The sequence below is a fragment of the Leuciscus leuciscus genome (assembly GCF_965113295.1).
Source record: "Leuciscus leuciscus genome assembly, chromosome: 14".
In the NCBI taxonomy this organism is placed as follows: domain Eukaryota; kingdom Metazoa; phylum Chordata; class Actinopteri; order Cypriniformes; family Leuciscidae; genus Leuciscus; species Leuciscus leuciscus.
This window is the reverse complement of record NC_138738.1, coordinates 6,121,562-6,370,278: the sequence shown is the minus strand read 5'-3', so window position 1 is coordinate 6,370,278 and position 248,717 is coordinate 6,121,562. Positions and strand designations below refer to the sequence as shown.

The 248,717-nt window shown below is 37.2% G+C and overlaps 13 protein-coding genes and 4 long non-coding RNA genes across 24 annotated transcripts; 8 read left to right on the top strand and 9 right to left on the bottom strand.

The window, feature by feature from the left end:
- Positions 1-16,619: 16,619 nt before the first annotated feature.
- On the top strand, positions 16,620-26,021 carry stx16 (syntaxin 16). Of its 3 annotated transcripts, none has more exons than XM_082190055.1 (8): positions 16,620-17,016; positions 20,677-20,784; positions 21,635-21,775; positions 21,932-22,094; positions 22,834-22,922; positions 23,314-23,457; positions 23,609-23,689; positions 23,866-26,021. In XM_082190055.1, exons 1-8 carry the CDS (start codon positions 16,936-16,938, stop codon positions 23,968-23,970), a joined length of 912 nt encoding a protein of 303 aa, XP_082046181.1. In that variant the 5' UTR covers positions 16,620-16,935; the 3' UTR covers positions 23,971-26,021. The 3 variants fall into 3 exon arrangements, with proteins under 3 accessions (XP_082046181.1, XP_082046180.1, XP_082046182.1); XM_082190054.1 differs by having other exon boundaries at positions 16,620-17,067; XM_082190056.1 differs by lacking the exon at positions 16,620-17,016 and adding an exon at positions 17,106-19,222.
- Positions 26,022-29,057: 3,036 nt separating this feature from the next.
- Positions 29,058-37,664, top strand: npepl1 (aminopeptidase like 1). Of its 2 annotated transcripts, XM_082136400.1 has the most exons (13): positions 29,058-29,329; positions 29,541-29,713; positions 31,091-31,276; positions 31,729-31,899; positions 32,040-32,129; positions 34,082-34,163; positions 34,406-34,548; positions 34,847-34,924; positions 35,160-35,260; positions 35,350-35,473; positions 36,482-36,658; positions 36,987-37,097; positions 37,182-37,664. In XM_082136400.1, exons 1-13 carry the CDS (start codon positions 29,206-29,208, stop codon positions 37,344-37,346), a joined length of 1,725 nt encoding a protein of 574 aa, XP_081992526.1. In that variant the 5' UTR covers positions 29,058-29,205; the 3' UTR covers positions 37,347-37,664. The 2 variants fall into 2 exon arrangements, with proteins under 2 accessions (XP_081992526.1, XP_081992527.1); XM_082136401.1 differs by lacking the exon at positions 29,058-29,329 and having other exon boundaries at positions 29,534-29,713.
- LOC309474225 lies at positions 32,450-34,075 on the bottom strand. Its single transcript, XR_014197260.1, has 2 exons — positions 33,308-34,075; positions 32,450-32,629 (listed from the first exon to the last, which is right to left on the bottom strand). It is a non-coding gene; the product is annotated as an uncharacterized lncRNA (long non-coding RNA).
- Positions 37,665-37,750: 86 nt separating the features above from the next.
- LOC309474126 (uncharacterized protein) lies at positions 37,751-42,709 on the bottom strand. Of its 2 annotated transcripts, none has more exons than XM_082136492.1 (4): positions 42,316-42,709; positions 40,017-40,209; positions 39,687-39,879; positions 37,751-39,242 (listed from the first exon to the last, which is right to left on the bottom strand). In XM_082136492.1, the coding sequence occupies exons 2-4, from the start codon at positions 40,205-40,207 to the stop codon at positions 38,475-38,477; spliced, it is 1,152 nt and encodes a 383-aa protein (XP_081992618.1). In that variant the 5' UTR covers positions 40,208-40,209; positions 42,316-42,709; the 3' UTR covers positions 37,751-38,474. The 2 variants fall into 2 exon arrangements, with proteins under 2 accessions (XP_081992618.1, XP_081992617.1); XM_082136491.1 differs by having other exon boundaries at positions 40,017-40,384; positions 42,316-42,707.
- A 195-nt stretch (positions 42,710-42,904) lies between these two features.
- Positions 42,905-47,995, top strand: ctsz (cathepsin Z). The gene is made up of 6 exons (XM_082136538.1): positions 42,905-43,061; positions 44,017-44,180; positions 46,628-46,807; positions 46,899-47,049; positions 47,139-47,304; positions 47,390-47,995. The coding sequence occupies exons 1-6, from the start codon at positions 42,943-42,945 to the stop codon at positions 47,513-47,515; spliced, it is 906 nt and encodes a 301-aa protein (XP_081992664.1). The 5' UTR covers positions 42,905-42,942; the 3' UTR covers positions 47,516-47,995.
- Positions 47,996-48,855: 860 nt separating this feature from the next.
- Positions 48,856-55,665, bottom strand: nelfcd (negative elongation factor complex member C/D). The gene is made up of 15 exons (XM_082136412.1): positions 55,507-55,665; positions 54,912-55,024; positions 54,711-54,820; positions 54,331-54,440; positions 53,912-54,019; positions 53,659-53,811; positions 53,426-53,556; positions 53,171-53,336; positions 52,037-52,171; positions 51,792-51,931; positions 50,893-51,007; positions 50,657-50,752; positions 50,416-50,556; positions 50,184-50,313; positions 48,856-49,169 (listed from the first exon to the last, which is right to left on the bottom strand). Exons 1-15 carry the CDS (start codon positions 55,561-55,563, stop codon positions 49,135-49,137), a joined length of 1,740 nt encoding a protein of 579 aa, XP_081992538.1. The 5' UTR covers positions 55,564-55,665; the 3' UTR covers positions 48,856-49,134.
- Positions 55,666-57,664: 1,999 nt separating this feature from the next.
- Positions 57,665-96,571, bottom strand: gnas (GNAS complex locus). Of its 2 annotated transcripts, none has more exons than XM_082136481.1 (12): positions 95,953-96,571; positions 83,625-83,697; positions 82,017-82,071; positions 81,803-81,922; positions 77,279-77,376; positions 64,019-64,073; positions 63,738-63,811; positions 63,440-63,498; positions 62,356-62,476; positions 62,064-62,194; positions 61,850-61,917; positions 57,665-60,978 (listed from the first exon to the last, which is right to left on the bottom strand). In XM_082136481.1, the coding sequence occupies exons 1-12, from the start codon at positions 96,206-96,208 to the stop codon at positions 60,832-60,834; spliced, it is 1,257 nt and encodes a 418-aa protein (XP_081992607.1). In that variant the 5' UTR covers positions 96,209-96,571; the 3' UTR covers positions 57,665-60,831. The 2 variants fall into 2 exon arrangements, with proteins under 2 accessions (XP_081992607.1, XP_081992608.1); XM_082136482.1 differs by lacking the exon at positions 95,953-96,571 and adding an exon at positions 85,794-87,087.
- On the bottom strand, positions 68,796-70,225 carry LOC309474204. Its single transcript, XR_014197240.1, has 2 exons — positions 69,622-70,225; positions 68,796-69,563 (listed from the first exon to the last, which is right to left on the bottom strand). It is a non-coding gene; the product is annotated as an uncharacterized lncRNA (long non-coding RNA).
- On the top strand, positions 87,242-93,463 carry LOC309474219. The gene is made up of 2 exons (XR_014197255.1): positions 87,242-88,717; positions 88,761-93,463. It is a non-coding gene; the product is annotated as an uncharacterized lncRNA (long non-coding RNA).
- A 2,053-nt stretch (positions 96,572-98,624) lies between the features above and the next one.
- Positions 98,625-102,426, top strand: tubb1 (tubulin, beta 1 class VI). The gene is made up of 4 exons (XM_082189718.1): positions 98,625-98,782; positions 99,449-99,557; positions 100,010-100,120; positions 100,277-102,426. Exons 1-4 carry the CDS (start codon positions 98,726-98,728, stop codon positions 101,407-101,409), a joined length of 1,410 nt encoding a protein of 469 aa, XP_082045844.1. The 5' UTR covers positions 98,625-98,725; the 3' UTR covers positions 101,410-102,426.
- Positions 102,427-102,937: 511 nt separating this feature from the next.
- Positions 102,938-103,757, bottom strand: atp5f1e (ATP synthase F1 subunit epsilon). Its single transcript, XM_082189719.1, has 3 exons — positions 103,595-103,757; positions 103,233-103,357; positions 102,938-103,074 (listed from the first exon to the last, which is right to left on the bottom strand). The coding sequence occupies exons 1-2, from the start codon at positions 103,624-103,626 to the stop codon at positions 103,234-103,236; spliced, it is 156 nt and encodes a 51-aa protein (XP_082045845.1). The 5' UTR covers positions 103,627-103,757; the 3' UTR covers positions 102,938-103,074; position 103,233.
- Positions 103,758-105,044: 1,287 nt separating this feature from the next.
- chmp4ba (charged multivesicular body protein 4Ba) lies at positions 105,045-113,521 on the top strand. Its single transcript, XM_082136562.1, has 5 exons — positions 105,045-105,387; positions 108,455-108,632; positions 110,833-110,944; positions 111,155-111,275; positions 112,199-113,521. The coding sequence occupies exons 1-5, from the start codon at positions 105,204-105,206 to the stop codon at positions 112,261-112,263; spliced, it is 660 nt and encodes a 219-aa protein (XP_081992688.1). The 5' UTR covers positions 105,045-105,203; the 3' UTR covers positions 112,264-113,521.
- A 1,700-nt stretch (positions 113,522-115,221) lies between these two features.
- Positions 115,222-130,017, top strand: ahcy (adenosylhomocysteinase). Its single transcript, XM_082136469.1, has 10 exons — positions 115,222-115,379; positions 117,345-117,535; positions 118,242-118,317; positions 120,394-120,546; positions 122,461-122,573; positions 122,732-122,939; positions 123,966-124,053; positions 126,028-126,145; positions 128,078-128,272; positions 129,455-130,017. The coding sequence occupies exons 1-10, from the start codon at positions 115,352-115,354 to the stop codon at positions 129,584-129,586; spliced, it is 1,302 nt and encodes a 433-aa protein (XP_081992595.1). The 5' UTR covers positions 115,222-115,351; the 3' UTR covers positions 129,587-130,017.
- A 640-nt stretch (positions 130,018-130,657) lies between these two features.
- Positions 130,658-135,890, bottom strand: asip1 (agouti signaling protein 1). The gene is made up of 4 exons (XM_082136591.1): positions 135,784-135,890; positions 134,848-135,021; positions 134,554-134,606; positions 130,658-133,818 (listed from the first exon to the last, which is right to left on the bottom strand). Exons 2-4 carry the CDS (start codon positions 135,005-135,007, stop codon positions 133,654-133,656), a joined length of 378 nt encoding a protein of 125 aa, XP_081992717.1. The 5' UTR covers positions 135,008-135,021; positions 135,784-135,890; the 3' UTR covers positions 130,658-133,653.
- Positions 135,891-143,199: 7,309 nt separating this feature from the next.
- Positions 143,200-154,156, top strand: eif2s2 (eukaryotic translation initiation factor 2, subunit 2 beta). Its single transcript, XM_082136523.1, has 9 exons — positions 143,200-143,344; positions 146,514-146,691; positions 148,235-148,341; positions 148,595-148,721; positions 148,858-148,958; positions 149,511-149,659; positions 149,893-149,949; positions 152,379-152,464; positions 153,404-154,156. The coding sequence occupies exons 1-9, from the start codon at positions 143,330-143,332 to the stop codon at positions 153,577-153,579; spliced, it is 996 nt and encodes a 331-aa protein (XP_081992649.1). The 5' UTR covers positions 143,200-143,329; the 3' UTR covers positions 153,580-154,156.
- A 3,306-nt stretch (positions 154,157-157,462) lies between these two features.
- Positions 157,463-246,385, bottom strand: raly (RALY heterogeneous nuclear ribonucleoprotein). 3 transcript variants are annotated; one of them, XM_082136497.1, is made up of 11 exons: positions 246,250-246,308; positions 241,212-241,291; positions 216,649-216,680; positions 176,180-176,459; positions 172,525-172,597; positions 170,761-170,808; positions 168,512-168,669; positions 168,049-168,162; positions 161,091-161,221; positions 160,837-160,881; positions 157,463-157,987 (listed from the first exon to the last, which is right to left on the bottom strand). In XM_082136497.1, exons 3-10 carry the CDS (start codon positions 216,661-216,663, stop codon positions 160,840-160,842), a joined length of 861 nt encoding a protein of 286 aa, XP_081992623.1. In that variant the 5' UTR covers positions 216,664-216,680; positions 241,212-241,291; positions 246,250-246,308; the 3' UTR covers positions 157,463-157,987; positions 160,837-160,839. The 3 variants fall into 3 exon arrangements, with proteins under 3 accessions (XP_081992623.1, XP_081992621.1, XP_081992622.1); XM_082136495.1 differs by lacking the exon at positions 216,649-216,680 and having other exon boundaries at positions 246,250-246,385; XM_082136496.1 differs by lacking the exon at positions 216,649-216,680 and having other exon boundaries at positions 170,761-170,778; positions 246,250-246,385.
- On the bottom strand, positions 191,523-205,348 carry LOC309514107. The gene is made up of 2 exons (XR_014211607.1): positions 197,927-205,348; positions 191,523-196,439 (listed from the first exon to the last, which is right to left on the bottom strand). It is a non-coding gene; the product is annotated as an uncharacterized lncRNA (long non-coding RNA).
- Positions 246,386-248,717: the final 2,332 nt, after the last annotated feature.

The following is a 248,717-nucleotide window of genomic DNA, read 5'->3' as shown; positions in this document are numbered from 1 at the left end:
GGCAAATTACAAAGAAAATATTTGCTTGATGCTGCATCCACAATGCAAAGTATTCAGCACTACATAAACAAACAAATATATATATATATATTGAGTACGGGAAAGGAAATTTGTTCCGTATTAAATCAGAAGTGTATTGTATTTTAGCATCTTGCACCTAAACAGCTGAGAATGCATCTGCATGTAGAATCTGTTTTGTCTGTTAGAGTTTAAATGTTAAAAATGACAGATTAGAGTGGAAAACAAGGCATGATAGACATGTTTCACCTTTGTTTGAGGGCACTAATATTAACCAATTAAAATGTCTAAAATAATAAGCACTTAAAATATGAACTTTAACTCTGTTCCAGTGGTATTTTGTTATAATTGAAATACTATTATAGTATTTATTAATATTTTGGATTAGCTTTAATTGTTATATTTTCATATATATTTGCATTTGTATTAGTTTTATATATATATATATATCATTTTTTATTTCGGTTACAGTTTTAGTAATTTTTATATTTCAGCATTTTTCACATTTTTATTTATATATATATATTTAACAATTTTACTAGTTTTAGTTAACAATATTAAGACTGCTTTGTTCATCTTGAACTATTTATAGACATTAATTTACAATTCTCTAGTGTAGAGAGGTAGAAGCAAAATTAACACTTCAGTATGACAAAAAAAAAAAAAAAAAATTAAACAAATGCAATGTAATTGAGCCAAAAAGTGATTGGTGATTGCATCTGAAAAGCATTTCAGCACTTAATTCAGTCAGGCAGTTTGTATAGCTGCAGGCATCAATCTCAAATGTATATGTCCCTTATTTTCCTAAAAAAGAAACTGAAGTTGCCAACTCTACACAAGAACTCACACTAAAACACGTACAGGACATTTAGACTATATATAGTCTGGCTAATGACTCGTAAATATCCTTGCATTACACCCGTGGTTGATATGTTCAAACAAGCTGTGACTGTGGTTGAAACGTTTAGCTTTAGCATGTTTGCTCTTTGGTTGTTAATTGAAATACTTGCGTCAGCAGTTGGCTGCTCTGTCTATTTACATTTAATAGTGTCTATTTCTACACAGAAAAGTTGCTCTGTGGGTGTATGTGGACCTCCTGCTATGTGTTCCCTCAGTGGTGGTCTAAGACAGAGGAGATTTTGCCTTTGCTCGTCTGATACGCCACTTTTAGTCTTTCTCTATCTGCACTGATGTTTATCTGCATGTCTTTTTTCCCATAATCTGAGCACAACAGATGCCCAAACAAGTCAGAGCAGAGCAACATGGGAAGCATCCCGGCAATGTTGCCCCTCTTTCATCCAGAATTCCACACAGACATAGCCTGGAATATTTCAATTCCCGTTCTGATGCCACATGGAAGATACATTAGGCATCTGACCTCTGACCCCTTGTGTGTTTCTTTGACTCTGTGTGTGTGTGTGAGGCACAAAAATAAACATTTGTATGCACAAACATGCGGAGCAACAGGCATTTAGACACGCACACAGTGGGTCATTAGTGCAGTGCTGCCAGCAGGGCTCCGGTTATTCTTCCAGAGGTTAGTCTGACAACAGCTGCAGCTTTCAAAGGAGCCAGAAACTGAAATAAATAACAAATAACGAAGCTGAGAGATTTCACAAATTCCCCACTTTACTTTTGGCCTCTAACTCTGACCCAGATTAATCCACATCCAACCCAAAAAAACAAGTAATGACTGAGTAGTGCTTGTATTGCTGCAGAGAGTTTTTGCCAGGTTAAGTTACTGTAAGTTAAGTTAAGTTAAGTTAAGTTAAATTAGTTAAGTGTTTGCTAAGTAGTTTCTTTGCTTAAATGTAGTTGTGTAGTCCTTAACATGTAAACATGTACAATTTATTAAATTAAGGATGCACAATATATCAGTATATCAGTTATTGCCTGATATATTCCATTTTTTATAATTCTATAGCACTGTTAAATGTAATTTTAGCAAATGCATATCTTAGATTCATTATATATGTATGCAATATATATATATCTATATATATATATATATATGTGTGTGTGTGTATATATATATATATATATATATATATGTGTGTGTGTATATATATATATGTGTGTATATATGTATTTGATAGATTTTTAATACTGGACATTAAAATATTGTAATGCCTAAATTTGCTTTTCATTTAAAACAATGGATTTTACTTTGTAGTGTTTATTTTGTATTTGATAAATATTCATTTTATTTTATATTTTAACAAAATAGTATGGAATTTACTACCAATAATTTTTAATATTGGCTTTTTAATCAGTCAATGTCCATAACATGAAAATAATTATTGTCGTATTGGTGTCAGACAGAACTTCAGTATTGTTGCATAATTGCAATGAATTCATTGACAGCTACAAGCACACAAAAAAGCCTAAAGATTTTCATAACTTATGTTTTCACTATTGTTATAAGTTATCATAGCAAGTTACCATTAAGGAGATTATTTAGAAGCATTAGAGGTGATGGACATGATTTCTGTAAGAACAAAGGATTTCTGTAATAACATGGGATTAGCAGAATGGAAAAATGAAAATGTTTTTGAAAGGTCTACTCACAACACATTTCTTGTTGGAGTTTCCTCAATTTGGCTCAAAAGACATATTCCCCAAGTGAGAACACACGAAAAGTAAAACCCAAGATCCTTGACTTTATCATTAATCTCTGTAGATCTTGTGAGCAAATGCCTGGAAAATACAACCCCCTGTGGCATGTTTGCTAGCTCTGAGTCTTCTTTGTTTCTTTCATTCTTTCACTCTCTCCATCTACCATTTGCTGTCTAGTGTTAGTGATAAGACTTGTTGGATGAGAAGATTAGCCTGGTCTGAAGTCAGCAACTCTCTCGTCTGCTAACGCTTCGTGACATGAGTGTGGCTTGATATGCTAAGCATCTCACTCTCAACACTTCATCGTGCACTGATCTGAGACCAGCTACCCCAACCAAACCTTGATTGTTGTGTTAAAGAAACCTCAAAACACGTCTCATATCAGCAGAGGAATGTATCTCCAGCATATCACCTCTCGCTGAGATATCAACTTGCTTTCTGCAGAGAGAAAGATTAACATACCACTGGCTGACTAATTAACTGCCTCCAGTTAAGACATCATTATCTGAACACGTTCCAACAGGGCCTAAAATTAACACTCCCCAAACTGCAAAAGCGAGTAAGAATCGGAGTTGGCGAGTATATGAAATGGTGTTTGGCCACGACGCTTGGTACAGTTAACGTCTCAGATAGTGAGCAAATACTCAGTTGAGCTCTTTTTCACGTCTACTTTTGCTTTAATGGACAAATTCACATTAAATTATGTTTAAAAAAATGCCCATCTCGGCGAATATCCTAGTAAACAGTTGTTTATGGCTTAAAGGGTTAGTTCACCCACAAATGAAAATTCTGTCAGTAATTACTCACCCTCATGTTGTTCCAACCCCGTAAGACCTTCGTTCATCTTTGGAACACAAATTAAGATATTTTTGATGAAATCTGAGAGCTGGATCACTCCTCCACAGGCTTATGGACACTATAACTTGCTGGCCCAGAAAATGTATTGGTGCGAGTCTTTTCACGTAGTGTAATAGCGTAGCGCGTCTGTGTTGCACGTCACCATGTATCACACACATGACCAGCATCGCCCAATAGTGAGCCTACATGGTGACGTGCAACACAGACGCGCAGTTACACTACGTGAAAAAACTCGAGGGCCAGAGAGAAGGAAATGAAAAGTGGAATAAAGTCGTTATTTTTGTTTGTTTTTGCGCACAAAAAGTATTCTCGTCGCTTTATAAACTTAAGATTGAGCCTCTGGAGTCACTTGGACTATATTAACGATGTCTTTAATACATTTTCTGGGCCAGCAAGTTATAGTGTCCATAAGCCTATGGAGGAGTGAGACAGCTCTCAGATTTCATCAAAAATATCTTAATTTGTGTTCCGAAGATGAACGAAGGTCTTACGGGGTTGGAACAACATGAGGGTGAGGAATTACTGACAGAATTTTCATTTTTGGGTGAACTAACCCTTTAAGTTAATGCAAACAGTAAGAAAGACAACATGTGTTTAGATCCGTGCATTAGGTCTTAAAGTGGCAGTAGCCAAATATTTCTGCTGTCAAAGCATTTGTTTCAAAGCATTTGTTCTTAATTAGTGTTAGCCATGGACATAAGAACTACCACTTAGAGAACTCAGAGAATCCTATAAAAATATCACCGTTTCCACAAAGATATTAAGCTGTACAACTGTTTTCAAGCATTGATAATAATAATAAATGTTTCTTGAGCAGCAAATCAGAATATTAGAATGATTTCTGAAGGATCATGTGACACTGAAGACTGGAGTAATGATGCTGAAAATTCAGCTTTGACATCTCAGGAGTAAATTACATTTTAAAATTCAAATAGAAAACGTTTAAAAGTCATTTTAAATTCTTCTTTTTCACAATATAACTGTTTTAATGTTTTTGATCAAATAAATACAGCTTGGTGAGCATAAGAGACTTTTCAAAAACATAAAAAATGTAATATAAATAAAAGATTCCAAACTTTTGAATGGTAGTGTACTTCATTGCCTTCGAGAAGAATGAGAATCCTGCTAACAGAAAGCTTTTTCCAGGTGTTATAGACCTCCTTGATTTTAGCAAGTTGTTTCCTTATCCGGTATTCCCAAAAGACATTCCCATGTGTTGTCAGATGTCAGTTAAAGACAAAGTCTCTTGACTGAACTAAATTCCCACTTGTCCTAAGAGCCAGAATGAAGCAGGAATTCTATGGCCTGTAACATGAGCCCTACAGATTCTGACACTGTAGATATTACTGTACATGTGTGTGGTGGTGGATACGAAAAGATTTACAGGACCAAAAAAAAAAAAATGTGTGTGTGTGTGTGTGTGTGTGTGTGTACAGTATACACAGTAAATAAGTAAGAAATAGAATTTTATATGTCTGAATCTCCTTCTAAAGCACACGTCCAGAGAGTGTGTATTATAAGTGGATCATTTGTTTACCCTCCCATGGTAAACTAACTGGGTACATGGGGTATTTACATGGGTAAGTGGTGTTGGTGATTGTGATCAAGCTGCTTATGTTGAGAATGTTTGGTTTTTTTGATTACTCACAGAAATGTCCCATGACTGTGGTATTCCTCTTGAAGTCTGTTAGCTGGAAGGTGGAAGAGGTCACCGAGAGGACCATAATTAGCTGTGGCTAATTGCTGTGTGGCTTCCAGGGGGTGGTTAGCTTCAGCAGCACTAGATATTTCTCCATTGACAACCATTCAAAAGTAGCTGTGTATTCTGATCATTTATTTATTATAATTATAATATAATTATGTGTTGCTTATATAATTATAAGCAACATATCATTTTTAATGCATGCTTGAGAGGAAGAGCACAGGATGAGGGTGGTCACGGGGAGTTTGGGAGTCTTGCACAATGTTGGGGAAAGTTATTTTGAAAAGTAATGCATTACAATATTGCATTACTCCCCTAAAAAGTAACTAATTGCATTACTTAGTTACTATTTTAAAATATTAATACGTTACATTTGCTACTTTTGCATTTCTTTTTTTCTCCTGGGCTGGGCTTGTTTTTTTTTTATAACAAAAAAGTTATATTTTTGGGCAAATGTAAAGACCCTTTCACACCAAAAGTGAAATAATAAGCCTCAGGCTGAAGGAAATGCAAATTCAGAGATTAAATGCATAAAAAATTTGGTTTTATTTAACATATTTAGTTATTGGAGGTTTGCATAGTATTCTGATTTTGCATTTCACTGATTTTATTAATTTTGAGGAATATTGAATCTTTTTGTTGTGCAAGTGAGATGAGTAAATGCACGCTCACATTTAGTCTAGAACTACAATAACCATCATGTTTACACACAACATCTCTGCACTTCCATTTGTCTCAACATGGGGACAAGAGAACTGTCAGTCAATAAATGGAAAAACAAAGTAACTTGTGTTACTAACTCTAGCATAAAAGTAATGCTTTACTTTAGTTACTTGAAAAAGTAATCTGATTACATAACTCAAGTTACTTGTAATGAGTTACCCCCAACACTGGTCTTGCAGCAACAGGTAAAACGCCTCTCTCGTTCATACCTGCCGACAGGTGCTTGGCAAAGCATGAAAATGGAGGGTTACTCAGAGAGAGGATCAAGGACAGCGATTGCCAAACGCTTCCGCCCTCATGCTACAAACATCCTCTCTTCGAGGAAGGATGTTATCATGCACCAACAATGAGTCTGTATATCAAAAGACATTTTGATGTATGCACATTTTTTCTTTTATGTGATGAAATCTCCAAATACAAACTCTAAAGCCACTGAATTCTTTGTTGGCTTATTATGAGCTTTACATTTACTTCATCGGTCATTGCCATGAAAATGTCACAATCCAACCCCAGTTCATTTATCTTTGATTTTTCTTTTGATTTTGGGATGAAATATGACCCAGATATGTTCTTGACAGGTTTACGGAGAGTCACCCATATAGACTGACCATTGATCTTTATGTTGCCTATACCTTGGCCTGATTTAATGATGCTGACAAACAGAGGCATCTACTGCATGTTGGTTATGGTGTCATTCTATCTCCATAGTAATCGATCCAACATGATCTCACCAGTGCAAGCTATCATCTCCATCCCTTCCTCTTTAAAGAGTCTCTCTGCTACCATTTACAACAATACACATTCTATTTCAATCACTTTGTGATGTTTGATTTATAGAGCAACCCCCCTTCGAGATCATGAAGTTCCATCTGTAACTTTTTATCTCGCTTCTTAGTGAATTTACGACAAACAGCCGGTTTACAATTCTCTGTGCTGTATATGAAATAACAACCGAGTGTAACGGGATGTAATGCACATAATTATTTACAATCATGTCCTTACCGCAGAGACGCCCGGCAATGATACGGGACAGAGAGTTTGTGGGAATAGAATTACGTTCAAGATTTAGGGATCCTTTAAAAGAAAGGCTTCCCTTGTTGGATTGGTTTACCTCTCCTATGTGGAGTTCCCCTTCTGGAAATGGTTGGAGGAATAATCATAAAAACAGCATTGCAAAAACAAGTCAAATGAGAGTTGCTAATGTCAGGTCATGCATGTAGCCACAAAAATACTTGAAGATGGAAAGGAGGAGGTATATACTAAACTATCTAGTGTATGATGAACCTGTTGGACCTGAGTGTGAATGGCACACTTTAAAACATTTTTTATATTAATACAGAATATATGTAGATTACTGGTCAAAAGTTTGGGGTCCGTACTCTTTTTTTTCTTTTTTTTTTAAAGAAGAATATTTTTATTCAGCAAGGATGCATTAAATTGTACAAAAGTGACAGCAAAGACCTTTATGACGCGACTAAAGATTTCTATACAAGTAAATGCTGTTCTTTTGAACTAAGAATCCTGAAAAAACTGTTTTCACAACTGTTTTCAACATTGATAACAATAAGTTTCTTCCAAATCAGCATATTAGAATGATTTCTGAAGGATCCTGTGTGACAGAAGACAAAATTCAGCTTTGCATCACTGGAATAAATGATATTTAAAAAATATATTTCACTATATTACTGCTTTTACTGTTATTTTGAACACACTGTTCATCATTGTTAATAATCTTTTGTATAGAAGCAGAGCTCATCTGTTGACTGTGAGAACTGGAGACGGATCAAACGGGCCGTGTCCAGGTCAGACGTGGGGGGAGGCACTGGTATGAAGCGTCTCCCGTGGACAACCCACAGGTGCCTGATCCGCCAGCTTAAGATCCTCTAGATCCCAGGATTCTCTAATGTTTGTCCACATACTGTACTATGTTTAAAGAGCGGCCTTGAGCCTGTGATTAAAAGAAAACTCCAGAAAACCGTAACCCTGAAGCCAAGTTCAGTTCCAGAATGGAGAATTCTCTGGTTGATATGAACTCAAGAGCAATAGAATTCCCAAGATTCCAGACTCAGTGTAGCAGAGAACAGCTAATGGTCTGTTCCTCCGCACGACCTCTCGGGTAATCCTTGTAGAATCCAATAGAAGAGATATGGAGGACCTCTATAGTGATGGCTGCCACAGAATGAAGAATTTATTTTTTAAAGGCTTGTTTATTATTATAAAGCAATTGTAAATAAAAATTAGTCAGGCAAAATGGTTTAGGATGGATGATTATGATTTACTAGATTTATATCTATAAATAAGTGCACATGTGTCTGGCATTTTCTCCTTCACAAAACACCCAGAAATCGGTTTTAATTACCGAGACAAAAAAAGTGCAGCTCTTCAGCAGATGTTTGCACTCACTTTCCTTCAGAGACCCTTTAATAATAATAGAGAAGTGCTAGTGATGAAAAACATCAAACAATTCAATCAAAGTGACATAAAAAATAACGGGCGAAGAAAAAATTGCGGTTTCTCTTGTAATTCATTTATTTATATTTAAATGCACGTGAAAACACCACATTTTTTAACATCTTGTTCTGTTTCTGTGTACAAACGTTTATAAGCAGCATTTCATCCGAGTTCTTTCCGCGCCAATACAAGTATCATGCCAGAACAATGGCAATAAATAAATTACTTACATGCATTAATATTTTGTCTTCTGATTTGACTTACAAAAAGTATTATTTGGCACATGAATAATAATTGTCTTTGAGCATTACCATGGTGTTCTCTAAGTACCTTTGATGGGATTATCCTATCATACAATACCATACCATACCATACCATACCATACCATACCATACCATACGTGAAATAGTATTGCAAATCATTTTAAAATATATTTTGAAACTTTACTCCATTACTCCAGTCTTCAGTGTCACATGATCCTTCAGAAATCATTATAATATGCAGATTTTCTGCTTAATAAACATTTCTTAATATTATCGATGTTGAAAACAGTTGTGCTGCTTAATATTTTCATGGAAACTGTGATACTTTTTCAGCATTCTTTGATGAATAGAAAGCTCAAAAGAACAGCATTTATTTGAAATAACAAAAATACATATACAAAATATATTGGGGTAATATATTTATATATTTATCTTTCTTACCCCAAACATTTGAATGGTATAGTGTATTAAAAGCAGCAAACACTTCTTGATCTTGATACCTTTGTGTCTCTTGCTGCTTCAAAACAAATGTAGCATTGAGTTTGAATAAAGTCTATTTGTACAGGTTTACATTCGTGCTAATTCATGCTACGTTACACTGAAGTTTGATGAGTATATTAATCTAGTGATGAGAGACGTAGGAAAAACAAGCAGCACTGTAAATTATGGTAATCCCAGATGTTTCACACATACCAAGCAAAACATCTGTTGTGTTTGGCAAGAGAACTGAATATCTTATTCTGAGACTCCTCTTCTTGCAGTGGAATTCAAACGTGTGTGTGTGTGTGTGTGTGTGTGTGTGTGTGTGTGTGTGTGTGTGTGTGTGTGTGTGTGTGTGTGTGTGTGTGTGAGAGAGAGCAGTGAGCACACATGTCACTGTATAGAGTGCATATGTACCATATACAGTAAGAAGAGAGGAAGTTTTATCTAGATGATCACACTGTTTCAGTTGCAGATTGACTTGCCTGTGATAAGAGTGGTATGTCTGTGGTTAATGACGTGTGCTTGCGTGTGTGTTCATATGCAGCTTTCGTTCCTTTGATCTTCAGTGTTGATGGATGATGATAAAATAGAAGCAAAGTTGAATGTACTTTTCCTTACCATGGGAAATACCTTGCATATCATCCATAGAATTCCATATAATTTTCTATTCAGTTTGAATGATTCTGTAAATTGTTTAGCCTATAGTTCATGGCATCACTGTCAGAAAAAAAAAAGGGCAAACGTTTTACTTTTAGGGGTACAACAGCTTGTCACCGGGGCACTACTCTTAAAGGGACAACTGTACCTTATACCTGTATTTTATCCCTAAAATGTGCATTTTATACCTTAGATTAGAAATACCCTTAAGGTACTACTATGTACTTTTAGAGGTAAATAAGGTACAAAGTTATCCCTTTAAGTTACCCCTTGTTATACCTGTAAAAGTATAAGCTTTGCATGTTTTTTTTCTTCTGAGAATGAATATTAATAAATTTCAGTGTTTTAATTTAAGGTAGTTTTTGTTAACTTATGCAATAAGCAATTTTGGTTTGGTCGCCACTTTCAGTCCAGTTTCTGTCCAACTATTTCTCATGTTCTTCCTGTCTCTCTCTCTCTCTCTCTCTCTCTCTCTCTCTCTCTCTCTCTCTCTCTCTCTCTCTCTCTCTCTCTCACACACACACACACACACACACACAAAACCTCACATTCTTTCTAGTCTGAACCTTTGCCCTTCAGATTCTATCCAGTCTGTAACACCTATATAATCATGCCACCATTGCGCCCCCTCTGTTGCATGTGGGCCAATAATAGACAGGCCAGGTAGCTCAGCGATGAGGAATTTCACATTGATATTTGATCCCACCGGCCCGTGTGTGGTGAGAGCTTATGGGACACAGTGCATGTCAGAGTTTGAGGTTTCCTCAGCTCCTTCTGAAGCATCTAGAGTAGCTCATAAAAGAGTAATGGATGTTTTATCAAAGCTAATAGCCTATGACAAGCAAAGAAAACAACAGACACTGAGAATGTTATTGCTGAGGTGTTTGAAGAATTGAGGGCGCAGAGCTGGAAAAATAGGAGACCCCCAAAAATTGGTGGACTGGTGTTTAACGTCGTGATTAAGGCCATTGAAATAAACTAAATATTATGGAAAAGGTGTCGTTGCGTCAGACATTCATTTATTTGTTATAAAGTTACTCAAATGAACTTCAAATAAGCTCATAGATAGACAGACAGACAGACAGATAGATAGATAGATAGATAGATAGATAGATAGATAGATAGATAGATAGATAGATAGATAGATAGATAGATAGATAGTCTCATTTTTGAATTGTAGTGTGTATTTATTAGGCTATTATACTGTATATTCTGTAATATTATAATATTATCATTACACAGTGACTGAGGAAAAAATAAGCCTACCCAACGATGAGGACCGTTTAAAGGTGATTCATGGATTGTGGCAGGTGTGTTCAGTTTCGGCTGGCTATGGAAACGTGATTCGTTTCGGTCCTCATATCATCAATCACCTTTAACCCTTCTCATGTCAAAGTGTCTAAATAGCCAGCGTCTGAAAGTTTACAAAACAAATACATGCGTTCATTGTAAGAAAGAAACATTTCTCAAATGCACTAAAGATAACACAAACAGCCATCAAAAATAACTTTTGTATAAAGTTTCTCCTGTAAAAATGCAGTTAAAAAGCATTGCCCACCCTGTGTGGAGATCCAGCTGGCGGAGCTGAGTGGCCGGGTAATGGTGATTTATGAGAGATGTGGAAGGAATGTTTGAGGAGCACATGTGTCTACGGCCGCTGTGTGACAGGTGCTGCGAGAGGCCTCGGCGGGTGGCGCAATCAAGCCTATACCGCTAGCAGTTCTATTAGCCATTGTAGGCTATATCTGTGTAAACTACATTTGCATGTCACATGTATGTTACTGTTACGTGTAACAATATTTATGTGCATATTTTGAAAATTGAATTAAAAATGATAAGGTTCTATACATTCAAATTAATAATTAAAATGACATGAAATAACAATGAATAATACTTTTATAGCATTTACAAATCTTGGCTATATATAGCCTAATGTTATGTAGCCTACTAATTCATTTTTAACATTTAAAGCTGTATAAATTAACATTATGAACAGACAATTTGAGGGAGCCTATGAATTAATATTGCATATTTACAGTAGGCTATATTTTAAAATGAATGTTAAAAGTGCAGTGTGTGATTTTTTGGGCGTAACGTGAAATAAACCAATCAGAGCGACATCTCACATTCCCTTTAAGAGCAGGCGCGCTTGTTCTTAAGGGGATTCCTATTATAACGGCGGATTTGCCAGACGCGCGCCAGGAGCGGTTCACAGCCGAGGAGACCGACGTTCTCGTCAGGGACATTGGGGATGGAGAAACCCACCCAAATTAACTTCGGTTAAACAGGCGTATGATAATTTGGGTAAATGTGTAAGCTAGATGTATGCTTTTATAATAAATTGTCTGGCTATCTATCTATCTATCTATCTATCTATCTATCTATCTATCTATCTATCGTAATAATGTATGATTTGCAAAAATGAAAACTGCTGCTTCTGTGTAGATGAGAGAATCAAAGTGCGCGTTGTGCACACGCTAGATTGATTATGGCCAAGCATGCGCCCTTAAAATAGCATATGAATAACATGCGCAACGCGCCACTGACTTTAAACTATTTTTTCCTGGTTAGTGGCGCAATTGTTTTCTAAACCTGCAAAATAGCAAGAAGGAACGTTTGCGCCGGAACACGCCTCCTCTTTGCGCTGAACCGCCCCCGGGAGCGCAAGTGTATTTCCTAACTTACCAACGTCCGCTTTGCGCGGGTGCAAAATAGGAATGATATATGCGTCAGTGTACAAAGTCAATTGCGCTGGGTGCAAGATAGGGCCCCATGTCTCTTTATCATGGCAGAAGCGGAGAAGGTGGATTCAACTCTCAGGTGAATCTCAGCTTTCACTGATGAGAAGGGGTGTGTGAAGCATTAGTTGCAACCAATGTTCAGTTCCAATATATCCTGCAATATTGTTTCCAGTTGTGCACAGCTCTACCCAAAGGGAGTTTATGTTTGTTGTAAATAAGGGTGTATTTTTCTTTTGCACAATGCTGTTAACAAATTAGAATTGCAAAGAGCATATGCAGTAAAAATATATAGTGCTGTCTTGAGCATTTTCAGGTAGTGTCACCAAGATCTGACTTTTTTGCATTGGAAAACATTTACAGAGTAAACTGTCATAATGAAAACATGACAAAGCCTGACTATCTTGTTCATAAACAATGGTGTCAGGACTTTTCATCTTGATGACACTGACACTTTCATTGATATGAATACTTGCTTTTGAGGAATGAGCTATCCATTTTGAGCAAGTGACACGCTTTTGGCGGTTATCAACAAGGTTTTGCAGTTTGTACTAATTGTTTTGAGAACTGCATTAACTGTTGTGCAAATGTAAATAGTGATGTGAGAAATGCACCAAAGCGACTGAGAAAAACTGTAATGCTCTTGCCTGATCATAACCTTCTTTTTCCAGTGATATTCCTCAGAGCTTTTCTCTTTTGTAATGTCTCTCAGCCATCTCTCTTTCTACAGTCGTTCTTCAAATCTTCCTCTTGCTCACTCTCTCTCCTCCCTCTTCATGAGTGACACGCCCCCTACAGCCGATTGGCTACAAGTGTGTTGTGCTGCTCGGTCTGATCAACTTTCAACAGCGTTTTTCTCAAATCATTTACTGCACCTTTAACAAAAAGAAAGTTGTTACTATTTTTTCATTTGGTAGGTTGAATGTCACAATGAGCAGTTTTTTAATGACATGCAAAAGATGAGACGCAAGACCCCTGTGTTATTTATTTCGTACACACTATATGGATTGTATCCCTTCTGGCTTCCTTTAAAGTGTGATGTCAACAAGATTTAGCTAATAGCCCTGTTATCTTTTCAGTGACAGGGCAAATAGAGCACAACACTAGGCTGCTGTCACTCATATCCGCTCGCAGGTCGAACAAAATCAAAGAGATTCCTCTTCCGTCAAGGGCAAATAAATGTCATCACTCAGGGCCACAAAGTATGAAAGCACTGTAAACAGTCTGCATTTGCACTTGAGCACACACCATTCATATTACGTACACATGCGTTCTCCTTCCATTCCCCGTGAGTTCCTCCGCGCTGTGGGGAATTGTGAACTGTGAGAGGCTCGCTGTAAAACATTAAAAACCCAACCACAGCCCTAAATTCCATGAGATGTTTGCTAACCCCATGCCTGTGTCTGAGAGAACTGTGGGGGCTCAGGGGGGATGTGATGAATGGGCCGAAGGAGCATGATGAATGTGGCTGTCGGGGTCAGTGTAAAAGTGTGTGTGAGGACGGCCATCGGGTTTGTGTACGCATGGAGGGTTAAGATAAAGCAAAGAGGAGAATCTCACACTGAACTGTGAGGGAGAAAAGAGAGGAGAGACAAGTGTGTGAGAAGACAAAAAAAGGACAAAGAAGTGGGGAGATGGGAAAAAGCTTGTAATTTATCATTTAAAGTTATATAATATATAACTTTATACAGTTTATAATGATTTATTCAATAATCATAAACGAGATGAGTAAATATTTGAATAAACAAAAAGTCAAAATAGATGAAGATTACGGGTGTAAACACTAAAATGACTCCATTAAGTCGGTCTGTTCTGCTATTGGACATCCATTTTTCACAAAACAATCAATTTCTGATGGATATGAATTCAAGTGCCGTCCTACCTTTTTTCTCATCTTTTTTTACTTTGAAATTTGTTGTATTATGAAAGTAAAATGAATTGCAAATTTCATGTAAAAATTCAACATCAAATTGGCCAAATCTTATTTTCTTAAAAAAAATAATAAGGTGTATATTAATGTGTGATTATATTTATATTATAGAGAGAGATTTTGCTGTGTGTATACATGCCCCCCCCCCCCCCCCCATCACGATTAAAATATGAATGTTTTCAACATTTATAATAATAAAAAAAGTTTATTAAGCACCAAATCTTCAAAGCTTTGCCATTACAGGAATAAATTATATTTTAAAATATTAAAATAGAAAACAGTTATTTTAAATTGTAACCAAATCTCACATCATTACTGTTTCTATTTTATTTTTGATTAAATAAATGCAGCCTTGGTGATTATAAGAGACACCTTTCAAAAACATTAATAAATATACAGACCCCAAACTTTTGATCTGTAATGTATAGTACGTGGCGTGTAATATGGTAAAAATCCAGATTGAGTGTATTTGAACAGTTAAGCAAATGGATTTGGGTTACAAAGCAGTTCTTTTTTGTGAAATCCTTGGTCACAGCTTCTCTTTTCTGTTACTGTCCAGATGAGGTAAAAAGGCTGCTGGGTTTTGTCTGCTTCATGGCCCCAGTTAACCTCCCCAACATACTACGCTCTCTCTTTATGAACTTTTATATGCAATATACATTCTGTAGTCGTCTGTTCACATTCTTGTTATATAAACCCTCCAGTTACATCTGTCTTTTCTCATTGTGCAACCTCAACTTTGTTTTATTAGGCCGTTATAGTTTATTTAATATTTTATTATGTATACTCTATTCCAGAATATTCTGTAATCTTGGATCTATTATTGTAGTTTAACGTCCAACCGTTCACTCACACATATCTTTAAATGATGTTCCTGTGGGGTTGGCTGCTGGTCTTTGGCAGTAAGTCACAGTTCTTTATGTAGCATGGCAGGAGGGCCCTTTTTAAGGTTGTTATAAATTGGCAGTATGCAATATTAATTTCAGCAGTCCTGCAGAACATCTTTGAAGGGTCGCTCTAAGGCGCACAATCCTAAGTTATATAGACAACAGGTCAACAGGGGTGGGCTCTTACGTAACCCCAGATTTGGCATGTCACACTGGTTAGCACATGGAAAATAAAGCAAACTCTCTTTCTTTTCTTCTTCTTCTTATTTAAAAAAAAAAAAAAAAAAAAAGTAAATACCAGTCAAACCTTTGGACACACCTATGCGTTCTTTACTACTATTTTCCACACTGTAGAATTATAGTTATGTCATCAAAACTATGAAATAACAAATAATAGATAGATAGAATAACATCTCGACATGTTTACCGTTTTCACAGATGGAGTTTAGACACTGTCTGGTTAAGTGAGATAAATGACTAGTTCCTCTGTTCTGCACATGGGAAAAGCAACAGCAGTGCAGATCCTCGAAGTCTACTTCCCAGCAGACACCGGAGAAAGGTATTTTATCATAGTAATCCCTTTAATAGATCCCCAGCGAATAGACATCCATACGTTTTCAACATTTGGAGTAAAACGTTTTCTAAAAGTGTTCACACAGAGGTTTCGTTTCCCCTATCATCTTCAACACTGATTTAAGATTGTGCGTATGATTTTTCAGGTAGGAAACACTGCCGCCGTGTGGTGAAACCGTTTCGCAAGTGCTGATTGTGGAAATGCCAAATGGCGCTTCTGAGTCGCCGTATTATTTTCAAGTCAGGACGTTATATCATTGCTTTTAAACAAAATTGTTTTTATGCTCATATTTGAAAAACAAACTAAATTAACGAATATACATTTATTTATATGGCTTGCAACTAATAAATGTATGCGTTTTATATTTGCAAAACTACCATATTCTTTTTCCATATTTAAAAAAAATACAAACCATAACCATCAACAGTAGCCTAGATAAAAATAAAAATAAATTTAATTCAAGAAAAAAACATTAACTGGAATAAAAGAGAAAAAAGTAAATAAATGACATCACTTACTCGTCGATAAATAAAGCAAAATCAGATGTACTTGTAAATACTGAAATATTGCAATACTGCTTTTATAATGTGACATTTACTTAACATTTAACTAAAAATATAAGGTTAAAAAAAAGTCAGACATTATAAATAAATAAAAACGTCTCTGATTTTTGCATATTCATTGCCCAAAGCGGAAGTTTCATTGTGATGTCACGTGTACGTATTCCACGTCACGGAAGTCACAGACATGATCCGTTTGCAACCCAAACCAAGCGGATAACTTGGGTTGTCGGTCTTGTAATGTTGTAGTACTTTACAGGATATAGACTCAGGACTGCATTGGTCTAAAAGAGAGCCGAAAACTCTCGAAATCGGAGGCGCTGAGTTGCTGGGCGAGCCCGCCTGCCGTTTTGCAGGCTAGCTCGCTAGTTAAGTAGCCAGCAGCCTTGACGACGAGCTGAGTAACTAATCTCAAGACAGCCATCGAGGCAGCCTGTAGTTATTTCATTTTACCGTCCTCTTGTATTGCGTAGCCATGGCAACTCGGCGACTAACCGATGCCTTCTTATTAATGCGGAACAATGCAATCCAAAACCGGCAGATTTTGGCTGAGCAAGTGAGTACATACGACCCCCGTCGTACTCTGAATACACGTAGCAATGCTGCGGTGAGTCTAACGTTCATTGTCTGAATTGAATGTTTTCGCGTGTGTGTGTGTGTTGGATTCTCAGCTAGCTAGACAACATCCCTAGCTAGTGATGTTTGTTGATGTCAGTTGTCCAACAAACCTCCACTGTTTTGTTTGCTGTGTGCGGAGCTGGCAGGTCTGTGCTAAACAGCTAGCTGATCATGAAACACTTTTCATACAGTCGCATTTTCAGTTAACTCACACGGGAATGGCAATGAAATTACTAAAAAGGTGATGGTCGTGCTAGTTTGCGGACGTTTAGATCATCAGTGTATCTGCAGGGAACATCGTGATGTCAGTGACCCCACAATATATAACGTTAACTTAAACCACCCCCTTAAATATAAAGCAGATGTATATTTTCCGATCCATTTATATTGTATATGGAACAATATTAAGCATTAAGGAGAAGTTCATTGGCTTTTATATGGTCAATGTAGCAAAAATAAGTGATGAAAATATTAGCTGCGTAATATTTATTCTAGTGTGTCACTTGAAATTATGACATTGTAATGTCAAATTCAGTATACTACCGTTCAAAAGTTTGATTTGTTTTTAAATGTTTTTGAAAGAAGTCTCTTCTGCTCACCAATGTTGCATTTATTTGATTTAAAAAAAAAAATGCAGTAATTTTATAACAATGTAAAATAACCTTTTTCTGTGTCATATGATTTATATTTAAATGTATTCCTTTTGATCAATTGAATGCAGCCTTGCTGAATAAAAGTATTAATTTCTTTTACAAAAGTCATACTGACTCCAAACATTTGAATGGTAGTTTTTCCTGAAATTTGTAATGATGATATAACATAATTTCTATTAAACGTATAGAAATTCTGGTTATCTGGGAGTTTATATAATACAAAGTTAAAAGATTTTTTTATAAAATCATAATTTATGCCTCTTTATATCACCTCCCCTTAAATGACTCGAAGCTGTTATAATACACCGCTGTTTATGCATTTAAATAATTAATAACTGTAATGGTGAGCTTTATTGCTACGTTTATAAAAGGTTTTTGTGAGACTACTTTGATGCACTACAGGATATACTTTGGTCTAGTTATGTTTTTACCGTTCTAAAAATGAGACTCCAGACAGAGGAAGGCAGTATGTTTTGTCTTCCAGTCTTCTATAGATATTTCCTACAGATAGCTATGCATCACATTTTTCCTTCTCTTTGATGCTGGTGGGCGGACTGGTATCCAGCATGATTTTAGATAGTCCTGTATCTTTATAGGGTTCTTCAAATCTTGCCCTGGAGTGAGTTTAGCTCCAACCCTGATCAAACACACCCGAGCAAGCTAATCCAGGTCTTCAGGATCGCTAGAAAATCACAGGTAGGGGAGTTTGATCAGGATTTAAGCAGTGGCCCTCCAGGACCGGATTTGACAAACCCTGTTATAGGGTATTGATTGGGTCTTGACAGACAGATCTGGCAGTGCGATATTTGTACCTGTGAAGAGTGATAAAGTTACTAGCACGGACGTCATTCCAATCATATAGCATGCCTGCTTGTGTTTTGTCTGGTGTAGTGGCTCCATTCCTTACCATCTGCTTGCATGTGGATTTTTCCCTGTTTGCTCTTCTTGTGATCTAACTGAGCACTTCTTGCACTGTCTTGCAAAAATCCTTTCTGAATCTTCTGCCGTGCATTCATTGTTCAGATCTACAGTAATCGTGTCACTTTGTTGTTTTGGGTTAAACATAGGATTTATCTTCCAGCTTAATCATTTTACAATTTCAGTAACATCAGAAAATGGGTTGATTTTTCCAAACCTAATATCTAATCAAGTGTGTTTAGGATTGAGATGTTGAAGTTATTGGGCTGGAATGGACAAATCTTTCATGCCTTGAACTTTATAGCAATGTTATGCATTTGATATACATAATCATGATATTTTCATCTTCTACATTAACATATAAGTAACAATTTGCATTTACTGTTTTTTTTTTGTTCTTGATTTGTCCAGTTCTGTCCAAGTCCTGCTGTCAGTCATTTTTATGCTGATCACTGCTTTTTGTCTTGGGCTCCTCTGCTCTCACTCCTCTTGTCCCTCCCCTTCTCTTCTATCTCTCCTCTTATTGGATGGGACTTCGCCGGGCTCTTCCAATCACATTAGGAGTTTGATGAGGTAACCTTGATGTTTTAACCTAAGGTTATGGGTAGATCTGAATTGACGTCCCATTGCTAATCTCCGCCCCCCCTTGGTTACGGTTGCCAGTTTAGACTAGCTTTACAGAACTTCCTGTTGGAAAGAATTAATTCATGTTAATTTATCACGATAAAAATGTCGATTTAAATGCTCATTTAGGAATGAGAGAATGCATTCAAAACTATCCGAACACACACAACTTACATAGACTTGCATTGAAAAAGAGCAAGAGCTTGTCTGATAATAATGGAACAATAGTAAGATAAAGCAGAATTGTCCAGTTCCATTTTTAAAGGCGGGGCTTAGTAAAGGGTCAGTTTTTGTGCAGAAATTGAACAGAATTTTTTTGTTTATTAAATATTTTGCCTAATTTGATGCTTTCAGCTACCACTAATAATACTAGGGCTGGGTAGCGATACAGATGTCCCGATTCGATTCCGATTCTCAATTCAAATCTAACATCTAATATTAATTTCAAATATTACTAAAGACAAGTAAACAGTCATTAATAATAATAAAAAAGAACAAATAATCAAACTAGCACAAATAAATAAATACAGTAGAACAAAGATATGAATGAAATAAGCAGTGCTTTTCAGGTTTTTCAGGTAGCTCAAACAGTAGTTTTCAGGTACACAGATTGAATAAAGTAATCAAATGTAAAACAACACTGCATGTAATCATTGTACAAATTAAATAAAGGTTACAAAAAAAGTTATTCAGAGAAGAGCAGTGAGTGATTTCTTTGTCTTTTGTAGTTTGATTAACATTTAATACACAGTCAGCAGCAGGAACATTAGGCTGCTGTCACTTTAAGACAAATGTACGGATCCAATCTAATGATACACGTGTTGTCTTTCTCTACGGTGTACGTTCACTTAAGCCATAACTGTTTACTAGGATACTCGCCAAGGCAGGCATTTAAAATAAATCTGAGTGAATTTGTCCAGTCAAGCGCAAGGAGACGTGAAAGAGAATTAATTTAATTGTTTCCACACTGTCTGAGACATGCAGCTTTCTGTGTGCACTTCGGATGTGTGCGAACACAAAACTTCTCACAGATAGTTCTCTTTCGGGTCTTCTTACGCTTAAAGGTGGACATGAATCCGCCATGTTAGGCACCGAATGAATGACAGGGTCCCCACTGTCACACAAGGTAAATCTAGCGGAGAAGACTAGTGATAAGACTAACATCAATCAGATATTATGTTCAAAGTTTTGCGAAAAATAAAGATGGAAAAAAGATTGCTTTGTGGCTTTTTTGAAAATCGACATCGATTTGACCATTTAAAAAAACTATTAATCGAACAAAATATTTATAATAGTAAGTAATAAATAATGCAGCTACATTTTACAGGTTTACCGTATTTAAATATATTGCACAGATATTCTCAACAAAGAAATGTAATGTTTGCTGTCTCTCTGTCTGTTAGTTGGCTGATGATCGTATGGCCCTGGTGTCAGGCATCAGTTTGGATCCAGAGGCTGCTATCGGTGTCACGAAGAGACTCCCGCCTAAATGGGTGGAGGGGGTGGATGAGGTAATCAGATGATTGTTTTAAGCGTTCTTAAAAAGAAAGAATGGAATGCACTGTTGATCATTGACATTAAAGGAATGTTCCAGGTTCAAAACAAGTTAAGCTGTACCGACAGCATCTGTGGAATGCTATACATTACTAGAAGAAATCATTTAGACTCATCCCTTTGTTTGTACAAACAAAAACATGTGAACAGTAGGTTATAGCAGAAACATGCTGCTTGTATTATGATTAAACTGCCATTACAAAGTTTGGGTTCATTAGGATCAAAAATATCTTAAGATTCAAAAATATGAAGCAGCACAACTGGTTTAAACATTGATAATATCTTGAGCAGCAAATCATATTAGAATGATTTCTGAAGGATCATGTGACATTTTAAATATATCTTTTAAATAGATGTTATTTTTAGTAGTAATAATATTTCACAATATTACTGTTTTTACTGTAGTTTTGATCCTGTCAATGTGAGCCTTGATGAGCATTAGAGATTTCTTTTTAAAACATAAAAAAAATCTCACTGACCCCCAAACGGAATTTTTAATTTATATATAAATAAATAATTAACTAATTTACTGGTAGGTCTACTGTTCTAGGTGGATGATGCATTGTATATATTACTGTAAACACAGTTTTTGTTTGTATTTACAAATGGAGGTATCAGTTTTAAATAATTTCTGTATTTATCTTGAACCTACAGTATGGATATTTGACTTTCACATACATAGTCTTCCATCCATAGTCAACAAAGTATGACATTTAGAAGTAACATTAAGATGTTAGTTCAGCTGTAATGTTGATGTCCTCTCTGTTTAGATACAGACAGTGAACAGTGAATTCCTTGTTCCCACAGATTCAGTATGAAATCACACGTATTCGTCAGAAGATGAAGGAACTGGCTAGTCTGCACGACAAACACATGAACCGTCCCACGCTGGATGACAGCAGTGAGGAGGAGCATGCCATCGAGATCACTACACAAGAAGTTACACAGGTATAATAACACACACACACAAATCATGTTTTATTGTTACTGTGACATCTGTTAATAACTAAAGAGGTTAAAGTGGACACAGGAAAACTACAGCAATTGATCACTGCACACGTCATAAAACGAAACAATTTTCAGCATCTGCATATGTGTGTGTAGATGTTTCACAGGTGCCAGCGGGCCGTGACGGGGCTGCAGACTCAGAGTCATCACTGTACAGAGCAAGAAAACAGGCTGTTGACCAATGTGGTGTCTTCATTGGCCCAGAGCCTTCAAGAACTGTCAATCAACTTCAGACACACTCAGTCAAGCTACCTAAAACGTAGGTGTATGCACGCAGAAACACGAAATATATGTTGACAGGGCTGTACAGTGCGACATACATGTGCGACAAGAAGCACACATGCGATACAGTTTTGCATGTTTGTGAGACGGAGCAGCTTTTTTGTGTGAATTGAGAGTTTGTTGTGTGCTTGTTTGTGCGTAAGGTTGATCTAGGGCTGCACAATTAACTGAAATGAAACGATTTGGCTTAGTGCGATTATGAAATTGCAAAGTTTTAATTAAATAAAGGGCCACTACATCATTTTCACCTAAAAATGGAACACTTTTTATGCGTTTTGGCCGGTCATTTACCCGACAACGCCGTTTTGGGAGCCTGAAAAGGCAAAGTTTGAAAACAGGATTAAAATTGCACGTTTTTGAAAGCGATATTGTTATCGTCTCTATGTAAACTACAAAATGCGAATTTGTGAAAATAGTGACATCATATGCATGCATATTACATGTTCAGTCTATAGGCGCGTAGTGTTTCTTTACAAATTGACATTGCCAACTACTGGCCTGGCTGCATAATACAATGTTCTTAGTCATTTTCATGGATCCGTGTGAACGGGGATTGTCATCTGTACGCGAAAAAAAAGCAAATGATAATCTTTGTTGTGTACCCTTACCCTTGTGTTCCTTAGCTTCCATTCATCCTTCAATTGAGGCTCTTTGAAATACAAAATGCTGTCATTTTTCACTGTATGCTCAGTTCTTTGATTTGCTTTAATTTTCAGGCATGAAAAACCGTGAAGAAAGATCCAAGCACTTTTTTGACTCTGGTCCTCTTGTGGATGAAGATGAAGATATTGCGTTATATGACAGAGTGAGAATGTTGTACTAATACTCTACATATTAATTCTTTCATCTCTAATTCCAATTTTTTAAGGATTTATACTACATGCATGTTTACTTATTGGGGACCATATTGATAATAAGCCTATTAGTATTTTTATTTTTTTGCACTATTGTTGGAAGCAGATAATATCCATTTTAAACATCATTCTTTATGCCAAAACTATTAAACACTTATATTATAAAGTTTTGATGCCTAATGTCCTTAGCTTGTAAATTCTATATTCCAGACTATTTGAGTAAATGCTGTATAGACTTATATTTGATATTGTCCATAATATATAAAATTATATATATCATTATTGTCAGTACACTGTTGACATCTGTCTGTGTGTGACTAAGTGTCTTTCTCACTCTCTTAGGGATTTACAGATGACCAGCTAGTTCTGGTTCAGCAGAACACAGTGATAGTAGAAGAGCGGGAGAGAGAGATTCGACAGATCGTTCAATCCATCTCTGACCTTAATGAGATATTTAGAGATCTTGCTGGAATGGTTGTTGAACAGGTCAGTGCTCTTCTTGATGGAATAAAATATTAAATAGAGCAGGTTCCATCCTTAACTTGTGCAATTTTAGATGATTGAGACGCACCCTGGGTCCCCAGGAGAGCAGGGTTGAAGACCTGTGCATTAATGTCAATGTATATATTCAATTCAGGGCACAGTCCTCGACAGAATCGACTTCAATGTCGAGCAAGCTTGTGTCAAAACAGACGAGGGGTTGCAGCAATTGCAAAAGGTGAGGCCCTTATCAAGCTTGATGGTGTGTAATGGGTTAATTGCTTACATTTACTTTTTCAGTGACTTGTTGTTGAGTAATATTAATGGACTTTGCGATATCGACTTGACAGTTTAAAAGTAATATCGCATAGTAGAGATAAAAAGCACACTAAATGTTTCTCTTTTCTTTGTTAGGCTGAACAGTACCAGAAGAAAAACCGCAAGATGTTGGTCATTTTAATTCTCTTTGTCATAATTGTTATTCTAATACTTGTTCTGTTCGGGACAAAGTTTAGTTGAATCATTCCATGGCCTCTAGGAGGGATCTACCTGTATGTATGAGAAAAAAACACGTATTTCTGTGTGTGTGTGTGTGAGTGCGAATGAGAAGGTATGCATGCTGACTTTCAAGACCATTGTTTGAGGGTGGATTAATTGTTGAACGGATGGAGCTTAAGTTTTAAAGTACTACACAACTAAATGAAGCAGATAAGGACGCCCACTGCTGGCCACCGAGTGCAGTGTCTGGAGACAGCTCATGGGTTTAATTCTCCAGTGAAGAGGCAGTGTTAGTACCCAGGTTCCTTTCAGTTGGATCCATCAGAGGGACTCTTTTCTTCATTTGTCTCGCAAAAGCACAGCACTTATGAGCATGGATGCTAGATGGCAGCATGTTCGTCTCAACCGCCCTTGTCATCTAGTTTTGAAGAGTAAACAGGAAGACGATGGGAAAAGATAAGGTATCCTCAGAGGTCTGTTGCTCTCCTTGAACATGATCATATGTGCTTGGGTGAATCTCTTCAAAAGAATGTCCAGGTCATATTTTACCACAATAGAAAGAAATATGAAATCATATACAGCATTTCCTAAAATTTGTGTTAATTCTTCATATTTTCCCTTTTTTTTTTTTTCATTGTGAATCACATTTCCCTTCTCAGTTATCATTACTGTAATGCATAATTTAATTTTAAGGCAAAAATTAAAAAGTAAAGTTGCAGTATTACAGTATTTTTTTACTGTATAACAATTATACAAAATTTATCGGAATCACCATTAACAATAATGTAAAGGAAAGTGGAATAAGCCGGAATGGACATCAAAATAAATTCTCAATGCAAACTCATAATGTATATATTTTTTTTTTAGGGGGTTAAATTTCACCTGAGTGACACTTTCTTGGTTTCGGTAGTGAGCATCTACAGTGAAACCTCAGAAACCATCTTACAGTGAAAGCTGCCTTTGAATCAGATCTGGCTTGTAGGTTAAGCATGTGTGTGTTTAATGTGACGCCACAAAGTCTGTGTTTCTCCGTAACTCAATCTTTTGGAATGTCTACTTTTTGTGTATGTTTGTGCGTGTGTGTGTGAGAGGAGATGCACTGACACTCAATCAGCCATGGAGGAAGTTGAAGAAACACATAGTCGAAGCATGTTCTTTCTACAAAACTTTTAATTATGCTTTTTTTTATTTCTATTTGGTAAAATGCATTGGGATTATGACCGGTAATGAATGAACTGAATGTTACATTGTCCTTTGTGAGCTTTATAACAAAGCGTTATTTTCTCTGCTAATGTTGGCGGAGGTGTATAATGTACCATCATGTGTTTGTCTGTTTTAATGGCAGTGTTGTTGTCATGATATCAGTATCATTTCAGTGATTTATTAAGTGAAAGCGGGAGTGATTCATCAAGATTTTTTGCTTCACTCTCTGTTCCTTGCCTTAAAGTGTGGACATCTGTGTGTGTGTGCGCGCTACACTTGGATGTTTTTTAAAAGCTTTGCTTGTCCACGTTTCATTGGTGTTGTTGTCACAACCGTATCTTTCAGTCTGACCTGTGAACTGAACTTTGTCCTTCAGTCCCAGACTGAAGCTCGGTCAGGTCTGCTGACTGACTACAACTACTGTCCCCTGTACAAGATGAAATTATTTATTTTAGATGCAAATACGTGTACAGAGTTTATGGAGGTCTATTGTTGTCTGTTGGTAGCGATGTCTGGAACCTGGGCTGTTTTTGTTATATTGTAATGATGATTTACTTTATTTCTGTCCTTTCAAAAATCAATTCTTGTTGGCTTTTGTAAAGGGTAGTTGCACCACTACTGTATGATGGGGTGAAAGGATTACGTTGACCAAGATCCAGAGACAGGTTATTCTTATGTTATTTTAGAAGGTAAAGAGAAAATATAACTGCACATTCAAGGCTTAAATCCATTTCATGTGGTTTTGGTGTGAAACCCAGTGTGAATATTATAATATTTTTCTGCCATTACGGTACTACTGTATGCTATTTGAACCTTATGTAAACATGTTTTCAATGAAATTAAAACAAATATATATATAAAAAGACAAATGTTGTCTGTTATTTTATAAATGCACTTAATACGTTTTTTTTTTTTTTTTTTTTAGCACCTCACAAAGATATTGTATTGATTATCAGTTGTCACTCTACATCTCCCAGTAATGGCTTATTGGGAGATGTAGAGTGACAACTGATATCTTTATCAGTTTATATGCAGTTTCTGTAAGAAGTTGCTGTTCTGTTATAAATATCTCATTGTTTTACATGCTGAACTTCATCTTACGCGTTAGCCGTAAATATCAGCAACTGCACCAAATTTCTTTTTTCTTTTTTTTTGCCTTAGTTGGTCGTAGTTTAAAATGTTTAAGCCTCTTGCTTTGTCTTTAAATTATAAGTAACACTTTAAAATAAGGTTTCATTGTTGCACATTAGTTATAGTTAGCCTAACTAGTTAACATGAACTAACAATGAACTGTAGGCCTACTTGCATTTACTAATCTTATTTGATGTTTATTTCAACATTTATTAATACATTTTTAAAATCAGAAGTTGTATGTTACCATTAGGCATTAATGCATTGTGAATAACAACTGTTTTTATTAACTAACTAACTCTAACAAAGATTAATGAATGTTGTAAGGAATAAGCCTAACGTTTCATTGCACACAGTTAGTTCATTTTAGCCAATACATTATTAATGTTAACAAGGGTTATTGTGTTACCAAATGATAAAACATGATGTGGTTCTTTGATACAGGTATTGAATTGAATGATTAACATATTTGTACACCATGAGATACTGTCCCCAACTGGGGTCATCCCTATGTTCCCACATTTCTAAGAATTTTTTTTTTTACGGAAAATTTTGAAAATGTAGTCCCTATGTTCCCACAGCCCTATGTTTCCACAACCATATGTTCCCACAGTCCTATGTTCTCTCAAGATTTTTCTAATTTCAAAGATTTTTCTCAAAATGAAACTAAGTCAAGTCATTTTTATACCGCATTTAACTCCGCATTTTTTAAAGTATTTTTTAAGTATTACCGCATTTAATACTTAAATTGAGTTTTGTGTTCATACATTTCCCTATAATTTCAGCAGCTAGTCTACACTACTACAGCTAGTCTTATATATATATATATATATATATATATATATATATATATATATATATATATATATATATATTGTATACAAAAATGTATATCGCCATCAAGGCCGCATTAATGCACGGGCTTACCTGGGCTGAAGCCCAGGGGCCTCCCAAGTTCAGGGGCCTCCCATGTTCAGGTTCATGATGAGCTGAAAAGGTCGTATTTTTTTTTTTAACTTGTCAGATTTTGTCGCTGTATGTCGCTAGTCGCTTGTGGGCGTTGGTAGTGCTGTCGCTCTAATGTTATTGTTATGGTGCGTTGCGTTCACACCAAACGCGAATAGAGCGTCTGGCGCGAGTGATTTCATGTCAATGCAAACACGCGTTTACGCGCGTCTAGAGGTCCCGCGGTGCGAATGAGGCGGCCACATCTATACAAAACACCATCACAAGTGATATTATACAAATATATAATTTTAATTTGACTAGGAATTAGGCTCAAAAGAAACAGTATGCTGTTGGGAGAGTGTTTTTATATTACCACACAGCAGTGTTCAGGGATTAAATCATTTACTAGATTAACGATCGATCAATCTACAAATTAAACTCACTCATACTGTCATAAATTACTAAAACGTCATCCGAATTTGACAAATAATAAATTGTCTTGTCCCTAATAGTCAACATAATGCAGGGGAAACTGTAAAATGAACTGCAGCAGTGCTAAACTTGCATCATAAAACTACAACACTCGAACTATAAATGTATGAATTAAACTCACTGAGACTGTCGACAGTTTCTTTTCCATGCATTATTTTATTATATCCATGTTTGTGGTTAGTTACAGTCAAATCATATAAAACAGTGAAATCGCCCTTGAACTCTTCTGTCTTGCCTGCACTGCACTCCAGACGGTGACGGGAGCTGAGCTCCACTGAAAGGCTTCTTTCCTATTGGTTGTCACTCGCGAAAATCGCTTCTCATTTGCATAAAGTTGAAATTTAGTTGCTGTGTGTGGTTGTTAAATAAAGTGTCTTGTGTTTATGTGCTCAGTGATATGTTAATAACAATATTAAAATTAAAAACAATATTAAAAAACTCACTGTTGTAGGTCTCGAAAGAAACTAATGCATTTTGTGATGTAGATTACCTAGATAGGCTTTTACACTTTTTTTAAATGAGACTCTATAAATCGAGGGGATGGGGGGCCTACAAAACCTCTCAGCCCCGGGGCCTAACATTAGGTTAAGGCGGCTCTGATCGCCATGTAACAAATAAAATGTATTATTTTCTCCTTTCGTTTCTTACTGTGGCGCAGTTGGGGAGTTGTACAGACTTGCATTTCACTGCGGATAGCACATTGTGCTCATCTTGTATGTGACAAACCCATCTTGTGTATCTTGTATCTCTTGGAAGCACTTTATAGTGTATGAGTAATTTTTCCCCACAATATTTGGTGAAGGGCGTGCCTATGTTCCCACAGCCCTATGTTCCCACAGCTCCATCATTTCCAAGGTTTTTTTTTCTTTCCAAAATTAGGCCCTGTGTTCCCACATTTCCTTTATCATCAATTTGGTAGTCACTTACACTAACCCTAACCCTAACCTTTTGGTGACTTGGCGCTTCCTGCTTAACTAAGTTTGGGGGACGGGGGTTAAATGAGAGAACATAGGGTTGTGGGAACATAGGCTTGTGGGAACATATGGTTGTGGGAACATAGGGCCTAATTTTCAAAATTTGCAGTAAAAAAAAATTTCTTAGAAATGTGGGAACATAGGACCGTGGGAACAGGGCTGTGGGAACATAGGGCTGACCCCTGGACCAGGGGGTCGGTCCTGTCTGCTATAGCTCCCCCCAGAGCTATAGCAGACAGGACCGACCCTCTGGTCCACGGTATTTGCTCAAATGGCTGATTGTATTGGAAGCTTGATCCCTGGAAACCGTGGAGGAAAGGTGTTAGTTGTGCAGAACTTCCGTTACCACCGACATGAAAGAAGAGGTGAAAAGATTCATTGGCGTTGCTGGCGCCAGAACTGCAGAGCAAAAGTGTACACAAACCTACTGAATGAAGAGGATGACGATCAAGGTATCAGAGTTATTGGGTTCCATGAGGAGGACCATACCCACCCCCAGGATGAAACCATGGTCAGCAGAGCTCAGTTCCGACAACGTGTTGAGGTTCAAGTGAGGCAGGATCCGACGGTGCCAGTGAGACGAGTTAACAACGCAGAATTTGTGCGACATCGTCGGACAGTCCAAGGTGGAGGTGATAGACCAGCAATACTAAGCAAAACTAATGTTACTACAGTATTACGTTTTGCATTTTATTAGCACTTTTTTAATTATTCGAAAACCACTGAAAAAATATGTTGATTTAAATAAATAAATAAATAGATAACGTTAGATAGATAGATAGCGCTCTTAGCACAAGGGCTCGCGAGACGAGCGAGAGGTTAAAGTGCATCTTCCTTCTGAAGAGAGACTGTCATTCGGCTGGAAGATGGCGAACGTTCTGCTCGAGTTCAAGGCTTCTGCCGGGGACTCAGAGCCGCAGAACCGCCCGGTCCTCATCGTCGGCCAGCTCGCCAATCTGCAACAGATTAACTGGACCCAGGTGAAAGGGAAACTGCAGCCAGTGGTCACAAAGGAGGTACGTAATGTTTAATAAAAAGTAACTCCGCTTGTAAACACAGAATGTCGTTAGCTAACAGGCTAAAGTTCTGCCTGGACTGACTAGTGTTGTACGTAACACACCGCTAATCTGCATTTACTAATGAAAACATGGGTTATAGATAATAAATATAAAAAAAAGATTATGCAGATAATTTTAACTAATTAAATTACTATTCTTGACTGGCTCTTAATTTAATGAAATAATGACTCTTATTTTACAGTTCTGATTTCTTTCCACTAACAAAAGGTACCATGATGTTGGACATGACAAGACATGGTTTTCTGGAGATAGACAATAGTAATGACATGGTAGTCTTTAAAATATAAAGACCACTGCAATATCATGGTATTTTGGGCGTACTATGGTATTCAGGTACTTCCGGTACTATTTAATACCACTCACACCATGGTAATAGTAATACTGTGGTATTTTTGACATGGTAGCATGGCAATATCTTTTTACTTTACTGGGTGTGTCCAGCTGTGATAATCATTAACATATTTTGGAACACATGTAAATACCAGAAAATGATAATTAAGAAAAATGATAGGAGAAAATGATAATTAAGATAATTAAGAAAATGATAATCATAAGGATGCACTGATACGAACATTTTGGCTTATACCAATAACCGATAGTTCTTTATGTTTGAAAGCCGATAACCGATATATTGGCCAGTAAATGAAAATACAAATTTTTATTTAGTGATTGAGGGCATGATTACAAAACCAAAAGTCTCACCATAAAAAGCCATGTCCGAAGCGCACAGTAATAATGTTCTCATTTTAATTATTTGTAGCCTACATCACAGACGTCCACTGCACATGTTGCTCTTAACTGTATTTTCCTTTTTTGAAGTGATTCCAATCATATTTCAAGCAATTCAAAACCATCATGGCGAACAGTGCGCATCTGAAGTGTCTCAGCTGAAGGAAATATTCCATTAATTATCGGCTTTAATATATTGGGCTGATAATGATAACATAAAAATGAACATAAAATGGCCGTTATATCATGCATCACTAGATAATCCTCACAAGAATCAGCACATCTGATATTATTATTATTGTCATACAGCCAGTACTTTCTTACATTTTCAAGCACATCATGTTGTTTTGTAATGTTTGGTCAAATCTGTAAAGTGAACATTTATCATCTTTAAGATTTCCTGATAGATCTGACACTCTGGATTGTTTCGTTTTGCTGCCTGTGCATGTGATCTATATTATAATGTTATTTTTCTTCACACTGTAGATTAGGTTTTAGGTTCACAAGCAAATAATATTGCATTGTACTACCATTTTGTCGCCACACATTTTTGCTTATGTGTGCTTTATCTGTATTTTCATTCAGATATGGCAGGCAGCTTTGTCTTCTCTGAACCCCAACCCTACGGATAGTTGCCCGCTGTATTTGAGTCACGCAGCTGTGGCAGCCCTTCCTTCACGGGTCAGCCGTCACAACAGCCCATCATCTGCCCACTTCCTCACCCGTCTGGTCCGAACCTGTCTGCCTGCTGGCAACAACCGCTGCATTGTGGTCAGTCTCATGTCACAACATTATTCATATGCTTAGAACTCTTATTGTTCAAAAAAAGTAGGGAAATTATGCTTAACTCTTTTTGTTCACTAGGGAAATATTTCAACTGTTTCAGACTGCATTGGTTTTAATAGCTTGTTGCATAATGCTTAGTCTTCATTTCCCTTTTCTTTTGCTCATGATTTCCATGTGATGTGAACAATCTCTGTGTAGACAGATCTGTAACAGTAATTCATATGAAATTACATTTTAAAAAGTAAAAAAATTATAAATGGTAAATCATAGCGTTTCAAAAGTATAGTCACAGCACGTTAAATGTTAGAGTCAAGATGCAATTTGTTGTTACTTTCTTTTGCCATCAGTATTATGCCACAAATGCTGTTGATGCGGTTTGAAACATTTCTTCAAATTTCACGTTAGTTAAAATGGTACGTTTATTATTGGCTTCTCAGATGGTGTGCGAGCGTTCTGAAGTGTTCGCATCAGCGTGTGCCATTTCCCGAGCTTTCCCGCTGTTCACCCGCCGCTCAGCATCCTCTCGCAGGACAGAGAAGAAGCACGTCGCTGTGGAGTTCGTGTCTGTGGGTCAGGACAACGGCCCCCTGGAGGTCTCCACACTGGAGGTGAAGTGTTCAGATCTACTTCCTTCCACAGATCATCAAGTTGGCTACCTTACAATCAGCTCAAGCCACTGTTACTAGTTCATCTATGTTTATGCATCAGTCTATTACATCTGTATGAATGTGCAAGTGTTTGTTTCCAGTGCCTTGCCAATGCAGCGGATGGAGTTCGCCTGGCTGCTCGGATCGTGGACACTCCGTGCAGCGAGATGAATACTGATGACTTCCTGGAGGCAAGCGTTTCTCCTCGATGTCTGGATATCTCTGTGAAACACTGCTTTTAGTATCATTTAAATACTGTTAGGGATTTTATTAATATTTTGAATTGGTGTTTATTTTTATATTTTCAGATTTCATTTTTTTTTTGGTAACGCTTTACAATAAGCTTCCATTAGTTAATGCATTAACTAACATTAAAGTCCCCATGAACCGGAAGTTGCAAACAACTTTTCTTCAGTGTTGTGACCACTGATCTATATAGAATGACACTTCCGGTGGCTTCACTGCCTACTGGCAGTTTAGAACGTCATGAGCTATCCAGTCATTATATAGATCAGTGGTTGTGACGTATTTCCAAGTGAAACGGAATATTGAACGGAGGGCAGGGTTTTACTTTAGTGCTCATCCTCTCCATCTCTGTTCATAGCAAACTAACGGTTTGAGGGGAGTGGTTAAGCGTTTTCAACCCAAGCTGTCAAACTGACGTCATCAAAAAAGGAACGCCATAGAGAGCCTAAGTCCCTCCCCTCTGCTTCCGGCTCATGGGACCTTATGTCGGAAAAAATATGTATGGTAGTCAATGGCGAGAGACAACTTATCTTTTTATTGCGTCTGAACTGTGCCCTGAATTACACATATGATGTTTGTCAATTTAAAAGATAATTATAAAAGTCAAGAAAGTCGCAGTTTGTCATAAAACAGAAGAGTAACATTTAGTTTTATGTGAAAATCGCTCAATGAACTACATCTCTCGTCTCGCACTATCATACGTCACCATCCGTTGCTCGTATGTGTGCAGTCTGGTACAACACACTCAGGCATGATGGCGTAACGTTACGATTATAACCTAAGACTATAGAAAAAATGACAGACGTTAGCTTCAGTAAAGTTAGCTTCATTCATTGAGAGAAAAGGTATGACGTCACATGTGCGCCTTTTGGGTTTGTAGTCTTTGTAATTACGTATTTTCACAGTCTTATACCTCAACAGTTTTACACCAAACTGCGACTTTCTTGACTTTAAAATGTATCTTTTAAATTGACAAACATCATATGTGTAATTCAGGGCACAATTCAAACGAGATAAAAATATTTGTTGTCTCTCGCCATTGACTTCCATACAATATTTTTCCGAGTTAAGGTCCCATGGTGTTCCACCGGAAGGGGAGGGACTTAGGCTCTCTATTCCAGACTGGAAGTAACTTTTCAGATTTTGATTAAAGATTTCCACGGCAAACAATTTTTTTCTGTGTATTAACTTATTAATTGTTCAGCACAAGATCAGAAACATGCGCTAACAAAGTAAATAGGGTCAATTTTGATTTCATGTCGACTTTAACAATACATTTGTTACAATATTTATTAATCTTTTTAATGTTAGTTGATAAAAAATACAACTGTTCATTGTTCATGTTAGATCAGTCCATTAAATAATATGAACAGATACAGCTTTTGATCTTATTAATGTATTAGTAAATGCTGAAATTAACTAAGATTTAATAAATGGTTTGGAAATATATTTTCATTGATAGTTCATGTTTACTAATGTCATGAAGAATAGTTAGGAACTCACCGCGCCTTAAAATGAGTTCACTTCAAGAGAGTCCGCACACTCCACCAAAGAAAAAGTCATCAGAGAAGCGAGATAAAATCAATGTTTCAGTCACATGTGACCTTAATCAATGCCAAGCTTACAATCTTGCTTGGCATTGATAAAGGTCACATGTGACTGAGACGTTTGCCTTTTCTATAGTAAAGCATTGATTTTTATCTCGCTTCTTTGATGACTTTTTCTTTGGTGGAGTGAACTAATGTCGGTTATTGTAAAGCGTTACGGTTTTTATTTTTAGTTAGTTGTGGTTTTAGTTTATTTTTATTTCATTTTCTCATTTTTAGTTAACAGTAACAACACTGAAATTGTTGAAATGGACTTTTCCACTCATGATATTTTATGCAATCTTCTGCAGGAAATCAAGGCAGTGGGGAAAGGCTTAGGCATCACTCCAACTATAATTAGAGGAGAAGAACTGAAACAAAAGGGCTTTGGAGGTAATCATGAGTTTGTTCTTTAAAAAGTCAGCTGATTTTCGGACCTATGATGAAAAAGATGAGCTTGCACAAGATGAGTCAAAGGATATGTTACTTTACAACTGCTGACTTCGGGCTTATTCCTCCAGATGAGGTTTTTCTGGCACTTAAAGGAAAATTGTGCATGTCATTTTAAGCTTGAAAATGCAAGCGAGCATTACGCTGTGCATGTGTTCATGTGTGCAAAATCCCTTTTTCTTTAGGCATCTATGGAGTTGGTAAAGCTGCCCAGCATCCTCCTGCATTGGCTGTTCTCAGCCACACCCCCTCAGGTGCCACACAGACCATTGCCTGGGTGGGCAAGGGCATTGTCTACGACACCGGGGGTCTCAGCATCAAGGGCAAAGTAAATACCACACCTCACCGTCAGCCTAGTAAAGGTGACGTAGTGTGACATTTTTTGGGGAGGTATTCATATTAAACCCATTCCAGTCACCCAGTGTAATGTGCAGCGTATACTAGAAGTAACAAATTTCACACAAAAATGGCATCAAAGTGTGAGTACGTCAGACCAAAGACGACAGAAATTTTGCAATGCTGTTTGGTGTCGCTAGAGGCACAGAAATGACACTTCACCTTTAAACACCACGCTATATCTGCAATTACACTATTTAAGTTTTTTTTTTGTATTCTTTTTTCCCTAGACCACAATGCCAGGAATGAAGAGAGACTGTGGAGGAGCCGCGGCCATTTTAGGAGCTTTTAAAGCCACTGTTAAACAGGTACTGCAAAAAGATTTTGTTGATTTGGCAAAGTGAATACTAGTAGTTTCATTAGTGTTTACATTACAAATGCACCATATTCGTCCCTGACCACATCTGAATGTGGTTCGATTGAGCACAAAACATTTTGTAACCCGTTTACATCATTGAAATCGCATCACACAAAGCGGATGTTAATACCAGGTGTAACCTTAGCCCAGGTTTTAAACTGATGTTGACTTCTGTTTTGTCTCAGGGTTTTAAGGACAACCTTCATGCGGTCTTCTGCCTGGCTGAGAACTCAGTGGGACCTACAGCCACTCGACCAGATGATATACACACTCTGTACTCTGGAAAGTATGTGTTGGCATGTCAACTACTGATGTATAACTGGTTGTGTCCTATCCCTTTGACTAAAACTAATGTGTGTTTCCATTGCTTCTCAGGACAGTGGAGATAAACAACACCGATGCTGAAGGGAGGCTGGTGCTCTCAGATGGTGTTGTATATGCAAGCAAAGATCTCTCTGCCGACATCATACTGGACATGGCAACGCTGACCGGCGCTCAGGTGTGTTCGTGCTGACATATTAGTCTGTGGAGATCTTCTTTCTTAAGCCTGAAAAGATATTAACTCCATATTAAATTTCAACGAGATGTGTGAGTACAGGTTTTGACTAAGAACAAGATCTTGTATATTGATATAAAGTGTTTGAGACAAGATTATCAAATAACACATTGCTGTTTTAAACTGCTTTATGGCGGTTGCACTTTGGATCTCAGCAGAAACTGGTTATATCTTAACTTAGTCTTGTGTGTTCATAATCATGTGATGGAACCTTTTTGTCTTCTGTTTTTTTTAAGTGTTCTCTCTGAATCACTTCTTTGTCATGCGGTTTAGTCACGGAGATCCTCACTGGTGCTGACTGAAATCCCTTTGAATATTATCATGATCAGTGTTGCTGATGTACTTCTATTCAGAAATGATTCATTAAATTGATCAAAAGGGACAGTAAAGGCATGTATAATGTTAGAAAATATTTATATTTGAAACATGCTATTCTTTAGAACTTTCTATTCATCAAAGAATCCTGAAAAAAAAAATTGTATTGCAGTTTCCACCAAAATATGATGCAGCACAACTCTTTTCAACACTGACAATATTAGGAAATGTTTTTTGAGCAGCTAATCAGCATATTAGAATGATTTCTGAAGGATCATGTGACACTGTAGACTGGTATAATGATGCTGAAAATTTAGCTTTGCATCAAATAAATAAATAACATTTTAAAACATTATATGAAAATTGAAAATATTTTAAATTGTAATAATATTTTACATTTATCTCTACTATGTTTGAACAATTAAATGCAGCCTTGGTGAGCTTAAGAGATTCTTTAAAAAAAAAACTAATCTTGCAGACCAAAAGCTTTGCGTATATTGCATTTTATATCAACATGCAATTTCATTCTTATATGGAATTGCCACTTTTCTTTATCCGTTTAATTCCCAGTCAAAAAAAAAGCACTCAAACATCCTGTTTTACGTTGCCTTTATTGTTTGCGGTTTCTTCCTGTAGGGAATCTCCACAGGGAAGTATCACGCTGCTGTGATGACCAACAGTGAGCAGTGGGAGGCGGCTTGTGTGAGAGCGGGCCGCAGCAGCGGAGACCTGGCGCATCCTCTGGTCTACTGTCCCGAGCTTCACTTCAGTGAATTCACCTCAGCTGTGGCCGACATGAAGAACTCTGTGGCGGTGAGGAAAAAAGGATGAGATGGGTGTGGAGTGAAAAAGGGATTGTTTTGTTTTATTTTGTGTGCTTTTCTTTCTTTCTTTCTTTATATTTATATTATTGTATTGCTGTCTGAACTATTAATTGTCAGTTCTCCACAACCTAGGCAAAAATTAAATTTAAATATTTTATTTTTAAGTAATTACTTGTTATTTTAGTTTTATTTTGTATTTTTTATTTTTTTTATTTTATGTTTGTATCTTATTGCTGTCTGAACTGTAATAGTCAGTTTTCCACAACCTTGGACAAAATAAAATTTTAAGTAGTAATTTAAGTGTTCTGTGTCCACAGGACCGTGAGAATGCGCAGAGCTCCTGTGCTGGCCTCTTCATTGGCTCTCATCTGGGTTTTGATTGGCCAGGCATTTGGGTACATGTGGACATCGCTTCACCTGTTCATGCTGTGAGTATATTCTGAGCATAATTCGAAATTAAGCAAATTTCTTCAAGAATTATTAATAAAGTCATCAATGTGGATTGTCAACAGGGGGAGAGAGCCACTGGTTTCGGTGTGGCCATGCTCTTGTCTCTGTTCGGCCAGGCGTCTGAGGACCCCTTGCTCAACTCTGTGTCCCCGTTGGGGGCCGGCACAGTCAAACCTGCCTCCGAAGACCAGATGGGGAGGGATTGCAAGAGGAGGAGACTCGTCTAAGATGAATTCAACGGTTCTTAATCTTCAAAACAAAACATCAGTTACGCCTTGTACATGTTATTTCACAAATGTTACATCTATTAGACACACACACACACACACACACACACACACACACACACACACACACACACACACACACACACACACACACACACACACACACACACACACACACACACACACACACACACACACACACACACACACACACTTCTTGCCCTATACCATCCTGTACTGACCACCACAGATAACCTCCCTTAGTAAAGTTGACAGTACATAGTTATGAATTTAAATAAAAGTGCAACGTTGTCTCAATGTTTCGTAATGTAGTACATGTGAATCTCTTTAGTTGCCATATTAGGGAATGTTGCAAGGAGCAACTGATACTGCAAATACTGTACCAAGGTCTTCAATGTCTTCTTTTTAATCAGAAACCATTTAAAATGCACTAATTCAATTTTCATTTTAAACATAAATGATGATACAATCACAATGTCAGTGTAAGTGATGCTTTTGTTTTACACTTAATGTGTGCTGACGGCCATATACACTTTTGATGACAATCTTGTAAGTGTGGCAAATGAAGAATATGGAATATGAATGATTAAAATCTTTTTACAGTAAATGGTTAAAAAAAAAAATTTGTTCATGTTTGTTAATGCAATTATTCAAAGGTAAAATTAGATCTACAGGTTGTGCAAAGGGGAATAACATCACAATCAATTTATAACCACCAATTAAATTCTATTTACACACTAAAACATTGATTTATAATCATTAATTAGAAATGTGTTACTAATGTATTTGATGTATTTTTTTTCTGATAAATAAGGTTTAATCTCTTCAAAACAAACTAAATGTAAAGTTACTTAAGCTTTTATATTTATGATATGTAGAAAGATTTATTTGTGTACATGTTTGTGATTAGTATGTGATATGATTTTTATATTGACATTTTAAAGAATGTTTTGAAAAAAATAGTGATATTTAAATGTTAAATAATTTACACTTTAAACTACACAGGACCACTCCTGGTAGTCATTATCAGACTGTCTTTATGCTGATTGTATAGAACAGTAATGAGAATAATCAACAATTTTACGTTTCTTCTGTGATCAGGCTCAGTCAGTAGATTTTCTTTTTTCTGCCTTGTGAACTGAACAGAATGCCATGGTCTGGGGGAGAATAAAAGTCAACAGATTCTTCCACAGGTTCCACTTTAACAGGCAGCTCTGCTTCAGATTTGATTTCAGCCTTCTGAGGAACATCTTCCATCTTTACAACGATGTTCTCGCGAATTGTGATCTGCATGGGTGGCAGAGCAATGAAGCTCTGAATGATGTCTTCTCGTGATGCGCCGGGCTTCACTGTGAGCACTGATCTGATGACCTCGTCTTCAACGCTTGCCTCCACAACATTTCCCGTTTCTGGTTTAAGAACCATGTGACCGCTGATCCTCATTATGATGGCAGGGGGGTTATAATGCGTATTGCATGAGAAACAATATACAGTGGCGCTTGACGATGTCACGTCCTTGAGTGTATGTAAACGAGGACAAATTAAGATATTCTTAATGTTTACACCAATGATGTCACATTTAATAGTTTCTGTTGGCACAATTTGAACAGCAACTGCTGTACCTTGAGATGGGATGTTGACAATCTGTGTTTTTTTGGTAGTTGAAAGGGATGTTTTGCCCATGAACTTTCTCACAGAGACGTTTGTGATGTTGTACCATTCTCCAACAGTAATGTTGTGCTCACACCAGACCGTTAGACTAATGTAGCCTGTGGTATCTGCTACTGTATACTCAGTTCTTGGAAGATTCCGTCCATCCCATACAACACTGTTTCCCTTGCGCACCTCCTGGATAATCTTTGCATTGATGTTGACCTGTGCAATATGCAGAAAACAAGCAGATGCATATGGGACAGTCACATGACACTTTTTTTCATGGTCTGGAGTTATTAAAAAAATACAATAAAATTTCCATTTATAACAAAAATACTTAAACACACCTCTTCAGTTTTTTTTTTTTACATTTCTGAATTAAATTGTATTTGTTTGTTTTTTTCATGGGTGATCTAGGTATGACAATGTAAATCTAGTAGGTGCATGGATTAATAGTCGTAAGAGACAATGAAAAATACAGGAAAAAATCCTTAACATAATCTTTTATACTTGTTTTTTAAAATAATCTTAACAGACTTGCATGAAGCTATTTTGTTGTGATAAAACAAGAAATTATGACAAGAGAGAGGAGCCCTGTGAATGGATATAATACATATCCAAGAATATGTTTAAATTGTACGATATTAATAATCATAAACTACCTACCTTCTTTAATTTTGTATCCAGGTTTAGGAGTTCAGACGGTTGTACACATTGTGGTCTAGCAGACAAGCTGTTAGATGTTCCCCCTCGTTCCCGAACGCAGGACATTTTGGAGCTGTGTGTGTAAAACACGCTCGTTTTTCTGCTGGACTCCACAGATGGCTGCACTACGACATCATCTAGAGTAACGAGACTCCTGTACAAAGGTTTTGATGTTTTAGACAGACATTTACAATAAATCTGACTACAGAGGTTAATGGGGAGTTGATTTCTTGGCATTTTAGAAACTTTAGAAAATATAGAATGCCTTTATTTTTGAGAGCGAAGACTTACCGGGTGGTTTCAGCATTGTGGAAGTGGATGTGATCTTCTGGTCTGAAGGCCAAAACTTTGCTATATTCATCACCTTCATGTTGAAGAATTGCATCAAAATATGGCTTCTTGCTGTCTTTTATTGGGCTCACGTCACAAAGGAAACCCTTGACCTGATTCCTTAATTTTTTGGATGGGCTTTGCTCTGCCATGTCTGATCGCATGGATAACAGCTGTTACTGTAGTCACTTTTCAAAGTTAAATCGAACTGTTGACATAACAAACAGCATTAAGGACCGTCGGTAGTGGGATGAATGGTGGGGACAATTATAGGGGCCCCCGCTGCCCAGTGGGCCCCACAAAATCCAGCAGTTATACTATATAGGCCCCTGTTGTATGAATAATTCTAATATTTATATTAGTTGTATGCCTGAGATTTAAATGAAAACCACAAAAACATGCAATTTGGTTAAATATTTTCCAAATATCTGCTTCTTACCTCCCTAAAAATGGTTTAGTCCGATCTAAAGTATGTATTAATTATTCAGTCAGTGACAAACATCACATGGACCCAATAAAATTGTAAGTCCCACCCCAGCTCGTGAACAGAACAAATCAGAGTTGAAGCAGCAGTGCCTGAAGTGGAAGTTGGTGGAAGAGTTGGAGAGTGACTGACTGACAAAATGTCGGGGAAAAACAAACATAAATCAGGGTACCAGAAATGGCATGAAAAGAAGGAGAGGGAGGCCAGGAGAGTTGTTGTATCCCAGTCGATCAAGGCCTTCTTAAAGACAGGTTGCATTGTTATTTCGCTGGGAATAAGAAAACCTATAGCGATACAAGCCTGCTGGGTAGGCCTACAGCTGTCACTCTTCATTATCGGTGCGCACCACAATCGACCGAGTGATTACGTGCAAGTCAAAATTCCTGTCTTTTTACACTATTGTAAATAGAGTTAAAAAATCGACACGAGTCACGACGCATTGCATTATGCACCTTCGTGTTTTCTTGATGTAATAAATACATCATCAGCCGGCAGGTCAGCCAGGTCACCTGACCTGCCGGCTGAGGATGTATTTATTACATCAAGAAAACACGAATAGCCTACAACACACTGCACTTGGATGAATACATTTATTAGATTTATTTAATAATATTACCAGTTCCATATTATCTTTATTAAAAAATAAGACAATAAATGATTTTATTTTTTTAAATTCGACTGCATTCTTGTCAATTTCTAAATGTTTACTTTTTAATTTATGAATTATAACAGACTGATGGGAAAAAAAAAACATTATTTTGCTGTTACTTTTTAAAAAATTGGTTTTATTATTATTGAACAATTTCTTGCTTTTTGTTAGTTTTTATTAGTTGTATTTTTTATATAAACATTTAACTTTTAATATAAAGGTTTTACAAGAACATCACCATCTTCTGTTATGTGGGCCTCCATGCTCATCTATTTACAGTATATGATATTGGTGGAGGGTGGTGGGGGCCCACATTAATATTTTTTCAGGGGGCCCTGAATCCCCTAGCTATGGCCCTGCAAACAGCAAACACTTAATATATCTAAGCTGACCAGACATGTTTATATAATGTTTAATTTATGATATATAAATTAAAATATGCTATATAGCCTATCTACACACACACACTTAAAAATAAATGTTCCAAAATAGGGTTTTCACAGCAATGCCACAGTGAACACTTTTTAAAAGAACCATATTTTCTTTGTTTGAAGAGTCTACCTTTTCCTCTATAAAGAAGCTTTTGTGGAATGGAAAGGTTACATGGATGTCAAAGATTCTTTATGGAACCATTGATGCCAATAAAGAACCTTTGTTTTTAAGAGTTTGTATATATATATATAACTACTGGAAACTACCTTTTTTTTTAAATTATTATTTTTCTTTCCAAGTTTCTAGTCCTTACCAACGATTATGAATTGTTCCCTTTAAATGGTGTTTACTTCAGACTCATTATCACTGTCACCGGAACCACACACGCATGCAAACACACTGATAACAACTGACTCAAAAACACCTCTTCTTTAGAAGGATAGAAAAATCTATAATAAAAAAAACCATACTGATAATTACCATATTCATATATAATATGTTATATCTTTTGTTTGTGTTGTGCTGCATGCAGCCCATGATCATTCAGATCACAGCAAACATACTCGGACGGTAAACCACTTCTCAGGTCAATGCATTTGTTTAACTGAAAACAACTGGTGAAAGAGATCTTAATACACTATAGGCTACTACTGACTAAGATATTTATGTAAAAGAATAGCGGATAATATGCTTACCTGTTCTCACTTTCTCAATTACGTTGTAAAAATGAAGTTTGGACTTTGCTCATCTGATGAAATGCAAACATGCTTTATATAATGTTATGATCTTTAAATAGACTATTAGAAGTAGAAGTACACCGCCCAAATAATGATATTGTATTTTTGTATTTCAATATTTTTGGACGATTGTTGTTATTGTTAACTAAAACTGTTAGAAAATGGTTTTCATTCATTGAAATAAAGCTAAAATAAAATTAAAATTACTCAAACTAAAACTGAAATAAAAAATAAATTGAATCTAAATAGATAAATCGAAAAATAACTGTTAAAACAAAATATTAATAAATAATATAATAGTAAATTAATAATACTAACACCGTTTACACAATACATTAAAAAAAAATCATGTTGTTTGCCTCATTATCCAAGTTTGTTTGACAAAAATGTATTGATACTATAGAATGTACTGAGAGAGAGAGAGAGAATATGGTATATAGAAGCAAGAAAGCGTCTATTTTTTCGTTAGGAGATGCCCAATAAGAGAGCTAGTTTCGATACTTTCTCCACGCCTCCTGGCAGACACGAAGAATAAAACCGCAGTGCAGACTCATGTGAAGATCATATGACCGCCTGAGATCCAACATGGCTCGCGTGCTGCTCTTTTATCTGGTTACCCTGTCGGGTGTTTTCGCCGGACGGTATTTTAATGAGAACGAGCCCTGCTACAGACCCCAGCCGAGGAGAAACCTACAAGGAGTGAAGTATGACAGACCGGCATTTTTCTAAACTTTATCAAACTTACGTTGGATGTGATTTATATGTGATTTACGAAATCCGACACTTAGGGCTGTGTCTCAAAATCTAGTGAGCTGCCTTGTTCAGTCAGGCTACTTTCGAGTAACGTAATCCACACTGTAGTGTAGCCTATGCTAAATATACTTTGAACAAACCACACGTGTAGGTTTTAATAGGTTAAGTTACTTCTTTTAAAACCTGTTATAAAAGGTAAAATAAATGGTAATAAATGTTCTAGGTAATCTCATGTTGATAAATATGCTAAATAATTGAAGTTATTTCCTGTAACTGTCTTTATGCTAATGTATTTCCTGTTGTGCTTGACTTACAGTTGATGTTATATATATTTTGGTCCTGGCTCATATGGGTTATGTTCGGAATAACTGCAACTTTGACTATTTTTGTCAAATATAAAATGTGAATTTTCTGCTTTGAACTGATTTGTTAAACTGTTCAGTATTGACAACAGCATACTGTATCCCACAATGCAATGCACTCAAATTGACTTTCGATTTCCAGCGTAATGCTGCATGAATCAGTTTTTTCCATTGTTTGGTCATCTCATTTTAATTTTTTGGCTCAATTTTCGCCCAGTGTACTACAGGCGGCTCACGTCATGGCAATTCGGCACATGAAATTATTAAGAGAAAAACACAGCAGAGTGGTGAAAAGGTAGCCATCATGAGACCGTTTGACACCTGTTTCTATTATAATTATAGATGTCATGACCTCAAGGTTCATTTCCCATTTTTGGTTGTTAACTGAAGAACAGATGGCCTGTTGCATGAGGGTTTTTTTGCTGGATTTTCCTACATGGCCCGTTGCTGCTTGCTGTGAATGCCCTTTCAGTGTTTTTGTGGTCAGTGAAGAATACACAGTATACGTAGATGGTTGAACACTGGTTTTTCTTGTGTTCTCCAGGACTGGACCACGCCCTTATGAATATATGAATTTAAAAGCCATCCCCAAAGTATGGGACTGGAGAAACATAGACGGAGTCAACTTCGTCAGCACCACACGCAACCAACACATACCCCAGTACTGCGGCTCATGCTGGGCACACGGAAGTACTAGTGCGTTTGCAGGTGAGGGAAAATGTTGTTAAAAATGTTAAGAGGCAGTTCGACCAGGTTTGTGTGTGTGTGTATCAAAAGAGGTTCAAGAAGGGGTGCTCAACCACCTAAAAAGGAGGTAAAACTAAAAATTGGTTGGAGAAAAGGTGCAGCACTCACTAGAGGAATAAACTAGAACTTTTAGAAACATTTTTTGTTTTTCTGGTTGAAAGTCTCGTCAATCCTGATTGCTATCACTAAGATAAGTGGTCTTAATGTATTTATATGCATATATATCGTCTGTGGAAGGTGTAGGACCATAAAATGTTCGTCCAATCATTGCATTCGGTCCTACCTGCCTGTTAACGTATGTATTTCCATACCTCTGCACACCTGCTCGCGCAGACATCACGAGTCATCAGCGCGTTTCATGCTATGCAGAGTTAGACAGACGTCAGTCACTGAGCACCGCAACCGAAACAGCCGCCATAGTTCCTCCTGAACCAAAACGATTAGCTTATGCTGCGTTCACGCCATAATTTGGAAGAGATGGAAACACGTGACGTTATACTCGGAGCAGTTCGTGACTCAAATTTATCTTTCAATGGCAACACTATCAACGGCGAAATGAACCTGCAGCAGTCAGGTGGTACAGGTCAGAGCTCTTTAAGTTATGTTCATTATTATTGTAATGTTATGTGCTTTGAGACATGAGGTAGTTTAACACCGTCTCTCGTGGCGCTTTTGTTTGCTCCCTGTTGTACGCGTTCATGTGTTCCGTCAGGACCACTATCGCTAAATACGATTGACAATTAGCATATAGTTTGGGTTGGGCGGTATGGTTCTGTTCTGGGCAAGAACTCCCTGCGCATCTATCCAGCCTAGCATGGATAACAGCCGGGAGAGCAGCGATAACCCCCCTTAGGGTAAACAGAACAGAATCAACATGAATGTATTGCAGATATTGATTGATTAATTTCGAGAATTTAGTCAGATTCAGAGGGGAATCAGAATGCCAAATCCTGACTGGACGAGAGAAGGAGCTGGGGAGGGAGGAGAGTAAATAGCTCCTGAGAAACGCGATAGCTGCTGATAATACTGAAGGAGCTTATATATGAATACAGTGATAGGCATCATATTCCTATAAGTAGATGTGGATCAGCTGAGTGTCAGCTGATGTGAGCTTGACTAACGTGACCTGCCAGAACTGACGCTACGCTTGATTTTTGAAGGAGGTGTGGCTTTGGAGACCCTCTGATAGAAGGGTGGGATCTTATGTTTTCAAAGCTAGTTCGCTATTGCTAGCTTCTCCGAAAATTGCCTACCCTACCCCTTTAAAAAAAGGTTATGGAACCATTAACCGACGACATTCAGACCTTGGGAATGGCCGTTACCTGTCTTTAACCGGTTTTACTGGTTTTTAACAAAAAAAGTTCCTGTGAATCACAAATGGAAATATTTAGTAATATGTCTTGGATGTTTTTCCCCCACGAAAAACCACAGAACATCACCAGCCCTATTATAGCCTCATAATTCAAACAACCCTATTTTAGCCACATTCAGGAAAAGCACAGAATGACATGGGGTGATAGTGAAGAAAATCATAAGGTTGTCTAATCATTAAAAGTGCAATGGCCTGGATATGTCATGTGCAGTTATGGCATTTGTTCTGTCTACCACCTGACTCTCATGTGATCTGCAGTTATGACCTAAAGGTGTTTTCCTGATCTACAAGTTTCTGCATGTTTGAGATGAACCAATTCAGCATATTTGTGAACATGATACTTCCTCTTAATCATTACTTTAAAGCTTTACTGACACTTTCCACAAATACTATGAAGTACATGTTTGATGAACTATTACATATTAACCAACCATCAATATTAGGTAGGATGACATCATCTATTTTGTACGGAGCTCTGCACGTCAAGCTGGGAAAAAATATATCGAATTAAGAATTCATTCCCTTGTTTTATTAATTCGATCCCTCGTTTTATTAAACTGTGGCCACAAATGAACAATTTGTTTCCTCGTTTTGCTAAATCCTGGCCATGTTGTAATAATTTGATACCTTGTTTTACTTAAATCAAAATAAGAGAACGAATTAGAACAACGTGGCCATGATTTACTAAAATGAGGGAACTAATCAATAAGTTGTGGGAATTAATTTTTAATATCTGGCTACGATTTAACTAAATTGAGGGAACAAATTAGTAAATCATGGCCATGAAATACTAAAACAAGGGAATGATTTCTTAATCCGTGGCAACAATATTTAGATATATTTTTGTCCATGTCATGTGCGGGGCTCCATAATTTTGGTAACAGCCTTGGGGGGAAAAATGCAATAAATAAAATAGTCATATATTTAAAAACATGTATAAATATTTTGTAAAGGTGAAGCACCTCTTTTTCTTTTTTTTTACTGTTTTCTTTTTACTGTTTTTTTGTCAGCTTATGTGACTCTTTATTTTTTTTAGATCGTATCAACATCAAGCGGAAAGCGGCATGGCCGTCTGCCTATCTCTCTGTCCAGAACGTGATTGACTGTGGCGACGCGGGCTCCTGCCATGGTGGAGATCATTCTGGCGTGTGGGAATATGCAAACACTAAAGGCATTCCTGATGAAACCTGCAACAACTACCAGGCCAAGGATCAGGGTAAAAAAGTTGTCTGGTTGAGCATCTTGCTAAATTGGATATGCAGTCAGTGCTTGCAGTTATAATCTAATGTGCATTTCTGTTTTTTCAGATTGTAACGTCTTTAATCAGTGTGGAACCTGCACAACCTTTGGCGTGTGCAATGTTGTAAAGAACTTCACTCTCTGGAAAGTTGGAGACTATGGCTCAGTCAGTGGGCTGGACAAGATGAAAGCTGAGATCTATTCTGGAGGACCTATCAGGTATACAGACTGGATTTGTACGATTAGGTTTTATATTTGAACCAACATTAGGAGATTTTTTTACACGTTGACACTTTTTGCCTTTGTAGTTGTGGGATCATGGCAACAGAAAAGCTTGATGCGTACACTGGCGGCTTGTATTCTGAGTACGTACAGGATCCCGGTATAAACCACATCGTATCTGTTGCTGGTTGGGGCGTTGATGAGAGTGGAGTGGAGTACTGGGTCGTCCGTAATTCTTGGGGAGAGCCATGGGTAAGCAAAACCTGAGAAGTTATGCTGGTGAATCCCTCACACAAGTTTAGATGTTGAATGTATGTCCTGCTCTTTTGTTATTTAGGGAGAGAAAGGCTGGCTCAGAATTGTCACCAGTGCATACAAGGGCGGCAGTGGGAGCCAGTACAATCTCGCCATCGAAGAGGACTGCATGTACGGAGACCCCATCCTACCCAAGAACTACCTGTAGATGCCCGTGACGTGTTTTTCATCGAGACAGTGCGGTCTTCAATCAGTCCAAACTTGCCATATTTTAAAGGGCATTTGTATCCAGGGCAAGAATGATCTTCTGATGCTGCCCAAGATCAGTTGCAGAGGTTTTAATAGTTTTTAGTGAAGATCTCAGGAATGATTTATCAGAAATTGTACAGATTTGTTCTTGTAATTCTGCATTTGTTGGCCTCCTTTTTTTTTAAATGGTTTTCTACACCACTTAATGAACACAAAGGGAAAAGAAATCCATTGTTGTTTTTTTTATACTAGGAATTTTCGCATTTTAGGATGTTTTTAATGGCCAAATGATCATCTAATGACTTGTGTGCCGATACGTGCCTAAGTTTTGGGGTTTGCAATGATGTTTTAAAAGCGAAAGTACAGTTTGCTTCTTTTTTTGATGAGAATTTTGCTTTCAATCACACTCAATAAAAGTCTTATCAGGTTTTACTCCAAATGTGTACATTTGCTCTTTATTTCATGTTATCCTTTCCATAGTGTACTTTAGAAACTAAATCTAACCAATCATTTAAAACGGGGGATTCTTGCAAACACATTTAAACAGCAGATAAACCTGGATCAAATTAAGTGCGCTTGCGTGAACTTCAATGACCTTTTATGAAACCGCTTTAGCCCCGCCTTATTTGTTGGGTTCATTCAAGTCAGATGTTGGAGATTAATCCCTGCTTTTCTTAGTGTCTTTTATGAAACAGGCCTCAGGTCAACTCACCAACATCTGTCTGTTTTCATAGCCAGTTAGTACACCAGCATAACTCATCAGTTAGTACAGCAGCCAAGGGCCACACCTTTAGTTTTAACAAATGCTTTGGACCTTTGATTCAAGATTAGAATCTGAATCTGATGAGAACTTTAAATTGCAAAAGCCCTTTATTCTGTTAAAACGAGTTAGTTTGGGAATGTTTCGAAGAAACACAACAGTAAAGCTGCCCAACAAAGTAAGTCATTTACATCAAATAAATATGGTATCTACCTTTACTATAGGAATATGTGAACTGTATATACAAGCCACTGTACATAGTGAAGTAAAGTGCAAGAGAAGCTTGAGGAGCTGTTTGCACTTGAAATGATGACTTGTAGACTTTAAACATGATTGTATTAAGGTGGTATGAAACATAAGTTACATAGTCTTATATGTTGTGACATATCCGAAAAAATTTAGGACGGGACTTGATTTTGTCCATGGAAAACTTATTTTGCTAAAAGATTATGAAGGCACATGAATTAAAAAAATAATAATTATGTGCACAGATAAATAATTTATAATAAATACTAGAATGTTCCAAAAAAATTTGCCAATTTTGATTTCATGGTGACTTTAATAAAAATAAACAAATTCAATATACAAAAAGGAAAACCAACATCACAACTTGTTTAAAAGCAAAATAGAGGCTCTAAGAGTTATGACCTCAATACACGCATTCAAAGTTCAGCATTCATGTCAATATTTTGAGAACAAAATATTTTGGTCAAGACAAAAGTTATGTACACTGAAATGGGCTGTCCGTCCATGAAGAGTGCTCCGGTCTGAGTGGATCCTTTCCTTTTTCAAACGTCCCACCAATTTCTAATGTGGTTTTAGTTCATCATGATAAAGTTGGATTTGCAGTGAGCTACAACACAAAATTATAGATTAATAAGAAAGTACTGTATGTGTAAATCTGCATAATTGTGAATTGCATGCAAGTCATGGTTCTTCTCGATCAGTTCCTGGAGGGCCACTGTCCAGCAGAGTTGAGCTCCAACCCTAGTTAAACACACCTGAACCAGCTAATCAAGGTCTTCAGGGTTACTAGAAACTCCAGTTTGGGATCTGGTTGGAGCTACACTCTGCAGGACAGGAGCAGAGTTTGACATGTGCTCTTTATGAATTTATGCCCCCTTAAAGGTATAGCGGAGGATGTTTTACTTCCTGGTGGGTAGTCTAAACTATTGGTCCTCCTAATTGTCAATCATTCTGGTGAATCAATCAAACTTTTCAAAAAGTGGAGAGGGCGGGTCTTATCTAAAATTTGGAAAGATCCTCCGCTATACCTTTAAGCCTGCCATTGACGGAATTTTCCATCATTTATTACACAACCGGCAATCCATGTTTTCCATATTCATATGGTAGGGGTCGCTATTAATCTCCGGATCAAAACACAGACAGAGAAACAGAAAAAAGCGATAGACTTATGCACAAGTAAACTAACGTGATCATCAAACATTCACCAGCATATAAATCAATAATGTTACTGAATCCACAAAGAGATACAGGACTGAAGCTTTGGAGGTGTTGATGGAAGCGATTTACTCCATACTCCATCCACCAATCTAAATCTAATCCAGACAAAGTCTTTGACAAAAACGTGATTTTCTCTTTTTGTTCAAAATGTTGCTTTTTTTTAATTGAAACTTACTCACATTCAAGTGTTGATAAAAAAAGAATGCATGAAGATAGTTTAAATGTTTAAAAGCAGCGGCTCTGTTCTTTCTTCTGATATATTGCATGTTCAGATATTTATTAAAAAAAAATTCTGGGGCCTGGAGGCCATGACATTTTTGTGAAAACGATCAAAAACACTGGCGCTGGCTAGCAACTTTTTTAAAAGGTACTTCCTCAAAAAAAACACCTGTGGTCAACTCACCAATGAACTCAGCTACAGGGTCATGTTCTCCCTCCGTGCGGATTGTTCCCGCTATGCTGTCGTTTTCTAGGATGGGCAAAAACAACTGGACAAAGTCTGAGGTGTATGGAGGCGTTATCACATCTAGAACCTGTCCAAATTGAAAGCGGGACAGGAAGACTTTAGAGAACCAAGCTCAGACGTGAATAAAGCACACAATATGCATTCTATTAAGAAATGACCTGAGCTTCACCTCTGTAACAAAGTATCTAATGAGTGAAATATCTGTGTTGAGCTTCTCCAGACATTTGCGGATGTAGCTGACCACTGGAAGAACATAACCTCGACTCAATAGGTGAACCATACGGTCCAGTAAGGTCTTCTTGAGCTCCATCTGAAATAACAGTCAGAATTTAGCTATGAAATTAAGCACTGGAGGTGGAAATAAAAAATGCTTTTGATTTTGTAGTTTTTGCAGCCTGTCTCTTACAAACCTGCTCCATGACATCAAGCTGCGAGTGCTCTGTCTCAAACAGTTTGATGAGCAACTGCAACACCTGAGGATGGAGGAGCGGATGGCATGTGCTGATCTGAGAAATAAAGACAAATTTATTCTTAAAATATGGCGAATCAGTATCTTCATAATAATGGTTTGGGTAGTGACCAGTTGGTATCTTATTGGTATGTTTGGACCCCAAATATAATAGTTTGACATTGAGGTTAGGGTTACCTCATCCAGCAGTGCTAGATGGACAGGAGTGTGGTCTGTCTGTAACTGAAAGTAACGAGGCTCAGACACCGTCCAGTCGACCCACTTCAGCACTCCCATAGCTACCACTGAAAACCTGCACACAAATACAGAAATATCCACTGTTTAGGCCTGGTTTCACAGACAGGGCTTAGATTAAGTCAGGATAAAGCCCTTAGTTCAATTAGGACATTTAAGTTACTTTCAGTAAAGACCGCTCAAACATGCATTTTAGTCTGGGACTAGGCATAAGCCTTGTCTGTGAAACTGGAGGCATAAGTACACTACCATTCAAAAGTTTGGGATCAGTAAGATTTTTTTAAGCAAAGACAGTAAAGTCAAAAGTGACAGTAAAGACACATATATTGTTACAATATAAAGAGACTTTCAAAAAACATTTAAACGGTAATGTATATCACACCATAGAGCATGTACACTTCCCATATGCAGACGATATCAAGTGCACTCACAATTAACAGCACTGAAGGTCATAGGTGCAATTACACTGTGCAAAAATTCTGCATCTGAGGAGATTATACAGCTTGCTTTGGGTTTCACGTGCACAAGCATTAAAGGGATAGTTCTCCCAAAAATGAAAATTCTGTCATCATTTACTCACCCTCACATTCTTTCTTCTGCTGAACACAGAAGAAGATATTTTGAAGAATGTTGGAAACCAAACAGTTGATGGACCTCAATTACTTCCATAGCATTTTATTAATTTTTTTTTTATCAACTGTGGGTCTTCAAAATATCTTCTTTTGTGTTCAGTAGAAGAAAGAAACTCATACAGGTTTGGAACAACGCGAGGGTGAGTAAGTGATGACAGAATTTTCCTTTTTGGGTGAACCATCCCTTTAAAGATAAATGTGTGTACATACCTTATGCACTGGTATAATGTGCTGAGTTCTGCTACTAGCTCAGTAGCTCCCTTGTTTTCATTGCAGCAAAGATTATGAACCGTCTCAATGGCCTTTGAGGTGGACTTCAACTCATCCTTATTTATATTCACACGCTTGTTCTAAAATAAGAGTCATTTTATGTAATTAACCACAACATTTCTGGAAAACAAAAGGACTGACAATTAAGTTTTTAAATATATGTGAAAAGTGTATTTATTACACACCTTTTTCCATGTTTCCACAACACTAGCGGCGTATGCTAAGATGTGGATGTATTTGTGCTTGTGGTCTTGGTTGATTTTAGCTCCGGGTTTAAATAACGATAGCATGAACAGATCCAAGAAGGCAGGAACTCTGATCTACATGTTGAGAAGAGCAGTTTAGTTAACATTGATTTAGTCAATACACTTTTCTGTAGGTTTTTGTTAAGCTAGGGGAACAAAGTGTTAGAAATATAGCAGATTTGTGTGCATTTTAAAACTTCAAGGGTTAGATCACCCAACATTTTTTATTCTGTCATCATTTGCTCACCCTCATGTCACTCCAAATCAATAAGACTTACATTCATCTTTGGAAGACAAATGAAGATGTTTTCAATGGAATATTTCTGTCCCTCCATTGAAAGTAAGTGGTTAAATCCAAGTCTTCTGAAGAGACACAATTGCTTTATATGATAAACAGATTTAATTTAGGCTTTTATTCACATATAAACACATTTGGTAAATGAAAGCTCAAGCATGCTTGCATGACAAGCAAGTACGGTTGAGCTTCAGTTTACCGTATTTGAGCCGTATTTGATCAATGTTTATATGTGAATATAAGACTAAATTAAATCTGTTCATCATGTAAAGTGATCATGTCTCTTCAGAAGACTTTGACTAAACTGCTTTTACGATCTCTTTATGAACACTTTGAACCGTCAGAGGTTTGGGTTCATTTAAATAGACTTTAAATGGAGGAACAGAAATCATCAAAAAGATCTTCATTTGTATTTCAAAGAAAAACAAGTCTTATGGGTTTGGAACGACATGAGGGTGAGTAATTAATGACAGAGTTTTCATTTTTGGGTGAACTATCCTTTTAAACATGAAAATACAATGGGTTAGAACAAGAAGTATTAAGGATTAAGGCCACGTTCACACCAAGAACGATAAGAACGCCGATATAGTTCTCGTTTTTTGTGTGAACGGGCTTTTATTCTTCTCTGCATTTCTCCTTTGCTCTTGCTTGTTTCCTAATCTAGCTTTCTGATAAACCTGGCATTGTATACTATAAATATTGTTGGCTTATGTTCCTCTATAGTAAGTCACTTTGGATAAAAGCATCTTCTAAATGCATAAATGTAAACAGATTCTGACCAGCTCTACAGGAGGTGGATCCATGCTACTGAACATCTTGAATAGGACCGTGATGTCGGCTGGGTTCAGAGCCCCTTTGGACAGCATGGCACCAAGAGCCTGGCATGCACGAGGGTATGCAGCAGCTGTGCCCAGCGCTAATGTGATCTGACTGGCATCATGCCCCCTAGACATAATAATAACAATGTTATTGATTTGTTTGCTAACTAGAAGATCAATAAGGCAGATCAAACAACTTTTTCTACACAAATGCACCTCTCATGGGCAAATTTCTGTACTTCCTGTCCAATTCGCCGCATTGCAGAGCCGCCCTGCTCCTCCTGAGCGAGGATGGACATCATAGCCTGAGCAAACAAGTATGTGTGCTCACCGTGACACACCATCTTCTGCTCAAAACACACACAAAAATTAGATCTGATTATAAAAATGCAATCATAAACATATACAGTGGCCTTACAAATAAAATAAAAAGAGTTTGCAATACGCACAGCGAATTCAGGCAGATTTTTCTCCAGGTTCTGTTCTCCTCCATCCAGTAGTGTGGCGAGAGAAGTTCGTAGGACTCTGGAGAAAACCTCCAACTGTTGGCAGGCTGTGGACACGCTTGTGATCTCTCCTTGGTATCCTGCATCTGAAATCAACTGCGCACAACATACACAAACAAGAAACGTATTACCACTACATAAACTGATTCCAGCAATCTGAACATCTTTGACTCAGTTCAGCTCATTTCTCTTTTACCTTGACAGTAAAGTTGAGCATCAGACAGTCTGGATGAGCCTCAGCCAGTTTGTAGAATAGATCTCTCCATGTTGTGTGTGCTATCATCTGCTCCAGCCATGCTGGTGTCTTAACAGAGACGAACACTGCATTCATTAACCTGAACAACTCAATTAAACGTTACGATGAAACGGAAACAGCCACAAATCTTTTCTTCAGTGCGTGTAATAATGGATAATAAAAAAAGTAGGGCTCAGGCATTGGTCGTTGATTGGATTTTGAGATGTGGCCGTTACTGAATCACTCACAATAAGATCTATAACATGCATTTACAAATTAGATATGGTGAATTTTTATTTCCTGTCATCTTTAATGTGAACACAAATCATGTCTGGCTAGTGTTTTTGGAAATACAGTAACTAATATTAAAAAACGCTCACCTCTCCCTCAACAGTGAAGATAGAATCAGCTTTCTGAGGGTCAAAGTGTTTGATTAAAAGACTCTTTAAATGATTCTCTACACGCTCCTGCACCTGCGCGGGCTCCACACCTGCAAAGGGGAGACACACAGCTTTTTTTATAATAGGTGAGAGTGTGACTCAATTCTCAAGCTGTCTTGTTCACACTGTTTCAATTTAATCAGCTACTTTTCTTTTCCCGCCTTAGCGTTGAACATCACCTGTAACCATGGTGACAGTGTCACGCGTCCAATCAAAGCGCGAGTCCATCCGTTAATTTACCGAACGACAACGACAGAGGTGTGGAGAAATGGAAGTATAAACGCATTTATATTGAATAATTGGGCAACATATTGACTGACCCATCTGGATGAGCCACTCCGCCAGTAGATTGACCGTCTGTGCAACAGCAGAGTAGTTCTCTGAGAGCAGCTGGATCACATGCTCAGGTGAACCTCCTGCCTGGAAATACCTGCGCAGACAGGGACACAAACACAGCTGCACTCACCGACGACAAAGCTTTATCCATGGAAATCACCCCTTTCTTCATTTGGTTGACTTACGTTTTCAGGGTGTTAAACACGGTGGGCTCCATTATGTAATCTCTGCTGGAGAATTTTTGCAGACACTCCTCCTGAACTTTTCCATCAGTCTCAGCATCCGCGTATCCATCCTCCTGGAGCGATAGAGAACTGTTAAGCAGATTTTAGTGGCTAAAAACTAATTTAAGCTATTTAACGAGATTTTAATGGTTCAAATTATCATAGATCACATGTGCATATTACAATCCAACATATTAACTATTGTTACTGAAATCTTAGGCTACATTTAAGTTAATCATCTGGATTACTATTGTGTTCACGGACATCTACGACAGCTCTAGCAATTTTTGTTGTTGTCGGGCGGTACCATAGTAATATTTTGTCCATGTAACGTTACTTTGTTTTATTTGGCATCACGGTAGAATCGTGGATTTTTAACGTACCACGTTATTTGAACTACACTAGAGTTCGATATAAATAATGATATAAGAAAATGGTAAACATGGTACAACCACAGTATTTAGTAAGCGTATGAAAAGCAAGTCTTGATTTTATAAGTAAATTAGTAGTTAGGATATCAGATTATAATTCTAATATCTTGGTGTGGCTAAACTACCATGTTGCCGTCGTGACCCTCCCATTCTCCAACATTGCCGTAGTATTCTTCGTCCATGAAGAGAAATAAATGGAATTATTTTAAACAGAAAAGCGACTGTTTACAAAATACGTACGAGAACACCGACCGGCGCGTGTATAATACGTAATTTGATAAGGGAGTAGAGCGCCGCCTGCCGGGCTGGCGGAGACTTCAAACAGCGATAAGGACAGTTCATAGAAGCCATTAACAATCTAAAATGGGAGGTACTAAATATTTATAAACAATATTATTTTATTCCTAAATATGTTTTTTGAAATACAATAACAGTCAATGTCATTATTAAGGTGTAATTATTGCCAGATCCGCTGTTGAAGGGGCACTAGACCGGCCTTGTCACGTGGTATGTGTTACTTTTTGCTTTTTTCAGCGCTGTTTCGACGTCGCCATTTATTACAGGTTAATGACTTTTTTTTTTTTTTGAGTTTTCTGAGGCAGAGTTAGGGTGATTAGACTTTATGTAAGTGATAGATTTAAACTTTTATTTCTAAGAATACTTATCCATGGTTAAATGTCACCTTAGGATTTGAATGCGACAAAAGTTATTTTCTTGTAACGTGTGTCGCCCAGTGGGGGTGTTGTGGTTGTAAACTCCTAAACTGTCAGAAGAGCCATTTTGACTCCGCTGGTTGAAAACATTCTGCTCACACAAACCAATGGAAACTTTAGTCAAAAGTCAAGTTTAGAGCCAAATGTTATACACACTCTGTGTTTATGGTATAGAGAAACTTGCGGCGGGATTACTTCGGATAAACTGTATTCTAAATAACAATTATTAAAAACACTCACAATAATAAACTACTTTTAAGCCAGTTTAATGTAATTTAAGTTGAAACGACTTAAACATCCAAGTTTTACAGTGTGGTCTGCTCAACCAAAAATATTAAATGGGATTTTTATGGGTTTATATAATAATTTCGACCAATTGTTTTGACTTTTTTGAAGAAGAAAAAAAGAGGCTAAGTTGAACAACTTGAAGGATGCTCTACAACTGCGTTATATTATATTACTCATATATATGTACTGTTCTTCAGTCATATCAGATGTAGTCGGTATCTCTCCGGCAGATGGCTCCGAATGAATCTGAGTGTCGAGAAACACATTCAGTCCAGCAGGTGTCCATGCAGTCCATGTCGAGTTGAGAGTGGCAAAGGCTGAATAAAAGCTTCCCAGTCCCTTCAAAAAAGGCATGGGCTCTAAATAACTGTAGTAATCAAACTTCAATAAAAATTAAAGGTCAGATTTTGATCTAAAATAACCAGCATTGACATGTCTAGTGTCATGAACTCAAGATATGTATTAGGCCCTTATTACTCTAAATTATAAACCTAATATTATTATTTTAAAACAATAATAATAATAATTGACAATGGCTAAGACTTGTAGAACCCCAGATCTTCTGTCAAGAATAATTGTTCAGATTCATTTTGTTTTAATAATGTTTGTAAAATGATCAGTTAAATAATCTAATTCTGCATGGATTTTAATGAGATGAGCTGAACATCTAAATAACATTCATGAGTTGCATATGCCTATTGTGTGGTGTGTAACACTTCTCTGATGTCTGTGGCTTGTCGCTGACATCAGTTGATACATTAAAAATAGCTTCTGTTGCTCTGCTTTAAAGATCTAATAACATATATAATACATAAAGAGTCTAATAACATATAAACTAAGCAGAATCTGGGAACCCAGTGGTTGATGATGCATTACTACAAACCATCTGCAAGATGAGAACTTTAAAACAACTTATTTTGTCCATTTTAAACAATCAAATTAATGTTCTTCCAGTCGACTAATGTTTTTCGAAGTGAACCACTTTTATAGACTATGGGAACAGAAAATAACATAGGCTTCTTAATTTCCACTAAATGTGATGGAAAAAATTTGCTTGGTGAATGTATTAAAAAAAAAAATGTAGAAGTTTCTGTCATGATTAACCATGTGACTGCCTGCGAGACATATGGTGAGTGCAGTTTAAGAACTAGATGATTTCCAAAATCATAAACGCAATGCATAGTGCCACTGAAACCATCAGTTTGCAAATGATAAGTTCATTTTGCCTCTTTAGAAACATGTAGCAAATGGTATATTAGACCTTTAAGAACCACCATCACTGTAAGAGCAACTACATTATCCTTTATAGTTTGATTTGGGCCAAAAAACAGAGTTAGCCTTGTGAAAAGAGTGTGTGCATGTGTGTGTCACTCAGACAGTGTTACACTCTTCTTTTACTGCTGTAATTTGAATCTTTGTACAAAATGTACAGTAAGTGTGAGACATGGAAAAAAGCAACATATACACTGAAAACACTTGTTATAGAGTCAGGCAAGGGGGCGTTTGGTACTCAAATCTCACTCACTTATTGCTGCAGCGAGTCTGAATTAGAAAATAAAATACAAAAACAAAAAAAGTAAACATACTAAAATGTCATAGCTTAATATCTCCCCCCCACCCCATCCCATCCCATCCCATCCCATCCCACGTCCGTAACATTATATGAGATAGATAACACCTGTACCACATTTTGCAGAAAAAACAACCGGATCAGACCGGTTCGACATTAGAGTTTTTGATTCAAATTATGGCGTTTTGGGAAAAAGTATAAAATGACAAATAAATAAAACAAAAATAAATACTTTGTGTAACAAAGTGGACCATTAGAGCACCAAAAAGGTGGCCCCTGCTTTCATGTGATTGGATAGCAGGACAGGAAGTGTGGTACAGAGAGGGTTACGATTGGTCATTGATGGGCGGCCTCTTTTTTTTGTTTTGTTAGTATGTCAGTTTGTAGAGCAGCTTTTTTTCTTTTCTTTTTTTTTTTTATAAAGAAATAAACATGAATACCATGGGAGGGGGATATGAACCCAATATCTGACTGTGCAGCTATCAAAACAATTTGTACACTTAATACATTGACAGATTTGCTGTCTTTTTCACTCTTTTTAGCAAAGGAATTTGGTTTTTGACGAAGAGACAAGCAATGTTTTTGCATTTGGATTATTTTCTCCTTCAGAGTTAAAGCTAAAAAAAAAAAAAAAAAAAAAGAAGAAGAAAAAAGCCCCACACCCTGCCTCTAAAATGTTGACTATTGTGGTCGCCCAAAGAAAAGGCAAAGAAAACCTGTAAAAAGCAAACAAATATATATAAATAATATATTTACACATAAATATATATATTTATATATACTGTATATAATGTTTCTTGCTTTATACTACACAGCATCAGGCATTTCGTCTTGATTCCTAAAATATAAACCAGAGGCAGGTTAAACGAATGAATATAAAAAAACAGAGGGGGAAGGGGGACGTGACAGACAGCAGCTCGCCCCAAACTCCACTGATAAGCAGTGCTAGTAAAAGTTGCGCTCGGTCGTCGATCTGACACCGGCGTTGCATTTTTTTTTTTTCGTTCTAGAGTTGTACGGAGAGGCCGGTTCTAGATCGGCACAAGGAGGGGCGGGGAGGCAACATCCACCCAGAGTCTGATGAGCAAACAGGCAATCGGGGAGGGGGGGTTGGGGGGGGGGGCAGAGTTGAAGGGAATCGACAGAGGCAGGGCAGAGCCAAACAGCGCAATGAAACATATCTTACTTACATCTTAGCTCATTTTACACGTACAGTCGTGATCAAGGCACAGGGAGCTTCTACAAGTTACTTTTTTTCTTCAATAAAGTTGTACAAAATAATACATTTTACAGTCTGTACAAGAATAATGATCCAGCAGAGAAATCAAAAGACAGACCAAAAGCCAGGCTAAAGGGGAGGAGAGGAAGTTGGAGGGGAGGAAGGGGAAAGAGAGAGAGAAGAGAGAGAGAGAGAGAGAGAGAGAAAGAGAGAGAGAGAGAGACTAGTCCATCCGTTAGACATCCTTCTTGAGCCTCGCGTCATAACTCTGTCTTACCCTCGGTCTGATGAAGTCCCCACGTGTCAGTGTACAAGATTTTTTGCAGCAGGGAGGAGACAGACAGAGAGAAAGATAAGGGGAGGAGGGAAAAGAGAGAGGGAAAAGAGAGAGAGAGAGAGAGAAAGAGAGAGAGGAATGATACTCTGAAAACAGGAGAGAGCAACCGAGAAAACTGGAGGTTTAAAATGGTGCATATTAGCACACACAAACTGGGTAAACTAACAAACAGAAAAAGGTTGTATTATTACATACATATAAATTATATATATATATATATATATATATATATATATATATATATATATATGAGTTTGGATTTTTTTGCACTGCGTTTAGTTCACTGTTCTGCATGAATCTGGCATTGCATGCGCTCGCCTCTCCTGCGATGTATCTAGAGAAGCAAGCCATGTGATGGGTCTTGTGTTCAAGTCATTCTCCGCTCCACACGCAAAGCAACCTGGGGCAGTAAATGCTCCAAACCCTCCATTTTTGTTGGAGAAAAAAAGACGACGACATTTTGCTCTACATTCTGTTTTTTGTTTGTTTGTTTTTTTTAAACGTACGGTCCGTCGTTTTGCTCTCAACCAAGGGGGATCTGTCCACCTTTGGGGTGGGATGGGGTGTTGGGAAAGGGAAAATGGGGAAAAGTTGAGAGGGACACGCCAGGCTTGCACAGGCACTAAACGTTCAACAGGACCAAAACGGTGGAGGATAAGAATAGCGTGTGTATGTCTTGTGCGTGTGCATCAATATACGTAACGTGTGTTTAGGCATATGATCGGAAAAAAGACAAGTTTGACGTGTAACATACATAGGACTGCGGGTCAGGAGTTTAGCTGGACGCATGTCTGTATGTGTACGAAATGGCTTCCTTGTCCTGAGCAGTCCTGGACAGTTTTTTTTCTTCCCTCTTTTCTCCCCCCCTCCCTCTCCCTCTCACATGTTTTGTTTTCCTCTCTCTCTTTTATTAACATTGGTAGTCCTTGGCTGTGTTAACAAGTCTTTTTGCCAAATATCACAGCCACGCTTTCATCAGTAACACAGTGCATCCCCTTGCCCCAGCCCCTAGTCACTCAGGATGGAGAAAGGCCATGTGTGTGTGTTTGTATGTATACATATATGAATATATATACATACACAGATGTGTGTGTGTGTGTGTGTATATATGTATGTATATATATGTATATACATATATATATTATATATATACGTGTATATATATATATATATATATATAAAATATATAATATGCATGTGTGTGTAAGTGGTGGGGACTCATCAGTTTGAAGGTTTGTGGTTTGATATTGGGGCGTGATGTAGGGCAGGGGGGCCTAAAGAAAGTTCAGGTGGTGAGTTTGCGTCCCGTCATTCCTGCTGCGATCACAAGAGTTCGTACTGTCGTAGGTGCATGCGCTGGATGATGTCTCTGCAGTCGTTGAACACTCGGCGGATGTTTTCCGTGTCCACGGCGCAGGTGAAGTGGGGATAGCAGTAGTGCCGGCCGTCTCCACTCGCTGTACTGATCCTCTAAATAGACAAAACAAGAAAAACGGTAGTAATTTTATTAGGACCAGCCACATGACAGGGTTTAAATCGCAATGCAAGGAAGTCCGACCCTTGCAATTCACTGAAGTAAACATCCTATATGAGTTTATATAAGTATAAACTAACATTTAGGGTCGTAAGATTTTTGAAAAGTCTCTTATGCTCATCAAGGCTGCATTTTTTTTTGATAAAAACAAATACAGTAAAAACAATAATATTGTGAAATTTCAATACATTTTAAAATTAAATATATTCCTGTGATGGCAAAGCTGGATTTTCAGCAGATGTTAATGCTACGATAAAAATGGTTGTAAAAATCTTTCTAAAATGTAAAAGAATAGCAAAGTCCACACTACAACTATAAAGATAACTATTGCAAAAAAAAACAATATTCCAGCCAATGAATGATGAAAACATTGACAGCCAATCAGGATCCATCCTGCTTTAAATATCTTGAGCGGTTAAAATGCAGTGCGTGCTTAGAATAAACAACGTTAACAGGCCTATACTCGTCTTCAGTGTCACATGATTCTTCAGAAATCATTCTAATATCCTAATTTTCAATGTTGAAAACAGTTGTGCTGCTTAATATTTTTGTGGAAACCATGATTAATTTTTTTTCAGAATTCTTTGATGAGTAGAATTTTTTTTTAATGGGTATTTTTTGTAACATTAGAAATGTCTTTACTGTCACTTTTGGTCAAATTAACGCATCCTTGCTGAATAAGTTTCGATTTCTTAAATTAAAAATAAATAAAAATAAGACTAAATAAACTTAGTAAAACTTAAACTTCAGGACACAGGGCGATGTGTTGCCATGATGATTTTGGCCCCATACAAGAATCAGACTCACCAAGAACTCGTCTCGGATGAAATATTTTGCTCTCGTAACTCGTGGATCTTCCCCTTGCTCTGGTGTTGCTGTTAGATAGAAAGCAGATAGGTCTAATTAATAACACCGATGCCGTGATATCCAAAGTTACCACTGTGTGGTTCAATTTTGGGTTGATACAAGAATTTGTATTCAATTCAACTATATGGATGAAAAACTATTCGACTTTACTAACCATCATCTGGTGTAGTGTAGCGTGCAAACTCTGGGAAATAATCCTCGATTTTTGATTTTCCCGCCAAAACCTTCTCAGCCAGCAAGTCCTGCTTGTTTAGGAACAGAATGACAGAAATAGTTCGAAGCCACCTAAGAAAAGGCAAGAGAGAAAACAATGAAGAGATTTGGGAAAAAAAGGTAATCATACAGCTACACTTTTATGTATTTTTTAATGAAAATGAAGAAGTACACTCAATTAAGCCCTCTTCTTCTCTACATGTGCAAGCATGTTGTAGGCATCCAAAAGGTACCTGTTATTCCAGATGTTCTTGAACAGGTTAAGTGCCTCCTGGAGTCTGTTGGTCTGATTGTCCTCTCTGAGCACCATGTTATAACTGCTGCTGGCTACCACGAAAATGATGGCTGTCACGTCTGTAACAGGAAAGAAAAGGATTTTAGCCTACACTTTGAACCAGCAATGCAAACAATCCATCATAAACTTGCCTTAATTACAACCAGGGCCTGAAATTTAAACTCGCCAAGCAGCAAATGAGAGCAAAAATTGGCGTTGGTGAGTATATGAAAGGGGGTTAATCACCAGTTGGCCAGTAATATTTTAATGAATTCTAACAATGCAATGTTATGAGAACAAACAAATGTGAATGACGTTCGCAAGTTGGGAAGTTTTCTGTGTGCAAACATCCAAAGCAAATTCATATAAAATGATGTCAACCCGTCTCTGGTAAGCATAGTCGGTTATGTCTTAAGGGAAAGAAACCAGTAAACGTGTATCATCACATTAGATCTGTGCATTAGCTCTTAAAGCGTCAGCATCCTAATAGTCCGGCTGCCGTCTGTTTTAATGTTAATCAAGAAACAAAGGACAAAGAGAAAATCACTCACTGCTCTTGACAGAAGAACTTTCGTAACTTTAATAAGAATTAATCTCGGTTTAATTGATACACTGAAGAATATTCGGTTATTTTACATTTGATTTCTTTATTACATTTCTGTGTCTGAAAAGTGAATTTTAACCAGTATCTAAAATTTTGGTGTCATAACTGTGTTTTCACAAAAATAGCTTAATGGCAAGTAAGAAATATTTATAGCTGGTAAATATTCTTAAGTCACCGGCCACCATTGATAGGTGTGGCAAAAAGTTTGTTTTAGGCCCTGATTACAACAAATTAATACTAATGAATAAACCAATATATTGGCCAGGCTAATAAGCTTTATGTCAGCTCTGTGAATAGATAATTGTTTTGTGTGAATTTTGAATAAATATGATCATTAATTTACATTTTACACTGTAATAAAAGTACATCTTCCCTTTAATATCAGCATTGGCCATTCAAAAACCCTTCTCAATTATAAAGCAATAAAAGCACAAGTTACCATTAAAACACTGGATCCATTTCCTGCGTTCGTCTCTCTGTCCTCCAACATCAAACATACTGCAGAAAAAGAGAAAACACATCAGTCCGAAGCCCACAGACATGATGGCATGGACCCGTTTACAACAAGCACTTATTTATGTAGTGTAACGGTGTCCCCTTTTCCCACCAAAAAAAAACACGATTATGATGTTGACTGTGTTTATGTTTGCATGTATTTTTGTCTAAATATATAGTATATAAAAAATACAAAATACATTTATTATATGCATGTATGAAGGGCTCCTGGTCAAACTTACTGAAAATTAACTTTGTCCACTTGAAATCTTGTCTCAAAAATCCCGGAAGTCAGAACTCTGCATCGGAGCAAGTCCTGAAAGAGGGAGGCAACAAAGAGTTGAAAACAAAAAGTACATTTACAACAAAAAACATCTTAAAAATCATACGCAATAAAAGAACAATGCCTTTTAAGATGAGAACAAGAAAGGCCAATGATAATATAATATAATATATAATATAATAATGATATAAGCTTCAATATCAAGCATGTTTGAATCCCGACATGTGGATCTTTACGCACCTGATCAGTGGGAGTATAGTCGCTCTGTTTCACAGTGTCAATCCTGTCCAGGAAACTAAAAAGACAAAAGATATAACATTAACAACTGTCTAATATTTCTTCAACACTTCCTCATAATCAATAGGATAAGACTGATATGTTATTTGGAATTAAGAGTAACGAGTAAACAGAGAGCTGGATTTATTCCAAACAAGTCAAGACAAGGAAGAAGTGTTATGCAAAACCCAGAGTTTATTGATTGCCGAACAAGCACCTTGCATTATTACCACATGACTATATTTATTTGTCATACCATCCATCCCTAATAATCATTTTAAAAACTGTGATTAAACCCAAGATATTTTATTGCAATATTGAACCAAAAGTTAATTTGCAATCAAACACAATATTCCTGCATCTGTATTTGCAAAACTTCACACACACATTTTCAGATCACCACACGACACAAGTCAACCATGGAGGGGGGGAAAAAATGGCAGCTGGCAGAATGTGCAGCTGTGGAATGAGCCAGCAGGTGGCGCATGTTTGTGCTGGAGATCAAAGCAGGCAGGGTTCTGAGTCATAGTGATCAGAGAGCGCTCAGTCAGACACTGCTCTAGTCAATGGATCGGCTCTAGTGGGAGGAAACGGAGAGGGGAAGAGAGGGCAAAACAGAAGGAGGGAGGGGGATCAAGAAACGCTGTCTTAGTCGAGCTGCTATCCGGTGAAACGGCTGCAAGATGGTGGGGCGGCTCGAACTCGCCTCCTGGTTCTTTGTGCACGCAGCCGAGATCTTAGACACTCGTCAAAAATAAACATATGCAGAAAGCGATAATCGATGTCCCCAATGAAACGCTTCTCGTTCAGAACTAGCTCCATTTTTTTACAGAATATCAATCATATTTATAATGATGCTGACAAAAGACCATATAATAAAATGTTCTTTCTATAATACAATATTCTCACCTAGCTGACCCTCAACCTTTTTTTTACAGTTTTAGTTCCAACAAACTGCTAACATATGTTTATTAGGGATGTGCGACACTATTCGATTAAAGATACTGCTGCTGCTAGTCAACTTTGAAATATAAAGCATAACATTAAATGTGCAAAAAAAACAAAACAAAATGTAAACAACTAGTATTTCCATTTAAATGACCGTCATGTTGTTACATCTTGAAATTAATATATTATTATTATTATTATGGGTGTAACGATACCCTGTCGTCACGATTTGATACATATCACGATACGATATTATTGCGATACTCCAAGACATATGATTAAAGGTTAACAAAAAATGTACTGTTTATTAAAATCCTTAATTTGATATTACATTGTGGGTGTAAATGAATAGGCTTGGACTTGGTGCTGAAACCCAATGCACAGGACAATAGTGAGACCAGAATAAAAATATTGATGATTCTGAAGCTGAAAATACAGAATTATTTTAGATGAATATGCTTGCACTCTTTCACAGACTAGAAATATTAAAAATAATGTAGTGTTTACTGGTAACATAAGACATTTGGCATTACCAGGACCCACAAATATTCCCCCATTGCATTATTATACATTATATTTAGTAGTTTAATGTAGTACTGAGACTAAAACTCGAAACTTGACATTTTTATTTTGGGTGAAATATACACAATACATGTTGTTGCATTTTTGTATTGCGATATATTGTGACACGATATATTGTTACACCCCTAAATATTTAAAAAAAAAGAGTATATCTGAGTGAAAAGATCGTGACGTAACTCCTCATTCTCTATACTACAGGTTATGAGGGACAATATAGTATAACATTTTTTATTAGATTAAAGGCCCCCTGAAATAAAAATTTACGTTTTTAGCTTTTAGTATGAATATGTTAGCCCTAAGATTATGAATAAGCTGGTGTGCTCCAAAACAGTGACAAAATTCGCATTTAAAGCATTCAAAACTTACAGTCCCTCACTTCCGCTAAAATGGATCACGGATATTTATGACATCACCGCGGACTTCAGCTTCTCGTCACATCTTCTGTCCAATCAAATGCTCTCTAGAATGTAAAGCATCCCGCCCCCTATTCTTCAAATACCACCTGGCCAAAGCGACCGTTGACACGTCACAGAGCATTATGGGTTGGAGATGTGCGTCCGGTTGCTCAAACGCTCAAGTTTTATTCCATTTTTCAACTCTACGTTGGTTAAGAATGACATAGCTAGAATTTATTCACATCTCTACTATTGAATCCAACGTATTATTAGTGCTCGGATTCGCTTCCATGGTGCTGTCAAGTATGAATTTCAGTCTGTGAGGTAAACGCTATTGGCTATTTGAAAAGGGGGAGGGGCCATTCAATGTGTCCCACCTTAGCTTCCTGTTTCAGTGGAAATTAGTGTTGTCAAAAATATCGATATTTCGATAAATAATAAATAAAAAATAAATAATAAATAAAAAATATCTGAACGATACCAATACTAATTTCCCGTAGTATCGATACTAGCCGAGCTGTCACTTTCACTTCTCTCCAAAGGCGCGTTGACAAACACCACACACGCACTCGTCTCATTCGCTCTGATTAAATAGCAAAAGTGAAGTAAATGGGGTCGATCACACCTGACGCGTTTTTTTGCAGTGAGAGGCGCCTGGTTACAATTGGTTTCCAGCGAGCGATCTACGCGCTGTTTATGCACTGCTGCGCCTCACGGGCCTTCCATTTTAGTGCTGAAAGCTAGTTGCTTGAACGCCCGGAGAGTGCGATGATGGAGGATAAACTTGTGGTGCTCTCGCGGGTTACCAGGAGCTTAACGACTTCACGAACCGTAACTACCACAATGTTAACAGAAAGTAAATAAAGTTAATAAAAGGCTGATTTGACGTTTACTTGACTGACAGGACAGCTGTTTCAGTGGTTGCCTAGCAACATAACAAACGCAGCGCACTGCTCGTTCTGTGTGATGAGTGCGTGTTCGAACCTGAAAAAACGCGTTAGGTGTGATCGGGGCCTAATACAGCAAAGCACCTGAAAGACCGACACCCGGATCTATATAAATAATTTCGAGAGGTTGGTAACTCTTCTCATTTTAACATTTCTGAAACATTAACCAAAATGGCCTTTGTTGTTATGAGTGTGTGTCGTCTCGTTTTTTCACCGTAATTCTTAAATTTAATATAATCTGACTGAGGAATCTTAGACAAGTAAATATTTTAACTGTGGTCAAATGTAAATTAACTTGTGCTTATTTAACTTTATTAAAAAAATTATTATTTAATTCTGCAATTTGCCTTCATTAGCGATTATCATCAATTTGATTACACAGATACTAATTAAACTAAACTGAGCTAGACAATGACATCTCTGAATTCAATAATGAAATGCCTTTAACTGAAAATTGAATGTTTAATCTTATTATTATGCATTACTGACACTCTATCCTCCAATTTGATACTGTTAAGTGCTTTGACACAATCTGTATTGTTAAAAGCACTATATAAATAAAGGTGACTTGACTTCATGTCGATCCAGTGAGCACTGTTTTCGTGTGTGATGCACGTTTGCGTTTAAATCTGTTCATCAAATAACGTTAATGTATTAACCAGCATTTATGCTTTTGAACCAGTGCACTACCTCAGGACATTTTTGTTCATGTAAAATATCCCTCATTGTCATGTTCTAGACTTGTTATATTTAGCTTTAAATAAATAAAAAATACCCCTTAATATTATGGCAGTTTTTTTCTCCGTGGTATCGAAAATGGTATCGAATATCGATATTTTTCAAGGTATCGTATCGAAGTTAGAAATTCTAGTATCGTGACAACACTAGTGGAAATTACGTCAACCCATCATACAAGGCTGCACGTTCCAAGGTCAACTAGTCGGTCCGCTTAAACAGTATTGAAATTAGCCGTTGTGCACATCCCTAATATTCATGAAAATTAGGGCTGCACGATATTGAAGAAAAATGCGATATGCGATAACTCATTAAATAATGCAATATTCGATACGATAATGCATAAAGTGTGTAAAATAAACTCAAATTATCTTTAAAGTATAATTAAAATTAAAATTATATAACCAACATTACCTGTTCACATTCTTTTTGTGACAAGAAAACATCCCTACAACTTCTGAAAGTGAACAGCAGTGTTTTTACAGCACAAGAAGTGTTATTAACATCAGTGGGGTTTAGGGTTTCAGGAAGGCCTACATTACATTTATTGAACAACCGAAACTGAATAATCAAATGTAAAAATAAAACACTGCTTAGTTTTCACTGTATTAATTAAACATATACTGATTGTTATTAAAGCTACAAAAGTTATTCAGCCAAGAGCAGCGAGTGATTTTGTCTTTGTCTTTTGTTCATGACCCCAGTTATTGCAAGCCGTTGCGATATACATATCGCAATATTTCGATATATTGTGCAGCCCTAATGAAAATGAAATAGTTAAAATATTTTTCATAGCAAATGACTCATGAACTAGTTCCTTATAATAAATCATTAAAAAAGACTCTTGAGTCACAAATCTGCATCTTAAAAAGTACCAAAAAAAATTATAATTATATTTAGAATCATTAAAATTTCTCACAAATCTCCCAGCAAAAGTGTAACGCCTAAATCAAAGCATGAGGGAATCAGAGACAGTGAGAGAAATCCACGCATGTGCACCCCCCCCACCCCCGTCCAAGTCCAACAGGAATGTAACATACAGGGTTGAAATGTGACAGCAAAGCTGTAGGTCCCACACACAGCAGAATGGACTGCACTAGTGTGTGTGTGTGTGTGTGTGTGTGTGTGTGTGTGTGTGTGTGTGTGTGTGTGTGTGTGTGTGTGTGTGTGTGTGTGTGTGTGTGTGTGTGTGTGTGTGTGTGTGTGTGAGAGAGAGAGAGAGAGAGAGAGAGAGAGAGAGAGAGAGAGAGAGAGAGAGAATGCATGCAACACGCACAGTAGGCCGTACAAATGAAAGTGTGGCACGTCACATGGAAGAGGGGGCATAAACAGAAATAAAAAGAAGCAAACGATGAAAGACAGACAGGATAAAATGCAGACAGACAGATGGCTGAGGCTTGCACAGACAGTTGTATTGTGACCGCAGCCGTTGTCTAACACCATATCTCAATTATTGCCTTTCTTCCTATTAATAGAATGATTCCAACAATAGCCCAGCCAGCTAGTCAGACAGAATACAACTCATGCCCCTCTGGGTACAATAGTTGAGAACTGTCGCAATGCCAAGCAGAAGAGACCACTATAGTTGCGACAGAGTATATATAGCCCTGCTTTCCAAATCCAGCCTCAACTCAAGTGGAATTGGAGAATTCAATTGGCCGCACGGCAGGAAGTTTGTGAAATTGTTGCGCGTCGATGTCTGCCAACAGTTGCAGAGATTCTGGTTTGGAGCAGTGTATAGCACACACACTTGAAAGCATGTGATAGATGTTAAAAGTCTTAACACACAAGATGGATATTAGCACATATTGAGTTGTTCTTATAGCATGCAGTGTAGATGATTAGGCAGCAACTTCAATTAAAATGAAATTGTAAAAACACTTCAAGCAGTAAATGGTTGGTCTGGCCAAACACACACACACACACACACACACACACACACACACACACACACACACACACACACACACACACACACACACACACACACACACACACACACACAAATGAATCACATGAGTCATATGACTTGGCCTACACAGAATTTCTGTTCAGCTCCCTTTATTTATTATATAAAAAGTATGCAGCTCACTCATGCTTTAAGCAATTCACTGCAGTAACAATGCAATAAAGCAAGTAAAAGTGTAGCAACATTACAAAAAAAAAAAAAGTGTATAATATATATATTTATACATCCCATATTTTTGTCCCATCAACTTGACCCTCAAAACATAGCGTAAATGCTGCCTGTTAAGACTTTTGGCTGGATCTAATTGTTTTATTAAACTGTATCTTACTAAAAAAATACAGCCTTAAAATGTGAAGTCAATTAAAAATTGTTAATCAATTGATTATTACTTAGATTTATCTTAATCTACAGATCTTTAACACAGATTGCAGAAAAGCGTATGGAATAATGTAACTGTTTAGTTACATTTACTACATACATTAATGCTTCTTACTTCATTGCTCTAATCACTAAAATATTTATACTTTCTCTATGAAAAGCAAGAGTTCACTGAAAATACAGTTTTTGAATGGTATCCTATCCACTCATATATTAGTTGTTTGTAAAGATGTAAAAGATGGCAAACGGTATCCCAAACAAACAAAAGCTTCACTGATGATTAGAAACTATCACAGCATGTCTACACCAGACACGAGTGTGCGACGTACAAAGAGTACGTGATATACAAAAACTGCCTGGTAAAAAGTAAAGTGCACGGGTAATACCACAAACATGCATTGCAAAAAGTCACTTGATCTAATTGAAAATGTTTAATTTACTTAAAATGTTCAATTTAATTTACAGACTGAACGACTTTTTGCAATGTTTTCAACCGTTTAGACTTGAATAAAGAGAGAAGACCTGCACTTTTTATCGCATATACGCGATAGTCACATCGCAGGACGTGCGATGTCAAGTATAGGGATCGTAGTTGATCGGTTCCGGTTCTGAACGCATGTGATTGGTGGATTAATTGCAAAGTTTAACCATCATAGAGTGACATTTTTTAAGTCCTGTCAGTTTAAACAAGCACAAGAAGACTGGAACCCGTGTGTTTTCTGAGCCGCACACACAGACAGAATGTGAACACCGCATTCTGGCCTCTTTCTCTTCTTTTGAGCTTAAACAGACACGTGCACGCAAAATTAAGTCAAAATCCCTGTCTCAGCGAGTATCCCCGTAAACACAGTCAGTTATGTGTTATAAACAATTGAGAAAGAAAACGAATGCATGTTATTTTGGACGCGTGCATTCGTCTTACAGTGAACGCTGCCTCATATACTCACAGCTTTTTGTGTCACCAATGTTAATCAAACAACAAAAGAGAAAGAGAAAATCACTTTTGTAGCTTTAACACAGATAAATTGTATTAATTCTATTTAATTTATACAGTGAAGACTACGCAGTGTTATTTTACATTCAATGTCTGTACCTGAATACAGTTAGATTTACCTGAAAAACAATGCACTGCTTTATTTCATTTGTGTATTAGTTATATTGTATTTATCTATGCTTGTAATTTGTTTATTATTTTCTATATAATCTCAGAAAAAAAAAAAGAAAAAAAAAGAAAAATCACCCCAATCATTCTAGAATGATTAATTCTTTACAAATAGAGCCATTCAAATCATCTGGTGAAATTGTTTTCATATTGCGATATATAAATCGCAGAAAAACAAAATATTAAAATGTCAGTTTTTTCCAATATCGTGCAGCCCTAATTTGCAGTCACCAAAAGCAGCTTAAATAAAAGTGTATTATTTATAGTATGTTTTATATAAAAAGCAAATAAATTATAAATGCATATAAAAAAATAATATGAAATCATTCAATAATAATTTCTGGAACTGAACAACTGAGTACTATTATTAATACTTCAAAACAAAAAATATTTACATTTACAATGGACCACAGTGGCATGGGGCATTTAAAAAATTTAAAATATTTAAAATATGAATTAAAAAAAAAAAATAATGCAAGTCTCCTGATGACTAAAAAGTAAAGCCAAGAAAGAAAGAAAAAACACATGCAAAGAGAAAAATCTATTCACAGAGAGTGCCGACGGTGTATTAACATGGAAAAGCTGATAATATCCTCATCGCTTACTAATCTGGTTAATGTTACAGCTCATCTAGTTAACAGTGGAGTATTAAGAGTGTGGATTAGGCAGCTTCCGGGGCCAATACAGCAAACACTCTTTAGGCTCAGTGTGGGCCGCGTATGTGTGCGTGGCACGATACGGTACAGAGGATATCTAGCCTTTCAGAAACAACAGTGGCATTCAACAACAAACTTTTATTGTTTAAAAAAAAAAAAAAAAAAAAAAGTACTTGCATTTTATTTTATCTGTTAAATTTTTTTTATAATAATAAAAAGGAAAAAGGAAATACAAATAATAAAAAAATAAAAAAAAGTTCAGCATTTCAAATTCAACTTACAAAAAGCTACCAATATTTATCTCAGCAAATGTTAATTCAGCGACAACTTGGAATTAATCGATAGCCTCCACCGCATTTTCTCTCTCTTACACACACACACACACACACACACTTCTGTAAGTTTGCAACGCCAGAGTAAAGGAGCAGCAGAAACCGGGAGAGAGGGAGCGGTGGAAGAGAAAGAAAAGAGAGAAGGCTGTGTCTGACATTACAGCGGCGCTCCAAAAATAGCTCCCTGGCGCCCTGGCCTCCAGCTCGGTTGTCATAGCGACAGAACCACAGGCGCTATAAATAGACTATCAGCTCCAAATCTTGTGTGACTGGAGAGAGGCCAGAGAGAGGGAGAGACAGACAGAAAGAGAAAGAGTGAAGAGAAAAAGAAAGACAGAGGGAGGGAGTGGAGTGCGAGAGAGAGAGAGAGAGAGTGCGAGAGAGAGAGAGAGAGAGAGAGAGAGAGAGAGAGAGAGAGAGAGAGAGAAGGGCCAGTCAAAAAGAGGGGAAAGCAAAAAGAGAACGAGAGAAAAAACAGGTCTGGTTTCGCAAAAGAGGGATAGGGGAAGAAAAGGGAGAGAAAGAGAGACGCTCGAAGAGACAGAAAGAAACATGGCGGATGGTCCAGGAATTTTTTTCTCTCCATGCACTGGGCTTGTGTTTAGGAATTACGGACAAGCAAGAATGCAATGTTTATCTGGTTTACAAAAAGCTGGTGGAATATATATTTTTGTAAATATGAGTATATATATCTTTTTGGTTTCTTTGAAAATAGACAACCTTAATGAAACGTGTTTTCCTCTCTGAAACACATGCAAGCAAGAATGCAACATTTCTTTGGTTTCTGAAAAAATAGAAACCTTTTTATTTTAGAAACTTTTAGCTTTCTCTGAAAACAGGCAGCCATCAAACTTTTCATTATGTTTACAAAATGCACAACAAGAATTCAACATATCACTGGATTACAAAAAAAAAGTAGTAATAAAATTTCAGCTGTAGCTGAAAAAAATAAAGCACTGTTTATTTAACTTGTATATTATGTTGTGTATATGTGATGTGATTCTTTGTTCTAATTTTTTAATAACAAAAAAAATAAAATAACAACAACAAAGATTTTTTTATCTTCGCCACTTTGGCCAAAATGTCTACCATTCTTTTTTCATTTTATATTTTGTGCCCTTGTAAGGCTTTGTTTGCAAAATAAGGACATTAGTTTGGCTGTAATGCTCAGTCACTTGCAAAATAGAGAAAAACCAACATGCAAAAAAGAATCATGATAAAATCGTGACTTATTTTCGCCATAGACGCACACCGGTTACATAACTTGCCCATCACGGCATCGTACAGTTGTAGTACTGCATTGTCATTGCACTGTCTTGTTGTGTTTATCACTAAGATAATAATGAACCCACCATTCAAGCAATTCCTGCTAATTTGAAAGCAAAAGTAAAATGCGCACGGTCATATGTTTTAGTTACCTCATCTGTTGATGACATGATGCCGGTGAATCGCAGAGCTGGTACAAACATATCCTCATCGCTACGATCAGATGCTTTCTTAGCCTCTGTTTTCTCACCACTGTCAATGACTACGTTTACATGCAGCCAATATCCGGGTTATGGTCGGGTTAGGGTCACTATTTGGGTTTCTGAAACATTCGGAATAACGCGTTTACATGCGTGAGCAGAGAGAGTTACTCCTGTATACATGGAATTTACAATATCCCGATGTAAACGGCGACGCACGGTTAGCGTCTGGACGTACGGACTTCCTTAAGACGCAATATGCGTCATTTCCGATTCTTTTTCCTGTATCCAAAGGCAACAACAACAGCAGCAGCATGCGGATAATGAATAGTTCGGGGCAGATAGCGATCGCCTTTGTTTGCGCTTTCCTCCTCGCTCCAAAAGTGTGGTGCTGTGCTGCGTCTCGCCATGTTTACCTCTACTTCTTGTTTACTTCCGGTATACTGCACGCGGGTTTCTGTATGCGCCGTCTCTACTCAAAAGACCAAGATTCCTTGCGAATAGAACATGCGCAGAACACAAATCAATGTCCCTTTTGATGGGGATATGCCGATACGCGTTTACATGACCAAATATTCGGGTTAGAAAGGGGGTACCCCAGGTATAATATCCGGGTTTTTAAAAACCGGGATATGAGCATATCCGGGTTTTTGCCGGTGTTTACATGGCCGTGCGCGACCGGGTTATTGCTAATATCCCGGTTTTGAACGGGTTATTGGCTGCATGTAAACGTAGTCATTGTTGCGTTTATTTTGGCGAAAGCATGCAGCACATATTTACATGTTCATCTAAACGTCGCTCTCAGCGGTGTAGACGGCATCTGGATGTTCAATGTAAATGTATTTCCAACTTTTTACTTCCAAGTGAAGAACTAAAAGAAATTCGCCTTGAGTATATTGGGGCCTTTAATCACATTCAGTCTCTTGTACGCTTCATGCGAGCACAAGCAATAAGTCACTGTCCGCAGTTCACTTAAAGGACAAGTTCGGTATTTTACACTTAAAGCCCTGTTTACAGATCGTATCTGATGAAATAGAACGGTTAAGATTAAAATTTGGACACATGCTCCTGTCCCGAGAATTTTAGGTTTATTTCGCTTCCCCCCCCCCCCCCCCCCACCCCCACCCCCACAATGGTTGTCTATATGCACTGGAAGATTCCGTCCTAAAAACACATTAAACTTTCGTTTACAAAGACGTGAAACTCACCGAGTGGTCAGGGGGTGTTCACTGATATGTTCCCTCAAAAATCGCAGCAAAAGATGCATTCCAACAGGTTTTATCGTAGTTTTTGTCCAACTCCATTGACTTGTATAGGACGCGCTGTGAGACCGCAGCACCTTTACGGCATTACTCCGCCGCTTCTTCTTCTGCTTCTTCTGTGTATTCAATGAAATGCCCGTGGTTTGCTTGCAATTGGCAAAGGTGCATTATCGCCACCAACTGGGCTGGAGTGTCTATTATTCAAGCTCTCAACGGAAGAATCACGGGTGTGACGCGTTTGGCAAAATAGGTCCACAAAAGCGAAATAAACCTAAAATTCTCGGGACAGGAGCATGTGTCCAAATTTTAATCTTAACCGTTCTATTTCATCAGATACGATCTGTAAACAGGGCTTTAAGTGTAAAATACCGAACTTGTCCTTTAAGGGCCACGGTGTCGCTAATAACAAGAGTTTCTGAATTCAACACACAGAACCTTTAACTGAAAAAATCAGAAACCCTAATAAAAATAAACATCCATGTACTGGATTGACACTTTAGAAACGCAACAAAAAATGGAATTTAACGTTTCTGCAATGCAATTTCTTTTCTTTTTTTCACCTTTCAGATTATTCTTTTTTTTTTATATAGTAAGCTCTGTTTTGTTTTTTAAACCCTTCTTTCATTATGCAAGCAAAATGCGAACTAGCAAGAACATTTCTCTGGTTAACGAAAATATAGAAAGCTCCATGAAAATTATGTCCACATGCTTTCTGTAATAATAGATGTGCAATAATAAAAATGTCTTTTGTTTTCTCTATTTGAACACCTCTTGCACACCTGAATAGTTGCAGGCAGGTGCGTTGGATACAGAATATAAAACAAAAGAAAAAAATCCTGCATACTGCTGTTGCCTGCAAGAAATCCAATTTTTACTGAGATAGCAACATTTCAGTCAAAAGACCTTTGTCAGGAATTAAAAAAAAATCCATGCACTTGATGCACCATTTCTCTGTTTTATGGAAATGTAGAAAGCTTGTAGATTACATCAAAGGAAAAAAAAATATATAATTCTCCATACACTATTTACGCAAACGAAATGCAAAAAAGGAGGAATACAAAGTTTCTTTGGTTTATGAGAACAGAAAGCCTTGTGTAAAGAAGATATTGCTTTACACTCAATTATTACACGCTCGCCCTGAATACACTAGAACACATTTCTTCTCTGGTTTACAAAAATACAGAAAGCTTGTAGAAACAGTCATATTTCTTTGATAATATAACACAACATAATATATAGCATAACACTAATGAAACTATTCTCATTGGGTTTTTTCCTATCTCAGCCATTTTCTGTGACTGCAGTGACGCTACTAGCAGATGCAGGAAGAACTAGTAAGGAGAGGGGAAAAAAAAATGTTGCGGGATGAACAAAATCTGTGAGAAGTCTGTATTCTTCCCTTGCTTTTTGTAGCGATTTTTTTTATTTGTCTCCGCATCAATGATAACATTATTGAGCCCACAATACCGCTGCAGCTTGAACGTACAAAGAAACAGAGATGAATGAAAACTCTAACGCATACACACACACGCACACGTTCAATATGGACACATGGCCATGTGACAGGAAGAGCCTTGAAAACGCTCAGACAGAAAAATGAGCTCATAACAGGACGAGCAGTTGACGACGCTAGTTTTCTTGCTGAACGCGAGTACGTGCTTGTGTGCGCTTGAAACAGCACCGTCATTCTCCTCCGTCCCTCTTTGCAGTCTGGGAGATGGGAGTTGCCCTCCAAACCCCTCGCAAGAAGCCACCATTATCACTTCAAGCTCATTTTTTCTCCTTCAAAAGGAGAGATGCATTATTTGCAATACTTGCGGATCTTCTCTGTCTCTCAAAGCGTCTCCTTCTGCTGCGAGTGAGTGAACCAGAGAGTTAAAAATAGCTCTCTCTCTCTGTGCTACGTTTACATAAGCGTGGGGGGGGGGCACTTCCGGTCTAAACGGCTCAGGACAGTGTCTGATCCACAACAACCACCAGTGGATGTGGGAGAAGACAGGACACACGCACGCACACATATGCGCCACAACGCAGGAAACCTTTCAATGTATACCCAACCATGTTCAACATTCATTCCCCCGGTCTATCTGTCTAGCACTCATCAGTCTCTCTTTTTCACGTTCTGTCACTTCTGCCCAAGTCACATTTCTATTTCCCTCCCTCTTGAGTGCATAAATCAGTCCGATACATGCAACGTGCTAAGAAAGTCACACAAACAATTTCACATCAAGTCAAGAGAGTCGAGTGCAACCAATCTGACCAACTATTACATGTATATTCCAATGCGAATCAGCTTGGTTAAAATTGCTCTCATTTAGCTTTCAAATACCAATAATTCTGCACAATTAAAAGGCAATTCAAACCCAGCATTCAAAAGAGTCAGAATACTCACTACTGTGCGCAGTCGATCAGTTGATATTCGTTGGATCTTTCGAAGCAAGCTCTCACCCCTTCATCCTGCCACAGGGTCTTTGTGTGTTCATAAAATTCCTGTTGGGAAGACAAGTGGAAGAGAGGAAAACCCATAAACCAGCTGTCGGAATCCAGGCAAATCCTTTACACCTCTGTAGTTTGGCCACATAATTTTTTATTTTAAAAAAAAGTCAAATTGTATTTTTTGTTTATAAAAAATTTCAGATTTTAACAGGATAACAAATAAAAAAAGAAATTCCAGGGGACAAAAATAACAAAATTTCTAATGAGGAATGTCATGTCTGTGAATACATCACGAATACATGAGTTTACGGGGGAACTTGATTCCCAACCCGATTTAAATGTAAACCAAAGGAAAAATCCTGTTTCTGATTTAGGATTTCATCACCTTGTAATGAACACTGAAGGCCACAAGGAAACAAACGAGATCTTAAAAGATGAAGAAGTGTGCTTTAAAGCAGGGGTTCCTAAACTTTTTGGGGCCAGGGATCCCTTACAGGGGGGGGAAATAGGACTAACTTAAACTCAGGGGTAGTTCATCCAAAAATAAAAATTCTGTCATTACTTACTCACCTTCATGCCTTTTAAAACCCGTAATACTTTTGTTCATTTTCAGAACACAAATGAAGATATTTTTTATGAAATTTGAGAGCTTTCGTTGACAGAAATTCCAGACATTTTGGACTAAACCGCTCAATTCATATGGATTAGTTTTACGATCTCTTTACGAAATTTTTGAAGCATCAAAGTGTCAGTTGCGTATCTGTCAATGGAGGAACAGAGAGCTCTCAGATTTCATCAAAAATATCTTCATTTGTGTTCCGAAGATGAACAAAAGTATTACGGGTTTTAAAAGGCATGAAGGTGAGTAAGTAATGACAGAATTTTTATTTTTGGGTGAACTATCCATTTAAGTTAATGTGGGTGGGAATAATTAACACAACATGCTTTTTCTTTTTCTATTATTTGTGCAAATGGTCTCCATCCTATGCACTTTTTAATACAGCGGAATTTTATAATTTACCGTATATATATTTATCGCAACCGAGTATCATTCGCACCAGGTCAAACTTGCATTGTTGAGAGAAAAACACATACACAAGTCGCATCAGTGTAAAAATCCCTTTTTATTATTAGCCTACATTAGGAAATCTTGTAAAATACCGATAGATAAAATGAAACCTTAAACAATTTAAACACTATTAACATGTAGGCCTTTTTTACTTCCCCTAACTCCACAAACTATCCTTTAAATTAATGGTGATCAGAACAAAACAAGAATTAAAAATATAAGTATAAAGTAAAAAATTAATTATAGTGACATTCATCAAATGAATTTGATTTTAAATTTGAGGCGCAACTGGCGTTGGGCTTGCGCACCTCTCATTCGGTCCAAATGTTTCCATATTTGCGATGTAACACCTGGATGCTAAATTATTATTTACGTAAAGGCGGCTTTGTACTTCAGACAAGAAATAAGCGGAGAAATAAGTTTTGAATAACAGCAAGTCGACAGTAGGGGGATGACTGACCGGCACAGCCTTCATATTGTACAACATTATCGACAAATTAAATTAAGCAGAATAACTTATTGTGTTTAATTTACTGGATTTTATTTTGATAATGAACAGGCTGCATGATGTGTGTGTGCGTGGGGCATCGACACGATCACTTTCCTCAGCAGAAACGACTTAATACTCTGTCATTTATGATCATACAGATAAGAGCAAGACATCATTTAAGTGTATTTTTATTTGTGTATATTCAATATAACTACAAAATGTCATGCTATTGTAAAATAAAGAAAACAAACAGGATGCGCTTTCAGCCGTCTCAGTTTAAACATCTTTCTGGAGCACGTCACAAAAATTAACCAAAACAATGCGATTACTTGACGAACACAGACATGAGAAATATATCTAGAAACCTTTAAGTGCCTAATTATTAGAAGTCTATGTTTTGGTCGGCGCCGATAGCCTCGTGGGCAAGTGCACCGACATGTAGCGTCGTTGTGCTTCGGGCAACCCGAGTTCGAGTCCTGGCTCGTGGACCTTTCCCGATCACGTCCCCCCTCTCTCACCTCACTTCCTGTCTAGCTACTGTCCTATCCTAATAAAAGGCAAAAACGCCAAAAATAAATCTTTATTTTTTTTATTTGATGTTAAATGCATTATATAAGTCACTTTGGAATATAAATTGCAGCACGTTTCAGATGATAAAAATGTGACGTAGGCCAGAAAATATGGTATAGCAAATTATTTTGCTGACCCTCTGGCTATGGGTCACGGTCCCCACTTTGAGAACCTCTGCTTTAAAGACAAAAAATAAAGCCAAATTAAATTACTTAATTTTTCAAGCTGTAGAGGACAATAGTGGAGGTAGATGTTAACATTATACGCATCAGTTAAGCTCTTCTGCTTTCTTCTTTCGGCTAACATGCATAAAAATCACCAAACAACATACGCACCTCGTGTATAACAAAAGCCACATTTACAGAAGAGTTCAAGACAGAACTAAACGGTTCTGACCACCCACTGCGATTCAGATGTGGTGGTGAAATATGAATGAGCATTTGAAATGAAAGAACTTCCAATAAAAGCAGGACACAGACAGCTTTTCCACCTTTTAAAGCTGTTTATATGTAGCGCCCATAATGGCACGAACCTGAACAGTAAACGAGCAGGGACAAAGGGAACAGGGAACAGGACTTTGTCTCGCTTGATCTTTGTTTGTGTGTTTGGAAATGGCAGCATTCACTTTGGCACAACTCCTTTAACATAAAGTAGTGCCACTACACTGTTAAACATGTAGGACCAGAGCCACACACTTGAGAATCACGCCACCCACCAACTCTCACTGCTCTTACCATAAACATTTATTTTGTGGGTATCTGAATTTTTGTATCATGCTATTTATGACTAAACTTTTTGTTTCCATCATTCAAAAATGTTAATGGGAATCTACATGTGGCATTAAATATAACAGCAAAATATATATGTAGGCTAAAACTGTTCTGTATTATTATATAAATGAAAATGGATAAGTACTAGCCTATACTTTTGAGTATTTCAACCGTTTTTACTGGTGTTTCTAACATTAAACTTTTTGAATGCACTTAGCAACAGTGGTTGTTTGGAAAAATGACAGATCCTCTTACTAAAAAAAAACATTATTGAGATTTACAATGAAATAGCAAAACAGAAAAACACATTATAGCTATTTTGCCCAGCCCTAGCGTGAGTAACGCTAAAGCATTTTGTGTGCGTTATTTTTCTTCATCTCATCTACATCTGTTTTTCTCTCTGTCCTTATGCTAATACTCTTCACCAGTTTCCTCCTAGCTCGATAGCTTCGCAGCAAGTTTAGTTTTTAATGGAAATATTACAACTCAGCCATGCAACAGTGTTAAAATAGCAGTCATTTACAAACTTCAATGGGACTTTATATCCTAAAATGACATGACTGAGTTATAAATGTCAATAATTGCTTTACTTTTTATTTTTGTCTCTTGCTTGCAACACAATCAACCAGTCAGACTGGTTCCCAGCGGGCCCTGGGGCCACCGAGGGAGAGAGAGAGAGAGAGAGAGAGAGAGAGAGGGTGGGGCACTATCTTCTTTGTAGTAACGCTAAAACTCCAGCCACTTCCTGCATTCAATTCTGAAGTTTAACAGTTAACAATCAACTCAGAATCACGCAGTTATCCAGACGATCCGGTGACATATCCAGTTTTTAGGTGTCAAAAATTCCAATTCATTGTATTCATAAGCTAATAATTAAAGTAATGTTCATGTAATGATGTAGCTAACTATTTAAAACCTTGTCTAAACCAGCAGGTGAGCTGTTTGTGTTCTCTATTTTTAAGTCCATAGGGCCACCAAGTTTGAGTCACCCGTAATTAAATCTTGAGCAGGCCCATTGGCGCAGGTCAGGGCGGCTCTCCACTGCCCTTTCGACACAGAGCACCTGTCGAGGTGATGAGGGAGCAGGGAGGTCCTGGGTGACAAGGTGTGTGTCTCAGGTGAGGCCCTCTTAAGGGAGAGTTTAGAGGTTATTACAAGTAATCAGTCGTAATGAACGCCACGCCATTATACCCGAGAGTCACACGTACACACACCCACATGTCCCTCGGGTGGGGTGCTTTTTCAATTCACCAATGTGTTGTCCCCAAGCAAAGAATCGCAACTAATTATAATTTCACAAATCACACAAGGCAATACGACCGAGGAGAACAGTCAAAACAAACTTGTGCGGTCTGACAAGATCCACGACAATTAGCCAGAAACTAGATGCATTTGTAGATGTACATACAGTGCTCACACACTTCTTTGCCTTTTCTACATTTAAACTTAACATGTCTTTAATTTTTTTTAAAGTCATGTTTTTTATAACTAATACGTCTGTTCAGCTGAAAAAGGAGGAACGTAACCCTGAGACGGTGCAAAGACTCTGGGGTGATGGGGTGACAATACCTTTCTACTCACCGTTGTAAACTCAAAGTCCTTCTGATTGGCTAAGTTGAGGATGTAATCAATTCGAAACTTATTTGCTTGACAGGCTAACTGGACTGGAGGTACCAACATGGACATTGCCGTCACAATAGTCTGTAAAGGAACAAAGACAAGTCAGAGTTTCAGTTGACTTCACATTTGTACATGTTGAGATTACGAGTTAAACTCAAGAACCTTCCACACTTACCTCTATAGCTTCTTTTATATTATTCTTGATGTCTTGAATTTTCTGTTTTTTCTCTCTGTAAAAACAATAACGCTTGGTTACTTCAGATCAATTCATTTTTGGAAACGTAATAAAATAGCTTTACCCCCGGTTTCACAGACAAGGCTTTAGCTGACTAAAATGCATGTTTAAACTGAAAGCAACTTGCACTGGCGTATCTTAAAATATGTCAGTGCCACTGTTTTGTCTCAAGATGCACATCAGTAATGCTTTTTTCTAAGGCATGTTTATAAAAGCTACTCAAATGTCCTAATTAAACTAAAGCCTAATCCTGGCTTAATCTAAGCCCTGTCTGTGAAACCAGGCCTAATGTCATAAATAGTATGAATTAAATAACTTAATACTACCTAGGGTTGGACGTTACAACAACTATTTTTTTCTATCACAGTATGAATCATTTCATATCATTGTAATACATCACAACAAATTTATTTTTGCTGGTTCAACAAAAATGGTTTTATATTTATATTATGAGTTGAAGTCTATGTTTGGATAATCCATTGAATTATATGGCCTACTTTACAAATTAAGGTGCTTTATTGCTATTAATTACTTTCTCTTTCTACTTTCTTCGTTATAATGGATGCAAAAGGAATAAGTCTCATATTATAGAACACTGGAAATAAAAACTAAAGACTTGTAACTAATATTATAAAACTGACGGTTCAGACTCTGCAATGGCAGCAAGTTGTTATAAATGAGCAAAAATACAAACACGTGACCATACATAAACTGAATACCATATTAAATGCATGTCAATTATGTATTAGTAAATGATTTATATATCATGCACAAATATATCTAGCACAGCATACATGGTATAACAAAATATCTAACTTTACACAGCATATACCACCAAGCCCTAGCATTAATAATTCAGTTTTCCTGACTTTTCCCTGATTTTTAGTCAGAAAACTTTTACTATCGACTAATTCATGCAACTATTATTTATTTTGTCTTAAATTAGCATTCAAATTTTTACCCATGTCGAAATCCTGATCCATATTTCTGTAACCTCTGTAGTATTTTAGCACACCTCTACTACACTGATCGAGGAGTAGATTAGTGTACTAGTGGATTATAGCAACTTTACAAAAGGTAATATCAAAACTGGTTTTAGACCATCCAAGCATTTCTAGATAGTAAACTACTTATTGAAATAAAGTCAGCATTTAATTATAATGGGATTTTCAGTGAGCAATATCCATAGTACATTAATAAGAAGTCCTATCATGAAACAAAAAGCACTGCATTTCACAATAAATAGATATACATATCTCATTCTGAAATACATCAAGAGGACAACACAATAACATAAGGCACACCTTTACCACAATGATTTGAATTTCAACATCCTCCCAAATCTTCAAAAGGAGGGAGACCATCACCGAAATACATTACACCAAGACGACGTAGCCAACAAAATGGCATGATGAATGAAACAGGGTTTGTTTATGCTCTATTTCATACTTGACTGTGTGCTATGGTTATGGACGCAATAAAAAACTAGTCTTGAGTTTAACTTAAGCGGAATCAAAAAAAGTACATAGATGTGAAAGCCATACTTACTCAGCATTGAAGCCATTGACATGTAAAATGCGCATCTGTTTGACTATGGTGCTTTTCCCTGATTCTCCAGCCCCTGAGAGATGAGCAAAAGAAAGATATAAATCACAAAGGATGTGGGAAGAGGGGGAGTCAGATATCACCTGATTCAACAGGAATAATTCGTTCAATTTCACAGTAGCATTTCTTTTATAAGACAAACTAAACAGACAATTTCTACTAAAATCCAAAGCACAAACTGTTTAATAATTATATCATTAATAATGGCATCATAACAATCATATTAATAAACCCCTTTTATATGGAATATCATAACTTCGTCCATTACTATGCAAATAAAATGCATAGTTTAAGGTTTTTAATTAACCACATGCTTTATGAAATACTGCTTCCATGTTTCATATCACACAAGATTTCAAAAAGAGGCTTCACTCATTGATTGATATTTCCTTAAATTGTGATTACTCCAATAATCACCAATCAATGCAAGTAAACCTAAACTAAAAAGTAACTGGTAGCTATCCATCAAATCAAATAATGTTAAAGAACTGTCTAGAAACACCACCTATTTTATCTTAGAGCCACAGTTGTCAAACACTGACAAAGCTGATTGATTCTACAATTTATGGTCAATAGCGCACAGTTGCCTGAGTTTCCAAGTGCTAAATATGAAAAGAGAGTTAGCTTCACCCCTGTGGATGTGAAGCACAAGCTACAGAAGCACCAAAACACCTCAGATTTTAGGCTTTCAGTTCAGATGCATGACGAGAACCTCTTTATCACAACACATATTCTGTTACCAGGCTCCAGTTGTGTCAAATAGGCCTGTTTGCATACAGGAATTGCACTTCTGTGCTCCAATTACACCGGTACACATCCCTAAATCATATATCATTACGACACACTTCAATCATGGGTATCTAGCTATATACCAGTTTCCTCACTTAAATACCAGACATTATGATTTAGAGAGCTTCGCTATGTTGAATACATGGGATTTTGATTTAGAACAGGGTAGCCATGTGTATAGCTCAAGCATGCTAAACAAATAGGTTGTTGGAGAACTGAGTTTTATCAAAGTAAGACCAGACCTGTCACTTAAACAGAGACTAAATCAAATCAAACCAATGTTAAAACATTTTCATGCCTGGCTACGAAAAGTCTATGAAATTGAAATGCTTGCTGATGATATCAGATTCAAGGTAGCAAGGCAAGTAGTGTCAGACCAACATGGTTTTTCAATGGGCCAATATCTCTAGAGGAACAGGGTGGTCGAAATAATGCTGATATAAACACACTACAGATTAATGAAAGCTAATAAGACAAAAAAAACAACAAAAAAAAAATCAGTATTTACTCAATTCACACAAAAAAAGTAAAAAACAAAACAAAATGTGTCTCATCTATCAGTAGATTTTGGAAATGACAATAAGCGAAACTACCATTTCTATTAATTGTCTGGTTAATACAACTAGCCTAACTAATCTAAGATATGAATGTTCAAAGCATATGAGAGAAATTATTAACTGATCTAATCAGTTTCTATTTCAAATTAAAAGTGTAAAATTATAAGGGGGAAAAATCATTATCATTTTGGGGATGCCCAGAATGTTAAAACATAAAATAGAAGAACTATGCAAACAACCCTCCCATATAAAATGTCATAATGATTCCAAATGTCTTGAGATATACAGCATGTCAAAAAGTGATGCACTAATCTCCCAAACAACTTAATTCAGAAATGTTTACATAAAGTTATTTTATTTCTATCTCAGGCACAGTTGTTACTTTAGTCGAAACGATCCTAAACTCGTGAACACAGGGCCAATGTGTTTTGCATACATCTCTATGAGATAGTTGTGAGTGAATTATAAAATCATGCGAGACCAAACATTTCCATAATGCAAACCGTATTGAACACAAATCAGATGGGAATGAATGGAGAGATTGAGTGGTGTTAGATGAAGCACCACAGGCCTCCAAGCCCTAAGCCCTGAGGTGTCCACTACTACGGCGCAGGAATCCCAATCGAAGCGCGTGCACCTACATCACTTACTCGAACAAATGAATCAAATTCACACAAAACGCTACGTGTGACAGACCCCGGTGACGTCACACGCCTCAAGTCCAGCAGTGACAGAAGAACCACCTCAGCTTTTCAGACCAACCTACCTAACAGTAGTAGTCGATGAGTTGCTCTGTAGATCTGTTTGTCTTTCTGGAGCTGTTTCTCTATCTTTTTGTTAGCTTCTCTCTGGGCCTTCTCCTCATTTCGCTGGTCCTCAGTTTTACTGTTGCCCAAACAACCCATTTTCCCGAAAACCCAAGAAAAGTTTTGGGGTGGGGTGGTGGTGAATCTACCGTATGAATAAATGATCCAAATTCCTTGATTGGCCTCCGATCAGAACACTTTGATGGAAAACCGGGACATTTATACTTGTATGCACATGACTCCCCCTGGATTTAGCTGATACGGGCAGGGGAGCACGGGGAAATATGAAAGCTATGGGTGACTAGTATTGGCGAGAATAGGTGCTGGTGAAAACACACTAGGCCAGCCTACAAGACGGCCGAGTCCTGTCGAGCGCTTGCTGCTATAAAATATGAGATTTGTGTATGGATGTGCATCCAGCGAAGCCTTCGACGTTACATGAAGGATTTCGGCTTTCCCACGACGGCGATTTAGCAAATTTCCCGTGGCGAATCCATGGTCGGTGTCCCGATATAACGACCGACTCCTATTAAAATCATGAATAGCTCCACAAAACGCGATTCTTTTCGGTATCTTGCTGTCGAATCCGTTCGCCGATGCAACGACACGGGCAGAACGAGATAGAAAGGGTGGCTACAAATTAAAAAAATAAATATTTCCACCAAAATGACGGCATGTGGATCATTCCGCCCAGCGCCGTGGCCGACATGAACCTTTTAACTCCGTTACGAAACGACGTTTGTCTGCGAGGAAAAATACGGTGGTGCTGCTGAAAATTTCCCCTCAGATTGACGCTATTTTCCCTCCTGTTCTGCTTATGGTGACTGATCGCTTTTTTTCGGCTTGTCCAAATCAAACGAGGCCCTTCGCCGTCTTCTCCGTTACTGTAATTTGAATTTCTGCTCACATCCGTAGGCTTTGCTTTGACGCGAGCGAGCGGCGATCCTTAACGGTTCTTACAACCGCAGATGCAAATGTGACCGATTCCGTCGATATTTCACCGGTTATCGCAGTCCGAGTCCGCTGTCAGGCTACGCTTTGTATCCCTCTTGAATTCGGGTGGTAGATCATGTGCATTTGGATACGTGAAGATAAATCCGATACCACAACGACACCGATGGATCCCCTACGGACGGAGCGCGTTGAATCCCCAATTGTGGCGAATGAATCCTTTTCGAGGGTGTATTTTTAGCGATTATTTCCTTTTCTCAGTGAATTGTACATTGAGATAGAGAGAGCGTTGAAGAGATGGGTGGGGCAAACAGCTCTCATTGAACCCTGAGTACGGGCTAATCACATGACAGCCAGAAAACGTCAGCAAGCGGCGATTCTGCGGAGAAAAGGCGCCCTCTTTGAAGACATGAATCATACGTGATAAAGTTCGCGATTCACCCGAAACATCTTTGACTACTATTTACAGTTATCGCTGGTTATATGTAGGCAGTGCGATATACTCTTATGTTTAATGGATACGTTTCTGAACCACAGCTTCACCTTTAAATTATGTAAATATGCGCATCTTGCATAGGATTGGGAACCGAGAACTGTTTCCGTTAAAAAAAAATGCCGGTGACGAATAATAATTGTTAATGAATAATGGTTCTTGAACGTGCATTGTACATCCGAGGCGGATGAAACAGTATTTAAATACTCTGTCCAGTGTAGTTCGGTTCCCGAAAGAATGACTCTTATGAGTCGGTTCTTTGTATTGAATCACTAACATACAGCGCGACTAGTGCGTTATGATTCCCAAACGAATGACTCGGTTCTTCTTAGTGAATCAAACAATAATAAAATCGCACGCAGCACTTACTGAACGTGTCCTAAAACGTAAACATAATATTTGCTGTAATTGGCAGTGGCATTTTATAAATAAATAACATATTTTCAAAATTAGTTTAATTTTTGGGCGGTCTGAATTTTTTTAATTCTGAAATTCTCATAATTTGGCACTGCGATTCTTTCAACGTAAAAAAAAGGAAAAAGATTAATATTTAATTAGTCAGCGTTTAGAAATTACAAAAAGAATGTTTGAATTGAAGTGTTAGTCGATTGTTAAAATGTGTCCATACATAAAACTGAGGACTTCCTATTTCAGTGAATGTTAATTAAAACTCCCCCTTATCAACTTCAAGAATTAACTGATGCATTTGTGTGAGAAGGCACTTAATTATTAATCACTGCAGTGTAAATTAATGTAATCGCTTATAGGAGCATAAAAGAGAGAATACGTTAGGCTAATTTTCTTAATATTGTGCAAACAATTGGAAGGTGTATTTTACAGCCACTGATTTAAGCATGATTGCAACAATATGCAACCAGAAGTAAAACCTGTTGCAAAGCCTTGTCACAACCAAAGGTGTCCAAACTCATGTTCATTTACATGGATTAACGTGCTTTTATTATAATTAAAAGCTTCATACATCAGTATTTAGATTTTCCATTTCTACCCTTTGTGAAGATTTACTTGTGCAATATATGAAATTCTGAATCAACAAACCAACAAAAGAAATACTAAAAGAATCTATGACACCACCATATATCTTCTATTCTGACAATTAATGACAACATTCATTAGACTAAACAGGATAGCAAGGACTTCTTCGGGGTTTAAAACATTGGCTACAATCTAAATTAAAACTCGATAAAATAGTCTAATTCAGGTTTTTCTCCAAAATGATTTTAAGAAAAATTTGTCTGAGCATTACTTTTTCTGTGTAAATATTACACATTACATGCATCAGACATGCTAGAAAGAAAATATATGCTTGCATATATCTGGCAATAAACCTTATTTATACTTTATAAATTGTTTTGTGTATACAGCCCATGCATTAGGTGTAAATAGTCTACACTAGAGATACAGAGCTGTTTTTATATTATTGTAAGTTATATTATATCAATATTATATTTTTTATTATATCAAGTTTTTCCTTCAGCTAATAAAAGAAAAGACAAGGCACTGACATTTCATTCAAGCTATAGTAACAGCCTAAAGCCAAACATGTATCTGGTGCCTTAAGTCATACTTCAACTTAAGTCATAGATTTTTCAAATATATTTATATTGTTCAAAACAAAGGCTTTAAATAGTGACATGATAACCAGAGAGTAAACCAAAGAAGCATTGTGATGTCAACACATGAGATAAACTACTTTATGGCAGTGACCGAATTGGAAAATGACGTTTCATTGAGCTATTTTTCGACACACTGTGGTCTATTTTTGATCCCTTAATCTTTGTGTGGTGTTCGGGAGCAGAGACTAAACAGACTCATTATGGAAACAAAGTCTGGTTTTACAGTGAGGTTGTGTTAAAAGTTAAAAATCAACACACGCCACCATCTTCAGTTTAAGTTCTTCAGTGGACACCCAATTAAAATCCATTCTGAGACTAAACCGAAGTTATCACCTTTAAATAAGGATGCATGATAAACTGATTAACTGGTTTGGGTGATCTATCACCAGAAGGTGGCAGCATTTCTCTAATATCTGATCTCTAGCAGACTTGTTTTTTTGTGGAACACTAACACTGTAAAAAATGAGCATAATTTTAATGGTAAAAGACTGTACAAATGTAAAAACCTGTTAATAGGTTAACAGTAAGTTTCCTTACTATATACAGTGGAAAAACTGTAATAGATCAAACCTTACATTTGATGTAATTTTACAGTAAAATACTTTTTGAAAGTGTATAATTTACAGTGAAAACCCGTAAATTGACATTCCCATAATTCCCTGCGTGATACTTCACATTTGGTGTATTTTAGTTGAAATAACTGTTTCTTAGTTTTTTCTAATCAGTTATGTACATTAGGGTTTTATGGTACATCTAATGTTGTTAAATTAAATGTTTATTGCATTTTTTATGTCATGTCTGTTAGCATGATGGTGTTTAGTATTGGTGTGAATTACACTGTGTATTTACTACCTTGTGGAAAAGCTGCTTGTGATGATCTTTGATTCATCATGTGACTTTCTCATCACCATCTGTTTATGGTTGTTGTGTCAGTGTGTTATACAGGTACAAAACAGATATTACGATAGGTTGGTATATTAACATTATATCAGTTAATGAAATAAATGTTTTACTGTAAATTTAAGTGAAATCTGTAAAACAAAATTTTTTATTATCGTATTTTTTATGGTAAATTTCTGGCAACATGCAGCTGCCAGTTTTTTTTACCATAAATATCATGGATTTTTTTTTTTTTTTTTTTTTTTTTTACAGTTGACATTCCCAAATTTAAGCTTTTATTCACATATAAGCATTCATGCTGTGGTAAACCGAAGCTCAACCAATGAGGTTCATTCTTGTTCATTCTCATATTATTGCTTTATATGTGAACAAAGGCTTAAATTAAAATCCATTTCCAGTAAGGATAGGCCAACATAGAGTGGTGCAGGTATGACATCACTTTGTAGGCCAAAACGCGGAAGTTAGCATTTTAGCACTTCCGGTTCCATCGTCCTGAAGTCAGTGTGTGTTTTTAATGGCTGAAATAAGGCTCAACAAGCTCAAGACACTTTCACGTTTTATTCTATGACATAAAACACATCAGTGTTACCCCACTCATGATTTTTTAAAGCTGTTACGTGTCTTGAATAAGGTGCTTGCTAACAAGTAGCTAAATGGTACTACAGAGGCGGTCGGGGAGATTAAACATCATCATGCTGAAAAGGAAAGCTCAGTCCGCTTTTACAGGCTCATTATGCTTATAATTGAGCTCTTATAAACTAGTCTAACTCAAAATTTCTGGGAAAATGTTTTCGAAAGCTAGTGATGGTGATGTTAAAGTCAAGCGACCGTGGTGTAGTTTGTTTACAGCCAACCTTTAGCTTTTTACTTCTGGCGACTGCATTTTAGACTTTAAAATTCATAAAAGTTGTGTTCATCTGTGAAAGTGATCTTGATGGACAAAACATGTAACTGTCATAAACTTTTGTTGATCACAGAGCTTGTTTTTTTTTTTGCGATAATCCAAAAGCCTGTGGAAAAATCCTATTGGGTTTTTGTTGAGGGAACCAGTGTGATGCTAACCGCCGATTGGCCTACAAAGTGATGTCATTCCTGCACCACTATATCAGATAATATTTCTGTGGCCACATTTGCTCTGACATACTTTTCACTATCTACTTTCAAACTGAGGTTAAAATCACATCTGTTAAACGCTGTGGGTGATCTTCCTTGAAGGCGGTTCGATTGCAATTGTGTCTGTTTTATGTCTTGTTTTCTATTTATTATATTTTTTTCTTTTCCTCTTCTTTATGTATTGATTTCGTTTGTGATTGTAATGCACTTTGGGCAACCTGTGTTGTATTAAACTGTGCTATACAAGAATAAGAAAGAAAGAAAGAAAGAAAGAAAGAAAGAAAGAAAGAAAGAAAGAAAGAAAGAAAGAAAGAAAGAAAGAAAGAAAGAAAGAAAGAAAGAAAGAAAGAAAGAAAGAAAGAAAGATACTGAGCTGTGGTGCAACAACAACAACTTTAATTCTGGCTCCAACAGCTCTCTCAATGGAAGGGATGCACCGATATGAAAATTTTGGCCGATACCGATGACCGATAGTTCTTTATATTTGAAAGCCGATAACCGATATATCGGCCGATAAATCTAAATCCAAAGTTTTATATAATTTTGAGAGCCTGATTACAAAAACAAAAGTCTCACCATGTCCCAAACACAATTATAATGTTCTCATCTCATGATAATTCTGGGTAGCCGATATTACAGACTTGCTCTGTTGCTCTGAACTGTATTTTCCTGCTTTGAAGTGATTTCAATCATATTTCAAGCAATTCAAAGCCATCATGGTGAACAGTGCGCATCTGAAGCGTCTCAGCTGAAGATAATAATCCATTATTTATCGGCTTTAATATATCGGGCAAATTTTCTTACCAGGCCGATAACGATAACATTAAAAATGATGAACATATCAGCCGATACCGATCTGGTGGCCGATACATCGTGCATCCCTATATTCTGATTTCATTTCAGAGAATTTTATTGTGTAAAATAAATGTTTTTCTTTGTCTCATTTGCCAAAATTACTTATTCATTATTAATCAATTAATTGTATTATTTATTATTCTTGTTTTATTTGCCATAATTAACTTGTATAATGCATTATTTTGCATTATTCAATATATATATATATATATATATGAAGAGTTCAGATGCAAAAGCCTCTAAGTGCCATCTGAAATTTTCTTCTAGAATGATCATTTTTATCAAGCTTGTATATTTAAGTTCAGTAATTTCCCTTAAATGACAATTAATAGGTAATTTTCAATGTCATTTAAGTGAAATTACTGAACTTAAATATACAAGCTTGATAAAAATGATCATTCTAGAAGAAAATTTCACATGGCACTTAGAGGCTTTTGCATCTGAACTCTTCATATATATACTATATTGTGTAATATTTTGTTCACAAAATGAAATGAACACAACGTGTGCTTGAGATGTGTATACAAAGACATGAGTTTTGTAGCTCGCTGAAAAAGTAGAACGAAAAATGTTTTGCTAACTCAATATTTAACTAAATTCTTACTCTTTTTGAAGAAAATATTTGTAGTATTTGGGTCGCCCAGAAGTCTCTGTGATGTTTTTGTCCCTCCTTTAATGTTCTATGGGTTTTTTAGCCCGTTTTTTCATTGGACAGTAAGCGGTATAGCACTGTTACACAATGAGGTTTTAATACAGTCAAACCTTTAACTCAGGACCCATTTGTGTTATGTCACATTACATAAGACAGTCCCTTTCAAAGAAAGCGGTAATTCTTGGAATTAGTCGCCTTCTCCTTGTCTATTGTTATATTAAGAACTGCATGCCTTCCTCAAGATGTTAAGATCCACTGAGACCGGAGCAAAACCTAGCAGTGATAAAGTTTGGGGCATGCATTACGGACGATTTGGCTTAATTTAGTTGTTTGTAGCCAGAGGTTAACAGCCACAGACTCTATTAAAAACTGGATGTGGTATGTGTTGAAAGTTTTTTCTATTTCATCCTTCATGAGAGGATGTGATTCTGTTAAAGTGAGCAATAACACCATGCAATCACTTAAACTAAGATATTACTCTTGTGGGCTTGCAGCTGCGAGCAGTGAGTTCCAGCTTCAACAAAAGTGGCCACATCAGAAGACTTAAGCTACAAAAAATTTAATTGAGGTTGATTCTGCATTAAAACGACAAATTATTATTAAAGCCCAAAGGCAGAAAGAAGGCATTCTATTGACACACTTCATAACCACACTTCCTTTTTAGACGAGCACACATATCACACAAACACTACCAGCCAAGCCCAATAAAACACAAACACACTGATCGTTTTCCAACATTCTAAGGTTGCAACAATCAGCTTTGTATGTGTGTGTCATCTGTTTTTGAACCGAGGGCCCGCATGACTAGAGTATTTTGGTCACAGTGCTTAACAGTTTCTTCGTTTGTGTCGTCGGGCTGCCCTCCTTTTCTTGTGTAACTTGTTAATAAAAAGAAGAACAGCTCTCATAAAGGTAGCGGCATATGAGGCCTTGTGTAATACTACTTTTATCATACCATGCATGGCTGCTCTAATGCTGTTTACACCTCCAGTAAGTAAAGCCAAGGGGGGAAATCCAAGAATTCAACGAGTTTTAGAAGGAAAAAAATAATTAGGCATTGATGCTAGGAATTTCTTGGGATTCATAACACACCTTTAAATATAGAATCAAGATGAATTCCAGTCGCATGGGCATAAATACATCGCATCTTTTGGTTTACAGAAGATATTCGGTGGAACTTGGTTTTCATCCAAAGAGGAAGTTAAGCCACGCGACTACTGCAGAAGTAGGCGGAAGGGGAAAAAATAAAGAAAATGTATATGTCACAAGAATAGCACTGCAGTTTCAGAAAATAAAATGGTCTACAGAAAACATTTTCACTTCACCTTTGTATAATTTTAGACTAGAATCAGCAGAATGTGTAGATCTGCAAAAAGATTATTGAGTATTTTAGTCATACTCTAATTGACTCTAATTATTTTACTCTTTGCACACACACACACACACACACACAACAAGTAGGGCCAGTTTAGCTGCCACAGATTAGATCTTGACCAGATGTCTTCACTGTTATGACAGTTCATGACAATCACAGAACCAGGTTTAATCCGAGTTAAAGTGCTCAGTCCGTATGAAACTCAAAATTACTTTAAATGCTCTTTTTGCACTATATAGATTTTAGAGAACATATTCAGAATTGTAGTCAATTAATATGCATTATTCAGTGAAAATCCAAAAACCAGGATGACTATTTCCACCAGAATACCAGACACACTCCATGGACAGAGAAACAAAAAGGACCTGGAACTTTAAAAACAAGTAGTCAAGAGGGCAACACAAATTTTCACATGGTTTGACGCTATTTTTGAACAAACTCCTCTAATGCATAAAAGGTTATGGGCAACATTTACTGAGAAGGAATGCATTGATGCAACTTGTGAATTCCACTAAAATAGTATATTATCTGGATCCCTTTAGCATGATTTCGCACTCGATGACTGTGACAAACTAATTCTAACATCATTCTAATATTGTACTAATTAGGATGGATAGTATGAAAATTAGGATGCGTCTATGTGGAATTTTAAACGTACAAGTATTTTATGAAAGTGACCATTATAATGGGGTAATCAAATGCAGGCTAATATGATTAGTTTGTGCTTTTGTTTTTATTTTAATTTTTAGTTTAGCCTTTAGTCAATTTAAAAACAAAAGCATTATTTTTGTTTTTAGATTTTAATGTTACAATGTTAGAATGAAATGTGATTTTAACCACCTTTTTGCACATAATATATTGCATAGCCTACATTACATTCACTATATTTGTTTCCATATCCTTCAATATCAACATTGTTTGTAGGATATCATTCGGCAGGATGTGATTTTTTTTGGTGAATAAATACAGATTTTCTTTATCCAAATAGAAAAACGTAGAAAGTACTGAGATATACATCGTGTATCGCCATTTAACCAAAAAATACTGAGATATGATTTTTTTTTGTGGCTATATCGCCCAGCCCTAGTCCAATATTTTAATTTTGCTTAAAAAAAAATGTCTGCTTATTTGCTTATGTCTCCATAAAACAGGAGACAGAAGGAGCGGGACAAGGAGTAACTTCATAAAACACTTGACTTGGAATAAACTCCACCCACAAGAATTACAGAACTAATTCCTCCACCTATCAAAATCAAAACTACGTCTATGATTTACACAACATTACAAACTGAAGAATCAATGTAAGTGATGGAATAAAAATAAAAGCTTCACGTTTCTGCGTTTAAACCCTCCGCCTTGCCTAGCTTGCCTCTGCATATCCATAAGCGTATTACTGTAAATGCATTTTCTGTTTGTTTTTTTAATTCTCTGGTAATCAACAGCAGGCCACAGATGCTCTCCATAGATGCTTGTATTTAACTCTTTTTAGTCACGATGCCCTGCAAAAATATGTACTTTGTATTGGGTCTAAATGATGAAGAGAGTAAAAAGAGAGTAAAGTAAATTTAATATATAATTTTTTTTATAATTTTAAAATGTATGCAATACATATCAATCAACAGATTAAAAAACTGTAAAAAAAAAAAAAAGTTGTTGCCTTAAATTTTTTAAGTACAATCAACTTGGAAAGTTATTTCAACTTAAATTACATTACACTGTTGAATCTAGTAAAAAGCTGAAAATTGCTACACTTATTTTGATGAGTTAAATCATAACTTATTGATCATATAATTTTTCATTGTAGGTCTATGTCAAAATGATCGAATGGTTTAGGCTGTTTGTTACATGCAGTGGAGAAGGTCAACTCCCTAAAGTGATACAGGCCAAAATCCCAACTTTGATGCATTTCAAACTAGTTTTAATCTTGTGCTAATTTAGTTTTAGACACACAAAAATCACGCCCCTAATATCGCCAATGCTTCTAAAACTACTACAGTATTAAGGTTGAAATGATGGTTACCACGGTAACGTGTTTTAAGGGGCCAGCCACAAACTTTGCGTTAGCTGCATCATCATCATCAGCTCTTATTTACCTCGACTGCCAGCAGATAAAGTAGTCGCACCATCCCAGAAACTCGTCTCTTACCTAATAACAGCAGCCTGTGCGTTTGCTTGTACTCTCTCTTCTCAGCTTTCAGGCTCTTGTCAATGTTTCGACTCCGTTTATTCTCCGCTTTGACCCGCGCCCTCTCCTCCTCTCGCCGCCGTTCCCGGAGCTGCGGGTCACAACTGTCCGAATGGCCGGACTCGGCATCTATCCCGGGGTTCGCACCGGTCCGTCCGCCGGTGTATGTGATGGTCGAATGTGATAACCTAGATCTGAAGCTGTGACACATCCCCATGGCCAATGCTGGGATCGAACCGGGAGGTGATTAACATCCGAAAGGAATAGTCTTGTAGGATAAGAACACCATGATGATGATGATGATGATGATGATGGATATCCAGGTCAGGTGGAGAGAAGGCTCGCTATTCCCTTACAGCCTTATCGCTCAGGCTTTCCAAAGGTGTCAGTTAGCCTCATCGGATTTTCCCTCAGGTTCTGATATTTACGAGTGGACAGGAGTGAACTTTGACCTGACACGCATAGCGTACTTTTCACTGTTTGTTATTCTTGCTCTACTGTTTCTGGACCCCGCTCCAAGTCCCTCCTTGTCCGCCGGAGCTCTCGCGTGCTGATCTGAGATCAGTTCTCTCTGCCGTAACTTTTGCACAGCGTTAAATTTTCACGAGCAGCAGGGGGAGTCACTCACTCCGTGACGTTGTTTAAATATGTGTGGCTTCACAGATTATTTTAAGGGAGATGGAAAAACTTTTTCTTAATTAATTACATTATATTATAATTTTGATTAAATTACGTAAACATAGAAATAAATATTTATATAAATTCCTTATAGAACTTACAGTTATTGAGTGAAACGTAGAGTTTATTTCAATTATTCCCCCCTGGCGGTAATATTATCTTGGTTGTTATTCTTGTTGTATAATGTTGTTGTTCATTGTCAATAAAAAAAGGTCAATCAGTGACGTAACGTGGAAAAATGCAATCAGAATTTTACAGTTTTGTAAACGATTTATTCCCTTTATCTATTTATAATTTTATAACGATTTATTCCCTTTATCTATTTATAATTTTATTATATAGTTGTTATTATTATTATTATTATTATATATTTTTGATGTTCTATTTTGTTGTATTCTATTTTATATTGTAGGCTAATGTAAATTGTTATTACGAACGATAGATAGATAGATAGATAGATAGATAGATAGATAGATAGATAGATAGATAGATAGATAGATAGATAGATAGATAGATACCAAAAAAATCTATAACATGACTCAGTAAACATCCTGTATGTAGAGGGTGCAAAAAAATGTAAGTTGTAATAATAATATCCTGTAGGTGGCGCTATTGTACTCCATCATGCAAGTTCATGACAAACTTGACAGAAAGCATCATAAATAGAAGCATACTCGTTCAGACTGTGTGTGTGTGTGTGTGTGTGTGTGTGTGTGTGTGTGTGTGTGTGTGTGTGTGTGTGTGTGTGTGTGTGTGTGTGTGTGTGTGTGTGTGTGTGTGTGTGAGAGAGAGAGAGAGAGAGAGAGAGAGAGAGAGAGAGAGAAATAGAGAGAGAGAGAGAGAGAGAGAGAGTACAGAGCATAATGTTTTATTTTCTATATGTTGTGTCATGTTATGAATCCAAAAGTTTGGACAGATGTCACATGTGGAATGAAATAGTCTGAATAAAATACTGAATATATAAAAGTGAAGCTGACTCTCTTGCCCCTTATCGTTTGCTTTCTCTCATTCCCCCTCTTGTTGCTCTTTCTGTTTGATTTCCCTTACTAATAAAATGACTTGAAATTATGAAAGACCTCATTGTAACTACAGATCAGACACAGTTTGTACAAACACCACATGCAGCACTTTGCTTAATAAATGACCGCTCTTCTGTTTCTTGGAAGGTTGAATAACTCGCACAATAGCTTGCCTTCTGTTCTTAATCTGTTCTGCAACATGCCTCATGAACTGACATTATCTAATACAACAGTGCCTTCGCTTCACACTTTCCTTTGACTTAGAGTCTTTTGAACAACTAAATACTTGTGGTTTATCTTTACTTATATTATTTATGGTTGTTTGGATCTTGACAGTCAAGAATCTTCTTAATGAATGATTGAAAGATGAATTACTGAGTTCATGTTTAAATGTAGGGGTAAAAATAAAATAAAAAGTTCTTGTGAAAACGACTTTGTGCACAACAGTGGCATCTGTTGGTAAAATATAAATCTGCATGTATGCTGGCCTCCAAATTACAATTCCAGACCAATAAGATGTAAAAATTGTTTAATATATATAGATAAATATACTGTACAGAAATGCCAACTTCTACACATATAAACTGTAACTCTTGTGACAGGAAACACCGAGACAATGAGCATGTGGTCTGTCTCTCTGACGGTCTGTCACTGCATTGCGACTGATAGGGCCTGCAAGAGTCTTATCATGAAAGCCAGAGACAGTGACTGGTCGAAGCTCATGATGATAGGACTTTGCATCCTGCATTTTACATATTCAAATCTTTAAACTATCTTTAAAAACTTAATAAATACATAAGTATTTGGTCATTCATAGGGTGTTAAACTTTGACCCTACAACACAGTGGTTATTCACTGAAAACCAACAGTCTCTTCTGCTGGTTTGCTAATTCAGTGTCACAATGACTAGTACGTTATGTGGCATATGGGTGACTCCCTCTTAATGATGTCATCACTGGTATTACACACACACAGTGGGCACCTCAGACTCACGGTCAAGGCTATTCCTGCTCTTTCAGCTTGCCTTATTCATCATTATGCGTGAGATTGTTCATCTACAGATCGGACAGTGTGGGAATCAGATCGGCTCTAAGGTGCGATGCCTCAAAATATGTATTTTTGTGTATACTTTTATGATTAGTAGCTGCTTTACCAACTTCAGACTAACTTGATTCAAGCAAGATAATCTGATACATGCTTAACAGACAATTGAGCATGCATTTCTTTATTATGAGTATTTCTTTGTAGTTTATTTATTAGTTTGTTTTTCTCATACGATTCTTTTATTATTGTTGTACTTTTTTTTGTGTGGAGTTTACTGCCATTTTGAAAGTATTCTGCTAATGGCTAAATATTGCAGCAAATGGCTCCAGTTATAAGCTATAGCAAAAACTTTTTTGTACTACTTAAAATGTATTTTTAAACTGAATAAATATTTGAAGTTATGATACGTGCGGTCATAGGGTGTTCACCCTAATGTGGTCTACTGTAGTAAGATAAGAGACAGAGCCTCCTCTGACGGGCTAGGCCTTCTTTATCATAGAAATGGCCTGTGAATTTCAGAGTGATAGATGCAGTAGAATTGTAGTTTAAACTCAACACATAAGTCAGTTGTTGAATGTCTTGACTGTTTTTGTCATTTGCAACCTAAGGTTTCCTTCAGTACTGAAGATATCAGTTTGATCAGGTCAAAATGTAATAAATGGGAGAAAATATGATGACTAAGTTTCAAGCTAAAAAATGGTTCAATGTGTTCGCAGTTCTGGGAGGTGATCAGTGAAGAACATGGTATTAACAGAGCAGGAACATATGAGGGCGACATGGACCTTCAGCTGCAGAGGATCAATGTGTACTTCAGTGAAGCACATGGTATGCAGACCTACACATTGCCATATTATCTTAAAATATGTCTGTGCCATTGTTTTGTCTGAAGATGCATACCAGTAATGTTTTTTCCCCATAAGGCACATTTCTCTCTAAACCCTCTCTGTGAAACCAGGCCTATTTAGTGCATAAATAAATGTCTGTATTATATAACATATTATATGTGTGTAGCATTAAGACTAGTATTGGGTTGTATTTTCGGATTTTATTTTATTTTGTATTGCATTGTTTTTTTGTTTGTTTTTTGCAATCAGAGGCAATGCATCTCGTGTTCATTTAAATGCATTTTTGTTGTTACTGTAAATGGTGTGTTTTATATTGTAAGAACCATTCTTCAGCTGTCTTTATCTGGTAAGTGGGGCAGTCTTGCAGTCGAGGTACACAGTAACTTCCTATAACAAAATTCTCAGTGACTGAGATGTTTCATTGCCTGTCAGGTGGCAAATATGTTCCAAGAGCATTGTTAGTGGACCTGGAGCCAGGCACTATGGACAGCGTGAGGAGCAGCCTCATAGGACAGCTCTTCAGACCGGATAATTTTATACACGGTGAGTCAATAATCATCTACAATATGACCACGATTTAAGTAACCACCACTTAACTCAAACTCTAAAATCGATTGACAGAAGAGTTGATTCAAGAACATTTTTAACCTGGCACCATAACGTCATTCCTGATGCTGTTTTCTCCCTGTAAATATAAAGGCAATTCTGGAGCTGGCAATAACTGGGCCAAAGGTCACTATACTGAGGGCGCAGAACTTGTGGAGCAGGTTGTGGATCGTGTCCGTAATGAAGCGGAGAGCTGCGACTGCTTGCAGGGGTTCCAGTTCGTCCACTCTCTAGGTGGTGGCACTGGTTCGGGAATGGGTACCTTGATTATCAATAAGATCCGAGAGGAGTACCCTGACCGGATCATGAATAGTTTCAGCATAATGCCCTCGCCGAAGGTGTCCGATACTGTAGTGGAGCCGTATAACGCGACCCTATCAGTTCACCAGCTGATTGAGAATACAGATGAGACGTTTTGTATTGATAACGAAGCGCTGTATGATATCTGCTTCCGCACTCTCAAGCTCACCACGCCAACTTATGGAGATCTCAACCACCTCGTATCCCTCACCATGAGCGGGGTCACAACCTCCCTCCGCTTCCCAGGTCAACTGAACGCTGACCTTCGGAAGTTGGCCGTCAATATGGTGCCCTTCCCGCGTCTCCATTTCTTCATGCCTGGTTTCGCTCCTCTCACAGCACGTGGTAGCCAACAATACAGTGCCCTGACGGTGCCCGAGCTCACCCAGCAGATGTTCGACGCCCGTAACATGATGACCGCGTGCGACCCGCGTCGAGGACGCTATCTGACAGTGGCGGGCATTTTCCGTGGTCGCATGTCCACTAAGGAGGTTGATGAGCAGATGCTCGCCATTCAACAGAAGAACAGCAATTACTTCGTGGATTGGATCCCTCACAACGTCAAAGTCGTTGTTTGTGATATCCCGCCACGAGGCCTCAAAATGGCCTCCACATTCATCGGAAACAACACCGCCATCCAGGAGATATTCAAGCGCATAGGGGAGCAGTTTTCGGTCATGTTCCGACGCAAGGCCTTCCTGCATTGGTACACGGGGGAGGGCATGGATGAGCTGGAGTTCACGGAGGCGGAGAGCAACATGAATGATCTGGTTTCAGAATACCAGCAATATCAGGATGCCACAGCCGATTTGGATTACGACGCAGAAGATGAAGTGACAGAAGAGGAGGGTCTGCCATCAATAGGACACAGCACTCGAGTAGAGATTAAGACTGAGGCGGTCGCTGAAACTTCTGACAGCGAATGACGCGAGGGCTTTAGTGAATATGGCACGAGTGGATGTGATTGTGTCAAGAGTGAGATCATTCAGTGGCCACAAAAAGTATTTAGACACTTAAGATACCCTTAAAATTGATGTTATGAATTACATTGCATTAGATATAGGGGCATCTGAACTTCAAATATGATAATCACAGTGTTATTTTGAACATCTCTTCAACATTTACAACCTGTTGAAAAATTTATTTTTGTTTTTATATTTTATGTAATTCAATGACACTGTTTCTTAAGTGTTCTAATACTATTTGGAGCCACTGTACATAGCAAACTGTGAAATATTTCTGATCTCCAGGAGAAAATTATGAACTACACATAAGACATAGAATAGATTTAAAATTCAAAAATAATTTTCTAATCTTTTCAATATTTTTTCAAGCAGATGTATACTACTGTCCAAAGGTTTGGGGTCGGACAGATTTTTGTAATTTGTTATAAGTCTCTTATGCTCTCCCAAGGCCTCCTTTATTTGATCAAAAATACAGTAAAGAGTAATAATGTGAATTTATTATAAATGTTGAAGAGTTGTACTGCTTAATATTTTTGTGGAAACCTTGATACTTTCAAAAGAACAGCATATCTTTTAAATACAAATCTTTTGTAACATTATAAATGTAAACATTATAATTATAAACCTTTGATTAATTCAATGCATCCTTATTGAAAAATGTATTAATTAACTGAACCCAAACTAACAGTAGTGTATATTGTAGAGCTATATATATATATATATACACACACAAAAAAAATTTTGATTGTATTGTGACTGGAGAACACAATACTATTTCTGTAAGTTCTGTAATGATGAAAATCTAGACATTTAAGAGAAAGAAACTTAAAGTCAAAACTGATTTTCATTTGTGTGGTGTAATACTATATAGAGGCTTAAATTCTTCTGTAATTTTTTTTAATATTCAACAGGCTACATTTCTGTTTTTGTTACTTTTGCTCATCCTTTAATAAAATCATGTTATTAATATAAAACAAACTTTTTTTTAAAATGTTTATTGCTAAGAACTTTTATTTTCCTTTTCATTGTCAATTATGTCTTTCACACATCAGTTTTCATTTATGAAAAAAAAAAAAAAAAAATTTTGAACACCAGTAAGCAACAAACTATTCAATTTAAGAGGTTTTACATAATGCAAACCCTGTCATATTTTAATAAAATACTAAATACAATAATATCTGGAAATCCTGCTGCTTTTTTTTTTATCACATTTCTAGTTAAACCTGATGTATACTGTAATACCCTCCTTGTATAGCCTGTGAAATATTAATTATATACAAAGAGCATTGATAAGCCACATCTGTCCACATCTTATGCCGAGAACATTTTACTAAAGCTTTAAATAACTAGCACACAGCCAAGTGTGTGGACATTGTCAGTACTACTTACTTATAACAAACAAAACTGACATGATAAATTAAAAGTAATGCACACATTTTGCCCAATGCACGCTTGCTCTTTAGACCAAGAACACACAGAGTGAAGACTGTTTTAGTTTGAGACTCATAATTTATTATCAAAATAATACAACTATTTTCAATCAATCAACATAACTGCGGGTCTTGTTGTAAATCCGACAGAGAATGTATATGGAGAAGTAGGGATTGCAGGGTGCAATTGCAGCTCCTATAAAAAAGCAGAAAAGAACATCAATCATAACATAATCTTAGATAAAACATGGGACTAAAAAAAAATGTCTAAATGGTCAGTTAATGCATCACTTTCTACAACAGCAGAACAGTTCAGATAAACACTTGAATTGTTTAAAGGCATAAGGGACTCACATTATGCAGTCTTGATTTTAGTGACCTTCACATTGGTTTCTGCGTGTTTAAGCGCCTCAACTCTGATCTGTGGCTTCAGTGCTGCCCGCAGGACCCTGGCGCAGATAGCCGAGTACCTGATGTAACTGAAATGACAAAAACAAATATTAGGTTACAGAATAACTCAAAAATATATATATATGTGAATTGTATATGTGAATTTTGATTCAAATATAAAATGACACTACTACTACAGTAAACTGCATAGCTGTATAGCGCAAGGCCAAACCAAATTAAGCTTTATAACTTCACGGACCACAGAGCGTACAGCAATTATAAAATAGAAATTACACAGCTTTTACGTAATTTAATGTTAATGGTACCTCAGCCCTGCTTGTCTCCAGTAAGCGACCATTTTTCCGTGCAAATGTGTGTCTTTCGTCCGTCAACTAAGCGCTGCTGTGCGATTTGATCAAGGACGAGGACAAGGCCTGCGCGTACACCGGAACTCACGTCATATGCCAGCGTACAGTCGCATTGGCTGGCAAACCTGCCAATCATTTACTCTGACCACGGAGTAGAGTACATTTTCAAAGCGAAAGGGTTGAATTTTTGTGTAATAATATTTTAATTATAGTAAATAAAAACGGTAGATTTAAAATAAATAAATAAATTTGTTCCAGGTTTTGTGGCATTTAAAAATGATTTTAAAAAAACTATTAGCGTGAAAAAAAAGTCCCTTTAAAATCTCACTCTCTTTCTCTCGTTATATATAACATTTAAAATAAAATTCAAACGTATTTTGAGTATACATATAATATTTAAACAATCGTATTTATTGTCCGATAATTCTACATAAATGAATCATTACTAGATATTTAATATGACATAAGAATTTATTTAAATCAGGTTATTTTATTTAGTAGAAACGACCCGATTTGACGGATGGTTTTGTTGCAATTTGTTTGCGTAAGATTTCATAAAACCTGATTGTTCATACACTTATGACCTATCAATATTCTATTTAATAATAATAATAATAATAATAATACATGCTTTAAATAAAAAAATAAAAATAATTTGCATTAATCAAACCCTACATTGTTGTTTAAAATCATATATAAAATGTAGTAAATTTAGTTAAAAACATTTGATGTATATGGAACCTCCCAAATATTATAAGCGTATAATATGATTAAAACATGCCACCCCCCATTTTGTCAAAAACGTGACATTTTTTATTATTAGTGCCATAAACCATAACAATACAAGGAGACATATTCATTCAAAGTAAAAATATAAAAATAACTAAAGTAAAATATAATATAATAAAATAAAACTGTGCAAGAGGACAAGGACAAAATTATAATAGACAAAAAGAAAAGGGTGCCACTTTATACAACAACATACCTGCTTAAAATGTTATAAGCTCTAATTGCCTTTTTACTTGTGCAATTACACGAAAAATAACAATAAAGCTCATTGAAGTCATTTTTAAAGTAAGAAAAATTTGGTTTGGAATCAGACCATTTCATTTAATGAATGTGAAACTTTCCCATTAATATTAACAATTGTATGAAGTGTGCCTTATCTTTCTCAATTCCATGATCATTGTAATTCAATGTCATATTAGCCTATGTAAAATCCACCCAGCTGCAAAACAATGTTCAATTTAGTCAAATGCTCCACATCAATCCAAAACATGAAGTATATTTTCTAATGTAGTTTTTTGAGACTCTTATTTTGTAAAATAGTTAAGAACGTGACAGAACCATGGGCAGCCGCAGAGCGCAGAACGGAAGACTCACGATACGCCATGACGTGAGTCATGTTCTTGTGACGTGATGATGTCATGCGGCCTGGGTTAGAGAAGAGGAAGCTGAAAAAACAACAACAAGCCTGTTGAGTCAGTGACAGATAGAAGACACTCTGAGGTGACCAGTCAAGACTAGTAGTCACAAAATCAATCCTTGCTGTCGTTCCGAGGGCAAAATGTCTTTGTTTGGGAAGTTATTTGGTAGCAGTGGAAAAGGGGGTAAATCTGCAAGCCCTCAAGAGGCTATCCAGCGACTGCGAGAAACTGAAGAAATGTTGACCAAGAAACAGGAATTCTTGGAGAAAAAGATCGAACAGGAGCTTGTTACGGCCAAGAGGAACGGAACGAAGAACAAAAGAGGTGAGAGATGAACTCGCTCACCTGGCATAGATTAGCTGGTTAAATCAGGTTAGGTTTGGCAGTGTGAGATGAGCTGTGTAGTGTGTGTGTGTGTGTGTGTGTGTGTGTGTGTGTGTGTGTGGTTGTCACAGCTTCGCGTGCTTGTAGTTCATCCAAAATCCATAAAGCTTGTAGTTTAGCTTTATGGATTTTGTATGCTGTGTATTAGACAATTGAATTAGCTAAAGAATGTATATTGTAAACGAAATAATATAATTAACGGACTAATGAACAGAACTAGTCATTCAGAGCTGTCATAGATAACTCTGGGGTATATGTGAAATGTTTTATTTAGGACGATACTTTTCCTTTAATTTGATAAATTCTCTCCATCAGTTCACCTTTGACCTGCCCTGGTATCCATGGTCATGATAGTTGACTCAGGGACTTTCCTCCAGAAGAGCTTCAAACAAAAATAAAGGCAATAACATACAAATTTATTCATCAATGTTATCCTGTAAATGCAGCCGTTAGTAGATAATATGCATATCCGTATGTGACAAATGTACTTTCTGCAATACATCAGATATTGATTCGCTCTCTCATTTTTGGATTGACTTTAAAATGGACATGACAGACATTTTTTAAAAACCTTACTTTACTTTTTTTTACAAAACCCAAACTTTTCTGAAAAACAAAATTACATAATTAATCTTTTAATTATTTTACATTCACAAGTCAAGAATAGCTCAACACCCCCTCATACATTACCTTCTGTGACATGAGAGCACAAAATAAGAAACCCATACATATTCGAAAGATTTCCAAATGGCCCACGTTAACTTGCTTGATTTGATGTGTTTATTCTGTATTATAAGTGTTTTATTGTTCTTTCTCACATTCTCTGAACGGTTAAATATGCTCTGTCCTTTCTGATTTGACTGTTACTAGTACTTAACTAAATATACATTTTTAAAAAGTGCTAGAAACTGACCGTCTGCTCAACATAAAATCAAAATATTGTGATAGATCAATATTGCCTTTGCCCTGGTTTCCATTAGTGTCCCTTTCAGACTGTGCAAATGATGTAAACACAATTACAAGAAGCAAATTTATAAGGCTGTTTTTTCTTTTTCCTTTTTCTGTCCCATCGATACTACTAGAGAACTCCAGAGATAGCTTCATAAATGATTTCAGTGCAATGTCAGGGCCACATTACAGAGCCATCTCTGTTGTGAGGTCCTGTAACTCAACTCCACATTTAAAGTCCCCAGAACAGAGGTAATCAATAATTGATCTGATTATCCTACGAGGGCTTCTGGGACACGACAGGTGACGAAGCTGAAGGTTTATGACTGCTAGGGGTGTGGGACTGATGTGTGGTCATAGTTCACAGCTCCAATGCCTTCATGGAAAAAGTGTTTGTGTCATAACCTTTACGTCGGGTCACAGGTGACGTCTTTGGAATGGCCTTTTTGAACGTGCTCGTGATTCAGGTCACATTCCATACATTGCACAAAAACAGCTGCTGTTTTCTCTTCTACGTGTGAATTGACAACTCAAATCACTGTTTTGTCAAGGTTTAGAATTCAAATCTGTTGAAAGTAAAACCGTAACATGTTTGTGAATTGACTTTTTATGTGCGATTCTCACAAAGAACATGGTCTGAAAAATACCTTTTTTTAGGAGCATTGTGTTTTGTGTGTGTGTTTGACGTTACATTAAAATCGATTATCCTAATTTCACCCTGATTTAACTAAATAAATATAGATAAATAAGAGGCAGCTACTACCACGACTTATAAACAGTGTTATTTTAGTGTCATTGATATACTATTATAGTTTTTGTTAATATTTAGATTTTTCTGTTTTCATTTAAAGGTATAGCGGAGGATCTTTCCAAATTTTAGATAAGACCCGCCCTCTCCACTTTTTGAAAAGTTTGATTGATTCACCAGAATGATTGACAATTAGGAGGACCAATAGTATTGGTTACCCACCAGGAAGTAAAACATCCTCCGCTATACCTTTAAGTTTTAGTAAAAAAAAAAAAAGTTGTCATTTTAATGTTTTTAAAAAATATGTCTATAGTTTTTTTTATTAATTATTGGTATTAATTTAGTTTAATTGTAGTTTTATTTATTTTAGTACTTAAGCTAAACGAAATGGTGCATTGGCAACTAGTTTTTTTTATACATATTTTATTTCAGTTAATGTTTATTTGGTTTCAAATTACGCACGTTTTTATGGTTTTATTTTTAGTTTAGTTAACGATAATAACCCTACTTATAAACTATTTAAAACTAAAACAATACATTTCAATTTATGGTAATGAGAATGGGTAGTTTTTGCATAATAATTTTAAAAAGAATGTCACAATACAATAAAAAATAAAATAAAAAAAATCATAATTGGTCCTAAAATAGGCTTTATGCAAAATATAATTTCTTTATATAATGTCTTTCTTGTCTTCTTTTTTTCTTTCTTGTCCTGGTTATGTTCTTAACAGGCTTTGCAGGTTTCACCTTTACAAGAAAAGCATATCTGTACTTGTCATTAATGCATAATTAGGCTGCCAACCACATTCTCGCTAGAAAGCAACAGGCCCTTTTCCTCTTTTTTTTGCAGCTCACTTGCCTGATTAAGTTTGGTGAGTGCGCCTCATTTAACCGCACCTGTACTGAGTCCCTAACTCTGCACCACTGCTTCCCTGACAAATCATAAAACCTCTGCTCATAATTTTGATTTAGTACTGGGAATCATACACAGTGGACTTTCCATTTTACCTTTTGCTGTAGATTTATTTTTCTGTGCAAGCAATTTCTTACTAAAGCATCTTGACAAATATTGTGCCCAAATCCCTGGGTTCTGGGTAATCGCAGGACTGGCCGCCGATAATGCATGATGCTAAATAGTAATTGAAATAAAGGAGTTTCAAATAAAATCAATAGACCTGTAATTACATACAGTAGTACTCTTTTAGATAAACCCCAGATTTAATGTTATGCAATAATATTCCATGGGGTTCCCAAATTCTCTGTATTTTGTGCTTTAATCGTAACATTTACCTTTCTTCCTTTTTGAAACAGCTGCATTACAGGCACTGAAGCGTAAGAAGCGCTACGAGAAGCAGTTAGCCCAGATTGATGGCACCCTTTCTACCATTGAGTTCCAGCGGGAGGCGCTAGAGAACGCCCACACCAACACTGAGGTCATCAAGAATATGGGCTTTGCTGCCAAGGCCATGAAGGCTGCCCATGACAACATGTGAGGAGTTTCTTTTTCTTTTCTTTTTATCTGCACTTCCCTTTCCTTTCCAGAGGCCTCTCTATTAGCCTCGCTGTGGCAAGGTTTTGGGTTTATTATAAACAAGTTAAATTTACCAATGGGATTGGCTATTGGGATTATGGTACTTTGAAATGGGATATTGCTAAATTAAATGTTAAAGGGATAGTTCACCCAAAAATGAAAATTCTGTCATTGATTACTCACCCTCATGTTGTTCCAAACCTGTAAGACTTTTGTTCATCAAATCTTTTTGATGAAATCTGAGAGCTTTCTGTCCCTCAACTGACAGCAACGCAACTGACACTTTGACGCTTCATAAAGTTCATAAAGCGATCGTAAAACTAATCCATATAAATTGAGTGGTTTAGTCCACATTTTCTGAAGAGACTTGATCGCTTTATATGATGAACAGATTTAATTTAGGCTTTTATTCACATATAAACATTCATCAACTCACACATCAGTTGTGGTAAACGGAAACTCAAGCATGTTCACTTGACGTGCGAGAACCAATGAGGTTCATTCTCGTGTTACGCAGCACGTTTGAGCTTCAGCGAGAACCAATGAGGTTCATTCTCGTGTTTCGCAGCACGTTTGAGCTTCAGCAAGAACCAATGAGGTTCATTCTCGTGTTACACAGCACGTTTGAGCTTCAGCAAGAACCAATGAGGTTCATTCTCGTGTTACACAGCACATTTGAGCCTCAGCAAGAACCAATGAGGTTCATTCTCGTGTTACACAGCACATTTGAGCTTCAGCAAGAACCAATGAGGTTCATTCTCGTGTTACGCAGCACGTTTGAGCTTCAGCGAGAACCAATGAGGTTCATTCTCGTGTTACACAGCACATTTGAGCCTCAGCAAGAACCAATGAGGTTCATTCTCGTGTTACACAGCACATTTGAGCTTCAGCAAGAACCAATGAGGTTCATTCTCGTGTTACGCAGCACGTTTGAGCTTCAGCGAGAACCAATGAGGTTCATTCTCGTGTTACGCAGCACGTTTGAGCCTCAGCAAGAACCAATGAGGTTCATTCTCGTGTTACACAGCACATTTGAGCTTCAGCAAGAACCAATGAGGTTCATTCTCGTGTTACGCAGCACGTTTGAGCTTCAGCGAGAACCAATGAGGTTCATTCTCGTGTTACACAGCACATTTGAGCTTCAGCAAGAACCAATGAGGTTCATTCTCGTGTTACACAGCACATTTGAGCCTCAGCAAGAACCAATGAGGTTCATTCTCGTGTTACACAGCACGTTTGAGCTTCAGCAAGAACCAATGAGGTTCATTCTCGTGTTACACAGCACATTTGAGCCTCAGCAAGAACCAATGAGGTTCATTCTCGTGTTACACAGCACATTTGAGCTTCAGCAAGAACCAATGAGGTTCATTCTCGTGTTACGCAGCACGTTTGAGCTTCAGCGAGAACCAATGAGGTTCATTCTCGTGTTACACAGCACATTTGAGCCTCAGCAAGAACCAATGAGGTTCATTCTCGTGTTACACAGCACATTTGAGCTTCAGCAAGAACCAATGAGGTTCATTCTCGTGTTACGCAGCACGTTTGAGCTTCAGCGAGAACCAATGAGGTTCATTCTCGTGTTACGCAGCACGTTTGAGCCTCAGCAAGAACCAATGAGGTTCATTCTCGTGTTACACAGCACATTTGAGCTTCAGCAAGAACCAATGAGGTTCATTCTCGTGTTACGCAGCACGTTTGAGCTTCAGCGAGAACCAATGAGGTTCATTCTCGTGTTACGCAGCACGTTTGAGCTTCAGCAAGAACCAATGAGGTTCATTCTCGTGTTACACAGCACATTTGAGCCTCAGCAAGAACCAATGAGGTTCATTCTCGTGTTACACAGCACATTTGAGCTTCAGCAAGAACCAATGAGGTTCATTCTCGTGTTACGCAGCACGTTTGAGCTTCAGCAAGAACCAATGAGGTTCATTCTCGTGTTGGCGGGACAGAATGGAGGGACCGAAAGCTCTCAGATTTCATAAAAAAGATTTTCATTTGTGTTCTGTAGATGAACGAAAGTCTAAGTGGTTTGGAATGACATGAGGGTGAGTAAATGAGGACAGAATTTTCATTTTTGGGTGAACTATCCCTTTAAATATATTGGCAGGAGATCATAAAGTTGAGTTTATAATTCAGTCTGTTGTCTGTGTACCTTCAGGGACATCGACAAAGTGGATGAACTTATGCAGGACATCACAGAACAGCAGGAGCTGGCACAAGAAATTTCAGACGCAATCTCAAAGCCTGTTGGATTTGAGGACTTTGATGAAGTAAGATTAAAACAAGCACACTTCTCAATTTTCGGGAGGCAACGTTTACACCTGATATGATAACATTGATAAAAAAAAAAAAAAAAGTACTCTCCCCAAACTTTTGATGTGTAGTGTATTTAGTGATGTACATCCGCTTAAATCCAATCACAAGTGGTCACATTTGAGAGGCATGTAGTACTAGGTATAAACAGATGTGTGTTGTTTCAGGATGAGCTGTTAGCTGAACTGGAAGAGCTGGAGCAGGAAGAGTTGGATAAGAACCTTCTGGAGATCGGAGACAATGTACCACTGCCAAACGTGCCCTCTACATCCTTACCTTCCAGACCAGGTACACTCACACACACACACACGTACGTTTGTTTAACTATATTAGTGAGGACATTGCATAGACTTCCAGTGATTTTCTATCAGATTAATGATATTTTCTATGGCCTAACCCAACCCCTACCCTTAAAGGCAGGCATACACTGTGTGAGTTCAGACACTCGGGAGGTAATTTGCACACGTTGCGATTCAGTTAACCTGATAATTTTAAGCAAAGCAGCTGGTACACATCAATCACATGAGCTTTCTTGCTAAACACAGAGACTGGAGCTTTCAATGTTACTGATATAGCTTTAGGTAGAAACAAGAAAGAAAATAAAAAGACGAGTGTGCAAATGATTTGGTAGATTGCAGAGAACAACACAGCCATTCCCTTCAACAAAAATAACTAGAGAGTGTATTTGTGTGTGTGTCAGTGTATATGCGCACGCTGTAGGGTTGCAGCCACTGGGCTATAATAATATTCATAGATCTAGCCTATGTAACGTGGTTGTGTATGATTTGGCAATAGGGGACAGCATATATACACTGGTCAAAACTTTACACTGGCTCGTAATTCCTCTCACACAATGCGAGCCACGACCGTAAGAGCATCAATGATTTCCACACGTGTTCTCCCGAGAGAAAAAAATCTCCTGCGCGCTCAGACATCAGCAAAAATCTCACAATCTCATGCTGCGTATGAGACTGTTAAAGAGAGATTTTTAATTGTAATTGATCATAAATTAATAAATAGTCACTTATTTGAAAAAAGTAACTGGTATTATGTTTTTTAATTTTTTTACTTCACTTGTTACTAATTTTTCTATCACTCAAATCGTGTCAAATAATTTCTGGCACTGCAAATCATTCCTTTAGACTCCTGCAAATGTATTTACAATGGGCCTGTATTAAACGCAGTTTTTGAATGTCTTTTTGCGCTTGCAGCAAAGAAGAAAGAAGAAGAGGATGAGGATGACATGAAAGACCTGGAGGCATGGGCTGCCAATTAATGCTTGTTCTGCTCCGCCGAAACCCATACACACTATACAAGGCATAAACCTCACTCCGATACCAGTTACTAAAGGACCTGGAAGGACTCTTCAGTATGTTACAGTATGTTGTCTTTGTGTCTAAAATAGGTTAATATATAAACACACACGAGAGGAAAACAAAAACATTAATGCAAATGCTCAAAAAAAAGAACAGATCTCCACCAGGCTTACAGTCGACACACTCATCTAAGCAAGTCTGAGATTTCTCCCGGTTTCTCCTCACCTCTGGACTGTTCCGACATGAAAAAGGCTTGTTGTAGATCAGTGTTTGTGTCCGTTACCTGTACTCATATATTTTCAGACTTCCATCTCAAGGAATCCTCCGCTTGCTCCAAGAAACCAATACACACGGAAACCCTTTGCACGCAGGGGACGGTGTCTGTAACGTTTTACGTCATGTTTTTTGGAGAGAACATGTGGTATATTACGAGTTTATATCGCTAAAAACTCATTGTTCACATGCACGCATTCAAGTTCTGTTAAAAGCACTGTAAGCCCTTTTTGATTCTGTGCATCGAGCATTTCAGATATTGATACAAGTGTAGGTGCTTCCCACGTACAAGAACCGTACTGCCCACGGGACGTCCTATATCAGCACTTAGGCTTTATGACTACAAGACCTGGTCTCCATTTTGGGGCTGAGGTGGGCATGAAGTTGTCGCGATCCTCCTCTTGAACATGCATCAAGTTTGAGTGGTGAGAGGCTTCTACTGTACATAGCATCTCTCTTTAATGGCATGATGGTTTACGGTCTCCTGACAGCATGGGATTCCTATATTGAATAGGTGTCTTCACTCAAGAATCTTGTACTGTATTTGAGATAGTTCAGAAATACTGGCGACTCCAAGATATCTATACACTAGAAGTGGTATATTGAAATGTGTGTTGTATTAGGGGGGAAAACGACTTGGCTTGTTGTAGTTTTCAGATGTTTGTCTTATTTTTGAGGTGTGAATGCGTTCAAACGAATTTCTACCAGGACAGACAGCACAGAATAATGTAATATCATGCTATATTTTACAAGTTCACTATTATGATGTTCTGGTACAGTGTTTTTTTGTTGTTTTTTTCCCCTGAGAATCTATAAAAACATTTATTTATCAGACTCTGAAGGTTTCATTGACATTGTTTATTGTTTGTTTGTCTCTTTGACACTCGTTTATTGTCCTTCTCTGCCTTTCAACCTTACACCTACATTAAAGTTTTGCCAAATTAACACTTCTCTGGATTTTTATTTGCCCACTAGATGTTCGTTGTCATTATTTTCGTGCATTTCAAAGCATCACTGTTCAGCTTGAAAACATGTTTTTGACTATTGGATATTGAAAATGTATTTGTAGAAATAGTATCACCAGACAAGAGGCCTGAGAGTAAATCTTTTTTTATTTTAAAATACCCACTGTTCTGTTACATGCATACAGTCAGAAATCTTTTAGAGACAATAATGGAATATAATATATTATGGAACTTTTCTGTTTGTTTCTTGCAGTGGAAAGTAAAATGAAGATTTTGAAGCAACATGCTTTCTGTAGTAATGGAAACTGATTTGCACAGGATGTGAAAGACAAGCTTTTAATACATTTGTATGTTTTCATTATATTGTAGGTGCTGGATTTGTCATTGTTATATCACTATCATTATAATCTCATTTATTGTTATTAAAATATTTTTACTGAGTTTCCTAGTCCTGGTACGTGACTTCAGCACAGTAAGAACACATACCGGTATATGAAAAAGTTCATCCATATGCAATATGGATTAAAATGTTGGGTCTGTAAGATTTTTAAAAAGAAATTAATACTTTTATTCAGCAAGGACACATTAAATTGATAAAAAGTGACAGTAAAGACATTTATAATGTTGCATGGATTTCTATTCATCAAAGAGTCCTATGACGAAAGCAATCTGACGGCTCACACAAAAATATTAAGCAGCACAACTGTTTTTTAACATTGATAATGAGCAGCAAATCAGCATATAAGAATGATTTCTGATGGATCATGTGACACTGAAGATTAAGAAAATTCATTCAGCTTTGCCATCACAGGAGTAAATTAAATATTAATATAAATGAATATAAAAATAAATGTTATATCAATTAAAAATGTATTGCAAGGGAAAACAGTTCTTTTAGATTTAAATAATAGTTTCTTGTTACTTTTACAGTATTTTGATCAAGTAAATGCAGCCTCAAAAGCATAAAAAAAAAAATCTTACCAATCCCAGACTTTTCAAACAGTAGTAATAATCTACCTCAACATTTAAATTCAGATCAGTCAGTTGCATTTAATAATGTTATGATTGACAGGGTGTTCTGTAAATCAGTCAGTGATATGTAAATCTTTAGTCTTTCATGCTTAATTTCTTCACACAGAACCACAATGTTCAGATATGGGGATAAACATGGGGCATATTTTCAGGGTTCACTGAATGGACTTTATACAGGAGGAGGCCCCAGTGTCATCCAAAAGTTCAACTCTGTTCAGCTGAAAATGTTCATAATGTCTCTAGTTTACCGGGATTATACTGGGGAGAAAATCACTCATTCATTTGCTCATTCCATAAAGATTTGTAGAGAATGTAAAGCAACTCCAACTGATTTTGTCAACAGATTTCTGCCTTTAAAACATTTTAAACTGTTACATTTATGAAAAGCCCAATACGCTTTCTTCCTCAAGCTCAGATCCGCTGTTAAATATTAGTAAAAACACCCAAAGCCAGTTGAAACTTGTTGTACTTGTATATTATTCAAGACCTCTCCACATTCCAAATGATATTACATAGCCTAAACCACCGTGGATTCTTATAGGCTACCGTAGGGCCAGATAAACACGCCCACCATCGTTTATTTAGAACGACAAGGCGTGGCATTTTTCAGCCAATGAGAAACGACATGCAGCCTGATCTCATGAATATTACTACAACCGGTTTTGTACACGCTTATAATCAAGTTCACACAACAGCTACCTCCTTCTGCACTTACTCAGGTCCACAGCCGGGCTCTTAACCAACTCATATCAGGCTTACCAAACGACAGTACATCAAAATGTCAGAGAAGCTTCCATTCAAAGTTGGTTAGTATAAGTTTATTTGATTTTTGACTTTACATCCGGTGTAATGCTGTTCTGCACAAATGCGCGCAGTTATGTATTTAAGTTACCGCCAATGCTAATTAGCTGACTCCATGCTGGTGATTTCTACTAAGCTCTCTAATAGCCTCTCGATAAAGCATACGAATCTTTGCAAAAGGGTATTGGGTTGTATTTTTGACCGAGCATGAATTGTTGCAAATCTTCAGTTGCTAGTTCTTATACAATATAACACATGGTAGTGGACGCGTCACTCTCAGCGCTTCCTTGCACAAGACGCTCTATTGCAAACCCGCCCCCTTAAAATCACTGTTCGTGCACTAAATAGGTCTAGTTTATTACCATAGCCATTTATGGTTACTCGCAAAGTATTATATACGATTTTATATCTAACACCTGTCAAACAAGCTAGCGTGGTTCCATTCGGAAGACGTGAAGAAGAAAGTTTGGAAGTTGTAGTTTTTTTTGTACACTGGAGAAGCTCCTCTGTACGAGAACTGCTGCTTTTCCGAACTACATTGCCCACAATGCAGTGGTCATACGCGCCGCCACTTTTCATTGAACGTACTCATTCATTTTCACGAATCGGTTCTATTGAACAGTTCGTTTCGTAGAATCGGTTCATAAAACAGTTTGGCTGCTCTTGCGTCATCATTTGGACACTGACACTCCGTTATTGCCCAAAACTTTTGAAATATAGTAAAATATTGCTTTTTATTACGGGTTTTCGTTTTAGTTGTTTTATTAACAGGTAATAATAATTGTTTTTCTCCCAGTTCTGTTTGTTGTAGACCATCGAACATAGTCATTTAGAGCCTAAAATGATTTGTATGTACATTAAACAATATTACATTTAAATTACAAGTTGATTAATTAATCAACTGGCTAAAAAGTGTTTGCCCTATTTCATAAAATTGTGTTTATTAAACCATCTATTTGTTTTCATGTGAATATAAAACAATCGATTAATTGAGAAGGTCCAGCTCAAAAGAATGATTCGTCTACGAATCGGTCATTGATGGCGATTCAGAGTTAACCGGTTCGTGATTAACCATAAATGAATGGTAAGCGCTAAAACGGTGTACTTCAATTTAGGGCTAATTAAACACATATTCATGTCTTAACAGTTGTTTCTGCGTCTCGTTTAAGTTACACACACGTCAGCATAGTCAGAGTGACCGGACTTGGCACCTGTCTGTCCCTCAGGCATTTGCAGCGTCTGTTGTTGTGTTTTTCAGCAAACCTCTCTGATGTTCTCACTGCAGATAAGGCAAAAGTAATTCAATAGTAAATCCAGTCGGACTTTGCTCCATAGTCTTGAACGTTCAGAGTTCAGTTTTTCAAAATGAGTGAATGAAATGTAAAAGTTTGACTTTTACTGCCAGCACCAGTACTGCAAACTTGCCTTATTTATTAATAGCCCATTCTGAAGTTGTTTTACAGGGTTCCAATGGTCAATGGAAAATGGTAACGGGTATAGGAAAATGTCGGGAATTAATAGTTTTAAGTCATGGAAATTCCCATTCCTAATATTCTGTATTTCAAATACTCTGAATTGTTATATCTTGTTATATCCAATAATCTTGTTATAGGTTTCCGGTTGCAGTTAAAAATGTCTTTTCTGATCAAATGCCATTTTCTTTTGAAAATTAAACATTTGTTCGACCACTGAATATTAAGGCAGGCGTGTTTTCTTCCATTATCTGCTGTGGTAGGAACACTGGGAGTAAAATTAAAGTCAGAATCTCTTTTTGGGTAACCTTATGGTTAAGTGTGCACATGAAACCAAGCACCATCTTCTCCTTAACCAGTCCAAGACACGTTAGGCATGCGGTTTTGGGTGTCATCTGTTGAATTCCTCTTCTAGATGTCCAAGTATGAGACTGACATTTCAAAGGCCTCTTTAACTTGCGTGTTATAATGGACATAAATGTCATTTTCTGTGTGCAGCTGATATCAGCCTGGCCGAGTGGGGACGTAAAGCCATAGACATTGCTGAGAATGAGATGCCAGGTCTGATGAAGATGAGGGAGCTCTACGGCCAGACCAAACCCCTGAAAGGCGCTCGCATCGCAGGCTGTCTGCACATGACTCTGCAGACCGCGGTGCTCATCGAAACCCTGACCGCCCTGGGAGCCGAGGTGAGGGGGAAGCGAATGCAAAAACATTAAAGAAATAGTTAATACCCAGAAATGAAAAATCTGACACTCATTCCTAACTCACTATATTTGCGTTAAAAAGTGTCTTTGTATCGGAAATTACTATACTAACATTCTTAACTTTCATTAAATGATCAATCGCTGACAGAATCTGTATTTATTTATTCAAAAGAAATGAATACTTTTATTCAGCAAGAACACACAAAATTTTACATTTTACATTTGTACTGTTTCAAAATATTTCTACTTATATTTGAACTTTCTATTCATCAAATAATCCTGTTAAATATGCAAAAAGTTATTTTAAATTGTAATAATATTTCTCAATATTACTATTTTACTGTATTTTTGAATAAAAAGATGCAGCCTTGCTAAGCATAAGAACATGCTATTCTTTGAAATGTAAATTCCATGATATATAAATAAGTTGTTTCATATTATTTCTATATGATTCAATCACATTGCCATAGTACTTTGTTTTGGAAAGGGACAGTACAGTTTCTTCACCCATTTTTCCTACTCATAGATGCAGTCTGACTGAAATGAATCCCTCTTCTTATCCCTTATTTCCTTCGCCAAGCTGGAATTTCCGAGCCCAAGGCCATACTTTATCCAAAAAAACGTAAAGTTTTTAGTCTATATAAGTCTCATGATCTCATTCCTTCTCCTTGATGTCTGTCTGCTGCAGGTCCAGTGGTCCAGCTGTAACATCTTCTCGACCCAGGATCACGCAGCGTCAGCCATTGCCAAAACTGGCGTTCCAGGTAACAGGTGTTGATGTGCTGCACTGTCGGGTCTGTTCCATAAACACGGCTCTGGCGTAATCCTGCAGACTGTTTGCTCTAAAGCTGCGCAATCAAATGTAGATAAGAGGAACGCAGGGTTTAGAGACACATCCGGCTTAAAGCATGTGCTCTATAGCAGAGTAAAACCTAGAATCAGCACAAATAAGTTTAATCATTAGATTTCACGCAACAATTTTGAAGGACTAACATGCAAGAGTGGGCAGGCAAAGACAGCGTTATCTACTTCATCATTACAACTTTCAGTCCACAAAAGATTTTTCCCAAGCAGTTTTAAGCTCTGAAACCTTCAAATGGATTCAAAATGAATGATTTTTAGGGTAAAAGATGATTCTAACAACATCAAACGGATTTTATCCCATGCTTTTCCAGTTTCCAGCTCTTAAGTCTTTTTCTTAGGCAGCAGCTTCAATACTCCAATTAGCATAAAAATGCACATGCATTATATTATAATAAAAACACATGCATATTGGGTGAAATAGTCTTTGCACTACTTTTCAGTATAGAATGAATTCTAAATATCTATCAACATTTCTCCCTCTTTGTCTGCTATCTTGGATGGAGTTTTTTCATTGATCACAGTGCATTACGAGATTGCATTCTCCACAAAGGATAAGCCTAAATGCAGGCCTTAAGAAGGTATTTTAGTAGGCAGCATAATTACGCTGACAGCCTTTTGCAACTGCTCTTGTGTCAGGAGCTTGACCTGATGCATTAAAATGCTGCTGACTAGCCCACTAGTTGTGGAACATAGCCGATTAATACTTGTTAAGACCTTTGAGCAACAATTGCGTGCCTTTTTGTCTTGTTAAAACTAAATTGCAGTTCACAGATTCATTTAGAGGAATATCTTAAACTGTGAGAACTGAGGTGGCATGTCAGAATTAGTGTTGATGCAGAGTTCATTTGATTGACAAAAAACATTCAAATATCTTGATATAACCAAAACAGCACAGTACTATCTGATATTTGAGTGACAGTAGGGGTGAACTACTGGTTAAAAATATGGGGTTAGAAATGTGGTGGTGTTTTATTTTTAAATTTTTTTAAAGAAGTCTCTTCTGCTCACCAAGGCTGCATTTATTTGATCAAAAATTCAGTCATATTGTGAAATATTATTACAATTTAAAATAAATGTTTTCTATTTGAATATATTTTCAAATGTAATTTATTCCTGTGACGCAGAGCTGAATTTTCAGCATCATTACTCCAGTCTTTGTCACATGATCATTCAGAAATTATTCTAATATGCTGATTTAGAGCTAATTTCTGATTATTATCTGTTCAATTCAGTTGTGCTGTTATTTTTGTGCAAACCATAATGTTTTTTTCAGGATACTTTGAATTGAGCGTTCAAAGGAACAGCATTTATTTGAAATAGAAATGTCATTATAAATGTCTTTTGTGTCAATTTTCATCAATTTAATGCACACTTGCTTAATATAACTATAACATTCTTTAAAAAAAAAAAATAATTACCCCAAACTTTTGAGTGATATGTAAGAGAATCATGATGCAACTTTTTTGATTGGGTGACTTACTGACTTTGCACGCATCTTTTGCATTTTAAACCATTTGAAAATTGATGGTTTAGCATTTCGTGTGAACAGTCTCGTTCACAGTGATGACAGTAGGTGCATCCTTTGCTTATTTAGCTGCATTCTCAACTAATTGTTATACCAGATTGAAAATAATGCCACATATTTAGAGCTTGTTGTGCTTCTGAAATGAGCAGATGTACAGCTACTAACAGCATTCTCTCCACTTTGCACCTTATACTGGCAAAGAACCACTTGGACAGTAAAGCACCTCTGTTTGACATGTATTACATTTGTTCCAATAAAATGGCAAATCATTTATTTGTGACATCAAGTGGCAGGAAAACTTAAAATTGGATGCAACTTTGAGAATAAGATTGAATATGCAGGTGCACTCGAGCACAAACCCAGTGACTATAACCCAGTGAGCAGTCAAGGACACAATTCTGATGCGTATCTTGTCATCTAATGTGTGTGTGTTGTTTGTGCTTTGCTGTAGTGTATGCCTGGAAGGGAGAGACTGATGAAGAGTATGTTTGGTGCATAGAGCAGACGATCTACTTCAAGGACGGTCAGCCTCTTAACATGATCCTGGATGACGGTGGAGACTTAACCAACATGGTGCACCAGAAATACCCCAAACTGCTTGCAGGTATATATAATATTGTCTGCTTTCTGTTCTGTCATCATCTACTCATCTGTACTCATCACGTGCGTCTACTCATCTTGAACAGGCAAGAAAGAGTCATTTAGACTACTCGTATGGAGTAATGAAGTACTATTGTCTGGATTTCCATTGCTACAGTACTTCTGGGCTACTGATGCTCATCATACAGTTGCACTGTACTGCTGTTTTATGGCCACTAGATGGCAGGCTAATCCACGATCAAGCCGTTCCTTTCTTTTTTCTTTTTTCTTTGAGCTTTTGACATTGACAGGGTTTAGACATAGTTGGCGCATCTGAGCTAATACAAAATGCCCAGGTGGCTATTCATTTGAATTCTCTACAAAATGCACATTAAAGTACATTATCAAGAAAAATTTAATTGCCACCCAAAAGGGGGAGAGGGAGAAGAGGAGAAAAAAAAGATAAAAAGAAAGAAACAGAGTAAAATAAGCATACCAATAATTTACATCACCATTGGGTAGTTATCTTGACCCAGCAAAGAAAGAAACCTTCAATGGGAGCAGTCACAAATATAAACTGAAAAGCATTACGATACTTGGGAAAGGGGAAGTTCCCAACAGAATCGTGTTTCATTGATAGAGTGTGGAGGTGATGTGGTTAGTTTTACTCTATAAATGTCAAATTTATGAGGCTACGCTATTTGACCTCTACCCTTTAGTAGGGTTAAGCATCTGGGCTGGTAACACAAAGGTCAGCTCTCTGATTCTAGGTAGAGGCCAGTAAACTTAATCTAATTCTTTTAAACTTTTATCTTTATTTTTTTATAAAGTAGGTCACTCTTTGATTCCCCCAGTTAGTGAACTGTGAATAATAGCACTGGATATAAAACTCATGCCAAATGTTGCATACCTCTATCAAACAAGGGTCTGTTTAAAAATATATTTTATAAGGTTGCTGTTTATTAATTTTTCTATTCATCAAAGAATCTTGTAAAAAAAAAAAAAAAAGTATTGCGATTTCCACAAAAATATTAAGCAGCACAACTGTTTTCAACATTGATAATAGTAATAAATGTTAAGCTGGATGTCAACCGCCGTAAAATCGCAAGAAGTAGTTGTGATAAATGTTTCTTAAGCTGCAAATCAGCATATTAGAATGATTTCTGAATGATCATGTGACAAAGACTGGAGTAATGATGCTGAAAATTCAGCTTTGTATCACAGGAATAAATGGCATTTTAAAATATATTCAAATAGAAAAGTTATTTTAAATTGTAATGATATTTCACAATATTACTGTATTTTTGGTCAAATAAATGTAGCCTTTGTGAAAAAAAGGTATATTAGTAATCTAAGTCTAATTTTAGCATGTCTGGAATTCTGTATTGACCAATCAGAATTCAGAATGATCTGTTTTATAGTTAACAATAACATAACGTTAACTATAACAGTACGTTAATTCGTGATGATGTTGTCCATTGCATATGTACAGGAAACAGCATTGTGTCTCTCTCTCAGCATCAAACATACTTGAATAATAGCCAGTCTCTCTGTGATACGGCACAAAATAAAAGTAAGACCTGCGGTGATTTTGCTCCTCGTATATTTTCGTCTCGGGTGGCTTCGTGCCCGAAATGCTTCATCATAGAGTTATTATAAAACTTTTGGCTGCTGAGCTGTAGTACATTTTCCACTAAGGCTATAAAGTTGTCAGAAGGGTTTGTGACAGTCACTTATCTCTCCTTAAGTAGATGGCTGAAAAGTCTTTGATTTGATTTGGCCTCATCAGTTACACCAGCGAAGGTCAAGCTAACCTACACAAAAATAAAATTCATCGGCCAACCAGTTATTCCAGCATTCCTTCCAAACAGATGCACTTAGTTTGATATTCTGGGTCTTTAACTTTTTACGAAATAATTCTTCCTGGTTAATCCCTCAGGAATCAAGGGCATCTCTGAGGAGACCACGACAGGAGTTCATAACCTCTACAAGATGTTGAAGAAAGGAGAACTTAAAGTTCCTGCCATCAATGTCAATGACTCTGTGACTAAGGTAATAACCTAGATATAATAACAGTGCATGGTTTTATCCTGTTGTTCCCCGTGGTCGTTTGATGTTTTGTTTGTTCACACAAACGTGAGCACTGTGCATGGTTATAATAAGATTATGACAGTTATTTGGGAATGACTTATTTCCTCCCCTCCCTTTAGAGTAAGTTTGACAACCTGTACGGCTGCCGTGAGTCTTTGATTGACGGCATCAAGCGGGCCACAGATGTGATGATTGCCGGTAAGGTGGCAGTGGTGGCCGGGTACGGTGACGTGGGTAAGGGCTGCGTTCAGGCCCTACGAGGGTTCGGTGCCAGAGTCATTGTCACAGAAATCGACCCCATCAACGCTCTGCAGGCAGCTATGGAGGGTATGGATTATTTTTGTTTTTTGTGTCTGTCTGTGTTCCTTTCCTTCCTATTTAAACACCTCTTTTTGAGTGATAAGAATCATTTTTATCTGTGTTTTAGTCTTTTTTTCTTTTCTTTTTTTCTTTGGTATGTAGTGAAAGGTGAACAACTTTGCAAAATCTATCAAATGTAGCTTTTTTTTTTTTTTGCGATCCTCATAAATAAGCAAAATAATATAATTTTTTTAAAGATCTCACAAAAAATGTATTATTATTACCTAGTTGAATTATGCCTAATTTAATTAAGTTGCAATGCATTATTTTCAGGAGGATACAGATGCCAGTGTGTGGTCTGTGTGAAACACAGCAAAAGTGAACCTTTCTAACCTGCCGTCCAACACGAAGCGATTAAGAAACATAGATGAATGACAAAAATAAAACGTACTATTAAAAAAAAGATATTAAAAGCACAGTATACCACGAAACGAGTCAATCCGATACTGACTGATGTCAGACTGGCTGCGGATTTCTGTGCGTGCGGCTGCCGTCTGTCAACGCGCCAATACTTTCTTTCTTTGTTCTCATTTTATTACTGACTATTTACTTGATTACTTACTTTAGAACATTTGTTTTTGCTGTGGTTTGCCTATAATATTTTGGTTCTATTGCCCACCCTGTGTGATCATGTTATCAAAGCTAGATAGTAAATCTGTAGACTAGCCTCTAGCCTAGCAAGCAATCTAATAGCCTAACAATAAAATAAAAAACTTTATTATTATTATTATTATTAATATTGCAGATTTGTGAAGACACTCAATAGTGCACTCAATATCCCTCAAAGTCTTGTTTGTTGTTTTAAAAGTTAAAAAATATTTTAATTTGGTAAGAGACCCAAAGAGCCCATATTTTTAAACCATGTATGTATTAAAACGGCATTTTGAAGGTTGCTGTAACCGCATGCCAGGCTAGTTTAAGAATATTTGACTACTTTTGTTTTAATATATTTTTATTGGCTACCTTGTGGTTCATTCGGCTCTCGTTACGCAGGCTATGAGGTGACCACCATGGATGAGGCCTGCAAAGAAGGAAACATCTTTGTGACCACCACTGGCTGTGAGGACATCCTCCTTGGCAGGTTTGTACAACATTAATCAAACGTACACCAACTAAACAGATGTTCAGCTATTTCTGTATTATGCGTGTCCCCTCGAGAACTGAGACATTTCTGTTTCTGATTCCAATTCCAGTTTCGTAATGACACTGTCATTTTAAGATGGATCAACTGGAAAATGTTTAAAGAACACTTCTTGTAATTTCAGCAGCCTTTTGCCATATGATGAGATCATTTTAGATTTTTTTTTTTTAACAATAATAAATCAAAAATAATTTATTATACAACAGGTTATTACCATAGACTGTAAAACATGGTTATTACCCAATCAAATTTATTGCACCTGGCAACATCCATGTCCAACATACTGTGGACTGTCTCAGTATTGCAAAAATGGTGGTTCAATGTGGACAAATCATCTGCGTATGTTATTTCAAAGGAAACATTGTCTTTGTAATTACCCTGAAACAACTTCCTTTTTCTTCTGATATCACTTAGGCACCCTGGCTGTTGGATGTTAGCTAATAGCCAATTAGCTGTTTATGTGAACACTCATTTATTGTCGGTCTGGCTCCATTCTGGTATGAAATGCCTGCTTTTCATAATCCAATCAATTCTAGATGGACTGGTTGATGGTTGGTTTTTCCCCCTTATTGACCCTCCTACAAATATTTACACAACCGTTCAAAAGTTTGTAGTCGGTATGATTTTTAAGTCTCATGTTCAACAAGTCTGCAATTTTTTTTATCAAAAATAGTATAAACGGTAATTTACGATTTAAAATAAGTTTTCTATTTGAATATATTTTAAAATGTAAATTATTCCTGTGATCAAAGCTACATTTTCAGCATCATTACTCCAGTCTTCAGTGTCACATGATCCTTCAGAAATCATTCTAATGTGCTGATTTGCTGCTCAAGAAACATTTCTTATTATCATTATATTGTTTTTGCTGTCACTTTTGATCGGTTAATGCATCCTTGCTGAATTAAAGTTTTAATTTCTTTCAAAAAAGTCCCAAACTTTTGAATGGTAGTGTATTTATTTACATTGCACTCTCATGGCAAAAACATTCAGCTTCACACACATCTTACTCTGCAGAGAAGTCTTGCATTTCCAGCACAAAACACAGCCTGATATGTTGGACACCTTGCTAAATTCTCACTGCAAAAGGATGTCATCCAGACCGGCACAGTGTGAAAGTTAGTCAACGATGAATCCTTTAAACCTGGTGAAATGGGCTTCTGTGTGTAACAGGCAGGGAGATTCATGTGCAGTGAAAGGACTCCCGGGTCTGCAATCAAACACGCACAGCGTGAGATCTGGCTACACTTTGCACTGCGTGCTTGAGATTCATGTGCTGTATTATTCATTGCTTATCTGATGTTTAAATGTGGAGGTGAACTGGTTGGTTCTGATAGGGTGTGGGCCTCTGTGATGAATGGCAGGGATGAGTCTGCGCAGGGGCCAGTAAAGCACCGCTGCTGTTTGGTATTATCAACAGATGTGAGAACTGTGTCTTAGATTCTCTAGAAGTTTTTGGAGCCGATGGGACATGTTTAAAGGCTTGCAATCTGCAAATGTCTGTCTGGCACCAGTTAAGCAAATGCAATCCAGGTGATTGGATTATGAAAGTAAAATGCAATTGAGGTGAAATATTTTGAACCTACATTCTTACGTCGGTCTTATTCCCTAGAAACGCAATCGCCCACCTCTCCTCAAAAAGGCGTATGATTTGAGGCATCATTCATGGATGTAGAATAAATGGTGCTGGACAATTTACTTGTCAAGTTTAATATTATGTTCAGTGGTTTGTTCAAAATGCCAAAGCAAACATTGCTAATTTATTTAATGTTCCATTGTTCTAGAGTATTGTTTTGATGATATTGATATTGTTGTCAAGGTGTTTGAAATGGTGCCTTGACTAAATGTTTATCTTTGTGATTCACTCAGTCAGGTAGTGTAAACGTGTTCGTGTGTGTATTTTTTTTTCCCCAGACACTTTGAGCACATGAAGGATGACGCCATCGTCTGCAACATAGGCCACTTTGACTGTGAGATCGACATGAAGTGGCTCAATGAACATGCGGCGGAGAAAATCAACATCAAACCTCAGGTACAGGATTAATATTTGGTGGCTGCCACTCAAGACTTCACTAGGGGAACAGTATTTTTTTTATCACATACAGCAAACATCTCCTCACCATCCGCTAGCTGCCTGTCCTCTGAACACACTGTAAAAAAACACGGTCTCTGCAGACACCCCAGGCTCTACAAACAGCAAGAAAAACAAACTGGGCTAACCCGCACCATGACACACAACAAACTGTTTCAGCCAATAACCGACAAGAAAGATTTGGGAGTGGGGTTTGGGGGGTTTGAGGGTCGACCTATCCTCCGTTTTGTTTGACAATACGTCAAACGTCAACAAGAAGTGACGTCACCCAACATCTATTAGAGCACCTTTAATATTAAATAAGTGTTATTTATTGCGCTTTAAATCAAATTTTTTTTTTTTTACAGTTTATGCCCCTGGTTTCAGAGACGAGTCTTAATTAAGGCTAGTCTCAGATGCATGTTTGAGCTGTTTTAACTGAAAGCAACTTGCACTGACAAATCTTAAAATATGTCAGTGCCATTGTTTTGTCTTAAGATGCACAGCAGTAATGTGCATTTTGACTTTTTTTTTTTTTTTTTCCTAAGGCACATTTATAAAAGCCACTTAAATGCCCTAATTAAACTAAGGCCTAATCCTGGCTTAATCTAAGCCCTGTCTCCAGAGGCCTGTTCCATAAAACAAGAAACACAAACAGATATTACTCATCTTTATTAAGGGTCCTATGCCCAAAACTATATTTTGTATCTTTATTATATTTGGTCTCTTAAAAATTCTTCCCTGAATTAGGCTACTTCTGTTAAATTTTCTTTAATTATTATTTTACAAAGTAAAAATGGAATGAGCTATAAGTTTACCGCAACTTATCCGACATCCTAAAGATCAATTATTATAGTTAGAAGATATTTCTGGTGTTAAAAATATCGCATATAAATTTTTCAAGCAAAATGTATATTTTAGTCAGAATAATTGCGCTCCTATTTGGCGAAGAAAAGCGTGCACGCGCAATTATCCAGACTAGATAAACCTGGATCAAATTAGTGGGATTGCGTAGACTTCAATTACCTTTTTATGAAACCGCTTTAGCCCCAATTTAGTTGTTGGGTTCATTCAAGTCAGATGTTGGAGATTAATCCCCGCTTTTCTTAGCGTCTTTTATGAAACAGGCCTCAGGTCTTTCTGTTCCATCATGAACCCTTGCTTAAAACCCAGCTTAAAATATGTTTGGTTGTTGTTGTTTTTCTTTAACCAGGAATTTGACCACATTTTTCTTTACTTTTCAACAATTTTCTTTATTGAATTATTGAATTATTCATATTAAATAATAAAAGTAAACAGGGTTTTCCCTGGGTTAAAAATGGTCTTCGGTGGTGGCTGACAAACATTGCCATCCACATACAGTACAAAGTACGCAACCCATGTGAACTGTGAGCCCAGTACTGGCAATAAATCCTAAATAAATGCAAAGAAACAGTTTGTTATATTAACTTATGCTATTTATTCATGAAATAAAAAGGAATCCCCGTCAGAACGGATCATAAAACAAAGTGCTTAGAACCATTTTATATTTAAAAATATGAGTCACTGAATAACTGTTGCTCATTTTATTACCGGTACTAACTTTTCAATTCAAAGTAACGCATTCCATAGAAAAAGAGGCAGGTCTATTATTTTGCATTTACACTCCAAGAATGAATGCACGGATTGATCTATCCAATGCCGGATACGTCTCGATTCATGAAACCCTGTTTAAAACGATGCTTTGCTCAAATAGAAAAGATTTTAAATATTCAAAAAACATGAATTTAAAACCCAATTTCCTTTCTAAATGCACATTATTGGCCTTGTTTCCTGCAGACATCACCAAACGCCCAAATCCTGCTTTTGAATGTCCTGATCGGACTTTGACTGATTCTCCCCTCTTTTATACAGGTTGACCGTTACCGCATGAAAAGTGGCCGTCACATCATTGTTTTGGCTGAGGGGCGTCTGGTGAACCTGGGCTGTGCAATGGGTCATCCAAGCTTTGTGATGAGCAACTCGTTCACCAACCAGGTTCTTGCCCAGATTGAGCTGTGGACTAACACCAGCAAATACCCATTGGGTGTATACTTCCTGCCAAAGAAGGTACAGTATCTTCACGTAGACTCTACAAATACAGATATTGTCTGTAAAGCCAGGGACACACCAAGCCGGTGGTTGGGCATCGTCGGGCCGTTTTTGAGCATGGGCCGACTTAGTTTTTTCGGTGTGTACCGCACCGTTGTCTCTAGTCGGATGCTATTGTTTATTTTTTTGGCAGATTCAACATTTTAGAATTGGCGTCGGGCCATCGGTGAGAGAGAAGTGAACAAAAGTGATGAAAGCAAGCAAAGTAGTCAAGACGTCACAGACAGAAGGCCGTTAAAGATGAATTTGACGTCATCTTACCTGAGCATTCCACTGCGCAAATATTTTCAGAATAACACGAGTGGAATAAAGAACGTGATCAGCATGATTGATGTTCAAAACGTTAAGCGCGCGCTGATTTATGTTTTGTATACCTGCAGTCTTAGCTTCGCTTTCCCTTTTTGAATGACGACTATAGACGAATATATCTGCTTAAATTGGCAGTTATCTCCTTTACATGCAGACGTCGACGCGCGTGCTAGTTGAGTCGCCTGTAGTCCTTTCAGTGTGTTCAAGCACAGTTTTTTATTTTATTTTCTCTGACGCGAGGCGACAACACGGTTGGCTTTCATCAGCGCTACTTCTTTGACATCGCTTTGGTGTCCCTACCTTTTGATATGCACATTATCCATGAATATCCAGATTTTAAGGGTGCTTTCACACTGGGTATTTTTGCTGCGGTCCGAGTGCAATTGTTCCCAGTGCCTCCCGGTTGGTCTCAATTGATTTTTATCGAACCCTGGTGCACTTACGTCATCAATAATATGCACGCCGCAAAATAGAAAACAGAATGCGATCAATATATTGTGTTTTTTATTAAGTTGATGCCATCATGCACAGCAGAGTAAACGACACAAGGGTTTACTGTATGTGCGTTAGTGGTCAACTAAACTCAGACCACCTCCTTCAGGTACTCTCGGGTTCGGTACCCGGGTCCGCATGACAGCTTTCACATTAGTTCAAAATGTGGCACGGTACACATGAATAATTACTAAACTACCAGTGTGAAAGCACCCTAAGAGTGTTACAAAGCTTGCTTAAAAAACAAGCTGAGAAGCTTATCAGATGAAATTTTGTATCTGCTATACATGAATATATGAAATGTATGTATTCCTCACTATGTCCTTTGTGTATGTGTAGCTGGATGAGGAGGTGGCTGCCGCACACTTGGACAAGCTTGGCGTCAAACTGACCAAACTGACAGAGAAGCAAGCCAAATATTTGGGTCTGCCCTGTGGCGGTCCCTTCAAACCAGACCACTACCGCTACTAAGTAGCTTTGACCAATCACAGCTTCAGCTGTGGATGGGGACGGACTACACAATCAATGGCGGTTGTGCCACTTACCTTTGCGGCTATAATAGTGCTTAATCGTGCGTCTCTCACTCTCATCGCGAGTGCCTGTGGGTTCTCACCAACTCTTTGCATTGATATTAAGTGCAACGCTAACTTGTGAACACATTGTCACTTGTCTTATTTGCATTCCTTGTTTTATGATACGGTTATATTAAAAACAAAACACAAAATTCTTCCAGTAGGTCAGTTATTTGATGCCCCTCAGTAAAATAATGAAAATGATGGGGGAAAAAATGAATCATTTTTCTGTTAGCAAGCTGTGAGTTTGAGTGGGTCTGGGTAGCTCGTCCTGTTTCATTACATCCACTCATGAAGACCTGATGAAATAAATGTGGTATTTGACTGTAACATGCCTTGTTTACTTGTTAATCATTTATTTTAGCACAGCGTTAAGAGACTCTGGTTCTCAACTGGTAAAATGCATAAAAATGGGTAATTAATCAATATTGCTATTGCTCATACATGTGCTTAGGGAACGCCAGAGCCCACGTATTAAACTTAACCGTGTAAATTGTTTTGTTACATACATGAATGATTCCTCAAAGGAATATGATAAAATGAAAAAAAAAAAATTTATATTAGAAAGTGTCCTTGGCAATTATCTGAAATAAAATGTTAAGTTGAAGTACTGAAATGACTAAAACTAATAATAGATTAAAGCAAAAAAATAAATAAAAATAACAAAAGCACATAAAATTACACTGTAAAAAGTGTTCAGTTCACTTAATAATTTTAAGGCAACATGTTTACTACATTTAAGTAAACTTCATGTTTAATCAAATATAATGTGGAAATGTCAAGTTAATTTTTTCAATTAAGCATTACATTTATTTACTAGGTTTACAAAAAAATTGTGAACTCAATCCTTTTTTTATAGTTAAAGGGATAGTTCTCCCAAAAATGAAAATTCTGTCATAATTTACTCACACTGCATTTGTTCCAAACCTCTAGGATTTTTTTCCTTTTTTTTTTTTTTTCTGCTGATAACCAAACAGGCCCAGGGCCCCACTGACTTCCATAGAATGGAAAGATATAGCCTCAGATATGGAAGTCAATGGGGTCCATAAAATGTTTGGTTTCCGACCTTCTTTAAAATGTCATCTTTTGTGTTCAGCAGAGGAAAGAAACTCATACAGGTATGAAACAACTTGAGGGTGAGTAAATGATGATAGAATTTTCATTTTTGTGTGAACTATCTCTTTAAAACAGAATACTGAAAAATATGAAAATAAAAGCTGATTCAAAATAAAAATAAATACTATAATATATTAAATAATACTAAAATGACACATTAAAGAAAACTTTAGCAACAGCCTGGCATTGAGGCCGTGGGTTTTTGCACTGCTCTCATTTAGTTCAGAATTCACTTTAAACAGTTGAAAAGAAGTAGACAACATAATTCCTAAAGTTGATCATTTATAAGAAATTATGGTTTGGGTTGAATATAAACTTTTCCCTTCTAATTTTTTTCTTTCATGACTGATGTGTATTTATGTGGTTTGTAGAAATGTTATTTCAGATCTTCTCGGCCTAAAGTCATCCTTGAGGCTGTTTAACAAAAATACTGCGTGAATGTTAACTTTAAAGGGATAGTGAATTTAGTCAATTATGCACCCACACGTCATTCCAGACCAGCATGCTTCCTTCTCTGAACACAAAAAGAAGATATTTTGAATTGTCAATGATTTTTATTTATTTTATTTTTTTCGCACAATGAAAGTCAATGGGGTCCAATGTTATTTGTACCCACTGACATTCAAATATCTGCGTTTCACAGAAGAAGGGAAGTCCTACAGATTTTTTTTGTTTTTCCTTTTTATTTTGGGGTGAACTGTCGTCGATCCATCTCACATTGGAAATGCTTATTGCAGTAGGATTTTGGATTACATTTCTTTGTCATGATTCTTCCAGTGTTGTGTAATGTGGAGTATCTGATGTTAAACATTTATAATGTGAAGCGATTTCAAGAATCATTTGACATTTCCCATAAATAATCTTAATTTCTGAAGCCAAAACACATAAAATTCTACTTGTGTCCAGTAACGATTCCTTGATTATAGGCATTCACTGACCGACATGTGACAATGACAACTCCCAGAAGAGAAAAGAGGCCGCAATATGCAGTCGGGAACACAAATTGGAGCCTTGAAAAATAGCAGAACCGCTGTCAGTACCGGGCCTAATGAGCCCAAACCGGTTTATTCTGTAGATAGGCAATGCCTTAACTCAGTCTGCCATACTAGACACATGGTTTCAATCTAATTTGGCCCTTATTAGTTGGAAACTGTAAAATAGTGTAATTAGTGCTTTTGGGGTAAAAGAGTAGTCTGTAGGCCATTAGATGTACCGGACCCCTAAAATACCCAGAAAGTGTCCCCTGAGAGACATAACAAAGGCCTATCTCTTTGAGTTTTTCTTTTTCCTCTCCTCTCTTGGCCATTGCTTACTTTCAATGTGAACCAGCTGTGACCTCTGGAACCTTTAGTGTCACCCTGTGTGTGTGTGTGTGTGTGTGTGTGTGTGTGTTTGTATTTTTGAATGTGTGTTTTATTACTTGTTGGACTGATAATTATTTAAGGTGTTTGGAACTGGTGTCCTTCCACTTTGATCTTGCTTTGCTTAATCAGTTGTCTTTAAAGCAAGACCTTGTAAGTACCTAGTTGCGTTATATTTAAATTTTATACTAGGTACAGTATATCCAGTGGTGTGCCGTGCTATACGTCATTTAAAACTATTTAAACAGCAATTTGATAGTTCTGTTTATGCATGCAGCTTATTAAATAAGAGACTACATCGAATATAGCCAACATTGTTATTTTAAACGACTATTTAAAAAATATTTCAATTCTAACAGGCACAAATCACAAATAAGTGAACGAAGTAGTGAAAAAAAAAAAAAATGGTACTCACCTAAATCTTTATATAAAATAAATAATGCGTAAACTTCCTCAAGTCATATCTGTAAATGTATGATTAAGTTAGAGGGTTGTTTTGTTTTTTTTAAATCTTAAAGTCACGGGGGTCTTACTGGGGCAAGTTGTCACATAATTTGCAAAGCGTGCAAAGGCAATTTCATGAATTAAATTTAATAGACAAAATTCAAATCGTTTTATTTTACTATTTTAATCTATAATGTCATTTATGATTTTAAACAATTAAAAAGCGCGATATTCTGCTACGTCCAAACATTAATAACTGGGTAAATTGGATATTGACCCTGATTATTTCATTGTTTGAATCAAGATAATGAAATAGACATTGCATCCACAATTTACACGAATATACAGAAATGTGCCATGTTTAAAATCGACCCAATAACTTCTATCCTAATCTAGTTCGCCTTTCAACAAACATATTCCACATTAGCCGTAAAAAAAAATTAGCGTTAGCCTACAACCTATTATACACAGACAGCTCGCTATTATTGCTATCTGTTTTTGCTTTCTGTACAAAAATATGGGATCTTATTTTAAGCTCTCTGAATCTTTCGTCTAATTTATTTTTATTGTCTTTTATTATTTAATGAGAGTGGTGGCGGTTGAAGTAAACGCGACAAAACTATTTTGGCGGCAGTTGTGGTGATTTTTGTTGTTGTTGTTGTTGTTTTAGTGCACGTATAGCAGCTCAAACAGGTTACGGGTGCTTTAACGGTTTTTTTTCCATAAAGTGCTTACAACACAAAGTGTTCATACAAACATTAATAATAGTTTTCATTAACGTGAACCTTTTAAAATACGTTTATAAGTAATTAAAAGTTCACTTTGGTAATCACCCAGGTGGCTCTGCTTTACTCCCAGGCGCTTCTGACGAGCTGTCGGTTTATCAGGCCTCGAAATCTCCGAGAATTCGGATCGCGTTCACGATTAGGCTATATGATGGATGGATAATCGGATGTCATAATCCCACAGGGTTTTATAAACAAGCCTTTGAGATAGGGACAGTCACATGATCATCCGGATCATGATGGCTCCTGTCAGAGAGTGTTCAGCATTTCGGGTATCCCATGCGGCAGTAGCAGACGGTCTTGAAGAGGCGGCAGTGGCAGAAGGCGCACTGATCGCAACACACCGAGCTCGGCGTCTTACAGCTGCTCCACAGCGGCACACAGTTCGGCGGCGGAGGAGGTCTCTTTATTCGGTTGCTTAATTTCTGAAAAGTATACAATTAAAACATGCATTTAAATGTGCTGCTTCAGCTTCGGACAAATTATGTTCCAGGGTTATTTAAAGTAACATAAAAAATAAGGAGGAACCCATTCAATAGCCTATTTATAATGAAAATAATTTGCATTAAAAAGTAACAAATTACGACCCCTGGTATGGCGTCTATTAGCTAGGCTACTCCATGACCAACGAAACGAATGCGCCTCTAAATAAACTTTGTTAGGAGACTGGAGTGTCAGAGAAGAGCTTGACGTGTGATGTGTGAAGAAACCCCCCCAAAAATAAATTCAGGTAAATATCAAGCTGTCATTTTGACATTTTATGAAAATAGTATGTAATCGTGTAAATTTCCAGCTATGAAATTAGCCTCAGCAAAACAAAGGAGTCGACCATATTGTAAATGTAGACAAATTTTCACCACAGAATGTCAATAAACAATAGGCCTATATTCGAAATATATTTAAAATATTTTAATAAACATAGATAGACAGATAGATAGACTGTATAATGAATAAAAGGTGAACAGTTTATATAGACTAAATTTGTTTTCATCACAAATATTTAATTAGATGTTTTTATTATCAGCATATTATCAACTTTAGTTTAAACATTTTAAATCTCTCTGAACTGAATTAAACATCCTTATGTATTATTATATGGGTCAATGTATTAAAGCTGCTTATATATCAGTTAATTGAATATATAACAATTTATTACAAACCTTTTTTGGTTTCTTTTCCAGTTTCTTGTTCTTCTTAGGTGTTTTTGAAAGCCCTTCGATAATGGAGAATACAAATAAATTTGAAAGTTGAAGTTTTAAGTTTCCAAATAAGTAACAAAGAAGCGTTAAACAAAGAATGATTTATTTTCCGATGTGAATTTAAAATAAAATAGCACTTGGCTAGAAGTTTGGGTTGACCATTTGTAGCAATTTATTTACTACCTGATTAATAATGGTGATCATTTGTTTTGTATATTATTTTCACAGCTTGTGTGTTTGAGAAAGAAGCCTTACCGACTATGAGCACAGGAGGTGCATCTGTTCGGTTATTGACTTGTAAGCTGATGGTTGTTTGGTTGGAGCTGTATTGTTCCTCCATAAGCATGTGTGTGTGTACCGTGACACAGCAGGCTAAACAGAGCAGCAAACAGCACAGCAACAATGACGGACTCATATTAGGACTTCACCCTGCACAAAACAATAGTTTAAAAACAGAATCATAAACAAAAAAGTGCTGATTCAGTGATGAACACACACACACACACACACACACACACACACACACACACACACACACACACACACACACACACACACACACACACACACACACACACACACACATAAACAGAATTAGATCAGGATGTTTAAACTTTTTGTGAAAATGTAAAGTCTTTAAATTCTTGCCTAGCAATTTTAAAGCCCAAAACAAATCATAAAAGTAAACACGAGAGAGAACTAGCCCGTATGACTCAAATGTATCCAAGCTGAAGCTCAAATGCTTGAGTATGCACAGATGTTAGACATACAGCAAACATATTCATTTGTCATCATGCACAACATCAAAACATTTACACACTATAAGAAGCAGTTTAATGCTATAGTTAAAATTATAACTTCTAGATTTTGCACAAAACCACAGCAGAGTCATTTTTATATAGGCCAAATAGCAAGTAAAACTAGGACTGTTACTGTATATTCCTGTGTTAGTTCAATATTAGTTCCTACAACCGAGAACAGTTTTCACAAAAATCACACACTCAATTCGAATATAAAATCTGCTTACATACAGTTCCAGTGTACAGTATTTCTAATGGCATTTGATCACAATTTATCATTTCTCACCATGTTTAACCTCCTTTTTCTGACTTTTTTTTAATATCCTCTTTCACAGTGCATTCAAAACTGATACCCAAGGTAATCCTCAGGAGTCGGTGTTTACAAACTGACCTGTCCCGGTGAGTAATGGGGCACCCTGTTTTCCCTTTTTGTGGCTGGCTTGAGATATTCCCCGCTCCCCTGCTGAAACTGAGAGAGAAATGTCAGACAGACTTTTTAGTCAGGAAATTCAGAAAGGGGCGAAATGATAAAATTCAGCAGGGGCGGATCCTACGTCCAGATAGAGCAGAGGGAGAGAGAGAGAGAGAGAGAGAGAGAGAGAGAGGGTGAGGGCTAAGTGTATGTGTATATAGTGGGCTGAAGAAGTATTTGCACTGTAAAAAAAAGTTGCTTATAAATGTGTGAATGTCATAAACACTTTTGTCTGAATGAAAATGAGTAAACTGTGGATATACAGTTCAAATTAAAGCATTTGTCAGACTTTATTGGAACATGTTCATATTTAATGTGATGAAACACCAATGAAAATGTAGTCACCATGTAATCAAAATGTACAAATCTTATTTTTTATGAAATATTGCAGTATAAATTATTTATCCATGCTCATCATTATTACATTTTTTTTTTATTCAGTGCCTTATCTTTAACCCTCTGGGCTTCTTTGGTCAGAGTTGACCAAAAAAATTTACGTTTTGAATATTTTTTTTCTTCACCAGAATGGGATGACACTTGGTGACTTTTGTCGCATTAGCTATGTGCACTCACAAAATAATCATGGACATGATTCAGATATGTTAAAGGGTCGAAAAATAAAAAGTAAAACTTGGTACCTTGCAGTCAAAATTACCCGACAAAGGAAATGAATATGAAAAATAAAAAAATACGAATACGAATCTTTTGGTGGTACAAACTATGATAAAAAAAAATAAAAAAAACCTCCAACAAAACATTTTGAGTGCAAAATAGACACATACATTTGAACTAAATGTAAAAGAGCAAGACCTTGCAAATGTGTGAAATAAAATCAACAATTCAACCCTAATGCAGAATGCACAGACAAAAATTACATTAATTACAAAATGTTTGTATGAAGTGTTTAGAATTATCGCTATCCATTCCTTATTTTGTTAGGTTTTTTAATTATCAATCAAATATTGAGTAACAAAAATGCTTTTCATGTGTTCCCCTTCTAACTAAATTTTAATGTTTGATTGCAACCATAATGCAAAACCTGATGCATATCTAACAAAAAATATCCTAACCTTGACAAAAAGTAGTCTTTTAGAATGTCTAAATATACAGTATATCTAAATGCAAAAAAAGAAATTATGTCTAAAAAACAACTCTTTAGGGAGCTTTATAGGTGGTTACACCATGACATTACACAAGTTTTAATTGTTTTAAAGCCTCCAGATGCCACTACTCTCACTTAAAAAAAAATTGATTTTAAAGGCCTTTGCTCTATTTTAATCTGAAATATTGCATCTATTGAATTATTGAATTAATTAATCAAAATAACTTCCTCTCCTCTGGCAGCAACATCTCTTCTCTGATGACGTGTGTAACTGGCGTGAGAGCGGGGCATCCTTACTCACATGAGATCCACCAATCGAAAACCACAACCATCAATAATTACACACAGAAAACCACAAGCTGAGGTAATGTACTGTTTTTCCTCTTAGGGGAGGTATGATTGCTGCAAGATCATCTGAGCAAATTATCAAAAGAACATGCATTTGAATGTCTAGTTTTCAACACAATGGCACTATTCAGGCGTTTCACAACACTTTCAACAACAGTTTCTGCCCAGTATCTTAAGTTTTAGTAACATTAAATAAGTGCCTTCTGACCTTGGAAGCAAATGTTCATTACAAAATCACGTATTTGTAAACCTTGTTCTCCAAAGATTCTTCCAAAGAGAATGCCCAGATGTTACAAATAGATTCAATGTGAACTGTTTTATGTTTACTTTAAATGATAAAATCGGATGTATAAAAGGAATCAATCACTCATCAATCCATCTATCACATTTATTTCTATGGAACAATTGAAAACAACACATGCTGGCCAAAGTGCTTTACAAACCAGGACCTAATATATTCATACAACCCGCATGAGACCAAGTCCAAAACAAATACAAAAATGACTGTAAATGAAATACAGTTGAGTGCAAGTGTGAGCAAGTAGTCATTAAGTGAGATTTAAAAACACCAAGAGAGGAATGGGATCTAATCATGTCAGTCTTGTTTTTGTATTGTTTTTTTGGCTGGTTCAATGGTGGTGACATTACACTCACATATTTAATGCCAAAGTATGCAATTCATTAGGAATAAGTCTATCATTTGCTCATCTGGACATTGTCAGAGGCTTGGAAACTTTTGTAAAATCAAAGCCATGAAACTGCAAATGGGGAAAGTCAACCAAGTGAGTGCCGAACATTGCTCTCAGGGGATTTGGGAAACCTTTGAATTGTCCGGAATGAAGAGATGCCGTAAATGTGAGTTTGACAGGGTCTGGACAAGCTAAGAAAGCATGTGTTTCTCAGCCACTTATTTTCTGTCATTAACACCAGTTTTCTGGGGTGCTTTAGCTCTAATGCTCCTCCAGCTTTCATCAGAACTTGTACGAGACTGAAAATTGTGCCAGCTGGGTGCAAAAGCACACGATCCAAACCAAAACATAACCGTCAAGGCCTGTGATTCCAACAAAAAGTAGTACGTTTTCACCATCTATTCTATAGAATATATTCTCTTAGTATCCTATCCTATTATCCTAATATTTATTCATGCGTTCATTGCTTTGAGTCTTGATTAATGCAACTCACTTTATTATGGAGTTAACCATTCATCCATTGAGCGTCTACAAATGGTTCAGGATCCAAACCAAAACATAACCGTCAAGGCCTGTGATTCTAATAACAAAAAAGTAGTACGTTCTCACCATCTATTCTATAGATATTCTCTGAAAACAAATCTTAGTATCCTATCCTATTTTTGTAACATTATTTAATTATGAAAATGTTATTTTCCATAAAACAAAAATGCACAGTGATCACTGGGGTATCAAGGTGGTAGTGATTTTGCCTTTTTTTTTTTATTACATGTTTTTTTTAAAGAGATCAAGTTTTAAACCGTGTTTCCTTTGCACGCTAGCTAAACATTAACATGTCTCACATCTATCTCGATGTGATTCACGAATGGCTCATGTTTTATAAGCTTGGTGATAAACTGGTTGTAGTCAGTTTGATTTAGTTGTTAAAGAAAGTTATATAATAAAGGACATTATAAAACTATCATTCTCTTGACATGAGGTGATTTAATATGAACAGATTTTCAGATCTTGCCTATTTAAAATTATTTGCAGAATTTGTGATCTTTTCTTAATGCTTTGTTCTCTGTAACACTTAAAATAATTAATTCTTGTTCCTTATTTAAGGTGATTTTAACTGCATATTTAATAGATGCAACTTTTATTTTATTCATGCAGATTAATTTAGTATATTTTTAATATGTCTATATTCAAAAAATGTGCTGTGCGCATGTATGATTTTTGAAAAACGCAAAAATAGTTAAATATGCATTTAAGTTTTATAGCACAGTGAAATCAGGGGCCAAGAGAATAAAAAAAAACTAAGTGTTTTGTTTGATTCAGGACTTTGGTTTGATAAATAAATAAATTCTGTTGTTAAATCATGTTTCTTCCATTTATGACACCTTAGAAAAAGTTAAATCTTTTCTCTCTTTGAAGAACTTTGAAATATGTATTCATGCGTTCATTGCTTTGCGTCTTGATTATTGCAATTGACTTTACTAACCATTCATCCATTGAGCGTCTACAAACGGTTCAGAATGCTGTGGCTCGGCTGTTGACCTAATATTTATTATCCTAATATTTATTATCCTAATATTAGTCGAATATTTGATCACATTACTCCTATTTTAATTTCTTTGCACTGGCTACCGGTTAAATTGAGAATAGAGTGTAAAATTGTAGTTTTCCTTTTTAAATTGAAGGGGGTGGATTGGAATCCACTGCTGCTTCAATGTATATGTAATGAGTGATTATAATCAAGGTATTAGTCAATCTTTTCCCTTCTAAATATCAAATGAATTGAATGACTTCTCTGGAGATTTTACTTTGTTATAGAAGTTACCAGTGTTATTACTGAAATGTTCTTTTCATGTATTCTTTAATGTCAGTATTTGATATCTGAATGTAGCTTGCTTATTTAGCCCGGCTTCCAGAAATGAAATAGGGACATGTTTTGTGTTTGAGAAAGGTCTTCAACGTGTTAAAACATAAAGGGGTCATTGTTATCTTGATGTTTTGAGACGAGACTCCTGTTTATAGTTAGAGCCTGGCCAAATCCAACCTTGGAAAAGCTGTGTGTCGGTGTGTGTGTTAGTCTTCTTGCTTACAGGTTAAGGAACCACTGGCATTGTTGGAGATTGACTGAGTTGTTGTTCGAGACATGATGGCACCCAGCAACCCAAATCTGCGACCTGGAAGGTCACGACGTGCCTGACTTCAGGGTCTGAGTGTCAGCTGCATAATCTATGGAGATATGCTTCAGTCTATCTGTATATGTGTGGAAAATTACTATGTTTATCTATTTCTTAGCCAATGAGAATTATTCAACCTGTAAGCAATGACGTAGCTTAGACCTTGGAAATGGTATAACTGCTGTGATCTTTGTAACTGTAAGCGGGGCGGCCTATGAACTCCTGTGTGAGTCTTGAAGCTGAACTTCTGATGAAACTGCAAACTATTTTCAGTAAAACTTTTCTTCTATTTTTTAATAATTCTGACTCCGGGTCTTCTTTCAAACATCTGGTCCATGGGTCCTAAACTGTTAACCCCTAACAAAATCAATAAAAGGCCAAGCACCAGGTGATCTTTCTGACATGCTCTCACAGCCCATCTAGGTCACTTCGGTCCGGGGATCTCGGATTGCTCTCTGTCCGCAGGTCTATAGGCTAAAACATATGGGACCGAGCTTTTGCGATAGCAGGCTCTAAACTTTGGAATAGCTTTTATGGATCCGAACTGTGTCATCTCTCTCTATTTTCAAATCACAGCTTAAAACTCACTTATTTACTGTGGCTCTTACTATTTGATGAATTATTTAGTTTTGTGTACTTAATTCTGTCTGCTCTTATTGATTATAAAGCTCTGCACAGCACTTTGGTCAACCTTGTTTTTTTTTGTTGGTTTGTTTAAAAAAAAAAAAGTGCTTTATAAAAAAACAATGAATGAAAAAAAAAAAAATCACAAACTCACAAACATTTTAATGAATAAGAATTTGTTTGTTATAATAAATGAAATAAGCAATAATAATAAAAAAGCATTTTAATTTGGCCAATGTGATTTTATTTTTGTAAGTCACACATTTTCACTGAAATACGAGATTTTGTAAATGGACGTATTTTTTTTATAGTTTTCCTTTACCGTTTATAAGATAAAAGAATAAACTAAAACAGTATTAAATTCTAAGTATGAAGTGACATGAAACAGAAATGCCCACATAACGGAAAAGACATGGGATATTTCAGTAAGAACTGACACCAAATATACTGTGATGCGTGACTCGACATGTGTTTCCATTTGTTGAAGCTATTATGTAGTTTGGTAGTACCATGGGTAGAGAAACCTTTGATTTCAACATATACATCTAGTTTCAAAGCCATATTCCTATCCAGTTTCCGAAATCACAGAATCTCTGAGATCAGTGAAAAACTGCATCATGCATTTAAGTGCCCACAGATTCTAAATAGTTCGCTATCTGTCAACCTAATTTAAGGTTTTCTCGCTATTCTCCGATGCCTGTGACACGTGTATATTTTCAGTTTCAGTGCTAATGCTATACATATAAACTTGAAATGGGCCTATAATGAAAATAAGACGTCTCGGCATAGCTTCGGTGTTTTGATTAGTAATGTGTATAGTCTAAAAACAAGGCTGAACCTCTACGAGAAGTAAAGTAACAGAGATTTATTACATTAAAAATTACAGTTATACATTACCTAGTATAATACATAGTAATACATAAAAGTCCGGTTTTGTGAACATATAGCCTAGACTTTTTTCTGGCTGATAAAAAGCCCCAAAAGGGAACCTCATGTAACCTTCATGATAAAGGCAACACAAATGAAGACAGGGAGAGACACAAAAGAGAGAGAAAGAGTCAGAGGGAAGGAATAAGACACATTTTACCTTCTGCATATATTGGATTTTCTTGTCTGGATTTCTGTCTTCCCTCCCATGCTCAAAAAGCATAAACTACTTATTTCCTATAAGCAGATTTACACATGAATACATTTTCTTTCACTTCAAAGCTTGCGGTAAGAGTGCAACAGCTCTTTTACCGGGAAAATCGAGCTGCTCAGAGCAAATGTAGTATGGAGAATGCATACATTAGCAGTGATTCATCCACCCCATCCACCCTGAAAAATACTGCTGATCCACTGCTGACCTCTTTAGCATCTATACTGTCATGATATATTACATTTAGGGGTTCAAGCTGTGACTCTTACTCTTGAGACACACTTTAAAGCCTTAAGCTGCACAACAGAAACCAAACATTAAACAACAAATGATTAGACTTTCAGCTATCTTAATTTTAGAGAGTTTTGAACTATAGGTCTAGGTGTTTTTAACCCTTTTAAAACCCTTTATACCGTTAAACAATAGATAGAAAATAATCTCATATATAATAATTATATATTTTTATACAACATCATATATAAAAATAAATATAAGGAAATGTTGCAATTCATAACAGGTGTTTAGGAAAGTAATGTTACTGTTGCCAGTAGGCCTAATAAATCGAACAGACCTTTATACCTCAGGGGCTGTATTTGATCTAAAAAAAAAAGTGAAAAGTTCACATTTATATGCTCTATGATTGCATGTAACATTGTAACATGACATTGTTATTAAGAATCAGACAGGAAAGGATGAAGCAAGGGTTTAGCTCTCTGGGAGCCAGGAATCCCACCGCAATTTTAAACAGATTAGAGGAATAAAATGGTTTGCAAGCCAGTATGAACATAAAGAACAAAAGTACCCAGGTTCAACTCTGGAGCAGGGGTCTGAAGATATTGTAGTGTAGATTCATAGAATGTGAAACCCCAGATACCTCCTCAAGCGAGTCAAGCCATGCAGTTAGAAACCAATGTGAGCATTATTTCCCAAGATTTACTTAACTCTTAAGAGTCTTTCTTCCAGCTCACTCATTTGTTCATGTAAACACTCTCAAGCTTGTGTCAGCATGAAGGGTTTTGGTTCATGAGCTCCAAATAATCTGCCCAAACAAGACATGGAGGGACTGGGGAGTTCTGTAATCCCTAACTGTCGAAGTCACATTTCTGTGTGAAAACATCTCTGTGCCACAATTGTTTTAGTTAAATATAGTAATGTTAAAGTTTAAGTAACAAACGTTGAGAAAAATGGGCTATGGTCTCCCCTACGGAGATTTGCAGGCCAAAACTACAACTTCCATCATGCAATGCGCCTAGGCCAATCTAACGCGCATGCGTACGGATCTCCGCCCGGACTGTCGCGAGCCACTCGCATTTCGAGGAAAGGTGTACCGTGAAGAATAGTCTATTATAACGCTTATTTTCTTCTTCTTGGGTTTTCACAACAACCCGTAAACATGTCAGGAGACGAGGTTAGTAAACAATCGTTATTATCTGTTAATTTATGTTTAATTAATTAGACATTAAAAGGAGAAGGACAATTGGGCCTACTAGTAAAGGCTGCGAGGAAGCATGTGCACAGCTCGTCTTTTCTAGATCTTTTTGTCATTTGTCAGCTAGTTAGATATACATATCTTACGCTTCTTTAACAGTCTTGCCATTTTATTGACAAAAGGTAATATTGTACCACCATGGAAAATTAGAGATGATTGTTTTTGTTTTGTTTTACATTTAACTTACCGTAGTAATACAGGCTAGCGTTAGTTGGACAGGTATTGGGGTATTACCGTGGTTGTTTGGACGAGTTAATAACATGTTATTTTGGACGAGTACTGTGTTTTATTAGTCCTCATAATACAACCATGTTTTTTAGATATTTACTGTGGCTCTATCATGTATTGTAGACGTTTCTCGGTAATTCTTGTTTTGTGGTACCATGGTTTCTACAACGTTACTGTGTTTTCAGACACATATCATGGTATTCTTGAATGATCATACAAATATCATGCTATATAAATATGGTAATTATTCAATAAACAGCGTTCCATACAAACAAGTACCCTAAAGTAGTAAAGAATAAAGTAGCATCATTTCCACCGGAAGAACGTTCCCTCAGGAACTAGAGACTGGGGTGGTACCGTTACTCAGTGTGTTTCGACCGCAGGGATCTGGGAAGTTCTGGGTAAAAATGTTCCCCTCAGATAGTTCTAGTGTTGCCAACTCTCGCAAGACAAATAAGCAACCGCAGCTTCAAAAACAAGCCCAATATTATTTAATATCATCAATATTATTTATCAATATTATTATTTTTATTGATAAATGAGCCTGCAACATATTAAAATGAAACCACTCTTGAGTTTGAAAAGCAAAATTTTACAAAAAATCATTAAATTGCAACAAAGCAGGAAGGCATGCATATCCTCCGACCACATGTGAGCAGAATAGGTTTGGAGATGGAAAAGGAGAAAAAGTGACAAACCGATCCAAGTTAGTACACACACACATTAGGAGTAGTGAACACACATACACACGCATCGTGTTAAAGGCAAGAGCAATAAGGGAGAGCTGCAATATAGGCACATACTATAATACAAATAAATTCAAACCATAGGCCTACCTACTGATAGCATTTGTGTACTTGTTTTTTTATTTTTATTATAGCCTGTAATGATAAATACATTGAAAAATTTTTTTTTTAAATGACGTGCCTCTCCTCCTTGCACCATCCATCAGCTCGCATGTTTCCTCTCCAGCTCTGTACATTTCTGTTGGTGGCATTTTGTTAAAGGGTTAGTTCACCCCAAAATGAAAATTCAGTCATTAATTACTCACCCTCATGTCGTTCCAAACCCGTAAGACTTTCGTTCATCTTTGGAACACAAATTAAGATATTTTTGATGAAATTCGAGAGCTTTCTGTCCCTCCATTGACTGCAACTTATTACCAATTTCAGCGCAAAAAGTATTATTGTCGCTTCATAACATTAAGGTTGAATCACTGTAGCTCCCTTCAGACTATTTTAACAACCTTTCTGGGCCTTGAAAATGGTAATAACTTTGCATTCTATGGGGGTAATTAATGTTCTGAAGATGAACAAAGGTCTTACGAGTTTGAACTAACCTTTTAAAATGTATGTTTACTACCAACTATCAATTCTTGGATTTACAACGTTAGATGCCTGCTGCACGTTGAACATGATTTTTCTCCAGTGATGTTGAAGAGGGTCTACAGAACTTGTATAATGGCATTGATTGGCTATTAGCAGTGTCAATGGATTGGAGAAAACAGTGACCATAAATGTAAAGAAAAAAGTTGCTTGTCAGACTTTCCTAACAAGCAACCACATTTTTTTAAATAAGCCCCCCCCCAAAAAATGATCCGTGATTATTATTTATTTTTTATGCGACTTGCCAAAAAAATGATTATTATTAGAGTGGATTATTGACGGACTTGACAACTATGGAAAGTCCCTGCTCGCGAGGTAGTGCTTTTTCAATGTTCAGGAACTTTCGGGATTGGGACTTGGGAACTGAACATGATGATTGGTTGACTCCACGCAGCATTTTATTTCAACCACCAATTAAAAAAATCTGTTGCGGTGCATGTATTGTGAGTTGTTTGCTATTCGACTCAGCAACAGGTCATGGGGAAAATAAGTTCCTGGGACAAATTGTTCCAGGTAATTTCGGTGGAAACGTGGCTTTTGAGGACTATGTGACTACATTTCTGCATATTTATGCGGGGGCCGCATTTTTTCAAATAAGCCGCACTTTCGCCGCATAAATTGCCGATTTCCGTGCGCAAAATATGCGGGGCTTGCATGATTTCATAATCCACGCATTTTCGTTGCAAAAAAGTCACATATATCACACAAATGTTGCGTTTACTTCACACAAGAGCAGCCATTTCCCCCTGTTGCCATGGGAACGTTATGAAGTGACGTTATTACAGTTGTAAGTATATTAGTAGTATGTACATTTACGTTACAGTAAGAGATTGCACTTTGTGCATTTTTTTATAATATTTTATTTATTCATTTTTACAGAAGTTGTAGCATAATCCTTTTGTAAAGCTACAGAACTTGTTTGACTCATCAATGTTTTGTAAGTTTGAGCCATGTGTTTATAATGTTTCATGTCTGAAATAAAACAAGATGAGACAATATTCCCTGCACTTTCTGTGATGTATATGCTTGCTTATCATAGGAAGTTATAAGAAATGACTCTTTACATTAAGGTAGTAGTAGCCTAGTGTGAACAGGGTGTTGGGGGAATCACTTTTTTTTCTTCTCTTTTTCATCAAGTTCCCACAATATTTGTAAGTTCCCGCAATTTCATCGCATAAATATCCCGCATATTCCATCGCATTTTTTAAGAAAACGTGCCGCATAATCAAGGATTTTTGCCCGCAACAATCACAAAAAAACTCCACATTTTTCTGGAAGGATAATTGATCTGTTCTTTTTGTGCAAGACCAAAAGCTGAGATTATCTTAGAGAGCTTTAGTATGATTAGTAGGATTTGTTCTGATTAGTTCTCATTAGGTGATTTATTGCTTGCTTTATTTTGCCCTTTTTGATGTCTTTTGACAGCCTTTGTTCAATGTTGTGTCATTATTAAACTCCTATTATCATCCTTCCAGATGATATTTGATCCCACTATGACCAAGAAGAAGAAGAAAAAGAAGAAGCCTTTCATGCTGGAGGAAGATGGTGGTGAGGGAGAAGAAGGCCAACAATTGGAAACAAAAGAGACTGAGGCTGACGGGGGCGAGGAGAAAGAGTTCGATCTTGATGATGATGATGGGGGGAGGAAGAGAGGTGAAACACATGCCATTCTGTTGTGCATTAGTGCTGTTGCTTTTTTCACTGCCTACTTAACCATAGTAGAAAGAGGGGTATACAGGATAGAAGCTTGTTTGTGGGATAAAATCTTGCAATTCTGACTTTTTTCTCAATTGCAAGTTATAAAGGTAGTGAAATATATTATCTTGCAATTGCGAAAGAAAAATTAAGAATTGTGAAATAGTCACAACCTGTTTAAATGTTTTGTTTCGTGGTGGAAACAAGCTTCCATAATATAGAGTAGTGAACACAAATCAGTATTATTATGGGCTTTTCACACCTGCCATTATTTATGGCTAATGAATGCCTAATTTTCCCTAGCATTTCCTACAAGCCATTTAGATTTTTACAATCCAAATCCAATAAAAACAAAACACTGTATATATAAACTTGAACAATCTCTCCTTGGCAGTTTTAAGAGGCCAAAAAAGATCAGCTCTCTTTGCATTTACAACAACAACAAGTAACAAATTACAAATAACCCAAAAAGTTAATATTTTTTATCAATAATCAAGGTATGTTTTCCAAGCTGTTTTACAGCTTTTGACTCACATTACTCACATTTACAACATAAAACGAAGGATATTTAAATATTTTTTTTGCATCAATTTAACAATGAATTGTAATAAACAGCAGTATTTGATTCTCGATTTTAAATTAAATTTCGATTGGATGTATGAAAAGATTTGATTCTAGTTTACTGTTTTGTTACTTTTCCTATTTGACTGCAGTAGACAGTTTAATAGATCTTGAAGAAAACATCTCACTGAATTAAATGTAAACCTTGAAATGTATTGTTTATTCTAGCCCATTTTAGGCAACCCAATATTATAGAACAAATGCTGTTTAAGCTGCTAGCAATCATTACACTTGACTTGCGGTCTTCTTTAATAAAACAAGGCAGCCCTGAGACAAAAAGAAAAACTACTTAGTACATAAATACAATGTGCATTTTTACATAATTGTGTGTGTATTTCACCATTCAAGCACAATAAGCTGTGAACGAACCTTAAATTCGGGATTACATGCATCTGAGAGACAGTATCTGTGCCACATTGAGTCTTTTTACGCAGCTTATTGTGATTTAATAACAATCTGTCTCAATAACTTTTAGTACTGCAAAGTTAAAGACGTAACACTTTATATTTGAAATTTGTGATTCGTTACAAATCGACGGAACATATAATTCATATGTGAATTGCCCCCCCACCCCTAGCATTTGCCTGTTACATGACACACTTTTGTGTTTTCAATGAAATTAGCTAAAAAAAAAAAAAATCCTGTGTAAAATGGGCTAAAGAAATGTAATAGCCACATAAAAAGCACATTTAAAACAGTCATGTTCAATTCTAACATTGACAACACAATAATATGCAATATTGTTATTAAATATTTATTGCAAAAATCCAATATATTCCTAATCGTTGCTTTGCACACTGAATGTTGATTGCTTCTAAGTGAAATCTTGTGTAATCCAAAAGGTGTGGCTTGTTAATTTTTTCTTTTGGTGTTGATCCAGAAACATCAGATGACCTTGATGACTTAAACTTCTTCAACCAGAAGAAAAAGAAAAAGAAGCCCAAAAAAGAGAAGATTTTTGATGCCGAGCTTGAGGAAGGAATGAAGGTCAGTTGATTGTTTGCATATGTGTAGTTGTTAAACTGTTGATTGTTTTCATTGCCGTAATTGCTTGTCAGTGAAAGATGTTTTGATCATGAAAGTGCTATCTTTCTTGTAGACTTGGTTTCCTTTAAAATATAAATTGATAACTGAGCAATCACATCAGAGTCTTTGCATTTGGAGTTTTTTTCTGTTCGTGCCCACCGACAGCTGTTGTCATGCATCGTCGTGAACTAACTAAATTGCAAATTTCCAAAAGGAGCTGAAGATCGAAACAGAGCCATCAGAAACACAAGAGGATGACGACTTAATGCTGCCTAAGAAGAAGAAACATAGAAGAGTCCGAGATTTTCAAGAGGACACAGACAGTCAAAGCAAAGATGATAGTGAGTACATGCTTTTTGTAAATGACTGTAATGTCATGTTTGCAATCTAATCCCTGTAAAGCTGCAATACGAAACAAACTGTTGTATAAAGTGCTATACAAATAAAGGTGACTTAACTTGAATGTTTGTGTGAAAGGTGTCGAAGATGAAGACAGTAAAACCATCGATGATATCACGTTCAGCTCACAGACAGGCCCTGCCTGGGCAGGATCGGAGAGAGACTACACATACGATGAGGTGAATGGCAGCTTTTATTTCCAAGCTTGCGGAACATGTGTGCACGTTTTAGGTGATAACTTGATGAAGGGCCTGAGACTGCTGCCATCTGGTGCTTTTCTTGGCAGAATAGCTTTTCTCTGCTAACTTCTCTTTTATGCGACATGTTTGGAATTACTACAGCTGGTGTCAAGATGAGTTTTAGTGGATGTATGAAGTTGGTTCTCATCAAGTTCACACAGGTGTAGATCATCACGTTAACTCAAACGTTTGACAACCAGAACCTGTCACAATACTTTTACACAATGTCTTTGTTTTAAACAATGGCATATATACACACACACACACACACACATTTGTTGCTATTTTGTTAACCCATGCAAAGACAGCCATATATTAAGGAAAGCATAATTGTCCAAGTACTTTTTGGGACTGCTCTACATGTAATAAAATTCTGTAAAAAGAACTTACTATTAAGCATATGCGCTTTTGTTTTTTAACTATATAATCATTGTCATAGAGTTTGTGCACTATGTTTTGTAGAAAATGACTGAAAATATCACATTATTTTAGCTTTTGAATAGAGTCTTTAACATCATGCGGGAAAAAAATCCAGACATGGTGGCAGGAGAAAAGAGAAAGTTTGTGATGAAGCCTCCTCAGGTTGTCAGGGTCGGCACAAAGAAGACCTCCTTCGTAAACTTCACAGACATCTGCAAACTGTAAGTCAAAACTCAAAATTGTCATGCTGTTTTATAGAGTTATAATGAAACTTTTCATTATGATATTGAGTTAAATTTTTCTCTGAACAACTGGAAAGTGAGCCATTATTTTTGCCTTTCTGTTGGGCATTTCAATATCTGCTATTCAAAAATATTCATATCACATTATTTGCAAATGCAATCTTTATTTTGTATGGTTCCTAACACTACTTTTTTTTTTTTTTTTTTGTCAGGTTGCATCGACAGCCAAAACATCTTTTGGCGTTTTTGCTAGCTGAGTTAGGTACAAGGTGAGTTTATTTTATATTGTTATTGGCTCTTCCCGTGAAAGGCTACACTTGGTGTCCTGAGCACAAATCCCATGTTTTCATTTCCACATGAACTATTAGATATGTTTGGTAAAATATTATCTAGCATAACATTAACATGGCATGACAAGTAGCTAGTTTTCAACACCTGAAATGGCTGTTTCCTGCACCTTAAAATGTTGTTGTTTTTTTGTTTTGTTTTTTGGGGGGGGGGGCAACCATAAAAACATCACAACTGTATAAATGTTTTGACATTCTGTTAAACTGATTTTTAACTATTATTAAATTATTACAAAACATGTTTAGCTGTCACAACTGAAGTCATGAAATCAAAATGGAAAATTCTAGAATATTGCAGTATTTATTATAAATTATTTATCTGTGTACTTCCAAATGTGAGTCGACTAGAAGAGGCTTGGTCGTAGGGCTGGATATCGTAAATTTTTTCGATACCGATAGCTTCACTTCGATGCCGGTTCCTGAATGATACTTTTTCGATACCAATTTTATGGAATCAGTTTTAACCAGATTAAATAACAGATTGCCTAAAAACACCTTTGATTTATTATTTTCAGTTTGGTGCATTTATTTATTTATTTTTTACATGCTCAAAGACTCATAAATGCCTCGCGCTCAAGCTTGCCGCAAAGCACTGGCAAAAGTAGCCTAATGATTATGAATGTGTCGGAAAAAAATAGCAAGGAGACATTTTAATTGTTTATGTCAGTGTTGGCCTCAAAGATGAAGGTGACATTCAGTGACTCGTCAACTCTGTAGTTAAATATGTCACGATACCAAAATTCCAGTATTCGGTACTCTGTACCAATACCATTAAAATGTTATGGTTCTCGGTACCAATTTCGGTACCACAGCAAAATCTGGTGGAACTATTTTCCTATTTTATTGAACTATATTAATTTACATTTTTTAAATTAAATTCAATGAGTTTATTATTTATGATGGTAATCATAAGTAAATAATACATATAAACATTGAAGGCTACATGCTGTTTCAAAGTAAACATTGTTTATAAAAAGATTAAATAAGTTCAGCAGAATAAATGTTTAAATGATCTTTTTGTGGTTTAATATTCACGGACACTAGTTTATATCGGCTACAGTGCTCCTAGTAAAAAAAGCTATTCTGGAGCCCTGCGCTTAGATAAACATGGAAACGACTGAAAGCAACTGCCTGTTAGTGGGGACCGAATATACCTGGTACTCTACTACCGGTACTACAGAAATGGTATAGTCACATTTTCAAAATTTCAGCACAGAGTTGGTACCGAAGTACCGTAACTTTTGACAACCCTATTCGCAGTATAGTGAACGTGCGCGCCTATAGAGACAAATGCTACTTTCTTTTGGATTACATAATCAGAGACTATTTGTGGGGCTGGACGATTAATTGAAAAGTAATCGAACCCTAAATTCAGAACCTCAAAGGCGTAATTAAAAAAAAATCATTAATTAATTGTTAGCCCTAGATTTCGATTTGAATTGGTTAGTTTAATAGTAGACATTTCAAGCTTTGTATAGATATATTTCTCATGTGTGTGAGGAAAGTAGCCTATTCTCTGAGTTTCGGTTAATTTATGTGACTCGCTCTAGTTCTTCTTGCAGTCCAAGACGGAGCAACTTTCTGCTGTTAAGTTTAAGTCACGTGCTTCATTAGATTTGTCGTGTTGCTGGTCTTGTCGCAAATATTGCATCGTGCGCTGTTGGCAAAGTGGTTCCTCTCACTAACTATTTGCTGCAGAAGAGTTTCTGGCACCGTTTTGTTCCGTTCATGGAAAGAGTCTATTGTGATGTTCTGTCCTAATGCAGTCTGAAAGTGAATTATTATTCTGTTTTATGGAGAGCACCATTAAACCAATGTTTTTTATTTGTCGATGATCATTAACTTTGCAAAATATATCGTACTGGTGTCTGGCAAGCTCTCGGTTTATTTTTCCAGTGTCTCTGTGCGACTGAAACCCTCCATCAGAACACTTCATTTTCACTTTTTGCTGGAGGCGTTTCACATAATGTCAGAGAAACCTGAATCAGTTGAGAAAGGCATTGCTGCTCTAAAGGGAGCGACTGACCCTGTGAACGTTTCAAAAGGCATTATTAAAAGATTTCCAGGCTGATTTCAGTACTCAACGCTCATTTCAGCACCTCGTTGTGTCCACTGACGTGCATCTCACAAGACACATGAAACGAAATCCATCGATTTTGCCTCCTGGATATTTACAGATGATTGTAGTTTTGAAAGAGATCAGTCTAACTTGTGTAGAATTCTTCTTTCTGTTGCTGGAAACTGGAAGTTTGCGATTTGGAAAGAATATTGAAAATAATCCGTTGTGTTTTTAACCTAAAAGAAGCCTATTTTATTTTAGAAATGCACTAACCACTGTGTTCACTTTTCAGCGGGTCCATAGATGGAAACAATCAGCTCGTCATCAAAGGCAGATTCCAGCAGAAACAGATAGAGAATGTCTTAAGAAGATATATAAGTGAGTTTTATTTGACTGTTCTTAAACATACAGTAGTTGTGACTCGTAACAAGCCCATAATATTTTTCATGCTTAGTATATTATAATCAATGTTTATAGAAATATTTTATTATCTTAAGTGTGTGTGTCTATAATATAGACTTTGGAAACATTACATGTTTTTAATGTTTTTTAAAGAAGTCTCTTCTGCTTACCAAGGCTGCATTTATTTCATTTTAAAAAATACAGTAAAAATTAATATTGCAAAAAAATTCTTACAAATAAAAAGACTGTTTTCTATTTGAATATACTTTAAAATGTAATTTATTCCTGTGACACAAAGCTACATTTTCAGCATCGTTGCTGATTTGCTGCTCAACAAAAATGTATTATTATTAATAATTATTATTATTATTATTGTCAATATTGAAGAGTTTTTGCTGCTTAACATTTTTGTTGAAACTGGGATACCATTCAAACATTTGTGGGAAGATTATTCATCAAGGATGCGTTAAACTGATAAAAAGTGACAGTAAAGACATTTATAATGTTACAAGAGATTTCTGTTTAATAAATGCTTTAATAAATAAACTTAATAAATGCTGTTCATTGAACTTTCTATTCATCAAAAAATCCTGATGAAACGTATCACCATTTCCACAAAAATATGCAGAAAAACTATTTTCAACATTGATGATGATTATAATAAATGTTTCTTGAGCAACAAATCAGAATGTCAGAATGATTTCTGAAGGATCATGTGACTGATGCGAAGCTGAATTTTCAGCATCATTACTCCAGTCTTCAAAGGAAAAACTTACATTTGAAAAATATATTCAAATAGAAAAGTTTCTTTTAATTTGTAATAATATTTAGCAATTTTGATCAAATAAATGCTGCCTTTATGAGCATGAGAGGCATTACATGAGGAAATTTATCCGAACTGATTTTGTTTTGCAGAGGAGTATGTGACATGCCACACGTGTCGGTCTCCTGACACAATCTTGCAGAAGGACACACGTCTTTATTTCCTGCAGTGCGAGACGTGTCACTCCCGCTGTTCCGTTGCCAGCATCAAGACGGGATTCCAGGCGGTGACGGGCAAGAGAGCGCAGATGCGTGCCAAAGCCAACTAACGCCTGTCCCTCGACCATCACACACTTTATACGGCCCATCTGAACACCTGCACTCCACGGCCAAACTCAACACATCCACTCACACCCAGGTTCCTACGGAGTCTCTGCGCTGTTCAGGAAGTCTGAAATTTCTAACCGAGATCTCGGCCATCTCAAGTACAACACTTAATTTCCTTACGCTCCTTGGAGCTTTGAAATTGCCTATGCACACGGAGAGAGGTTTGATTTGTTGGGTCTGGCTGTGGAGCAGTGCTGTGAGATGTGAACAGAGAACACGGAGCCTGGAGGATTTTATGAATGAACTGTTGGTGAAATTTGTTGTTGCTGTATTACCTGCAGAGAAACGATTGAAATAAAATGCATACCAGCTGGGCAAACATGTGCAGTCTATGTTTCTGTGAAGAAGTACGTCTTGTCTAGAGAGACTGGATGTGATCAAGAAAGGAGCGTTTATTTGCTTGAAATGTACTGTATCTTTTATTATGATTCTGTAAACACACACTTCTATTCAACCTCCTAGGTTTTTCTGTACTTTAAAGGGATGAATATTATGTTGATTAAACATCTCTTAAAAGAACTGGAATAACACTTTTTTTTAAAATGAATATGAAAAATACGAGTTAGCCTGGCTCATTCTCTATATGCAATGTTTTTTCATAGAATAGTCAAATATTACAATAATGTTAATAAAGGGTATTGTGGGTGTTTTATACTTCAAATGAAATTGCCCAGAACTGATAGTTACTCTGAAAAATATGATGTAAATTTGGGTCTTTTTAAGGAAGTTGTGGCCGTAGCCTTTACATTTCTCCTGTCCAAATGAATCCACCAGGCCTGTTTAAGCTCCAAAGAGCCTCAAAATCCCACTGACATAAATCAAGGAAAGTTATTTCGACACCCAGCATTCCAGTGTATTCCTAAACATGTGATACTTTTACACAAATACCCTCAGTGCAGTGGGCCTCTTTGTGAACCAACACAATTGTTTATGTGACTGCTCAAAGTACGACAGCTGAGTAAGTGTTTGATATGTCAGTCAGTCATCCTGGAGCAAAACGCATAGGGGGGAAAAAATAAATATGAAACACGACCCTCAGTGTGCACAATCTGGACAGATAAAAACATTTGCACCACATTAGATTTGTTGAAGAATGCAGTGCGAATTACTTTTTCTTATGTTAGGCCTACTTCTTTTACAAAAGGCTCATGGCACAGACTGTATTGGCACTGAAAATGAAGCGGAAGGAGAAATCACTAGCATTGGTAAAATTGCTTCCTAATGCAAGATCATTATTAATTGGCACATGTTTTAGACCTGGCTATTTTCAATTTTTTGTTTTGCGTGTTAAAGTAGTTCCATTCATGCAGCATATAGGCTACGTGTGCTTAGACCTTGATTAAAGTCATTACCAGCTCCAGGGACTAGACTGGTTAACATCCTCGATCACTCACAACACAAGGTTACAGGGATGAATAATGAGCATGGTTTTGACTGGCCCGGACATGGCTGTCTCTGCTGCGTGGGAGGAAACGTGTTGGAGTGCAATAAAAGTCAGTCCGTCTGGCCGCTATGCTTTGAGTGTTGTGCACCTAAAACTGAACTTATCTCGATAGCGGATGCCAGAGCGTTTAAGTTTATCTATTGCCATATGTTTCAGTTTGACATGCTTAATGCCTTAAACTGATTGCTAAATTTCTTTGCATCATGTCATTATCTTTAATTATGGGGTCCTTATGTCTCACAGCTTGGACGTCAGATACTGTAAATCACATGCAAAACTTACCTGGATGGTCCTGAATCCTAACCTCTTCTACTCGCATATATCCTTATATAACTCATTATATCTCTCAATTTCCCCCCTCTAAATTCAAAAGCCAGTTGCATGAACAGCCGTTATAGCAATACTGTTAAAATGTTAAGAACAACTAGCAGTAACCAAAGTGATCAGTCTAATTTTTAGTTCTCAAACCAAACCTTAATTTTTATGGAACTGGACTTATGGCCAGCCTTTAAATTATTTTATTTCTTGTCCTTGGCTGTTTGTTAGATTCTTGCTGATCTTTATAAAAAGTTAAAAAAAATAATAATGATCATAATAATAATAATAATAATAATAATAATAAATGTCTAACAGGACAATCTGAGGTCTGTGTTACTTCTACTGTATTTAGCTACATTAGCTACATTATCCAAAATAATTAGAAGACTAATTATTCTAATTATTTATGGATAATGTAGGTAAATACAGTAGAAGTAACACATACCTCAGATTGTCCTGTTAGACTTTTTTTATTTTTTTATTATGATCATTATTATTTTTAAAAACATTTTATAAAGATCCTCAAGAATCTAACAAACAGCCAAGGGCAAGCTCTTCAGGATTTTTTTTTTAAATAATTTAAAGGCTGGCCATAAGTCAGTAAATGTTAAAACTATTTTAGCGCATTGTTAGCGTGAATTACCATGCTGCTAGCATGTTTTCGCACATTGCTAACATGAATTAGCATGTTGCTATATTTTTTTAACAAGTTGCATGCTGGTTGCATGTTTCAGCATGTTGTTAACATGATTTAGCACCTTGCTAGCATGTTGTAACACGTTGCTGCTAACATGTTTTAGCATATTGCTAGCATGACTTACCACATTGTCCTAGAATAGTCAGTATGCTTTGTTGGTGATAGACAGCTTCAATACACTATAATTCGTATTGTACAAAAGTTTTAACTACCTCAATGAAATCAGATTTTTTGTAGATTTACGAAAACCTCAAGTCTGATTCAGATAGAAAATATATAGCATACAAAGTCAGAACGGTCGGAAGGCCTGACTCGAGTTTGGTGGTTGGAGCTTGAAAACTCTTGGAGATACTGTTTAAAATGTAGTCTTAGAAGAAGCAGCTTAAATAGTAGATCAGTATGCTGGCATTGTCAAGCCAACATAATAATATAACAACAAATACCAGTTTTGAGCTAGAGATGGTGTGGAGGTGCACTAAAATCAAGCCCCGCGCCCTTTTCAATATTCTGTTTCAGTCTGAAACACGATGCGCTTTCCAGGTCACGGACTTAAAAACAAGGTACGGGATGGTATGTGATTCCCATTCACCCCAGTAGCAGTTTCCTGGCTGTACATTCTAGCCTGCACAGTCCAGTTGAGCTGTTACCTGCGATAGCTGGAACTCCAGAAAGTCCTCCAACTGAGAATAAAATCGTGATGAAATAGATAGCGACAGATCTTATCTTCAGCATTGCGACGTGCATCAAGAGTGTAATGGATTATCGAAAAAGAAAATATAAAGGGTTGGGACTTGGTTCTATTAACCGATTTTGAAATGTGCACTCAAATAGCGGAGGCAGATGAACACAAGCTTACAGGGGCGGGGTTTAACTGGACAGTGATTGGAGGAGTCCTGCATACATCATCATAGAGAAGTCTGTCGTTTTCAATGCATAGTTAAGACATTTTGAGTAAACATTAAAAGGTCATTGTTTTTAAATGAAACATGCATGGATGAATTATTATAATATACTATCTCTATAATATGCCTTTAGATGTTATAGCCTGAAGGAAGTATAACTTCAAAAAATCATATTGACAGCGTCCACTGGATCAAATCTTTTAAATAAGGCAATTGTGTTTTTTCTCGAAACTTTTTGGACCTCAGTGATTTCTGCTTGTGGAGGAGTTGCGATATAGTGCGCTTCCCTGTACAGAGGAATTTCATTTACTGAAAGTTCTCTCCCATCCAGACCTCACAGGTTTCAGAAAGTAGAGACTTCTTTAATCCTCGTACTGGCATATCTAATAGAGTGAGAATACATCTCTTGTCTTAAAGGTAAAGATTAGACGAGGTGCTGAGGATTACTTGCATTCAAACAGGTGTTTCACAAGTCATCATAGTTTATTTACATCTGTAAATATCTCTTGCAGTCTCGAAAGTGCAAGCAGAAGAAATATGCACATGTAATTAAAAATAGCCAACCTTTCTGATTCCGACTGGCATATAAATAAAACGAAAAACATTTCTGGAAAAGCACAAACAGACAGGAAAGAAGGGAGGACAGAAACAGAATGAGGGTATTTACATATGAGGCGCCCAGATGTATAGAAAAAAAAATGCATGTTAATAGTGTTTTCTGGGGAGCATGAATGCAGAATGTCTGTGAAATTGATCCTCTTTTGATGTCGCGTGTGTGTGATGTTGTTGCTCTCAGGAACTGTGGCCTGTTTGTGATGGATTCCTCGGGGACGTCATCCCCGTCTCCCTCCTACCAAACAGCTAGTTTAGCTGTCCGTCTCATTGACAGCTGATGCTGGAGTTTGACGGCGCCTGTTGGTTTCAGTGTCTTCCCGCTGAGTCTGTGGTATTAAAAAAGTTTCCAGTCGACAGTGTTTTCCAACTCCCTGCTGTAATAAATACAAGAAAAGGAAGACAAGCATTAAGATGTGCTAGTGAAGAAAAACAGATACAAGAGCCTTGTACAAAGCAGGGGAGATGAAATGAAGAGCTTGCTGGATCTCAGTCAATTCGCTCATGTGGTTTTATTCTTCCTTAATTCCCTTTAAAGCTAAAGAAAAAAACATTTATAAAAGTATTTTCTGCTGAATTTTAAGGACAACTAAAGCAGCAAACATAAAAAACACACACTCAGAAATCAATATATCAGGTTAAATGTACAGAGCTACAACCTAAATGCTCTTTTGAAAGTCTTTCACTGTTTGTTGTACCAATTGCCATTCAGAGAGTGTGAAATGGATTGAGATTAACCTGAAGTTCTCTATGGTCCAGGACTGGTGTTATCTGACTTTCAAGATGTATTAGTTTACTTGTGCACTCAGAACCTCAAAGCCGTGTGGATAAATCTCACAAAATCGGTCAAGAACATGCTTGGGTCATACATTTTTTATTATTATTATTTGTGTAATAAAAATGATACAAAATACTTTGTAAATATCCATAAAGAAAGATTTTTTTTGACAATTAAGCACATTCCCCCTCACAATTCTATATATTTATATTTATTAAATATTTTTTTCTTATATATTGAATACCTGACTCCTGTGCTGAGGTTTTTTACGGTTTAACTAAGATTACCCAATGAATTCAAATACACACACACACACACACACACACACACACACACACACACACACACACACACACACACACACACACACACACGTTGTGTTTTCATGTTTTATGGGGACTTTCCATAGCCATAGACATGATTTTTATACTGTACAAACTGTATATTATATCCCATTACACTAACCCTACCCCAAAACGGACCCATCACAGAAAACCTTCTGCATTTTTACATTTTCAAAAAACATCACGTTTCCTCATGGAGTCTGTGTGCATTCAGGTTGAAGTCCCCACTGGGATAGAAAAACAAGCGCGCGCACACACACACATACACACACATACAAATGTGTTTTACAGATACAAAAATAAAAATATTTTTAACTTAATACAGTTCATTATTACACAGTGCGGGCAGAAAAATGCTGATGGTCATAAAAGTAATGTAATAAAAAATGAAATAATAAAAAAAATTATGCTTTATTTTCTAAATGCAAAATATAATTTATTACTGGGGTAAAATATGACCTGGGAGTTTTTTTTTGTGTGTGTGAGATTCAACCACAGCTAACATAAACTTCCTCTGAAAGGCTCCTAATGCCGATCATTTCATCGAGGGAAGCGTGACCAATTGCTAATTTGTGGCCAATATGATGGTAACTTTGATTTGACCTTTCAGGGCAACTGCAGTGGTTAGAATAAGAGGAGGCGGAAGCCGTGTTACTGGTGCAATAAGATTGTGGTCACGCACATTAGTCAGACAAACAGAGCGCTGATCCACAAACAACACACAGAAGGATCAGGTGGAAGCCACCATCAGATTCCACACTGTCCCGGGCGTTTGTGTAGCCAAACATATGGCAAAGTTTAGAGCGAAACAGAAGTTGAGCCGCTACACCTTGAAAACAGATTAGTAAGAATAACCACAGCTATTTCCCTTCATTTTGATAAACTTTATGCTCATAGGTCACAGACGCTGTATCCAAGCAAGTATGCGAAGCTCGCTCAGACCACCGAAGACGGACCTGATAGAGCAACGATAACCAAATGACTCCAATCAGAATGAAACCCTTATGACATTTACTTGGCAAACACCAAGCAGCATTTTCTGTCTGCCTAAAAACAAAAGAGATATTTGACCTCTGGAGATTGTACAAAAATGTATTTTGGGATGTAGAACTCATCTTTTGGATGAAAATGATTTTCTTAAGCTGTCTGGAGTTCTTTTGCCAGTGAATTTAGAAATACATTCATAAGCCAACACTGTAAATCTGACTCGACTTTTAACAGTTTAACATTATCCAGTGAATAAAAGTCCTAAATTAATGAATTACAATTTAATTATTTTGAATAAAAATAAAAGTGGATCATAAATATATTTGTTAAAAGATAAATTTTTTTTTTTTAGAATTTAAACAGTGCACAATATAGTTCAAAAGTTTGGGATCAATAAGATTTTTTGTTTAAAAGAAGTTACTTTTTATTCAACATGGAAAAATTAAATTGAGCAAGACATTCATAATGTTACAAAGGATTATTTAACTATTTGAACTCTCTATTTATCAAAGAATCCTGAAATAAAAACAGGTATTATGGTTTCCACAAAAGTAGTCCACAAAATCATCTAAAGCATCAAATCAGCATATTAGAATGATTTCTGAAGGATCATGTGACACTGAAGACTGGAGGAATGATGCAGAAAATTCAGCTTTGACATCACAGAAATAAATTACATTTTAAAATATATTAGAAAACAGTTATTTTAAATTGTAATAATATTTCACAATATTATGGTTTTTACTGTATTTGGTGAGCAGAAGACTTTCAAAAACATTAAAAAAAATCTTACAGACCCCAAAATGTAAACATATAAAATATATCTCTTTGTGAGATGTTTAGCTTGAAAAGTTCGCTTTTTGTCAGAAAAAAACCCCTAATAATTTCCTGCTGTCATGCTTAATGAATCTTTAGTGACTCCAATTTGAGCTCAAATTACTCCATGAAAGCAGATTTAGTGGTTTGTACTCACTAACTTCAATTTTACAATCTGTTTTCTGCATGAAGAGCAATCTTGGTTAGATCTTGAAAGTCAAGCCTGGAAACTTGTAAAACATCTCATGGTTTGAATTATCACTGATCCAAGAATCCACTGTCCCAGCATTGAGTTTCTTGCCTTTTATTGAAGAATGGAATCCATTTCAGATATGTGATTGTTTTCCTGAAGAGAGGAGAGATGATAAATCATATTTAGGAGACTGTTAACTTTAATGTGTGAGTGCTTGATGATTTATAAACTGATACATCTTTATTTTTTGCCCTGTTTTTTAAGCACACCCTCCTCTTCTTATAGTCTATTGTCTCCAGAACAATATCATTTCCATTCCCCATATACATGTCTTCCTCCCTCTATCCATACATGTATCTCACCATGTCCTCGTCGCACTCCTCGTGTGTGTGGTCCTCGCTCTCCTCCACATCACTGTTCTGCAGGTCCTCTGACTCGGAGCCTGACTCGTCCTGGGACAGTTCGCTCTTCACCTCATCTGCCTTCTGCAACTCTGCACACAGAGGAACGTTTAAAAACAAACATCACATCTTTCGAAATGGAACCTTTACACAAAATCAGAAAAAAACTTTGAATACATATTGTTGAGTATTATATTTGATACATCAGGCTTTTATGGCTCATTTTGCATGATTTTGTGAGAATATGGAGCTCATGTTGAGGAGGAAAGAAATATGTAATTTGGTGCAGTTGCTGATATTTATATGGCCAAAAGGTAAGATGAAATTCTGATAGCTTGTGATGTAACTACTTGCATTAAAATGTATATAAATGTCAATTGTCACACTATATCTTTCAATAACATGTTTTAGTCAAATTAGAGAGACATCAAATCAAAAAATTATTTATTGCTATTTCCTCATCTTATTAGGACACAAATAATACAATTTCATGTTTTTTTTTTTAAACATGACTTATTTTTTATTTTAATATTTGTATCCTAGGATACGTCGCCCCTTTGGGGGTATGAATTCATTAAAAAAATAATGCTTGTTTGGCAATGCGTATAACAACATTTTAGCACAAAAAAAAAAAGTATTCTCTTATAACTTAAACTAAACATTATTTGTAAAATACTGTTGAACAATAAATATATTGCCTATTTATGAATATATTACCCTACTGTACCACATTTAATATGCACATTTCTAGGGCCTATAAATTATCAATATGACCAAACCTGTTGTACACAATCTACTTTATGCCTTCTGATTGATAGTTCATACTTTTTTTTCATACTTTTTTTTGTGTGTGTTGCTCTAAAATGTTTAATGGTTTTTATAAAGTAAAATGTTAGATAAACAAGTTACTGGACTGAAGCAACTTGGGTCTACTTGATTATTTTTATACACAATTTTTTCTTTTTACATTTAAAATTCTTTTTACATTTTATCATGTTAATATCAAATATGACATTTTAAATTGACATTTATTTGTCCATCTCTCTCTTTGCAATTGATTGCATATATAAGTCATAAAAGCCTGATGTATGAAATATGATACTCAAAAAAAAAAAACACATGCAAATCTCTGTGTGTATATATACACACACAGGTTTACATGTGTTTTTTTGTTGAGTATCATATTTCACACAAACACACACATATATATAAATATATGTATGTATGTGTGTGTGTGTGTGTGTGAAATACGATACTAAAACAAACCCGCATGCAAACCTGTGTGTGTGTATGTGTGTGTGAGAATTCATCATCATATATATATATTTTTAAGTTGGAGGGCCTGAAGCTTCATTGGAGTGCGGCCCAAAGGATTGAACTGATTTTATAAAACAGGCCTCAAAAAAATTATGAAGTCTATAGACCATAGAGTCTACTTCAAACCCCTAAAAGGGCGACGTGTCCCCTGAGATACAAACATTTACAGACAGATTATGACATTTTTGAACATAAATGTAATAAGCTAACGCTTACCAACAACTTTTTAAACATGTAAGTCCCCTGCAAATAGTTTTTACATATGTGAAATATATCAGCTTTTATGAAGGCGAGTAGATTTCCCACTACAGGTGGTCATGTTGTTTTTAAATTCCGCCCGTGAGCTAAATAAAGAATGTATAAACCAGTCCCCAGATCTAAATATTCACAACAAACACTCTTTCAACATGAAACCAAGAAATGAGACCTACACTTTTACCACCTCTCCCCACAGCCTCTCAAATGTTTGTATCCCCCAGGACACAATAAACTTTTTAGGGTTAATGAAGTGTCTTTGCAATGTTTAAACGCAGCGTCTGTGTCAGAATGCATTGGGGATTATCTGTTCTCTTCGTCATGAAGAATCACCATCCAAATTCTCATCCAATAAACAACAAAGACATCTCTGTACAGACACAATTCAAGAGCAGTCATGTAAAAAAAGTTTTACTATTGCCAAAGTGAAGGAAAAACTTGGAGCTTGCTTTAATTTACAAATCATCCCAGTTGAAAAGTTCTGAGAATCCCAGAGTAAGCGCTAGTCGTCATTCCTCCCTCACGGGGGCTTTTAAACCGTCTCGTCCTCAACAGTCACAATGAGCTTGGCTGTGCACAGAGTGACATCATCATTGATTAGACTCGAGCCATTAGCCACATCACATCAACTCGTACACATACGACGCAGGAGAACGAAGCTGGTGTCCGTGTGTAAATAAACACGAGAGGCACGGTGCGTTCTGTCGAAATGCTTGTCAAATGCTGATGTGAAACAGAGGGACAAATCTGCGAAGTTTGATTGGAGCCACTGAGCCGTGAAAGTGTTGAACCTGGTGTGACCCTGCAGTGCCGCGCTGAATCAGCGCTTTACACTCGCTCACTGCTGAGTGTGTTTGTGCGGACACTAAAATGCTTGCTGGGGTTTCCATGTGATAAAAAAAAAGCCCTTTGAAAGCTTTTCTCAAAAAATAATTACCGAGAGAAAGGTATAACTGGCAGAAAGAGGCACATTTTGATGAAATCGTTTCTAATAGAATACAATCTTGATTTATCACCAAACAACCACACTAGTATTGAACCATAGACTGTAAAAAAAGATGGACGACGCCCCTTCGCTCTCTTCCATTGATGAAAACTGAAGCCGCCAGTGTCCCAGGATTCATAAATTTTGGGGCATCTCGCCCGGGGGGCGGGGTTACGTCCTGCGTCACATCTCTCATGCGGGTTCTCGTCGACCAGGGTCAGCGCGCACCAGCGGGGACCCGTCAAAGATTCTATAGTTTTTCCAACCGTCTCTGGACTCGTCTGTTGAGTGGGAAGTTAACGTTACCCTGTGTACATCTTTTTGCACGATGGAGGGTAAGTTTTTAATCATGTTAAATTGTTTTCCTGTTTAGTTAAGATTTCGACTGTTAGATAGAGTTAGATAGATTAGCTAGATAGAGTACCGTATTTTCCGCACTATAAGGCGCACTTAAAAGCCTTTAATTTTTTCAAAAAACGACAGTGCGCCTTATAATCCGGAGCGCCTTATATATGGATCTGGCGCCTTATATTAATGTCTGTAAAACAACCGCTGACTTAAACCTTTTGTTTACTTTCGCCTGGCACCGGAGCGCGAGCCTCCGCTGACTGCGCGCGCACCTCCCCAAACAGACGAGGCATTTATACTTGACGCAACTGTTTTGTTTTAGACTGAACACCAGACCATACAACTGATTTAGACGCGCAAACTGGGTGCCGGTGTGATGAGATGTACTAATATCCGTCTGCTCGGGCAGATTCGGCTAAAAGTCGTGCATCTTCGGATGCGGAGGCGCGCGCGCTGTCACAATGATGTCATTTTGCCGCGCGCGCGTCTCCGCATCCGAAGATGCACGACTTTGAGCCGAATCTGCCCGAGCAGACGGATATTAGTTTTTTATTACCTTCGCGCTCATGCGGACGCGTCGAGTATAAATAAGGTTTTACAGCTCAGCCACTTGTTTGTTCATATTTTTTTGCAAGTGGTAGATCTTGGTTTACATTTGGACTTTGGATGTGATCTTAGGCTTGAAAAGGTTGGTGACCACTGCATAACGCAAACCCAGTCAAACGTTTGACTGCAGTATCTTCTATTCTATGCGCCTTATAATCCGGTGCGCCCTATATATGAAAACAGTTCTAAAATAGGCCATTCATTGAAGGTGCGCTTTATAATCCGGTGCGCCTTATAGTGCGGAAAATACGGTAATCTTAACCAACTTCAAATTATGTGGTGCAAACCTGTCCTCTTTTGGTGAAAATAGTTATTGTAAGACTTTTCTAAACGTAATTATTACAGTATAATTTACTGCTAGCTAACTTGGTTTAAAATGCTAACGTTAGGTAATCTTGGCGAAGATTCTATTTATTCTTCTATTTATTGTGTATTGACATGATTAAAATCTTGCATTAAGGCCTGTTTCTATTTCATAATTCCACCTGTAATAGCAGTATTGAGTCTAATTAGTCGTTACTGCTTGAATCACCTAAAGAAGAAACATATGAACTGGTTAACTGGAGTTTACTGGAAGTTTACTTTTCTTTTCTGCAATACAATAAGTAGGCCTAACTTTATCGAGGTAAAAGTTTCCCCGCTGTCACCAGACGTAGGTCTAGGAGTGGAGAGAAGAGTGACAAAATCACGGTAGGACTGTGCAAACAAAGTAACGTTAGGCTATCTGTCTAGCATTGCCATGTCAGTGTATTGATTCATTGTCCCTTCATAGTTTGTAAGAGACATTTCAGGTTGGATGTATTTAATAAACTGAGCGAAGCCTATTCATCTGTTAATATGAAACGCGACTTGGCCATTGTAATTAAGGCTACAGCACATCTTGTACAACTTAAACCCTTGGTAGCTAGGTAACGATAAACAAACTGAAAGACCGCAATTCCTGATTTCGCTTTCGTTCACTAAACAAAGACTATGGAAATTAAACATCACTTTTCCATCAAAAAACGTGTTGTAAAAAACATAACTTATTAGATTTAAGACCTAGGTTCGCTAGCTAGTTCTGTGCCTGCCTGTGTGCGCTATGGTGCGCGCTGACCCTGGCAGAGTCCTGCACGGGTCCATTTTTGGAGACCCGCCCCCGCCCGTACCCGCAAAGTCCAGCACCAGATCCGACCCGTCACCCGTGATAATATCAAAATTAAATCCGCACCCGCCCAGACCCGTTAATATTTGGCCCGTTACCCGACCCGTGCCCGCGATAAACCACACAGGTGACGCGTTCATGTAACATAAGGGTGCGCTGCCAATAACGCACCTAAAAGCTGTCACAAAGAACTGGGTAAAGTAATGATTATTAATAGGCCTGTCAAATATATCAATGAGACATTTCAATTGTTTATTAATAAGCAAGTGTTTTCTGTGTCAAAGATGATGATGCTGACTCACGATCTTCACAGTAGTGAAAGCGCCAGAAAGAAATGCACATTTCATACGGATTATAAGCAGAGAACAGTCTGTTTTCATTCGTTTTGAATTGTTTTGTTTAAAAGTACACATTTCATGCTTTCTATTTCTCAGGTCTGTGAGGCAAGTAGCTTATACGATGAGTTTCGGTTAATTTAAGAGACGATCAGTTCACGCGCGGGCGCCTCCGGCCGTGTCCTGATTATATTGCCTGCCTGCTATATTTACTTATTTATTAAATCCATGAATTTGGTAGATGAAACATTGATTAAAATGAAGATACAATTAATACAAAACGAAATTCACTTTAAAGAAAGGCTTAACAAACTTAATGAAGTCTGCCCACTCCATTTGTCTCACGATATTCGGGATCATCTTATCTTATTCATGCTTTTCACTTTTCATATAATCAACATGAAATTTAAAAAAAAAGTATATTATTTTATTTAAACATGAATATGAAACTAAATCGTTTTTTAATGACTGGGCTACAACACATAGGCCTATTTGCCTACAGTACAGAGAAATTTAATGTCGCAACTTGGTCGGACTAAAAGGGGAGAAAAAAATTAAATTGGGTCGGTCCTAAACTGACAGGGTCGGTCGGGTTACGGCAAACAAGAATATTTTTAAGGATGGCCTGACTAAAACACATATTTGCGTAAGTGTAATGCTGGTAATTTAGACATACAAAATATTGCAAATTTTTTCATCCGCTACCCGTCACAATCCACCCGTCACAATCTGTCACAATTTGTCACAATCCACCCGTTTTAGCCACTTTTATGCGGCCCTGGTCGACGAGAACCCGCATGAGAGATGTGACGCAGGACGTAACCCCGCCCCCCGGGCGAGATGCCCCAAAATGTATGAGTCCCATTGGAACTTGAGTCTGCGCAGTAGCGATTTCGGTACCAGACCTGCGCAGAAGTGAGCAGGAAGTAAAGCCGCGAAATCAACGCTCCGCCCTCACTCTTGCAGAATGCACTCAGGGAGAACGTATTCTGCACACTTTTAAAAAAAAATGTATTGCAGTACGACAAGAGGCTTGTTAAAATAAAGTAAATACAATCTCCTCAGTCCTCCGAAGATCCCGAAAAAATGTCCGTTGGTGCTTCATTGACTACTTCGCTCAGAGAACCTGTCAATCACAGCTGTCAATCATGACGTTACACCACCACATCACGTAACTAACTAAAAACCAACTTATTTTTTAAACAGACACTTGAACTTACATCAGCGTGATAAAAACGACAGCAAATGAAAGAAACCCGGTTTGGAAAAAATATATTTGAAGTGTATTTAATTGTTTAGTTGGTCTCACATCCCGTTGAATAACACGGGGAGGCGGGACTTATGACCTATACTAGGACCAGTCACCGGGGGGCGATCGAGACGTTTTGGCTTCACTTTTCAGGGCTTGTGCGGCACGGTTGTATTGAACAGACTCTGTCCTACAGAATAATACAGTATTGTGTGCGTACAGTATAAATGCACATTTCTGTTCAAGTTTGGGGTCACTTTATTCAGCAAGCATGCCTTAAAGTGATCACAAGTGACAGTAAAGACTTTTACATTACTAAAAAAGAAATGTGCATAATATAAGAAACATAATAAGAAATGTGCCTCGTCAAACTTTTTGTTCAAAAGAAAGTAAAAAAAAAACCTGTGGTCAGTTTCCACAAAAATATGAAGCAGCACAACGGTTTTAAATATTGTCAATATTTTTGACAAATCGAAAGTTCAAAAGGATAGCATTTATTTGAAATAGAATTTTATTGTAACAATGTACAAGGTTTGCTGTAACTTTTGATCAATTTAATGCATCCTTGTGGAATAAAAGTATCAATTTCTTTTTAATAAAAATCGTACTGACCCCAAACCTTTGAACGGTATTGTTTGCGTGTGTGTGTGTGTGTGTATAGGAGATATATGACATGGCACCTGCGGCACAGCATTTGTCCTCTGTGATCTGGTCAAGACGTCCCAGCAGCGCGTCGATGTTGGACTTGATCTGCGTCAGTTCTGATTTGATAGCTTGCAGCTCTGTAGATTTCACTGCTCACACGTACACACAAGATTAACAAGAGAACACAATGTTTTAGTTTAAATCAGGTTTATATATTGTCCCAAAACCAAAATAAAAGCAGAGCACTGGTATTCTGACTCACAAGACAAATGTTTTTTCTGCTGCTATATTGAAACATCCTAAATCCTAAACCTGACATGTTAATCGGTCAAATGGCTCAAAGGCCGGTTCAAGAGTTTATCCAGTCCATAAGGCACATAAGTCATAAGAGAGTGCCCTGGCTCTGAAGAAGAAGATCTTGAGATGTCACGCAATAGAATCAAGATACAATTCTGGAATCCTGACCATGAACTCACTTAAAATACCAGTTGAACTCACACTTGTGTTTGACAGAGCTGTTGGGAAGGAGAGTGGATCTGGACAGGAGCTTGACAGGTAATGACTTCACCCTGCGGACAACCGGCACTGCCACACGGGGGCGCTTTACTGGAACTGCTCTGGGCACTGGTGATACTCTGCCTCGGTACTCAAACAGTCTGGAGACAGAAAGACAGATATGAAGAAACTAACTGCTTCATGCAAATACATTACTACTATCTATGAGCATATCTGGATCATGTTGTATTTGTGAAGTTTTTTTTTTTTTAAACCAATTAATTAAAAAAGGTTTACTGTGTTCAAGATATCGTATTTTCCCATATAATATATATATATATATATATATATATATATATATATATATATATATATACACACATACAAATATTTACATATACATATATATGTGTGAGTGTGTTTACACTTGAATATCATAATAATTCATTATAATTGCATATATCAAAGTACTATGATATTAAATAGTGTTGTTATTAAACTAAAGCTAAAATAAAGAACATTTTTTGGGTAATTGAAATAAAGCTGAACTAAAACAAAATATAAATATTTGATGGAAAACTTAAACTTAAACAAATTAGAAATGTTGGCTTTTCAACTTACTGAAATAATTAAGTACAAAAATTACAAAAACAGAAATAGACATAAAACTAAATAAAAACTAAGAAAAAGGACATAACACAATTACTAAAACTTGAAGATATTAAAATAAAAAGCTAAATCAAAATATGAATGAATACTATAATAATATATAAATAATACTAAAGTAACACTGGCATAGTCATAATTTTTTGGGGGGTAAATTCATGTTGTCAAAATATGCGTATAGATAGGATTTTATCCTTAAATTATTTTGGGGAAAGTAAAAGCAAAGTGTGATCTTTGAGCAGAGCGTGTTTGAAGTTCTTCCGATCAGAGAATATCTGCTTTCATCCACCATACATCGACTCTTCATGAACACAACGAGAGATGTTTCTGACTCATATACTGACAGTGTTCGTCTCTGCATTGTGGCATGCAAGCCGAAATTTGGCCCAAAGTGAATCCAATCACTATCAAACATGAAGGAGGTGATGTGGCAAGAATAAAGTGGGAGAAGATACTTTTGCCTTCAAAGAGAAGAACGTCTGCTGCCCAGACAGGAACCTAAAAGCAACCAGCTGGCCTCCCACATGCAATCTATGCAGCTTTATTGACTGATCCGCAATCCAAGAGATTAAATTATTGGATGCGTTTGCTGAAATATATCGACTGCAGTCAGTGTCGCCCTAAGACAGCTGTAAGTCAGGGAGCAGAGATCACAAGAGAGATATCAATAAACATGTCAGCTCATCATATGGACGCAATATCCCTTACATCTGCAAACAAGTACATCCAGCTGAGTCTCTCAGCAGGGTTTCCATAGCTACCGAAAAGGGACGCCGGCCAACCGTGCGCTCGCCAAGCCAAAGTTTGCTTAACGGGTCGTGGAGGGAGTTCTTGTGAAATGCATATTTTTTCTCTGTCTGTCTTTCTTTCTGCAGCTTACAGCTGTGTGTGAGTGTTTTTACGAGTTCCTTTAGATTCAGCCAAGTTGACATGAGAAAATGTATTATGACAGGAAGAGCCGTGCTAGGGAGAGAACTCTGTGCTTGACTTCATTATAAGTCACTGGGTCACTGCACTAAAAATGGCTCCACATAAAGCCTGGGTGCCGAGTTAAGAGTTCAGGGCAGCCTATGCTAAAGCGTGAGCAAAAAGTGCTTTTTGCACTCAATCAATCAATCAAGCATTGGTTAAGTATCTTGGTTACGCCCACTGAGTGGGAGAATGCTTTCAGCGTAAAGGCAGTAAAATACACATAAAGCATCTAAAATGGGAAAGAGCTTTGAGATTGACTCTACAAATAGATTCTAAGAAATCTGAGGAATAATTCATAGACAGAAAAGAGAAGCAATCGCTGCAGTTCACGGAAACAAAAAACTGGACTCCAGCGAAACGTGGATTTGCAGTTATCATTTTGTGTCAATATGTTGAATTTTGGGGTAAAATCATACCCTATATACTGTATTGTTATATATTGTTTCTATTGACAACTCTATTTACCATCTTACTGTATATTCTGCATAATATTGGATGTTTTTAAACACTGACAAAAAACGTTTAAGGGCTGGACGATATATAACATTAATAAGTCGTTGTAGATTACCTAGATTTCAACAAAAGCATAATTTTGTGCAAAATCATGGACTCACCTGTCATAGAAGTCATCTCTGTAGTAATCATAGTCAAAATCATAACCACTGCAGGGATTAAAGACACAAAAGGGATCATTTTGAATATAAGTGATAAGGAAATACATTTTCAACATAAAAGGGAGACTGAAGTTGTAACTGTAATTAGTCATTTTCAACTTAGATACTATGAAGTCTTCACTTGATGTAAAGCTATTAAATATTTTCAGCATTATTGAAACTGAAAAAGATACATATTATGTGTCACACTATATGGGGCAAGTTGTCACAATGCTAACACACGTTCGAACGATTTACCGTATTTTCCGCACTATAAGGCGCACTTAAAAGCCTTTAATTTTTTCAAAAAACGACAGTGCACCTTATAATCCGGAGCGCCTTATATATGGATCTGGCGCCTTATATTAATGTCTGTAAAACAACCGCTGACTTAAACCTTGTTTATACTTTCGCCTGGCACCGGAGCGCGAGCCTCCGCTGACTGCGCGCGCACCTCCCCAAACAGACGAGGCATTTATACTTGACGCAACTGTTTTGTTTTAGACTGAACACCAGACCATACAACTGATTTAGACGCGCAAACTGGGTGCCGGTGTGATGAGATGTACTAATATCCGTCTGCTCGGGCAGATTCGGCTCAAAGTCGTGCATCTTCGGATGCGGAGGCGCGCGCGCTGTCACAATGATGTCATTTTGCCGCGCGCGCGTCTCTGCATCCGAAGATGCACGACTTTGAGCCAAATCTGCCCGAGCAGACGGATATTAGTTTTTTATTACCTTCGCGCTCATGCGGACGCGTCGAGTATAAATAAGGTTTTACAGCTCAGCCACTTGTTTGTTCATATTTTTTTGCAAGTGGTAGATCTTGGTTTACATTTGGACTTTGGATGTGATCTTAGGCTTGAAAAGGTTGGTGACCACTGCATAACACAAACCCAGTCAAACGTTTGACTGCAGTATCTTCTATTCTATGCGCCTTATAATCCGGTGCGCCCTATATATGAAAACAGTTCTAAAATAGGCCATTCATTGAAGGTGCGCCTTATAATCCGGTGCGCCTTATAGTGCGGAAAATACGGTATATACTTTTATTTGAAATGCTAAAATCTAAAATAAAAAGCAGTAAAACGTAGTACTGTTCAACTTGTCTTCAGTGTCACATGATCCTTCAGAAATCATTCTTATATGCTGATTTGCTGCTCAAGAAACATTATTTATAATCAATGTTAAAAACAGTTGCTTTATATTTTTGTGAAGAACGTGATTTTTTGTGATTTTTTTCAGGATTCTTCGATGAAAATAAAATTAAAAAGAACAGTATTTATTTGAAATGGAAATTTTGTGTAATATTATAATTGTCTTTACTGTCACTTTTGATCAATATAATGTGTCCTTACAGAGTAAAAGTAAATCTCTCTCTCTCTCAAAAAAATAAAACAAACAAAAAACGTCCTGACCCCAAATTTTGAACGGTAGTGTATGTATATTTAAAAAGTAGACAATTCAAAAAACAAATATTTAAGCAATGAAACATTTATTAAACATAAATCATGAAAACTTGAAAAAAGTAATCATTCTTTTGACCAACAAACTGTGATTAATGAAATGTGTAAAATTACAATTTATACAACACAAATGACAAATTGCCCCAGTCTCTCCTATACAGTCTATCTAAATGTGTTTATGTGTGGTTTGTTGCTAAATATATTGTTGAGTTGGTTAATAATACACACTGTAATATTATACTAAATGTTCTGCAATCACCTGTATAATGTTGCTGCGGTCCTCTTTAGTCCTTTAGGCCTGTTGGGTTTGGGTTCACCTGCCATGTTAATATCTGTGAATATAAGCGGAAAACACACTTTCAGTCTAAAGTATCTATAATCGTCGCAAGAAATGCAGATTTTAAAAACTAATTATATAAAAATGATCACTGAGCAGACATACATAATCAAACAATGACAGATGGCAGAAGCCTTTCAAAATGACATCTGCAGCTATTTGATAATTGCAAGTTACCGGGGCACTTGGGGCTGTTATCTAATGACTCTGTAATTATCACGGTGCACCGACATCACGGACACTTGTCATTAAGTGGGAGTGCTCTGATTTGCATAACCACATGCTCGTTGTGTCCACCAGAGGGCACTCCACACCCACTCAACTAGCCTGGAATGATCCCACATCTCCGGCCACACTTCAGCCTCCTTGGCTTCCACTTTATAACAGCAATGACAGGATGAGAAGCAGAAAGAGAATAATGGATAGCTGCCTCTGAAGCAATGGAAGACATAGCTCTGTCACCCGATTTCATATTTGGAGCACTCGAGTGAATAGAGAAGTGAGGTCTGAGACAGCGAGAGGTGCTTGTGTTTGAGGGAGAGCTGTCAGCTGCAGCTCCGGGACTGATTGGCCAGTGGAGAACGAGTGGGGCCGTGTGAGTGACAGGTCACCGGGGCTGTCAAGCGGAAGCCAAAGGCTCCGTGGAGCGAGAAACAGCAGCTAATCTGACCGCCCAAAAATACATGTATGTCATCAAGCAGCTGCGGAGGGCTGGAGGGCAAAAGAGAGACAGAGAAACAAAGATTGGAACAGAAGGAGACAAGAGATCGAACTAAACAGACGGGATTGAGCAGGGACAAGAGAGAGATAGAGACGTGGAAGAAGGAAGCGGGCAAATGAACAACTGTCTGATGTCCTCAGCGTGACACGAACACCTGCCGCTGACACACCTGTCCTGTTCCTCATTTATCTGAGGGGGGCGGGGTCGGTCCATCGGTTGCCTGGATACCAGCACAGCTGAGAAACCAATCAGTGTCTAGAGGTCAGCTCGTAGAGGACACGCCATTACCGGCTGGCATGATGAGGCTTAAAACTACTTGATAACTGAAATAGCACTGTGATAAATAATATGACCCCCCCCCCCCCCCCCCCGAAATTGACTGTGCGTAATTCATTTGAAGGGTGGCACACGCTAAAGACACAGATATAGATTTCCCAGAATCTAGTAGGGTAAGTATGTACTGTATTGTAGGAATTGTTTATTATCTGTAATGAGTTGCTCCGAACACTGAGGCTATGTTTAAAACATACTGTAATACGACTCTTACCATTTCCAGTTGTATAATAGCGTATAATGTTTTTCTGTATGGAAAAATGTCAAGTATAGCCTACAGCAGAGCATACTGTACAGAATACTTTATCCCACAATGCAATGCGCACTCAACTTTCCATTCCCAGAGTGATGATTGAACTATAATATCAGTTGATTATTAACATCTCCTTCTGGACTTGCTATTTGATCAGACTGCTGTTTAATAAATATTTCTGACTAAATATTGTTTTAAATAAATAAATAAATACAATTATTATTTTATTAATGTTTAATTAGGCTATTATTATCAATAGTACTAGTCGCAGTGCTACTAGAGTATGTAAATATAACATACATATTGCATACATATTTCACATACAATAAACAATAGTAGGCAGTATCCAGTAATCAGTATTTTATAGTATATAATCAGTACCTAATAAATAAATATTAAATGTATAAAAATTATATAATACATAAATCATAATTATTACAGTATATAAACATAACAACTCTCTCTCTATATACAAGTATAGTTATTATTATTTATTATATTCATGTTTCTGTTCTGTCTAAACTACTGTATGAAATGTTTATCAATGCATACATATTTCACGTACAATAACAAAATAGTAGGCAGTATCCATTAATTAGTGTATAATAGTCAATAATCAGTACTTAATAAATAAATATAAATTGTATTATTATTATTATATAATATATCATTATTATTACAGTACATACAAATAACAACTCATCTCTCTCTCTATATATTTATATATAATTATTATTATTATTTATTATATTCATGTTTCTGTTCTGTTTAAACTACTTCATACATCTTATTTTACACATTATATAAAAGCAATAGGGAGTATCCAGTAATTTGTATGCTATTATTCCATTCCAAACAAATCCACACTGGCATAGTGTATGCTTATATTTTTCTCTCTTGTAAGTGCCCCACTTTTAAAATATGAATCAATACAAGCATTCAACAACTACATGAAAAAGTTCAATGCAACCTCAGAATTGATGGAGGTCAAGTGCCCTGAAGAGTGGAGAATGATGCTGTCCCATTGGCCACCTTATAGCCTAATGCTGATCTACTTGCAGTGCACTATATTGACCTCCGTCTGACCCTCCACAGTGATGGCCACAGGAAACTGTCATCAATAGATATTAATCTTAACCGCTTCAGTGTCATGGGGCTCGCTCTTGGCAGCAGTCATAGGACTAACCAAACACTCTACAGGGTGATTAAAAAGTCAGCTTGCTCCGACTGTGCACTTTTTTTTAACCTCGGAGAGGTGTCATTCAAACGGGATATATAACTAGGGTAACCAGACGTCACGTTTTTTCAGCTCTATTTTTAGTGTCCCGACTCTATGAAAAAATCATGTGTTTTGTCCCGTAATTTCAACTTTCCTAAACTTTCTTTATTTCTGAGTGATAGAGCGAGTAGTAATCTTGTGTCACGCAAGAATAGGCTAATCAAAGATAGCCAATAACGTCATAGTATATTTTGTAGAACAAATCAATCATCCAATCACAATTCTCTATCGATTAACTTGCAGTTAGTGAAGGCAGGATCCGGTGTCAGTGTCAGTTAGAAAGCGCAAGTGAGATCAATTCGGACGCGAAGACGTACATTTTTTATATACAGTAGTGGCCAAAAGTGATGTCCGGAGAGGATATTTTGATTGCACTTTATTTTAGTTACATTGTACTTACCGAAATAAGTACTGATTAATTAACTACATGTACTTACTAGAGGTACATTTAGGGTTAGCGTTTGGTTTAGGTTTAGTTACTTGTAATTATGCATCATTTACTGTTATTACTATAGTAAGTACTTCTTAACTACGTCACCTCAAATGAACTTTAGTGACCAAAATAAACAAACAACAAAATGGAAGTAAAGCGGCAGCCCCTCATGAACGTCTGCGCATATAAACTAAACCAAAACATAACAACAACAACATGTCTCAGGGCTGGTCCTCTCTTGTCCTTCACTGTCATCGCTCCTCCTGTTATCCTCTGAGACCGGAGGAGTTAATGAGCTCATTAACACTCGCACCACCAGCCTTCCTCCATTTCCAAAGCTCTCTGCCCTGCCCTGCTTGCCACAATGTCCATTTTCCTAGGCCAGACATCATTTTTGGCCACTACTCTAGCTAACATTATTGTCATGTGTAGATATGTGTGCGATGTGGGAGTCAGGGTGCCTGTCCGTCCCTTATACCACTCTGAGAAATCTGATCACCCTATATATAACACACCCCATACGGTATACTAGCAGATTCATTTTATTGTCCAACTCACCGAGGGTCTGTCCAGCAAGCACACGTCCATTTTCTCCAATGACCGCTCCACGGGCGTGTCTCTCATTGGCGTATTGAATGAAGGCGTAGCCTTTGTGAACCGAGCATCCCAAAACTCTGCCATATTTGGAGAAGATCGTCTCTACGTCGCTCTTTTTCACCACCGCTGTGTTCAGGTTGCCAATAAACACGCGCGAGTTGATAGATTTGGGGTCATTTTTGTTGGTAATGTTGCTCGTCTGGACTTTCAGTGACATCTTGGTTAAAATGTGAACAGCAGTCTGGGGAAGAAACAGATCATGAAAGTTTAGACCTTTTGCATACAGTGAAATGAACCATATTCATGATTGGAACATACAGTACATAAAGCTTAATTTTGAAGATTTCTTAGAAAAGATGACTTAAAAATCAAGAAACGAGTGGTGTTACAATTACTTTTGTGGTGGTTAAACTTTCATTAAATGTGTAAAATCAAAGAAATAAGAAATGTATAAATGAAAAACAAATAGTTAACTTTCAACAAATTTAAATTATAATAATTACAAGTATTGTTAATTATTCAAAACATGTATTATTAATATTTATTATTGATAAAATAATAAATATTATTAATAATAATAATAATTATTATTATTTTAACATTTTATTATTATCATCATTTTCATCATCATCATTATAAAATAATAACCCATAAAAGTTAACATAATATTAACATTATTAGTAGTAGTAGTAGTAGTAGCAATAATAATAATAGTAGTAAAAAAAATAAAAATAAAAAAAAAACCTCATAGAGAGCCATAATAGATAGGCCTATATCTGAGGCTGTAAAGGTGCTGACTGTGGCTGTGAGCAAACATGAATCAAGCTGATCATGGACACGCCCTGACCTATATATCGCTTAATTAATGAAGAAGTGATCAAAGCTCTCCTGACACCAGCACAGCACATCTGATGTACATTTCTCATGGGTGAGATTGGCTACACCCTACGCAGTGAAAGAAGACAGGACAGTAATTAGCTCACTGATCAAAGTGTTAATGATAGGCCATAAGAAAGAACAATCACACATGAGATCTCTGTAGTGTCTCAGTTGTTTCTCCTAGATTGCAATGGGATTCAACTGAGAGCAAAGGGAACTTTTGCTTAAGTCTCCTCTAGAGTTTCAAAAGATATCTCAATAATGACTCCATTTACTGTACATGCACCATCATGATGCGATTATAATGAGATTTAGGTAATATTACGATTAAACTTTACCTTATATAAACACAATACTTAGATCAAATTGATGCAATTAAGCTCATAATCCTGGTAACCATAATCATAAAATGTGGCGTATGTCGATTTTAATCACAATAAACAGGCATGTAAACTCTTTAATCGCATCTATTTCAAAGTGCGCATTTGACGTACACGGATGATGTCGTCATGCACAGATTCATTAACAAAGTGGTACAGAATGCTTCACAATCTTTGTGATGCTGAAAAAACTGAGTTCATGTTGACAACGTTGCACGACATGAATGTAATGGAGTATATTGATGGCCAAAAACATAAATGAAGACAGTTATAGGCGCATCACCAAAAAAATCCAATACGTCCATAGAAACCACATTTCTTAGTGAATAAACACAATGAAAATTGCATGTAAACAGGAGTTAAGAGGTTTGCTTTTGTCATCTAAACATCTCACTGCGGTTAAGCCTACCCTGATTATTGGAAATAACTACCCGATCTCATGGGAAAACATAAGTATTTTACGAGATGGCGATTTCGTATGAATTCGTACATTTTGATTCGTACAAAAACGTACAATTTTGAATTTTTTTAATCAATCTCATTATGAAGGACCACCCCTAACCCCGCCACTGGGATTTTAACAGATTATACGAAAACGTACGAATGAGATCATACGAATTAGCCTACAATTCAGCAAAACCATAGACTGTAAAAAATATGGACAAAGCGTCTGTGACGTCACCCATAGACTTCTGAAGATCGGTTTTGAGGCCGTTTATGGGGGGGTATGGGCGGCGCCATATTTCAATACAAATGTTCAGAAAAGATAACTTACAGGTATGATGTGTTGTGTCAGATCATGGCCGAGACGTCAAATTTCAGGAATTCCACTCGGCGCAGCCTATGCTCGTTGTCAGCTGTCAATCAAGCTGTCAATCGCGCCCTTATTTGTCATACATTTTATATCTAAATACGATCTAAACTAACGAGTTAGAAAAAAATTCAGCCCCCTCACAGTTGTCAGGCACTCGGAACCTATCGAAAAATACAATAAAAGTCCATGGGACCAACCTGTAAAAACATGAATTTATGCTGTGAAAATGGATATTTTAACATGGGGGTGTATGGACATTTGCTCCCTTTTGGGACCTGCCCCTAGCGGATTTTCGATGTATTGCAGTTTTTCGCACTTCCGGGTAGGCTTCATTTTTCAGATTAGAATGTTGCCGCTTGGAGCAAAACGTCAAATAGTTACGAATTGCCGTGAGATTGTGTTGGAAAAATCACATTACTGATGCACATGCAAACATAGTCAATGTTTTAACCAATCCTTAGATTTGCCAAGATACCAAAGTCTAGGGCGAGTGAAATGCCTTATTTTGCTTAGGACACCAAAAGACCCAGAACCGCTACTGTTCATGACACCCACTATTCACAATCAAATCAATTCCCATTGGATACATTACAGTGAAGTAAAATGAACTGCGTTTCATGAGCTACAAAAGAGCAACCTCCAATCAATTAAGTTTTCCTCTGAGAAGACTTATGCTTCATAAGTTTCATAGTGAGGTGACATAAGAAGTTAAGGGTATTTGGAGCTTATTATGAGGACAGAAAAGAAGTCTGAGGTTGAAAGACGCGGTTCTTCTGACCGCTTTGAGCTGCTGTGCCTTATTAGCAGCGTTGGAGTCCGACTGAATGTGAAATCAGGGGAGAGTGAAGACCAAACTGCAAGCTCAGGGTCAACAGACTGTGTCCCAGGTATGACAGAAATAAGGTACTTTGAGGGCCGTTCAGTCCCCAGCTTCCCTCCGACAGTGTCTGCTAATCACACAACATTCTCAGAGCAAGCGAACAGGAAGGTCATTTAGTGTGAAAGAGACGTTTCCCCTCTAATTACTTGCGCCTCTGTATATCTCACATTGGTGAGGATTGTACAAGTCTTTGAAGCCTGCGCTGCCTTTCCTTTCTCCTTGTTATGAGGACTAAAGGTTTTTGAACTGTGCTTTTTACTGCACTCTATCATCCCGCTCGCAGAAATAACCAGGCAATTCGTTGCATTGCTCAGACTCGCCTTTAAAACCCTGCCTCCGTGGGACCCATTAACACCTGCTAAAGAGTTTTCTAAAGAGTCTGGTTGTTGAAAGTGTCAAATGGTTTAGGGATCGTAGAATGTAATTAAATGATCGATTAGACTGGGAAAATACTGGAGCAGATTCCTCCATCAAGCCGTTTTGGACAGCATCCTGACAGAAGCATTCATGCGGATGAAAGACTCACACTACCTCCGGCTAACTTAATGAGCTGTGGGTTTGCAGCACTTCCATTTTTCCTCATTATGTCATTCACACAATTAACCCATTCAAGCGTACTATTTTGCATGAGTTTAATCAAATAACTAAAACAAGGATGCACCATTTTGGATATTTTTGTCAGATAAAAAAAACAAAAAAGCAACATGCCTTTTTTTGCTTTGGAATTTACACATTTAAATAAACATATAATATTATAATAATATATAAACAAACATACCATTCAAAAGTTTGGGGTTGATAATAATAAATCTCTTATGCTCACCAAGACTCACCAGTTTTAAATCAAAATACATCAAAAACAGTAATATTTTGAAATATTATTACAATTAAAATAACTGCTTTCTATTTGAATATATTTTAAAAATGTAATTTATTCCTGTGATGTCAAAGCTGAATCACATGATCCTTCAGAAATTATTCTAATATGCTGATTTGCTGCTCAAGTAACATTTCTTTTTATTATCAATGTTGATAAAACATTTGTGCTGCTTCATATATTTGTGAAAACATGATTAAAAAAAAAAATCAGGATTTTTTGATGAATAGAAAGTTCCAAAGAATTTATTGAAAAATAAATTTTATTTTGACATAAATGTCTTTAATGTCACCTTTATTTTGATTACTTTTGATCACTTTATTCAAATAAATTTTTTTTGTTTTTGAAATATAAGAGTCTCTTATTTAATCTCTAAACAATAAACCCAGTTGTGGAGCAGTGGCAAAACATAACATTATTACTGCGATTGTGAGTATTACAATTAAAACGGCATGTAAAAGTTAAAGAATGTATAAAAACGTAAGAACTTCAGTGAACTTACAAGCATTCTCTTTTTACAGCAAAAATAAGCCTTTTGCTCTTTCACAGCTCAGTTTGATTTTGTATTGCATGAGACACAGCTGTGGTCATTAAATGAATTAAGAAAATGTACTAGCCATGAAACACGTATTTTGCATTGTTTTATTAAAAATGTATTTGATAATAGAATTATTAATTTTCTACGTTACTTTAGTCACTCACAGACTCCTGTGAGATGCAATACCTTTCACTCGTTTTGGTGATTTAATGCAAGTGATATATTACATTATGTCTCACCACATGACGTTAAGGGAAAAAAATACTTAAAGATAAATACTTCAGATAAATGTTACTTGCACCAAAGAAGGAGGAGAACTATGCATGTTATGCCATATCATTATGGCTATATCACTATTCACTATAAATATTATATCACTATTCTTTTGATGCTCAGCAACATCAGTCTAACTCATAACTCATAACTCATACAAGAAGCATCCAAAATGCCTTTCATTTGCAGATTTCATTCATTTTCATTGATTAGATTATGAGTAGAAAAAACCCTACACAATGCAATAAATGTATACCTCAAAGTAATAAAATATCATTTTTATTATTAATTGTTGATTATTAATATTCAGAAATTTTCATGCTTACAGACACTATGCTAATTGTTTTAATTCAATCAATAATTGGCTGATACATCAGTGCATCTCAACAAGTATAGCTGGCATATTTAATGTGGTGAGCACGGGGAACTGTTTTTTAACAGTGTAATGGATGAAATGAACAGAGCAGAGATTGAATTGGATAGAGTCCAGGCCAAACAGAAAAGCGGTCTGTCAGGAATAGAGACACACACACACACACACACACACACACACACACACACACACACACACACACACACACACACACACACACACACACACACACACACACACACACACACACACACACACACACACACACACACACACACACACACACACACACACCTCTCTCTCTCATACTGTACTGAGGTAAGCATGGGACTCTGGCACGCAAATGTTTGACTCTCCAGAGATTTGGCAGCGCTGTCCCACCACACGAGTGTCCCAGAAGCAGCCGCTTGCATTGCACAACACACTAATACCAGGTTATTAAAATGTCCGGGGGCTGGATGGATGATCATCTGCCTTTACTGCTGACCTGAGGCCTGTTCTGCATTAGTAATAGTCCAGGTTAAAGTGTACTAGAGGTTTGCATCTGAAACTCAACTCTCAGCACTTTCAGCATACTGATAATGTGCTCACATTGATTTACTCATAATGGATTCAACAGTTCTTAATAATATTAAAAGACTATGGATTCTGTCTACACTATAGATTCATAATTTGGAAAATGCTCTACAAAACATGTTAATTGGTTAAAAGTAATATACAGTTAAATACAGTACTTTTGCATGCATGTTTATTTTTACTGATATTGTTTTATTAAACACACACACACACACACACACACACACACACACACACACACACACACACACACACACACACACACACACACACACACACACACACACACACACACACACAGGGATAGGGATAATTTATATTCTATTTGAGCTTGTGCCAAAATCATCTCTGTCAGTAATGGTATTTTACAGACAGGCAAGTGTGTTTGGAGGTCACTTAATAGCTCGAAATGAGACCACCTGCCCCTCCCCGCACGTACAAACCACTGACATTGCCGAAACAAGCATGAAACTGTCTGGTACCTTTCCCTGAGATGTTGATAGCCCTGTGTTGGAATCAAACAGCATCAAATTCTGTTTGGAAACAGCACTTTGGGAATTAGGTTTCCTCCACGGTTGCTTAAGGCAACTAAATGAGAGTCTGAGCATTGAGGAAAGCATCAATTCCTCAGCCAATCAGCTCCTCAGGTGCTTCGTATCGGGTGAAGCATTCACAATTGTGGTGTGAGCAGAGACATTTGTTTCATTTGAGTGTTAAAGGAATAAACCCCAAAACAGTTACACAACTTGCATTTTGAGGAATGTACTGAGTGAGCTGCATTTCCCAAAAGTCATCATAAACAAAAGTAGATCGTAGCAACAACACTGGAAAAAAAAACAGGGTGTAGAAACAATTTTCACTCAGAATTAAACATGTAGTTTCGAAGTAGAAAGACTGAAATAGTATCCTCTTGTAAAAAGTACTCCAATAATCTTTGTTCTATCTACAACTTTGAAAAAATATTTGCTATTTGCATGAATGATCTTGCCCAAAGCATTGTACCTTAGGTAATGCTTGAAAATTGTTGTAGATCTATGAAGTGACAAACCACAAAATTACACCTAAAATGGATGGTTCACCCCAAAATTGTTTCATTATTTATAAAAACAGGCATTATGTTCCACAGAAGAAAGAATCTCATACAGGTTTGGAACAACATGAGGGGAGTAAATGATGACAGGATTTTCATTTTTGGATGAACTTCCTTTAAAGCAGTGTCCAATGTAACTCATCAATACATTTTTTTAAATCAATAATTCAAATAATATTCAATAAATGCATTAAATATATGAATATGTAAATAAACTAATTTGTGTTTGTACAAACAAAGTGGGGGCGGGACTGTTGCACACAACTGTATAAATGAGATTCAGAGGAAAAACTGTCAAATATTGCACATCTTGGCTCGTCTTTTTCCTCTTCCTTTCTGACACCCAAGGGTGTCAGTTGTGCAGCAGTGCTGTCACGGTTATCACTCCGGGGAGTAAAGAGGAGACCAGCGCTTGATTGGTGAATGTCCCTCAAGCGTAGCTCTCACCTCCCTATTGTGCACACCTCAATACTGGCAACACAGAGAGCCTCAACATTCAGCTTTGATCACAGGAATAAATTACATTTGAAAATATATTCAAATATAAAACAGTTATTTTAGATTGTAATGATATTACACTATTATGGTTTTTACTTTATTCTTGATCAAATAAATGCAGCCTTCATGAGCATTAGAGACTTCTTTCAAAAACTCTTACTGACAACAAACTTTTGAATGGTATAGTGTTTTTATATATAGAAAATTAGGTTGAAGATTAAAGAAAACTATACTTCAAAAATGTCCCATTAGTTAAAGGAACACTCCACCGTTTTTTGAAATAGGGCTTATTCACCTTCTTTCCTACATTTAGATAGGTGGGCAAATGCATTTTTGTCTCAGTGCATGCATTGTTTTAGTTTGACAGGGTCGGCGCTAGCTTAGCTTAGCATAATGAATGGAATCCTTTGTTGCCAGCTAGCATGTCCTGAGTAAAAGTGATATAAAAAATGTAAAAAACCCACCTAATTACTTCTTGTGGCCTGCGTATTCACAACAAGTACAAATAGCGATGCAGATTAACACTAGACGATTTCCTATGCAGATATTGACTTGGGACTATATTAGGGGGAAGCACAGGTGAAGCACTGCTACTTGGGCGCAGAGATATCACGCCCAAGTAGCAGTGCTTCGCCTGTGCTTCCCCCTAATATAGTCCTTAATATATAAGTCAATATCTGCCTAGGAAATCGCCTAGTGTTAATCTGCATCACTATTTGTACTTGTTGTGAATACGCAGGCCACAAGAAGTAATTAGGTGGGTTTTTAAATTTTTTTATATCACTTTTACTCAGGACATGCTAGCTGGCAACAAAGGATTCCATTAATTGTGCTAAGCTAAGCTAGCGCCGACCCTGTCAAACTAAAACAATGCATGCACTGAGACAAAAATGCATTTGCCCACCTATCTAAATGTAGGAAAGAAAGTGAATAAGCCCTATTTCAAAAAACGGTGGAGTGTTCCTTTAAATTACAACTATTTACAACATTAAGCAAAAAAAAAAAAAAACCTGTAAGACTCTTAAGTAGCACTTAAGCACATATTCATGAGAGATGCAGGTGAAAAGTTGCAAATATTGATAATCTTGCAGATACAGAAAAAACATGCATCATAAAAGCAATCTACAACTCTTTTACTTTTTCAGTTTCTTCCTCACACACAACTATCATGCAGAATATATAGTGCACAAGTCACATGGACCAATTTTATAATAAATCAGGGGGGTGTTATTGTGATTTTGGAGATTGACAGCCTCTTTCACTTTCATTATATTAAACACAACGGCCAGGACATTCCTTAAAATTTCTCCTTTTGTGTTCCACAGAAGAGAGAAAGTCAAATGAGTCTGCAGCGACACAAGGGTGAGCAAATGATGGCAGAATTTTCTTTTTTAGATGAACTATCCCTTTGAACCAAGCGGCATGGCAGCTGAGGAATATACACACGGTTGGTGGCTGTTTGTGTCAAATTTATATTTCTACCGCCCCCCTGAAAAAAAAAAAAAAAACAGGCACGCATCCGCTCCAAATACTCTATTTTCTTTTTTCTGGACTCTGAGGGCAGGTGTTGGCCGAGATAAAAGAGAACGCAGAATAAACGAGTGTGCTTGTAATGATGAGGTCCCTTCTCATCCCTTCTTTTCCTTCTCTCTATCTCAGTTCGCTAATTTCCCGTCAGCGTCTGATGTCTTGCTTATTACCAATGGCCTCTGAATCCACAGAATAATTAGCAGAGGAAAATAAACACAGGGTGCTCACAGATGCATGAAGGTCATTGGGTGTCATACTTCACTGTGAGCTGGATGACGAGGGATATGTGCTGCAGACGAACGGATGACAGTATTGATTACTTTTCTTCCCCGTTTGAGTTATTGGATCTGTGCTGTGGTTGCATGTCCTGATGCTAAGAGAGAGGGTCGGCAGCACTGGGAAATATGATTCTAATGGTTGGCACCAGCTATGTTTTTGTGTGTATGTATGTGTGGTTATATACGTTTATGTGTCCTTTGAGCTACAGGCACCTATATGTCAAGTTCACTGTGATTAGTCATAAAAACAAAAGCAGAGAGAAGGAAATAGCTTCGTCTCCTTTGTGCAGTAGGGTTTCTTTTTTCAATACATGAACAATTGGGTGTTGGTGTGTCGGCAATCTTGGCATGCCTGCATGAAAATAAAAATCACGAAACAAAGAGGACTGGGTCTTAACAAATATGATGGCAAGAAAGTTTCCAGTCGTTTAAAATAACTAATGATTAAATATTATTATAATATATTTAACATTTGCATTTGGCATGGTTTAATATTTTATCAAAATGTATTTTAATTATGCAATATCACATTAATAGCGAGTACTGTCGTCTATGTTGCTGTGTATACTATTATTTCAAAATATATTTTATAATATATGCATTTGACATGCTTTAATAATTTAACAAAATGTATATTTTATTCATAATTAGGCAATATCACACTGATAGTGAGAGCAGTGTGTATAGCCAACGCATGCCAAGTGCAGCAGATATTCAGACTGACTTTGTGATGTTTGATGTTGCTTTAATACAAAAGTTCACCAAACAATTCGTTATTATTGAGTAACTTACATTTTAGGCACAATATTCACATTTACTTCTATTTTTCCTTCAAAGATGAAAATAGCTAGTTGAAACAAAGTCTAAGTAGTTCTATCGTATCCGAGCAATACAAATGTGTTTTGTTCCTGGATGAATCAATGTTTTTGAACAAATCGGTTCAATGAATGATTCAATGACACACAGAGAAAGTCACTTGTTGCCACCTACTGGCCTAATGATGTAACCTGAAGAAAGAGTCAGACTGGCACCACTAATAGACAAAATCCTGAAAAATATATAAGACAATTCCTTAGTACAGAATTTACATACGGGTCAGAGGGCCTGATTAGCTAATGGCATAGATTTTATGGCTTTATTAAAAAAAATATGAATCACAAAATTAACTGCACAAACAAATACATAACACTTTAAACCTCCTGATGTTCAGATATCCATGCAATGATCGTAATCCAAATAAATTGCATAATTATTTAGAAATACGTTGAGCTCTTAAAAGTCTATCAGATTTGTTCATGATCTGAGCATTGAAAACGTAGTACCTCCAAACATCCACTGCCTACCTCTTATTACAGATGTCCCAAGATGCTACCATACGATCCGTCAAAACAGTGCAACTTCCAAAGAAGGTAGAATTAAAGTCAAATGCAGAGAAAAAAGACTTCTGTCTGCCTTCCTAAGGTAAAATCAGACTCTTTTCACCCCCCATGGATAAGTGCAAAATGTTCTGTATCAAACCAAAGCACATACAAAAATATTAATAAAAAGACTCCTATTTTACATAAACTCATCCAAGTATGCCCAGAGACAGAGAAGACCTTTTCCTCGAGACAGCTCTAAATGGCTTAAGGCTACATCTGTTATTGCTGATAAAGTCTTGCTTTGGCTCTTCCAACCAGATATATCATAAAATTACTGGGCTTTAGGACTGTTCCTTTGGGAAGTCTGACTTTCCCCATCCTTTACTGAACACTACTAAATCAACAAAGCAGCAGCACTTCTTTGGCCTTTGTAGCCTAGCAAGGCCAGAGGGCACGCCATCACTAAGACGCCAGGGAAGATTTGGACCCTCTGGCAATTTTTGTTCAAGTTGCCAGGGCCGGTCCTTGGTTTATCAGAGTTAATGCAGATTTAATGTTGCAAAGACTCTCGCCCCCTCTCGTTCTGTATGCATGCGAATTTTAGAAAGGGAATAACAAGAGAAGTGCTTCAAACTGTACATAATAAGACAAAAACAACCTATTCCATTAGCCTCATGTTCACATACGGATTTTAAAAAATGAGCCTAAAGCAAAATTGCCCAAAGCAAAAAAATAAATAAAAAAAATATCACGTTGCATCTCGGCCTCTTGTTTTAAAGTCACATGGTACTGTCATAAAAATGCTTTAATATGTGTCTCGGTAAGAATAGAGACCGTTTCAATCGTTTTATTTACAAGAAGAGCTGTGCATTTTAGTTACAAAGCTTGTAAAAAAAAACATGTAAAACTTGAATGCAATGTAAGTCACTTTAGATAAAAGCATCTACCAAACACATAAATGTAAATGTCTTGAGCTTTGAGATTTGAGTCAGAAATGTTTACCTTTATTTACCTTTAGAACTAGGTAAAAATACTGAGAATAACATAGCAACCATAGAGACACGCCCTGGCAACCTCCCAAAACAAAAACAGTGGTGGCGACTTTTGCAAGGTCAAGCACATTTTCTTCAGAAGATGTAGGCTAAAAATCTAGTTTAGTTGTTTATGATGGTGAATACATTTAAGCACTTTTCATTGGTTAACATAATGTCTACAAACCACATTTTAGGAAGTCTTGGCAGACACTTTCGTACTCAACTGATTTGAAAGTGCACATATTGTGTATAAGACTTGAAGCTGCTGTAAGCATTTTTTAATATAAAGGCTCTCTGCCAATGACATCATTTGGAGCGGAATATCAGTTTGACTCGGAAGAAACTTTTTTCCACTTTTTTGAAAACAGAAATGTGCCCCTGATAAACCATGATACAGTGTTTACTTAGGATTCTTTGATGAATAGAAAGTTCAGAACAGCATTTATTTTAAATAGAACATTCTGTTAACAATGTAAAAGTCTTTACTGCCACTTTACTTGTTTTAGATCAATTTAATGCATCCTTGACGAAAAAATGTAATCTTACTGACCCAAATTTTTGAAAGGTAGAATGTGTGTGAAAATATAGTCAAGTCAAGTTACCTTTATTTCTATAGTGCTTTATACAATACAAATGGTTTTAAAGGGATAGTTCACTCAAAAATGAAAATTGTGTCATCACTTACTCAACCTCGTGTTGTTCTAAACCTGTACGGGATTCTCTGTTCTGTTGAACACAAAAGAAGATATTTTGAAGAATGTCGGTAACCAAACAGTTGATGGACCCCATTGACTTCCATAGGACATAGTGGGGAAAAAAAAAATACTATGGAAGTCAATGGGGTCCATCAACTGTTTGGTTACCGACATTCTTCAAAATATCTTCCTTTGTGTTCAACAGAACAGAGAAACCCATACAGGTTTAGAACAACACGAGGTTGAGTAAGTGATGACACAATTTTCATTTTTGAGTGAACTATCCCTTTAATGCAGCTTTACGGTGATAACAGGAAAATTATGCATTTCGGCTGTTGTTCAGCTGAAGTCAGTTCAGTGTTGATTCAGTTCTGTTGTAAAGATCATCAATTATTAAATTAGCTTATTTAATCTACAGTACAAACCAGTTCTGTAAAAAATGATCGTCCAGCTCAGTTCAGTTCTCATTCAACAGCGTCAGCACAGTCAGATCAATAATATTGTCAATATCAATAATACTAAGCAAGCCAAAGGCGACAGTGGCAAGGAACCCAAACTCAATCAGGTGACAGAATGGAGAAAAAAACCTTGGGAGAAACCAACACACACACACACGCACACACACACAAATCCTAATCTTTAGAGTAAACATTAGGTCAAAGAATCAAGGATGACCCAAGCAGAAAGCACTGACCTGACAACTGCATCAGCACACACATCAATTAACTAGACCTCATGAGAACAGCACAGCCTGACAAGCAACAGTAACATTCACCCAAGCTCATGCAATTCACTTTACTGCCAGTGAGACTAAAAAAGCAGCATTTTAAAGACCACCCAGCAGACTGCTATATATATAGCATGTGTTGACTGCTGGACCATTTGTCAGGATGTGACAATCCATGTGTGGATTAACGCAGAGGGACTAACTGGTGCTGGGCGAGAGAAAACACTCAAATGAGATGCAGGAATGGTTTATGACAAACAAATCCACATTTTGAGAGTATCCACAGGCTGTGCTGGCCATTTATTTCTTCCAAAGGTGTTTAGTATTCTGTTGGATTAGAATATCGTAAATAATGCACACTGGCCTATATAAAAACATCTGTTGTTTGGGGCGTCTTTGTAGATATTTTAAAATCTCAGATCCTGAATTGAAGTGTTTTCCCCTCAAATCGCCGGATGATAGAAGAGAAAAACACCAGCAACACTTTAGATTAGGGAACACATAGTTACTATTAACTAGTTGCTTATTAACGTGCATATTACTAGCATACTGGCTGTTAAAGTACACATTAATGCCTTATTCTGCATGACCTTATTCTAGGTCACTTAACCACTACAACAACTAACTTATTTACTATCAATAAGCAGTAATTAGGAGTTAATATGTGTTCCATAATCTAAAGTGTAACCAAAACACCAAAATGTGCTGTATCAAATAGTCTAACATTAGAAGACGATTAGACAATGTTCTGTTTGGATTGTGGTACATGTGCAAAGCGTTTTCTGCATTCATTATAAGTTCCCAATCAGTCTTTAATGCATGAATTACTCATTTAGAAAATAGTTTAATTCTAGTTGTAGATTTTAAAATCATGCTTTCCCCCGTTATTGTTGAATCACGGAAGCTACACCAGATATTTTGCCAAGAGATCTCTATTTATTATTTGTATACATGTAACAGACAGAGAGAAACAGGCATAGCCGAATAAGGATACATGAGAGGTGGTCTTCATTCCAGATTTCTCTGTTCCCCATTTCTCTATCCTCCTACCCCATCATGCCAGCTGTAATTGGTTTCTCTGGGTTTCTTCTCCCTCACCCCCTCATGCCTTTATGTTTCTCTGTGTTTCTCCTTCCTCACCCGCTCATGCCTTTGTGTTTCTCTGAGTCAGTACAGTAAGGATTGAGCTTATATACACCACTGAGGGATTTACAAATTCCTTGTAACGTAGAAAAAAGGCATCAGTTGAAACATTCCTTTCCTTGTAAAGAACTTGAAGTATCATCATCAGTGGAACATCTCTGCTCAGTGAACGTTGCATTGCACACATACCTCTAAGCAAAATATATACTCTCCCAGCTCCCCTCCTTGTGTCTAAAATATGATCCTTAAACACGTGTCCATGCAATCTATAGTCTAACTCATGCATTTTAAACTTCATGAAATAATACAACTAATTATGAATACTAATAAAGAATAATAATACAGATACATAATATTAAATAATGAAATTATATTAAAAGATGAAATTTGAGTCTTTATAGTTTTTGCCATAACTCTTAAGGCAAACCGCGGACATTCGCTCTTTTTCTAAGATTGTGTCGTATGCACACAACAATACAGGTTTGATTTAGTTTTATGTTTCTAGAGCAAAACTATTCAGATTCACTTCTCTCGCCCGATCGGCACGCCACTGCAGCCACTCCAATCAAGGAGAATATGCAGATGAACTATTGTACAACTATTTACAGCATACTTTACCAGTGGGGGTCTTTCAAGCACAGCACGCACAGGATAACTGGTCACCATAGTAACACACCAACATAAAAGCCCTTCATTTGTAGCATGATAAGAAACAGGGGAGGAAAAGTCTCTAAAATGTGTGTACCTTCTAAATGAAAAATGCTTTGAAGTCAATTGCATTTGCAGCTCATTTCACTTCAGTATTGGGATGTATTTATAAGTGAGAAAGCATATACTGTATCAGAATGAAGCCAAACCTGAATGTGAATTTGATTTTGAGGGTCTACTCTTCTGAAACACCCTTTAAAGAGGCTTTTTTTTCCGGGATGTGGAGGCAAAAGGTCTAATTGATTTGTGAAGCACTTACATCAGTTTATATCTCACTGGAAACATTTCTTTATCAGATCTATCATAATTTGGTTTTAATGCCATATTTCAATTGCCTTAAAGTTCTCTAGAATTATTGTAAAAAGAAAGTTTTTTGCACAGCCTCTGTGTTGTTAGTCAAAAATATGTTTCAGAGATGATGCAAGTTATTACATTTTCATGGAAGCTCTAAAAAAAAAAGTTTTTTTTTCTTCTTTTGAATAACATGCAGCAATACGTTGTTCACAATAGTGTCATTTTTATAAACATGTCTAAACAGTTTTTATTAATTTTATTTCAGTTTTAGTTTTTTTAGTGCATCAAGTCAAACTAAATGAAAATGAGAAATGTTGCCTTGCCAACTAGCTGAAATAAAATAATTAATTTTTTAATATTTTATTTTAAATGTAAACATATGCTAAGCCCTATGTTATTATTTGTCTAGGGTTGTTAATTTAGTTAGATTATAAATCGTTTTTGTTTATATCTAGTAAGATTGGTTTTGGTTTTGCTTCTTTCTTTAATTTGGCACGGTCTAGTTCTTTTCTCTTTACCTCTTTCTTTTGTGAACCTTTTCCTTGGTTATGATTTGTATATAAGTTGTACATTTATGTAAATAAGTATCTTGGGGTATTCTTTTCATCTCGTTTCTCACTGTAATAAATGATCCCTTTACCTAAATTAGACTGGTTTGTGTGAGATGTTTTCCAGTACACGTTCAGTGTTTTGATGTTGCACACCTTATTCTCTCTAGACTTAAAAGGTTTGTAAAAACGTAAAAGGAAAATATACTTTAATATAAAATTTTTGTTGCAGTTGTAGTTTCAGTTATAGTAATATTAACCCTGTGCACCTGCTAAATGCATTAGGAGAGAATATAGGGTCAAATTTTAATTTAAAACAATACAGGGTTGTTTGTAGTGACAAATTATTCTCTGTGGCCTTTTCTCAGGCAGAAAATCCCTAAATAAAATAGCCTGAAATAATTTTGTTTTCTTTATTTCTACAAAATCAGGGATAATCACACTTAGAGGACATTTTTATGGTATTAATTTGCCAAATATAGAATTTGCTTGTGGTTGTGTCAAATTTGCATATTCAAATACCAATGCTAATCCTTGTATTTGCTGACAAACAGCATTTTGCTGATGTAAATCCACATCAGATTTGTTGTGCACGTAAACTTCCTCCACTGTAGTGCGTAATGATCCATAGTAACAGTTCAGGCAATTGAATTACTTATCTTTACTGTCTAATAAACTACAAACTTTCAATGCTACAACAACAACAACAACACAGCACTCGCTGACATAATGTTATATATTTTTTTATAGATCAAATGAATCATTCATTATATAAACTTCTCTTCCCAAATTCAATTAAAGCTCCTTCCTCCAATGGTGACTGCTGTTCCCAGTCCTGCCCGCCCCCTTGACACCTCCCGGTCTATTTATCATTGGCTGTTGTTGCTGCCCGTCTCAATCACTTTGCTTTCCTCCCCTAGTTTGGGTATGATGAACGAGCTGAAGGGACTCTCATCTATCTGCTCGGCACCTCCATTTATCGCTGTGGCTGAAAAATAGATGGTGTATGAAGTGTAATTTGGTGCTGTAGCGAGGCTTCTGTCCCAGTGGATGTGTCGTGGGACTTTGATTAAATCCTTCTTATAGGAAATCGATACATTCTTCATTAGGCCTCTCCTTCTACAAGCCTATGCCTTTTCCTTCTTATGCATCTAACCCACACACATAGATGAGGGGGAGAAGGGAAGAATATTTGGGTGGATGTTGGGGATAGTTGGGGGCTAAAAGGAGGAACGGCCAGGAGTGGATAAAAAAGGGTAGCCTGACCCAGTAGAGAAAAAAAGAGAAAAGTGATAGGAATGTTGAATATGAGTGAAAAAGAGAATGCATACAATTAAATTATATACTAATTAACTTTAAAGAAAATATACTTTTATTCAGGTTCAAGGATGCATTAAATTGATCAAAATTGACCAAAACAATTACAATGTTGCTGTTGCTGTAAATGCTGTTATTTGGAACTTTCTATTCATCAAAGAATCCTGAAAGATCCTATAAGTGTCACAGTTTCCACAAAAATATTAAGAAGCTGTTTTGAACATTGATAATATACTGTGTCTTGAGCAGCAAATCAGCATATTAGAATGGTTTTTGAAGGATCATGTGACACTGAAGACTGGAGTAATGATGCTGAAAATTCTGCTTTGCATCACAGGAATAAATTGCATTTTATAATATATATATATATATATATATATTTTAAACAGCTATTTTAAATTGTAATAATATTTGATCAGTTAAAAGCAGAAGAGACTTTTATTCATTGTTTTTTATTATTATTATGTAACAACACATTATAAAACTATTATTATAAAATGGTTAGTTCATACCAGAGACAATGTTCATACTCAAGCAAGCGTAAAAACTTTCTTGCGAATCAAGGGATTATTTTTTCTAAATTTGGCATTTCCATCACTCGTTTCTGATGTGATACTTCAAAATGGGTCACCACATAAAAACATGATGGAAACATAGGGCCCTATTTTAACAATCTAAGCGCATGGTCTAAAGCGCACGGCGCAAGTTCACTTAGTGCGTGTCCGAATCCACTTTTGCTAGTTCAACGACGGGGAAAATGGTCGGCGCACTAGGCGCGTGGTCTAAAAGGGTTGTCCCTATTCTCATAATGAGTAATGGGTGTGTTTTGGGATTTACGTGCGTTAATCCAATCAGAGTCTCATCTCCCATTCCCTTTAAATGCCAGTTGCGCTCGCGCCATGGCGGATTCGCTATTTACATGACGGAATTTGAGGCCGAAGCCGTCTCCAGAGCGCAAACCATCAAGCCCACAAGCAGATAATCTACGGGACAAGCCGGATTCCACCATATCTTTATGTACACAATAATAATATTTTACATTGTAATCCTTTTATTTTAAATATTTGAATGTTTGTGTGCTGCTGTGCGTCCCTGTGTGTTTAATAAGCAGAGTGTACGCGCATTGTGGACCCGCCACATAAAAAAATAATAATTGCGCCATTGACTTTAGACCAGGTTTCATTGGTCATTGGCGCAGTCTATTTCTGTTGCAAAATAGCAACGCGCCAACAATGCCCCAGAACACACCTCGTTTTCAGACCAGCACGCCCATGGGCGCACAAATGGGCGCAAATGCATTTGCTATTTAAAATGAAAGAATGAAAATAATAACTGCGTTGCGCTTGGCGCTGCATTGCGCCTGGTGTAAGATAAAGGCCCATAGTGTGAAAGGCACTATATAAATAAGAAAGACTTGACAAATTTTTTTGGTATTTATAGGAAGATATAGCAGTCAGCTGCCTATGTTTTTAAAGTCCTCCCTGAGAGACCTAATTCCCTTCATGCATGTCACACGCTGCACGCCACACGACTCTAGTGGATTAAACCGAATCAGAAAAGATCAGCAGTCGATATTCCAAATGCTAAATGGCTGGCACACGCAAGCAGTGCCGCTAGTCATGAATTGAAAGAGAGAGAATAAGAGACAGAGAAACAAAAATCACTGCTAATGACCTGCACTTGCCATATGGGTGGGACGGACACTGAGGCACATGCTTTCATCCGAACAGACCAAAACTTGACCGCATGACTCACTCTGCAAGCCAAATGCCTCAAAGGTGCTGCACAAATGGATTTATGAGGCCAAATTTACAAAGAACATCAGGTTTTCATTCTTTAAATGAGATCTATCACAGCACTCCGCCTCTAAACACACTGGCCAAACAGCTATAAAATCTTTATGGCAATAAGTAACAAGCAGCGTTTAAACTTTGCAGGTCGTACGTACCATCCAGAATACTTTAAACTCCCTGGACAAGTTACTGAGTTAAATAATTCGAAAGGCCAGAAATAAAACTCCTCCCCGTTTCCAGCCCTGGACAAAATATTTAATTTATCTCCCCCTGTTGATAGACTGTCTGGCCTGCGCTGGCCTAACATAAGGCCGACCTCTGCCAGAGGTATTTTAATGAGTTTGTGAGTGTCACCTGCTGTCAATTTCAATTTGAGGTGAAGAACTCCCTGGAGGCTAATTTGCTCTTGCAGGCAGTACGTTACTTCCAATTGGCAGCTATACCAGCGGACGCTGCATGCTTTGTAAGCACCCATATCGCTCTTTATTTCTCTCTTACTCTATCAGACACACAGGCTGCATCCCAATTCTAACTTCGGGTATTATGCAAATTTGCTAAACATATGAAATACCCATGACTACACGTGCAAAATGTGAATATACAATGTGAATTATCCCATAATGCAATGCAAACAACTTCATGTTGCATTTTCTGTGTGTTGAATTGACTTATTTTTACATTTTTGATGAAGCATGTTTTTAGGTATGCAGGTGTGCTTGTGATTTAATAACAACAAAATGACATTAAATTGCACTACAGTTCAAAAGATAGCTTTTTTTTAAAAGAAAAATATTTTGGTACTATACAGTTATATAGCAACCCCGCCCCTAAACCTACCCGTCACTGGGGTTATGACCAACCAAGAGCAGTTGTGGTCACGTGTGGTCAGGTGTGGTCCGGATAACCGTATAGTACCAATATTTTAATTCAGCAAGTATGCATTCATTTGATCAAATATGACATTAAAGGATTTATAATATTACTATTAAAAAATATTTTTCTTTTGGTCAAACTATTCATTTAAGAATCCTAAAAAAAAATACTATTACATTGATAGTAATAAGAAATGTTTCTTGAGCAACAAATCAGCATATTAGAATGATGATTTCTGAAGGATCATGCGACTCTGAAGACTGGAGTAATAACTGAAATAAACAGTTATTTTACATTGTAATAATATTTCACAATGTGACTGTTTTTACTGTATTTTTGATCAAATAAATGCAACCTTGGTGAGCATAAGAGACTTCTTTCAAAAACGTCTAACCGACCCCACAATTTGAATGGTAATCTATATTATATTATAACATAAACAATTTAACATGGTACCTGAAGAACTTACACTTAAAGGGGTCATCGGATGCCCATTTCCCACAAGTTTGGTATGATTCTTTAGGGTCTTCATGTAAAGTTTGTAACATACTTTGGTTAAAATTCCTCAATGATTGTGTAAAACAACACCCTTTTACCTCCTCAAAAACCGCTCTGTGCACAGCGACCCGTTTCGGTACATGTCTCTTTAAATGATAATGAGCAACTGCTCACCCCACCCCTCTCTTCCAAGGGGGCGTGTCGACACAAGACACATAAAGTGCTGCCTTGGTGGAAAGTAGGGCTGGGTGGTATGACGGTATATATCGTTACCGCGGTAGAAAATGTCAACCGTAACAGATTTTTTTATTCCGTGATACCGCGACATGTAAATAAGTGGGCGTGGTTAACTCACATGCAGCGTGCGTGAGACTGAGACACTGAGATTTGTCAAAGAAACATGGAGAAAGCCGATCAAGAGGATCCACAAAGGAATTACGTTTTCTAAAGGTTTGTTGTTAACGTGATATTTTCGGAGGGAAAGGCGCAGCAGTCAACTAGAGCAGTGCGGCACCCGTAGGCTACAGTTTAGAGGAGTGCATGATCGCAACAGGGAAAGCATGAAAGCTCGACAACAACAGTTCATATATCAATATCGTAACGAATAGAAATAACCTTAAATAATGTATAGTTATCTTATAGGCATCTTTCCGTCTATTATGTTTAGTTACTTTTTAAACACGAAACTCGCATTCAGCATGACACGCGAGCGGTTGCCGTGGTAATGAACAACCTGCTTGTTAAAGCAAATGTATAATCCTGTATCTGAGGCAAAATTACTAAATATGCAGCGCGAGTTATATTTCTAACTCCAAACAATTGGCCACTGAAACAGCTGATAAAATCTTCCTTTGATTCAATGCGTGATTACAACTTGTCACTCAAATTAACCGATCGCATTTTACTGATGCAAAAGACGCGCGCGTGCACATGCACAGAGAGGGAGCGCGGTGTGTCGGTGTTCACCGAGCTATGTAAAATAATGACGCAGTTACAAGGTGTGTATAATTTACACTACTTAGTCAACACTAACAGTAGCTGCTGTTCGGTTTTCATACTGCTGTTCTCCTAGTCACTTATGAACTTGATGAACTTGACACTTCTGAACATCTCTTGATTAAAGCTTTAGGTGACGGGTTGCCAGATATCACAAAAAGAGCAAAATGTTTTGCAAGCCCTTTAAAACGCAGTAGGCTATAATAAGCAGACATGGCAAATAATGTACCGGGAAAACATTTAAACATAACTAGTATTTACTAATATCCTACCAAATTAACAGGAAGTAACTAATTTATTATGAATAGAATAGGCTAGTTTAATAAAAAAATTCAGATATTATAAACTGATGGATGAAGTAAAGCAATAACATGAGATTGAAAAATTATTCAGCAACACTTTATTTAAAGTTTGAGTTGTATTTAATATCAATCAGTTGGGGGCAGTTCATCTAAAAGTTGATGAGAGTGCTTTGTTTACTATATTTAGCTATTAAAAACAGTTTACCAAATAAATAATTTACCAAATAAAAGAAAATTCAAACAAAGTGAAGTACTTTACATTTCTAAAGTATTTCGGTTTATTTATTATACAAAGCCCTTTTTGTTGATTTTTCGAGAATAACTATATAAATATATAACTATATCGTGAAATATATCGTTACCGTGAAATAAAATTAGTCATACCGTGAAACAGAATTTTGGTCATACCGCCCACCCCTAGTGGAAAGTATACAAATGGCTGAGGGCGGAAATATGCTAATACGGGACAGTCCGTCAGTGGTCGTGGGCGGAGCATGAGCAATATGACATCATATTGCTCAGAAAATCCAAACGGCTTGATTTTTGAGAGTGTTTAGGCTTTTTGAGGATTAAAAATGTCATTGTATGGTGGTTGTGTCCACTCACTACAAAGACACATTTATATGCGAACACCATGTAAAAGTGAATTTTGCATCCGATGACCCCTTTAAAAGAGCCACCCAGCAAACAGTTCTTGTCCAATCTGATGGCTCCTCAGCTACATTTGGCATTCTGTATACAAAGAAAATAGGCGTATTCAGAAGCAAAGAGCATCTTTTTCTTGACTCATTATTTGACTGAACTTCCAAAAGCTGACATATTTATCCTCATCGCAAGTGCACCCATGTTTAATGTAATTGTGACCCACCAGTCCATAAATATTGCTCAAAAGTATGTACTTTCCTTTCAGAGAAGCATACTTTTGGTGTGAAGTATAAGTATGCGAACTGCGATGCAGCCATACACACTAATGCTAAGCCTTCTTCCCGATCTTGCCGCCTCCTCCCCCCAGCCATGTCTATTTATCTCAACTTTCTTCTCCTCCTTCCCTCTTCTTTCTTTCTTTCTTTGACTTGCTGAAGGGGAGGTTCATTATGTGCTCCCCGTCTCAAGGTTTTGTGGCTGACACTCAAGGTTTCTGCTCAGCTTACTGGATCATCCATCAGAGCGAAGCTGCCCGTGCTGCTTTCATTGCGCGACGATTCAGAAACTCTTCACAAATGATGTGAAGGGAGAAAAAAAAGGGGAACACCAGCTCGGGGTTACATGTTGCTTAATTGAGCTCGTTAACACAAGGAAGTCTATAATAGTATATTATAATATAATTGATCCATTTGCATTCCCATTCATCTCAACAGCATTTTAAGGCATGGCTTCGCAGACAAGGTTTAGATTAAGCAGGGATTAGGCCTTAGTTTAATTAGGACATTTAAGTAGTTTATATAAACATGCATTATAAAAAGCATTTTAGTGTGCATCTTGAGACAAAGCAATATTGCAAGATATTGTTAAGAGTTGGTTTCAGTTAAGACAGCTCAAACATGCATTTTAGTCAGAGACTAGGCTTTTAAAGTGTACTTAAATTGAGTACTAATATAGAATTTACTATAAATTCTTTAAAAACGTATTCAGGTTACATTTGTTTTTTCTGTAGTATTTACTTCACCACATAATTATTATTATTTTTCAGTGTTGTCAGTGAAACCGGGGGTAAAAAAAGAAACACTGTGTTGAGCCTGTTGGGACTTTTTTGGGGTTATTTTTCCCATGGTTGAGTAGTTTTTGTGTTACCCAGCCGTTGGATTAATGGCTGGGTCAATCTCACTGATAGTTGAAACAATACATCCCTCCCCCACCCTCTGACATAACAACAACCCAGCCTTACGGGTAAGCTAGTATTCCTGTAAAAAATAACAAGCATAAATCAACCCATTATGCTAAATTTAATGCACAACCCAGCATGCTAGGAGTTTAAATAACCCACGGTTGGGTTTGTCCATTTTTGTACCAGCAGTGGGTTGCAAAACAACCCAAATTGGGTAATTTTCAATCCAATGGTTTTCAGAGTGCACTTGTGTGTGGTTGTGGTTGTGTGGACATTTTTGCTTATGGGCGCTGATTTTTAGATGTAATTGTTGTTGAGGATGTTTTAAACAGAAAAACTATATGTCATGACAACATTTACTGATTGCATTGACAACTTTAAGTGTACTTTGGTCTTTTTGATTGACACCTGTCACATCACCTTGCGCAGACCCGTCACAGCCATTTCAAGATCACAGACGTGCATACAAAATGAAATTCCGATCTCAATCATTGGCGTCACAATACCACCTCTTTAGTTAATCACACACTTGCATATTTATTAAATTAATAGATAGTTAATGGACCGTTAAATTAAACTGTATCCTATTTTTTTGCGAACAATGAACGTCTTTTGCTCGCCTTGCCTCTCCTGAGCCACCGCTGCTGCCGTTTTCCGCAGTCTGATACTCTCTCGGGCTGTTGTCAGAATAAAGAGGCATTCTGTGCACTTCTCTCTGATGTCTGTGACCCGAAGAGAGGAGAGAAGAGAAGAGAAGACAGCAAGATACTTAAAAGACACTGCTCTGGGAAGGAGGAAGAGGGAGCAGGCAGGGAGGAGACAGAGAGTGCGAGAGACATAAGGTATGAGAAGGGAAAAAGAGGAGAGGTACAAAGAAATGTTTGCTCTGTCTCTGCGCTCCTGAGCCTCAGAACAATGAAAAGAGACTAACCTACATTAACAAAGAACTGTGATTTGAAACATATACAGCCACAATAAGAATGTAAAAAAAGCTGAGGAAAGGAGCATGGCAAAGAATTGTGATGACGTTATAGTCATATGGGCTTCTGGAAAAGTGCATTTCTAACTACAAAAGGCTTTTTGAATCAAAACTAAACTTTTATGAGTTGAGTATACATAGAAGTAGAATAGCTAGTACAATTTTTACCCCTTTTTGAAAAGTGTTAATTGCAAAATGGTTCAGCACTACAAGTTGCGAGATGTATTTATTACATTTGATAAAGAGTTGATGAATACAGAAATGATAAAGAAAGAAAATAAATCAGTTTTTTGGTTTGTCACCAAACAAAGTAACATCTGAATATCTTATAGTTGCAGTAGTTTGGGTGTCAAAAAAATGAAAATGGCAGCCAGTCACTGTATTTTAGTCATACAAATTAATTGATCAGTTTGTCTAATAAAGGAGTTTTAACCTCTATGACGCATGGACCTTATACATTATACACTCACCGGCCACTTTATTAGATACACCTTGCTAGTACCGGGTTGGACCCCCTTTTGCCTTCAGAACTGCCTTAATTCTTCGTGGCATAGTTTCAACAAGGTGCTGGAAACATTCCTGAGATTTTGGTCCATATTGACATGATAGCATCCCGTAATTTCTGCAGATTTGTGCATGCACATCCAAGATGCGAATCTCCCGATCCACCACATCCCAAAGCTGCTCTATTGGATTGAGATCTGGTGACTGGAGGCCATTTGAGTACAGTGAACTAGTGAAACCAGTTTGAGATGATATGATCTTTGTGACATGGCACAGTATCCTGCTGGAAGTGGCCTTCAGAAGATGGGGACACTGTAGTCATACAGGGATGGACATGGTCAGCAATAATACTCAGGTAGACTGTGGCGTTTAAATGATGCTCAGTTGGTACTAAGGTGCCAAGAAAAAATCCCCCTCACCATTCAATCACCACCAGTGGCCTGAATCGATGATGAATCCATGCTTTCATGTTGTTTACGCCAAATTCTGACTCTACCATCTGAATGTCGCAGCAGAAATCAAGACTCATCAGAATAGGCAACGTTTTTCCAATCTTCTATTGTCCAATTTTGGTGAGCCTGTGTGAATTGTAGCCTCAGTTTGCTGTTCTTAGCAGACAGGAGTGGCACCCAGTGTCTTCTGCTGCTGTAGCTCTTCTGCTTCAAGGTTGGACGTGTTGTGTGTTCAGAGATAATCTTGTAGATATTTGAGTTACTGTTGCCTTTCTATCAGCTCAAACCAGTCAGGCCATTCTGACCTCTGGCATCAACAAGTAATTTCTACCCACAGAACTGCCACTCACTGAATATTTTCTCTTTTTTGGACCATTTTCTGTAAACTCTAAAGATGAAAAAATCCCAGTAGATCAGCAGTTTCTGAAATGCTCAGACCAGCCCACCTGGCACCAGCAACCATGCCACGTTCAAAGTCACTTAAATCATCTTTCTTCCCCATTCTGACGCTCAGTTTGAACTTCAGCTGATTGCCTTGACCATGTTGAGTTGCTGCAATGTGATTAGGTGATTAAATATTTGTGTTCACGAGCAGTTGAATAGGTGTACCTAATAAAGTGACCGGTGAGTGTGTAATGCTTAACAGATCATTAGACAATTCATTAACCCTTATATACCTGATTTACATTTTAGGGATACCAACATTCTGTCCATGATTTATATATTTATAGCTCATAGCAGCAATATTTTAATGGATAGGTTAATATAGCAATTACAAAAAGTGACAATTTGTGTGTATATATCACCTCCCCAGACTATATTTTTAGTATTTGATATGTTATATGGTTACATGTAAAAGTCTTTTCCTTCTTCTATGGTTTATGGTCATCAGCGTATTGTTTGGTCGCACTGCAGATGGTGGTTCTTCGAGTACAGACTCTATTAATTCAATACTAATTTAAAGAACCTGTTTTGCCTCAGACAATTTAGATTATCATAAACAGAGCAGAATGAAGAAAAATAGGACATCTGCATTTTCTTTTTGATGCACATTGAATACAGATGTTCTTTTATAGAGTAAAAAAACAAAACAATATTGAAATAATTACACCAACCCTTGAGCCTCAGCATTAGTCAGCATATTAACACTTACAGCATCAGCAGGAATCAATTAAAGCAATCATCCGAGGGCTCAATGAACAATTTATTGACCCCTGTGTCAATACAGTGACCTTGGTTAATCTCAAAAGGAAATCCATATTGTTTAGCTATGATTTTAAATTGCTTCACATTTGCCCACAATAAATGTCAAAGCCTTTAATTCAGAGCCAGTGGCTTGCCTTGTAGTATCAAAATCCTTGCTTCAAAAGTTCATGGCTAAATTTGAGCGCAAAACCATATGAATGATTATCCACTCAATTATCTTTCTCTCTGTTTGAACTCGGTCGAATGCTGATCCACCCGCAATATGAAATAACAGGGTATTCATAATACACAGAGCAAAAGCTGCGGCGATTGTTTAGAGAGGGGGAGCAATAGAAATGGTTCAACTGAAGCGTGTCTGATTGCAACACTGCGTTGATTTGGTTTCTGTGCCATACGGCCATAATGCCGCGGTCATTCCGATAGCTTGCAAATCATCGCTATAATTACTTCTCGCCAAATCCAGATGAAGATCCTTATTTCAGATTAATTATCTTAATCACAGCATATCAGAGTCAGATGAAGCCACAGTGATGTGTGATGACATTGAAAGGGCAGCGACGTCTGAGACATTCTGATAATTATGCACGGGCAGGGATCCGGTGACAAAACAAATCAGTTAAATTCATCTCTGAAGTGGAACTAGTGTTTGGATTATGCAAATGTATTGTGTGATTGTGACAAGAAAATGGGTTAAAATCACACATTTGTTGAACTGAAACTCGCATTTTTCATCCACTTAGAGTTAACCATTACCTTACTATTTAACTTGATGATAATTTTGAATATTTATATTCAAAGCATGTTTGAATATGAACCACATTTTTGGTCCTTGGAGGGACATAAGTCCCTTATTCGTATCACATCTTTATGTACGCCTATGATTCTTTGCAGAATCTTAATGAGCTGTTTGAAGTGTTAAACTATCAAACTGTGTAACCATCGCCTTCCCTAGTGACTTCTTGGCCTCAACGGTATGTAAATGAATCCAAACACATTTAATAATTAACACTGAACAGTTTGTCACCATATTCAATTCATTTTTCAACTTTACTAAAACATAAGGCCACCTTGCTTCATACCACAGTATGTGATCAAACATACAATGGAGCACAATGCAAAAGTAAGGGTGATCCTAAGCCATTTTAATAAAACATCACCCCATAGTGTTCTTCTACACAGCAATCAGCATGCTAATGCAGCCTCTAATAATATTGTAAGTTAATTAATGTCAAGTAAGGCAATCATTTTCCTAGTATGCAACAACAGAATGGAGAAATATTGACCAACCGCACAGTCAACATTATTTTTTCCTTAAAGCGGCACAAGAAAAAATGCCATTCATGAATAAATAATTTACAGTGGTTTTCTGTATCAAGTGTTCTGGGCAATAGCTACAGTTTTTCCAAATCAAAGGCTGACAGCCAGCAGTCTCTGTGTTGCTGGCAGGAGATGTTGAGGAACAATAGGGCATCCCAGGGAACTGCTCTGTTCATGCTTTATGTTATAGATTTCCAGTAAAACACCAGCTCACGCAACCTGCAGAATTTTTTTTGATGAATTCCCAACAGTTCGCTGTACTGACACGGGTGATGATTCTGAATACAGGAAGGCGGTGGACATTTTTTACTGTAAATACATTTGTTAAAGTAGTAAAACGGTAAAGCGGTAATGCATACTGAATAGTGTGCTATATAAGAGTACTGTTCGACAAATTAGCTTATTTTTAAATTGGCACCATAACACTTTTTCAAATACGTAACATTACTTAATACAATGGAACACTTCTCCGTTATATAACATCATGTACGCTACCATTCAAAAGTTTACAGCCTGTATGATTTTTTTTTAATGTTTTTGAAAGAAGTCTCATGTTCTCCAGTGCTGCGCTTGATCAAAAATACATTAAAACAGTAATATTGTGAAATAACCTTACAGTTGTGATCTATGTTTAATATATTTTAAAATGTAATGCATTCATGTGATGCAAAGCTGAATTTGCAGCATCAAATCTCATCTTGGATCATTACAGTCTTCAGTGTCACATGATCCTTCAGAAATCATTCTAAAAATAAAAAAGTGATGTGACGTGTAGCCAAGTATGGAATCCCATACATATTTGTGCTCTGCAATTCACCCATCCAAGTGCACACACAGCAGTGAGTATTGAACACACACACACACACACACACACACACACACACACACACACACACACACACACACACACACACACACACACACACACACACACACACACACACACACACCGGAGCAGTTTTTTTTGCTATGTCGCTCTGGGAGCGAATGGGGGTTAGGTGTCTTGCTCAAGGGCACCTCAGTTGTGGGTAATGAGAGTGGAAGAGAGTGCTGTTCATTCACTCCCCCCACGTATATTTCCTGCTGGTACTGAGACTCGAACCCACGACCTTCGGGTTACAAGTCCGACTCTCAACTGCCCCCTAATATGCAGATTTTTTGCTCAAGAAACATTTATTATTATTATCAATGTTGAAAACAGTTGTGCTGCTTAATATTTTTGAGGAAACCATGTTATATTTTGATTTAGTTTTTTAAATTTCAGGATTCTCTGATGAATAGAAAGTTCAAAAGAACAGCATTTATTTTAAATAGAAATCTTTTATAACATTATAAATGTCTTTAATGTCACTTTGGATCAATTTAATGCATTGTTGCTAAATAAAAGCAATAATATCTTTCAAAATTCTTACTGACCCTAATCTTTTGAACGGAACTGGCTTTTTTGGCCAGATGCACGATAACATGCCATTTACTTTTTAACACCCTAACCTCACAGCGACAAGTTTTCCACCACTCAGATGTAAAAATCGAATTTTAGTCACACTGAAACACCAGGCACAACACTGCAGCACAAAACGTACTCGGTTACTAACGTAACCTCGGTTCTCTCTAGAGAGGAAACGAGTACTGCGTAAATCTTACGCTAGGGGAAATCTCTTTTCCGCGAGATACTGAAGCCAAAAAATTATCCTTAATTTTGAAATAATGTAAAACGCGTTGCGGCAGCATGCAGACATAGGCGAGACAGCTCGCGCGCCTATTGGCTGCCCTGCGGCAACTGCAGCAGCCTATCGATAAGGCCCTATCGTGACGTCATCACCAATGGGGGCGCTTCGCGCCCCATACGTCACGTCCCGCCGAAACGGGCGTGGCCTGGGGCTATAAATATAGCATCGAAAGGCTAGCTTACCGGTTTTTCATCGCCGGAGCGAACCGGAGCGTGCGCAGGCACGGCAAGATACGCAGTACTCGTTTCCTCTCTAGAGAGAACCGAGGTTACGTTAGTAACCGAGTACGTTCTCTTACGAGAGGTACTCTCGTACTGCGTAAATCTTACGCTAGGGGAAACAGTGTAAAACGCCGTGCATGCTATGATCCAGCACCAAAGTCCCAAGGGCAGGTGCCCGGGCTCATGTAGTACATGATCATAAGTGACTCACAGAGAGCCCAGGAAGAGTGGCTAGAATAGCATCATTCCTGTAATGCAGCATCCTATAAGAACAGTTATAGTGATGGTATTTATTCAGTCAGGGCGACCCCGGCCTGGACTGATGAATATAGTGGGTCTTACACATTGCCCATAGAGCTGCGCGATCTAAACGAGCGTTGCTCGAGCTATTTCGGTATTCTGGGCCGGACGTACTCGGGGCAGACAGTACCGATTTTTAGACTGAAAGCAGCTTAGCTTGCAGAGCGGGAACCTCTAGGTTATAAAACCTTATAAATGTAGACGGGGAGGCCCAGCCTGCCGCCATACAGATATCTTGCAAGGCAATCCCACTAGACCAAGCCCACGACGAGGCCACGCCTCTCGTGGAGTGCGCTCTGACACCTAATGGGCACTGCAAGCCCTTAGAGGTGTAAGCCAGCGCTATAGCATCGACTATCCATCTAGATAGACTCTGTTTCGAAACGGCGAGTCCCTTAGAACGTCCGTAGAGTGAAACAAAGAGCTGCTCCGTCTGTCTGAAAACAGACGTGCGGGACACATAAGCCCTTAGCGCCCTGACTGGGCAAAGGAAGCTGGCGTCCTTCTCCTCGTTAGAGACCGGCAGGGCAGACAGGGAAATTACCTGGGCCCTGAACGGTGTGTTGAGGGATTTAGGGACGTACCCGTGCCTTGGTTTGAGTATGACTTTCGAGTCATTTGGCCCAAACTCCATACACGTCGCGCTCACTGAGAGCGCTTGTAAGTCCCCTATGCGCTTCACTGAAGCGAGAGCCAGAAGAAACACCGTTTTGAAAGACAAGTGTTTGATATCTACTGACTGGATAGGCTCAAATGGGGCACCCTTCATGGCCTCCAAGACCGTAGAAAGGTCCCATATGGGGACTGAGGGAGGTCTGGGAGGATTTAACCTCTTAGCTCCTCTAAGGAACCGAATGACCAGATCGTTCCTTCCTAGTGACTGACCAAGCGTTGGTTTAGAAAACGCTGCTATAGCCGCCACATAGACTTTGAGCGTGGATGGGGCTCTGCCTTCATCCAGTAGCTCTTGTAGGAAGGAGAGAACCTCCGTCACTCCACAGTCCAGGGGTGAAAAGCCGCGTGCTGTGCACCAGCTGGAGAACACTGACCATTTTGAGGAATAGAGCCGTCTCGTAGAGGGAGCTCTAGCCTGCATGATCGTGTTTAACACTCCCTCTGGGATATCAGAGGGTACCCGTTGATGGCCCACGCATGTAGGGACCAAAGCTCCGGGCGAGGATGCCAGATCGAGCCCCTGGCTTGAGAGAGGAGGTCCCTCCTCACTGGTATTGGCCATGGGGCAGTGCTCGTCAGCTGCATAAGAACTGGGAACCAAGCCTGGTTCTTCCAGAACGGAGCAACCAGTAACACTGAGCATCTGCTTTCCCTGATCCGCTCTAATACCTGAGGTAGGAGCGTGATGGGGGGAAAAGCATAGAGCGGGCAGCGGGGCCAGACGTGGGCCAGCGCATCCCTGCTCTTTGAGAAAAATTCCGGGCAGTGAGCGTTTTCTTGAGACGCAAACAGGTCTATCTTTGCTCTGCCGAATGTCTGCCACAGCAGTTGGACTGTCTGCGGATGCAGTGACCATTCTTCTGCTGGAACATTGTTCCTGGACAGTCTGTCTGGTCCCACATTCAGGTGGCCAGGCACATGCGCTGCTCTGAGCGAGCGCAAATTGTGCTGAGCCCATACCAGGAGGCGTTTCGCTAACCTGTACAGGTTTCGGGATGTGATGCCTCCCTGGCGATTTATGTAGGCTACCACTGACATGTTGTCCGAGCGGACCAAGACGTGGTGTCCTGCTATTTGGGGACGAAAGCGCCTCAGCGCATTGTCGACTGCCATCATTTCCAGGCAGTTTATGTGCAGAAGCTTTTCCCGTTCTGACCACTGGCCGAAAAACGGTCTGCCCTCGAGCAGTGCTCCCCATCCCGAGGTGGAGGCGTCCGTGGACACCACCTTCACACTCGAGGAAGTCCCCAGGCTTACACCTGACTGGTACCAGTCGGTCGCTCTCCAGGGTATCAGTGCTGAGACGCATTTCTGATCGACCTTGAGGCGAAAGAGACCTGAAGTCCACGCTCGACGCGGTACTCGCGCTTGTAGCCAGAACTGCAGTGGGCGCATGCGAAGCAGACCCAGCTGGAGAACTGTGGATGCTGCTGCCATGAGACCGAGCATCCTTTGAAACTTCTTTAGCGGGACTATAGTGCCGCGGCGGAAGGTTTCTGTCATGCGCTGAATAGTTAATCTGCGCTGTAGCGATATTTGAGCTGTCATTGACAGCAAGTCCAGTTCTGTGCCCAGAAAAGATATTCTCTGACTGGGAGACAGTGAACTTTTCGCCCAGTTGACTTTGAGACCCAGATTCTCGAGATGTTCGAGTAAAATGGTTCTGTGTTCTATGAGCTCCGTATGTGACTGAGCTAGAACCAGCCAATCGTCCAAGTAGTTCAAAACTCGCATTCCCCGAAGTTTCAGGGGAGCGAGGGCTGCGTCCATGCACTTCGTGAATGTACGGGGTGCTAGGGACAGGCCAAACGGTAGGACTGTGTATTGATAAGCCTGGCCCTCGAAGGCGAATCTCAAAAATCGCCTGTGACGTGACGCTATTTGTATTTGGAAATACGCGTCTTTCAGATCTATTGACACAAACCAGTCCCCGTGGCGAATTTGCGCGAGGATTTTCTTGGTTGTGAGCATTCTGAACCGGCGTTTTGAAAGCGCTTCGTTCAGTTGTCTTAGATCTAGAATGGGTCTGAGACCCCCGTCTTTTTTCGGAACCAGAAAATATCTGCTGTATAGCCCCCCTTCGCTCTGAGCTTGAGATAAAGGCTCTATTGCCCCTTTGCTCAACAGTTTCGCAATTTCGGTACGAAGTACACTTGCTACTTCCTTTTCTACCGTGGTTTCGACTCGCACCGCACAACGGCGGGGACGTCGAGCGAACTGTAGCGAATAGCCTCTTTCTATAATGTTCAGCACCCATTCTGATACACCGGGAAGCTTTGCCCACGCATGTGCATGCATAGCTAAGGGTTGAATGAGATCGGAGCTCTGGTCGTGACATAGTGGCGACCGGGGAGCTTCGGTATGCTGTATTATAGACACCGCATTTGCAGCGCTCGAGGCGGGGAGTGTTTTGATCACAGCGGGCGGTTCGCCCGCGCTCGGCTCTCTCACGGCAGGTAGCTGAGAGACGGCGAGCGTGGGGGAAACCGAGGGATTCTTCATGTCTGTGAGTGAATGTGGGCGCAGGACAGCGGGCACATTTGCACTGAAAACACCATCGACCTGAGTCGGTTGTATGTGTGTTGGTTTCGTTTTTACAGAAACCGAGAGACATGCAGCGTGTAGTGTTTGTGGGCACTGGGACGTGGGCACGTTCACTACATTCTGTGCGCAATCGACATGAGTCGATTTTATGTGCGCGAGCCCTGTGGGGCGGGCTGTGTCTGTGTGTAGGAATGGGCACTGGGCAGTGGGCATTTTTACTACACTCATAACACCGTCGGCCGTGGCCGGAATACCAGAAAATACGCTCTTTACAGGATTTATCTGGGTCGCCGTGAAAACGGCGTTTGTGTACAGGCAAGCGGGTAATGTAACCGACTTGTTTACTGTAGAGTACACTGGAACAGTCGCATGTAATGGAACTGGACGAGCGGGAAGTTTTGGTGGAAACCCGGCCGCAGCGGGGCTTGAACACCGTCGTTTTCCTAAGCTGGCTAGGAAGACTTTGAGGCCTCGGGCTTCATCTCAATCTTCGGCCGAGTCCCACGCTGTGGGGGGCGGCGGCCGGCAGAGCGAGAGCGTGGTCTCTGGTCCCGGGCCTGTCGACGCTGTGAAGCGGCGGCGGGGGGCGGCGGCTGCGAGCTGCGAGCAGACGGCTGTTTAGAGCGGACTGATGCGGAGCTAGAGCGCTTTGGCAAAAAGTGCTTCATGGCCTGCGACGTCTTTTGTACCTCAGCGAATCTGTCCGCGAAATCTTTGACGGACGATCCAAAGAGGCCAGTAGCAGAAACGGGGGCGTCGAGGAACACAGAGCGCTCCGAGTCCGGCATTTCTGAAAGCGTCAGCCAGAGGTGTCTCTCAGCAACGGTGAGAGAGGCCATGTTCCGCCCTATGGCCTGTGCAGCGGATTTCGTAGCGCGGAGAGCGAGGTCCGTAGCGCTCCTTAAATCCGCCACGTTGACTGCTTCCGTGCCTTCCTCGTCCAGCTTTCGGAGAAGGTTAGCTTGGAAGATCTGGAGAGTGGCCATAGTGTGTAGCGCTGATGCAGCCTGCCCAGCGGCGGTGTAAGCGCGACTGTGCAGGGTAGAAGTAGCGCGGCAGGCTTTTGAAGGTAGCGCCGTCTTAGTCCGCCGTCCAGCAGAGGGCGGGCAAAGATGGGCTGCTACTGCCTCCTCCACTAGAGGGAGAGCGAGGTATCCTCTGTCTTTGGCACCGTCCACCACGGAGAATGCCGCCGAAGCAGAGGAACGCAGCCTGGCTGAAAAAGGGGCGCTCCAAGACTTTGCCAGTTCTTCATGAAGCTCAGGAAGAAACGGGGCGGGTCTTGAGGGCGTGGAAACGCGGTCCCCTTGCAGAAAACAGCCGTCCAGACGGTTGCGTGTAGGCTCGGCGGGCGCGGACCACTCGAGGCCGAGGCTCTCTGTGGCCTGTGTGAGCAGACGCATCAGCTCAGCTTCAATGCTGGCCCGTTTTCCTGACGACTCGCGGGCAGAAGAAGGGGCGAGGTCCACAGAGCTCGCCCAATCCTCGCTGTCCGAAGCCAGGATAGAGCAGTTGTCCTCCTCGAAAACTGCCGCTTCTTCCTTGTCATCTCCGGCGGAAGCGGCGGCCAGCGGCGGCCACTGTCCGGGAGTGAGAGACGCGAGAGAAGCAGACGGCGAAGCTGGCAGGCGCACCGGCGAGCTTTTCTCGGTGGGAGGCTCAGGGATCCGCTGAGCACGGCGCTTTTTACGGCGCGGCGTCGAAGCGGGAGGTGCAGGCTCGTGGAAAGTTGCCATGCGAGTCCTCAGAGTCGCCATAGGCATAAGCTTGCAGTGAGGGCATCCGCCGTCAGCGAGCGCTAGAGCCGCATGTCCTTCACCCAGGCAGGAAACGCAGATGACATGGCGGTCCCCGTCGCTGAGTGGGGCTCGGCACGAGCCACAGGATGGACGAGACATCTTGAAAAAGACGCTCTGCTCTTTTAGAGAAGGAGTGTGAGTCGCGGCGGCGAACACACACAATGCAATAAAAGGATATAACGCCGGATAGCGTAGCAGGAACGGTGGTTGAAGGCGGCGCGGCCAGCGACTCCAGGTACCGAACTCGTCCCGCTGAAAATGCTGTTTCCACGGCGCGGCTTCTTCTCTCTGGATCCAGCGATGCGTGAGCTCCGCTGAAGAGATGAAAAATCGGTAAGCTAGCCTTTCGATGCTATATTTATAGCCGCAGGCCACGCCCGTTTCGGCGGGACGTGACGTATGGGGCGCGAAGCGCCCCCATTGGTGATGACGTCACGATAGGGCCTTATCGATAGGCTGCTGCAGTTGCCGCAGGGCAGCCAATAGGCGCGCGAGCTGTCTCGCCTATGTCTGCATGCTGCCGCAACGCGTTTTACATTATTTCAAAATTAAGGATAATTTTTTGGCTTCAGTATCTCGCGGAAAAGAGATTTCCCCTAGCGTAAGATTTACGCAGTACGAGAGTACCTCTCGTAAGAGAACAACAAGTACAGGCTGGATGAACATTATTAGTCCCTTGTACCAAATGATTCCTCTTTAGCGGTGTCATCTCAGATCTGTCTAAGACTGAGTGGGCTGAGATGGTAGACATCTTCAGAGGCAGAATGTGTCCTCTGCATGTCGAAGGCTGCGCTAACTTGCCATTCGCTCTACAAACAGATATATAAGGGCTGAGAAGCACCCTGTGGTATTAATTAGCCAGTAGCTGATCCTGCTTCACTATACAGTGGCAGTCAATGCTAATGCAGAAGGACCTACCAGGATATTTGGCATGTGGCCAGATCCGGTGAATAACATCCCCCTCCAATTACATTCTCCTCCTCTCCATGTCCTTCAACTTAGGACCAGTCATGAAATCAAGATGGTAACCTTTGTACTATGGAAAATCTTCTGAGATTTACATGCAACATTCATATGCTGTCTATCAATCCATTCAACCATGTATATCCATCCATCCATCCATCCATCCATCCATCCATCCATCCATCCATCCATCCAAATCTATTTTTAATACACATGCAAAAAAACAGACATTCAGTGTTGTACAATAAAATAACAGCAATGGTAACAAAATCCATCCATCTATCTATCTATCTATCTATCTATCTATCTATCTATCTATCTATCTATCTATCTATCTATCTATCTATCTATCTAGTAGAAAGACAATGCTCTTCTGGCTGGACTTCCATCATGTGCAACTAAACCTCTACAGATGATCCAGAATGCTGCAGCTCGTCTTGTCTTCAATGAGCCCAAGAGGACCCACGTCACTCCTTTGTTCATCTCACTGCACTGGCTACCTCTCTCTGCTCGCATCAAGTTCAAGGTACTGACACTTGCTTACAGATCTGTCACAGGCTCAGCTCCGTCCTACTTTCACTCACTCCTACAAGTCTACATCCCTACCAGAAGCCTTCGATCGGTCAACGAGCGACGTCTCGTGGTCCCATCACAGAGAGCCAAAAAATCACTTTCCAGAACATTCTCATTCACAGTTCCATGCTGGAGGAATGATCTCCCCACCGGCATCCGGAATGCAGAATCCATGACAACATTCAAAAAAGAGCTAAAAACTCTTCTCTTCCGTGAGCACTTAACCTCATAAAAAAAATAAAATAAAATAAAATATTGTATATATGTATATATTCCTGTAAATTCTCGCTTATCGGGCTTATGCTACTCTGAATAATGCCTGAACTTCGTATTTTGAGCACTTCTTGCGTTGTTTTTGCCTCTTCACGATGACTTGCTTCATTTAGTCCCAATTTGTAAGTCGCTTTGGACAAAAGCGTCTGCTAAATGACTAAATGTAAATCTATCTATCTATCTATCTATCTATCTATCTAATATCTATCTATCTATCTATCTAATATCTATCTATCTATCTATCTATCTATCTATCTATCTATCTATCTATCTATCTATCTATCTATCTATCTATCTATCTATCTATCTATCTGCCAAGTGCTTTACAATAAAAATAACAGCAATGTGAAAAAAAATCTAAATTTATAAAATAACCAGAGAATATATCAAAAGAGAATCTATCAAAGGAGCTAATGGTTACACCACTCCAAAACAACAGGAGTTACCAAAAAAAATGCTGACATGTCCAGGTGAAAATGTAAACTGAAGAGTCTGATTTAACCTGCCAATTGTCTCTCAGGGGAGTAGAGAAGTCAAGAGAGCAGTCAGTAGAAAGACTGGCCTCTTGAATTTATCATGCCTGGAATCAATGTTTCTTCAGTCTCTAGCTACTTGTTAGTAGAGATCAAACCACCTTTTGAGGTCTCTGGAAATAGAGGCGGGGAACCTCAATGACCCTAACCTTAACACAGACGCAACCGCGCCGCCATACAGAACACAGAAGTGTGTCGAACCCTGAAGATATTGTCCTCCTGTGATAATTTACTCCTACCTGCATTGCGATGGATTAATTAGGCCTGCAGAGAGCTCTGGCACTGCGCACAATCATTTACAAGAGGCTGGAGGGGTCTTACCATCCCAAACTAATTGGCACAACAATCAAGAGTGCTTTTAACAGAGGTGAGAGCGGGAAAGAAAAAACGTGGAAGTATGATAAATGGACACAGACAAAGAAAAGACACTTCAAGAGAAAGAGATATCTCTGTCTGAAATCTACACTGTAAAAAAGATTTTTTAACTTGTAAATAAAAACAAAAATGAAAGGAGTATGATTTACAAGAAAATACTATTTCATGTTTAATTAAATGTGCCAAGTTCCGTTTCTTTGCAATTATTTGTGACATTTTATTTCTAAGTGAAAATTGCTTTAATAAAATGTTTTTTTCTTCAGTGTATAGTTTACTGTGACTGGCTAATAGGAACAAAAATGTTATTGACCAATCAGATTTTAGGGATACAGAAATGGCTAGGTTTAGGCATATATCTTTATCAACCAATAATTTCCCTGTGATTTAAGCGGTGACTTTAAAAGGACAAAATATGTTGATCCATGAAATACATGTTTGTGCATTTAAAAACATTGAAACAGAATGAAATGAAACAGAATTCAAGATTAATTTAGTAAAAGTTTAACTGCTGTCTTAAAAGAAGGACACAGTGGGGGGAAACCCAACACGATGTGATGCAATGGCGAAAGACATCCATCTGACACATGAGTACACAGACCAACGATTAAAAAAGTAATGTATCTTGCGGGTAAAGTCCTTTCATTTTAGGCAGCTCTACAAGATAATAAGCAAAAGACCTAAAAGATTAAACAACAACAAGACCTCAATGTCATTGGTATTACAATGTAAAGAATATGACATTTGTTCCAAGACATTGTGCATTAGGGATTAATGTGTTATTTCATTAGATGCATTGATGCGACAAGTAGGGGATGTAGAAAATCACCTCTGCTGCAATGAGATTTTGATTGTGTCTATGGCAGTTTGAAACTGGCAATCTATCCTCAAAGCAATCTGCAAAGCAGCCATTCTTCTCCTCTCCCTCCCCACCCGTCCTCTCAGGGGGAAAACCAGTGTAACTCTTTATAAAGAGTCAAACAACCAGACCTAAACAACCGCAAAGAATGTTTAGCAGGGCAGAAAGTGCTGTTTCCTCACTGATATCACACGCCAAACCTACTCACACGCCAAACCTACTCTGCCACAAAGACTTGTGTTCACAAAGCAATTAGATGGGAACAGTGCTAGTGCTAGTGCAATGATAATGAGGTGTTGTCATCTGCAATCAAAGTATTAATTTCTTTCAAATTATAAAACACCTTTAATTAATCGTTCTGGGTTGTACTTCAAAGAACAAGCCAGTTAATTTGATCAAGGTACAGTACAGTAAACCATGTGTATTTATTCATATATATATATATATATATATAAACTTAATTAATGCGTCTTTCAGTGTTTTTCAATAAATTAACAAAAAAATAAATATTACTTTTTAATGATGGCACAAATAAATAGAATCTGGACTGATGTGGAATTAAAGTATAATCAGAAATAAAAACGGAAACATTGTGCAACAAGTCAAATTACACGTTTATTAAGAAAAATATAATGGCCAAATAAAGACAACTCGATATTCACTGTGAATATTCAATATACTGTATCGCTCAGTCCTAACAACTAGCATGATAAATATTAAGGGAACGCATTATTGCAGACACAACAATCCCAAATATCCTAAAACAGTCCATAGTCTGTCACAACTTAAGGGCTCTATCGCTGATCGATTTTCATTTACATTTCAATCTGCTTGCTTTCACCGACTCTCTGAAACACAGTCGCTTTTCCACTGAGAGCTGCACCCACTCCTAGAGTTTTAGACACTTGCCAATTGTTCTCCGTTCACTTCACAAGCCTAAATACATAAATTACCCCCACCAAAATTAAAAAACCACATCCAAACAAAGTAATGGGAATCTTTGCATATTTATGAAAACTGGAAGAGCTCTCCATCAACGTGGGTTTGGTGCTGATCTCGCTCTCGATAGCTTCCATTAATATGCACACCGCACGTATTTTTGAAGTGGGTTCATGTGACGGCGCGCTGTCTTCTGTCAAACTCCACAAACACTCCACATCATCAGACTGCAGATAATAATAGAGATAATAGCGGGTTGAAGCCTGCATCAAATACACGCAGTGTTGTTTTGTGACGTTAACGTGTGGGCCTCGTCTACTCTGGCTCTTCTCAACAAGTGTCTACGTCCCTGAAATCTTTCTGCGTCCAGGTCCGGTAGAAAGGGCGTGTCTGACCCGTCAATCAAATTTGTTTATGGCGCTGCTGTTGGCCAGCTACATGCTGACATTGCTGCTGCCGTGAGACCTGGCGAACCTGCCAGGAACAGAAGACCATCCATCAAGCCGACAGTCAGGCAATACAAACCACTCGGAGGGCGAGAACACACACGTCCTTCCAGTGCCAGATTTATCGCCCTCATATATTCGCTCCACTGATGGATACCTCATAAATGCCCTATCAGAATAGCTGGATTAAAGCCCCACCCACAATGTCATTCTTCTCTCTCACTGGCTTGTACATCAGCAAAAAAGGTCATCTTATGTTATTATTATTATTTTTTATTTTTTTATATCATGGTATGAAAGCTAGTATTTCAAAATTTCATTTCCAATTTTCTCGTTCTATAAGTGTTTTCTTGACCTTTCTACTACCTATATTTGTAGAGAGATGGGAACAGGGTCGGGAAATGACAAAAGCTGGATTCAAACTCGAATCGCCTATAAATAAGCCCTAAAATATCAGAATGTGAGCAAACCGCAAACCCACGGCCCTGATGCCACTATTAAAGCAACAATTAGACACTTAAAACAATGTGTTACAGTGATTGGTATATCATTTAAATAATTCAATCTATCAGAATTAAATGTAAATGTAAATCCTAATTTAAAGGGATAGTACATACACATAAAAATCTTTCATCATTTACTCACCTCATGTCGTTCCATATCTGTATGACTTTCTTCTGTGGAACATAAGAAAAGATATTTTGATATTTTGTTTTTTGGTCCATACAATGAAAGTCAATGAGCTCCACATTCTACAAAATATCTTCTTTGGCGTTACACAAAAGAAAGCAATGCAAACTGGGTTTTGAACGACAAAAGGGTATATGATGACAGAATTTTCATTTTTTGGGGGAGTAATATGGTTTAAATGAATCAAATTATACAAATAAAATAGCTAGATACAGTTCTAGCCTAATTAATGGCATGCAAAATAGCAACTCGGCTCATTATATATACAACAAAATTTAATGTGGCTCATCCAATCAGAAATAAGATTCTGAACAACGCATTTTGCAAAACAGTTTGAATAACAGGAAAAATGCTGCATTACAAACAATAGCAAATATACATCTTTAAATCCATCATCCATTAACTGTAAATGGAAGTGTAAGATACAAACAGAATGACTGTAAATAACAAACCAAGATACTTATGACAACAAATAACCTGACAAGAAAGAATTCTGACAAAAACTTTTTATATTAATCCGCCTTTTAAAAAAAATAGCAGCGACATTTCCAGAAGAATCAATCACAGATTTGGTGCTCTGACAGTTGTTTAAGAAACTCTTTGTTAGACGAGCACACTCACTTTCACATAACTGCTGATGTCTTTTTTTGCTGAAGTAGCAGCATTTTAATTCTGAAGGATTACAAAATGCAAAAAAACAAAACAAAAAAGAAATCATTAAATTTCCATTATACTTTGTTCCTTGCACTTGTCATCCTCATCATACACTCTCACTCTGTTCCAAAACCTATAGTGCGCTTCACAAAAACAAAACAAAATCCCCATAAAGTATACACAGTATCTTAATTATGTTGTCTTCTAAGAATATATTCACCATTGAAAAGCTTGGGGTCTGTAAGAAGTCTTTTATGCTCACCAAGGAACAAGGAATGTGAAATATTACAATTTAAAATAACTATTTTATATTTGAATATATTTTAAAACAAATGTATTCATGTGATGCAAAGCTGAATTTTCAGCATCATTACTCCTTCAGATCCTTCAGAAATCATTTTAACCTGCTGCTCAAGAGCAGCATTTGAAATATTTTGCAACATTATAAATGTCTTTACTGTCACTTTTGATCAATTTAATACTTCCTGGCTAAAAGTATTAAAGGGATAGTTCACTTTGAAATTAAATTTTGGTATGTTTTAGCTTACCTCAAGGGCATCCAAGATGTAGGTGTCTTTTTTTCCGCAGTAGTTTCAATTTTGATATTTTTAGGTCAAACCGTTCTTGTCTGTCAGTCATATAATGCAGGTCTATGGTCACTGTCTCAAAGAGCATGCACAGAGTCCAAATTAAAACAATTCCCCGTCGTCCAAATTAAACAATTCCCCATCGTAAGTACACATTGATGGCCTGAGACACGAAACGAGCGGTTTGTGTGAGAAAACGAACAGTATTTATATCGTTTTTACCTCTTGTACACAGCCACGTCCAAGTGATCTGAGAGCGCGGGCGGGTATAGATATATACACTAGATGTCGCCTTGGCTACGGTATCGTTCCAGTGAACTGCAGTAGCCAAGGCGACTTCTATTGTATATATCTATACCCTCCCGCGCTCTCAGATCACTTGGACGTGGCTGTGTACAAGAGGTAAAAACGATATAAATACTGTTCGTTTTCTCACACAAACCGCTCGTTTCGTGTCTCAGGCCATCAATGTGTACTTACGATGGGGAATTGTTTAATTTGGACGACGGGGAATTGTTTTAATTTGGACTCTGTGCATGCTCTTTGAGACAGTGACCATAGACCTGCATTATATGACTGACAGACAAGAACGGTTTGACCTAAAAATATCAAAATTGAAACTACTGTGGAAAAAAAGACACCTACATCTTGGATGCCCTTGAGGTAAGCTAAAACATACCAAAATTTAATTTCAAAGTGAACTATCCCTTTAATTTCTTTAAAAAATAAATCTTACTGTTCCCAAATTCATGATGGCAAGAGAAAAGCTGACCTTAAATAAACCAAAAAAAAGTACCAATTGAAATTGTTAGTATGTCCTATTTACTGTTATGTTAGAATATTGTGCCAACATGCGAATGCCAAACTCCACTGAAATCTTTTGAATCGTGTCTGTCATGCAGAGCGTATTCCACTGCAAACACTGATTATGTAGGCAGTAGGCAATGAGGCAACACACTAGGTTTAGAAAACAGAGCTTTTGTCTGTTTTCATGCTTGTTTTAGTCCTCACCTCAGACATTTCAAAGGCTAACACTGTATCTAAAGGGAAACCTGTGGAAATGTATTTATACAATCGGCGTCCCAGAATTGAATCAGAACCAAACATCATAACTGAGATGGCTCAATATTGAATTATGGTTCTCTGAAGCACGTTGAGTAGATTCTCATATTTTTTTCCAGGCTGACTGCAGAGCATCTTAGTGCCTGAGATAAAAAAGGACAACATATGGGCTTAGATTCACTGACTTGAATATGTATAAAACATCTAAGAAAGAGATCATCTACAAGACCTTTGCTGTGATGTGCTTGAGGCTGATCCTCAAACCAAGATGAAAACAGAAATAAACGTGGTGAAATTATTTGATTGCTATATGAAAAGAGGGACCTGCACAATGACATCAAAGCAAACATTGAAGGGGATATTGTTTTGACAATATTTGCAGACTTTCAAAGAACAAGTGGATGGACACGGACATTAAAGTCAACACAAAATAGCATTCCACTTCTGCATATTTCCAGGTAAAACATGATGTTCTGTCAGGAGTTTATATTTGTCTATATATGATATGCATTTTTTCTTTAGAATAACATGCACTGGTGAATCATGCACAATAACATGCATGAAAAAAAAAATGTTACTGGTCTTATCCAATTTGTTTTCATGAGAAAAATTTTAAGTGGAAAGGAAAGAAATGAAATGAAAAAAATTCATTCCTTAGCAGCTGTCAAACGTAGCTATGTTTTATCTTGTGTTATTCAGTAAATGTTCTGCCTATAACGCAGGGAGGAAATAATATATTGTTCCTGTCTTGGCCAGTTGTACTGCAGATCAGCTGTGAAATTCTTCATTGTTGTTCAAAGCAGGTACAACAAGCATATCCAGACACTAGACCAGAGCTTCTCAACCAGAGCCGGGTTCTTTGAAGAGGCTAGAGAGGCAGTGCCTCTTCAAAAACATTTGACAAAAAAATACAATAAAAAAAAAAATAGATAGAACCACAATAAAGCAAAGCAAATATTATGAAATATGAGATCAAATAGTATTTAACACCCACACCCTGATATCTCTCTCTTTTGGCTTGTCGAATTCCGACCATGCAACCACAATGGGACCTCTGACCATGTTGAGACTGGGTTCACCATTTTTTGACGTCTGTGTGACCTTTTATGTGCGAGTGAGAAATAGTGTGTGTGCAACCAAAAGATCATCAACCCATTTTCATCTTGTCCCAAGACTAAAAAGTATGGTGGAGAGCTTTTAGGGCTTGACAGATAAAAAATTATAATAATAAAAAAAATACCCCACATCAAGCAACCACCATTGCTGAACTGAGCTTTTCATTATCACCTCCATAGAGGTTCATTAAGGGACAGCATGTATATATATATGAAGAGTTCAGATGCAAAAGCCTCTAAGTGCCATCTGAAAATTTCTTAATGAATGATCATTTTTATCAAGCTCGTATTTTTAAATTCAGTAATTTCACATAAATGGCAATGAAAATGACCTATTAATTGTCATTTAAGTGAAATTACTGAACTTAAAAATACGAGCTTGATAAAAATGATCATTCTATAAGAAAATTTCAGATGGCACTTAGAGGCTTTTGCATCTGAACTCTTTATATATATATATATATAACTTTTGAACTGCGTGTGTGTGTGTGTGTGTATATATGTTTCTATCATGAAAAATCTCTAAAGATTTTTAGCATGGTAATGGATTTGACAATGTGAATGTATTTGGTCTTGGTGGAATAGATCTGCTACACTGCTGCTGCTGTTGATTATTGCTGTTGTTGTAGATTATTGCAGCTGGAGAGCAAGAACAGGAACTTGCTACTGCAATACATACGATACACTGCTGTGAGTATGGAAGACATACTGCACAAATAGCATATATCAATTACCCATAGCAGATCTATACAGGTGGAGCTGGGGAAGGTGGAGGATTTTAAACGAACTCTGATGCGTACTGCAAACTGCTATAGTGAATGGTAACCAGCCATTTAAATGTTGAGCAGAAAGCTCATTGGCTGCAGATGCGACAAGAACCAATCAGCTTGCACCAAGTAGTTAACGCTGTAAATATCATCAGCTTGCGTTTAGGACCCATCAGCCTTCGCCATCATACTACGGTTTTAAAAGTTTGGGGTCAGAAAGATTTTTCTGAAAGACATTAATACTTTTATTCAGGAAGGATGCATTCATTTGATCAAAGTTAAAGTAAAGACTTTCAAATTGTTATAAAAGATTTCTATTTAATATAAATGCAGTTCTTTTGAACTTTCTACTCATCAAAAAATCCTGAAATTTCTGTTTTCGAAAAATACACAACTGTTCTCAACATTGATAATAATAATAAATGCAGCAAATCAGCATATTAGAATGATTTCTGAAGGATCATGTGACACTGAAGACTGGAGTAATGATGCTGAAAACTCAGCTTTATATCACAGGTATGAATTAGAATAGAAAATCGAAAACTGTTATTTTTTCTATGCAAATAAATAATTTATTTTTGTTTATTTTAGGGCTGTCAAAAGATTAATCACGATTAATCGCATCCAAAATAAAAGTTTGTGTTTACATAATATATGTGTGTGTACTGTGTATAATTATTTTGTATATATAAATACACACACATGCATGTATATATTTAAGAAATATTTGCATACATATACTGTATATATTTATATATAATTTATATTATATATAAATATAATTTTTTTATATATAAATTACACATTTTTCTTAAATATATACAAGCATGTGTGTGTATTTATATATACAAATTTAATTATACACAGTACACACACATATATTATTTAAACACAAACTTTTATTTTGGATGCGATTAATCGCGATTAATCTTTTGACAGCCCTAGTTTATTTTGATTTCAAGGTTAAATGTAACCTAGAGAGGTCTTTGTGAGATTCACAAAGTCTTTCAACAACTCACAGAATAAATCCCACAAAAATGTATCAATTTAGTTCAGTGTATTTGCAATGCCAGTGCTTGTGATACAAAGATTGTGGTTCTTCTATAAATACAATTCATGCCACCTTGTCTAAAAACGTTTTGTGTCTGCCAAGTGTTTTCGATCTCTCAAACATGTAACCTTGACAACATATCCATAATAAGGCCATAGCACTATCATCTTCATACATAGTATATGAACTAAAAATCTGAATCTGATTAGCTGAAGTCTCAAGGTCTTGAGTGGGAGCTGTGTGTGACTGTGAAAAGTGTTGAAAACACGGCGCACGAGAAGAGAAAGGATGCTGTTGGACAATGAGCAAGCAAGGCCACATATCCAAGACTGCAAAATGATTTGTTTAAACTTCTGTATGTGCCAAGAGATGTGCCTTTGAATACATATGTAGAAATACAATTTTTGCAGAAGGATTACTCAATAGTTAATAAAAAAGAATGTTTTTTGGTAAAAGAAATGCATTTAATTCAAATTTAGGGTGTAATGGAAAAGTAATATAACTAGTAGTGTAACAAATTGCCAGGGTATAATAAGAAAAGTAATAATATTCCATTTGAAAGGAGTAACCAGTAACGATCAATTAATAAAATGTTTCCAGTAACGAGCCCAGTGTGTCTGTACATTATGAAAACGTAATCAAACTGAAAAACTGCTGTTACCGTAAAGCTAAATATTTATCGGTGTCAGAGTATTAAAAACGGTTATCTAAAAGTCCCTCCTCACCTAATTCTTATTCATTAATATTCTTATTCGTCTGATTGATTTATTTACAATTCGACATAAAAGAAAGTCACGCTGCACTGGGGGGGGGGGGGGGGGGGGGGGCAAAACCAGGTTTTAATGCAGTTTAATAGAGAATTGAGCTCTGAATTAAAACATTTGAATCCTACCTGGCACTGACCACTGGCTGAGCAAATTAATTTAAGGGATTGTACACACACACACACACACACACACACACACACACACACACACACACACACACACACACACACACACACACACACACACACACACACACACACACACACACCTTCTCGGTAGTCTAAGCAGTGAGATACTTTAATGTGCATACACACCGTGATGCCTGGCAGATTTTAAAAGGCTGTGACTTCAACTAAACTGGGCTCTGCTGCTATATAGGGGCAGATGGAGGACAGCCAGAACTCTAAACGCCACTTTAACGTTGTACCGCTCTGAGATAGGGAAAATATTTGGTCTTCAAACAGCCTAGAGTGTGACAGATGCAATCTGAACTTGTCAGCACTGCCAAGAGATAGCCGGGACCACTAAAATACAGTGACATGAAAATAACAACTGTATGTTGTTCCCAACATCTTCATGTATGACCCAACAATATGTCTTGTTATTCGCAACACAAGGTGGTTAAGATGCTGGCAAGATGTCATTTTCTCCTCTCGTTGCACAAATTTCCTATTTTCATTGCATCTTTATTCAGCATGTGGAAAATTACATACTTGTAAAGCCAGCTAGTTGGTGGGATACCTGAACAACTAGTCAACAATCAGATGCATTTACTAGAGATATAGTGGTAACACTTTACAATAAGGGTCCATTAGTTAACATTAGTTAATGCATTAACATACACAATACATAGCCCTAAACGGACAAACACGTATGTTGTTCTTCGTGCAGGGAAGCTAGCTAAAGTCAGCGAATAAAACACTGACACAATGATGAAGAAGTAACAATAATATTCGCAATAACATATCGTTTTATTGAATAATAAAGTAAACCTAATTTCTTAATTTATCTTTGTAAAGAAACCTCATTGCTTAACTGGCTGCTGTCTCAGATGAGCACATATTTTCCCGTCGGCCACCGTAACTTTTGTTGGTTGCAATTCGCAACCTCACCACTAGATGCCACTAAAAATCACACACTAAACCTTTAAGTAATATTAACAGATACAAAATTTGATTAAATTTAAAAATAACATTAACTAAGAAGTTAACTTAAGTTGCTTTAGAAGTATTTTAATTGTTAGTTCATGTTAACTAATTAACAAGTGTTACTGATATATTAATTTATTTAATTTATTTATTATTTAAATAAATTTAGTTATATTTGAGTAAACACCTATATTTTGATATATTAATTATTAATAAAAAGTAAGTGTTTATTAAAAATGTACAAAGGTTTAGTATATTAATAACTTAAAAAGTATAATAAATATATGCACACACACACACACACACACATAGAAGTATGTCAAATTACAGAAGTGAAATATGTTACCGTAACATTTTGAATTTAAAGGGGATGATTTTAGGCATGCATCCACACACACAAAAAAATCTTTCTAACTCACTATCTGACTAGTCATCCCCTTCATAGCTGACTAGTAGTACACTGTGTTTTCCTGAGCCAGTCCATTATTTTCCATTGTTTTTGGCTTCTCAGTGATCAGTTCCAGGCCAAACTTCATGTCTCAGTGCGCTGATCCTCCTCCACAGCTGAGTGATGAAAACTAGATTTATTTTTGCTAGAAGGTTATCCTTCAGGGCAGTTCAAAGGCCCCTCAAAATCTCCACATTACATTGACATGGCTGTGAAATCTTCAGTTTCACATCCCTACCTTGGGCAAAGAGATACAGCGAGCACAGCTGGACTTGGCCTAGTTAGTATTCTGCTTGACTGTAGGGTACAACACTGGGGTTTATAGTGTTCTACTGACAGTAAAGGTCAGACCTCAATGGGCAAGCAATCTGTTAAGCCCTCTTCAACTGTGTACTGCACACACACACACACACTCACAAAGACTCACAAATACACACAGGGCAAGATTACATGACTTGGACCAGTTCCTCAGACACAATCACACTCTTCACTCACATGCACAATAAGTCTCTCTCTCTCACTTGATCTACTGCTCACGCACATACCAGCATATGGGCAATTCCAGCGTTATGGACAAGATATTTGCAGTCAAAACTTGAAATATAAATTCTCATAGAATGTATTCATTACCAATATATTGAACCATGAGTTTATATTTTCCTAAACCCCTTACAGTGGCGTCTAGCCACTAAAAAAATATCAGTCTAGAAATGTGTTTTATATTTTAGATGAGGGAAATACACATGCATTACGGATGGAACAAAAATAAATAAAAAATAGAGAACATATTTTGTAGACTTCCTGTGAATTATAATGCACAAACCAGAAACAACAATATGCACTGAATGCAGAAGGTTTGGCTCTCCACAGAACATTAAAATATCTATTTTATTTCACTGTTATGGACGTGACAGATCTGAAAGCGTAATTTATTAGACTATGGAAACACATATAAAATGCTTTAAAAACTTTAAAAGAGACTTAGTGGGTATTTAAACTACCAAACTTTGACCTCAGTTAATTTACTTAAAAACTGAAATTGTACTGCAAATGGTTATGAATTATTTATAGCATGCGATTATATAGCATGCGTTCACGCCATCTCTCATGCTGTTAAGTGTAACCAGTGTGGGACCCGCATTAAAATAAATCTACTCCAGTCTACATCAGAGACAGATGCAGTTGTGACCAAAAAACTGTATTTCACGTTTTTTAAAAGATCTAACTGCTGCTCCAATTTGGTGTTGAACATTAGTTGTTGATCAAGATCATTTAAAATGGTGACTGTCATAAAAACTTGTTTAAATGAGACCTTTATTCAAACATACATTTAATCATTATTAAGATACAAAACAGGTTAAAGGGTTTGTTCACCCAAAAATGAAAATTCTGTCAGTAATTACTCACCCTCATGTTGTTCCAACCCCGTAAGACCTTCGTTCATCTTCGGAACACAAATTAAGATATTTTTGATTAAATCTGAACGTATCACACACATGGACTGCATGGACTGCATTTTTATATAGCGCTTTCACAGACCTATGGCCACCAAAGCGCTTTACATAGCCTCACATTCACCCATTCACACACTCATTCATACACCGACATGACCAGCATCGCCCAATAGTGAGCCTACGTGGTGACGTGCAACACAGACGCGCTACGCAGTTTTACTACGTGAAAAGACTCGAGGCCCACAGAGAAGGAAATGAAAAGTGGAATAAAGTCGTTATTTTTGTTTGTTTTTGCGCACAAAAAGTATTCTCGTCGCTTTATAAACTTAAGATTGAGCCACTGGAGTCACTTGGACTATATTAATGATGTCTTTAATACATTTTCTGGGCCAGCAAGTTATAGTGTCTTAGAAGCCTATGGAGGAGTGAGACAGCTCTCAGATTTAATCAAAAATATCTTAATTTGTGTTCCGAAGATGAACGAAGGTCTTACGGGGTTGGAACAACATGAGGGTGAGTAATTACTGACAGAATTTTCATTTTTGGGTGAACTAACCCTTTAAGTAAAAATATGCTGAATATAGGCTAGAATATCATACAAATATTTGAAATATATGAATACATTAAATGTTTATTATATCAAAGTTGAAATCATCTGTTTTTTTCTACTAATTCATAATATGAATAATTCAATTCAATTCAATTTGATGGAATTTTACTATACAATTGAAATTTGGAAATCTTCAAAAAAGTCTTTTTTTTTTTTTGAGTGCTATTCATATACGGCAAGAACAATAACACTGTAGCGATCTGTAGACTAAATCCGCATGATGTTCTTGCTGATATTAGAATGTAATTTCTAAAATGTTATTAGAATAAATGTATTACATAGTTCATGGCATGAAACTCTAGACGGCGCAGGCTGATAAGTCTTTGACTCATTTGGTAGCGACCACATCATTATCTACATAGCACAGCTGATTGCTGTGTGGCGTCAAGTCAAATCAAGTCACATTTATTTAGATAGCGCTTTTTACAATACAGATTGTTTCAAAGCAGCTTTACAGAGATAACAGGAAAATAATGCAAAAAAAAGTTTGTTTCCAGAAGAAAATAGCTTCACAGTCCAGCTTAAGTAAATTCAGTGATGTTTCATTTTTGTTGTAAAAAAGTTATTAATTTAGTTCATTTATATATATATAGCCGCTCTGGAGTAAACCGTGATGTCATCGTCCAGCTCAGTTCAGTTCTTGTATAATGGTGTCAATGCAGGCAGTTCAATATTATTGTTGAATATTAGCATCCAATGAGCTGCGGCTCGACATTCAAACAAATGCCTGTTTGTTGCTGTTAGCAGTATGCAGAAACCCTCCACCTTCCCCAGCTCCACCTGTATAGATCTGCTACAGGGGTTAAATCATGTACAGCAGCAGCAGCAGCATGTCTTACATGCTCACAGCAGCATGTCTGTGAATGTACTGGCAGTAACAAGTCTCTGTACTGGCTCTGCAGCAGCAGTGCAGCAGATCTATCCGCCAAGACCAAATACATCAACAATGCCATATCCATTACCATGCCAATGTCTATTACCATACCAATCCCCCGAGAGTTGTCATGTCTAAAATGTTATGATACGCCAAGCCTGAAACAGATCACAGCAATAGGCCTTCACAGTATATCAGTAATCATCAACGTGGTAAACATGCACGCCGGGCCAATCGCTATGGCTATGCATATGATTTAATGCGAAGCATCTGTAACGGTCACATCCATAACACATTATTCTGGTTGCACAGAGCAAAGGAGGGAGATGAGTTGTTGATCATAATACGAATTAACATAATTTGGCTGTGTATAGAACATTTCTAGTTAATTGCATTTATAATTATTATGATATAAACAATCTTTAAAATGTTACAGATGTGACACAGCACTGAAGCGTTGTGACTTCATAAATCTAGCCCTTATGAATCCAGAAATCATCACAGTTATGACAAAGTGTATTTATTTCTCCATCTTTCTACAAAATGCTTCCTGTTGACATAAATAAATAAAAAATGGGCAGCCTTCGATCTCTCTTTTGAAAACATTAAATATGGTTGAATGAAAATGTTGTACTATTGTACTATTGGTGGATAAACATGGCAATTTCCTTCAAATTTCTATTAAAGTATGTCAGTGCACAACTTGTATAGGGTTTTGATCTTTTGGTAAAAACTAAATTTGTTTCATGGTATGGTTGACATTTGCAAGGAACTGCTCATATGAGTGAATCATATAGAAAAACACGTTTGGTTTATATGCTCCCAAAATCAAAAGAAAAATAAGAAATTATATTTTCCATAAAGAAAATTAAGCCTGATTATTTCAATAAGAAATAAACACTTTTATTCTTAAATTTTATATTACTGCAGTGCGTCTAGATATTTTTATTATGTTTTATTTATTTTCCTATTACTCTCAATGATTGCATTTTAATACATGATTAAATTACGTAAAATAAAGAGCTAAAATAATTATTAAAAAATTTGATAAAATGGAAGTCTGACTTTTTTGGGTTGGGGGGGGGGGGGGGGGGGGGGGATTCACACATCAAAGGCCTTTGGAGTTTAGCTTAATTCTTCCAATATGGTTTGCAGTAGATAACGAACAGTATGATGATTTCATTCAAATGCCACAGAGAATATGATCTGATTGGAATGGGCCGTTTAAATGTGCATATACCAGCTTTTGTTTACATGTAATCTGTGTCAGTACAACATACCTCATAATGTAATAGAAAATCATCACTGAATCTTTGAAATGGAAGCATAAAATGCAATGTCATGGATAAAGGCAAGCAAGCCCTGCTTCCAAACAAACACACCGCACAAATATATGTCTAGATTTAGAATAAATACAAAATATTTGTATGTTGTCTCAAAGCACACAAACAGCAGGAGTAAAGGAAAGGTTCACTATTGTCAGACCATAAATCTAGCCAAAAATTTCCATAGATTTACATTGAATGATACCAGACACATATCTAGAGACCAGAATATGTCAGAGACTTGGTGTTGGGCACTTTTGACTTAGACCAGTAACAGACTAGAACATCCAACAGTGTGGAGGTGATTTCTGCATGGGTAAAGATTGCTAAAATTGTGAGTAAAAAATATAGCTGCCAATTTATAGCCAAAAAAAAAAAAAAAAAAACTGAAATTAAATATATAAACTTTAAAGTTCAGGTGCACATTCATGAACAAACAAACATACATACATACACAAAATCAATATAGCTAAATTTGAAAAATAATCAAATGGATAATAAATAAATCTTGATAAATAAATATCCCTTTGGAGTTTACCGCAAGACACTGCCAGGCCATTACGGTTACGGTTGCAGCTCATAGAAAATGCAGGATTGCAGATCAGTGTAGTCAGTGTATCATGAAAGAAATACTATACAAAAAGACTATGGATGTTCTTGAAGTCTGCGTATAGAAAAACACAGAATAAAAAAAAGAAAGAAAGAAAGAAGCTTCTATGGATGGGATGAAAACATCTGATTGCTTGTATGAGATAATTAGAAGTACATGTTTTCTGTGACCACCGCTGCTTTTCACTCCCAAGTTAAATGCATTTCACTCCGGGTATTATTAAGACGCATTGCATAAAAGAAATGTGGCCAAGAAACGATAATTGAGAGACAGATTGAGACTAGAGCAGAAAGATGGAAGGAAGAGGTATGGACTGCAAAAATACTATTTTTGATTAGCTTCTGTCTTGTTTTTTTTAGTAAAACATAATATCTATAAAATAAGCTATGTCTATACATATACATACATACATATATACATATACATATATATATATATATATGTGTGTGTGTGTTATTTTTAGATAGACATTTTTCAAATGCTGACATATTTTGGTCAGGTGAGTATAAAAAAAGACATGCCTGAACTAGTAATTCTGTACAAATTGGTCTATATGCAGTCAATCGCATCTCGAAACAGGCAAAAAAAACTATTAATACAAGTAGAAAAAATTATAAAGTAAAATTAATGAAACATTCAAGCAAAAATATGCCAACGCAGAAAGCAAAAATGACTTGGTAAGAATAATTGAAACAAGCAGAAATGTCCAGCCACTAAAAAATAATAATAATAATTGACGGCTTGAAGAAATTCTTGAAGGAATAGTTCAGCCAAAAATCAAAGAGTAAATGATTCTTTCAACATTTACTCATCTTCATGTTTCTCCAAACTCATATGACTTTCTTTATGACAATGAAAGCATATGTGGACAGGGTCAGTTCAGCTCCATAATTGAAAAAAGGCCCATAAATGGAGTCCATATTATTTGTAATATATTAATAAGTCTTCTGAAGTCATACGACAGCTTCTGTGAGGAACAGACAGAATTTTAGAGTAACAGAACTTTAATTTTTTGGATGATCTGTTCCATTAAAATTAAGCAATGTACATTTTTTATACAATTGGATACATTTTGTACTCCAGTGTAGTAATGCTGGTGAATTAGATCACAATCCTTCATAACTCATGAAGATACAACGGGTAATGTCATTTTTAGTGCAGCTTTCATAACGCCAATATTATGTGGAGTCTGATATATGCGCGATGGCCTCTGAAATCCATTCAGTGAAGCAGTCAAACAGTGGATTTCTGGATTCTGACTCTCCTTAAGAGGTGTATGAGGCCGAAAGGGGGGGGTGGGGGGTATCTCTGCAAGCTGGTCGGCTGAACAAATCCAGTTTTAGCAATGAATGTGACATCCACACAGCAATTCCATTTCCATCAGCCATATGGTGAGGGGACTATATACCTGCCTTTCCATCAAACATAATTGACAATAAAACACATTAAAGCCCACATAGAGTGCAGCAAGTTCAGTCTCTTATCAGCTGGTGTGTACTTTCGCGTCTTGCTGAAGGAAAGTGCTAATTCCGACTCGTCAATCTAAAAATACCATCCACATTTCAGAACCCCTTGGCCTGTGACATTTCAGTGTCGGAACTTGCCACCGGGACTCGCCTGGATCACTCTGCCCCTCTAATCTGATGCTAACTGTTTTTGAATATTCTAGCTGATCCAAACACTTGAAAATTGCTGAAAGGTCACTGGCACAAACACAAAGCTGACAATATTTCACCTTCACTCACTCTGCCAAGGTCACCCTAACTCTCTATTGGATTATTATTTTTTTTTTGCATGTCCTGTTATTAAACTCTTGTAAATATCATAGAGAACATCTCCTTCAAAGACCAATTCACTCTTAAAAATAAAAGTTCAGCAAAGACCCACTTGCTTTGCAGGAACATCTTTGGTCTTTCATTTATCATGGATATATGATGATATCATGTATATTACATATATATCACACACGTATATATATATATATATATAAAGGGTAATGTATTAGTCAAAAAGGGCTTAGTTCATTGTTTTTGAAGCAGCATAGAGCTTTAGAGCTTAAAAATGTTCTGCAATGGCATGGTAAAAACAAAAACATTCTCCAGGCATTGCACTGTTAACCCTTTACTAAAACCTTTTTTTTGTGTGTGTGTGTGTGTGTGTGTGTGTGTGTGTGTGTGTGTGTGTGTGTGTGTGTGTGTGGGACTAAGATCTAAGGAGAAAAGCAACGAGGCACTGTTCTGAATCCGTCACTTAGATGTTGATTTCCATAGTCTTATTTAAATGTATGACTCAGTTATCAAATTCACACTCAATAACAACATGCACATGCATGAAGATAAAGCTCCTCCAGGGCCTCTTGCTTCATTAGCCAAGCCAACTGTGGGCTTTCAATTGACAGAGTTTATAAATGGGTAAAGATTGCATTTTTGACTTCACCCCAAGTTACAGGACAGTTTGAAAGACGGCAGTGATATCTCAATTGGAGCTACTGAAAAGGGTGTGAAGAATGACTAAATAAAGTGTCTGACATGAGCAATTTTGCTCATTATTTTTCAAAGGTGTCTTCATACATGCAGCACCTATCAATTATGGTATCAAGAGTATGTGCCAAGTCGTCTCCAAGTGTCATTCAAAGCTTGAAAGGTTCAGTAAAGGAACGCCTGACATCCTGACTTAAGGACTTAATTGAGCAACAGAATGCTTGACAGGAGAAATGTGCAATGACATATCATCAGAGACAGTCAAATGAGAGAGTGAAAACATCTGCAATTTATGTATTCCACAGCCATTTCAGAGCTTGCCAGAGATGTCTAGTACAGGAGCTCTGGAGAAGCATCCCTGGATAAATGTTGCAGCACTAGATTCACCAACCAAAATGCTGGTTTTTACCAATGTCTCGACATCTAAAATGGATATCTAATGTTTCAAATGCATGACATTTCCATGTCTATCAGGACTATCCACCTTTTCCAAGCTCAGCTTTTCAATGCACATGAATGCTTTTATCAAATGGAAGTTGTGAATCCAAAGTACGTGCCCCAGATTTTTCCAAAGTTCCTCATGTTTGCGGTCCAATACGTGGCCCCTCTGGCTATCCAGTCCTGCAGGCTGAATTAGTTATTGGATACATCACACCATTAAAGAAGATTAACCGGGATTAGTGGAAACCCTTAGAGACACTCATTAAAAGAAGCTAAGTGTAAATGCTGTAGGGTACAAGATGTGCTAGCTGGATTACGCTCAGATTTATCACGGTAAAAGGCAGACTGAAAATAAGCTCCACTGAGATGTTATGATTTTATGCAGAAACTTCCATCGTGCGAGTCTTACTCAAAAATGTATTCAAATAACAGCTGAGGATATCAAAGGGATACATCAAACTTTCAAAGATGCAGACGTGATTTCATAAGGTGAAGAATCACAATTTGTAACTGATGGTAATTAACTCGAGCAAGGAATGTAGAAAAAAATTCATTAACATCTCATCTTTACATCTCTAAGCCTGTACAGCATTCAAAAGGCAGAGTGGCGGACAGACTCAAAGTCTCATTCTTCAATAATCATATTAACATTTAACAAGAAATTCCCTTTGACTAGTTCTAAAGCTTTACCTTCAGCCATTTCATGGAAGCAGATATTGAATTATGAAATAATTTCCATAAAACATTTATCAAATTCAATTTCATCTCTCTCATTCACTGTTCATTTTCATGTCATGGAAGGCTGTTGTACTAACCGTGCGCCTCATTTGGAAGGACTCTTTTCAAGGAACCCCTCAGAATGGAGACCTCTAAGGGTCAAGTAACCAATTATCCATTCAAGTGGAAAAGAATAGAATAATTACACCAAGAGACAGTTTCTGAGACCATAAAGTTCAGGACCTATTCCAGGAACCAGAAACAATAAATACTTGCATCTATTTTAAAGTGGCATCTCTACACTCTTCCAAACTTTACTGTGCTAAAGTAAAAATGCAAGGTGATTGTGATTGGCTTGTAAAAATACATTTGCTATGCAGTTAAAGTGAACTACTGAAATAACCTTTAAAGCATATTTAAAGGAAAAGTTGAAAATATGATACACAGTAATAGTCATCAAAAGTCATCAGAGTTGAAAGCTTCTATATAAAACAATAGACTGCTTTAATTGATTGAGGAGTAGCAGGACATGCCCCAGCACCAATGCTTATAATAAGCAATTCATGAAGAAGAAAATAAATCAACAGGTCTATCCAAGTAACAGCAAGACAGCAGCAGATACACATGACTTGGATGTCTTTGCATTGACAAGGACAAAGGAGATGAGCCCAAAGTAACACAATTATCTTCTTTTCTTTTCACCTTTTTCCGCTGCCATTAAGGGAGAATTAATTGACACATTATCTTCCCATTAAGTGGTGATTTTCCTATCAGATACAGCCACTAGTGATAACAGGACAGCAACACACACTCATTCATTCTCCTTCAGGATTACACACTATACCTTAGGACAGAGGTAAATGTTTTTCTGCACTGATGTAATGTGCTATTCCTAAATCAATTAAGGATTGGACTGCAGATGGCCAATTTACTCAAAATTTAAAAAAAAATTACTACCTGTTCATAATTGCACACATTTTGCAAATGTCGTGAAAAATAATGTGAACTGCAACGGTCAGACAAAACACATTCACTATGTCCTCATCGTGTATGTCTAAATGTACTGGATGCAATATTAAAAAATATTTTTGGTGGAAATCAAAATTAAGTGAATATAGGGATGGATTTTTAATGTTTAAAAGAATTTTGATTCTATTAATAAACAGATACATATATTTTAATAATGAATTTCACTACTGTGAATAATTGGAAATTAATTTGCCTTTTCTCTAATAAAAATGTTTCAAACAAAAGATGTTTTCTTGCAAATATTGTTTTAGTTGGTAAATACGTTTTACTGTGTCCTTGATATCTTAACAAAAAAACAGTTCCTTCATGATATAAATTATTCTTGCTATATTGTATAATTAATTAAGACATGATATAAATTGAACTGACTGAGCATGACTGAATATTTTTGTATTATTAATGTTAATCATTTGAAGCTATATATAATCCTCAAATAATGCATTAATATAAATAATACAAAAATATGCTCTACAACCTTATTATAAGTGTCTGAGCTTGACCATGGATCATATTCCTGAAAATCTGATGTACCATTTTAATGAAATACTTCCATACAAAAGCATATTAAATATTCACGAGTTACAGACTTCAAAAGGTACTGCAGAAGAGAAATGACCCTGCAACCAGGCAGAAAACAGCAAAGTCTGAGATCTGAAGTCCCAAGGTTCATGTTCCTGAAGAGAAGACATTTTAAAGCTCAATACGCATGAATATCCTGAATGAATCTGTGTGCCAAAGATGGGGATTGAACGCTGATGCATCCTTTCTTACCCAAGACCATATAAGCAGCTCTTCTGGATGTGAAGCTTAAGGTCTTTCTTCATCTGTGCGTGTTGTTTGTTGGCAGAAACAAGCAGGCGAAAAAAACAGAATTCCATGCGATGGAACGGTTTCTCTTGTAAATGATTCAAGGATCAGTCATGCCTGATTAGGCCTGAGCCAGAGATATTGGAGAAAATGGAGGGCTTGTGTACTTCTGAGCCCCGCTGAAGCTGACTGACAACAGTGGGCTTCCAACATGTTCGATACAGTAGACGGCAAAGCAAGCTTTTATTTGATGCACAATAAAAGCTTGTAATGCTCCATTCTTTGCCAAATTGGTTCAGACAAGATGACACAATGAAGAGAAGAAAGGCATGATGGGATATGACTTGGCCTGTGTCAACAAAAAGTCAATCAAAAACAGAAACAAAGACTCAGCATCGAAGCAGTTTCTTTTAACCTCTATAGAACATTATACACAAACTAACAAATTCCTAGTAAAGAACGTTACTAACGTTACGACTTTACTTCCCAATGTAATAATACATAACAAATATATTTGCATATTAAAAAAAAAAAAAAATCATAATCTAAAAAATATATGTTTTGCCGTATGTGTTATAGTCACATAGACAATAAGCTTGCCCAATAAGAGCAGCAGCGAGAGACTGAAGGTTTTTGGCACGCAGAGGCAAAAGTCTTGTCACACGTCATATTGTAGCAGAAAAGGGTTCCTTCATTAATTCAAAAGCTTGACCCCAGGGGGTACGAGCAACGACTCATGAACTACAGAACCTGACATGAATGTGCACCACCAGAGCTTGGCAGTAATGCATTTAACTAAGCTAGATAAAGCATGGACAATGCATCTCAATTGTCTAACCCAAAATTTAATCACAGCTTTTAGCATTTATTTAATGTTATAAGCCACTCTAGCATGTTTTTCTGTGCATATGTACAGTGTTTTGTTGCTCAGGGATTGCTCTTTTTATAGCTCAGGAGACTTAACCCCGTTTGAGCTGTTTTAACTGAAAGAAACTTGCACTGCTCTATCTTAAAAAAATGTCAGTGCCACTGTTTTGTCTCAAGATGCACATCCGTAATGTTTTTTTCTAAGGCACGTTTATAAAAGTTACTTAAGGCCTAATCCCAGCTTAATCTAAGCCCTGTCTGTGAAACCAGGCCATACTGTTTAAACATAATTGAGATGTCAGTTCATTCACTTTCATTAAAATATCACATTTGTCTTAGATTATTCTGTGAATAAATAAAAATATAAACAAATGAGTCCACTTTTGACATACAGTACATTAGGAGTAAAGAGCTATAAAACTGTGAACAACGCATAGCTTGGATAACTTGGTGAGAAATATTTGAGCCTACATTGAGATGTCTGACATTTGAGTGCAGACCATGCAGATTGTCACTGATCTCTTCTAAAACTCATGTGGAATTACTGGAGCCTTTATTCGTAGGAGATAAAACCCCCTCAGAAACAGTAGACCTACAGTATAGTAGACTTTAAACACAGCATATAATATGAAAACATGTATTTTTGATTCTGTATTTTGCTTCATGATTTGTAGAATCATATTTCTACATGCCAAAACAACAACAACAACAACAACAATAACAACAACAAAAACAATATTGTCACAAAGATGAAAAACTTTGCAAGACAGGTTGACAATCTTTGTATAATGGCCTCTGGCAGATGAGGTTTAGATGTGGAAAGGTCACGACACTCTCACACGTATCTCTAAGTGCTGTTATTTTAAGAAAACAGCTGAATAGTACAAGATCCTTCTGATGTCTTTGAGAACTTGAAATAGTCATACAGTGAGTTGCATTTTTCATCTCTAAAAAAAATAAAGAAAAAAAAGAACGGTTCAAAAAACAAAGGTAAAAGTGATTTGCAATCGAAATGATCAGAATATTACACAGGAATGTAGCAAATATTTGTGCAAATGATGTCCTTATTATAAACTATTACACTTGCATCAATTCTATTTAGGTGCCAGAATGTTTAATATTTCATTAGAACCTTTTTTTTGTGTTTTCTGTTTTTTGGACAAGCTGGTGCAAAGAGTGAGAGATAGTGGGGGTACAGTTTCTGTGTAATACATCACTAAACACACACACACACACACACACACACACACACACACACGCACGAGAGAGAGGGAGAGGAAGCCTAAATTAACCCATAACTCATGGCAGAGGTCAGGCATTCTTATATAGAAAATATTCCTTTCAGCAAATACTGCAGGAAAAGAACATTTATTATTGATAGAAAAACACCCAGCAATATATAATAAACAGATGACTTGGCTTAAAGCTCACTGGAATTCCATCCATCACATAAATGTTCTCTTCATCTAGCAAAATTGACTACTGTCATGAGCTTTGTACAATGAACAAGACCACTTCTGTAAATAAGCTACAGGCCGGGGTTAAACTGAGCCAGACTGACACACACCAGACTGACTTGGAGAATATTTGTATATTAAATATTTGTATATCCATATGAGTGCGTTTATTTATTATGCTGTTTAGGTAGGGTTGTTCATTTTCTAGGAAATATTTGTAGGGTACTAAAGTTCATTTGAATGCAAAAAGTGCCTTACTTTACTGTAAACACCCTATATGTACGTACGTCATAAACAAAAGGTTTATGTTAAACATTTAACACACACTACCGTTCAAAAGTTTGGGGTCGGTACGGTTTTTGCTCACCAAAGCTGCATTTATTTCAAATAAAACATTTATTTAAAAACATTAATATCGTGAAATATTATTATATACTTATAATCTATTCATTTATAATCTATTGAAATATATTTTAAAATATTTACATTTGAATATTCATGTATTTAAATATACAAATTATATTTAATTTATTCATATGATGGCAAATAATAGAAAGTTCAAAAGAACAGCATTTATTTGAAATAGTAATCTTTTCAGTAAATATCTTTTTTTACAATCACATTTGCAAATGCATTTTGCTAAATAAAAGTATTAATTTATTTCTTAAAAAAAAAAAAAAAAAAAATCCTACTGACTCCAAACTCTTAACCAGTAGCATATGTTATTTTGCTTTCATCCACCTCCGAAATCCCAATTTAACCGCTGGCTGCAGGCCCCCCATGTGGGTAGCGTTCCAAGGATAGGCTTACTCATTTCCATGAAACACATCAGATATATTCACTGGAAGCTCATTTAGTTCTTACTTAAAAAAAAATTGCTTTTACTAAACGTACATAATTGTGTCTGATTGGCAAAGCATGGGCCTAATTGCAGTCCTGGTGAGGCAGGTGATGGAAATAGCTCATGAAATTGACTTCAAAAGAAGTTCTTGTCTTGCCTTCCGTAGATATGAATGAATCCTGACTGCTAATTTAACTTAAGTGAAGCAGTGTATGGTTTTCTGTAGCCTCCTCTCTCTCTTAGTACGCAAGATTTGCCATGCTCTCTGGCCAATGTTGCGGTCGATGTTTGACATATCTGAACACACAAACAACATGTTCATGAAATTTTCACAGAGGTGAATCTATAATTCACGTGCCCTCTCTTAGCTGGTGCTGATTAGAGAGAGACGCTGGAATCACTGCCAGGATCTGCTCACCGCATCTCTGATGCACATTTACCATTCAAAACACTTTCATCAAGACTCTCGTTCCAGACATTTTTGTTTAAAATGCCAAACCGACCTTGTTGCAGTGCTTCCTCTAATTAATGCTCATTCAAGACGTTACACATTTAGCTCAGTTCGTCTAAAAATACTCAACCCACCCACATTCAAAACAAATTTGCAAATCATATTCTCAAGATTGCAAGATTGTTTGCTGTTTAGTGACTGAATGAAGAGTGATTTTACATGCATGCATTGAAAAGTTAATTAGTTACAAATTTACTGATATTACACAGATTGTATAAACACAAAATCACATACACAAAACCCTTTCAGTTCGACTTAAAGCTCCGGGCCGTCGTTTTTCCTCTTTGTCGCCATCTCTGTTCGAAATCTGCAATTGCAGTTATTTGCGGAATTATAAATTGTACGTGGGTTGTGCTTTGGCACGGCACAGCGCGGATGAATCCAATGTTTTGAGGAGAATGTGTGGCTGTTAGTCACCGCGCCGGTGTGGATGTGCATTCGCAATCACAGATTCTACTTTTTGGAAGTATGACAAACATAAGAATTTTCTCCGGTAAATGTAATCTGAACAAGTAACATCCACTTTTGCTCTGACCAACTAAGGGGAAAAAAGCATTGCAGTAAATCGCGCTGATTAAATCTAACGATCGCTTATCATATCACGTCAAACCGTGCAAATTATACTTTGTTCTCAAATTGTTAATGTTAACAACATCAGCATTGCCTGACTACATTTAATGCCTTTCCGATATTATCCTTGTTTTCGCATGGGCCGGTTGCAGTCTCTTTTTTTCTGTAGCAACTCTGAAGTCAGAAGTCTTTTGCATTTTACAATGGGTGAATCTCCAGTTGTCACTGGTGATTGTCGTTTGAACCTTTCTGGATCCGCCATCAAATTGATAAGTTTAATTATATCAAGTGCTGTGAGAAAAGGCTATAAATCTCCACCTCCAACATCCTCACATGCAATATAGCCTACTAGCCGAGACTCCTTCTTTATGTGTAGAGATGTGACGTAATGACGCAAAGACATGCTCGAATTTCCCGCGGAAATCCACCAGTACCACTGGAATTAAAAACATTATTACAAGCTTACCGTTTTGAATCGAGCTAAGGCAAGCAGATCGTTCTGAACACTGGCTGGTTATGTACTTGCTAAAAATGTATGGAATTCAGCTTTAATATAGGCAGTCTAGAAGTATAAGCATGCTGTCCAAACTCTCCAAATGGAGAACTTTATTGCTTAGAGGATAGAAAGGAATTTTTCATTTTAATATCAACTTTGTCTCAGATACCTCTCCTAATATTTCTAAGCAGAAATAGAAAATCGACATAAATGAGACCTCTGTTGACATACAGTAATACTAAACAGCTATAAAAATGTATGTGAAAAGCATAGCTCAGACAATTTGGTCTTGAAATGTCATTACCGAAGACTGATTGCAGACTCTCGGCATATCTGAGCACTTATTATGAACTCTTATGAAACTCTACAGTGGAGACTTAAGATGAGAACTTCTAAAAAGAAGGAAACTTTAGCAAACTCGCCATTTGCACTGCCTTTAATCTCTGTCTACAGTTCAGGTAAAACAACTGAGATATCAGAGATCTCATTTGTGATATTTCTTTCCTTATTCCTTGGCTATTAAATTTTAAAGGTGCTGTAAGCAATGTTTTTAATACCACATATAAAATGTGCTGTACTGAATCTGACAGATATAACTGAAATAGGTGTCCCGAGAAATTACACCCGTCTTTGTAACTGCCCTATAGGCTTTGCAAAGAGCATAAAAAGTTAAGGAGTGAGTCACGTTTTTTTTTTTTTTTGCCATTTATGAACAACATCTCTCTGTGAATCATTTTGTGCATTCTGGTTTTCTGATATTTAACACCTTTAACATTTAATGCTTTCAGTTCTGACCAACCAATTCAGATAACTAGAGTGATAAACCAATGATGGAAGACCTACTGAAATCAACACCTCAACACAAACTAAGGAAATCAACTAACCACTAAAACTTCCATCAAACCAGTTTTTAGCAATATAGGGGCCATTTACACATAACGCATTTTTGCTTTTAAAAACACGAGATGCCACACAATAGTATCTAATTGCAGGCGAAGGTAGAGTCGAGAAAGTTGCACTTCTTTTAGCTTGACATGGAGTCTTAGAGGGGACCTATTATGCCCTTTTACAAAGTCATGATTTAGTTTTTGGGGTCTAGGTATTCATGCTTGAATGTTTAAAAAACACATTGTTTTTCACATATTTGACATTGTTACAGCACCTCTCGTCCCTGTCTGTCTGTAACGCTCTGTTTAGTTCCTGTCTCTATGAAGCCCCTCCTTCTGAAAAGCACAATGAGCTCTGATTGGTCATCTGAACCAGTGTGGCGTCAAAGGTCAATCACTTTGAGCGTGTTTTGTAAATGTCATGCCTTGGGTGGGAATTATTTAAATGAGGAATATTGTGACATGTACGTTCTCGGAAGAAAACTCAAGACTACAATCGAGGCGTTTTTAAGGAGTTAAGAAACACTGCGCACTGATATAGAGAATACTGTAACTCCCTTTGGAGTGACTCTGTACTTTGTAACTTTGCAGACCTTTTTCATGCTCAAACAGCAACATTACACACTAAAGAAAGATAAAAATGTAAAACAGCATAATACATCCCCTTTAAAAATGTATAACGGTCAAAGACGACCAGCTAATGCATGTTTACATAGAAAAACAATTAAAAAACAGCGCAACATAAATTCTGTATTGTCCAAAAACATGTAGTGGCTTTAAAATCCCCTCTCACGCTGCTTTGGGCACAATGAAAGTTCTGCACAAAAGCCCTGTTAACATTTATCAGTAAACACTGAACTTTAACACCTCTGCTCAGATCAAACATACTCAGATCAGTCTATGTTTGTAGAGACTCAGGCTTGAGAGCCGAAGTTGCACATACCTCTCTCTTCAGTGACCAGGGGACGGATGTGGATATGCTGCTTGGTCCCAGCGCTTGTGACCTGGAGTGTGTGAGGGATCCTGCGGTTTAAAACAAAGCAAATACTTTAAGTAGCAGGATTTCAGCAGCTGGACATGAGAACACATGAATAATATTACATTTTCAGATTTAAAAAAATAGTTGTGCCTTCTTGTGCAGATCTCAGTGCCTCAATGATGTGGGTGGTTATCAGGGTGTTGCGATAAAGTTGCTAGGGTTTTCTGAATGGTTGCTTATCAGCACAAGTCAAAAGAGGAACTCAATGTGAGTCTATGGCCGAGGTATACAATCCTGTTTCTAGAGGGCCACTGCTAAACACCAATTAAACACCTGAACCAGCTACAGTAATACAGATCTTACTAGGCAGGTTTGTTGAGGCAGGTTGGGGTTAAACTGTGGGACAGTGGCCTTCCAGGAGCAGGTTTGGACACCCCTGGTCTATGCAAATTTTTCACCCACCAAGTGAAAATAGCAAGCCTGATCACTAAGTACAAGCTGCATGATTTGAGGCATCATTCATGTCTGCAACACAGTGAGGAAATGTGGATTTAAATAGTTAAGGTTCAGGGTTTGTATGAGTAACAATAATGCATGCTAAAATTTGTTTTACAATCTCCAGTTCACAAGCAATTTTACTTTTACTATGGAATTTTCCATTGAAAAAACATCACTTTTTCAATCCAATGTCTCTCTCTTGACCCTTGGAGATTCATCATATGCCTCCTCTTTCACAGTCACGCCTAATGGAAACTTCCATGGACAGCATAACTCATGAGTAACTTGAGATATTCCATCATTTCAATCATGAAGATGCTGACAAACATAAGCCTGTTTCACATCAAGGCCAGCCAAATGTAGACTCAAGCGGAGGACGATCAATCTAAGCACACTTCTGATGTTTAATTCTGAATGTGTCGCAGGGGCTTTATCGTGGGATTAGTTGTTTGGGTGGCGGTAGCCACTGACATTTGAGGAGCATTCCAGTCATACAATATCCCGTGTGCTCAGCCACTGCCCCCTGCTGCAATAAGTACTGACAGTCACGCCACGCATCCTTCCCAAAACATCAGTCAGTAACATTAACTGAAAAAGAAATGTTAGACGACATCAAACACTGAAGTTGAAAGGCCAAACATTTAGAATCAAATGGTATAATTATTTAATGAATAAATAAACAAATGAAAAGACATTGTGGTTGGCAGAACTTTACCATAAAAACACCATGGTGATGTTACAAACATTAGAGGATGTGGTTTTGGTGACTACTGTATATAGAGTATTTGGCATTAAAGGTAGGGTAGGCAATTTTTCTCATAAACACTGTTATTCTGGTCAAAACTCTCTTCACATCCTGATAGCAATCAATAATACAAGTGGTCGAAATATAAAAAAAAAATGCACATTTATCTTCTGTGGAGGTCTCAGGACCAAAAAAATGCATCCAATCATTGCATTCGGTCCAAATGCAATGATAGGATGTCCTACCTGCCTGTTAGCGCATGTATTTCCATACGTCTGCGCACCTGCTCGCGCAGACATCACACGACATCAGTGCGAACGAACAGCAGCCACATTTTACAGTTCCTCCTGAACCAAAACAACGAGCTCATACTCATTGGCTGAATATGCTCCGGCTGTGTGCGATGTGTGTGTTCATGTGTTTTGAAGGAGGCGAGGCTTTGGAGACCCTCTGAAGGGAGGGTGTATCTAACGCTTTTAAAGCTAGCTTGCTATTGCTAGCCACTCCGAAATTGCCTACCCTACCTTTAAATTATAGAACGTTATGTAATATAATATACAAACCATTTGGGCTTAAAATCAGTAAGTTACTGTAAATAATAACAAACACAAACATTATTGCAACAATGCAATAAACTTACTAAATATAATAAAATGGACACTCAAATGTAAAGACAATTTATGGCAAGAAACTCTTTTAAAAAATAAAACCAAAACAAATGTGATGTTTCATGCAGGGAAATTAGAACACAATTTTTTTTTACACAAATTTTGATACAACAACCACATCTTAACAAGATTTTACCATATATGCATTGGCCTACATAAAGAAATGCCTTGCTGTACACTTTTGACACTTGACTGGCTGACTGAATTCATTACACATCACAGAGACCTAGATTATGTTAAGAGCACAACTGCCAATTTACTCATAAAACTTTCATGCACATGTAATCTCAATTTTTAATTCATTATGTGCTTGATATGACAGAATTAATTAATTAGTCTGATAACCTTTTTTAATTTTTGACATTCCAAAAGTATGAGTACGGAACGTGAAAAAGCTTGAAAAACATAAAAATACCCATGAGACTTTAATATTCCTGACATTTAGCTGGCTTAAAGTAATTTTTGCCACTGGCTTTTGATGGAAGAAAAAAAAGTAATGACTAATAATATCTGAACTTTTCACAACAAAGCTGCAAGCTAATGCAAATTTATGCAACTGCCATGTCAATGTCCAATCAGTGGTGCTGCTAACTACTTAAAGCAGGGTTATATTTAGTATCTTGAACATTGGACGCAACAATACAGAGTACATTTCTAGAAGTTGAGAAATACTTAAGCAATACTAAATAACCACCTTAAGACAAGTGTGAACACTTATGAATAAATAAGCTGCTTTGAATAAAAATGTAAATAGTATTCTTTTTCTTGTATACACAAACATATTTTGCTATATTTCAAACATATAAACTTTGTGAATTTTGTCTTAATGTGTAGATTTTACTTTAATTTTAATGCATGGAGACATTATTTTATTTAAGCCTCACTTTTAGTGCTGGCGCTGTTTTCTGTTATTTGAATTCAGTAGCTGTAAGTGGTCAACTTGAGGTGGATATCCATAGGCAACTAATGCCCTAGATAAGCTAACGACAGTACAAGTGGAGAAAGACCGAAATTGACCAACCAAAACAACAAAAATCACCCCCAAAACACTGTTCACGGTCACATCTACCTTGAAAGGAATATTCTGTTATTTAAAACTTAATGACAAAGACATAAACATAAACTGGGAAAATTCCTTTATGCCATGACAACATAAAGATAATAGTGTCCTTCAAACTCTTTTATGAAAAAATACAAGTGCATCAATGGGAGGGCATGAGCAATACAAAGCATTACTGTAGAAATGTATGAACAAATGGCTTAAAGTGCTTCACTGTGTTTTTGAAGGTCAAAAACTGTGTTTTTTTTTTTACTAAAACGTATGGCAAAGAAGTATACCTGGACAAATGCAATAATGGATTTTTTTTATTTTTTTTTAGTGAAAGTGCATGCACTGAAGACCTTATAGAGACATGGAGGTCTTCCAAGAGAAGCAAGTGGGTGCATTTATGTCTATAGAGACAAGAAGCATGCGATTGGAAAAGAGACAGGACAAAACCTTTGACTCTTGTTTGTCATGACCTCCAAATAAAGTCTTGTGGCAGCTGTGGCACCGTGGGCAGAAATACATCTCAATCTCCAACTTTTTTTTTGTTCTTTACCACGTCAATCACATTTCTAGTGTTCAGTTGTGTTCCTTTAGGTTGAACATGACCAACAAACATACCTTAAACAAGTTCTGAATGCATATATATTTTTTTATTTTAGTTCAGGGACATTGCACATCACAAACCTTTATTAGGTCCAGTTACATCGTCTACAGATCAAACTGTTGCACTTGTAATTAGATGCAATTATAAGGCCACAGCTGATTTGCAAGAATCTTGTAAGGTAAAACAGTGACCCATAAACTGCATTTTTGGGACCATATAGCATGTTTCCAGACAGCTGTGGTGCGCATGATGCCCAAATATGTTGCCTAAGTAGACAGCTCACTACGTTTTGAGACACAGCCAGTAAATCACAGAAGCAATTTCACAACATGCTTGAAGGGTCATTCCACAAATAGGGTGCCTTTGCTGTCCCTAGTGCTAATATGTGTAAACAATGTCTTACACCAGCTTTTACTATGTGTTATTACAGTATATGCATTTTCCAACACATCAACAAAATCCAGATCATTTATTTTTTCCCCATTTTCTTTTATAGGTTATATACATTGAATACTGAATATCTGTAGAAATATCAGCATAAAAACGGCATATTAATATCAGCATATTAAAATATGTCACTTTTATAAAAGCATTCAGTAACTAAAGTATAACAGCATACATTTGGCTTGAGATGGCATAATGCTGTATTAACACTTAAAATATTCTTTGTCTGACAGATCTTGAAAAAGACATTTACTTTTATAAGCTTTTTAAAAGGAAAAAGCACACATTTCGTGGAATGCCCATGAAAACATACTTCATCATCAAACTAAATCAAGTCAACGTATGTGCGCAGCATGTCCATATTCCCGGTCTCTTAGTACATAACATGGATAAGTGCTGTAGAATAATAGCAGATCTAGGGTGTTATTCAACAGTCCAGACGTGTTTAAATGTTCGCAGAGATCTGCAGTGGAGGAGTCGCGCGCTGCGCTGCATTGACACGCGCTCCAAAACACACTGACATCACATCAGTCCGCACAGAAAAAAAAAAAGAAAAAAGAAAAAAAAAGAAAATTTTTGATAAAAAAAGAAAGATATATCGCTCCACATCTTTGAAACATAACTGTGCTCTCAAAATAAAAAAAATAAGAGAAATGTTCTCACTGAGGTAATTCGTCAGGAACAGCATGTAAATGTCCAACTGATAAATACAAAGAACGAAAGAAAAACAAAAATTAAAAGCAAAACAAAATCGTGTCCAGCACTTGCTCCTATACAGGATATTGCACAAAATAAAGAAACGAATACACTCAAAAATTAACTACCAAAGTTAACCAAAACCTGACGTTCCCCCTCTCCAAGAAAGGTAAAACATTAAAAACCGTCTGTCAGTTGAATTCAGAAGAAGAACAAAATTCAAGCACTTCTCAAATCAAAAGAGGACGTAGAGAAGAGGTAAAGATGAAGAAAAGAGAAAATTAAAAGAAAGTACTCACCGGTGAAAATGTCAGAGAGCAAAAATGTTGAAAGAGCAACAAGAGCAAGTGAGTGAGGAGGAGCTGTCAGTGTCAGCGGCGCAGTGACCGGGGAAAGCAGCGGCTCAACAGTATAAACAGCGCTGGTGTGGAGCAAACCATCGCGACTGCGCAGGGGGAGACACAGACACATCATGGATCTACTTAAAGGTGCACCCAGTAATTTTGTCATTAAACTCAGTCATTTGCTCATTAAAAAGTTTAACACGTAAGTAATGCACAGTGTTTTGATAAATAGCATTAAAATGATATTTACACACGAGTCTAGTCACATGAACCTTCTAAAAAGTGTTTTTAATTTAATTTTTCAATTTTTATGGCAACATAAAAGACATTTTATACAACCCCATTTGGAGACAGGCATAAAATGGTACAAATATAAGACAGACAGTTTAAAGGTTCCACAGCCTCTAAATAGACATATATTTGAAAAAGAGCATGCATAAGGTCTTGTGTCCTGTAGATAGACTTTTTCCAATAATTGTTGGTAAGAAAATGATATATATACACAGATATCAATAAATTACGGTTATTAGTGTTATATATTATTGTTGTTACCATGTTTTACACTACTTGTTACACTAGCTGTTTTATTCTACATGGTGAGTTGACATCACATAACTAGCTGTCATGCAATTGAAAGTTAATAATTCAACAGTCTGTCAAGTATTCCTATAGCACTTCTATCCAGTGCTCAAACCAGGGGCGTCAGTTTGTGTTGAAAAGTGGTGGGGACAAAAGATCAGATGAAAAAACATTACAGCAGGACAGGAAAAATATTGAATAACGGCGCATCAAAAATGGGCATAGCGTAGGCCAGTCAACAACACGAAAATACTCAGCATAAAACCCTCAACAATGTCGACTGCACATGTAACAGTCCCTGCAACACCAGCTCAACCGAACAGTGCCAAAGCACCATACTGTAGAAAACAGCAGCGCGTTAAGTCAATGATTACAATGAAATTTAGGGCTGGTCCGAATACCATTTTTTGAGCTTCGAAGCTTCGAATATTCGATGTTCATTACTACCGAAGCTTCGAAGCTCAAAAAATGGTATTCGGACCAGGGTGCTGAACATATTCTTCTCTCTAATAAAGGCAGTATTCTCTATGTGTCTGTCTGTCCGTTTGCATTTTTATTATTTCGAGAACCGTTCATCCAATCGACTTCACAAGGAAGTGCAGTGTCACATTTGGTGCAATATAGATGGACATGCGAGACGCAACACATTCAGAATTAATAAACTTTTAGTAAACTACAGAACAGCGCGAGCGGGAAGCGGCGCACCTCACGCGGGCAGAGCATATATGGTCTGAGAACGGACACTGCACTAGTGATATAAAACGCACACACACAGGTCTGTTAAATTAAGCAATACTTTTAAGGTAGTCTAATATTTTTCTGACTAACAAATTGCTGACACAGTAAAGGGTAGATTTAAATAAAGAAAAACGAAATTTAAATAAAGAAAAACGAAATTTAAATAAAGAAAACCTAAATTAAGTTAAATTAAAAACGAGATTAATTTAGATTGATAATAACGGGTAAAAAGGCTAATACATTTTGTTTCTATTATTCTATTTTCCACAATGTCAAAGCAACGCAGCTTAACCCAAAACAAGCTCAGGCATGCACTTCGGTCCATACAAACTCCGCTGTTCTGCGCTCTAGCCAGAGAACACTCCCATTGCTGGAACACTAGAGTCGGTTCTATTTCTAGCATGCACGCGTTTTCCGCGTGGCTGGAGCCGCGCCTGAGACGCATGTCTCACGCAGGCAGTGTGCAAACGCTAACCTGATAACATGGGAGCCGAAATAACGCTCACGCCACAAAGCCAATTTTTTTTATTGATCTGTAAATTACTTAATAGGCTACAATTAACTAAATCAATCACAGTGCTAATATATGCTATATAAAAACTCTCCTACCTGTACTGTTGATCAACATCTTCTCTTAAAGTTGAAAAATGTTAAAACTTCAAGAAGAACTAACGATGTTAGCCGGCTAATACATGGATGAATGAAACCTCCTCCCCAACACTTCGAGGTTTGAACGTAGCGCATCATGTCCATCCATTCCTGCTCAGGCCAGAGCGCAAATCCATGAAGCTGGAAAGGAGCGGTAGTCCCATGGAATTTCTAACACGTTAGCTAACTTCCTGCTTCTGTTGTTTACAGACCACGCAGCCTCTGTGTAGCTAGCTAAATGTAGAGTTTAATATAAGACTGACATTGGTCAGTAGCCAATCTGCGTGTTCGGGGCGTGGTTTTGCGAAGGGTCAATTGGATGGAAACCGCCCAATATGGCAACACTGCACAGGATAATCAATTGTAGAAAAATGCAGTAACTTTGCTAGCTAAACATTTAAAACCCTTTAGCACGTACGATCACACCGGTGTGATCAGTCTAGGCTGGTCCCTGGAGC

Coding starts and splice junctions, on each gene's coding strand:
- ctsz (XM_082136538.1), top strand. CDS start 42,943: ATGGCTCGCGTGCTGCTCTTTTATCTGGTTACCCTGTCGGGTGTTTTC. Junction 44,181..46,627: donor AAGTACTAGTGCGTTTGCAG/GTGAGGGAAAAT, acceptor TATTTTTTTTAG/ATCGTATCAACATCAAGCGG. Junction 47,305..47,389: donor ATTCTTGGGGAGAGCCATGG/GTAAGCAAAACC, acceptor TTTGTTATTTAG/GGAGAGAAAGGCTGGCTCAG.
- chmp4ba (XM_082136562.1), top strand. CDS start 105,204: ATGTCTTTGTTTGGGAAGTTATTTGGTAGCAGTGGAAAAGGGGGTAAA. Junction 110,945..111,154: donor GATTTGAGGACTTTGATGAA/GTAAGATTAAAA, acceptor GTGTTGTTTCAG/GATGAGCTGTTAGCTGAACT. Junction 111,276..112,198: donor ATCCTTACCTTCCAGACCAG/GTACACTCACAC, acceptor TTGCGCTTGCAG/CAAAGAAGAAAGAAGAAGAG.
- raly (XM_082136497.1), bottom strand. Junction 172,598..176,179: donor GCTTGCTGGACAGACCCTCG/GTGAGTTGGACA, acceptor TTATATTCACAG/ATATTAACATGGCAGGTGAA. Junction 160,882..161,090: donor AGGAGTGCGACGAGGACATG/GTGAGATACATG, acceptor TCCTCTCTTCAG/GAAAACAATCACATATCTGA.
- npepl1 (XM_082136400.1), top strand. CDS start 29,206: ATGGTCAGCAGAGCTCAGTTCCGACAACGTGTTGAGGTTCAAGTGAGG. Junction 29,330..29,540: donor TCGGACAGTCCAAGGTGGAG/GTGATAGACCAG, acceptor TTCCTTCTGAAG/AGAGACTGTCATTCGGCTGG. Junction 37,098..37,181: donor TCGCTTCACCTGTTCATGCT/GTGAGTATATTC, acceptor GATTGTCAACAG/GGGGAGAGAGCCACTGGTTT.
- asip1 (XM_082136591.1), bottom strand. CDS start 135,007: ATGAGTCCGTCATTGTTGCTGTGCTGTTTGCTGCTCTGTTTAGCCTGC. Junction 134,607..134,847: donor ACCTCCTGTGCTCATAGTCG/GTAAGGCTTCTT, acceptor CCATTATCGAAG/GGCTTTCAAAAACACCTAAG. Junction 133,819..134,553: donor TGGAAAAGAAACCAAAAAAG/GTTTGTAATAAA, acceptor TATACTTTTCAG/AAATTAAGCAACCGAATAAA.
- LOC309474126 (XM_082136491.1), bottom strand. CDS start 40,219: ATGCGATCAGACATGGCAGAGCAAAGCCCATCCAAAAAATTAAGGAAT. Junction 39,880..40,016: donor CACAATGCTGAAACCACCCG/GTAAGTCTTCGC, acceptor ACCTTTGTACAG/GAGTCTCGTTACTCTAGATG. Junction 39,243..39,686: donor TGGATACAAAATTAAAGAAG/GTAGGTAGTTTA, acceptor CATATTGCACAG/GTCAACATCAATGCAAAGAT.
- gnas (XM_082136481.1), bottom strand. CDS start 96,208: ATGGGGATGTGTCACAGCTTCAGATCTAGGTTATCACATTCGACCATC. Junction 61,918..62,063: donor CTACACTACACCAGATGATG/GTTAGTAAAGTC, acceptor TCTATCTAACAG/CAACACCAGAGCAAGGGGAA. Junction 60,979..61,849: donor TCATCCGAGACGAGTTCTTG/GTGAGTCTGATT, acceptor TTGTCTATTTAG/AGGATCAGTACAGCGAGTGG.
- eif2s2 (XM_082136523.1), top strand. Junction 148,342..148,594: donor AGCTTGAGGAAGGAATGAAG/GTCAGTTGATTG, acceptor AATTTCCAAAAG/GAGCTGAAGATCGAAACAGA. Junction 148,959..149,510: donor GAGACTACACATACGATGAG/GTGAATGGCAGC, acceptor ACATTATTTTAG/CTTTTGAATAGAGTCTTTAA.
- tubb1 (XM_082189718.1), top strand. CDS start 98,726: ATGCGTGAGATTGTTCATCTACAGATCGGACAGTGTGGGAATCAGATC. Junction 99,558..100,009: donor GTACTTCAGTGAAGCACATG/GTATGCAGACCT, acceptor ATTGCCTGTCAG/GTGGCAAATATGTTCCAAGA. Junction 100,121..100,276: donor ACCGGATAATTTTATACACG/GTGAGTCAATAA, acceptor GTAAATATAAAG/GCAATTCTGGAGCTGGCAAT.
- atp5f1e (XM_082189719.1), bottom strand. CDS start 103,626: ATGGTCGCTTACTGGAGACAAGCAGGGCTGAG. Junction 103,358..103,594: donor TGGAGACAAGCAGGGCTGAG/GTACCATTAACA, acceptor TTGTCATTTCAG/TTACATCAGGTACTCGGCTA.
- stx16 (XM_082190054.1), top strand. CDS start 16,936: ATGGCAACTCGGCGACTAACCGATGCCTTCTTATTAATGCGGAACAAT. Junction 22,923..23,313: donor ATATTGCGTTATATGACAGA/GTGAGAATGTTG, acceptor TCACTCTCTTAG/GGATTTACAGATGACCAGCT. Junction 23,690..23,865: donor GGTTGCAGCAATTGCAAAAG/GTGAGGCCCTTA, acceptor TTTCTTTGTTAG/GCTGAACAGTACCAGAAGAA.
- ahcy (XM_082136469.1), top strand. CDS start 115,352: ATGTCAGAGAAGCTTCCATTCAAAGTTG. Junction 120,547..122,460: donor ATACCCCAAACTGCTTGCAG/GTATATATAATA, acceptor TTAATCCCTCAG/GAATCAAGGGCATCTCTGAG. Junction 122,574..122,731: donor TCAATGACTCTGTGACTAAG/GTAATAACCTAG, acceptor CCCTCCCTTTAG/AGTAAGTTTGACAACCTGTA.
- nelfcd (XM_082136412.1), bottom strand. CDS start 55,563: ATGGACGAAGAATACTACGGCAATGTTGGAGAATGGGAGGGTCACGAC. Junction 54,020..54,330: donor TCTTCACTGTTGAGGGAGAG/GTGAGCGTTTTT, acceptor GTCTCTGTTAAG/ACACCAGCATGGCTGGAGCA. Junction 50,753..50,892: donor ATCTAGCACTGCTGGATGAG/GTAACCCTAACC, acceptor TTTATTTCTCAG/ATCAGCACATGCCATCCGCT.